Source organism: Rhinolophus hipposideros (genome assembly GCF_964194185.1).
Source record: "Rhinolophus hipposideros genome assembly, chromosome: 17".
NCBI classification, from domain to species: Eukaryota; Metazoa; Chordata; class Mammalia; order Chiroptera; family Rhinolophidae; genus Rhinolophus; species Rhinolophus hipposideros.
The window spans coordinates 36654695-36943052 of NC_138063.1; the positions used below are offsets into that span (position 1 = coordinate 36654695).

General features: G+C 36.7%; 2 protein-coding genes across 2 annotated transcripts; one reads left to right on the forward strand and one right to left on the reverse strand.

The window, feature by feature from the left end:
• Positions 1-6167: 6167 nt before the first annotated feature.
• On the reverse strand, positions 6168-30502 carry LOC308509844 (uncharacterized protein; the record flags this gene model as incomplete). The annotated part of the gene is made up of 4 exons (XM_081078377.1): positions 6168-7892; positions 8608-9034; positions 28924-30297; positions 30397-30502. The coding sequence occupies 2 exons, from the start codon at positions 30500-30502 to the stop codon at positions 29543-29545; spliced, it is 861 nt and encodes a 286-aa protein (XP_080934503.1). The 3' UTR covers positions 6168-7892; positions 8608-9034; positions 28924-29542.
• Positions 29915-240315, forward strand: CDH2 (cadherin 2). The gene is made up of 16 exons (XM_081078176.1): positions 29915-30926; positions 61143-61254; positions 187489-187715; positions 189417-189563; positions 191234-191389; positions 193311-193455; positions 196153-196325; positions 205184-205321; positions 205990-206175; positions 208624-208877; positions 210309-210451; positions 213426-213659; positions 213954-214187; positions 216164-216303; positions 229359-229523; positions 238909-240315. The coding sequence occupies exons 1-16, from the start codon at positions 30867-30869 to the stop codon at positions 239113-239115; spliced, it is 2721 nt and encodes a 906-aa protein (XP_080934302.1). The 5' UTR covers positions 29915-30866; the 3' UTR covers positions 239116-240315.
• The last annotated feature ends 48043 nt before the right edge of the window (positions 240316-288358 follow it).

Here is a 288358-nt window from a genome sequence, read left to right on the forward strand (position 1 = left end):
ACCGAGAATGGATAGCTTAATTCCTTTTCAACCTCACTGCGGAGAATAAATAGGATACCTAAGATTTTGTATCTTCAGCCACTCCTCAAGTTTCAAGGAGAACTATAGCTTAATCAATTTTCCAACAGGAAGAGGTGAAGCCAGGAAGAGCAAAGAGAAGGAGCTCAGGGAGTTCTCCCTTTCTTTAGGATCCCTGAGGTGACTGCCACCAACACTGGAATTCCAAACCAGTGGGTGGAGCTTTCTTCCATTCCTTCAACCTCGGACATCAGGGCAGACATCACGTCCAATGACGGGAAAGGTGTAAGAATTTTCTAATAGTCCCAGACAGACTCACTGATCCCCAAAAGACAACCAACCAGAGACAAAAGTACAGACGGATTCATGAACAACCTCTCCTTCAAGCACTCAAAACTCCCCTTAGTCTACCAAGTATCTGAAAAATAGAAAAAGAAAAGTATCCCTCTGAGCCAGTGTATAGAAATGTAACAGAATGTTCAATTGGAATTTTATTGTGGCACCAAGATTAACATATGAAATTCTAAACTGAGGTGCCAGATGAAGATACACATTTTCAGTCAACATTTAAATAAATAATTAAAACGTGCACTATAACTCAAACTCAGTCACAGAGAGGACATAAAAGGAGAGAGTTCTTCAAGTATTATGAGCCCCATTTCTTCCCAGGAAGAAGTTGGAGTCATTAGCTGCTCATCTCAATCTTCATAAAAGGGGCTTCAAATAGAACCCCGGGAAATCTTGATATATGTTCACCTTAATGAGGGATACCATAAATTGTGTCTAACTCTTGCCCAGACAAAAGCATCTTCCTCAGTGGAAAAGCAGGACAATGTGCAAAGGATCCATATTTCCCTTGGTCAAACAAGAGCTGGAGAGGTAGGTCATACTCAGTCCTAGAAAAACAGGGCCACCTAGAGGATGGGCAATCCTTAGCAGAGAGAAGCTAAAACCAGATTCCTTCTTTTCTGGTGGGCCAGAGGAGAGTGGATGAAGTAAAAATTTCCCAGCCCAGACCCAGACTGATCTGATATCAAAGTTAGAAAGCTGGAAGAAGGGGATCTTGGAGAGATAGAAAATGCTGACCCTGTCCTCTTTCACTCACAGGTTTCCAGGCGTAACAGAACCTAGCTGAGGCAGAGGGAAAATTTTGAGTTTGGAAGTTTAACTTTTAGGTGAGATATGATATTTTGATTTCAGACTTTGGTAATTCAGAGGGACTTTTGGATACTTTTCTCTAATTCCGTTCAAAAAAGTCATGGAACTATCAAGTGTTCAATTGGAGAACTGGGGAGGTATGAACTTTTCTCAATGAATACAAGTTTAAAAGGGATGATGGAAATCAACATAATGCTGTTTAATAAATTTTAAACATGATTGAGGATTTTAAAGATCCTTGGGGAAAAGGAAAGATCTGTGTTAAGAACCTCTCAGCACTGCCATGAGGTTGAGAGGTAACAGAAGTAAAGCACTTGGGAACAAAAGGGTGTTCTTTGATGGGTAAAAAAGCTGCTGACTTTAGAACAGAGACATCACTAAGTAGAATTTGGGTCTGGGCAGGACATAAAGATCTGCGAAATTTAAAGACAAAGAGAACTGAACTTCTTAGAGACACTTAAGAAAAATTTGTTGAATACATTAACAATCTTCTATATTTAATATGTAAGCTTTTGAAATGTGTTATAATCTAAACGTTTCCTTACATTGATTGTCACGCAGGGGACCCTGCTCGCTGCGCCATTTGTCGGGCGGGGCGTCCGGCGGGGTCTCTGCTCCCTCTCCCCACGTAAGAACGCAGGACACGGTAAGGCCAAACAGGAACACCCACGGAGCCATAGATAGGGGAGTCAAACCAATATATTCTCGCTGGCGGCTGGGCTGGAGACACAGGAAGCAGGATCTGGATAATCTGCCTAACAGCAGTCCGCACTTGCCAGCCACCATTTTCTTGATAGCCCCCATTTCTCTCTGCTAGCGTAGCCACAGCCGTTATATTAGTGGCCAATGGCTTACGGGTTACAGTTGACGGCCAACTAGCCACAGCTGCTGGCCATCTGATCACAGTTGATGGCCATTTACTACCCGAGCCAGCACCTTTCTATGTGAGGCCGAGAGCCTGGAAACTGTTTTTGGGGGCTTTGTCCCCACATTGATATAATTGGATTTAGTTAACAATGAAGCCTCACTAATACATAAAGTCATGCATGTTTGTTTACTAGTACGAGTCTAGCATTGTTATCAACGTATCTTGAATTATGTAGCCCATGTTTCCCCCAAGAGCTCAGAACAAAGTAATTACCTCAGGTGTTTCTGGGAAGTAGTCAGGAGAGCTTGTTATTAGGAAAATTAGTAAGGCACATAGATTTGAAGTGATTTCCCCAAGTTCACACAATGAATTGACTCATGGCAGCTAAATTTAACTGCCTCATTCTTGATTTCTAGTTCATTGTTCAAGAGCATTAGAATGCCTGTTGACCATTTTTTATATAATCTTTAAAATGTACAGTCTGTATTTTTTCATTAATTCAACAAATACTTATTTGGTACCTAGTATGTCCAGACTCTGTGTTAGTTGATGCCATACAGTTTTAAAAATTATAAGCTGTCAAAACAGCCAAACATAGTAGGAATATTAGTAAGCATGACAAATGTCATTAAGAAAATTAATTTTATTATTAATACAAATATTTCAATTTTTTGTTTCCTAGGGAAGGAAGAAAGAAATACAGAGGCATGAAAGACCTTAACTGGGGGCCGGCCTGGTGGCTCATGCGGTTGGAGTTTTGTGCTCCTAACTCCGAAGGCTGCCAGTTCGATTTCCACATGGGCCAGTGGGCTCTCAACCACAAGGTTGCCGGTTCAACTCTTGTAAGGGATTGTGGGCTGCGCCCCCTGCAACTAGCAATGGCAACTGGACCTGGAGCTGAGCTGCGCCCTCCACAACTAAGACCGAAAGGACAACAACTTGACTTGGAAAAAAGTTCTGGATGTGCACATTGTTCCCCAATAAAGTCCTGTTCCCCTTCCCCAATAAAATCTTTAAAAAAAAAAAAAAGAAAGACCTTAACTGATCCATCTTCAGGTTCTATTCAGCCAACTGATACTGTATCTTACGGATTATAAACAACAAAAGTGTTTTATTTGGGATGTTATGAATTTGTTGTTTTCATTCAAATATTTTTATTTATTCTGTTGTGTGATTTTCATGTTTTAATGGCTATTACTAAATTTTTCAAAAAACTTTAGTTGTGTTGCATTTCTCTTCCGTTTTGCTATTTTTCGCTATTCGTGATTCTATTTTGTATTTCATTATGGTCAGCCAAAATGTGATTCTGTGCTTGTTTTCCTTTTTTTCTAATCACAAAATAACATTAGCAAAAATCAACCTTGGAATGGATGCATGTAAGTGCTCATGACTCTTGTTCTGTATAAGTTGAACCAGGAACTTTTTATTAACATGCACTATGTAGCATATAAATAAAGACATGAATATGTTTAACTGTTTTTTGTATGAAGTTATAAAAAAATAAAATTCATACACTATGTCAGAAGCACTCATTATGTCTGAATAGCCCAGCACCACTTCCCCATCTTGACGTCCACTGATGTCAGTAGCTGGATGCCTTGCCCTTACATTTCTCGGAATCCCTTGCCGGTTGGATTCCAGGTTATATTTTGCCAATGAGAGGCACTTGTGAGAGATTTGTAAGGTGCAAAAAGATTGTAAGAAGCAGAATACATGTAACTGCTCCTATGTCAGTGGTGGGCAGAAACGAGCTCTTCAGTAGATCTGAGGTATTGCAGTGACCTCCAACTGTTGCCTAGTGATTCACCGACCATGGTATTTTAAGAAACCATGATGATTACTAGCAATGTCCCATGGCTTCTGAAATTCCTGCCCCTCTGTAAGGCAGTGGTAAGCCTGAGAGTACACAGTGACTTTTCACGACTTTTACTTCTCCAGGCATTCTAACCATTAAGAAAGCATCTAATGCCCTCTACTAAATCCTCTCCTGGCTGAAATAATCCACATAATCTACGTGGTTGCTCTTGTCCAGGTAGGACCTTCTACGAAAAAAGAAAAGAAAAAAAAAAAAAAAGGTACTGAAAGTGGTCCTAAAAAGCAGACTTTGAAAATGAAGAGAATCTGCAATAGCTTGTCTGCCTGGTTACGATTAAAAATAAAATAACCTCATTGCCATAGGCCATGACATTCAAAGATTTTAAAATAATTATTAACTTATCACTGTAGTTGCATGAAATGAAGAGCCTATGAAAGACAGGATTTGGGACACGGGAAGACTGAACAATGAAACAGTCTGTTGTAAACGATGATGACGAGGACTGTGGGACAGTCTTTCTGCTTCCGACAGCACCACTTCTCTCTACAAAAAGAAATTGAATAGCTCAGTATTTGAAATATTCAACTCTCTGCATGTTCAGAAAATAAAACAGCATCCTAAAATTTATTGTATTCTTGTAGCCAAATACATGACCAGTGCCTTTGAAGCACAGACTCAAAATGATGCATGTTGTACAGTTACCAAGCACATTGTGCACAGCCTTCTTGGTATCTTAAGTGAAATTTAGGGCACTTGTTGGCAAGAGTTGGGACTTTCGGAAGGATTCTGATGAATCTGAACCTCCAAATTCCACTGAACTTCCTTGAAAGCAGAAGGAGCCCTTCCTTCTCTGTCTGAAAAACATGTGAAAGATGCACTTGAGGCAGTTACCTTGCTTGGGGTTACTGATTCTCCATATGATATGCCCCATTATCGTGCATTGTTTCCAGATCCATAACTATAAAACATTCCGATTACAGGAGGATGGGTACAAAGTCAGACTTGGGAAGAAATAGTTTGTCCATCAACCAAATTGAGAGTTTTTGCTAATTTATACTGGTGGAAACCTCGAGAGAAATGCTACAAATGGATCCTGAGTGTTCTAGTACCAGAAGACAGAACCAGAAGGTTGGATTAAGCCACATTTATTAAGGTAATTGTACTTTCCAGATTATGATGTTTGATGTTTGAGTACGTAATTGTGGCTCATCAGATTACTTGGTCAGAAGATTGAAACCTGGGCTCCATGGTGGTCAAGGCTAAAGAAAAGAGTGAGGATTTTCAGGGTATAATGTAGATGAAGGTGTACAAAGAAAGGTAGAGATGCTAGTGTAGATTTATCAAGTGTGACCTGCTACTCATCCCCTTACTATGTTACCTGAATGGGCTCCTAGGATATCCCTCCACCACAGCACCCCGTGAGGCCAAGGATGATTATAGAAAGTAACCCCATTTAAATGGGTTTCTTAAGGTCAGTGAGGATAGTGGAATCCTGGAAAGTGGAGAAGCCAAGTGACTGTGCTTAAGTTCGAAGGCCACAGACAAGTGGACATGAGTCCCAAAGTGGGCAGCAGCCTAAAGCAGTCAACAAAATGACTTAAGCCACAAAAAGCATTGGTGGAGACTAATAGATCATAGTGTTCACTGGACAGAGATGAAGCTTCTGCCTACTAGCTATTTGATTTTTATACTTTAAAACATTCTGTGTCTCATTAACAGATTTGTGACACAATTGAGAGTCATGACTTTCACCCAATTTCCAGACTCGAGGCCCCTGGAATGAAGAGTATAGCCAAGGTCTTTAGAAAAAGTATGCTGTGTCTTTGCGAAAATAATAAACTCTGAATCTTAGAGATTCTTCAGGGCACCTATAGTCATCAGCCAGTCTGACTGGGCAGTATATAAAATGAGGTGATCTCTGCACTTTTTGAATGCATAGTGGGCAAAGAGAACTCTATGCCAATGCCAGAATGCCCACATTGGTTCTTTGAGTCATGGGATATTAAGAAGGAATGATTATTAACCCCTGGAACTGCCTCCCCATTTCCAAATTATAGAATAAATTGAAAGAGGGCACAAATTAATGCCACAGAAAAGACTGGAAGTATGCAAATATAGGATTCCTAGCCTATCCACATTTAACTGATCTACTCATATTTGACCGGGGTGAAAATAGATGACCCTAGAGAAAGAAAGTGAGCCATTGTAAACATAATTAGGAAGTAACTCCTATTGTAACTGCTTTTCCACAAGTGGTCTTTTTTGGAGTAGATCAACACATCATTGAGTCTGGGACGGAGCTTTTTTTTTTTTTTAAAGTAAAGTTTATTGGGATGACAATTGTTAGTAAAGTTACATAGATTTCAGGTGCACAATTCTATAATACATCATCCTCTATCACCACCCAGAGTCAGTTCTCTTTCCATCTATTTGATCTCATTTAGGTATGGAGCTCTTGATCAGGCAAATACTTTTCCAATATGTTATTAGGAAAAAAAAAAAAATTACAGCAAAGAGATCTGATTTCCCCTAATAGGGAAGCAGTACATCTTCACTCTAGGGCTAGGCCAACTATCTGCCCTTTTGTCATTATCTAATCCACAGATCACTTGCCATCACAAAGGACATCATTGCATTGACCAAGATGGAAAGGTGGTCTACATAGTCTTCTCTTAACCTCTGATGAATCCTACCCAAGATACATGGCTCTTTTCTTTGAATAAATATTGTCCTGGGACTTTTGGTTATGAAAGTTAAAGTCCAACATACTAAAATGAGACAAAGTAAAATAAATGACTCTGCTCAATTTTTTTAAAACCAAATTTCCATTTTCTTTTGTAATGTCAAGAAACAAAGTTCAGAGAAACCCCGGGACTGGAAGGAAATAGATGATGGACAAAAACCTCTATAGACAGTGAGGCTGGGAGTCAACCACAAGGCATGAGGCTGGGTCCTCAAAAGTAAGCTGGCTCCCATGAAGGGAATCTTTGTACTTTAGAAATCATAATATCTGATACTCACATGCAAGAGGAAGTTGTTTTTCCCTGCTAACCTTCATCCCTAAACCTTCTACATTCAGAAAATCTCCATAAATTGTAGAAATCACAGCAGTGAACTTAGTTGTTGTTGTTGTTGTTGTTGTTTTAAGTGCTGAATCTAGGACTAAAACATCACCTGGCATATAGTAAGTGCTCATTAAAAAAAGATAACTATATTAGTGGTGCTTTTAGAAATCTTTATGTGTTTTGTCTGTGCCTGGGGTAAAGTATGAAGAGTGAAGACCACTAAGTATACAGATTAAACAACTGTGTATAGGTTAAAAAAAAAAAAGCAGTGATTCAAAGTTTAGAGTAAGAGGGATGGAAAACAGGTATTTAGGTACATGTATCCTGTACCCACTGAAGAATCCTTAGAAATACCGGAGAAGACATGCGTGTTCCCTCTATTCCTTGGGAAGAAGGCTCATGTGATTGTATAGGAGTATGAAAGGAAAGGTTGACTTCAACAGGCTGAAGGACTTGGGAATATTAGGTAACACAGATTCATTTCAGCTAAATCTCATAAATGTGCACTCAACTTGGTGACTTATAAATTACTGACCTAGCTCTTGTCTGAAAGGGGAAAATGCAAATAGCAAAGGTGCACCACAGTCCAATTTGAGGTCAAAGCAGGGTGCAATTGAAGGGACAAGCCCTACCAGCTGCTTATGTACAAAGGCCATCTGAAGGGCTTTTACATTTTAGACTGGACCTTTGAAAGAAGAGGACCCCACTCCACTGAAGACTGAACATCGTTATTTGCCATGGGTGCATGAGGCTCCCACGCAAGGGGGCACGAAGTCTGTTTGTGCAGGGGTCCAGATGGAGAACGGTGACTGTGGGAGCAGTGTTTCTAAGTACACAGATGTTCTGACGTCTCATAGCTCTCAGAAGGGCTGTCCACTCAGACATAGCTCCAATTTCCTCTGTTTTCTGAGGAGGCCCAGGGGATGAGTTGCAGAATGGTGAGTTGGGCTACAGCAACATCTTACTTCTAGGTAGGTTAGAAAACAAACTGTTGTATAACAAATATTATCTGTAACAACAAAAACAACAGCAACAACAAAATCCTTTCTGAATGTTTGTCTCCAGGAGTCCTACAATTGTATTTAAATCTCAGTACAAAGTTTAGTACATGCTGACAGACTGGATACTAATTTTCACAGGAACAAAACTTAGGATGTGCAAACGGTCAATTTCTTTTACCTCTCTACAAATGAACTGAATTTAGCCATGAGCCCCATTTTATGTGGATATCAAGGCCCACTCTCTCAAATTAATGAGTACTTAATACTTTTGGGTGTAAACTCATTCTCTTTGGGGTGATTTCTTAAGCTATCAGAATGTGTCCTCTTTCTCTCATTCTCTCCAGGGGCCATCTAAATCCTGAGTGTGTATTTGGTGGGGGAGTTGTATATACCATCTTTGGTTGGGTCTAGAATAGTGCTTTTCAAAGTCAAGTCCTCAACCAGTAATATGAGTGCCACCCAGAAACTGGTTAGAAATGCAAATCCGTGGGCCTACAAATCCTACTAAATCAGAAACTCCGGATGAGAGGCCCAGGAATCTGTGTTTTTGACAAGGCCTCCCGGTGACTCTGATACACACTACCTTTTGAGAAGCCGTGGTCCAAAGTCATCAGCATCCAACCACCTTGGTGTCTGATGAGATGTACGATCATTGTAGGTGTTTGCTTTTGCGGCACTTACCTGACTGTACCTATAACTGCAATGTCCCCCGGGCTCATGGATTATCTCTGTGCTTCCTCCTTGACCTGACTAGAGTGCCAAGAGATGTGCTCCTCTCGATTTCTATGCCTGCTCAGAGGTTGGAAAACTCTTGCTTGCACTTCTCTAGCCTTTTCTTCTTTACAGCTTAGTTCCATGCTCAACACAAAGCGTCTCTAAAAGGTGGAGGTCTACCTACTATACCTGCGCAATGCATCTCTTCCTTGGAATCCTCCAAAAATCCCTGGAGATTGGGTCTTCCTTATTCATTAGGGATTAATCTTGGGAGAGGGCAGGTTGGAAGGCCCAATACTCAAGCCTCTGAGCCGTAACTTATTCTCTTTTTTAAATCTTGCTGCTTATTCTCCTCCTCAGTCAGGAAGTTGTTTTGTGTTGTTGTCTATGCTGCCTGGGAAAGAAAAAAAAAATCAAGTTAGGTATATAGACTTCTAAACTTACCATTTTTGAAAGGATCCCTGCTAATCATGCAAATCATTTTCTTTCTCTAGTAATGTCCACTCTTGTTACTGAAAACCTTAACTTTCCCATAAAAAGTCTCAAAATCTATTTTATATCAGAAAACCTTAGCATTGACTGGTTCTTTGCATTTTTGCCTTGAAATCTTAATTCTCCTTAAGACAATCAATGATACCTCTTACTGAAAAGAGGAAGATCAAGTATAAGGATGTATGGAAATGGATTAGATGAGATCATGGAAGAAATAAGAGTCAAGAATTATTTTTTTAAAAATGCTGTGTGGAAAAACAAACATGTTAATTAAAATTTCAAGATATTATTGCAGCATACCTCAACCGTGAATTAGAAACACTGTAATAGTTTCCTAAGTGTACTATCTGATTCTAATCACTTAACATGGAAACCTTTTTGCTACCTAACTAATTCTCATAAAATACTCCTTTTAACATATCATTTTCCTCCTTGGGCTCCTTCAATAGGTTCCTTTTTCACATAATTTATATACAAGTCTTTACCCTAATATTTGTATTTCCATGCACAGGTGCAATGTTTGAAAATAAATGAACAAATTCCAAACCATCTTTGACCTGGTCTTGATTCTCGTATTAAAAATTATTTCTCACATATCACTTTACTCCCATTATACTAATTTACATCATAAGGAGATTCATATTAAAACTGTAGCATCCATTTAGGGACTCCACCTGACCCCAGGATCTAGCATCAATTCTTATTTTTCTCAGGGAATATTTAGGCAACATCAGACCAAAGCTCTACGTGTAGACTCAGAAACAAGCCCCGCTTATGACCCATTAGGCCCTATTATAATAAGGTCTCTTTCTGCTTTATTCTCAAAATTCAGTCCTTGCCATATTCCTAGTCATTATTTGCTTGGCTTTCTTTCTACTTAAATTCAAAAGCAACATTAAGTATTCAATAATATTGTTTTAATTCATTGGAACTTTTTATTAGTATTATTAAAATATTTCCATTGATATTTGCAAAATCAAGTTTTCTTCCATTTAGTTTAGTACTAGTACTGTGATATGAACCAAAATATATTCCATTTGTCAGGATTTCACAGGGCCAAAAGACTGAGCCTTCATTAATAATTTATCTCAACACTTAGGATTCAATAAAATAGTCATATCTAAATTCAGAGAAGCTAATCATAATTTACACAATTGTAAAATGTAATCTTTAGCTAAAAGGTTTTTTTCCCATTAAATGTGATATATAAGGTTACAATGGCAGTTCCTATTTTACATTTCTAGTCTTCTGTATTTCATATTTCACTGCTACGTGAAATTTTGTGAAAGAATGGGGGAGATATAACGGTCCTTTAAAAATTTCTCACAGCAGACATAGTAAAACATGCTATAATTTCGGGTGCTCTGTTTGATGACAAAATAATTTCCAACCTTTGTCCCGGGTATTATAGAGTATTTTATCGTAATGATGTGTCCTCTCTGTACTATATCACCACCTCTCAATGCACTTCTGTAAGGGGATTGTGGCAATACAGTGGTGCTTCATGATTACTTTGTGGTTCTCTGTGACTCCTTTGAAACTCCCTTTTTCTCACTCACTCTCCCTCCTGGCAGCCTTTCAGGTTGGAGAAAGATCCACTTGTTCAAAATTACCCATATAGCCATGCGTTGAATTAGTTATAGAGAAAGGATCTCTGTTAAAATCGAACGACTCTGTGATAACCACGTTCTGGTCTCCCAGAGAGATGGAAAACTAAAGACATAGATTTGCTAACATTCTCTTATAAATATAATTTAGGAAATGCACATTCAAGTGTGTGTTCTTAATGTATTTCTATTGTGATCATGCTAATTCTTACAAAGTTGCTTTACAAATCTGATATAAATATATTAGAATATCTAAAATGATTATAAACAACAACTTGGATTTCACATCACAGAATAACCATATTGAGTGTATATTCTTAGAGCATTGGTATTCAGTGCATTTTTTTTAAAATCAAGCCTTTTTTTAAAGCATGTGCTATACTACACCTATAGAGAAACAAATGTGAGTCCATTTTTAACCTACAATGGTTTTTACAGCCAAATAATAGAGCTTTGAATAACAGAATGACTATAATTAACTCAATTGTCAATGTAGGCAATTTTTCCAGGGCATCCATTCATAGTTTAAAATATTTCTAAATACTATAGACTTTTATCATTACTATAGCACTTTAGGAAAGAATACCTACCTGCACCTGAATATTTTTTTTTAATCCTCTATTTAGGAAACTATCAAAATCATTTCTCAGCTGTGTTATAAGGAAATAGCATCATAGAACTAATATTGTGATAAGAACTTTTGGAGAAGTCAGTGTTTTGTTTTGCAAAATCAAAACCACAATTGCAGTTTTTCTTATGTCAACAAAACCCAATTTATTGTCTAACTTAAATTGCTGCCCGAATTGAGAGCAGCCTTCTGACCCAAAAGGCTTCACTTGTATTTAGTATATCAGATCCAAATGAAAAGTACTAAAGTAAGAGAATTTACATAAATATAAAAGTGGCAATCAACACATTCAGTAGATTCACCAGGTCTAGAAAAAAGGTTTTTAATGATGTTAATTATACATTATAGTTTATATACAAGTTTATTTGTCAAATCACAGATTAATAGATTTTTTTTTAAATGTCTCTATAATGTTGACAAATACATCTCCCCCTTTTCTAAAGATAGTTGTTTTTTTCTGTTGTTGTTTTTTTGGTTGTTTCTTTTTTAGGTAATTGGCTTTTAAAAAAATAAATCAAGATGAGATATTTATAGCAGTAAACTAAAATATAAGAGTCCTAAGCATACATTTTAAAGATTATGGTACTTTACATTAAAACGATTTAAGTCTTCAAGTTGTCAATTAAATAAAGACAGAAGGCCTTGCCAAAGTAAAGCCTTCTTCATGCGTTTGGTGAGAAAAAGCCCACGTTGTTCAGGAATGGAGCTGGAATCAATTAGAAAAGGGAAATCCAGGATGGGGAGTGCGCAGCGAGGATCTCCAGGGTTCGTGCTGCTGGTCCTTGAGCTTCCTGACACACCAACAAATCCACTGCCTTCCTGGTAATACTGTAGAAACCTGGTGAAGGTGGCCTGTGTAGTTTAGCGAGGTTGCTGCAGAAGCCAGGTTATAGGAGAGCATTACGGAGAAGGAAGAGAAGAAGTGCTAATGGGGCAATTTCACGAGCTTCTAATTGGGAAATTAGCAAGTGGTTCAGGCTTCAAAAATAAACCTATGCAAAACCAACTAAAAGAGCAGTTCTGTTAAGTGAATATAAGTATGTTTCCTTTCACCCCAAATGTTTAACATCTTGTGAAAAATCTGTTGATCAAAGGTCTAGCATTATTTTTAAATCAGAAGAGAGACTGTAGTTTGGGTATAGTATGTCCGAAAAAGAGAAAAGAGTCTAACTAAAAGATTTGATCCCAAACTTTCCTCTTTCCTATGATATATATGTGTAGCATGCAAAGCAATGGTGGAAATAATTAGGCTGGTGATAATTCTTCCATCTTTATATTCTTAAAAGGCAGATCAAATCTTTTTGATCATACTAGAATTTAAAAATTATTATTTTATTTTCTAGCTAAATTTAAGGGTCACTGATCCCCATTTAATCTATAAAGGACATGCTTATCACCATAAGGTTCTCTTTACTGCAAAGAGATTTTATGAAAAACACTGCATGGGGAGATTAATATTATTCCCTGTAGACCCCTGACAGTTTTGTTATACTGATTTCTACCATTTTATGAAGTGTATGTCCTCCGGGCAACTTAGCTATGCAGCAGAATTTCCCAGATGCTAAATTGCAGATTAGCACCCTTTGTGGCAAACTTTTACTAATTCACAAAAGTTTATTTCTGAAAGGGGCTTGGACTGTCATCATCTGACACAAATTTGTGTCTTCCCTGCCAACAGACTGAGACATCCTGGTGGTCGAGCATGAGATCCAGAGCTGTCACCCAAGGCTCAGGTCCCTGCTCCTGCAGGGTACCATTCCCAACCTCTTCACTAGCCATTCCTCCTCCTGTCTCTTCTAAGATTTCCAGGTGCTTAAATCAACATGGATGGTCTAGTCTCTGTGCTTTAATTTCCTCCAACATTGATTACAGGTTTACTCTGAGCTGGACACTGCCCAAGGCACTAAGAGTCCCCAGGTAAATAAGACAGCAGCCCTGGACTTGAAGAGCTTATGGTACATTGGCGCTAGTCCAAAACTAATAGATGAGGAAGAGCTATCCAGGGAAGGACCAGATAGCAGCAGAGCTGGTAACTGCACCTAAGATTCCATCAAGGCTTTCTTGAGGGGATTACCTTGAACTACTATTGAAAGATGAAGACCAGTTGGTCACTTAAGAAAAAGGAGAAGGGCTTTTAGGCCCAGGTTATAGAATACACTTCTATGAAGGTCTGTAGGTTTATAATACTATTCATATTTTGAAGCTCTAACTGCCAATATAACTGTATTTGGAGATGTTTAAGAAATAAAAGTCTTTTTAAACCTCTCTCTCTCTCTCTCTCTCTCTCTCTCTCTCTCTCTCTCTCTCTCTCTCTCTTTTTCTCCTTCTCTCTCCCTCTCCATCTCTCTATCTGTCTTCAAGCACACATACTGAGGAAAAGCCATGTGAGCACTGGCCACATGTTACTGGCTTGCAAGTGACTACCAGCAAGCCAGGAAGAGAGCTTTCACCAGAACCCAATCATGCTGGAACCTTGATCTGGTCCAGACTCCAGAACTGTGAGAAAATTAAATTTCTGTTGTTTGAGCCACCCAGTCTATGGTATTTTGTTATGGCAGCAAGAGTAGACAGACAAGTATTCTCATATACTTGGTTACTTTTAAAAGTATACTTACTAACCTATGAAGTTTGAGGCTTGCAGTGGGGGAGATGTAAGGAAGTAAGAGTAAAGAGCAAAGGGTAAAGGGTAAAGAAGGGAACAGAACGGGAATAGCAACAGATATCACTTTTCATAGAATCTTTAAATAAGGGGAAAAGAGAAAAGATCATTCCTAGGCTCTTAAAATCATACCATGAATTTTGGCATCTGCAGAGGGGAACCCTTAGTCCCCCTTCCTTCTTCATTTGGGCTACTGCTTACAGACGGTTCAATTTCATTCCCTTAAGTTCACTTCCATCTTGACTGAAAAGCACAAAGTAACTGGAGAATTTAGAAATATTTCTCTTGGCTTTCAACGGATGACCATAGTGTTCCAATAGCTGTTGCAAAATATGACTATAAAGAATAAAGATAATTCTGAAAACTGAAAAAAAAAGTCTTTAATAGGGTAATAAAAATGCAACAACTTAAAAAAATACAATTTCTTGATAAGAGGAATATCTGTATGTATGTTGATGACAAAAAATAGTCAGATTAATTATTAAAGACTGGGAAGGGGAATTAAATTGATCAAGGAAGCACAATTAATAAACAAGAGCCTCTTTGTTGTTATTTTGATTAATAAACAACTAGCTATGAAAATATCTTAATAATGATGAGATAACCACTAAAAGAATTAAATACGGGAAATCTGCTTTCTAAAACCATTGAGAAGATAAAAGTAAACAAAACAGCTTGTAGAACAGAGGCCAAATAGCAAGCAAACAAAAAAAACCAGACATCAAAATTATCTGTCAGACCAACAAAATTAATGAATGTAGTTTAAATTCCCATATTAAAAAGGCAAAATGTATAATATTGAATAAAAAGTAATCGTGTGATTTATTACATTTAAGAGAGAGATCTAAATAATAATACAAATAGTTACAGCAGAGGTGGCAACTCACACAAATGGGACTAAACAAAGCTGTTATATATTGAAAAAAATTTACAAACAGTAAGAGAAATTATATGACGGAGTACCTAAAGCTACATAGCTTAAAACACATAAAACAAAACTATTAAAAACATAGAAAATTACATTATAAACAAACAACCCTATCTATCTATCTGTCTATCATCCATCTCTATCTAATTCTCTATTCTGTTAAGCATCAAAATGATACATAGATGATAGTTAGATGATGGATGTAACAAATATCTCTATTTTTATATTAATGTCTATATTGAGCTGACAAAAATAATTATAAGGAATTTGGATAAGGTAGAACTGATACATATATATATATATATATATATATATATATATATATATATATATGACCAAAACTAACAACAATGGAATGAAAAATATAAATATTTCTGTTACTGAAAATAAGTTTCATTCATTGGATATGAAAACACACCTTTCTAAATAACTGAGCCAAAAAAAGAGATTAAAAAGTAATACATGAAAATGTTAAAGCAAAAGTTGTATACAACAGTGAATTCATAAGTATAAATATTTTTCCATGTATTGTGAAGAATGCAGACAAACTAAACTTTAGAAAAATAAAATAAAATCAATTTAAAATAAAGGAGGATTTAGGTAACAAAATTAATTAATAGAAAACATGAAAATAGAGGAATATATCCAAATATTTAAAAAATAGACTAAAAGCAAATATCATTATTAGCAAATATCAAATTAAATCATAAGTGATAAACACAACAGTACTTCTAGAAATAAAATATCAAATTCTACCAAGAATATCAACAGAAGAAAAATTTTCAACATAACTCCAAGTGAATATAAATTTTTAAAATCATAAATAAATCTTAGAAATAGAATTTGACACTACATAAAAAAATCATCAAGTAAGATTTACTTCAGGAATGCAAAAAGAGCTAATATTACATAATTTATTATTATAATACATTCAATTATTAGGCCAATTAAGAAAATCATAATCAACAAGGTATTGAAAGAATTTAACAGTCATAATTATTGAAAACACCATTAGCAAAGAATATGTCATAAACATGATTAAAAAACAGTCATTATTGGAGCACATATATCTTTATAGATAAATGTTTTCAGATTTTGGGGTACATACCCAGGAGAGGGATTGCTGGGTCATACGGTAATTCTATTCTTAATTATTTGAGGATCCTCCACACTGCCTTTCAGAGAGGCTGCACCAATCTGCATTCCCACCAACAGTGTATGAGGGTTCCTTTTTCTCCACAGCCTCTCCAACACTTGTTACTATTAGTCTTGTTGATGATAGCCATTCTGACTGGGGTGAGGTGATAGCTCATTGTGGTTTTTATTTGCATTTTTCTGATGATTAGTGATGTTGAGCATCTGAACATGGTCTGTTGGCCATGTGTATGTCCTCTTTGTAGATATGTCTCTTCAGGTCCTCTGCCCATTTTTTAATAGAATTGTTTGTTTGTTTTTTGTTGAGTTGTATGAGTTCCTTATATATTTTTGATATTAGCCCCTTATTGAAGGTCTTGTTTGCAAACATCTTCTCCCATGTGGTTGGTTGCCTCTTTATTTTGTCGATGGTTTCTTTTGCTCTGCAGAAGCTTTTTAGTTTGATATAGTCTCATTCATTCATTTATTTTAGCTTTTACATCCCTTGCCTATGAGGTCAAATTCATAAAATCCTCTTTGAACTCAAGGTCCATAAATTTAGTACCTGTGTTTTCTTCTATGCAGTTCATTGCAGCTTTATTTACGGTGGCGAAGACATGGAAACAACCAAAGTGTCCTTTGATAGATGATTGGATAAAAAAGATGTGGTATATATACACAATGGGATACTACTCTGCCATAAGAAAAGATGAAATAGTGCCATTTGTGACAACATGGATGGATTTTGAGATTATTATGCTAAGCAAAATAAATCACAAAGAAAAAGTCGAGAACCATATGATTTCACTGATATGTGGGATATAAAACTGAAAGCAACAAAGGAACAAGACAAACAAAGAAACAAAAACTCATAGACACAGATAATAGTGTAGTGGTTACCAGAGGGTAAGGGGGAAGGGTAGTGGAAGATGAAGGTAAACGAGGTCAAACATACGGTGATGGCAGAAGAACTAACTCTGGGTGGTGAACACACAATGTAATATATTAAGGAATAGTACACTTGCAACCCATATAATTTTACTGACCATTGGCACCCCAATAAATTTTAATTAAAAAAAATTACACTAATGAAAAAATAAATAAAAAATAGTCATTATCATACTTTTCTAGTGTTTAAACCCAAGGGAGACTGGTATTAAATATGGGTGAATAGAAGGCTTTGGTCGTTGCTAGAAGACATAAAACTGAGCTAAGAGATGCAAGTACAAGACAAACAACAATGATTCATTTAAAGAAAATACACAATGATATCCCATGGAAAATGTATACAATTTATTTATTTATTAAAAAAATTTTAAAATGCAGGTAATAGCAAATATGGAAATAAAATTATATAAAGAACTTTCACTATCATTGCAACAAAAATATAATATCCTGACAATCTCTTTTAATAAAAACACATTTAACATAAGAACATTATAAATATTTTTGAGAGACATAAAAGACTTGTGTGGGAAGACTGAATATTTTACAGATATTAATTATTACCAAATTAATTGCTAGTTAATGCTATTCAAATAAAAATCAAATGTGATTTGGAGCTGAGGTTGGAGGTGGAACTGAATCCTCACTGCTCTTTTCATCACTAAAAGTCTGTAATAGACATGCAGTGTGTGCAAGAATTAAACCTTTGTTAATTTAAGCCATTGAATTTTAGGGACTCTCTGTTAGCACAGCATAATTTAGCCTATCAAAACTTATAGTAGTGCTCTAAGATATATTTTTTTCCAGTAAAGTTTAATGTTGACTCATAATATAAGCATAAATTTGAAATGATCTTAGGTAACCAGTGGCTTCATTCAGTGTCTTATGGAACTAGGGTGCAAAATCCTGTGCTGCCAGTAGGTGTCGTGATCTACATAATACAGGGCAGGCTAAAAATGCCTGGGTTTAAGATTAGGTATGAGTTCGGTGGCAAAGATATGAAATTAAGATAAGTGTTCCTATTGTCTGGGAGGTAACTGCAAGTAATAGTTATTTTTAAATTATATGTTGTTTTTACCAGTTGTACAATTTTTAAATTTTGTGTGTCCGTTTCCTTCAATGCCCAAATTTTAAGAAAAGTTTGTCAATAAGATTGTCACACTGATCTTAATAATTAATACAAGAGCATTGAAGTCATTGTTAAATCAGTTAAGTAATTTATGCACAATATCCTAAAATTTTAGTAAGGATAAAATACCCTCTTAACAATAATTTCTATTACAAATAACTAGCCTAAAATACTTTTTTCCAAACAGTGCCTCAGGGGAAACAGAAACCTACCAAGCATTCCTGGTGTTCTTGTCATTTAGTGTTCTTTGTTCCATGCATGTTCATACTTATGGCAAACACTTGTTAAGTAGCCAGTTTGGGTCTGTTATAGCAAATAAAAAGCAATAAGGGTGGAAACAAAGTGGATACTTAGTATTCTGAATGGTGTCCATAATAAAGAGCTGTGAAACTGCTTTAGGAAAGTAGACTCTACCCTGGAGTCACATTCAGGATATAAATGTACCATTCTATTTTACAGAATTACATATATCGATAGCTCTTGGAAAAACTTCCTGAAGACCACTGCTTTACACCAATTATCATCAACTATGTCTTTCTGAAGGAGAAGTAGCTGGGAGGTTGTTCCTTCTCAAGTACGTACATGTTTTCCTTTTAACCTGATGTGTTTGTCTGAGAGCCTATCGATGTTCTGTGGTGATATTGCCACAGAAACATTTGTTTTTTGGGACTAATTGGATGACTTCAGTTTTCAGAGCTGTCAGCTAGACAATTTTTACAAGTTTTAAGTTCAGGTGAAATAAAATTTCTAAAATTAAAGATAAATTCTACAAAACATAAAAATTACACGATAAGTAGCTTTAGAGATTTGAGGAGATGGTTCTAAGCTATGAGCACCTCCTAATGGCAGGTTCAAAAAACAGGGCCATACCACACCCTTTTTAACATCAGATGTCTAAACAAAGCACAGGATAAGTGCACATGTGGATAACTTAGAATCTTTTTGTTCTTTCTTCCCCAGCCTACTCCCCCCCTATGTTTTTATTTTTCTTGATTGCTCGTTTTTAATATATTGTAAACTGACTCAGAATAAATACAGATTTTTAAAACTAGTATGAGTCACAGAATGCTAAGAAATGATATTAGCTATGAGTTTTGAATCAAAGGAGGACGAAGTTGGAGAAATGGTTAGTGAAGAAGACTAGTCAAAAGCAAATATTTTTTAGTGAAAATAGAAATTGGGAAAATGGTACTTAAGCATACAAAATATTTCAATGTTCAAAATTTTGCATAAAGGTTTAAGAATTTGACTTCTTGAAAAATATTAATTATTATACTGATTGTTTAATATAAAAAAAACCCTGTATTTTAAACTAGAGCGGGAAAATTTTTTAACGCAATTTTTTTAGAAAAAAACAATAACTTTAAAAAGCTAAAAATAGCAAATAAATTTTTCCTTTAACTTTAATAATAATCTGATTTTGCTATAATCATTATAGGACATGTTGTCTGTAACCTGAACTGCAAGATTTATAGAGGAATGCAAAAGGATTTTTTAAAGGTGTACATCATGCAAGCAACTAGATTGATTTTATGATTCTTAAAAACAAAAAAAAAAAAAAAAAGAAAGAAAAAAAAGAACACGTACCATAGGGAAATGCCTTTAGATTTTAGCCAGGGTCTTGGGTTAACTTTTCTAGGCTCTGCTGACCAACCTGAAGAATTTCCCGCTTATTCAGAGCCAAGGCACCTGTTTCCCTTCAGGCAGGAGCTACATGAATTCATCATCTATTCACTGCAAGCTTTTGCCAGGCACATGGAATACAAAAATCTCATTGGAGTTTTCAAGCGTCAGTGCGCATGCTCACCACGGTTCTCCCTCCCGCCAGCCTGTCTGTTGTTCCATTGCTTCTTTTCCCATAAACTCTACAGTTTATATGGAGCTGCTCTAAAATCTCCCTGTCCTCAGTAAAGCTAAAGGCAAAAGAAAAAGATTTGCAGCATTGGTCTTGTATTCTGTTCTCACTCTCAGATAAGTTTTCCAATTTGGACACAATCTTTTTAAAAGTCACCATTTTTTAAAGAGTATTTCCTTTATAATTAAAAAGAGGTTTTATTTTTTTTCTTCCCGTGTGTTAATACATTTGTTGTTACTAGTAAGTGATAACCTACCCAATTTTACTGAAAGGTAAACTGAAGAATCTAAGCAGAAGAGATACATTTCTTTGTACTGATTATCTAGAAATAAAACTTCTGGTGAAATGATAAATGATTTCTATGCATCTGTAAAATGGATACTGATATACTTTTAACTCCACATTTGAAATCATTACGAGTACAAAACCTTTATAAATTCTTATAAAGTGATGGCACTCATACAATATGACATCAGAAAAAGCATTGTTAAAGATAATTACACTAAATGTATTAGTTACTGAGGTATTTCTATCTCATCTACTCCAAATTTCATGTTTGGATTACCAATATTGTAAATTTATATTTGTTATTGTCTATTGGAAACATGAATATCCATATTATATGGGGAAGTACTACATTCTGAATTATTTCAGATAGTGTGAATGCAAGTGGACACATTAGGGTGAATACACCTCCATGGTTTGCTTTAACAAAATGTGGTAAAACCTCAAAAATGTTTTGTATAGCTATTATATTATATTGAGATAGAGCATTTAGAATTATTTTTCTTTAGCTGAAAATTAAAGGGGCTAAAACAATGATTCGGGACTATATAATCTGTGGAGGGGACACTATTTCTCATAAAACATGGAGAATCAGGGGACCTTCATCAACTTCAGGAAAGCCTGGATTGCCATGGGAACTAAGCCACTAGCCAGTACATGGGCCTCAGTTGAGACTGATGTGTAATCTCATCCTTGGGATTGAGATACCCAGGTCAGGTAGATAACTGTCTAGCCTCCAAAAAATCACCTAGGGCTCCTTTCCTTTGTCAAGAAAAAAGTCACAGATTAAATCTGGACAGATGTAATGACGAGCGGGAAAAACAAAGGAGTACACACACACAAGCTTAAAAAGTTATAGTATATATATATATATATATATATATATATATATATATATATATATATATATATATTTGCTATTGATCAAAAATCACTTGGCAAAGAAAGTTAATAGGGAGCACCCAAAAACAATAACAAATTTTATAGGATAGCAAATATTACAGTAGATGCCAAAAGCTCATCAAATCTTGGGAAAGCAACACTGGAGAGGTCGGGAACTGATCAGGTCTCACCAGGCCTGCAGCTGGAGATCAGGACGTCCCCTCATGTTGCAAGCTGCAAGCTGCATTCAAGCTCCCAATAAAGGCAGTTCAGACTAAACTATACACATTAATAACAATGTTATGCCAAAGAAGCTCACCAAACAGTGGGGAAACAATGCTGGAGAGGTCAGGAACCAGCCAGACCATACCAGGTCCACGGTTGGAAGTCAGGGCATCTCTTCATACTGCAAGCTGCATACACATTTCCAATGCCAATGCCAGAATGATAAGGAATGACGAATGAACTGCCAACTGAGGTCTGTCTTATGTATCTCTTTAGATGTACCTTTGAGCCAAGTTTCTTATTCCTGCCTCCCCACCAGGGAATGACCAGTTCCGCGAGGGTTCGGCAGTTACTGTGATAAAGATACTGCTTATATGGCTAAAGAGCCAGTTCATCCGGACAAACAATGCCTACTATTCCCGACTGGGGTCATCTAAGGCTTGGCAATGTGCCTGTCACGCCACTCTGATATAACTTGGTTACTTCTTCACCTCGTATCTCCTCTGCTGGGGATGAGATGGGGAGACATAGACAAAAAGAAACATCTTCACCTCATCTGCTGATGAGGGAGAAAGAGACATCATCACTTCATTTGCTGATGAGGGGGACAGACAACAGAAGCCTAACCATCACCTCATGAGAGAGACACAGACAACAAGAAATGATAAAGCTATCTATATGAGCCTTGGAAGCTACATTAGCCAATAAAGGTGAATTTTCCTAACATCTTCCCCACAACAGAGATGCATAGGGTCAAGACACCAGCATAGTGCAGTGCGGCCTGTCCCAGATGGGAAGGTTCTTCATAAACTACTACAGGGCAGAAAGTAGTCCCAGGAGGCAATATGGCCATGAGGTAAGTGGGGGAGTAACAACCCATTTCATGGGAGTGTGAGAGAGCAGCGGTTAGATGTTCTGAGAAGAAAGTTCTTGAAAACAGTCTTAGAGACAGGCTCTGAACTCACTTGACACAAGCAATGCCGAGGCAGGGTAGGGTGGCTTATTGAAAACTGGGAGGATTAGTGAAATTCCAAAATACATACTAAACATAATCTCCCTCCCCAAGAAAGTATCTCTCTAACATAAAAGACAGAGACAAAAATAAACACTGCAAGAAAACAACAGAAAGGAAACCAACATAATGCCAGGAGCAAAAGAAAACTTTTAAAGTATATGTAAAGAAATAAGAGATACTATCACATCCGTGAAACAAGAACACGGTTCTGTGAAAAAAACAAAAACAAAACAAAACATCAGAGAACAACCAAAGCTCTTGGAAATAAAAAAAATATGACCAAATTTTCGACGGAAAGGCTGGAAGATAAAGCTAAAGAAATCTCCAAAAAAAAAAAAAAAATTATTTAAGAGAGAGAACAAAAGGAGGGGGAGGAAAATGAGAGATAACAAAATTAATAATCAATCTGAGAAGTTCTGCATCCTAAAAAAACAGGAGTTCCAGAAAATGATGACAAAAAAAGAAATTAAGAAGCCAACATACCTTCTTCAGTTAAACCTTAGACAGTCTCATTAACATATGGTTAGTACTTATTTCTGACTAAAATAAAAAGCTATGAACTATAATAAGCCATTTTACATAATTTCCACCTTTACTAAAATAAATTAGGAGGGAAACTTTTTAAGCATAAATAGGTTTTTAATATTTGTTGAGCTAGCAATTTGAGAACTGAGACTAGCAGCACACATCCCCACCAGCAAGCATCGCAGGGTAAAATTTTCTTATTGTCAGTGATTTGCCCTTCTCAAGAGATGTGAAATTATCTGGGAGAAGACAGACTGAACGGCTCTGCATAAACTCTTATTTATCATTTGCCCTGTTGTGTGGACCTTCCTATCTATTCTGGATGCTATAAAGGCTGTTCCCATGCTCTTGTCCAAATTCCATGATCTGTTTGTTTTTTCTTTTTGGGTGTTTTTTTCCTAGCATGACTCACTCCTAAAACTGAACAAATATTTATTGAGCAATTACTAAGATTATGACCTTGTTCCTGTCTTGTAGTTTGACCATGGTTCACATTCTATCTACGTCATTAGGCCCTTCTCTCATTAGTGAGAACCTCAGGTAGCTTAGTCCCTCCTTTTTCCTAATGTCCAGTTGTGTTAATTTATCCCTACCTTTGCTCATCCCTTCCCTCATTGTCCTGATGACCAAACTCCTTGAAAGTACGCTTCCCTCATTGCAAATATCCTCTATCCTAGTGAGCCTCGAAGAGTTTGAAATTTCATATGGCTTGTGCAAATTAGTTTGGGAATGCAAATACATGTTTATTATTGGCTGTCATAACAACTTTAGAAGTGAGAATATTCCCATCTCCTGCAAGCACGTTTTTGAAAAAACTTTCTGAAGAATAACTCAAAATAATAGACCTCCCAGAAACTTAATGCTTATTTGTGATAATCATTCAGCTCTTCTGAGCTATGTAAAGAATGAACCAGTGACATACATTACAAATTCTGTAATAAATGGGACTATTGTTGATTTTTTTTTAATATGCACTGTTTAAAAGGAAAACTCGGACTGTATGTTCTGCAATAGGCAGTACTGCAATATAAGGAATCATCTATGAATCATATATGAATAATTATGGTGTTTATGATGATTATTTAACTGAATATCATTTTCTCAAATATCTGCATGAACATGTATTGCCTTTGTAACGGAAAGATAAATGTTATTTTCAAATTTTGTGGATAAGTGAAAAAAAAAGGACAAAGATTTAATAAATACTTGGTGGCTTTTAGGTTGTGCCACATCATTAAAAGTGACTTAACTTTAGGAACCAAATAATCATTTCTCTCATACTAAATCCATAGCCTTAATGAATTCCATGTATTATATTTATGTAGAATTTCTCTCTAAAGAATGAAATAGACTTTACTGATATTATTTTCTTAGTCATCTCAGCATTTCTGTGAGGAAAATGGAATTATTTCTGTTTCATAGATGAGAAAACACGTATATAAATTAAGTGGCATGTTTAAAATTTTTCAGCCAGCCATAGGCCTGCAAAGAGAACACTGGTATCCTGAGCCTAAGAAATACTTTATCAGCTGCCTCGGTTTTCACTGGAGGAAAGGGCACAGGCAGTAAAAGTTCAGATACTAAATATGTTTTACTATCCTCTAAACACTGACAGTTGTATTTCAGAACTTTCTAGAGGCAGATAGTTGCTTTTAAAAGGACACGAGGGCAAAAGTTTGCCACAACTAAACATTATCAATCTTCAGTTTGATTTATTTTCTGAAGGTACGTTTATCTTGAGAAATAGGCCTTCTGACTTTTAAGTAATCCAAAGGCTGTTTACCCCGTATGTATCCATGCTTCTAGTGTAGAGGGTAGATTTCTTAAATATCATGAAAACCTTATTTTCTCAGACACAGGTGATCTTTGAGCAGGTCTCATGAAATCAACTATGAAAACTAGACTCTGGGAACATATAGACAAAAAATGGTTCAAGGAACGACAATAGCCAGGTTAATATGAGAAAGGTTCTAAACACAAATGAGCTTTCATCCTGGTCTTACTTTTATCAATTTATGAGATAATGCAAAAAATGAATTAGTTTTCCTATGTGAAATCAATACATTGACTATACTGTGTCCTATGAATACTTTCATATTCTCAGATTTGTTTTTACACATCTTATAAAGGCACCAAATTTTTGTTTGTCAGTCTATAGATTACTCAGTTATTACTATCTACATTAGTGATTTTGTGTTGTTCTGTAACATTTGAGCCTCCCAAATGAAACTCTGATTAAGAGTCTTGGTTTTTTTGTTTGTTTTAATCGTAGATAGAACTGGAGGGGATGAGAGAAGCACTCAATGTGATTCCTGAGAAACTCTGCTCCAAATCTTCAATAAAAATGAGCATATTTAATAAATAAATAAATAAATAAATAAATAAATAAAGTGCTAAGCCTCTACTGTACTCCACTGTGTTCACATCAGGCTTTCTTAAGAAATACTAGTATATTTTCCACATTTTGAACATAAGGAAAAAGAGTGTTAGAAATATTCAGAAACTCACCCTTGATTCATACTTGACAACATGTACTTCCAGTTACTTACTTGGTTATATTTTTCATGAAAACATTTTTTGACTTTCAAATACGAGAGAGAGAGAGAGAGAGAGAGAGAGAGAGAGAGAGAGAGAGAGAGAGAGAGAGAGAGAAGGTAAATATAATAATATCTCCAAACAAGAGTAGGTTTTTTTTAAAAAAGTCAGGTTTTTCCTCTAATGTTGGAACATATCAGGACTTCTCTGGTTGAGTTCCAGATGAATGGCTGGCTTGTGCTTAAAAAACCAGGTTGTACAAAAAGATCTGGATCTTGAAATGCCAGAATCACACTAAATATAAAAGGATGATCACACTGAGAAAGGCACATGAGAACTGAGACGAGCAGAAAGAAAAGCAGAGCTATGTCTCCAGTCTCATACGTACAGTAGTCCCTGCTTATCTGTAGCTTCGATTTCTGTAGTTTCAGTTACTCGTGGTTAACCACGGTCCAAAAATATTAAATTGTAAATTCCAGAAATAAACAATTTAGAAGGTTTAAATTGTGACATGTTCTGAGTAGTGTGACAAAACCTTAAGCTGTCCCACTCTGTCTCGCCTGTGATGTGATTCATCCCTTTGTCCAGCGTATCCACGTTGTACTCGTATACGCGTATGCTCCCCATCCACTAGTCAGGTGGGTTTTCAGATTGGTTATGAGAAAGAGAACATTCACATAACTTTTATTACAGTATATTGGTATAATGGTCCTATTTTATTTTTAGTTATTGTTGTTAATCGCTTACTGTGCCAGTTTATAAACTGAACTTTATCACAGGTATGTATGTATAGGGAAAAAACAGTATATATAGGGCCCGGTACTGTCTGAGGTTTCGGGCATCCACTGGGCGTCTTGGAACATATCCCTAGCAGATAAAGGGGGGACTACTGTACTTTGAATAACAAAATATCTGAGAGAAATAGTAGACAAATCCTCAGCATCATTAAATTGTCTTTTTCTTTCTCTTAAACCTCCTCCTTCCATATACAGTTGGCCCTTGAAAAACTTGGGGGTCTGAGGCACCGACCCCTACATGGTTGAAATTCCACATATAACTTTCGAGTCTTCCATTGGCCTGTCTTAACCACAGATGCAATCAACTATGGATCCAAAACAGTAGTTTCCATCTGGCAGGGAATCCACGACTGAGAAAGTGCAAGTTGGAATGTGAAAATACTGGGTTTCTATCTGCAGATGGTTGAATTCACAGACTCGAAAACCATGGACATGAAGGACCAACTGTATTTATTGAAAAATAATCTACGTATAACTGGACCAGTACAGTTCAAACTCATGTTGTTCGAGGGGTGACTGTAGTTGACTATTTTAAGTTAAAAGGGATACCCTAGAATCTCATAAAGAGACTAGGTAAGAACCTAGGTTGACAACCTGTTCCTAGCTGGTAGCTTTGGGCAGCTCTTTAAGCCAAAGTGTTCTTGTAAAATGAGGGGTCACATAGAGCCTTGTAACTCTGGAATTACCCAAGGACCATCAGTTTTAGTGCACTGAAGCTAATTGGAGAGAAACTTGCAATGTGCGGGACACTTCCTTTGGGAGAAGGGACAATCCTAGCTTGTCCTGGAGATTGGGAGAGTAGAAAGAGTGGAAGAAGGTGTTTATTTAACATTTAGGAAGGACACTTAGCTGGGTGGCAGAAGTAAACACAAGTGTGGTTCCTGCCTTGGAGCTGCGTGTGTATGTGTGCGTGCGTGTGTATGGGGTGCTGCTGCAGATAGACTACTATTTAGCATGTTTCCAAAGTGAGGACCCTTTTATACAAACATTCAAATGATGTATTTGTACATTTAATATCTCCTGTTTGAGAAAACATACCAGAACAAAGGTTATTATGATTTTACTTTGAAATGAATGTGTAAAAATGAATCATCATGGCATTACATACATACGAGTATGAAAACTGGCTATGTGTGCAGGAGACATCATGTATTCAGTCTGTCTACAATGCTTGGTGCACATACTATTTATTTGCAGACCAAGTCTTGCAGTAAATCAGCAGTAGCCCAAAGGTCAGGAATTAAGGGATTAGACTGATTTTTGGTGTATGAGCCCAGCCTTTTGTTATTATTTTTCTTGCCTTCCTCCCTCTTCCTCTACCACCTGTTGTTTCTCTGGGCCACTGCCAAGACCCCTGCAACCCTGGAGCTCTTCAGGCTGATGGAAAATTAGTCTTCAGTGTGGTAATGCTTTGAAGAGGCTGAAAATCTGAGTTTGCTCACCATTTGCCCAGAGAAATGAGTGGCCCTGTTAAGACTATCTTAAATATGGTGCAAGGGAGGTAAAGCTGTGTTGGCTGCCAAAGTCAACACTAAATCTACTTTTATTAACATCAAATGAATGCAGAAAGTCTCCAATAACATGATTTTAGACTAGGCTATTCCTTCCACTGATAAAAGGCTAATGAGCAAAATTTGGCTACTGTGTGATCAGGTTAAGCCCAGGCAAGATTCCAAAGCTATTCCCAACCACTGAAGAGTGAGAGGCATGAAAGTTCAACCAAAAAAAAAAAAAAAAAAAAAGCAAATGCTTACACCTGTATGATCAAAAATGATTGGAATCAGAGAATTAGTTGACTGACAGGCATTCCAAAACAGATTTTGAAGTTATAATAAGAGTTTAAATTATTAGGGGCATGGTGTCTGAAGCTTCAAGTAATAGTTATTCATGCCGGAGTCTGTTCTACCTTTAAATTACTGAGAATTGTAATAAACATCAATGGCTACTACTGGGATGGCCTCAGGTCCAGGATCACAGCTTAATTCTTAAGACATGGAGATGGGATCTATAAATCCCACTTGGAGTACAACAAATTATATCTTCATGAATTATATCCAAATTATATCCTAAAGCATCCTACTGATGTTTTACTATTTATTATGCATGACTCCTTGAAAATGGAACTTAACAAATATCCTATTGAAAGAACTTTTATGCCAATTAGTAATAGTGTGACAATAATATCTAGCAAAGAAGGAAGAGGAAGAACAAACCAAGCCTTTGGTCTTTGTATTTAATTAACATGACCTTCCTTATTCTTTTGAGAAAAAAGCCAGGAAAACTGAGTTTCATTAAAAAAAAAATGTCCTACAATATTATGTTTTAATTAAAATTGAATAAGCTTCCCTATGAATATTTTAACTTTAAAAGCTTGGCCAGAAATACTACATTATTCAAAACTGCATCACTTATGTCAAAGAAATTAGTACTTGATACTTAGAGATTCGTCAACCTCTTAAATGACCAGTATCCTGAAACTCAAATTCAAATAATGTGAACACTTCAGTTACCCAAAGGAGAAGAGTTATTTTGTTCATTAACTGCAACGAAGTTCAACGACCTCCAGTGTTGAAACGATTAGATAAAAACGGTATTCTTTACCTTTGAAACTTGAAAATAAGTTTCTGGAAAAAATTTATTACCTTGCCAAAATCAATTGCTCCTCACCCCTTTGTGCATTCCACAAATGCTTGTGACCCAAACTTGTAAAGTCTCTCACTTTTTGTGTCCCACTCCAAGTTCACGCCGCCTTAAAAGGAGGAAGTAAAAATCCTTTACTTGGTGTGAACTCTGCATCGGTCATTTTTATCTTTTAGATAATCCTATTTTCACGCTGCCTTCTGGCTGTTAGTTTGCTTCCCTTTTCCTTTTCTTTTCTCGTTGTTGGTGTTGGGGGTGGTGTAAGGTGGAGGTCCAAGTCCTTGAAACTGCTAAAAAATATGAGCTCTACCACTAAGGAGTAGAGATATAAAACAGGATTTTTCAAATAAAATAACACGCACTCTCAAACTCCCAGAGAGAACAAAACAAACAAGAACACAAACTTGGGCTGTTCCGGTCCATCCACAAAGGTGGGAGAGGAAAGAGCACCCGAGACAGACGGCGGCTTCCGCCCTACCGGCCCGCAGGTGGCTAGTGGCAAGCGCCTCCGACATCCAAGGCCAGGATAGGCTGTGCCTGCGTCACTAGTTCGTGCTGTCCGCCCCGGCCCAGAAAAATAAGCTACCTCGAAAGAAGACAAAACAGAAAGACAAGTGTGCGTTAGGCTACCAAGGAGGCATTACTTCCGATTACTAATCTGATGCCCCATCGCTGTCCAAAGAGGAACCTGCCACCAATCAAGTTCCTGCGCAAGTTATTTTTATTTCCCACAGCCTCTCCACCTGCCGCGGCGGTGCTCCGCGCACCCCAGGCTTCCCTCCGGCGACCCCCCGTGGGCTGCAGCAAAAACGGGGCGCTTCGGCGGGGCGGGGGTGGGCGGCTGCTGCGAATCCGGCCGGTTACCGCCGCAGTTTTAGTGGCCTCCGATTGGCCACCAAGCAGGCGGGAGGCACAGCGGAGGAGGGAGGCGGAGGCGAGGACGGGCGGCGGCAGCGGCGGGAGGGGATTGGAGGGGGGAGCCGGCCGCGGAGCAGAGCAGCGCGTGCGACAGGCGCTGGGAGAGCGGTGGCGGCGGTGGCTTTGGCTCGCCCCGGTCGCGCTCCCCGAGGCCGAGCGGGGTTCGCCGGCAGCTGCGGCGGGGAGGGGGGAGGTGAGGCGGCGCGCGCAGTGCGCGGCGCGGGGCGAGGACCGGCAGGCGGTGCAGGCGCTCAGGCTGCATGTTCGGCGGTGGCAGCTGCTTCGCGGGACGGAGCCGCAGCGGTAGCGGCCACGCGGGCCTCTAGCTTCACCCCCACGCGGTCGAGGCCGGAGAACAGTCTCCAACTCGCCCGGGGACAGGAAAGGGGAGCCCAGAAGCGGCCCACAGCCCCCACGCAGCGGAAGCTTCGGGCGGCGGGACTGCTGCCCTTTGTGGGCTCAGCGCGCAAGACACGGAGCGCCCTCCCCGCGGCGCTCTTCCCAGCGTCTTAGTCGTGGCGAGCGGCCTTGGAGAGGGGACCCGGAGGAAGCCAAACCACGAGCCCGAAACCTCGCGTTACGGAGCTCCTGTGGAGCGCCATCCGCTCCACTTCCACCTCCGCATCCTACACCGGCCAAGGTCCCCGCCGCAGCCGCCTGCATCCCTCCCAGCTTCCGCTGCGCTTTGGGCCAGAGCAGAACCGCCTGCGCTGCCACCGCGGCCGCCTACACACACACACACACACACACGCGCACGCACGCTCGTCTTCCCCCGCCCCCTCCCCAGCCCCTTGATCTCTGGGTCTGTTTTATTACTCCTGGTGCGAGTCCCGCGGACTCCGCGGCCCGCTATTTTTCATCAGCTCTCTCTCCATTGGCGGGGAGAGGAGAGCAGCGGAGAAGGGGGTGGGGTGGGGAGGGGAAGGGAAGGGGGTGGAAACTGCCTGGAGCCCTCTCTCCGCGCCGCTGTTGGTGCTGCTGCTGTTGCTGCCGCCTCCGGCTCCTCGCTCGGCCCCTCTCCGCCTCCATGTGCCGGATAGTGGGAGCGCCGCGGACCCTGCTGCCGCTGCTGGCGGCCCTGCTTCAGGTACGCGGCGGTCCCCGCGGGCCGGGCCGCGGGTGAGGTGGGGCGGGCGGCGCCGGGTCCCTTTGTTCCCCGCGCCGCTGCGGGGCCGGGCTGCGCACCCGGGAAGGGAGGTGCCGCACCGCGCGGCCGGGAGCTGCGCAGACACTAGGCTCCAGCCGGTCGCTGGGGCAGGGCTGCCGGGGCCGGCTGATCTCCCACGCCTCCCTTGGCGAGTCCCGAAGAAGACGTTCGCAGGCCCCCTCTGTTCCTCCTTCGTGGTCGAGAGAGCTCACGGGAGGTATCTCTAGGCAGCAGAACGGTGAGGTAGGATAGCATACCGGAGCGTTTTGCTGTTTTCTACGCTTCTCTCCCCTCGCATTGCACTTTGCTCCAGTTTTTTTTGTTGTTGTTTATTTCTGCGGGGATGGGTCGCGAGTTTGCAGTAGCATTGCTCACTCTGGTGTCTTAGTTACGGGACTTGCCTCCACCCCACCCCGCCCTGGCCCCCGCGCGCCTCCCGGTGTCAGGGGGCTCCGCTGTCCTATTGTCCTTACCCCAGCTCAGAGTTGCCTCCTGTTCTTGTTCTGTTGCCCTCACATGTGCTGTGTCGGTCCCACCTGGAAAGAAAACCTCGCCCCCTTGCCTCCTGGAGTCCTTGCGGGTCTGCGCCTCCGCACCTAGCTCCTGCCGGTACACCCCTTTATCCCACCCCGAGGGGGAGAAGTTCCGTTACTCGGCTGTTTTTCTTCTCCCTCGGTCCGGCTGCCTCTGCCCTGCGTTTGCCCTGGGGGTGCTTTCACCCGGAGCCTCCGCACTTTTCGCACCTTCGGGAGAATGCCACCCAGCCTCTCCTGGAATCCGTACTAGGAGGCTCCCCCGCCGCAGGAAGCACCTGCTCCAGGCAGGTCGCAGGCTCCCTCGCCACTCCGCGCCGCCGTTTCCCAGCCCGGGCGACCACCCAACTTTCCCGCGGCGCTCCCTCGGAGGATGCCCCGAGGCCCCGCCCGGCCCGCCAGCTAGGTCCCGGGAAGAAACGCCGAGCGCCTCGGCCGCGATCCCCTGGTAGGGGCCTGGGGGGGGGGTCCTCAGTCTGCCCCCGCAGGCGGTGGGGTCCCAAAGCAACAACCGGAGAGGGGCGTGTCTGCCCTCATAGCAGTCTAGGGTCTCCCGGGAAATCCTCCGGGGGCCTCTTGAGCACCACCGGCGGCTGGGGGTGGTGGCCAGCCGGTGGCAGCTCGTAAAAGTGCGGTCGCAGCTTCGAAGTGCGGCTGCGCCGGGGGCGGCCGGGACAGGGTAGGGACAGATGGTAAGGATCACCCTCCTCCGTGGTCTTCACCGGTCAGGGCCTGGCGCGCTGCGGCTTGAGGGAAGGGGGTTACCAGCACCGGGGCAGGACAGGGCCGGCGCCCACGGTCTCTTAGCGCTTTCTCCCACCGCCCCCTAGAGGGGTGTGGGCCTTGGCGGCGCCGAGCCCTGTCCATGGTGCGCCATGGAGCGGCAGCCGGGCCCCGTCCGCTCTGCGCTCTCCTCCCCAGGTCGCGCTCTCTCCCACTTTCCTGCTCTCTCCTCGCCCCTGGCTCTTTGGACGCCCGGGTCCCGTTGTTTCTTTTCCATTTCTTGGGTTTTTGCTTTTGTTCTTTCGTCTCCTGCTGGTCTTTCTCCCCTTCCCCCACTGGCCAGTCAGCCCTCCTGCCTCTCTCCTGACTCTGGGCTTTCAGAACTATTAGACTAGACATTTTTGGTCTCTGCCGTTTTCGGGAGTGGATGGAATTTCTTTTAACTTGGGGGAGGAGACCTGCCAGTCACTTGCTAACAAAAGTACCTCCTGTTATAAAACCACCCTTTATTCTTGGAGCACACACTCCTCATTCTTTCACCTCCTGTCACTTCATTTATTGTTTTTTTTCTTTCTTTTTAAAATGGGGTTTATTAAAAAGGTTAGGCTGAAAGGGAAGAGGAAAAAAAGTGCTAATTCAAGTGTTTGAAGTTAAGGGGAATGCAAAATAAACTCATAAGTCCTGGGGACATCAGATAGTTTCTTTTTTTTCCTAAAAAAAGGACGTCATAAATTAAAAATACCTTCTAAAAACATTCTTTTTGGACATAATAAATTCTCAGAATGTGATGGTATGTTCACTAATTTTTTGATCTGAAAGTAAGTTTTAATTGAATACAGTGAAGTTAGGACAGAAGGACACATTTATTTGATGATCATTAATACCATGGGACTAAATGTGCTACCAATGGAGTAATCTCATTTCCTTTTTTAGTCATCTACCTTGAAGTCAAGTGTGGATTTTGTAGGTCATTTACTTTTTTCCTTAAGTATTTTTTTAAAATACCATTTATAAATGCCAAATATTACGCTTATCTTTTCCATTGTAAGTTCTTTTCTCAGATTCTTCTAAACAGTGTTACGTTGACTTTCATGAACCTTCAGGAAAGGGGAAATTATAACTTTATCGTCACGTTGTTCGGCAGTCTTCTAATTCATGGCTACAAGTCAAGCAATAACATTGAATGATTTGCAAGGTCATTAGGAGTGGAAGCACAGCAGTTTATGCAACATGAGTTTTAGGGTTAGTGCACCATGTGGATTGTACAATTGAGATTAGAAATGACTGTGCTAATGGTCTGCTTTACACACCAGAACAACAAAGATCTATCTGCAAGGTGAAAATGGCCCCTCTGCAGTCATCTGCTGTTAAAAGTCTAGTTTTTTTCAGGACAGACTAAGGAGCCAAGAGTTTCTGAAAAGAGAATGAATAGCTTATTAGTGTAGATACAGAGCAACCTCATTTTTTCAGACCATTTTAAATAAGAATAATTGAATATTCAGAAGGACTTTATGCCTTTGTTAACTGAAGTGTACCTTGTTTTCCTTTGAACACCTTTTTTTCCACTTTGAGAGATTCTTTATTAGTTTTCTTATTATTTTACCTAGATTTACATATTCCAGTCAATTTTGCATATTATGGTATTTAACTTTAAGATTTTCTCCATTCTTCCTCATTTTAATTTAGGGTATTAGCATTGTCCTTTTCATTAAAAAAAAGGTAGAATTCGAGCATTAAATTTCACTGATCAAGGGATATGACAAAGTTATGACAGGCTTTCCTTTTAAATTATACAGTGACTTTCAAATCTATGAATAGATTTATCATCAGGGAAACAAAATCAATTTTACTTTTACTACCCACTCAGTAATTAGTAGATTAGAAACCTGTTTTGTTTTCCTAGTTCATATTTTGATTGCATAATTCTATTGTTCTAATTTAAATACACTCGTATGTGTTATGACGCATCAAGGACATCACCTTAATGTTGATAGGTATTCTGGGTTCATAGTCTTATCTTATCACATCTATCCTGCATTCCGCCCTGAATGAGGACACATGAAAAAAGATGCATGACTCATAAGTGGTTTTCATCTGTTTACGTATAAACTTTGAGGAGATTACCATGCAACATGAAACATATAAAAAGCAGCTTTGTTTTCGGATGTGGAAAATCTAGGATGTGATAATCGTTTTAAGTATAAGATACGTATGTCTTTGTGTTTATTTGATTTCCATGTGTCTTTGTTACAAGTTTTTGTGAAAGTAAGGAGAATTAACATGGTGTTCACAGTTTATTCTATTTGTTGGACATAGTTGTGCCTTATCTTTGCCCTTTGCTTATCTTGTGGCCTGTGGTTGTCATTAGTAACAGATGGTGCATTGCAAACATACTAGGTATGATTTGAAAAATAATAATTTGTGTATCTTAAAATATTTTATAGGCACATTTTTAAAAGGATGTATATATGTAGGCCACAATTGCAAGTTCAAAATTTACTTAACAGAGTGTACTTTTTGACTTTCATTCCTTTACTAAAGTCCACTTTGACCTTCTTCTAAAACTTTGGACTGAGATTTTTAAAGAGGGAATTCTTTTTTAGATAGTTTGTATTTTTACATGTAGAGACTAAAGTCTTTTTGGAACAGATTATTTTGGTGGCAGTGTATTGCACCAAACTCCTTAATTTCCTTTTTCATTAAAAATCTTCACTGCTTAAATCAGTTGTGCCTCATTAAGCTTTAGGATTATTAATCGGGAAATGTCAAGATTTAAAGCAACAGTTAATCTTGCTTTAAAATGCCTTTTAAAAAAATCCTAAGTAACTCAAATCCTAATTCTGTTTTCCAAGGGGTAGTTTTGTTAGAGTGTGATATTTTAAAGAAAAATCAGAGCTATTATTTAAGAAATGTGGTGTTTGTGTATGCGCTCTTGTTTTGCCCAAGTTAACATTATTCAAATCTTTTCTTTTGGCTCAAATACAAAAAGTAATCAAGTTTAAGCACTGCAGACTTGTGGTGAATTTTATCAACCGTTTAAAAAACGTGATAGATTTGAAATTTGGGTTTTGTCATTACTCAAATGAGTAATTATTCAAGTATTTTACATCTGCCATTAGTACACCTTTTAGAATCTAAGTATTTCCAAGTTCGGTTAAGAACTATAACTGAAACATAATTTACCAACAAATCATTATGCTTCACATATCTGATTTTTCATACTAAAACTTATTTTTGTCCTTATTTTCCAGCAAATTCTATCGGTTAACTTGAGCAGATGCTAGTCTTTGTGTATTTAACTAAATGTAGATAAATTTTAATTAAACAGCCCTATTCATGCTTGGCAGATAAATGTTTTAGTCAGAGCTATATCTTCTACATATATAAAGTGCTGGGTTTATAAAGTATGCAGAAGGAGGTGAATTCAGGAGCTAAATGGGAATTTGGAAAGATTTGGAAATAAAGATTATAATTTATGTTGTAATATAATTTTTAAAAGGAAAATTTAGGTTATACATAAGTACTGCTCAGTTTTTGTTTCTTGTTACTCTCTTCAGTACTCAGTGCACTTCCTTGTCTGAGCTTCCAACTATACTTGCTGCACCCAACCCATATAAATGGGTTGTATATATATTCACACATCATATATGTTGAGGACTGCTATCAACATATGTGTGACATATGTGTCTCCTGCAACATGTATCTCAGTTTGGCATGAAGTGTCAATTGATAATTGATAACTGTGTGTGTGTCATGCAAGGTGGTTAACGCAGTAGTTCAAAGTCTGAAGTTCATTTATTATGGCTTTTTGGTCCAGTAAATAATGAAAAATATGCTTGGTACAGCCCAAATATTAGCCTTTTGCAGCTCCTTTGGTACCCCCAATGGAGTCTGTCTGGTGCCAATATCTCCAAGATTGGGCTCTAATGTTCTTCTTCTTGTGTTGCAGGGAATTCAAAATTTACATTTTACACACACACACACACACACACACACACACACACTCACACAGTTTATAGAAGTATCAAATGCATTCAGGAAAGTGCACATATAAGTTGGTAGCCTGCTGAATGTTCGTAAATTGAACATACTATTGGATCGGCAGCCAAACAAGTCAGAACATTACCAGCACTCCCAGGAATACCCACCTCCAATTTTAATCCATCTCCCAATGCTAATTATTTACTTGACTTCTAATAGCAAATCAGTTTTCAACATACTTAACTTCCCAGATATTTCTATAGTGTCAATGAGTCTCTCCTAATTTTGTGACTGTTAAGATATATATGACATAAATATATGGACAGTTTTACAAATTGAATGGAAAATGCCAGAAACAAAAGGGAATAGAGTGTGTATGACTTCACCAAATGCAATAATAAGCAGAGTAGTCTATGGTGGTTAGGGCACCAAGAGTACTGTAATTTTGTTCTGTGCAAATGAGCTGCCCTTCCATAGGGTCAAGGGCAATAGCTAGTGTCAAGGGCAGGAAATTGGGCGTTCTAATCTGGTCCAGATGTGCTTTATTCTCTTAAACTCGCTGACCTCTTTTTGTCCATAGTAAAATATGGGACCTGGTTGGATTAAATGATCTCTAAGGGACTTTTCAGTTCTGTGACTCTTGAGACTGAACGACTAATTTTTAACCTGAAATGCAAGGATTTTCAGATACAATAGTAGGCTGTGATTTTATGGTTATTAACAATGGTTTATCATATACGATAGGCTAGAAGTCCTCTGCATTTTATATGTTGACTTTTAAACATATTTTTTTCCATTGGCTGTGCTGCTTTTACCACTAAAAGTAAATTTTTGATGGGTGGAGGAGGGCCACTTAGGCTTGAAGAAAGGGACGTGTAATATAATTAAGAATAAAAATTATTATTTTTATCCTTTTATATTTCTTTGAGAGAAGATAGCCTCCATGAGAATCATCAAATTGAGTGATGTGGATCGGCATGAAAGGTATAGCCATCTTACCTAGCAAGTACTCCTCTAGCTATTTTTCTACAGATATGTCTGTATTCGTGATAAACATGTTGTGTACACATATATAGGGATATGTATGGAAGCGTTTTTTATGATAAGAAAAGATTGGATTAGTTGATTTCTGAAAAATCCCATCAATAGGAACTGATTTGACATATTGAGGTGTAATGTGAAGCCTGATTTGAGAACCTCAACTGTGTGGAATACAACATTTTAGTTCTAGTTTGTGGTCAAGAAAATGATTGCTACACCATCCAGTGTTTTTGTTAGTCTTGCACCTACCTAGAAGAGCTATAGAGAAGGACAGCCAAAATAATCAGTGGGGTTTCAGGGCTTCTGAATGAAGAGAAATTGGACAAAGACCACAGATAGAAGCTGTAACTAAAGAATAGACTGTCAAGCAGAAGAGAAAGATGCAGATGACCTAAACTAACAGTAGACCGTTCTTAAGTTGGGTTGAGAACAACCTATAGCAGACTGAGCTATAAGTAGGTCCAAGGAAGTTTGGCTAAATTAATGGGTAGTTAAATAATAGATAAGTTTCCATGTTGTAGCATGGAATGACCACACTATACTGAGTTATCTGTGCCGAAATTATACTAGTTGGTTAAACCATTGTGATATATCTTGCATTCTCTTGGCTGATTGAATGTTTAATTTTTCATCTCTTCTGATAGTGAAAGTGTAGTCTAAAGTGGACCTTACTAGTGTCTAGAACTTGAAATACAGAAAAACATCTAGTCTACTGCCTAGATGAAGTAAACTATTTAACTTGGGTTTTTCAAAGAAGCATTGGGAGAATTAGTTGTATAATGCTTTTAAAACAGCTTGAGCTATTTAAAAGGAAGTGCCATTATAAATGCAATATGACATTCATTATAGAGTAACTTAGGTGCTTGATCCATGACCTGTTCTTAGGTTTTCTTCTACAAAATATACCTGACTATAATAAAAATAAATACTAGAGTAATAGTGTACTTATGTAGTTCTGTATATTGTAATTTTAATACTGGTTTTTATGTTAAACAATTTTACTTGGCCATAGTGTAGACTTGTGTACAGCTATATATTACAGTTTTAATATTGGCTTCTTTGTTAACTTTTTAAAAAATTTATTTCATTATAATTTAAAACATTTATACCCAGATTCCCCCATCCCCCAATTCAAATATATTAATATTTTAGTGGATTAAGGAAGTAGGAAAAGAATTAATTAAAGGAGCATAATTTGGAATCTTTAGCATTCCAGAAATTACTAGAACTGGAAATGGAAATGTGAAGTGACATTTTCTCTCATTATTAAAATAAGTTTTGAGTTCATTTCAGCTTTCTTCTGTTGCATTATATATAGAACTTCTGTGGTACTACTTTCAGTAAAGGTTTTAAAATTGTCCTTACAGTTTTTTTGGACATATGCAGTTCTAAGACATTTCACAATTTATTTTTCATAATTTTCAGTAGTTCATTCATAGAACTCCGAAGAGAACACATGCCAGAGAAAACCACTGACACTTTAGATAGTTGCTGCTACCTCTTCAAATCATTTTTAAAAAACAATGTCTGGTAGTACTAAACCTTAAAATGAATTATTTTTAACTTCACAATGGGAAGCTAATATGTTATCTCAGTTAATTACTGCTGTAACACCGGGAAATAGGTGATTTTATTTTCTAATTTTAGAAATGATGAAACTGGAACTCAGGCAATTTGAATATTATAAGAATCCACAGTAAAACGCTGTCTGTCATGGTAGAAGTGAACCTGACTGCAAAGCACATGGTTTTCTCCTTCTACCAGGCTGGGACTCTTAATATGATACTCAAGGAATGAATGTTGCCTTAAAGGGGAATTTCAGTTCCTCTCTACGGAGTTGATAAACTTTTTTAAAAAAGTAGTTAACTTTTGAATTACATTCTCTATTTAACCTTGACCTTAAATATTTTGATTTATTTTGGCATCTGAAGGCAAAATCTAATGGTTGGTTAGGATTTTCACTCATGTTTAAAATATGTTCTCTTAGAGAAAGAAAAAAATCTTAGGGAAACGATTCAGAGTTAGTTTTATAATGTTCTTCAAATTGTCTTGATCAACAAAAATACACTGATAATATGCTCAAAAAGTAATTCTTGTATGTGAGGTCTGGCACTTAAATACTTCCTAAGAGCTTATAGAAACTCTCAGGCTATGCTTTTTTTTTTTTTTTCAACTGTTTTTTTCCACATTCTTTTGTGTGAAAGAAATTCAGGAGATTCTATCACTATGTTTTAAAATGGTTTATTTAATGGCACCTTTCCCATGTTTGAATAGTTTGAATTACTTTTTCTGCCACAAATGAAATTATTTAGCATCTGTTAAAAAAAATATATATATATATGTACATATATATATATATATATATATATATATATATATATATATATATATATCGGCATTTCAAAAGGACTTACTACAAACAGGTTTCTGTGAATATTTTGTGGAGTTACTGAGTAGACACTGATTTGTTTGCTGTTGAGAAAGCCTAGAACTATTTTGTTTGTAATTTGACTGATTTTCGTGGATGGATACACTTGGCTGGACTATAATCTCCAATAACATGCCTGTTAGTTGATTGAGGAGCTATGAAGTGAACTCTGAAATAAATTACTAAAAAACATTAATTTCATTAAGTTTAAAGGGAATATAATTCACTCCTGCTTAACATAAATCTTTTTTATTAAATTTATTGGGGGTGACAATCGTTAATAAAAATATATCTATTTCAAATGTACAATTCTGTAATACAACATCAGTGTATTGCATTTGGGTGTTCACCACCCAAAGTCAAATCTCCATTGGTTACCAGATGAGGTGTGACAATTAAGTTCGCGAACTTGTTGCAATGCTATCAGAGGAATTATTCATTATGAATTTGTACCAACTGGACAAACAGTTAACCAAGTTTACTGTTTGGAAGTGCTGAAAAGTCCTTGTGAAAAAGTTAGATGACCTGAACTTTTGGCCAACAATTTATGGCAATAAATGACAATGCAATCATGACAATGCACCATCCCACACGGCACTGTCTATAAGGGAGTTTTTAGCCAGTAAACAAATAACTGTATTGGGACACACTCCCTACTCACCTGATCTGGCCCCCAATGACCTCTTTCTTTACCCAAAGATAAAGGAAATATAGAAAGGAAGACATTTGGATGACATTCAGGACATCAAGGGTAGTACAATGACAGCTCTGATGGCCATTCCAGAAAAAGAGTTCCAAAATTGCTTTGAAGGGTGGACTAGGTACTGGTGTCGGTGCATAGCTTCCCAAGGGGAGTACTTTGAAGGTGACTGTAGTGATAGTCAGCAATAATAATGTATGTAGTACTTTTTCTAGGATAAGTTCACTGACTTAAGTGTCAGACCTCATATATTTGACCCCCTTAACCCCTTTTACACTCTGGCAACCACTAAACCACTACCTGTTTGTTGCTTTCAGTTTTATATTCAACGTGTGAGTGAGGTCATATGGTTCTGGACTTTTTCTGAGTTATTTCATTTAGCATGATAATTGCAAGATCCATCCATGTTGTCGCAAATGGCAGTGTTTCATCTTTTGTTATGGCGAGTGCTACTCCATTTGTATATGTACAACATCTTTTTCCAATCATCTATCAAATGACATTTCAGTTGATTCCATGTATTGGCCACCGTGAATAATGCTGCAATGAACATAGGGGTATATAGAACTTTACAGATAAATGTTTTCAGATTTTTTTAGGTAGATACCCAGAACAGGGAGTGCAGGATCGTATGGTAATTCTAATCTCAAAATCTTTAATAAACGGAAGACTCTGACCACTTTAATTTTGTTGTTGTTGTGTTAATGGTTAACGCAGCAGTTCAAAGTCTGAGATTCATTTATTATGGCTTTCTGGTCTAGTAAATAATGAAAAATATGCTTTGTACAGCCCAAATACTAGCCTTTTGCAGCTCCTTTGGTACTCACCCCCAATAGTCTGTCTGGTGCCATTATCTCCAAGATTGGGTTCTAATGTTCTGCCTCCTGTGTTGCAGGGAATTCAAAATTTAAATTTCACACACGCGCACACACACACACACACACACACACACAGTCACACACAGTTTGTAGAAGTATCAAATGCATTCAGGAAAGTAAACATATAAGTGGATACCCTCTGAATGTTCATAAATTGAACATACTATTGAATTGGCAACCAAACAAGTCACAGCATTACCAACACTCCCAGGAATACCCGCTTCCAATTTTAACCCATCTCCCAATGCTAATTATTCACCTAACTTCTGATAGCATAGATTGCTTTGTTTATATTTGTACTTCATGAAGTCACGCACACACTGTTCTCTTTTGTGTCTGGCATCTTCCACTCAATTTGTAAAATCATCCATAGATTTGTGTCATATATTTGTTAATAGTCACAAAATTAGGAGAGACTCGTTGACACTATAGACATATCTGGGAAGTTAAGTATGTTGAAAATGGATTTTTAAAAAAGAACGTTAAAAAGAAAAAAAGAACAGACTGATTGTTTAATGGCATCTAACGGTCACGGTCACTTGCGCGTTTATGATGTCAAGCCCGGAAATGCCTTTTGTGCGTTTTCTTCCTCAGATACCTTTTTCGGTCATTCTGATAATTTGGTAATAATTGTTTCAGCCAAAAGCCAAAGACATTTGGGATTCAGTAAGTTATTGCTTCTTTTTATCAGAAGGAGGATAGAGGCAAAGAATTAAATGTCTCTGTGACTTGAAGTCTTCAAGCAGAAAGTTTGAGTGTTAATAGATTGTAATCTTTTCAGTGATATGATACTTAATACCTTCTCTGAGATTAATAGTGGCCCTCTTCTCAATGAGGCCTTAACCAGATTTATTTTTAATTAAAAAAAAAAAAGGTTAAATTGAGGGGTTATAATGCCACAAACTGTCAGGTTTTAAACTGTCAGTTTTTCTGGCGGTTCAATGTGTCTTTGGGTACAGTCAACTCTCTTTTGTGTTTGTGTAGATTTTTTAAAGATCTGAGAGGTTGCCATGAAGGATGCTGAGTACACACTTGTCCCAAGATCTTTCTTTCTAGAGGGCTTTTCTCTCAATTTGTAATGGTTGCTCAGTAAATCTAGATTCTAGGTGGAGGATTCTATGCATACTGATAAGGACTTAGGAATCAAATTCCACAAGTAGTGGCCCACCAAGAATTTGTTTGCTCCAAGGCAGCTCTAGTTTATGTATGTTCTTACATGTGTGGACTTCATTTTACAATATTTAACAAAGGTGTACACTTTGTGTGGCCTTAGCTCATTGATGCATAATTTGTATTTACTTGTGTTTCGTCCCCATGTATAGTTTTTCTACCATAAAAGTAATTGTTTACCTATAGTGTGTTTTCAGGATTAAATTTTATTAACAGTTCTGTCTTTTCTGTTTGACGGATAACTAAGGACATTTGAGGAGAATATAATAACCATTGATTTAATGTACAAATTGATTTATAGTTAAGTACCTTGTAAATGAAACTGAGTTATTTCATGATTTGGTTTATTTGGTTTCAGGATTTGGTTTATGATCTTCCATTTATTTGAGGCCATCCCAATGGAACTATGTTTAAAAGGCGGATAGTGGCATATTTAAATGTAGATAACATCTGCAGATCCTTTGTAACATTTTATGTCCTAAAATAAAATCATTTTGGAAAACAGGTTACTTTTTTTTTTGTATTTGCATAAGTAATGGATATGATCAAGATTCTGATTTTTTACTAAGCCTTGGTTCTTCATAATTAAAATAAACAAATATTTAAAAATATTTGTTAAACATGTTTCTGGAATACTATTCTTTGGTAAGTGAGCCAAGATATAAATTGAGACTATTTACCTCTAAACACAGTCTTTTCAAACCTCATGCTATATCACATTATATTTATCTGTTTATATTTTCACATTTAGATATTTGTCAGAATTTTATTTTTGTAGGTGGGATGAGATAGGAGGTCTTGCGTTATCCCACTACCTCCAGATTTTATGTAACACACATAACACACATATGCAGAATGACACATGGGTGACTGTCATTTGTCTAATAAAATTTCTATTTTTATTAACTGAAATGCTTCCATTATTATGTATAACATTTCTGTAGATTTTAAGATCTCATGTTTTTGGTTTTTTTTTTTTTTCTCGCTTCAATTTTATTGATTTAGTTGCTTAGAGAGGTGTTGTGCACAATGGTTAGAAATAGGGACTCTGGGACTAGATGACCAGTATTCGTGCCCTGATTCAGACACTTGATGTGTGAATTTAAACACCATATTTGACTTTTCTATCCCTCAGATGCCCATTTGTAATGTAGGAATAATAGATAGCATCAATTATAAGGTTGTTACCGAAGAGGGAATGGGTTAATATATATGTAAATCACTTAGAAAAGTGCTTTCATATAATAAGCAGGATGTAAGATCTTTGAAGATTTTGGGGCATAGACGTTACCATTGCTTTACACAAACACAATCAGCGATAATCGGATTATTTAAATAAGTTTGAGCACTTGATATAAGCAAGGCTTTATTCAGTGTTATAGCAGAATTACTTGTAAATTGCATGAGCTTGCACCACTGTTCCTTAGACCACACTTGGAAGCCACATTGGAAGGGCATGTATGTTAACTTTCCTCCTTAAATTCTAACAGATTTGAATTGGGAATTACAGGTAATTAAACAGGAGCTATTGTGTCTTCTAGGTCTGTCTCCTCTGTGATTTAATTCTTTAATGGGCTGGTATGGAAGCGTGTGTGTGTGTATGTGTGTGTGTGTGTGTGTCTTTTCAGAGTAGCCTGGAACCAGAGTAAGTTATTTAGTCTCTGAATACTTTTAATATGATGATGAGGACCTAACAGAGAGGAGAAGGCTGAGGATAATATTACAGTGATTCATGCCAACACAGAATCTGCAAAAACAGAGTGAAGGTAGATTAATTGTTCTTGTAGATGCTGGTTATTGACAATCAGATGTAGGAAGTGTTGCTTTTAACTTAGTTTCATCCTATCCTAATGGTAGCACATCATTTTTTAGTAATTACTATGTGCCAGGTGCTGTTTTAAGTACATGTATTGATTCATTTAATTTGCAGAAAAATTATACCCATTTTACATATGAAGACATCAAAGCACCAATAGATTAAATCAAGGTCCCAGTTATTTTACTGAGTGATGGAACAAGAATTCAAATACCAGCAGCCTGACATCAGACCCTGTGTTCCTAGGTTTGATATTTATTTCAATGCAGGTAAAAAGTTTAAGGCAAGATTGATATCCATTTCTATCTTGTGGATGTATGAAGTTCAACCTTTAAAAACACTTTTTCTGTTGTAAAATATGGTACATAGAGATACATATTTTACATATGTAAAATATGGCAGATAGAGAAGTATATAAATCATACATCTTAATAATTCAAGTATACAAAACTATGTCAGTGTAACTACCAGCCAGAATAAGAAATAGAATATATAAATATATATATATATATATAAATATATATAAATGTATATATTAGGTTGGTGCAAACCTAATTGCGGTTTAAAAGTTAAAAATAATTGCAAGAACCGCAGTTACGTTTGCACCAACCTAATGTCATGCGTGTATGTATAAATTTACCATGCATACATGTATATGTATACGTGTGGATATATATATATATATATATATATATATATATATATATACACAACTGTATATATAGTGTATACATTTGTGTATATATGTGTGTATATATTTTTTGTGTGATTTGCTTCTTTTCAGTATTATGTCATTCAATTGAGTTGTATAGCTGTTAGTAGTTTGTTCATTTTTCACTGCTCTAGGGAATCACATGCTATGAATATGGTGCAGTTTATAAATTCAGTTTATTGTTGATAGGCTGTGTGTGTGACAGAATTTTGCCGCTATGAACATTCCTATACATGCCACCTGGGCATAAGTGCCAGGAGTACTCCAGGGCTGCATTTCCCAAACTTGAGCTTGCATGAGACTCTCCTGAACCTGAAAACTTGTTGAGCATATATTCCTGGCTGCACCCTCTGAGCTTCTGATTCAGGAAAGCAGTGTTGGAGTCTGAGAATTTGCATGTCTAGCGAGCTCTCAGGTGATGGAATGCGGGTGTTCTCTGAGCTACATAACAAGGAGTAGAATTGCAGAATTGCTGGGTTGCAAGCTATGTGCATGGTAATCTTGACTAGCTAATAATACAACAGTGTTTTCCAAGCTGCCTATTTTTATTTTTCCATAATTTTAGTATGCATGATATAGTTAAACTTTAACATTTCTAACAGTTTGGTGGACTGCATTATAGTATATATTTTTGTATATCAATTTGCATTCTCCTGGTTACTAATGCAGTAGAGATTATTTTTATATGTGCTTTGGCCTTTTTTTTTTTTTTTCTTTCTTGAGGTGTCTGTGAACCCGCATGGATAAAGTTTGTAACTTATCTGAAGTTTGTAACTTGTCTATCACTTGGCTTTACTGTTTATTTCCCATTCCCTTTGCCCAATGTTTTCAGTCATGGCGTGTATGATGTGTTTCCAGGGATTGTGAGTCTTCTTGAAAACTGAATCGTTTGATTAAATCTAATATTTGCTGAGTGCTCACTACGTGCCAGACCAAGCACTTCACCTGCATTGTCTCATGTAATCCTCACATCGGCTCCCTGAGATAGGTAGGCATTTTGTCATCATCCATTTTACGAAAGTCTGAATAAAACCTGGCATAAAACATTCACCCAAAGGCACACCATTAGGAGGTGGAATGCCTTAGCAGCGAGATAAGTCTGTCTATTCAAGGTTTTAAAGGATTGCAGCCTGAAGGGGGATTTGGACTTTAGAATGACGACTTAAAGGACTCAGTTTTCAGGGAGCAGACTTTGGCCTTATGAGTGGGAATATCTAACAGATTGATCCAGAAGCCATGGAAGCAGGCAATTTCTGTCACTGGTCACACAAACCCTGGGCGGTGATTTTAAGAGATGCAAGTAACTGATGAGTGAGTGATGGTTCTGTGAATTGCCCTGTTTCCCCTTACCTCAAGCTGGCTTGGCCCAGAAATGTAGTCACCCAATAATCTAGAGGTACATGTGACTTTCTGTTCCCAGCCCATAAGCTCCCCAAGCACTTGAAGAATCTTGGTTGTCTGCGCTCAGACTCTCAGCGTTCAGCAGTCCTCGTGGCTTTGTGGCCTGCTGGTGTCATAAGGATTTATTTGGCTTGGTTTCTTTTTGATCTTTTAGCGCTGGCTTTTGAGCATTTAGTAATATTGAGTCTTTGTAGGTAATTTTTGGTGTCTTTGAAGGGACCTAGTACATAGTGCTTCTTATCCATCTAAGTACTGGACAAATAAGATAAAACGTCAGCAGACAGAACTAAAATACCACCTTTATTACTGATACAGACAAGATTGGGGAATGTGGCTTAAATGTGTCAGATCTCAGGGTTTAATCGCTTCCCCCCCATATTTAACAATGCTGGATGAGGTCTGGCCTCCCACCTGGCGGTCCTGCCACTGTAAATTCACCTACAGCATAACGCTATTTGCACTGCATCGGCAGGCTTGCTGCTAACAAAAGAGAGGTACTGGGGGATTGGACTCCATAGGCCCAGTTGTGTCATCCAAACTCGCTGGACAGGTAGGTCATCAGGGATCAGGAATGGTCTTGCTAGTGTAGTTCCCTCTACCTGCAAGTAGGGAATAGGGGTTCCACTAAACCTTCCCCAGATTGTGGATTAACCATTGAATCCATGTTCTTACCTATCAAGAGTGTGCTCATCGAGAAGCATGATGATTGCCTGAGTGGGAGATGGGCCTCTGTCAGGACAGTCTTGCTCCCAACCTCACAAAGTCTTAGAAGATCTGTGGCTTTACTTTTTAGAGTCCTCAAACCTAATGGGGCATGCAGGTAGTCGTACAGCTGACAAAGTTAGAAAGCATACCAATTCCGATCCTGGAAGTGTTACCCCAGGCAAAATGATTATCCCAAAGCCTGTCCTTAAGCATCCCAAAGACCAAAGTAGAGAGCCAGTGATACCTGAGGGGAGGACTCCCAGTGGCAGAGAAAAACCTTCCATGGTGTAGCATTTTCTGAATGTTAATCAGGCGAAGCCTCTTGCTGTGTAACCCATGACTTTTGAACTAAACAGAGTTTAAAGGGAAAATTAGGACTTAAAGTTATTGAATCTGTTGGATGAGAAAGAAAGGCATCTCAAAAAAGAAAATAAATACATACATAAATAAATTAATTAATTAAAATAAATTTTTATTTGGTTTGTGAAAAAAAAACAAAGCAAATTAAGAGACATCTACAAGTGAAATACTTTCATTGGACATGGATGTTTTCATGTGGCATTAGGGAAAAATTGTGATTTTTGTTAGCTGTAATGATGGTATTTTTTTTTAAACTCTATTTGTTAACATTTATGGTCCAGTAGAGCATGTGGAAAAATAACTTCTGGGGATTTATTTATGCATGAAGTCATGTGATATCTGGAATATGCTTTGAAATATGGCAACGAAAATACTAATAAAAAGAATTGGCAAAAAAAGAAAAAAGAAAAAGACAGGGATAGTCACCATCGGACATTTCTGAACCTTGAACCTAAGTGACAGCATTTCAAATGCCAGCTTTTTGAGAGAAAACCCAGAATGCCAAGATAGATTTCCCTCTCCCCCTGGGAAATTCAAAGTGCTAAGTTTAATTTCCCATTGGGAGACTCTTCCTGATGAGTTTTGGTTTGTAACCAGCACATGCAAACCTCCTACTTTGCCTTCCCTGTGAGCCACTTGAGACTGACAGCCCAGTGTTGTCCCCAGTGTGGGCTCTGGCAGGTGGGTGACTGGGGGACGTGCTGTCTTAGGAGCAGGTGTTTTCAGTCTTGTGCCACATTGGCTGTTCCTGTGCCACTTACTCTGGGGTTGCTTTGGCTGAAGCAGGCTGTCATCAAGGGAAGCTTTCTCTTCCATTTGTAAAAACCAGTCCAGACCACTTGGTGGAAGCTGACCCTTGAGCCTGTGGTCAAACTATGAAAGTCCAACATGTTCCTTTTTTTCCCTCTGAATAAAGAACAAAATTTGAGGCTGCTCTCATAGGCCTGTCATTAATAATTTAAAGTGAGAACCTTGATAGGGCTCTTGAACTCACTGTCATTTAAAAATAGCAAATATTGTTCTGCTCATTCATCTTTAGGCAGTAGATGTTGAAATAACCCCCCTTTTCAGCTTCACCTGTCACTGCTTATTTAGCCCTGGGGCCCCTGGGCACCTCTGGAAGTGCTGACCAGCCTCACATCTTGACTAAGGCCAACCTACAACTACCTTCACCCCAAAAGTGTTCACCATTTGGCTAAGGTTACCGTGAGTCCTGCCCCTTTGCTGAGGTTGTTGTCCTAAAGCCTTTCCTAGGGTCCACTGTCTTTGTACCAGGCCCTACTTCTGTAAACAGCCACTTTCCTTGAGAATAAACACCATAAGTTGTGGTCACACATTGAGATCAAACTATTCTGTGATTTAGGAATTAAAGCCTCTTGATGTTAAAAGCCACCCGCCCAACTATAAAAACCAGCCACACTGCATAGTCAAGACTGAAAACCCAAGTTAAAGAACGTGCAGGGCTGGAGTAAAGCACCCTTTCTACCCTGCCAGAAGACCCAGTACCTCCTTCAGCATTGGACTCCTTTTTTTATTTCGCAAGGTCCCCAGAGTGTACACCAAAATACCACAGCCTAAGGGACCCAATAAATAGCACCTCTCCTCCCTGAGCCAATTTCTGAACCAAGTGAAATATAAGCCAGAAAGGACAATTATCACAAAGGTTCTGGTAAGGGCTGGGCTGGAGGGCGTGGCTTCTATCTGTGGGCATGTCTATTGCTAATATGGAGCCCCAGAATTCCACAGACATTTTCACTCAGTTGCAGGCAGTGATGGACTCCTACCGCTTCACCGCAAATACTGCAGGGAATCTATAAACTCCAGCATGGAAAATGAAATCACCACGCTTGTTTTCAGTGGGCCGGTGACTCCCAGAAGGGAGCGGTAAGGGACAGAGCTGGGCACCAGCTGCCCAGATTGCTCTTTCTAATTCAGTCTTCAGATTAAGTTCAGTCTATCCCTCTTCTCTCTAGGGCAGCAATCCACAAACTTCTTGGTGTAAGGACCCTTTTATTCTCTTAAAAATTATTGAGTGCCCCAGTGAGCTTTTATAATGTGGGTAATATCTATCAGTGTTAGCATATTAGCAATTAAACGGAGGAAATTATATATTTATTTAATTCATTTAAAAATATTGAGACAATTACATATGTAACACAAATACCAATTTTTATAAATAATAGCTGTATTTTCCAAAACAAAAAATGAAATTAGTGGGAAGAGTAGCATTGTGCTTTTATATATTTTTTTAAATGTCCTTAACTTAATTGGCTTAATTGAAGGCAAGTTGGTGTCCTGTATCAGCTTCAGCATTTACAATGTTTAGGTATCACGCATCACGTGGCCTCTGGAAAATTCCACCTTACATTTGTGAGAGAATGAGACTGAAAAGGCAAATAACATTATATTATGAAAATAGTTTTACCTTTTCAGATCTTCTGGAAGGATTTTTGGGGACCTTTAGGTGTCCCCAACCACATTTTGACAACTGCTATTCAGGCTATGACCGCTTGGCGCAGTGGAAAGAGGTGGGAGTATTGGAGTTAGCAGTGTTCCTTCCACATGGAAAGAAGCTTTAGGAGGGGAAGAAGCATTCCTCTTCTACTGGTGACAGTGTAACTGTCCAAATACTACACTTAAACCACTCATGCATGATAGCCATGGGTAGAAAAACTGTTAGTTTTCAACCCCTGAGTTGAAACTGGAACTGATGATATTAGCTCTGTAATCTCTGAGTTAGCATGCAGGGCTTGTAGGTTTACTTCTCTATTTTTTAGCCTATTAGAACTCGACTGGACAGGATGCTGTTTTGAGAACAAGTTCAGGAATGGCTTTGAACTCTGATGTTATTGACAGTGCCCTCTTTTCACTGCAGCACATCTCTGAAAGCTGTGCTGTGAATGTTATTTTACCACAAGAATAATGGTATAATTGGGTTGGGTTTATCTTATCAAAGACTCAGAATTAGATGTATCATCACTATGGCCAGCTATTCAAGTTAAAACAGAATTATGGGGCCTATAAAGGTCTGTAACCATTTTTAAGAAGTGAAACCATGCTTCAGGTTTTGTGAAACGGGCCTAATTGTGTATAAATACAAGGGAGTCGACCTTAGCAAATTTGAGTCTGTCACAGGCTGTAATTATTCCCTCATCAATATCACCTGAAAATTAATATAGTTGCCATGATAGATATTTACTGATAATTTTCTATGTGTACTTTTTAGAAGAGTTTGGGGTGGTGGTAGGGGGCTTTGATTTGGGTGACTTAAATAAATAGATGTTGGTGCAGCCGGATGGCTCAGTTGGTTAGAGCGCGAGCTCTCAACAACAGGGTTGCTGGTTGGATTCCCACATGGGCCAGTGAGCTGCACCCTCCACAACTACATTGAAGACAATGAGCTGCCGCTGAGCTTCTGGAGGGGCAGCCGGATGGCTCAGTTGGTTAGAACGCGAGCTCTCAACATCAAGGTTGCCGGTTCACTTCCTGCATGGGATGGTGGGCTGTGCCCCCTGCAACTAAAGATTGAAAACGGCAACTGGACTTGGAGCTGAGCTGCGCCCTCCACAACTACATTGAAGGACAACGACTTGGAGAAACACACTATTCCCCAATTTAAAAACAAAACAAAACAACAAGAAGATGTTTATAAACGTTTGACCCGATCTTCTCTCAAATTCTTTTGCATAGTGAACCAAAGCATTGAAATTATTTTATTAACATATGTCGTATCACATATTGTATGTGAGAATCATATTCTAGAAAAAATTCACAGTAGCAGCCAGTAAATTTATCCCTTGGTCTTAAATTACATAGGACAGTGTCTACTCCTTAGCCTGTTAGGTATATGGTAGTGCATCTGGATGTTTTTATTGTTGTTGTTGTTGTTTGTTGTTGTTTTTTTGTTTTTTGTTTTTTTTGGTGATAGAGCAGTGAGGAGTGGTCCCCAAAGACATTCAGTGCTGGTTTGAATACCATCTCTAAGTTGGCTATCTACATGACCTAGGGTCATTTTGTTTCCATTTGCTTCGTTGTCCACAAAATAGCACTAACACTACTGTGTTTCCCTGAAAATAAGACCTGGTCTTATACCGTATTTCCCTGAAAACAAGACCGGGTCTTATATTATTTTTTGCTCCAAAAGATGCATTAGGGCGTCTTTTCAGGGGTTGTCTTATTTTTTCATGTACATCAATCTACATTTATTCAAATACAGAGATGTCATCTTCTTCTGGAACATTGTCATAACGTACTAATGCGTCTGTCTGGCTGACAATCTTATCTGGGGCTTATTTTCTGGGTAGGTCTTATTTTCGGGGAAACATGGTAGTACCTACCTCATAGAGTTGTTGTGAGGATTGTTGAGATATAACTCATGAAAAGCATTGCATCACAGTTCCTGGTACACAGTAAGCACTCAAGAAATATTCGCATTCTCTTATATTCAGTGTATTTAGTTAAATGAATTCCCAAGATAATTATTAGCACAGTCTCATGCTAAAGTACTATACCATTTGAGTACAGTTTGAACATTACACGTAAGCATGTTGCAATCTATGGTGAATGTAATGAGGTGATGGGACAAAATCAATCTAAATCAGGACTGGCTCTCTCTACTGGAATTGCCTGAGACATTTCTGGAACTTTTAAGTCCAGGGTTAAACTTCTGCACACCTCAAGCATGTTTCCACAGATAGGAAATTCAAAGTGTCATCAATGGCATAACTGACACAGAAAAAAATCTTTAAAGAGTGGCAGCAGCTCTTGAATAATCTTCTTAACAGCCTCCAACATCATGGATGGAATTCTGAGGAATGTAGAGAATCTGGCAAATTGTATGGTTGTAAATTGGATTTAAAAAAAATTCCAAAACTTAGTCATGCGGAGTTGGTCTGAACAGTTTCATTATTGCCATGTCACCTACTAAGCGCTTTAAAATGTCTTCATTGTTTATATTTGCTTATGTCATTTGGAAGACAACCACATAATATAAGTATTATCATGGTTGTCCCCATTCCTTTACCACGATTACCCACCCCACCCCATAAATCACGTATTATGAAAGGAATTCCACTTATTTTCCTTTGTACATGTTTGTGAGTAATTTTTTTACTCTTTCGTCACCTTGATTTCTTTTCAGTATTCCTCCTGACTCAGGTACTCACATAGCAGAGAGAAAAGTCTCCACAACGAAAACAACAATATCATGATAATAGCCAACCCTTGTCTTGTGGTGAATCAGGCATTATTTTTTAGCCCTTTATATGCTTCACAGCAATCCTATGAAACTGATGCTATTATTATTATTATTATTTATTATTCTAGAGGAAGAAGCTGAGGTGCTGCTGAAGTTATATAGCTTGTCCAGGTTACACAGGTAGTAGGGAGTGGAGACATGATTTAAACCTAAACAGGTTTGCTCCAGAGCTGCGACAACACATTACTGCCTTAATTTCCACATAGAATAAGGTGAACAAACATAAAGGAAAAGGAGGTTTTCAGCTCTGTTGACTGTATTTGATAACCTACCTCACAGTACTTTGTTACTAGATTCTGACCATAGAATATCTGGAAGGGAAAAAAAAAAGAGATCGATGCTTCAAGGAGAACATGCAATTGATTAAGAGTTTTCGATAACCAGCAGAGCCTAGGCTTTCGTTAGGTAGCCTTCTTCAGAAAGAAGAAATTCCATTAGGTTTGGGCTGATTTCAGATATGACATTTTTACCCTGTAATCATAAATGATCTTGATTAGGAAGAAGATGGAGAGGCACAGAGATTGAGGAGTCAGTCCATTGTGGCTTCCGTGTCGTATTTAAGAGTCTGGAGATAGGAGCGACTTACAGGAAATTGGAAAGCAGAACCAATGACCAGGGATGACTATAAAAGAATCATGATAACGGGAACCTAAAAGAATAGTGGGCTCAGGGCCTTAGCGCGCCCAGTATTGAGACTATGGAAAAATTTTAAGGAGAACAAAAAGCGATGTCGCTGTAAGTTCAGAACTGGAACAGATAGACTAATACTAACAGGCAAGCAGAACTCCTCAACTCCTATTACACTTCTGTCCTTTTTAGACAAGAAGGTCGATCTTTAGCCTGAGAAGAGTAGAGCAAATACTTGTAAGAGGAAATTGAAACTCAAGATAGGTGAGCTGATTGTGCGAGAGCGCAGAGCGGCACTAAATGAGTTCCGATCCTCTGGCCAGCATGAATTTTATCCTGACGGGCTGAGAGCACTTGCTGACTGCTTATAATCTTCGCAGAACTGTGAAGAGGAGGAGAATTACCAAAGGCCTTGGCATGGAATAATGTCCCAATTAAAAACAAAGCAAATCAAGAAATAGTGGTTTTCAAACAAAAGAATAGCCCCATGCTGACCTGGGGCCTAATTCTCCAACCAGCAATGATGAAAGGATGGATTGTGATTTCAATTTTCAGGTGTACACAATAACGAGAATACCATGGAATTGTGACAAGCAGAAACGATAATGGTTTCTTTATTTCTTTGTGTGGTTGCTGAGTTATTAGACCTGAAGCCTAGAGCAAAGGGTAAGTGTGTCAAATCTGGAGTTCAGAAAGGTTTCGGAGATGGAGCTGTGGGCTGGATGTGTGGCGGCCTGTTAAATCTAGTGATTTACCCACCACATGTCTGGAGATTCTGTTTTAGTGAGTCTTGGGTTGGGATCTAGGAATACGTATTTGAGACAAAAGTTCCAGATTACTTGCTATGCTGAGCAAGTTTGGGAACTAATGGGCTGCACGGCAGACATACAAGTTGTGTTCATTGTTGTCATAATAGTATTAATACTACTATTACTCGTAACTAACACATTGAATCACCATGTGCCAGACACTCATCCGTACTTTACACCTATGATCTCGTTTAATCCTCAGACCCGCCCTAAGAGTGGGTGTTGTCCTTATTATACATTATTATACATTATTATAGTATACATTATTATATTCGGTGCAGGTGGTGGAACTATGACTTCTCTGCGGTCTCACAGATAGTAAGTGATAGGGTGGGATTCAAACCCAGGTGGTCTGACATGTTGAAAATCTGGGCTCCAAACCACTCCACGGACTGCCCCTCAAAGAGCTTGGCTTTTGGTTCCGGAGTCCGTGTAGAGGGTGGTGTCCGGGCCTGTGTCATGCCCTGTCTTTGGTATCTCAGTAGAATCTTTATGAAGATATTGGTGTGTCTCATTAGACTCTCTTGATACAGAAAGTCAGGCGGAATTTCTAAATCTAGATAGAGTTATGAATTTATTGATATCAAATCTTGTAGGGTTAAATGTAAATGTGCTGCCCCTTGGGGCCCCAAATCAGTAGCAAAGACACTGGAAGCTATGACTTAACAGTTGCCCGGTAAAAAAAAAAGATCGGGGTTGTTTGGGTTGACTGGAAGCTCAATACGAATCAACAGGACCTTTGTCCATGTTGTACCTCTGGCCTGAGATGAATGCCCTTTTCGACTTCCTCCTCTTTCTCCTGGCAAAGTTTTAATCATCTTTAAAGACAGAGCCTAAATGTCACTTCAGCTATGGAGTCTTTGATTTCTACGGGCAGATGTATCATCCCATTCTTTCTGCTTCTTTAGCACTTTGTTCCTGATGTTTTAATTTTGTGATTATCTTTCTTAGTGTGTGCCACCTATGTCCACAGTCACTCAGCTGGAAATAAGGGGAAGGCATCCTTTCCTCCCTCCATCCTCCTGCTTGGAATCCTCATCCTCACTGAGCCCTATCACTTTTAACTGCCTGCATTATTGATACAGGCTGCCCCTTTTTCATTCCTGCAGCCCCTGCCTGCTTCAAGTCTGTGTCCTAACTTGTCTCCTAGCTGTCACTTGTCCCCCCCACCCTCCACCACACACACATTTCCCACGAAGCACCAGAATCCTCTGTCAAACAATCTGCCTGTGCTTGAAATCCGTGCCTGGCTCCCGCAAGCCAACAGGATAACCTCAAGCCCCCAACCATCTATGATCTAACCCCGTTAACTCTCTTGCCTCAACTTTTGACTCCCTGCCTTGCTTCTTGGACTCCAGTGACACTGAACTCATTGTAATTCCCCAGGCAGTATGCTGTTTCTTGCCGCCTTGTTCTAGCTCAGGCAGTGACAGCCTGGGATGGCTTTCTGCCACCTCCCCACCTCCCCCCCACCCGGGCCTGGCTACTCCTGGGCTCTGCTTGGGAGGCCCCCAGATCCCTGCTCTGGGCTCTCCTCATGCCCTGCACATACCTCTACCTCCCAGTCTCCACTTTCTATTGCAGTCACCTCTTTATTTTGCTCCCACATTAAGCCTTGAACTTCTGAAGGGCAGGGGCCTTGTCTTGTTCTATTTCCAGTGGCAAATGGACACTTAGTACATGTTTCTTAAAAGAATTGTAATTATTTATTGTACTTGCTTGGAAAGACAATAGGGTTAGAATCTTGCCTCCTCCTCTTCAGGATGTGCGGTTTTGGGTATTCCCGTCTAAGTGAGAACCTGTTTATTCGCTCATTTGTAAAATGTGGATAATTTCACCCCACTTAAGGATCTGTGAGAATTAAGTGAGATAGCAGTGCTTTATAAAACTTAATACACTGTTCTAGAGATCTGCAAACTATAGTCCTGATGCCCATTTTTGTATGACCAGGAGTGTTTTTTCATATTTTTAAATGCTTAAATGCTTTTAAAAAAATCAAAAGAATATTTTTTGACACTTGAAAATTAAATGAAATTCAAATTTAAGTATTCATAAAGTTTTATTAGAATGAACAGCAAGCACCATGTTCATTCATTTACAATTGTCTACGACTGCCTTTGAACTACATCAAATGAGTTGAATAGTTTCAACAGAAATTCTTTTTTTTTAAGTTAAAATTTATCGGGGTGACAATGGTTAGTAAAATTAAGTAAGTTTCAAGTGTACAATTCTGTAATACATCATCTGTGTATCACATGGTGTGTTCATCACCCAGAGTCAGTTCTCCTTCCATCACCATGTATTTGATCCCTTTTACCCTCATCTACCATGCCCCCACCCCACCCCCGCTTACCCTCTGGTAACCACTAAACTAGTGTCTGTGTCTATGAGTGTTGTTTCTTTATTTGTTTGCCTTGTTCCTTTGTTGCTTTCAGTTTTATATTCCACATATCAGTGAAATCATACGGTTCTTGACTTTTTCTGTCTGACTTGTTTTGCTTAGCGTGATAATCTCAAGATCCATCCATGTTGTCCCAAATGGCAGTATTTCATCTTTTCTTACAGCAGAGTAGTATTCCATTATGTATATGTACCACATCTTCTTTATCCATTCATCTATCGAAAGACACATTGGTTGTTGCCTTGTCTCGGCTACAATAAATAGATTCTGTGCCCTCAAAGCCTCATACATTTACTGTCTTCCCCTTTTACAGAAAATGCTTACTGACCCCTGCATTGTTCACATATTGGGAAAATGCATGTGATTCACAACCTCAGCCATGCACCACAGAGAACTCTTTGAGGGGGGGGTTCTTCCTCATATTTGAACTTCCAGAGCCTCATCTTAGGCCTGGTAGAGTCACCAGTTAATGTTGGGGGAAACCACAGGTGCTGGGTTTTGTTTTTCTGAAAAGGAGGATGTTCCAGTAAGAGTTTAGTGAGCTGTTTAAATAGATAGTGAACTTCCCCCTGCTGGAGGTGTTAAAGGAAAGGTGGACACCCCCTTTTCATGGGTTGTGATCAACAGGGTATCTCACCCTTGACCCTGTTGACATTTTGAGCTAGATAATTCTGTGTGTGGGCGCTAGCTTGTGCATTGGTTGGGAACATCCCTGGCCTCTTGCCACTAGAAGCCAGTAGCACCCTACTCCCACTTTCGACAACCAAAAATGTGTCCAGATGTCCTCTGATGGCCGTATCCATGCTGGATTGAGAGGCACTATTGGACAACATTCAAGCAGTAGCTATGGGTTAGACTAGAGAACTTTCAATGCCTGAAAAGCTGTTGTCACCAGAGGCCTCACAAATGGAGATGGCTTCCCTAGGAGGATCATGTCACCAGCTCTGTATCTCAGAGCTCGGACCAGCCCCGCCTTGGAGGGTGACTGTGAGCATTAAATGAGATAGTGATGCGCCAGCAGAGTGCTTGGCAGGAAGTAAATTTTCAGTGTCTCCACTTTGGAGATGGTATTCATTCAAGTTCTTCTGGTTTTTGTTTTTTTCCCCACATGTTAATTTTGTTATTTTGGGACTGAACATTAAGAGGGGAAATTAATAATTAATAGGGAAAATATATGTTTTAATAGTTGCATGGAGCCTATTTTAAAGAAAACATTATGGATTAATAACAGCATGTTATTCTGTGGATCCATTTTGTCATAGGGAGGAAGAATTCAGGAAAGGTTCATCGTTTACAGCATATATGAAAATCTCCTAAAGTAATACCTGATTCCCATGGGCATTAAATCTTGGTAGCCAGTATTTGTTAGAGATGTGCTTTACAAACCTGGTTTCAGGAATTCTCACAGCCGCCCTATGCAGATAGGTGCTCATTCCTAGATGAGGAAAATAGGCAGAGAGGTTGAGTAAAAGGTAGCATGTTGACGACAGAAATTCCCTTTTCTGAAATAAGGTGGAGACAGATACTCGGAAATGAACGTTCACAGTTTTCCTGATGTACGTGATGTGGCCTTGAAATTCCATTCCTGTGGGTTTGGATGAGGAGTATGTTGCTGTTTACTCCCCTACCTTATGGCAGATCTACTGGAAAATAAGACACTAGTAGTGGAGTTAAAAGATTACTAGGTATGGTGACGGATATTAACTAGACTTATCATGATCGTCATTTCACAATATATACAAATATCGGATCATAATGTTGACACCTGACACTAATATAATATTATATAATGTTACATGCCAGTTATATCGCAACTAAAATAACGATGTAGGATATGGCAATTATATCTCGATTTAAATAGTTTTTTCTATTTTTATTTTAAGTGGGGAAAAAAAGAAAAGACCCCAGTTTTCCGATAGTCTTTCGAGTTCTTTGATCAGTGGATGTGTACCTAACCCAAATGCCCAGCTTGGAACCCGACTGATTGCTACACTGTGCCCCCCGTTGTTTGCCTCAGGCTGGCTGCCCCTGCAAGCTCTGTTCCTAGTTACCCTACTGGGTCGGAACCTTGCCACTGCCTCCCTCTGTAGAAACTTGGACTGGAGGTGAAGAGGCAGATCCCTGACCCATCAGTGAATACAGACTTAAGACACCTTGGTCCATTTTATAAGGTGAACTGGTGAGGTCCCTTTATTTGTTTTGGTTTGCTAAGAGCAATAGCTTTCACTTATTGAGTGCTTCCCTGGTGCCATCACCAGGATAAGTGCCCGGATATGCACAGCTGGCAAGTGTCTAAATATTGCCCGGTGTCCCGAAATTGGGAGGTGTTAGAAGCCCAACTTCTTACTTCTCAGTTAGTCCCTAATATTTTCTCTTTTTTATTATGAAATAGATAGAGCATACAAAACATATAGGGAATAATAGAATTTGCACCCATGTGCCTACGTACATCTTTACATTTTACTGTGTTTGCTTTAGACTCTTGTTGAAAGAAAGGAATTACTACAAATAAAATCAAAACTGCCTGTATAATCAGTCCTTCCTGATGCCTTCCCTATGTTGCCTTCTCTGGGATAGCCACTATCCTAAATTTGGTGTTTTATCACTACCATATACATTTGTATATTCAGAGACATTGCATTATTTTTGGATTTAAACTTTATACATAAAAATTGAGTCATCAATCATGCTTTTTTATTTTCTGGCAAGATTCATAGGGCAATGTGTTTTGTCTCCAGTCTGAATTTGGAATATTGCGTACACAGATTTTTGAATTTACCAACAATAATCGTCAACCTTAGGTTGATTTGTGATTAAATTTCTCTTTCAATCTTACATGGAAGTTAAAGAAGCTGACTTCTTGTTTGTTTTGAGATGTAACCCTGTGGATAGATGTAGTTCCAAATCTTCTATTTTAATGCTGTTGAATGTTCCTTTTTTGGCTATGTGAAAATTTATTAGTCCATTCTCATACTGATGGGTGTTTTGGTAGTCTCCAGGCCCTGCTGTTACAGCCATGCTGCAGTGTCGACTGGAGACCCATGGGAAACTTTCCCTAGGAATACACCCACTATGGAGGATATGTCCACATTCATCTTTACTAGAACTTTCCAAATTGCACCCCAGGGTGACTGTACCAGCTTCCACTAACACCTGTGTAAGGGGGTTGGTGGCTCTGTGTCCTCGGCTTGATACCCAGAATCCTTGCTTGCAAGTAGCAGACTTAAAACATTGCTCATTTGATGGGTCTGAACTAATATCGCACTGTTGCTCCTCATAACTTTTTTGAGATGTAATACTCTGTGCTATTTAACAAAGTTCAGATTTACCTTTTTTTCCTTTATTTTCTTAAATATGAGAAGAACTGAACATTAGATGAGAATTCGATTAGAATACTGGATCAGTAGTCTGGATTTTTGCAACTTGAGTATTTGCAAAACTTCACAGGCATCATTCATTGTGAAGCTTGCACTGGATCGCTGCATTCAGATGACTGCTCTGAGGTTTCTCTATTTCTGGGGCTTCCCTTTCTCCTTGGCAATTTCTGATTCTCTTCACCAGTGCAGACTGCTCCTAATGCTGGCCCAGCAGCTGCGGAAATCCCTCCCTCCCGCAGCCTCTGTCCACTCTTCCTCCTCCTGTTTCGGATCCCCACCAGTGCAGGGTAAAGTTTCCCATAATTAATGCAAATGCTGCATGCGTTCTACTGAGCCCTAGTGTTGCTATCTATCATGTCAATAGGGCTGGAAGAAGTAGTGAGACTAACTTCAGGGATAGGTGGATGGTACTTGGGATGACTGAGTTTTAAGCACACTAGGTAGTTAACTGTATATGTGATGATAGAGAGGGAGAGGGCGAGAGGAAGTTACTTTCTAGGTTTTAATTATAGAAAAAAATAATTGAATTAATCTTTATTTATATTTTTAACAAACCCCTGTCCTTCAAATTATATATGTATGTCTGTGTATATGTATGTATATATGTAAATATATGTATGTATGTATGTATATATGTATACACCCACACATAGACATACATACATATATACATATGTGTATGTATATATCTGATACACACACACACACTTTGGATTGATTGGTTTTACTTGGTATAAAATACTTTCTTGCAGTAAGTATATTGCAGTTTCATTTTTTAATTAACAGGGTATGTATTGAAACAAACTTCATAGTCAGAATTAGATGAGAATATAAAACTCTACATACTAAAATGTATACTTTTTTCTGGAAAAGTTAAGTTAGTGAAGGTAATTCATGGAGCTACAAACTACTTGGCTGTCCCCACTTCCAGGTCCACTTGCTAGTTCTTCAGTTACAATGACGATTTTAATGGAAATGTTCAGTCCTTAGAAGAACCTAGAATGTGTATTATTTAGGTTTTACTGGACGAGACAAGTGGGATTTGTTTCTTCTACTCCAGTTATCAAAAAGATTAACCCTTTGCCCTACATTCTAATTGTAACCATTTGAAAACAAAGAGGTTGTTTGTACATGATAGTTGAAGAAAAAAGGAGGCTTTAAACCAAGTGGAATGTTTCTCGGTTGAAGGAGGTAGCAATCATTGCACACATTTTTTTTTTTTTTTCTTGTGTTGCAGGCATCTGTAGAGGCTTCTGGTGGAATCGCATTATGCAAGACTGGATTTCCTGAAGATGTTTACAGTGCAGTCTTATCCCAGGATGTACATGAAGGACAGCCTCTTCTCAATGGTACTATCTCAAAAGATATATATGTACATACAGTGTCTCTGCTCTTAAAACAAATTAGCCATTAAAAAGTCTCTAAATCAACTGTACTGTATAACAAGTATGAATTTTTCACAATCACTATAATGAGACTATAGGCACCTTAGTTTATGATTACAGAAGAACTCAGGAGTCTCTTATACACAGTATTGGAAGGCTCCTGATCTCTTGAAAACTTCAGATTTCTTTCATTTTTAATTTACAGGGGAAACCATAACACAACTATTTTTTACAATTTTTCTGCATACATTTTACTTAGTTTGAAGACTATCAAATATCAATATCTGCTTTGATGCTTTTAAAAATTATTTACAACAAAAATCCACTTAGTATTTTGAATTAAAGAAATTACTATAATATTATCTTTGATAAAAAACGTCAAACTTGAATCTTTAGCTAAACTATAATGAACAGATTTAGTAGGTAACGTTTCAAGGCAGGAGCATGAAATCCGTATTTTTGTTATGACATTGTTTATAGAAATTACTAGATAGCTAATTTGGTTGTAGCATATGTGAATTTCAAATATAGACTCATCTCCTATTTCCATATGGATCAAGTTCATTATAGTCATCGTAGGAAGACTCTTGCCAGTAAGTCTAGATAAAATCGGAACTAAAACTTGAGTATCAAAAGCAAAATTGAAAGCCCCCTTCTTTACCTCTAATTGAAATCAAATAAAATTCTGGTTAGTAGTATTTTCGTGGACTTACTTATCATTACACAAAATGTCATTGAAATGTGAAAGCAAGAAGAATTGATTAGTAAGTTGTATTTAAATTATAATTCCCCACAAATTGTGCATAGCTCTGAGGTTGTTTGAAAGAGCTGCTTTTAGAAAGATCTGTGCAACCTCGGCTAATTAATTTACACAGGGCTCCACCACAGAGCCTTAATTGAAGTGTCTCTGCAGCACTGAGAAACCTCAGTAGTACAATGCTTAAGAATACCATAGATAGGACTTTGAAGTGTAAATCGCCTCTTAGCTACTAAGGTTCTTTGGTGCAGGTTATCATTTTATTTTTATTTCTATTCTAATTGTGATTTGCTTCTACCTATGTGATCTTTCTGAAGCTGATTTTTTTTTTAAAGACATCTTCCTGTCCCTGTCTCATTATGTGGTATTTTAATAGTAAATTTTAAATCAATCTGTCTCAACACTGAATTGCTATCTCATCTAGTGGGTAATGGTTGACAGAATAGAGGTTTAATTCAAATGACAGTGTAGATTTTTAAAAACTTAATGTAAGTCTTGGAGTTCTGCCCATGTGTTATTTTCTTTAAATCTGTGAATTATTATGTGGTATCCTAGGACTTATGTGATCTGTAAGGTATGCTCAGTTATTACCATTTTTATTTTTTAGACTTGAAAAAAAGTAAAAACCTGTTTCTCTCATAATACTCCAGTAGTTTTTTTTTTCTTTGTCATTCATAGACTATGTTAGAGGACACCAGCATTTTAAAGCTTGAAACTTAAAGTTCAAACTATTGATTTGTAGACAAAATTTTTTTTTGAAGGAAGAAATCTTACTCAGGTTTTTGTGAAACATCAGCATTCCTTTTCACAAAAGTGTTGTCACTTGTTATATTTCTTTCGGAGAATCATTACTTAGAAGAATTCTAGATTTTTATTTGTTGTGGCAGAGTTTTTAGTGTATATAATGAACCCAAATACCATGCCATAATTATGTTCATGAATTCTGTGGACTACAGTAAGTCCATTCACTTTATATATACTAATGCTGGGCCAGCCAGAGTGGTCACTTTTGCCATGGTTCTGTGACTTTTAGTGTTTAAGGAAAGATGTAATTGTACATGAGAAATAGGTAGCAGTCTCCAAGGCATTTGCCTCATGGCAATTTCTATCATATTAAGGTTGACTTTAGAGTCAAGAGTTACATAAACGTTATAACTGATAACTCTTGATGCTTTCTTTAATTTCTCATTGGTGACAGTTGGGGAGAGGAAGACAGTGGTCCAACAACATGTATGGTATGGTTTCATAGGATACGTCCCTGGTACACTAGACCTTGTACTAGAGTTTAACGTTTTGGTCTATAGATGCCACGAATGCTGATTATTTTTCAAACAGTTCAGTGACATAATCTTTGTGAAGGTGCTTGAAAAACATTAAGCATTAGATGGAGGTTTAAGGCAGTATGAGTCATATTAGAAAAGCTGTATGGAAGAAGCGTGGAATGTAAAACCCGGAATACAGTTTAAAGAGTATACCTTTCTCCCATCCTCCTTTTATTCTTTGTCATTGCAATGGCTTTATAGAAAAAATGGACCCAATGAACTGTCGTTCCAGTTTCTCCTCTGGTTTTCATCAGATTTTTTTTTTTGGTAAAATCATAAGGCGTGCAAATGTATTTTGTTTTGTGATTAACCTTTACATTTCGTGTTATAGCATGTTGACTATTCCCACTCTTTTGAAAATAGTTCAGTATTTAAAAAATGGCTATACAGGCCTTTGTTCCATTTTGTTAGCAAAACCAGATTTTGTTTAACTGTGCCTCTATTTTTGTACTTACAGGTTGTTTCCAATTTTTCTCTCTTACATATAGTGCTGCTATGGAGATTCTTTTTTAGAGAACTTTGATTTTTCTTTGGGGATATTTTCTTTGGGGATTTGTGTTCAAAAGTAGAATTACTAGGCCAAAAGGAATGTCGACTATGGCAGTATTTTTTCTTTTTCATTTTTGGAGGGCTCTTCTTTACAAGGCTCAAAAGTATGTTCTTTTCTATATCCTCAACCACTTAATTTTATAATGTTTTTCATTTTCCTGTTTCCTTCAGGAGTAATAAAAAATTCCTTTTTCATCCTGTGGTATTTTTCTGTTTGCCTTTATAAGTTAGGATCAATTTTAAACATTTATTGGCATCCCTCTCATTTTACATATAAGTAAATTGGAGCTCACATAGATTATAGACTTTTGCCATGATTATACAGTGCTTTAGATTGTTAGTTACAGATCTAGAATTAGAACCCAGGTTTCCTGATTCCTAATTTAGTTCCGATGATAGTGATGATAAACGCTCATTATGGTATATAACACAGGGAAGAGTGGGAGGTAACAGGAGCTAGCCTAACTGTCCATGTGTCTTGTGACAAGTTTATCTTAGAGCTGGTCTTCTTTATTCCCCACTTAACACCGTGACTTGTGTGTCACTAGACATATTTGGGAATTGGTGACTCTAAAGCAGTCAAAACCCCTATAATGAAAAAGTATCGTTCAATTATTGTCGCCATTAGTATTTTGTGCATACTTGTTTACAAGCAGAAAAATGTTGGGCTTTGGAAAAGAATATTTGGTCCTTAATGTGTAACTTACACTCCACTGAACTAGAAAAATCACTTGTGGTAGCACATTACTTGAAAATAAAATAACTGCAATCATAAATTTTCATTCTGTCACCAGCATTGTATCTGACACTATGAAATAACCAGCACACTGTGACATTGCGGACGATCTAGGCTGTTCTTAGTGTGGATGTCAAGAGTGATTTTCCCATATGTTTTGCATTGGTGGTCTGCATGCTTAGACATTTTGCTAAGTAAATTTCTCCAACTCTGGTCCACATAAATAGCAACCTGCAATTACCAAGAATATTTTCAGTGATCCATTCATACTCACCAACTCGGGGCAATGCATGATGATTATTTTCAACTAGATGGAATTTGATTTAGATTAGTTTACTTACTGATGGAAGCTTGTTGGCATTAACATGCTTGGAGGAAGTTGTTGTATGGTATCTTTAGATACTGAAATCTTTAGTACTGAAATCTTTTTTATTCGTTTAGTAGGACTATACAAATGCACTACTTTTTTAAATAATGGGAGTATTTTTGTGCGACATGTGTTACTGAAATGGGAAGCTATGTATATTTTAGGCAGTTCTGCTGTATTTGAGGCTTATATTAATTTGTTATGAAACGATTTTTTGTTTTAATTTATTTTTTATTTCAATAAATCTTTTTTGATTATTGAATGTGTAAATGTTTTAAAACATTTGGAAGGCAGGTTTATAAACATCCTTTTTATAAAGTCAGCCAGCCACTTTCAATTTACTGATTTCCAATTGATTGTGGGGAAAAAAAGCAACTAAGCACTGAGATGGTTCTCTTGGATATTGATGACTATCAGTTCTAAGGAATTACAAATGAAATGCAGCCATGTAGATTTTCAGGGGTGGAGAACTCTTATTTAATACTTGTGGCAGTTTTTTTTTTTTTTAAACAGCAATTAAATGTATAAGATTAACATAAGAATCAGAAATTTCATTCTTGTTTTCATTGTAATCATTTAGACGTTATTTAACACTTGGAATTTCTTACATGCCTTTTGATATATTTTAGGTTCAGCTTTCTTAATGTTACGCTGCAAAATAAGATAAGCCAGTTTAGGTTGTCATTTTTTTTTAAGTCCTTTTGCAGTTATTCATAATTTGAGTACCTGAGGTCTGTTCTCTCAAAAACTACAAGCCAGGTTTGTGCTAAAAGATAATAAGTCGGTTCACATATAAAAACATTAGCAAGCAGACACCTGAACGGCTTAAAATCTGTGAGAGCCCCCTTCTCTCTATCTTTTTAAGCTCTCTAGTAAGCATCTAGTAGGGAGCAGAAAGTAAACTCAATAAATAAGTAAAGTTTACGGAGTGTTAGGTGGTATAAATGCTATGGAGAAAAATAAAGCAGAGAAGGGAAATAGGGAGAAAGTGTGTTCTGCAATTTACATGGGATGGTCAGGGGAAGTGTCATTGTGTAGGAGACATTTGAGTGAGAACTGATGTTGGAGATGGTCCAAGAGCTACAGATATCTGGGAGAAGAATATTTAAAATAGAGCAAAAAGCAAGTGCAAGGGCCCTGAGGCAGGAGTGTGTCTGGAATATTGAAGGAGCCTGGTATGACCGGAGTGGGGAGAGGAAGGGGCAGAGTTATAGGTGATAAAGTCACATGAGTTTAGAGCAGTAACAAACCAGTTGTGTGGCTTTGACTACAGAAAAGTAAGCAGCTATTGGAGGGGTTTCTGGAGAGGAAAGATTTGACCAACAAAATCCTATCATTCTGGTTTTTCTGTTGAGATAAAAACGAAGAGGATAAGAGACAAGGAGAACAGATAGGAGTCTAGTGACAATCTAGGTGAGCGAAGATAGTGGCTTGGACCAAAATTAACAATTTTAAAGTGAACCATTCAAAAGAATTTAGTACATCTTAATGTTTCGCAACCTCAATCTAGTTCCCAATAATTTTCATCACTTCAAAGTAAAACCCCTTATCTATTAAGCATTTTCACCCAAATCCTCCCTTCTCCTGTCTCACAAACGCTTTGTGACTGGCTTCTTTCACATAGCCTAATGTTTTATAGGTTCATTTGCACTATAGTACATGTATCAGTACTTCATTCCTTTTTTATAGCTAAATACATATATGTATATGTATATGTGTGTGTATATATATATATATATATATATATATATATATATTGTTTACAATTTGTAGACTGTTTACCCATTCATTAGCTGATGCTCATTTGGGATGTTTCCACCTTTTGGTTATTGTGAATAACGCTGGTATGAACATGTGCATACATGTATTTTTTGAGTACCTGTTTTCAGTTCTTTGGGTTATATACCTGGGTGTGGAATTGAGGGGTTATATAGTCATTCTATGTTTAACTTTTTGAAGAATTGTCCAATTGTTTTCCACAGCATTTGAACCATTTTATATTTCTTTTTTCATGTGTTCTTTAACATTTTTATTAAAATATAGCTAACATATAATGTTATATTACTTTCAGGTGTACATCATAGTTATTGAACAGTACCCACCTGGCACTATACAGAGTTATTACCACATTATTGATTGCATTTCCTGTGCTAAAAAGTGATCACCATGATGAGTCCAGCAACCAACTAACAGTGTGCCACGCTATCACAGTATTATTGACCATATTTCTTATGCGGTGTATTACATCCCCAAGACTGACTTGTTTTGTATCTAGAACTTTGAACCTCTTATTCTGCTTTATCTTTCCCCCGTTTTAGTTTTTCAATTAGAGTGGACATTCAGTATTATTTTATATTAGTTCAGGTTACAGCATAGTGGTTAGACATTTATATAATTTAGGAAGTGATCCCCCTGACCAGTACCCACCTGGCACTATACATAATTATGGCCATATTATCGATTATATACCCTATACTTTATATCCCTGTGACTGTTTTATAACTACCAATTTGTATTTCTTAATCCCTTCACCTATTTCACACTGCCCCCAACCCCCTCCCGTCTATCACCTCGATATATCTAGTACCCATCTGATGCCATACATAGTTATTACAATATTTTTTTACTATGTTCCTTATGCTGTACCCTACATCCCCATGGCTACTATGTAACAACCAATTTGAACGTCTTAATCTCTTCCCCTTTTCACCCACCCCCAACCCCTTACAATCTGGCAACCACAAAAATGTTCTTTGTATCTATAAGTTTGTTTCTGTTTCATTTGTTTGTTTATTTTGTTTTTTAGATTCCACTTATAAGTCAAGTCATATGACATTTGTCTTTTGCTGTTTGACTTAACTACTCTCAGCACAATATCCTCTAGGCCCATCCATGTTGTTGCAGATGGCAAGATTTTGGTCATTTTTATGGCTGAGTAATATCCCGTTGTATATATGTACCACCTCTTGTTTACCTATTCATCCATTCAGGGACACCCAGGTTGCCTTCATATCTTGGCATATGTAAACAATACTTCAGTGAATATATGGATGAGCATATCCCCACGAAGTAGCATTTTGGGTTTGTTCGGATAAATACCAGAAGTGGGATTACTAGGTCCTTCTTTGTCTCTTGTTATAGCCTTTGTTTTAAAGTTCATTTTGTCTGGTATAAGTATTGCTACCCCAGATTTTTGGTTTGTTTGTTTCCATTTTCATGAAGTATATTTTTCCATCCCTTTACTTTTAGTCTGTGTGTGTCTTTCCATCTGAAGTGATGGAAAGTACTGCGTCTCTTGTACGCAGCCTATGTAAAGGTCATGTTTACTTATCCATTCACCTCCCCTATCTTTTGATTAGAGCATTTAATCCACTTACATTGAAAATAATTGTTGATAAGTTTGTAATTATTGCCATTTTATTATTCATAGTTTTTATTTTATTTTATTTTTTTGAAGTCCCTTTAAGATTCCTTGTAATACTGTTTTGGTGTTGATGAACTCCCGTAGCTTTTTCTTGTCTGGGAAGCTCTTTATCTGTCCTTTGATTCTAAATGATAGTTTTGCTGGTTAGGGTAATATTGGTTGTAGGTTCTTGCTTGTCATCATCGCTTTCAATATTTCCTGCCAGTTCCTTCTGGCCTGCAAAGTTTCTGTTGAGATATCAGCTGCTAGTCTTATGGGAATTCCTTTGTGGGTAACTAACTGCTTTTCTCTTGCTGTTTTTAGGTTTCTCTCTTTGTCTTTGACCTTTGTCATTTTAATTATGATGTTTCTTGGTGTGGGCCTCTTTTGATTCATCTTGCTGCGACTCTCTGCACTTTCTGGGCTTGTATATCTATACAAGCCATTGTATATCATAACTTCCCCTGGGTTGAAAAGTTTTCTGTCATTATTTCTTCAAATACGTTTGCAATTACTTGTTCTCTATCTTCTCCTGCTGATACCCCTATAATGCTAATGTTGATATGCTTGATGTTTCCCCAGAGGCCCCTTAAACTCTCCTCAATTTTTTGGATTTTTTTTTTCTGTCTGATTGGATGGTTTCTGCTACTTTTTGTTCTAAATCGCTGATTTAATCCTCTGCTTCATCTAATCTACTGTTGATTTCCTGTAATGTATTCTTCTTTTCTATAATTATAGTATTTATTTGTGACTGGTTCTTTTTCATGTTTTCTACCTCTTTGCTGAAGTTCTCCCTAAAATCACTGAGCATCCTTATAACCAGTGTTTGGAACTCTGTGTCTGGTAGATTACTCGTCTCCATTTTATTTATTTATTTATTTATTTATTTATTTATTTATTTACATATTTATTTATTTATTTATTTATTTATTTATCTTTTTTCTGGAGCTTTGTTCTCTTCTTTTATTTGGAACATGTTTGTTTGTCTCCCCATTTTTGGTTACTTCCCTGGGGTTGTTTCTATGTATTCAGTATCGCTGCTGTGTCTCCCAGTCTTACTAGAGTGGCCTTATGTAGTAGGTGTGCTGTGGGCTCAGTGGCGCTGTCTTCCGGGTCACTTGGGCTGCTCACTCCAGGTGTGTCCCTTGTGTGGTTTGTGTGTCCTCCTATTGTAGTTGAGCCTTGTTTGCTGTTGCACATCAGTGGGAGGGACTGACCCTTGAGCTCATTGGTTGTGAGGACTGGCCGTGACTATAGTGGAGGAGCTGTGGTGCAGGGGCTGACCCTACAGAATAGAATCTGCCTCAGCAGGGCTATGGTGCCTCCTTAGTCTGCCCTTTGGGTGTATCGTCCTTGGAGGCCGCTGGTTGATGCTCCAACTCGTTTTGAAGCTGGCCACTGAGGGCACCAGTCCCAGGGCCACCTTGATGGGGTCCCACTACAGGTCACATTCAGCTGCAGCACATTCCCCACATGGGGCAACCCTGCAGGAGTCACAAAGAAATCTGAAGACGGCTACTTCCCGTGACGTGCTTGGTACCCTTTGAGAGGCAAGCCATGAACCAAGGCTGGCTGCTGCTAGTGCCGAGCTTAGGGCTGCTCAACCAAAGGTACAGGAAACACTCAAGCCAGATGCTACTTGTCTGGGTTTCAAGAACCTTTGAGAGAGCCTAGGAAAGTCTACAGCATGAGTCACGGCAGATGGTTTGTTCGAAAAAGCCACTGGAAGCAGCTTGGGTGTGCCCAAAAGTTGGTCAGGGCGGGGTCTCAAATCACCTGGGAGTGGTAAACAAACAGCATTAGCCAGCTAGATGGAGATTCAGATATGGCATCTGCACGCTGGGAGGGGGGAGGGCTCAACAAAGAAACAATATCCTCCACCAGATCCTCCGTTCAGGAGAAAGCTGCCCCTTTAGCCCCTGTCTCAAGCCAGATGACTTAGTTCCCTTTCGTATGTCTCTGCCGCCTCTCCAGTGTTGCCCCAGCACTGGAGGTCAGAGCCAGTCATTCCCTCGGTAAATCCATGTGCCGTCTCTTTTAGAGGAGCACCTGGGACTCCAGCTGCCCTCCATCTCACTCAGTTACAAATACCTGTGGTTTCAAAGCCAGAAATTATGAGGACTTCTTTCCCTGGTACGGGTACCCTGGACTGGGGAGAGGCTGGGACCCCTCGCTCCTCCAGGAGGAACCTCTGCAGCCGAGATATCCCTCCCGACTTTTAATGGTCACATTCGGGTGGGACGAGCCCGTTCTAAGTTTCTTCCCCCGCTACCAGTCTAGAGGTGATGTCACGCAGGGACACTGGTCCCGCTCCCCACATAAGAACGCAGGATATGGTGAGGCCAAAAAGGAACACCCACGGAGCCACAATTAGGGGAGTCATATCACTTAATTCTCACTGGTGGCTGGGTTGGAGATACAAAAGCAAACATCCACCAGTACCCCAACAAGGGGTTTTCCTGCACCCCAGTCTCGCTGGTGGCCAGGCGAAACACATGAAGTAGGATCCACACGATCCACAATCCACCATCCATGCTTGTTAACCCCACTTGCTAGCTGCAATTCACTGCCCAGTTTTCTGCCTGTCAACCAACCCACCAACCAGCACAGCCGTGGCAGTTATATCAGTGGCTAATTGGCTAACTGGTAACAGCTGACGGCCAACCAGCAACAGCTGATGACCATCTACTACCCGAGCCAGCACCTTTCCACGTGAGGCCGAGAGCCTGGAAACTGCTCTCTGGAACTCTGTCCCCATAGGTGGCTTCTTCTGCATGTCTTTAGTTGTAGGGTTTTGGTTCAGCAAGATTTTAGGCGATTCTCAGTGGTGGTTGTTTTGTAGATTAATTGTAATTTTGATGTGGTCGTGAGAGGAGGTAAGCACAGTGTTTACCGACTGCGCCATCTTGACCGGAATTCTGAACCATTTTATATTTCAACTGGTAATGTACAAGGGTTCTAATTTCTCTACATCCTCCCAAAATTTGTTACTCTTCATTTATTTTTATTTTAGACATGCTAGTGGGTGTGCAGTGGTACCTCTTTGTGATTTTGATTTGCATTTCCTAATGACTAATGATGCTTACTTAATATCTTGTCATGTGTATCATTTGTACATCTTCTTTGGAGAAATGTCTATTGAAGTCCTTTGCACATTTTAAAACTGTATTTTTTGTTTTTGAGTTGTAAGAGTTCTTTATATATCTGGATACTGACCCTTATAAGATACATGATTTGCAAATATTTTCTCCCATTCTCCAGGTTGTCTTTTCACTTTCTTGATGATGCCCTTTTAGGCACAAAAGTTTTTGACTTCAATGAAATCCTTTACCTATTTTTTTCTCTTGTTGCTTTTGCTTTGCTGTCATAGCTAATTATCCATTGCACAATCCAAGGTCATAGAGACCTTGGATTTTTCCTAATAGACCTCCTATTTTTCTTCTAAGATTTTTAAGGTTTTAGCTCATATGTTTAGGTCACTGACCCATCTTGAGTTAATTTTTTTTTTTTTTTTTTTTTTTTTTGTGGTGTGAGATAAGAGCCCAACTTTGTTCTGTGACAATGTCATGAAAATAGAGTTGACAGGATTTGATGGATTGAATGGGTGGTATGGGGACAGAGTCCCGGAGAGCAGTTTCCAGTCCCTCAGCCTCACTTGGAAAGGTGCTGGCTCGGGTAGTAGATGGCCGTCAGCTGTGATTAGTTGGCCGTCAGCTGTTAAAGGTTAGCCATTAGCCACTGATATAACTGCCGTGCTGGTTGGTTGGTTGGTTGGCAAAGAAGCAGACGGCAGATTGCAGATCATGCGGCTCCTGCTTCCTGTGTCTCTAACCCAGCTGCCAGCGAGAATTTAGTAGTATGAGTCCCCCATCTATGGGTCCGTGGGTGATCCTTTGTGGCCTCACCAGGTCCTGTGTTCTTATGTGGGGAGTGGGACCTGAGTCCCCACATGACAGTGGTGTGTGAAAAGAAGAGTCAAGGATAACTCCATGTATTTTGTCTGAACAATGGCAAGGATGTTAATCACTTTGATGGGGAAGATCAGGAACTTGGTTTGTTCAGAGATGCCAGGGTTTGGGGTTCAGTGGAGTGGACTGAGCTGCAAAGTGGGGAGCACTAAGTGTATAAATAGTAAGTAGAGCCATGACCAGCATTAGATCACTAAAGCGCTGAGTGTGAAGAGGAGAAAACAAGAAAGAAAAATGGTTTCGTATTGAGCCTTTGAATGCTCTGGTATTAGGAAATCAGGCTTAAGAGAAGGATTGAAGACTGAGAGTCATTAGGGAGGCAGGAAAAAATCAGTATGGTGTGGTGTCTTTGAAGGCAAGTGAGGGGGTGTTTCACAAGAAGGGAGGGAGTGATCATCTGTGCCAAATGCTACTGAAGGATCAACTCAAATGAGGACTGAGAATTCACCATGTATTTCACAACATGGAGGTAACTGATGTCTTTGGTGTGGGTGTTTTCACCAGCCAGGTGGAAGACGGCAGCTGGAAACACGTTTTTCTTTAAAAGGAAGAAGAGAATCTTGGTGGTAGTTAGGGAGAGAAGTGGGATCAACCGAAGGCGTTTTTTAAAGATGGGAGTAACATGTTTGTATGATGATGATGGCAAAGAATCCAGTAGGGAGGAAAAGGTGATGCTGGAGAAGAGAAAATTGCGAGGACAGCGGCATGGAGTAGAGAGATGAGATTAAGTGGGACTCCGAAATCTGTTCTTACGACAAGCTCCACAGGTGTTTTCATATACCTGTGTTTTGGAACCACTCTCACACATTTTGTTGAGTCACTCCTAAAATGGTTTCAAATCCTTCATTTCAGCTTGGTGATTTTATGTCAGCAGAAGGTTTGCTCCCCAGAAATGGCAGATAGGATAAAAATGAAACCCTTGTGGTGTTCGATGATGTAAACAGAGTTTTCATTGCTGTCGCATCCTTGACAGATGGTTACCCAGTTCCTGCACGAATGCCACTGCCACTCTCTCCCCGCAAAGTGAGGAGGAGATCACTCGCTTACAAAGTCTGCTCCATCTTTGGAGAGCTCTAACTGTTACAAAATGGTTTCTTAAAAAGTTTAACTGAAGCATATGTTCCTAAGATTTTTACCCAGTGGTGCCTGTTTCATTTTTTTGGCACCACACTGAGCAAGTATATTCTTTTATGTTCTGAGGTCATTTATTTTTTCATTTTTCATTCAACAAGTTTTTCTGAGCATTTGTCACGCGGCAGGCCTTTTCAAGGAATGGGGCCATGGGTGGTCAACAAGACAGGCGAAATCCCTGTGGCAGGAACTTACATTTACAGATCTTCAAATACCTGAACATAATCACCTGGACTCCTTCAATCTTTTCTGCTGCAGGCTAAACATCAAACAGTTTCTTCAGTGGTGTTTGAGCATTCTGACTTATTACTCTTTTCTTTCAAATAGAGGAAACTGAGGTTCCCTGCACAGCTGAGCCCGGGCTGTCGGTGTCCTGTGCTCGCTGCAGAGGCCGTCTTCTCACCTTTGATGTGGACGCAGCACTTCTAGTGCAGCCCAAAGTCGATTGGCATTGTGCTCTACGGAATCGTTCTGGTGGTCCCTGTTAGGTAGTTTTCACTAAAACTCCTGGGTATTTTTCAGGTGAAGTGCTAATCATCTTGCATTTATGGAATTGATGTTTGAACTCAAACGTTAGACCCATAAAGTTGAAATTTTTTCAAAAAGGTCCTAACTTCAATATTATCTGGAGACCCCACTGGCAACCCAAATACATAGTAGCCCCAGGAATCAATGCCAGTACTTATTTTAAATACTCATTTGAACAAAGGGGGTTATATGGTAACATGTACAAGTTTTAGATGACATAAGCTGTCGAGGTGATGGAGTAAACTATTGCAGATATATGAATGTGTACATCACGGGATTTAAATCCTCCCAGCTCCTACTGTTTGAGATTCCTGCTGAAAAATGAATTTCATTCTTCTAATAAAATAAAATTATCTGTTTTCAAGAATGCACATATCTTATCAAAGCCCATCTGTAGCGGTTACAATTTCATCTTGAGAACTTTTATGTCAATAGATGGCTGTCCCCTAACCTGACACAACAGAGAACAAAGACGAATCCTTTATAGTGTGCAGAGATCTGAGCACCACATATATATATTTGGCCTTTAGTAACTGTGTTTTGAACTGTGTCTCTGCAGGAGTCTAAAGTTAACTCCTTTAATTGTTCCTTGTTAAATTTTGTATGGATCACTCCGGTTGGGATTTGCCCACTTGTAAGGGTAAAGTCATTGATACTTTGATCTGTTATTTTTCCTTTTTCGGTGTGGACTAAGTTCCTCTTATGGATGCTTTACTTTGTTGTCATTTTGAAAAAAAAAAATGTCTTTTAGGCTTTTCTCCCCAAGTGATATCATCTTTGATGTTAATATTCATACTCTGCATTGTATGAAGAATGAAATTGAAACTGCCAACCATTTTCGAAGACTTGTGTGTTTACACCAGGATGTGCTTCCTCAGTGGGAGCCAGTCATGCTTTGTGACAACGCACCCTTTCTCCTCTGTTTAAGATTTCCAGTATGAGGAAGTATCCCTTTAACATACCAAGTCATCAGATTTTAATTGCACTGCCTTTGAAATTGACTGTTGCATATTCTGCATTATTTATATGTTTTATTCTTTCCAGTTTCACTTTTGTTTCTGGTGTCTGGATTCAAAAGTACAGGAAGTCTTCCAAACTTCTCTTGTTTGAACTTCCTTTTTTTAAACCACTATCACTGGTTTTCAGATTTTAGGATACTTGAGAGTTACTCTGGGGTGAGCTTGTTAAAATGCAGATCCCTGCATTTAAAACCCTAGATTTTAAAGTCTGGATGCTAAGGATATACATGTTTGCAAGTGAACTCCAGGTGATTCAAATAAAGATGGTTTTCCACCAAACGGGCAGAGTTGGCCTTGGTGTATATTGCCATGACAGAAACACAAGCCAAGTTCAGTTACGGTTTCTCTATGTTTAGATAGTCAAACTCTGTGAGTCCAGATGGATTTTTGGAAGTGTTTAATACTTTGGAGGTTGTGTAGTACCTCTTCTTTCTTGCCTTTCTATAAGGAAGCCTACCTTCTGTCTTAGTTTGGACAGATACTATTGCATCTTACATAGCTAGTGATGGATGTTATGGTAACGATTGATCAGAATATCTACATACATAATTATTGCATGTATTGCATGTTTGTTTTAACATCTGAATATATATTTCACCAGGTGCTCAAATAGGGAGATTAGTACATTCTAACATACGTGCTAATAAATTGACAGTAAGATTCTTCGATTACCTGGTAGAAAAGTTACAGCAAAGAAAATAGCCCGTAAGTTCCACTAGCAGTTAATTCCTAGGGCTGGAAGTTCCTTCTTCCTGGCCCCTTCATTCACTTGCTGATGGTGTGGTCCAACCAAGGGTATTTCTGTCAGAGGGGAAGCACCTGATATATTGCATTTGATTTTCCTCTGACGTCAACTGGCCTTCATGATGTTCTCCTTTCATATTGGCACTTGACTTTTTTTAGCAGTTTGTTAGATTGCAGTTTTAAGTGCTACATATAAGGGCCAGTCCATTATTACTTTGTCTTTCATTTCAGAAGTTCACTTTAAATATACCCAGATTAGCAGATAATATGAATTTAAGAAAGTGTTGATGTGGAAATTCTCAGAGCCCGGGGAGTATTTGTGTTCGGTACCTCCATTCAACAAATACTTGTCTTCCGTTGTGTGTAAGGAAGTCACTATGCATTGCCCTGAAAAATGCCATGCTCAGCTAACATTTATTAGTTGTGGCAGTGGGGAAAGTAGTCATAATCTATGGCAATCATTTAAATTATACATATTTTGTTGTAGAATTTCTGTGTGGTTTTAAAGGCTGAAAATAATGGGCCACGTTAATGAACTGATCAGAGAAAAATCTCAACAGAGCTGAATATTTGTTCTCCTAATTCCTTTGTGAAATTAAATCCTGCAGATTTTCACATTATGCATATGTGTAATTATTCCTTCAGTTCAGTCCCTTAGATTTGCTATGGCATCTTTTGTTGACTTGTCATCTGTTCTTTCGATGCAGAAGACATTTATTAAAGCATCTTGTTGCATTTATATTGTAGGAAAATGGTCTCTTATGAGGTAATCTCACATTAACAGCCCAAATTGATAAAGCTCCAGTGTGGTCCCTCCACTGATGATTGGCAAATTAGTAGATAGCATGAATTCTCAATGTGTATTAGTGCTCCATTCTCAGAGGGTTAGTAGTTTTAAATTTAAGTGTCCTTATTATTTAACCCATCTCAAATAATAATGATAACTTACTATTTTTCAGGCAGCCATTTAAATAAATCAGGCAATTAAGAACAGATTCCTTCTTTGTTTTGCTGATTATTGATATATGATGTCTGGTGCTCACACCGTGGGCATTTCAGCAAAGCTACATGGAAATGTGTAAGAAATGCCTTCCCTTTGGCATTCACATTTGTTATTTATAAATGTGTTATATTTGCATAGCATTTTGTACTTCTTGAGAAGTTTCATAAATTTTATTTTAGCTGCCCCAAATTCAATGAGTCAGGTAGGATCGGGGGGGCCTTTCTATTTTCTCATAATGAAACAGTTCACAGAGGTGGAGTGATTCACTTAGAATTGTAAGATTAGGAAGTGGCTGAACGTGGTCTGGATAGTCTTCTGATTTCTGTCCACTGTATGGAGTTCTTTCCTTATAGCCCCTGAGGTCAGTGCCTCATAAAGGCCGCTTCTGACGGACCATTTCATGCATCTTCCACTTTCTCACCCTTCGCATGCCAGGACTCACTCGCTTCACTGGGGTTTTAAAATCCATGTTCATTCCCCACCCCCACCCCCCTTCCCACCAGGAATGATCATAAACTTTGCTTTTTCTTTGAGATGTTAATAAGTGCACCCGGTGTTCTCAATTTTTTGGCCTTGTTGTGCCATCTTTTTGAACTATGATAGGTCCTCAAAAAATTCTGTTTTCCTTGTTGTCTTGGGGAAACAGGTAGTTTGTATCATCACTATCTGCCCAGCATACTTTAAGGCAGGAATGTTTTCTACTTAAAAAATAGAAAGTCATTTCCATGGATGATAATAGGAGACAAATGTACCTCTCATGAAGCAGCATCTCGATTTTGCCAGCTACAGTGACCAACACTTAATTGGACACCAGTATAGAGATGGACCCTCGTGTTTGCCCCAGGATACCCGTTGTTAAGGGAAGATCTAGCAAATTAGAGCCCTAGAGAGCAACAGGAGACTGTGTACAAACGAGATTTCATGGATTGATGATGATAATAGAGTTTTTCTTTATCAAGTGACTTGTATGTGCCAGGTTCTTAATAGAAATTATCTTTAGTCTCTAAAATGGCCCAGCAAAAGTAGCAATCCTGTTTTATGGGTAAGGGAATTCAGCTATAAACAGTTTTAAAGTGGTTTACTCAAGGTATACCATTATGAAGTGGTGGCACCAGGAGGTGAACCCAGGTTTATGGGATTTCCATTCCTGTACTCTTCCTGATGGACCACGCAGTCTCCATAGGGTTTGCTTGAACATTCAGGTATGTGAAGGATGAAATCCAGCAGGGATGAGTTCATTGGAGATGGCACACTTTGGAGAACGGCAGTGTGGATAGATGAGGAGTATGTATGTGAGATCAGACTGACGTGGGGGGAAGATTTTACTGGAGAATACTCCCCCAGAATGCACACTGGTGGGACCTTGTGCGCCAGAGTGAGGGACTGAGTTGGCTGCTATGGTGGGAGCCGTCCAACGCTGGGAAAGAGAATTAGGCAATTATGGATTCTGGAGAGGGCAATATGGATGCAGCAAACTTTAAAGGCTGTAGGTGCAGAATGTTTTGTGTAAATCAGCTGTGTAGTGGACATCATGGTGGCCTCTCCCAAGATCCCTCGCTCAATAACTGTTTGAGTTATCTATTCCTGTGCCGCCCATCGTTTTAGGAGAAGTGTAGTCCACCCCTGATCCTAGGAAAGAAGCATCAGGGTGCTATTCATGTGACTGCAGCCGAACCTTGGATCAGTGAGGTCAAGTATAGGAAAATAGCGTTCCCTCTCTGCCTGTCTGTACCTTTTGCCCTCGCACCTCGCCAACTTCCCCCCATCCCCTACCTCCTGTGCTTTCCTGCCATGGTTCTTTCCCTCTCTTGATGGGAATAAAGCAGCCCATACTCTGAAGAGTTCTTTTCAATCATCGACTTCTAGGCAGAGTGGAGAGAAACTTGGCCCTTGATGCAATTACTGAACAGCTGAATTAATATCATCCTGAGCTGTCCTTATTCCTGGACTTCTGTTCATGTTAGCTGATCAGACTCATTGGTGGTGTAAGGCAGTGTCAGATGAGTTTTCTGTCACGTGACGTGAGTTGTATCCTAACTCACAGTGGGTCTTACTGAAGGTGTCAGTGAGGATGAGAGCACAGACTTCATAGATTTGGGGGAATAAGGAGCTGCTAAATTTATGTGGTTATGGCCAGAAAGGGGAAGTATCAGGTATCAGAGAGATGAAAGGTGTTGATCAGGGTCTGTGCTTTTCTTCTATGTTCCTGAGACGGTGGTCAGCTCTATAAGGTAGAGACTGTGTCACTTACCCACTACCCCCAGTGCCTAGCAAGTGCCTGGCAGATCCTGGCCTTCATATTATTAGATACATTCAGTAAATGAATGACTATGAACAAAAGTATGGAGATTTCCTGAGAAATGAGGTCAAGTTGAGTATCACCTATTGATGGGAATAGTATGGACATATTTTAAAAAATGAAGTAATAATTGAGGAAGATGGAAATGGAATGCTAGCTTGTGAAATTCATGGAGAGTATTTGGGTAAAAAGAAAATTTAAGCTGTAGGGACACACTGTTTCAGGCCAAAAAAACACTGCTTTGAGAACAGTTTCTTCTCTACTTTATCCTTAATTTTTTTTTCTCTTAAAATGCATCATTTGTTTTTTTCTAAGTGTCTTCCAAAATATTTTGATTTTCTTACAAGACCATGTTGTAAAATAGAAAGTAGAAGAAGAAAAATTAGGGACTTTTTCTAGGTCAGATCTTAATAGAAAATCACCATGGCAGTGATTGATGTGCTACGTGAAGATCCTATTAAAGTGTTCCTGTAACTTGCCTCGATGTGAAAGTAAGGTGGTGTCATTAAAATCCCACAGTGTGCTTGCATAGGGACTTGGCTATGGCCACCTCTACTTCTGTGGCTTATTTTCTTGCAAAATAGGGATACAGAAATCATTCAGAATGTTAAGATGTGTTTTTAAATGGACAAAAAATTCACTGTGAGAGAAATTTGTTTTTCTTTATTTCTTTCTTAGTCCATTTGGGCTGCTATAACAGAATACCATAGGCTGGATGTCTTATACACAATAGAAATTTATTTCTCACTGTACTGGAGGCTGGGAAGGTCAAGATCAAGCCTGGCTGATTCAGTGAGGGCCTGCTTCCTAATGCATAGAGAGTAGTCTTCTCACTATTGCTTCTTCCCCCAGTGGAAGGGGCGAGGGACCTCACTGGACTTTAAAAAAATATGTTTTTGTAAGGACACACTAATCCCATCATGGTGGCTCCACCCTCATGACCCAATCAACTCCTAAAGGCTTTACCTACAAACACCATCCTGTCAGGGAATGGGTTTCAACAAATGAATTTTGGTGGACCACAAATATTCAGTCTATAGCAAATTCCTAGCAGAAAACCAATTGTAGTATTTTTGAAAAAAATTATACTATTTTATAATTGTTGATTTGTGAATAGGGCAAAAGAAACTTTAAAGGAAATGAACACTTTCAAATACTGTAGAACTTAGGCTACCTTATTTCAGCTGTGTGTGTGTGTGTGTTTGTAGGTCATTCTGTCAACAAATTATTTGGTATTTATTGATCCAAAACGACATTTTCTGTCTCAGATTTTTGGAACTGTTTTTTGGTTATATATCTAGTTAGTTGAGGAAACCGTATAAAGAGCTGTATTTGAAAATAAAGACTACATTGAATGGAGGAGTATGTGTGTGCTCATATATATATCTGATTCTAAATTTTTAACTCTTGAAGGGAGCTCATCAAAATTTAGGATTACGGAAGCCTTAGCATCCCATGGAAATTTAATTCTTTCACTATTCTAGACTGCTTTAAAAGAGAACTGATTGCTCTCACAGTCGAGCTCCACTTTGGAAAGTCTTGGTAGCGTTGCAGGTCTCTGCGCCCCAAAGGAGGTAACACAATTTTAGATTTCAGTCACTGGGGATGGAGCCCAAATCCTCTCCGCCAGGGCTCCCTGGAAGGGCCTGCTCAGCTGTTCTGCTCACATCTTGCTCTTCTTTTTGTCACGACTTGTGTCACGACTTGTGTCGCTTCATTTTGCCTTATGGAACCATGTAGGCGTGGCTTCACAGATGTCCTGTTTGGGATGGGTATATACCCATGTCTTTGAAAGCAATTGTTTTCAAATTGTTAGAACTAAGAAACATTGTCAGACATACATGTTACATCATGATCCTGTGTTCTTATATGATACATATACAAAATGATACACTTTACCCTTGGCAATGATGTATTCCATTTTCCATTGCATTCCATTTTATACTAATAATCTGTTGTTGTCTGTACTTTGAAAAGCATGCACTCGCCCTGTTCTAAGGTGGAAGGGTACTCAGCCCCAGAGTTTCCAGAAGTGTTTCTGTCTGTTCTCTAGCAGAAATGGACCTGTGATGACCAGCCAGGACTTGCTCATACCCATGGTCACTCTTATTAGTGTTGATGCAATTCCAGAATGATCATAATGCTCCTAATATTTGTTTTTACTGAACATTGTGTACTAGATATGAAAGTGTTTTTTTGTGAATTAACACCTGTATACCTTACAAACATCTATTAGGTATGAGCACCATGATTGTATATATATATATATTTGATAAATGAAAAGAGAGGTCCTTTATTCTGTTAAGGAAGTAGCAGAGACACCGTGCTTGTGCTTACTGCCACATTATTCCAAAAATTCTGCTTTTTGACCTAATTACACTTTTCTTATGCAGTTCTAGATGTCCTAAAAGTGAGTAATAAGAAAGGTATATAAATCATGATTACTGACATATAGAGTCATACTCACTTTTTACAAGCTAATAATTTGTATTTTCCAAGTTGTGGGCAAGACGAGTCTAATTCATATTCATCTATTTTGCAATTCATAAGTTGGACTTTCATTAAGAAAAATAAAGTTTTGATATTTTATCTTTGGTTTATGTTTACCACAGACATCAAGGCTGCTTCTTTCAAATATTTTTTGAATAATTATTACCACAATTAAAGCATATTTGCTTTAGTTGTAGAAATATTTTTTTTATGTGTAAGTAGTTGTGTTTTGTTTGTGTGTTTAAAATTTTTATAGCTGTGATTTCAAAGTGATGGAAGTAAATTTTTTTTCAGAGAAAAAATATGAATAACTTAGCATTAGAAATATGTTAACTTTAGACTCGATGATGTTTTGAAAGGCAAATTATAATTTTCAGTGGAATAGCTATTAACCAGATCAGAAAGTGGCAATTCTAAGGTCTGTTTGCCTGTATAGGGGATAAACATCATATTAATAGATGATGCCTAATTGTTTTGAGTGAATTATGATATATCTGAAACCTGTATATAAAGGTCTCATTATGGGTGATTATAAAGGGTGTGACCTGTCCATTGTTGGTTGCATTCAGAAATGAGTTTACAAATTTATTTCAAATATAAGCAAAACAGCAATTTACATAGGCCTTTGTTTGTACCACTGGTATATCTGCCAGAACCCAATAAATAGTACATACTGAGTATATGGCAAAGCTCATTCTATTTATTAGAATTATGGGGTTAGTAATGGGGTTAATGTTATACCTAGCATTTTCTCTTTAATTCACAAATGCCACTGAAGCATATTAAAGGAAGGATTTGGATATTATAGTTTAGCAGTCAAGCTTCTTTGGAGGGTAGCCAAATACATGAGAAATAAATATACAGACATCTGACATTTTAGGTGTGCACATATAATATTATATTGTACACAGAGAATCCTTGATGCATAATCTATGAAATTACATAAATGATAGGATTATGAGACTTAGTTACAATTTAAAAAGGTTTTCAGAAAACCTGAGGCCATCTTGTGGTTACCAGCTGCTTCCTAATCCCTTAGGGGATGGGGGGTGGGGGGGTTCACAGTGTGAGGGATATCAATGATGAACGTCTAAGTATTACCTTGTCTTGTACACCTGAAACTAATAAATAAAAACTAAAAAAATAAAAGTAAATAAAAATAAAAAAATAAAAAGGTTTTCAGAATGTAATTACATATCCTGGTGTAGCCTATTAATTCACTTTAATTTTACACATGATTGTAGAAACACCAAATAAAAACTGACAGAGAATTTCATGAAAGAATTTTTAAAGCGTATCAAAAGTGTGATTATGAGTTGCCCTCAACTACATTTAGTTGTGAGTGGCATCCTGACCGTACTTTTTTACTATTTCCTTTAGTCAGGAGTCCTGGGAATGTTGGAGGTGTCCCAGGATAGCGGCCAACTAGTCATGGATCATCTACCCTTTCATTCACAATCTGAAATCTTTGTCACTGAGCATTCTTTTGGGATTGTAAGTTAATAGGTAATTGTTTAGCTTTGTAAAATATCTGACCGTCGTCATCCTTGGCCAACATCTCCGGTGCACTTTGATGCCTAAGCACAGAGAGCTTTGCAATATGTGCACCTTACAATTGGCTGAGCGCATATGTACCTATATATAAAATGAAAGAGGAAATGTCACACAGTTTTGTTCTTTTATGAAAGAATTTTCTAATTATATTTGTACTGAAATAACCTTGGAAGACTTTGTATACAATAGGGCAACTCTACCTCTGACCATAACAAATCCCACTATTTTCTGGCTGTATGTTTGTATCAGTAGTTTTTTAGCATGGCTTACATTGCTATATTGTAATCAGCCTTGGTGCTCTGTGAATAGATCATTTTCCTTATTAAAAAGTGGAATGGTCATTATTTTAATAATGTTAAATCAAATCTGAACTGCATTTTGAATAGGGAAATTGGTTTGACCATCGCTTACTAAGAAGGAAATGTTTTCCTTGTGCCTCAGGGCCTTGAACTGATGGCTGCTTTCCAAATTTCTGATAGAACTAGAATAACCTGTCACTATGGCTACCAGAATTTAAATTTACTGTTATTAAGGGAAAGCTTACAAATTCCCAAGCCACTCAGAAGTTGAATCTATCAACTAAATCCATAACTGCTCCCATAGGGGCTGGGGGGAAAGCCCTGTAGATTTTAGTATTCTTTCTCCCACATCAGGTTGGTAGATTGGATAAATTGACAGTCTTTTTTTTTTTTTTTACTTTACAAAAGGAGGTGATTTAATAAGTAACCCAATACTTACCTTGATTTTTGTCCTGTGTCATATAATGCCTCTCCAAGCTGTCTTCCATACTGTTGCTGGAATTCTTTACACTAGGCAGAGATTGTGTCTCTTGGGCCTAAGGAGTCACCACGGGCCCACATGGGCTACACGAGCCTTAGGGAGAAAGTCTAGCTGTCCAGGCCTCGCTTACAAGGTCTCGGATCTGGCCCTGGAACATGCCTTTGTAGTTTCTTTGCCCCATAGACCCTGTGGACATTCTGGGCCTTCGTCATATGGAACTATTGTTAGTGGGTCCTGGCTGCACCATTTGATCACATTGCCGTATCTTTGCCTGTACGGAATGTCTCTCCAGAACCTACTGGGCCTTCTCTGTCTACCTTTACATTCGAGGAAGTCGCGGTTCTGCCACATGATGCCTTATTGACATCTCTATGTTTTGTGCTAAGTACAGCACACTCAATAATGTTTGAAATCGATGATGGATATAACTCACTCATTCTCTTTATTTAAGGGATTAGAAAATTGGAGCGATTTACCAAATGGTAAAGATGTTTCCAAAGGTAATTAATTGTAGACGAGAGATTAGAAGCCCTTGACTGTAGTTTGCATATATGAGGATGTACCAAATTTGCTTGAGTTCCAGATACTAGGTTAGGGGTTATAGATGTGTTAGCTTAATTATCATAACATCCAGTTCAGGTAGATTTTATATACACCTAAAGGAATTGAGTTAACATATTCAGAAAAGCTAGGGAGTTTGCACAAGCAACCAGCCAGTAAATGGGAAATTCCATAGTATTTTACAGGCTCTGTGCCATCTTTCTAAGGCTGGATTATACACTGTACTATATTTTAAAGAAATTATTCATTTTGATTTTTAAAGGGTTCAGTATGTAGTCATATTACCTCCCCAATTGTTCTATTTAAGTGTTATTTCATGTACCTATCTGAGGACAATATATAATTGAGCAGTAATAGATATCTAAGTCCATTTTTCTGAGGATAATGGCAATCTTCAAAATAAAAATATTTGTACAGTTTTTCTAGCCTATACATCTGAATATTTTCTTAGAATAAGAATAGATGACCTTTTAACAATCTCATTTGTATTCCGTGTTTCCCTGTGTTTGTTTAAATGTGAACCATTCTATCAGTCTGAGCAGTTCAAAGTGTTAGACAATGCGGCTGACCATAGACTCCCATCTCTTTACCTAGACAACTAAAAACACTAGACACTTACCTAAAAACACTAGACACTTCAGGCAAATTTTCTTATTTTTCAGTGTCCTTATTTTCAGTAAACAATTAAGGAAAATGATGAAACCATGTTGCACATTTTCTACACCCCCAAATATTTCTTAAATGTAAATATATGTATTTTGTAATCAGGAGCTGTGAGCTGTAGGTTATAAACCATACCTGAGATTTAGCCCCTTTCGTTTCCTTCAAATACTGAACATAATAATGGTCCCTATCACACCTGTGAAGATGAATGAGTAAATGAGTTAGTATTTGTAAAGTGCTTAGGAAAAAAGAGGGCCCAGCACATAGTAAATGCTAAATAAATGTTCATTGTGATGATTAAGGATTTTTTTCTTTACAACTTTGTTTTCAACGTGAAGACTTTTCAGAAATCAAGTCGATTGACATTTAATGTTTACATTTAAAAAGGTAATATATTATTAGGACAGAGAAGTCCATTCTTGAGTCTGCTCCTTTCTACCTCCTGTCTTCTTTGCAGTCATTGTGCATTCAATGTATTAATTGAGTGACAGCAGCTCCTTTATTCATTCTAGATACTTTGTAAATATTGGTTAAATGAATCAATGGCAGTACAGTAATGTACTGAGTTTCTGGCTTCTTGACCTTTTGTGGAAGGAACTTAAAGAGTGTTTTTCATATTCCATGTACTGACACGTAAATATTAAAGTTGAAGCCTCTCCCCACTCCCTCCCTAACTAAAAAGTCCTTAATATTTGTACCAAATCTATGACATTCTCCTGATAAAATGGACCTAAAGACGTTAGAATTTAAATCCCAGGCATTTTTTAAAATAACTTATATTGTATCTAATACTGCTTTTGAATAATTATCTGAAAACTTAAGAACCAGCCCAGTGAATAGGCAATGTGTGTGCTCCATGATACTAAAACTGAAAGGCGTAGCTCTTGCCTGAGATACTGCACTGTACAACCCGTGAGTAGTTAAACCAGGATTTGGATTACGTTCAAGTTTGAATTCAGTCCCTGGGCTGGATTTCACTTTTCACAACCGCCCCCCCCCCAAACTACAACCAATTATTTATTTAAGTGAGTCATATTTTCATCATTATTAGTCAGTGAAGTTGAAAAGACAAGAAATATTGGAGAGATTAATGCAGTGATTTAATGCTAAATCATTGTCTTCCTCTCTTTTAGATACTGAAATATTGGCGTAGTAAAGGTGGAGTAATAATGAGTAAATATGGTAGATCAGAGTACTTAACCTTTTGAATTTGGAAGGGAAGGTAGAAAGACTTTTTTGGAAATAAGCCCTTGGCTGATGTTTAGAAAAACGACTAAGTTTTCCTCTTATTTATTTTAAAATTGAGAACTCTTTGCAAGTGTAAATATGGACACTAACAAAATTTGGAAACACATGCTTGGCCTGTTTTTTGAAAACCAGGATAAAGTGGTATGATGTCTCTTTTTCCGAGATTAAAGCCTGCTGTAAATTTTGGCAGCGATATTTTATTGTAATAAGATCAGTTTGCAGCATATTCAGGCTTATTTTGAATGAAAATTGAGTTTGACTAAAGAAAATCATGTCCTTCCAAATGAAAATGAGCAGATGTACAAAATGAACCTTAAAAATAATCTTGGATTTACCCCTCCCGTCATGCATCTTTTCACAGTAATATTGAAAGTGACAAGGGCGGGAAGTGGTGGGGAGGCTGCTGCATATTTAGAGTTTAAAAAAATCACTACAGACTTATTTTGGGGGCTTCAAGGGAACAACTATTAAGGAGATGAAATTGCTTTTCTGCTTAGAAGTATGCAAAGAAAATATTCCTCTTTCTAAAATCATTTTCCCTTTAATTTATACCGTCATTTTTAAAACTGAGAAATCTCTGAATTTAACACAAGTTTTATCTCCCTGCCTGTTCTCTAACTGAATGCTGTCTATTATTTTAATCATGTTAATCTACTACTTAGTGTAAAGCGCTGCTCTGTGGCTGCTGGAGAACAAAAGTGCTTTCTGTTCTTCCTTCTTCAGTGAACCGGCCTTCACATCATGCACGGTCCCGCAAACAGTTAGGGGTTTAATCCGAGCCGATCAATACATTCAGAACCTTTTATTTAGTGAGATCAATACAGTGTAATGAAGTCTGTGTTTCAGTTGCCTCCCAAGCATCACTGCTGGGCTAGGAAGGTGTCTCTTTTTCTGTCCCAAAACGCAGCCAAAATTATGTTGGAGGTTTTTTTCTTATTACTCAGGAAGGACAGAGCATTGCTTTTGAGCCCCTTCCGGATACACTCCACAAAGCTCCCTCCCTGGCACATTCCAAAAACATGTCCTCTATAACAATGCAGTGAAGAGAAATCACGTGATTCAAGAAAGAAATATTGAATAAAATACTGCTTCAGTTAATATCTGTGACTTAATCACATAAGATGATTGCTGCTAAATGGTGTTGAATCAAATCCTTCCTTTTATGAAAGTATGCTCACAGGTTAGCAGCATGCTTGTGAAAAGTATATGGATTATCGTAGCTTTGGAGAGGTGATCTGTCAACTGTAATGTTTATAGACTCATTTATATGCAGAATGAAACAAATTTGGAATCTGTTGTATTTTATTTCTGAGTCTATACTTTGTTTAGGATTTGCTCTTAGTGAAACTCGGAACAGAGTTCATCTTAACTTTAAAAATACTTATTTGAAGTGGTGTCAACAGTATTTGGGATATCCGTTTTCTAACACTTGCATCAAGAAAGGCAGACCTGAGGCCTGAAAATCGATCCCTTATATAAAACACAATCTGTCACCTCATTGGCCACTATATTTTAATATACTTTTTTTTTGCAAACGTTCATCATGACCTAACAATGTTTTAAGATTGTTTTTGCTGGAAAGGTCTATCTCAGTAAGAGGTATCCTATTTATTAGAAATTACTTGTTTTTAATCAAAGACATTTAAATAATTCATATGAGGCCCGTTATAGGATTTCTATTTTCTAGTTTCTATTTACTAAGTGTTGTAAGACAGTGTTCATATTCGTAGGCAAAGCTAAAGTACATGACTTCCAGGGTACTAAAAGAGTTGTGTAAGAAAGTTTGGTGTTGATTTTAAAAAGTTTAGTTCTCAGTGTTTTATAATTAGAAATCTTAATACTGACAATTTTTAACCATATTAACCATATTTTATAAGATCGATGACTAGAATTCTAAACTTCGAAGGAATTTTGCAGATAGTCTCCCTCCTTTTATGGAGTCCATTCATTAAAAAAAAAAAAAAACAGCTTAGCTAACTTAATTTATGTTGACTTTGCTAATAGTGTAAAATTATATTGTTAAAATACTCTCAGTAATAAGAGCCAGTGCAAAGATGGGTAGGAAATAAAACACTTGGAAAAAAGGCAGTACCTTTGAGTACCTGGTATCCACAAATACGGTACGGCAAATGTGAATAGAAATAGTTTTATTTTCTGTCCATTTTTCATCAAATTGTGGAACTGAGTACAAATACAGATAGGGGAAGTATTAGGAGATCCTTGAAGGAGTGATTACTTTTGTCTGTGGTGGAGGTTGGAAAAGGCTTCCTGGAGATGTGGCGTTTGAACTTGGCCTGAAAACATAGGCATGAAGTAGATGAAACCAACTGGAATTTTCTGCTTAGCGTTTGTTGGGCATGGGGTCCCAGGAAGAGAAGGGAGCCCAAGACTTTGAAGATGTAAGTATAAGTAACTAGAAGATTGCTGGTACTATTAACTGAAATCAGGAAGCACCAAGACCAAGTTTCAAGAGTGAGAGTGAAGCCCATTCTCCTTTCCTAGCATGTCTAGTTCTAGCTCTCCTGAGTGAAGTGTATGCACTTCCCTCAGCTGTACACCTTTGCACAAATCTTGTACCTTTTTCATCTCCCCTCTCCAACTCTGCCCAGCTAACTTACCTGCTTGTGATTTTTGACAAAACCCAGGTCATGTTCACAGCTTTGTGCACAGCTACTAGGATAGGTGTTTTCAGGCCTTCAGTTATACCTTTTATGGCTTCTCACACTAATGAGCATCGTGTTAGTTTTTGGCACTGCAGTGACCTTGTTTTTCTTTGTAACTCTAATCCCAGCACCCAGTTAATACTCAGTAGATTTCTGTTGGATTAATGAAAGAGGATAAAGAATGCCGATTATAAAGATAACTAAGGGGAGGACATCCAACAGCTGTCTGTGGCTTAGGCCTAGAGTTGGGGAAAAGTTCGGGACGCTAATGTATTAAAGTTGGTACTTTGAAGACAGAATCTTGAGAAGAGAAAAAAATTACCGAAGAGTGAATTATGGGACTCCAATGTGGATCTGAAGGAGGTTAGAGGGAAAATCAGTACAGCATAAACTAAGGACAAAGGAAATCTCCAGAGTTAAGGAATGACCAAGGAGTTAAAATACTGCAGGGAGGCCAAGAAAAATGAGACATAATGAAAATATTGCGTTCAGTGAATGGGCAGTCTTTGAAGCCCTTGAGAGTAGTTTAAATAGAGTGGTTAAGATGAAAATACGTGTTTCTTTAAGAAAACATTCACATGTTTTCACATGTCATTTGTAATGATGTGCTGGACAATTTAGTTTACTTAGGTGTTTTCTATTGACCCTTCACCCCTGAAGAACCAGAAGGCTAAGGATTTCTTGTGGGTGTTTTTAGTTGATTGAAAGCTGGTTATTGGGTAAAACACATTCTGAGTATTGGTTACTTATGTGAAACTGCACAGAATAACATTAGTGTTTCACTGTGATTTCATGGGTTTCTCTGTTTGCCCTTGGCTTATAATGACCCTATTAGCTAGAAGCTGTCACAGTGCCCATGGATAGAGTCAGATTCCTTTCGTAAAAGTTTACACCTGTTTTCACAGGGACTTTCTCTTGAGATGGGCTGAAACCCTTGCCAAACAATTTAATTTTCTAATCAGGAAATTGTTATGAATGGAACTAAAAACAACAGTAAGACAACCTCTTGATAGTTTGGCGGATATCTGTGTCTAGAATGTCCTGTGTATGTTTTTTCTGAGTATTTCTTCACTACTGTTCTTTCATGCTTGGTTTTACAATTTAGGACAGGATAGATGGGGTCGATGAAGTACCACAGGTTTTCTGTCTGACTGGGGCATAAATCATGCTTCTTTTTATATCTATCTCTTTTATATTACTGCTCATTTATCTTCTTTATTATGGTCATGTTTTGTCTTCTAAATACACACAGGCTGTCTAGCCATGTACTTACTATAGGACGAAATATCAATGTTGGTCATAAACAGGCATATATTTGCTTTATATCTAAACTATGTAATAACAAAACTTTCAAAGAAAACTACGTGATATATATAGCTTATGTATCACAATCTGTATCTTTTCTACTATTGAATATTCTGTAATTTCTTTGCTCAAGTTCTCAACTCATCATATTTTAAAGAATCATGCAGATGAATGCATTAGGGAGAGGGAATTTAAGAAATACGTTGGGGCTGTCCCCATGATATGCCATCTCAAAATGATTGGGGCCTATGCACACACATACTATATACATAGGTGTATTTGTGTCTATTCTAATTGTGTGTGAGAGAAAGAGATATGAAATAGCAAAAGTACTTGGGGAAAATTAAAAAGTGTGGTGTTTGTTCACTTGGTTTATGAAATAGGTAATATATAATTTTAGTTGTATGAAACAGGAACCAGAAATAAAAGTAACTTAAGAAAGAAGTGTTATTTCTCTCTCAGGTAACCATTTGGAAGTTGGTATTCAAAGTAGGTAGGATGGCTTTGCTCCACAAAGTCATCCAGAGATCCAGGCTCCTTCTTGGTTACTGTTTTGCCTTCCTTCAGTTGCAGTCAAAGACAGCTAACAATCCAAGCATTTGAAAGGCAGTGAATGTCTCTTCTTTTTACAGGCATGATCTGGAAGTTGCACAAAGCACTCACCCTGGCACCCCAATAGCCAGAGATTTCTTACAAGGCATAACACTTGAAGGAACGCAGGGAGATGAACTCTTTATTCTGTGCTGCACTGTGGCCAGCTAAAAATCCTGTTACTTTGGAAGAGGGTGATAATGACTATTGGGTTCCAGTTTCTGTCCTAGGGCACAATAGAGCTGGTGTATCTAAAAAAAAAACAAATGAAAAAACAAATGTTATTTTTTATAGTTGCATTATTATAGATCCTTTATTGAATGTCCACTCAGTGTTGCTCAATGTTAAGGCCTGGTTGAATGCTTTATAAATTATACATAAGACATCTCTTTCAATTGGGAAACTTGATTTCAAATTCCAGAACTTAAATCTCTGAGGACTTTTCTTGTGTGGTAGATGGCCCTTCATTACTGATGGAGATCCATTTGTTTCCTAGCAGGTTAGGGGTGGTCTGTGTCTGATTATTTCTTAAATAGTGTTCTATTTATTCATTCATTTCAATTCTTTATTAAGCTCTCGTAAGTGGATGACCTGTTCCAGGCACTGTATAAAATATGAAATGGATTGGACACAGACTCTATCATTAGTCTTTCACAGTTGTGTGTACATTCTGTGAAATGCTGGCCATGACGATAGTGACTGTACCTCATGAAAATCACAAGATAAATTACCCAAAAGTCTCTTCCTCTTTATTCACTCAGTCTGCTCTGTACCATATTCCCTGACCATCATCCACTTTAGACCTGGTGGCTAATGTGAGAAAAAAAATTGTGAAGGTTAAAATTCTTTATGTTTCCTGGATTACTTTTAAGTTTTGAATTTTCTAATGGATTGCAATGTTACCCCCCATTGTAGTTAATTGGTCATGTCAGGGAACAAGGGAAATAGTTTTGTGTTTATTTAATTAGGAGTTTTTCAGGATTTGGAAAGTTACTGTTTTAAGATAACAAAATATACTTTTAGCTAGTAATTTAGCTAGTCAGCAACTTTTAGCTAGTAATTACAAGAAGTAATCCTTTCTTAAACAATTCAGATTTAAAATTTTCCCATTTAATCAGACTATAACTTGTGGACTTTTTAGAATGAGCAATGTTAAGAAATAAAAGGCTGGTTTTAATACAGAGTAATGGGATACATCAATAACCATTAAGTTATACAGGCTAAGCTTCCCTTAGGTGCCCTGTTGGGCTTATTCTTAAAATCCCAAACACAGCAAAACCTGTTATGACCTTCTTATTGCTCGCAGCCTGAAGTTAGCTTGCACATGTGTGCACGCGTGCACACACACGCACACACACAGCATTCATTAAACCTTAAATGTGCTGTATTATAAAACAACAGAGAAACTAGGCTCACCTAGTTTTTTCTTTGTTTTTGAATTCTCTTTAATGAGAACTTTAGAACTTGTTCTTTTTAAAAGGATTTTTTTGAAATAGGTTGAGTATTTTCTTTGAGTACATTGAAACAGTGAAGATCAACATTGATGTTGCTAAAAGTCATATGTGATAGAAGATGGAGCACTAAGCTTTGCTGTAAATATGCCTCAGTACATTTGTGGCATAATCAGTGTTTGTTCCTAATCCCCTTTTCCTCCCTAGTACTTCTGTCCTTTCATTTCTTATTCTTCTTTCCATCTCAGTCTGCTCCCTGTCCTTTGATATAGAGAGATGTGAATATTAATTATCATAGGTAACTCTTGAAAAATTCTACTTTATGGTATCAGTATAATCGTATCCCTGGGAAAAACCAGAACTCAACAGAGAAAAACAAAACATGAAGATCTGTGTTGCCCTGAACTTGGCAGGAGGACACATAAGATTTAAATAAAGGTAGAGATGTCACATCACTATTCTTTGCTTTCATTTTTAATAAATTAAGTCAAATAAAGTGCGTAGGTTGGGATATATGAAAGCTCTTAAAATTTTTCCCAGCAATGTGCATATTATTTCAATGATAGGAAGCCTAGCCTACTAGGAAGAGCAATAGTCCAGGAGTCAGAGAAACTTGGATTGCAGGGTCAGCTCATCCAACTAACTTGAATGTAACTTCGCCATGACGTGTATTATCTTTGTGTGAGAAATGTTTTCTCCTTTGTAAAATGTAGGGCTTATGTGGTAACTATGTGGTTACTGAGATTCCTCTCAGGTCTGTGATTATCATTTTACTGGTCACTTCTATTTTTAAAATAGCACAAAATACAACAAAAAGGCAGCATCTTTTAAAGCCATGTATTACCAACGCAGGATTTATGTACACGTCTGTGTAGTTCGTCTTACCTTACAGCTACATACCTTTCTTGATAGTTTAAAATCTTCCTGAATAAATTGTATAAAGTAGCGGTGTTAAGCTCTAGTCCCTGGATTATATAGCATGATGTCTCTTTCCTCTGTATTCAAAGAGCACTTACATCAAATCTCCTTGAACCAACTCACAAGTGGAGCTGTTGCTGTGAGCTTGGTGTGGGCAGCCCTGGGTTGTGCATTCTCTGCGGGTGAGGGGCCAGGTGGCCCGTCTGGAAGGGAATATCCCTGACTGGCTGGTTGTGAACGTTTGTTCCAGTTGTGTATTTTTTTCCTTTTAGTTCACTTAATTTAAGGTTGATGTTTACAGTTTCAATTAATATTCTTTTAGATCAGTTTGTTTTTATAAGTGAGTGAAATGATTTTTCTTTTGAGTGTCATTGCTTCCCTTTTGGTAGTAGCAATTGATTTTCATTTGAAGGGAATATTAAATATCACTATGGAAACGATGACTAAGACAAACAAGCCACTTTTAAAACTTCTAGAGTGAGAAGATTTATTTCAAATACATTGTCATTTGTAAGAGGAAGAGTAAAAACAACCAGATTGTGAGCACGGTTGTGGGAGATGAAGCTGCTTAATGAACCCTACACCGCCTACAAAATTTGAGTAATCTAGTTTTTAAAAAGATGAAATACTGACTCTTCCCTTTTCATTCCTAAGACAGGTATTTGTTACATAAAACAAGCAGTCATTCCTGTGTTAACTCTTTCAGGTAACTAAGTTATCTGAAGTAAGGTTTGGTTTGGTTCATGAATTCAGGAGGTCATATTTGGAGTCATTCAAACAGTGAGTGTCTATCGGGTCACATCGATTCTGTGCTCAGGAGCAAAGGCAAACAGAGAAATAGTGTGAAAACTATTAACAAATGGAAGAGTAGTTTGGAAAAGAGTGAAGCATATAGTGTTTGTTACTGATTGGTTTTATGAGAAAACCTTCAAGGTCAATGACCTTTGGTATCATCTCCTTTAATCCTCTGGCCTTTAGGGAATTCTTTCTAAAATAGACACATGTATGGTCATTCACTCTCCATTTAAAATCTTACAGTGATAAGGAACTCACTTCCTACTGAAATAGTTATTTACTTGAGAAACTTTGCTTTGTACTAAATCCATTTAGCGAGACCTAAAATGGTTTATAAAAGGGCATTCAAAATAATACATAGAGTTTCCTTAGGAAATAAGTTAAAGCAGTAACATTTAAACTGTTGTGCAAATATGTTATCGGTTATCCCCTTCACCCTTATAGATAATCAGGTTTCAAAGTTATCTAGTCCAAAAATTTTTTAATTATAAAGCTCTATCTTTATCAACCAGTGATCTCTCTAGCAAGTCATCTCTTTCAGCCTACAAATTCTATGTCATTTGGATTAAAACATAGGTAAAAATTCAAAGAATTTGCCTCCTGAAAGCTTTAGCTCGGGTTTCCCAACCTCCGCACTATTGACATTTTGGACCAGATAATCCTTCCATGTGTGTGACTGGCCCGGACCTTGTTAGGTATTTAGCAACATTCCCGACCTCTACCCATTGGATAACAGTTGTGACAACCAAAACTCCTTCCAAAGATTGCCAAATGTTACTTGGAGGACACAGCCACCCACAGTTGAGAACCATTGAATTACATAAACAATTGTTAATCACCTTTTAACTCCAAAGATGTAAGTAAAGGACAAGCCTGTCAAAGGAAGGGTAGAGTGTGGGAAACAAGCTGACCTAATAAAATTCATTGTTCACATTCGAACCTTTGAGACTGAGTTTACTTGTTTTCTTGGTACATGTTTGACAAATCCAGACCAGATCATAAAGACTAAGTGGAGTTCAGATGTCCTACTTGTTCTTTCACTTAAAAAAAAAAAAAAAATCGTAAAAATTTTCATTCACGTAGGCATGTTTGTGTAAATGGAAGTAATAATTTTAACATCACTTACTTGACTTTGGAGTATTCTGGGGAAACTGGAAAAGCTGGCCAATAAATTGTTTGTAGTGGTTCTGGTGTGGTTCTAATGAGGACGCCAGGCGACTGGCTCCCTGTTCATCATAAAGATTGTGCAGCCAGTTGGCCTCCTCTCAGGAAATTCTCTGAGAAGTGTACCAGGCACCAGTAGGGAGGCTTAGTCACCAGCCAGTAGGAAATCTTGGCCTGTGTTTGAGAACCCTTAAGGAAGGGCTGGATGATTTGATTTCCTATTCTCAGTCACCGATAGGTGCTGAAACGTAAGCCCCAGAATAGCACAGTGATTCATACTTGAGACATTCCTGCATCTTCCAACTTGGAGGGTCTGAAGACTAGGGCAGGAATTAAAACAGCATGATTCATGCTCCCTTCCCACATGGCATTTCCTGTGAAAGTGATCCCCGTGGCACCTTGCGGGTAGGGAATCTTGGTCAGGAATGCCTCCCCGTAAAAATCTTTCATCCCAACTCCACCCAGGAACCAGCATTCTAAGTAACCCCAATTCTTTCCAGAATATCACTTTGGTTCCAAGGCTTCAAGTAAAGGCTGAAAACTTCTGGCTCTCCAAGGTTATCGATCCAGTGGATTTTAGTAGACAAGATGCATTCTTCAGGAGTGTGTGTGGGGGGGGGGGCGGGGAGGGCACCCTCCTTTTCAACATTACTGAATCACTGCTTAGGAGCCCTGTTACACTTAGAGATTTGCAATATCCCTCAGGTGGGTTGGGAAGGAAAATGGCTGAGAACCACCGGGAGCCTAACCATTTTTGACAAACAAGCTAAACCTAATACTGTTCATTGTAAGATACTTTCAAATATTTGTTTTCCATTATGAAAGCAACCTACAATTTAGATGGAGAGTGTGTGTTACACTGATTTTTTTTTTTTTTTTTTTTTTTAGAAGATGGTCAGACTCAGCCAAAGGTTACGATGTGCCTAAGGTCATGGCATGTCAATACTGATTCAAGACCTCACAATTTAGAGGCCCCATAACTAAAACCTCTGTGACATAGTAACCCGGATATTTTACTGACACCAAATCCCGATAATGTCAGTCAATGTTGAACGGCAGCTTGATATGTGAGTCATTAAAAAGCATCTTTGAGAGCTACATGCTGTTAAAGGAGAACACAGTTTAAATGAAACACGCCCATTTTATTGCTCACTGTCAGTTAAATTTAAAATAAATTCAAGTAAAAGTTTAATCCAGATATGAAATTTTTAATCACTTATTTTTTTCTTGTTGAACACATGTTTCTATACTAATTATATGTTGGGGCATCAGTTAAAAAAATCATTAGTCATGTGTGCATACAGGCCTGGCGTAAACTGGAAATATTTTAGGATCCGCTTCTTTTATTCTACCTGACATCTTACTTGTTGGAGTACAGGATGACGCAACTAAATGCTATGTAATATGATTCCTTTGCAAGTGATTACTGTTGTTTTACAGTCTTTTTCCTTTGAAAGATACTGTCATTTTCCTTTAGGTTTTTTAAAAAAGAAACTGTGTATCTTCCTTATGCCTTCTTGGAGTTTGTATAAATTGCTAAGACTTTTATGGAAGGTAACTTTATATATACTAAGAATCATCATTAAAAACTTGAAGGAATATGTAGCAGTAGTTTTTGATATTCCTTGTCCTTTTTCAGAGCTAATTCTAAGTTAATTTTTTTAAAAGTTACGTTCATTTTCTACTGTATTCTGAGGAAGAGGAACTGTATAAATGCCTACAGTGGAAAGTTTCAGTCGAAATACCTATAAAGTTCTTTCTGATGTTTAAATTTAAATTATTCACTTGTCATGTATGCCTGATATCTCTCCTTCTTTCTCTCTCTCTCTCACACTCTCTCATATCCTCACTTCGCAGGCAGCAGAGAATATTTGTGCCACGTCTTTGGTGAACATATCCCTTTTTTTCATCATTTTTTTCGTTCTCCTGGCTTATTATAGTATTTTTTGACAATTATACATTCCAAACAATTAAAACTATGCAGGTATTTAAACGTTCTGTTCAATATGGCAGCTAGTACGTAGCCTCATGTGGCTATTGAGCATTTGTAATGTGGCTACTTTGGGTTTTGAAGACTGGGTACAAAAACAGAATGTAAAATGTCTCATTTTTAATATTGATTATACATTAAAATTATAATATTTTGGATATGTTGGGTTAAATTAAATATATTATTATAATTAATTTCACCTGTTTCTTTTTCACTCTGTTTAAAAACTGGCTACAAGAAACTTTAAAATTACACATGCAACTCACGTAATACTTACATTGGGCAGCGCTGCTCTAGAATCTTTATAGTTTATTTGCATCCTAACACCCAGATTCAATATTTTATTCAAAGCCTGATAGATAAGTACAGAATGGGTTGAAAGGATATTTACTGTCTTGATATTCTATGAATACTTCCCTGTTCTTTTAACAATCCCTCAAGTATTCTTAAATTTTAGCAAAAAAGATGAATATACTTAAAAAAAATTCTTCTTTGTTTTACAAATTTGGCCTCCTTGATTTCCTTTTCTGTGCTGTCTCTGTGCTTGGAGAATTAAGCACAATCCACAAGAGAATTAGTAGACACTCTTTTCAATGTCTGTGCCTTGTTTGCTTGCCAGCCTGCAGAGATAAGGGGTCTTAGAATGTGGGCTTTGATCTGCATGTTTGAGTTCTTTTTTTTTTTTTTTTTGATCTGCTTGTTAGAGTTTGTAAATCTTCTACTTTGAATGTGGGCAGGGATCCTCAGGAAGTGTTGTTTTGTTTTTAAATTTTGAGTTACCAATTAGAGGACAATATAAGAGGTCACATACTTTACCTCATGAAAGTAAAGTTTATTGCATATTAAAGGTAACCAAATAAGACTACAGTGTAGTCTTAAGAAATTTTCCCTCCATACAGGTCTGTTAATTTCTTTTAAGTATGTTTGAAGCTTTAGTGAAATTTTACATGAACTTCACAGCCTTTTGCTGAATCCATCACCTTGGTGCCTCCTTCAAGAATTTGAGTCTGGCCTGTTCATTGGCCATTTGGTGTCCTCTCTGCTGAGGGCAGCCTGGAATGCTTTTCAGTTTATTAAGATCCTGGTGTGGAATTCTGCAGGCGGAGCCATCACTAACCCATTTGAAGACAGTAAGTGCAGAAAGTCAGAAGGTTTTTATTTTGGTTCATTGAATGTGTCTGTGGCCATGGAGCTGAAATATGAAACAAACCAGCTCTGGAGACATAGCATCTTGCATTCATAGTGGAAGAGATTAGACGAGTGGTTGGGTAGTGACACAGACATGATTCTTGCTCTATCTACTGATGATGAAACTTTCCAAATACTGTCAGTGTACTGATAGTACATTTCTTAAATGCTAAATATAGCTAACTCTTAACAGCTAATTGTCTGTCAGGCTCATTTGTCTGTTACCCTTACATACTAAGGTCAGTCTGTCCTTCTAGTTTTGTAGATATAAAAATATGTATGTGTGGAGAGGCTAGGAAATAAAATATATTAAAAAATGTGTACACTTGTAAAATTTGGTTAGCTTAAAAATTTGAAAGTAATCATTGTAAAAGGACTTGGCTATTTACACTTTATTCTTGTTATTTACTCTTGCTAAGTTTGAAAAGAGTTGTAGAACTTTAAATCTGTAAAAAAATAAAACTAGAGATCATCTGTCTGAAGTTCTTAATCTTTCCATGTTGCATATTAGTAAACTGGTTTAAAGAAGGGAAACACCCTTTTTTAAAGTCTCTATGCTAATGGATAGCATAGGTTAACCCAAAATTTGAATCTCTGACATTTAAGTTTACTGTCCTTTCTGCCTACATTTGTTGCATCTCACTCAAAAAGATTCGGGCAGATCAAGACATCTGAAAATTCAATGCTTTTAATTTCAGAGAAACACCACCTGCTTCTCTGACCTCAGTTACTTCATTTATAAAATGATAGGTCTTGGTTAGATGATTCCTGAGATTCTTGCACTTAGACAAATTATAACACGGAGTTACTTCTTTTTTAATGTGGACCATGTTACTAGCTCAAATTCATGTTTCCAATGTTCTAAAAAGCCACTTCTATTTCAAGGTTACGGTAGGTAACATTCAAAATCCAGATGAAACCAGAGAGAAAAGAGGGAGCGTGAGATTTCATTGTTGGGGTGGGGCGAGACATGTATGTGTGCGCGTGGGACTCACAAGCTCTGATGCGGTCCCATCTAGGTCAGCACACAGGCTCCTGGAGGAAGGGCGAGGCGGAGGCCACGCTGAGAGGCTTTGAGATTTGATAATAGAAGTCCTGCCCTGTTGTTTCCTTCCCTGGCAGCATTTGTCTTGCCTGTTTCCAAGGCCTGTAAATAGGCCAGGCCAGCCACTGAAGGTCAGCCTTGGGAGATGATAGGAGAGTGATAAGAACTCTCTTCCCCTTACCACACTGAGCAGGAAGGCCCACCTGCCATGACAGTGCGGACTGTCAGATGGGCGTGTTCTTTCTTTATCATCCACTTTGATTTCTCTGTCATACTTACCCAGTTCAGCTTGATTCGCCTTAAGGCCCGCCTCTTCTATAAAACGGATCGTGGAGACACTGTGGCTTGCTGAAGAGAAGCGACAGTGTGGAGAACGGTGATTGGGGTTCTACAGCCAGCCGTGTCCTATGCAGCTGGATCCTGTTGCTGTCAGTAACACATTTTCTTTGGCACTTTTGTCATGCGTTTATGTCATGTTCATGACTAGCCGTTTGACAACAGAAAGACATCCTCAGTCTGCCATTAGCTCCTCAGTAGCATGTATAGTTGGACCTTTGTATATGTGGGTACTATGTCCCTGGATTCAACCAACCACAGATAGAAAATAGTTTTTAAAAATGTCTCCTTGTTACTGAGGTGTACTGTATATAGGCATAGGATAGTTGAGTCGGTACTGAATGTGTACAGACTTTTTTTCCTTGTCATTATTTCCTAAACAATGCAGTGTAAAAACTATTTACACAGCACTTGTATTAGGTATTATAAGTAACCGAGTGATGATAGAAAGTATACAGGAGGATGTGAGTAGGTTATGTGTAGATACTACACTGTTTTTTATATGAAAGACTTGAGCACCTAGGGATTTTGGTATCCGACGGGGTCCTGGAACCGGTCCCCTACAGATACTGAGGGGTGTATTCATTGTGTCTTTCCTGATAACTCCTACTAGTGCTTAGGTGGGTCGGCCCACCAGTTTACAGAGCAGATTTGTTATTTTAGGATTGGGGAGCAAAGGCAAAGGTTTATTCTCAAGAAATAATTATTGATGCAGTGAAAGAATGTAGTTGATAAAGCATCTCATGTAGGAAAACACTGTTCATTAGGCTTTGGCTGAAACTAAAACAAAACAGAATTAACCAGAGGACAACGCTACATGGTGGAGATAACAGCAGAGGTCGCCGAGTGTAATTAGTACATTGTGAGCATGTTCTCATTTCATATGTTAACATGGGCAACACCAAGTTCATAATTCGGAAGGGGAATAAACTCCTAAGTGTTTCAGGTTCATTGCGTTGCACCTCTTATCTCAAGAAAGGACACCATATGGCTCTGTATTTGTATATTCCTGCCATAACAATTCCTCCTGTCAAAAATGATTTTCTCCAGAAGTATGGTATGTAAGTTCTTGGCCCATCATTCAAAAAGGAAGAAAATAGCAATTGTTAATCGGCATTTTTTGAAAATACTGTTTTGGCATATGCATTAATAACCCCCATGTAAGTGTTGACACTATTTACGTGCTTTTAAAGAAAATAAGGATACATAATTTTATAAACTGTTAAAACAAAACAAAACAAAAACCTTTCTTTCTGATCTAATTACTAGATGTTGATTATTTTTTTTTTTTTTCGGAGTTTCATATTCCAAAGTAGTAGGGAAAAGTGACAAAGAGATTTTGATACCAGTTATGTGTGAAATCACCTGGAAGCTAACTCTTGGTTCTTTCATGAATGATGTTGAAATTTGCAGTAAAAAATGATCCCCGGGGTTTGGGAATAACAGTCCAAAGTGTCTTATTTGTGTCATCATTCTGTATCTAGCCCCTCTGTTGTTTGCTTGGCCAAGGAGACATGGCGAAAGAGTTCCACTTTAAGTTTTCACTATGCTCAATGAATTTTTCTCCTTAAATTTTTCATGAACTATGGAAAGGGAAAGAAAGCATTGCTTTTTACTTCTAAATATGTAGTGATATAGGAATTCCACCCCAACTGAAATAATTTTGTCAGTTCTTTGTAAATTAGTAAAAGTTTCTTCTGTCCTAACAGTGTTAAAATTTAAAGAAAAGAAAAAAGGCTACTTTGGGTCACAGGCCAGTCTACCAAAAAATGTATTTATTTTGCTGCATAAGAATCTTGTTTCTATGGACAATGTAAAATTTGTATTGGTATTTCCAGAATGAACTTTCTCTTTTGCTCCCTTTTCGCTCCAAAAATAGGAGTTTATAGATACAATATTTATGTTATTAGCAATCTAATTATTTTCCCAAGGCATCTGTGGCCATGGTTCAGATGCTGGTTTAATAAGATTAATTATACTGCTTTTAGTACTGGAGAAAATGCTGTCGTGTCGTCAAAGTGTTATTTAATGTTCCACACAAACAGTGCCTGTTGAGGTATGACTGGATGAGAGTTTCATTATTCTGCATTTCTTGACTGGTCAGGTAAATGTAATTATACACATAGAGAGAGAGGAAAAAGAGGGAAACTTTTTTTTGTTTGTTTACACATTACTCCTACTTCTAGGTGAAGTAAAGAAATTGGGAAAAGCCATTATTTTCTAACGATGACCTTGATTGTATTAAAAGTGCCTCTGATGTTTTTGCAAAGCAGAGTTCACATCCATAGAAAATGGGTAGTCAAAGCCTTCTGATAAGTCTTCTGCCTAATGTAAAATGTCATGAAATAAACTAGAATTTGTAATTTTGTCATTGAAGTTTGTGTATATCTGGCATGCACCAATGCACTTTGAAGACTTAGCATAAACTTCATTCTCTGAATCCTCATTGGACGGCACTGTGTTTGACTGTTAAAGGGACACAAATGTGTCTGTGAGCAGCTGCCTGATTAAAAGCTGAGCCTCTGTCAGGGTGAGTTCGAGTTGGCCGGAATTCAAGTATATGTGATTGTGTTTCATCTATTTGCTATCTCAATAGATGGATCTGTTTCTTTGAATATTTACAGTTTGTCCTTCAGCAATGACTACAATGACTGTAGATTCCATTGACCAGAAAGAGTTAATGATGCTTTTAAGTAGATAGTTATATTTCCCATCGCAGTTTTAAAATTTATAGATCAGATAAGCAACTGAGAGTTTTCAGTACCTTTTCAGATCTTTGGAAGTTGTTTCAAAAGCCTGGTCCAAGGAAAATGAGACCATTTATCTTTCTAGGGGTTTCCATGCCCTCTCAACACGTATGTGTTAATGGGATAAGTAAGAGTGGTTTTCACTCTTGAAACCTGCAGGCTATCAAATGGAGGGGGGAAATGGAAAGGTTACTGCTTCCTCTGTCTATCAGGTTTTATTATAGAAACTGTTCACCAAATAATTGAGTGTAATTTGTAGCAAAGGGGAAAATTTGTATTGTAAACAAGAAAGTTCTTTGAAGATAAATCATGTCAGGCTCTGTTGCAGGGATGCTGTAGGAAGCCTTGATTTTTTTTTTTTAATGGCCTTTTTTTTTTTAAGGGTGTTTTCTTTCCTTTTTAACCCCCTTTTTCCTTTTGCTAGACTACAAAGTGTTAGTGGGGCTAGAAGGCGATAATAAGTAGTCTTCACCCTTTTTTTTTTTTTGCAAGCTAGCTAATTAAAATGCATAAAAACTTTCACATTTCTTCCTAAAGAGAAACATGCTTCTTTTGACAGCAGCCTTTCTGACCTTCTGCAGTCTTCCTTGCCACCCTCTTTGTTTTATTGACTGCTGCTTTATACAACTGAGAGCTCTAATATGCTTATTTGTAACTCTTAAATGTTAGGGGAATGAGTCCTCCTTGTAACTATAAGGTTTGTACCAATATTTAATCAGTATAGCATACATATTATACTGCAGTTGAGTCATTTATTCAGTTCTTCTAGTTTTTTTACATCCCCCCCCTTTAGTCTTGTTTTTAAGGGCCTTAGGTAACAGTGTTCCTATAGCCTTCTATGTTGCAATACGAGTATATCACCCATTCAGTGGTTTCTGTGTTAATATGCATACCATCTCTCATCCCAGACTTTACTATCACACCAAGTATCAACTAATTTTTCAACATTTTAAACAATATCTGTAGGTATTGAGCATGAGCTGTTGTAGATTTAGGTTTGTTTTTTTTTGGTTTTAGGTGTCTTGCTCCAGATAGCTTATTATTACTGATCAATTTTTATTTTATAGTCTAAAATGGTGCTAGATTTTTATGAGACATGAATACTGTAAATGTATAAAGTAGTACATTCTACATTTGCCTGTTTTTAATTGTCAAACTTGTGGGGGTATTCACCTTCACTGTTTTTAATTTTTTTTATCATCTAAGAAAATATTTGTCATGGAATTGGTAATGGATGCTTGTGTGTGTGTGTGTGTGTGTGTGTGTGTGTGTGTGTGTGTTTTAATCAACACCGTATTAGGTTGCCTCTTTGTACATAAGTTTGATTTTTATGCTTATATCCAAGATAATTTTAACTAAACATTTGTGTTCCTAAACTGTAAAAATAACAATAACCTCCTGCTACTCGTGATATAATTAATATAATTAGAGATGCTGAATCAAAATTATAAATTACTTTAAGAACTTGGATTTGATTTTTTAAAATGCTGATATATCAGATACTTACCATTAATGTAGGAATATAGTTTAAAAAATATTTTAATTAAGCTGGAAACAAGAGTCTGTGAAATGGGACAGATGCTCTGAAATGCAGAAACAGATGAGTAGCTCATCTTGTGGGCTGTCTCACTGTTTAGTAGTTATATTTTACATGATTTTTTAAAAAATCATATCTATAAATTTATAACTGTTGCGGGTAATTTCTATAATTTTTTTTCTTTCTCAGCTGAAAAAATCAGTTTAAGCCACCTATCGAAGAGGGAGAAAAACCTGGTAACTTGATGTCCATAAGATGCTTATAACACTTTCCTACCCCATATTTGCTAACGGTAACTGACTGCTGGCAGGAAATAGAAATGTTCAAGAATCTCACATTCAAGATCTCAGAGCAGAGAACTTGTGATTAAGCCCTGTGAATGAAGTATAATCATGAGGATATTATTAAAGAGAATGTATTCTACTCATTTTCCATCAGTTACAACTTCTAGGTGTCACTTATACATTAAATCCTCAATTAATTCATCCACATAGTGAAGAGGATTTTTTTGTTTTTGTTTTTGTTTTTGTTTTTCTGGTTAAGTCGTGTAGGGGTTAACCAGGAATCCGTTTACATTCAAGCTTTATTTAAAAAAAATCTTTATGAAATGTATTAGGATACTTTTACAACACCAGTAGTGAATGTGCTTATATTTTTAATTAAGGACTGTGCATCAACCTGGGTGAGTAATTTTAAATTTGAATTTTCACCTTAGAGTTCTGTGGTACAGGTCGTGCCCCAGAAGTTTGAGGAGAGCTAAAAATTTTTATTGAATGTTGATATAAATTTCTTCTGTTGTCAGATTGAACTTTTCTTCTCAGATTGGAGTTAAAAAATAATTTTAAACATTAAATTTATATAATTGATGGGGTTCTGTTCAGTGAAATCTTTGCTGTATTTCTTCTTATGAATAGCTTATTTTCAAAAGGAGAAGGAATTTGGAAATATTCCAGGACTCTCTAAAATTCATAATTTCTTCATTCAGATTTTTTTGATTGGCACGTGATTCCTGTGTTGTGTTCTGAAATATCCAAAATCACAACATCTTGAAGAGTCTGTTCTATTTTCGAATTGTTTTATATAGTAACTTTAAAATTTGCATTAATTGAAAACTACCTTGTCATAACATTTGCTTTGTGTCATGAAATGTTATCTATATTTGGAAGTAACATTTTGGTAAAAGAGAGATTATGGAATATTTATGAACTTTCTCTCTCACAGATTCGTAGGTTATTAGAGCAGGATGGAATTTTAGAGCTTTTCAACCGCAACCTTCTCAGTTTACAGTTGAAGGAAATGAGGTCCAGAGAGATTAAATGACTTGCCCAAGGACACACAGCTGAAGAATAGTATAAGAAGGATTGTAACCCTGGACTTCTGGCTCTTGGTCAAGTATTTTTACCATGGAAAATTCTCTCTAATAAGTGTAAATGTAACTTTTCAAAAAAAGATCATGGTGTGAAGCTGGAAAAGGAGGAGTGAATTTTATTTTAAGTAGATGTCATTATGATAAATTAGTTTTCATATATATGCATATATATATATATATACATATATATATATACATATATATATATATATATATATGGTGCCAAATAAATGTACACACTTTTTAAGAAAGGAAGACTGTATTAAAATTGTAATACTCAATATATACTGATAACAAAAGATGAATACAAGTCACGCTTGACTTCTGCAATTACAAGAGGTGCTCAAAGTGGTTACCATCAGCGTCCACAGACACTTCTGATTACGGCGAACTACTGCTTGAGCAACATTGACCAAAGTGTCCACTTCTATACATTTTTTTTGGAATTCCTGGTGTGTGTGTGTGTGTGTGTGTGTGTGTGTATTTACATTTATATTTACATATATTTATATTTATGTTTATATTTATATTCTCACAACTGATGCGCGTGCTTGCGTGCATAAGCAGTCTGACAATTAAGTTCGTGATCTCATGCTACAAAAAGTGCTACATACCCCATTGCTGAATATCACTATGATCACCTTCGAAGTACTCCCCTTGAGAAGCTATGCACCGATGCCAGTGCATAGTCTGCCCTTCAAAGCAATTTTGGAACTCGTTTTCTGGAATGGCCATCAGAGCTGTCGTCATATTACCCTTGATGTCCTGAATATCATCAGAATGACTTCCTTTCAATATTTCCTTTATCTTTGAGTAAAGAAAGAAGTCATTGGGAGCCAGATCAGGTGAGTAGGGAGGGTATTCCAATACAGTTATTTGTTTACTGTCTAAAAACTCCATCACAGACAGTACCCTGTGCGTTGGTACATTGTCGTGATGCAAGAGCCATGATGAACTGTTGGCGAAAAGTTCAGTTTGTTTAACTGTTTCAGGCAGCCTTTTCAGCATTTCCAAATAGTAAACTTGGTTAACTGTCAGTTGGTAGTACAGATTCATCATGAATAATCCATCTGATATCAAAAAAGGTTAGCAACAGCATTGCAACAAGTTTGTGAACTTAATTGTCAGACAGACTGTGGTTGCACACAAACACACACACACACACACACACACACACACACACACACTTGTTAGTTAGTTACATAAGATAACGACTTATTTTCATGACCCGATTTTAGGACTGTTGCTCCCTAAGATAATGGAAAGGAATAGGAATACTATGTAAAACACTTAGTTTAAATTATTGGATTACTTTATGGTTTTCAAAAAATATTTGATGAAAGTTAAAAATTAAATATTGTCTGTGATTGACCTTTGGTTGATTTCAAGATAACAGTTATAATCTCAATTTTCATGTGAACAACTTTTATGATATAGAACTACCTGTGCCTTTTTTATTAATTTTGCTTCAGTTAATTTCTTCATACTCAAATGTTTTGGGAACTTTTTCATGAATGAATACATACGATAAATATTTTCACAGTCATAGAAACTGTTGATAACATTATTTATAGTCTTCCCTCATTATAAATCTGTTTAAGTAACCAAAATCAAAAATATCACCAACTGGAACTAATACTGATTACTTTCTTGGAGAGACAGACAAGATAACGAATGCCACAACCCTTGGCATCAAGGTGGTACTTCAAGAACTCTATGCCACTGGTCACAGCTGGTAGAATTTGCCAGAAAAAGTGCTGCTCCAAGTTCTCCTGAGCCATTGGTATTTACAGTGTGCAGCCTGTTTTCATATCATAAAGCCAAATTTTTTTAAACTGCATTTTAAAATCCTGTTTCCTTTCTTTTTTTGGGGGGTGGGGGCAAAAGTATATGATAGTAAGAGTGTATCAGTTGGTCCTAGACCCTTGCTTAACTTCATTTTATGTATTTTTTTAACTGTCTATTTTTGAGTATCCACTTACTACAAGTACCTACTATAATGTAACTAGTGAAAACAGGGTGCTTTTTCTAGGCAAATAATGTTTTGATGATTATAATCAGCGCTGCCGTATGTACGTATATATGTATATATGTATGTTACCTGATTTCAAATTTACACTCTAATTTTTTTAATAATCTGAAAACCTGTTTCAATTGTAGTGTTAGGGATTCTTAGGTATTTAACACTGCTCTCTATTTACTAATAGCCTACTTTTGTATTTTATGCTTCCTTCTGATTTCCACTGTAGTTTCTCAGATAAGTAATTTGGGTCCATTACCCCCAACCCTTTCCATTTTGCCCACAGATAAGCTAAATAAATAAAGCCTCTAATGATTAATTCACTCCAAACCACAAGATATGTTTTAGGATTTTTTTATATTTAATTTACATCAAGTACCTAAGCTCTTGACTTAAAAAGCAAAGGAATCATTTGCATTTTCATTTAAAAATAAATAATCTGCTTTGCAATGGTTCTTCCCCAAGTTACCAACTACTGTCATTCACTTTTGGATACTCAGTGTTGACCTGGGCCTCTTGTCCTGAAGAGGGTCCACAGCCTTTATGACAGGGCGGGACATATAGAAGCAGAAAGCAGGGATACGGTCTATTGTACTGTATTCTGTGTGTCTTGTTTGGACAAACGAAACAAACCATTTCAAGAAATGATTCTGCAGCGATGGATCACAAGACCCAGGCTGTGCTTGAAGTTTTCATGTCTTAATTCTTTAGGCACTTTACAGTCAGTCAACTCCAAGCACTTGGGATTTCATTTCTCTATTTAATAAAGTAAAAATATACCATTTTTTCTCCTTAAAAAACAAAAACAACACCAAAAATTGGGGGTGGCCGGTTAGCCCAGTTGGTTAGAATGTGGTGCTAATAAGGCTAACAGTTCTATCCCCGCATGGGACACTGTGAGCTGCGTCGTCCTCCCTAAAAAAAATATATATATATATGTATATGTATGTGTATATATACACACTATATATAATATATACATATATAACATATATGATATGTAATATGTGTATAATATGTAATATATATGTAATATATAACATAATATATAATATGTAATATATGTTATATGTATGTATACGTATAATGTATAACTTTTTCTACTAAAATTAACTCGTGATTTCTTGGTGTATGGAAAATGTAACCGTTTCCCCCAAAGAGAAGGAGGAACCACTTGGTTTTGCTGTATATTTTAACTGGAAAAGTAAGACACAGGCCAGTTTCATAGCAGAGCGGTTTTAGCTCCATGATAATGGTGGTGGCTGATTTGTGGGCATTTCTTTACAGATGGCCTGGGAAATGGAAACATACTTCAGCTTCTTGCTGTGCACTTTCGTCTGGTTCCTTCTTGAGCACTTTGAGAAATAAGAAGATACCTAGGTAGAAAAGGAGAGGGCAGAGGAAAACTGAAACAGGTGCACAAGTGGCTAGTTTTGGCGTTGATAGGTTATTCATAATGGCCAAAGTAGGGAGCCTTTGCAGGGTAAAGTCATTATTTTACTTTCATGTATTTGGGATCCTTCCTAAGCGTTTGAGGAAACTAGAGACCCTTTCATGCTTAGGGCAGATTTTTGTAATCTATTGTGTGCTTCAAGCTATGCAATTTAGTTTCCTGGATTCCAGAAGACTTTATTCTTGTAATTCAATCAATTCTTTCACTTTTTAAAACTCTGAATTCCCAAGAACTGCTATTTCAGACAACCATAACATTTTACTCAAATTAAATTGCGCCTAGGTATTAAAATAAACTGGGCGAGATTAAATTCCCAGATGTACTAGGATGTATTTGTTTATAAATCACAGGTGTGGTTACAGTCAAGTCTCCAGGTGGCTTTTGGAGAAATATATAAGTTAATAGTGTTCTGTTAAAGAAATGCATACAGGTGTAAATGATTTGGAAAGGCAGGAACATTTACTACTATCTTCATTATGGTAGATGAAAATTAAGTTGTGTGTAGTCAGGAGGACCACATAAATAGCTGCAGTGGTCACAGGACACTGCTAGGGAGGTAGTTTATGAGGGTAGTTTAAAATTGTGGAACATGGTGAAGCTCTGCAATACTTAGGAAGAAACGTTTGGATGTAACATAAAATATTAAGTAGGAAGCAAACTACTAAGGTATTCTAGATACCATGTAACTGAAACGTGATTTAAACCATTAACATTAATTCATAGCACTGGCCATTAAACCATTCATATCAATTCTAGCCATAGTGGTGTCAGAGATAAAATGTTTTTGTTTACTTCCCCAAATCATCATGTACACTAGATGGTCAGTTCTCCACTGGGAGACGGGGATCCTAGAAACATGTGTTGAGATCAGACATGACGTGCCACATGTAATACAATTAACATATTTTTCAAATTTTCCCTTTTTATAAAAAACATATGTCTCCGTGAATTCCAGTTTACCCTCTTCACAGTGTTTGTCTCATTCACCTTCATTCAAACCTTGCTCAGTGGGACAGACAGGGGTAAAACTTCAGCTAGTGAGTTGGCACATGTCATTGCCATGCAGTGGCCTGTGGTGAGTTATCTTCTTAAATTGTACTAACTATAGAGATTCTAATAATTGTAGTTCTTTAAGTTCCAATAAAAAGCTTTTAGATTCTTAAACGTGGGCAATGTATGTCCGTGAATGATACTGGATTGTCTCACATTTGAAATATCTGCCAGGCTAGACTGAGGACCACAGTGAATTTCTGCGGTACACCAGGTTTGGAGAAACTCAGGACACCTCTGGCTTGCTCTGATATACCATAGTAGTCTAGTATGGTGTATTAGTCCGGGTTCTCCAGAGAAGCAGAATCAGTAGGATGGATCGATAGGATGGATGGATACGGATACACACACACACACACACACACACACACACACAATTTATTTTAAGGAATTGGCTACCATCATTATGGAGGCTGACAAGCCAAAGATCTGCAGGGTGAATTGTGAAGCTGGAGACCCAGGAGAGCCGATGGCGTAGTTCTAGCCCCAAGCCCTAATGCTGAGGACCCAGGAAAAGTTAATGTTTCAATTGAAGTCCAAAGGCAGGAAAAAGTTGATGTCCCAGTTCAAAGGCAGTCAAGTAGGAAGAATTGTCTTTTACTTGGGAGAACATGAGCTTTTTTGCTCTAGTCAGACCTTCAACTGATTAGACGAGGCCCGCCCACCATAAGCAGGGTAATCTGCTTTGCTCAGTATGCCTATTTAAATGTCAACCTTGAGTTCAGATTCACCTAAGAGTTGCTGCAGGCGAAGCATCAAACCACCAGCTGAGTTACTCACAACCTGAGAAGGGTTGCTTTGTGGGAAACTGGCTTGTTGCTCAGTTATTTTTTAATGTTTGAGGATGTTGAAAATGTGGTTGTTTTTAATATAGTAAAATACCAGTTTCTTTCAACTGACAGCAAATGTAAAAGTGGAACCCTTCACTAGCAGTCTCCAGTCCCACCCATCCACCCCCATCTTTGGAACTCAACACACTGTCTTTCTGGCTCAATTATTATCATCCTCATCATCGTTCTAGCACTAAGCTGTTCAACCTGCGTCTTTATTTCCCCCCGCAAACATTCAACATAGTTTAGCTTACTTGATGTATAAATTATGAATTAATGATTCTAACTTAATCGGGTTTTTTCAGTCACTACCATGGAATAAAAATATCCATTTTGAAAATAAAAAATAAAATAAAAAAAGTGTTAACCTCATCCAAAAACACCCTCACAGAAACACCCAGAGTAATGTTTGACCAAATACCTGGCCACCCTGTGGCTCAGTAAAGAAGACACAAAATTAACAATCACACATGGTGTCTATACAGTACCCAGAACAGTACTTTGCCATCAACAGTGCTCAGTAAATATGTATGGATGGATGGTTGTTGGATATATGGATAAATGAATGAATGTTCATCACAGAACTTAAAGAATCATAAATTTCCATTTTGTAAACCTTGGAATGCTTCCATTTTTTGCTGGTTAAACATCCATAATTTCACAGATGTTTGTTTGAAATAGAGTATTCTTTGTCCTTTGTATTTAACATATGGGCAAACTGAAAGTTATTCCTACCTTTGACTATACTCAAAAGTACTCGAAAGGATCTAAATTTTTTTTCCTCCAAAATTGCACATCTTTTGTCTTACATTTGCTTCCTTTATTATCACACTGTCTCTCAATTTTTCTTATATTTCCATAGCCTGTTTTTTTTATCAAGGAGGTATTTAATGTTTGTATTTAATTTTGTCTTTATTTTTATTTATATTTAATATTTATTTTTCTTCACCCTAATTCTTTTTGGTTTTGGTTTGCTTCTGCCTTTACGAAACTTTACAGTGGTTTCTTACCAAATACCTTTATTTTCACTACGTAGCTAATAACTTTTCAGATTTTAATTGATGTAAAAGTGTTAGATGAAATCCTACAACTGATAATAACCTTAGTCATATGACTACAAATATTAAAAAAGTGAGCTACAATATGAATATTTTAAAAATGAATCATATATTCTGTGAATAACTTGAGCTTATTTTCTCTTAATGTGGTGTTTTCCCTATAGAATTACAGTTTTCTTGACCTGCATTTTTTTTTAGTTCCTGCAGAATAGATACTGTCAATATTTAAGGGACTTGGTTAATTTCAAATAACTCTTAATATTACAAAATTTGTAACAGTGTAAGGTAGTTCTTAAAATATGTATGATGGAAGCACCATTATTTAGAGGATTTTGTTAAAAATAGTTTTCTTCCTTTAATCAAAAAGTACGTTTGCTGTAGAAATTTTGAGTAATCATGCTTTTTTTACAATAAGTTAAAATTTTGAAGTATGATAAGTTTGAGAAATATTGATATTGAGTTATGATAAGTTTACTTTGAAACAGCAGATGAGCAAAAGAAGAAAATAAATATCCACTGTGACAGACCTACTTGACTACCATGTGGAGAGACTTCTGTTCCTAGATGAGTTACATCCATCCAGTTCTTCCCTGAGGTTGTGTATGTGTACAGTTGATCCCCATTATTCATGCGAATTCACCTAGTCCCTAAAATTTGTGGCCTCCAAATCAGTCTCACAGCCCTTTCAAGGCCATTTGCAGACATGTGCAAAGCGGCGAAAATTTGAGTCACCTAACACACCTAACACATATATCGAGCAAGGCAAACTTTGCTTTCTTGTTTCAATTCTCATAAACAGGTGTCCTTTTGGCAGTCTTGTTTAGTGCCACGTTTTCACATCTTTGTGCTTTTTGTTGGTAATGCTGTTGTTAAGAACGGCTCACAGGTTTAGTACTGAAATGTTGTCTAGTGTTTCTAAGTGCAAGAAGGCTGTGATGTGCATTTTGGAGAAGATACGTGTTATAGATAAGCCTGATTTAGGCACAGGCTATAATGCTGTCAGGCATGTGTTCAGTGTTAATGAGTTAACTATATATATTTAGTACGGTGTTTTTAAACAGTAACACACCTAAAACAAGGTTATATGTTGACTGGCTGACAAAAATGTTGTGAACAGAGGCTTGCAGAATCCTACCGCTGTATTTCTCCTAAGAGCAATAGTAATGTATTTGCTAAATTAGTGTTTGAAACGACTTTAAAGAACATAACTATCATGAATAACAAAAATTAACTTTAATTTTTTTCTTTTTTCAAAACTTGAGTTTTACTGTACATTTGTGCATTTTTTCCTTAAGGGTATATTTTGAATATTTTCTTGTCATTAAATATTTCTCAATATCTTTCTTAATGTCTGTGTAGCAATACAGCATCCAGATGGGCTGTCAGTTATTTAATAAAGGTCCTTTTATAGAACACTTACCAGCACCCATCCAATTAGTTGCAATTACATGCAATTCTAGCATAAACATTTTTGTAGCTTTACATTGATCACATCCATGATTATTTCTTTAGGGTCAGTTTCCTGCAAATGAAATTTTTGGAACACAGCATATGCAAATTGAGACTTTTGCTATTCGCAAGATTCCTTTGTAATCTTTCTGTATTTTTTTTCTCCTGAATATAAGGAAAGTAACAAAAAACTGTTCTATCAAATTTTGAAAATCTTTATAGGAGTGTAAGAAAATTATAAAAGTGATTTTGATCTCTTATTTCATTGGCTTTGTATAGTAAATATGCTTAATGTGTTCAAATTGCATTGCAGTGTATTTTAGATATGGAAAGAATTGCAAATTAGATAAGAATACATTTGCAGAAACTGTTGGAGGGTATTTGATTTCAACCCCTCTTTTTTATTGATAGAGTTGGAGTCTGGTTTGAATATGTTATTGTGAATTCAATTTTTTTAAAAAGAGCAAAACTGCATACCTTTATTTTCTTCTGAGTATTATAACCCATACGTACAGGGGAAAACCTAGACTGTTCACCTCCATTTCCAGCCCCTCTTTGGTTTCTTTTTTCTAGCTTTGTTTCAGATAGATCAATTCAGAAAACACCAATCACACATCTGTTCTTGGTAGAGGCAGATGCAGAAGGGAAGGAGGGGTACTGTTCCCTTCCGTTCAGCAAGTCAGAGCAGGTCCACTTAGACTCTGCTACAAGGAAGACCCTGATTAATGCCTCTGGAGAAGTCTAAGCAGAATGCACTGGAAATACAGAGGTCGGAGCAAACACTACTTTCTGCTGTGAGAATTGGCAGCTGAAAGAGGTGGCATGTGCGCTAGACATTGAAAGAGGACTTATGTTCATGGGGAAAATTATCTAATGCTGTACATTTACATTGGCAAATTTTTACTTTTGCATATGATCTTTCTCAAGCAGGGAGCATGTCTAGCTTATCATTTATTTTAATCATCGCTGCCACAAGAGAGGAAATGTTAAGTTATGCTTATGTAATTCTTGTTTACAAAGTACATTTCATAGTTTGTATATTTCTAAATAACAAATGTCTTTGTTTCTGCAGTTCCTCGATGATCATACATTATTGAATACATAGTATCGAATTGTGTCTATATGTTTTAATTGAACATTCTCCACTAATTTGATCATTTTGGATTTTGTTCCACTTTTTGATTAATACAAATAACGCCAAATGAACAACTTAATGCTTCTATCTGTTTTTATTTCTTGTGGCGTTTTTAGAGGATATATTCAGGAGTAGAACTACTTGGAACTGCTTTATTGCTTTTGTTGTGTATTTCTTATTTGCTTTCCAAAAATGTGTTGCTAACTAGTAGTATTCCCTACATTAGTTACGCCATAGTTATGTGTTATGTGTACTAAAAACAACTTTTTGTTGTTTTTACTTTTGTTGAAAGTAGTGAAACCTACTTTCTTAGCAGCCATAAAATTGCATCTCAAAGTTGCTTTAACTTACGTATTTTTGATTACTAGCAAGGTCCAGTCTTTTTCTGGTATTTACTATTGGAATTTTCTCTTGTGTAAAATCATTGTTCATAATTTTACCCAAATATTTATTTAAGAGAGCCTTTTCTTTGCCACAATTAAGGTCATTCAATTCTTTATGGAATTATTCCAAAGTAAATACGTTTTTATGTATGTAAAATTTTAAATCTGTAATATGTACCTTTAAAGACCCAGTAATATAGAAAGAATAGCATCTCATGGTAGTGATTCTCACTGGGATCAAGACACTTTAAGGGATAAAAATGTTACCCAACTCAGTTTCAACTGCTTGCCACTTGTGAGCCAATGATGGCGAGACAAGGGTTGGTGGAAAGAAAAGTAACTTTATTCAAAATGATGGCATTCTGGGAAGATGGCATACCTTCCCCATTCCCAGAATGGTCAGGAGGCTTCATAGGTACACAAGAAGAAGCAGAACAAAAGAAAGGGGGAGTTAGTCATGCGACTCAAATGGGATCTTGGGGTCCCGTTTGTTCCGTGATGGTTACCTCAGACCCAGTCTTAGGGGTGATTCATATATCCTCTGACAGAAAAGCGCAGTCCAGAATTTCAGCCTGGTTGCTGGTGCCTGTGTCACTGAGGGCTGGCTTAGTTTCTTTCAAGTCAGCATTTTGCCGATTGAGCAGATTAACAAGGTATGCATGTAGCCTCAGGAAATCACAGTTATGAACCAGGTTGTGGGGAGGAGGAAACAAAAGAATAAAAAAAGAAAAATAAACTAGATTGTTAAATCTTGAAAAATACACTGTCATCCTTACAAAAACATGTCTGAACCACCTTCATAATGACCTGTGAAAGAAACAGGGCTAGTAAAAAATGTATAATACCCAAATAGTTTATTTTCTGAAGTTGGAATGTACCCAGTGATTCACAGTAATAAACTCTGTGCTTCATACTAATTCATTCAAGCCTCTTCTGTGTTGTTATTACACTCCATTGTGGAACTTAATCACAGTACATTGTAAATTTTTTTACTTGCCTATGTTTCCTCCTCTGGATGCTTCCTAAGAAGTGGAAGCCCATAGTCAGATTGTTGTGTGTGTGGTTTTTTTTTTTTTTTAATTCCTCATGCCTAACAAATAGCAGTGCAATCACTCCTAAGTTTGTTTATTCACTCACCAAGCATTTATTGGATGTCTGAGTGCTGTCCTAAGCTTTATTGGACATGGAGTACATAAAGATGAAAAAGCCCTAGTCCTTGAAGTCTGGCCAGATCATTTACTGGAGGGAAGATCCTAGGTCCCTAGGTAATTGGCAGTGTGAAGTCTGATTTTAGAGCTTAGAATGGTCTTTAAGCACTAAAATATATGAGTTGAGACACCTTATTAAAGCAGCAATGATCACGTAGTATTAGAAAGTAAAATATGTAATAACGTGTTAAAAACATTTTAAAGGTTGTTTTCCCAAACTTGATAGGTTTTTAATTAAATTGGTGTGCCAACTGTAAAGCCCCACCCTCATTTGTTAAAAGTTTTGTCAGAAATGTGTTGAGAGCTGGCAGAGATCTTAGAAATCATCTATCTGGAACTTCTTTTTACTGTTGAGGTAACTGAACCTCAAAGCAGTTGTGACTTTCCCCAGGATAGCTGAGGTGCTTGTTTCTTGAGAAGAGCACATTTCAAATATATAGAAGGATATATTTCTTCATAAATATGGTGAAAAACTTTATGCATTTCTTCGCACATTTGAGCCTAAGAGTTTTTAATCAGATGCAAACATAATTTAGATTTATACATGGGCTGTGAGAATGTGCACAGTTGGCCTTGAGGGCAGTCTGTGCTCAGACTGTCCCGTTTCTCTTCATCCTACATATACCCCCCAAAATGCTTCATGGATCTGGGAACTGTGATGTTTCTTTATTTGTATGTTCTTTGCTTTTTAAAAAGTAAGACTGAAATTTATTTTGGAATTCAGTTATGGCCCTCTTTGTGACAAAGACATGTACAAATTACTACTGGATTTTGAGTTTAAGTTTTTCAGTATAATTTCTAATTGTGAAGTAATGAAGTAGAAGAATATGTCAAGGAAATTGGGAAATTGTATTAATCATGCAACTGGCTGGCAGTAATAGTGTTTTTCACAATGTTTTATCTGACCTTTTCAGTCAATTGTTTTATTGTTTTTGAGAACAATGCAATGTTTTCTTTTCTTCCTTTCTTTCTTTTTTTTTTACTTTTGCTTAGGCTTAAAAAGATAAAGACTTATTTATCTTAATCACCCCAGACAAAGCTAACATAGTGACCTCCATATGGGATTAGAATGGTGTAAAGGGCGGAAAGAAGCCTTTGAAACTCTGTTATCTAGTCACTGAATTCTGAAAAATTACAACTCCTATCTTATTACTTTATTACATGGAAACTCTTCCAATTAAGATGAAGGCCGAAGAGCAAGAAATTGTACTTAGTATTTGCTTCTAACTAGGGCTTTATTTTTAATCTGAGTCAGAAGTTTTGTTTCCTGAGTACTTTTTAGTAGAGTAGTTGATTTCCCTGAAATGCCAAATTTTGTATGTACTTTTTTTTCTCCCCTGGAGGAGTTTTATAGCATCATCAACTGTATTCACAAAGGTGTTCTTTTTTTAAATTTTTTTTTTTATTGGGGAATATTGGGGAACAGTGTGCTTCTCCAGGGCCCATCCGCTCCAAGTTGTCCTTCAGTCTACGTAGTTGTGGAGGGCACAGTTCAGCTCCAATTCCAGTCGCCATTTTCAATCTTTAGTTGCAGGGAGCACAGCCCACCATCCCATGCAGGAATTGAACCGGCAACCTTGTTGTTGAGAGCTCACACTCTAACCAACTGAGCCATCCGGCCGCCCACAAAGGTGTTCTCGAACAAAAAGATGAGGAGAATCTTTGCTGCAAACGTTGAAATACTGCTAGATTATGGTAATTTATGAAATGGCAAGCAACTCTTTTGTTACTATCTTTTTGAACAATTCAGAGTGACAGAAGTGACAGTTCACTGTTAACCTACATTTGTAATTTGCTCAATAATATGACAAATATCCAAATTCATTGGTTGTCTTTGGAAAGAGCATACAACTTAGATGTAAGGAGATGGCTTAGATATAGGGCCTGCGTTTGACTACTGACTGACTCCACTTAGTTGCCACGAAAATTTTTTTTAATGGACCTCATCCTTCATTGTTAAAATGAGGGGAATAGATGTGAAGATTTCCATGATTTTCTCTTTCTCCTGTAATATCATTTTATAGAATTAATTAGAAATAATTTTTATATTAGTGTAACATGAATGTATCTAAAAAGATGCTGAATTCAAAGTAGTGCTTTCTTTATGCCGTATGTCAGTCAACACATGCTAAAACGTGGTTTGATATTACTCCTGAATGTGGATTTTTGTCTTGCTGTGGTTTCTTCAAAGACACGGTTTCTAAACAAAGTATTAGAATTTTCTACTGCTTGGTTTTTGCGAAGCTTTTACAATTTCATTCTCTCTCTTTTTTTTTTTTTTTGGTTGATTTTTCTCTTCTGATTAGTCTTTATTCCTATTTCTTGAAATAGGGCCTTTGAAGGAATTTTGATAATTGATTCAAGTGCATTTTAATTACATTGGGCTTCCAAATGTTGACAACCAATATTTATGTGTCCCAGCCAGTCCTCTGACTAACTTATTTTTTTATTTTATAATAAGTTCAAATTTACATTCAAAAGTAATCCTTAGTAAAAAAGATAAAATTAGACCACAACTAGCACTAAGTATTGTTGGTTTGGCATCATGGTCAATAATTTGATTATCCCACAGTCTTCTTTCCTCGGCCTTGAAGGTAAGGAAACAATGTTGTCCAAGAACATTAGATATTGTAGAGCCACTTGGAAATGAAATGTTAATTTTTGGTTAGTGAGGATGTTATGGGCAGCATTTATCCCCTCAAAGTTTATATGTTGAAGTCCTAACCCACAGTACCTCAAAAAATGACTGTGTTTGGAGATGGTCTTTATAGAGGTAATTAAGTCAAAATGTGATCATCAGGATGGGTCCTAATCCAACATGACCTCAGTGAGGCCTTATAAGACAGACACAGACATAACCAGAGGGAAAACCATGTGAGGAAACGGGGAGGAGACATGGCCATTTACAAGCCCAAGAGAAATCAACCCTGCCAACACCTTGATCACAAACTTCCAGGCTCCAGAATTGTCAGAAAATAAATTTCTGTTGGTTAAGCCACCTAGTCTGTGGTACTATGTTATGTGGCAGCCCTGAGCAAACTAATATAGGGGCTTTGTTTAAAGAGTGATTAAAATTGCCCAGTCAGTCAAATGAAAATATATAAATCTACCATTTTTCTTTGGAAACAAAGTTTTTATTACTGTCTCTTTTTCATAATCCCATTGAAGGTGCCGTAAAACCGTCAATATTTTGTCAATTATTTTCCAATAGTATCTCCTTCAAATAGAAGATCAGTAGGTTTTCTTTAAAGTGTATTTTTCTGTGAAGGTTCAGGAAACCTATACTTGGAAAAATAATTTGAGTTATTTATTAGGATTAATTGCTTCATTCCCATCAAAATATTGTTTTATCTTCTTTGATGGTAAGATAAATTAATGAGGTGTTTTTCTAACAGTTTACAAAAACAGACTGAAGAATTGTGAAATATTTGCCAGGCAGACTGAAGGACAAAGTCTACTGGCTAACTGAACCAAAGGGAATTAGACCCGGTTAGTTACAGAGTAAATGAAAGGCATGTACGTGTCGGGGTGTTTTTAATTTTCTTTCTATTTCTCAAAGTAATTGAAGAGCAATGAGGAGAAGGAGGGAAAGAAGAAGTACAATTTTATCACCTTTGCTCTTATTTTGGTTTATGATCCCTAATGTCAGTTTCTAGTAGGAAAACAAAACAAACAAAAACAAAAACAAAATTCTGAAATCACAAAGGTATTACAGACACCAGCACTCTTAAGTTTATTTCTTCTTTTGGGTTCATATCAGAGTATATCTAGATTCATTCATTTTTACAACTTTGTTCTGGAAAATATGGGACCATCAGCCTTTACAATTAAATGTAAAATCAATGTAATCTGCGCAAAGAACTAACATATTAGGTATTATGTTTTTCAGCCCTCTTGTGATTCTGTCACTGTTAAATATAGAAATTTAAGGCGTAATTTCTATTACCTCAGTGTTCTAGTTGTAAGCAGAGTAAAAAGGAATAAAAGGGCTTTTTTTTTTTCCTTCCCCATACCAGAAAGTTCCATGTTGCGTTAGAAATACTAAACTGGCTTCTGGGTATTTTTAGGCCATGATAGATATAACATTGTACAGTACAATAAAAGAAAATTTGTCTTTTGCCCTGAAGTTATATTTTAGCTTTCATTAAATTCTCATCTACCTTAAAGTTGGGAAGAGAAAAGCATTTATAGCCATTTCCAAGAGTTAGCTAAAATGCAGTAGAAGATACTCTAAATCAGGGGTGTCCAAACTTTTTTCAACGTTTTTTACCAAGGGCCATATGTGGTAAAATACACAAGTAGCCAGGACACTCACTCGAGGTGAAGTACGTATTCCCTCACCTGGTTTATTTAAGTAAACTAAATATATTTTTGGAATTTGCTGCGGGCCAATAAAAAATGGATTGTGGGCAGCAGTTGGCCAGTCGGCCGCAATTTGGACACCCCTGCTCTAAACAATGTAAAAGAGTTTACTTTTGAATTTTGTAGGTAAATTCTTTGGGAGAAATGTTGTGCACCTAAGCAGATGTGTGTAGATGCTTCCAGAGTGGAAGCCAGTAGACTTCAGTGTTGTCATTTCAACTATATTGCTAGCCAGTGGTATGACCTTGGGAAGATGATTTGGTCGTTTCTGGCCTTGAATGGGTCAATGATGAGTGACATGACAGAGGTGGATGAGGTTTTTGGTTCTTTCCTTTCAGGGGCCTCAGAATGATTGCCCAGTACATAAATCTGTAAGTCAGTTAACACCACACATTTGCCACTGTTCTTCAAATCAGTTTAGTTGTTATTGAGATTAGTGTAACATGCCTGTATTTAAAAGCAAACTGAATTCATAGTAGTTCTTGCATTATGCAATATATTAGTTAACCCATGCTAAAAAGAATAATTACTAATATGTGGGAGGGAGTTCTGTTTTTGTGTAGTTTTATTTTGTTTGTAAATTAAAAATTGGTACTTATATTCAAAAAGGAAGGGACCAGACAGACTAATGGATATCGAAGACCCTTACAGTTATGGCATTCAGTAATTTTTGGAAGTGTGCTAACTACACTTTAGTTTTTCATCCCTGAAACCTCAAAGATTTACTAAAATGATACAATCAGAGAGTTTATGAAAGGACAGGTTATAGTGGGTATTGAAGATTTGCTGTCTGCCAGATATGGATGTGGCCTGTGGAGAGCTCCATCAGGAGGGTTGTCAGCTCTGTCTTGTTTCCAGCTGTATTCCTGGCACCTTTCATATACCTTCAGGTAGTCTGTGCCTAATAAATATTTGTCTCTGAATGTCTCTTTTGGAATAAGTCCTGGTAAGAGTGAGTACTGATCATATTTGTGACTGGGGTTTCCGGGAGGGAATTCCCGCCCATTCTCAGGATTTTTTTTCCCTTTCCTGTTCCTGAATCCCAAGATATAAACTGTTTTCTGTTCCCCACAATGAATCGTTTCCACAAAGTGATGGCCGATACTACCAACCACCTGGGTTCAAGGAGCCGATTTTCCCAATTTCCCGACCAACTTTTCTCGGGATTCGGGAACGGGAAAGCGAAAAGAATTCACGAGCACGGGCAAACCCTATTTGCAGCTATTTACTTCCTCCAATCTTTCTTTAGGGAAAAAAGTAAGTACAATATAACAAATAGGAAATTGATAAATTAGATATAACCATTTCACTTAGAAAAGATTATTGAATTTGAACAGAATTTCAGTTGAAGTTGTTTTAAATTACTTAAATAATTTGAGGACATTTAAAGTATGACTTTATAGACTTAACCAGTTTATATGCAATGTTTTAGGAAAAAGAGATTGTGAAAAACTAGATACTCCTGTGTAGAGAGACACAATAATCATTTAAAAATTTTTACACCTACGAAATCCTACTGACTATAATAATAATTAAAATGTGAAGATTTTATAATTATAATGTAAAGCAATGTACGCAATTGGTTATACTTTATAAATTGTGACTAAATATTATTGTTTGATGTTTCTGTGGTAGTTAATACCTGAAAGGGCTTTCATTGTGTTTCTGACTCCTTTATTTGAGGTCCAAAAATCTTTTTTCCAGAACTTTATCAGTTCACGGTGCCCTCCCTGGCTTAGAGTCAAAGAAGTTTGTTTCACATTTAGGCTTCTATGAAGTTTGTTTCTAGCTGTTCTTTATTATAAAGCAGTCTTCTGCAGTGTAATTTTGAATGGCAAGTTAAGGGAACATACTTCAGATCTGCTGCCATGTTCCTTTCTCTTTTCTATTCTATGTATGTTTAGTTACAAGAAGGAACAAATGAATAATACTAAGTCAGAGGTATGTAGGTTTTTATTTGTATACAAAGCTCTCTTAGAGTAGTTATTATGTGAATTATACTTAAGTATAATAATCTATGTATTATTACTATTTTTTTAAGTCAGCTTTAGTTTCCCTTTCAATTTGCGCTGTAGTCTTTACCTGACACCCAGCCTAAAATCAGTGCTTTCTCTCATGGTACACAGTATCTGCTTCCACTCCTTTTTCGCTTCCACTGCGTTGTATCATTGTTATCTTTTGGTAAGTACAGACAGCCCCCAGTTTAGAAACACTCAATTTGCTGAGAAGGCAGCTGCCATGGAACACTCCCCACTGACCTCTGGGGAGCCCTTCCCCACTATTGGGGGAGCTGTTGGTGCTGGAAACCGTAGTTCCCTATCTGCCTACTTTGGGAGATACCCAGCTCACCTGTAGGACAGCCCTACCCCCAGAACATTTCTTCCTGCATCACTCAGTGTCCAGTGTCCAGGTTCCTTCAAGTCTGTGAGATGGAAGACAGTGTTATGAGGTTACTCGTGCTATTAATTCACTATGCTCTGGGTTAGACAGGATTCGCTGAGCTAGCTAGGAGATGTTCTCATCATTTTCAATTTAGTTTGGAAAAAATTGTGGTTCGAGTGTCAGATTTATAAATTAACTTTCAAATGCCTTTGCATGTCCGGGGCTTCTTATGTATATCTTATTTCTGACACTAGATTTTCAGTTTCATTGTGCAAGGACAGTTGCTTAAAAAGTGCTTCTAGTGATTTTTGTTTATGTGCTAAAAAATGTAGTTCATTTTTTTTTGGAGTACCAGTCTATCATCCCCCCGTCCAAAACTAAAAAATAAAAAATTATACTTTAATCTGATGTGAAACAGTCTCTTATTTCTTTAACCCATTGTTGTCAATTTAGCATTATAAATAGTTGCTTCTTATCCATTAAACCTAATTAATCAAGGTAGTATTTAATTTTCTCTGACTTACTGTCTGGTTTAATATTTTAGCCAGACAGTCATCTTTCTATTTTTACAGAAAAGTATATCTGTTAAGGAGCTTGTGTTTGTAAAATTTACATTCTACTCTCTCTGAGGGGGAGAAAAAGATGAGGAAAGAAACAATAAAAATCTGAGCAGCCCAGATTTGCCTGCCCTTCTGTGTAACACAGCTATAATTTCACTGTCCCAGGGCTCCCATGATGAAAGTTTGGTCAGCATTATTTTTTGTTTTTTGTTTTTAAGATTGGAGAAGAGAATATGTATTTCAGCAGTTGATGACAGTAAAGTGGTCTTGCCACACTTTTAAAAGTATGACAATGTTATATCAAAGGAATATGGATTTGGGTATTGAGGTATTTGAGGTGTAGTGAGAAGGATTACTTTTTTCTTCTTTTTAACCCAGTGTAATAAAAAGATTGGATGAAGAGAGTCCCAGGAGTAAAAACCCAATGTGTCGAAATGGTGTCATTGCAGGAGGGCATGATGCCAGTGATGCTCAGAATTCGTGGTTTGTTTGTGTTGGCGTGCCGGCATGTATAGAGGGCATTTTAAACTACTCTCGCGTGTGAGAAAGTGAGAAGGCGTTTTTAGTATTTTAACTCAGTACTGATTCTGTTAAAACATGTGCTATTGCTTTCTTCAGGCAGGCTTGTTGTGTTTACATCATTCCATCTTTGTCCTTCCCATGGCGAGGAGACAACGGGTGTTATGCTTTACCATGCTTCTCTTCGTACAGATGCACAGCCCTCTGTGTGCTTTGCATCAAACTTGTCTTTTGTCCTGTTTTGTTTCTCTTACAAGGAAATTGATCTCATAAAGAATGTTATCAAATTCATCAACTGGAAAAAGATATCGTTTCAAAGTATAAGGAAGAGACATAAAAAGGATGCAGTCGTAAGCTTGACTGTTTCAGCAGAGCTACTTACAGAAAATATGAAATTTGCCTGTATGCCATTAAACCACTCTGGGCATAACTAGCCAAAGAATTTCACAATGTGGATAACCTCCAGCCCTCTGACTGTATGCAAAGTAGGAGGCCTGAATAAGAGCATTGTGTTATAAAACCTTAAGCTGGAGGGAGACTAAAAAGCCCAGATCTCACTGGTTATTTTGGACATTCAAATGCTGTCTAAGAGAAAAGAACTCATTATGACTCAGTTCCGTTAATTAGACGTAAATTACCATCTTTTGTCTGACACAAATGAAGGTGAAGGGAACTCTGCAAGACCAGAGGATACAAAAATTCTAATGAGATGAGAGCATGGGCTGGGAAAGAGACTGAATACAAGGAGCTATTCAACTGGAGGCAAGCCCCTAGTGTGTCTTCTGTATGAGCAAAAAGCAAAAACATACATTTGTAATTGTCGGGATTCATATACTAGTTAGAATCATGGTCAATGTCTCCACAGAGCTCAGAAGGTCCTGATTTTGACAGGATGTGAGGCTCACCCAAGAAATTTACTCTTCTTTTCTATTCCTGATCATAGTCTGAAGATTTTTTTGTTGTGTACACAGTTCATTCTCAGTGGGAGACAAAAGGCCTCAAAAGTGGATGAATGACAAGTAAATGGAACTCTTACTTCAAAACAATAAAAGCTTAGTAAATAAAGGAAATGAGCAAAGTTTGACCAGGAGACTTAAGGAATTAAACAGAAGCAGAGAAATTGTTTAAGCATAACAATAACTGAAGAATCACAGAATTCTGATGTTGGAAATGACTGTAGGGTAACTTTGGAACTGAAAAATCTACTTCATTAGGCTAAAAAAATAGTAACCCCATTAATCCCTTCTTTAGAAATGTATAAACACATTATCTTAATTGCATCAACTGCTCAATTGCAAACCAGGTTATTCCAGAGTAAATTTAGTCTTATTGTTACTGTTGGCTGGAAAGCTGAACTTCTCCCTTGTGTTGGGCAGAAATTAGTGAAACAGGGCCTCTTGGGACCCCCACAAAAGAGGTCTTGCAATGTTCCTGGCCTCAGGAACGTTGTCCTGGTGCTTGACAATTGACCAACCCCCTCCCTGCGTTTTGAGCTTGGAATTTCCCCTGTCCCAGTAGTTCCTGAGTTTGGAATAGCCCCTGTCCCAATTCTCTGCTTTAGATAATTACCCTGAAACTCATGCTTGCTTACTGCTCACAATACCCCATGCTTACTGCTCTCAGTCTCTATGGCCTGGCAGCACTCACTGCTCCTGGGTTGATGACCACATTGGAGAACCACATCACCAGAGGGAGGAACCATCATGTGGCCTCTGGAGGAATGTCCCGATTTTCCCTTAAATCCCAGGCTGGTCTGAGAATGGTAAGGCAGGTTTTGGAGGTGTTAACCCGCAGCCTTCTCAGACCACCGGTGCTCTGATAATAAACACTTATTCTAGGATCCAACTCCTGTGTCGGTCTATTGGCTGAGCGGCTCAGGCAGCACGAGTCCCGGACTCGTTTGTCCTCTGGTTTCATTAGCATGGTCTCAAAGGTCCTATATTCTGGTTACTAAGTGATATTACTTTCTAAAACAAGTTCATAATACAGTGGTGAACACGCTTCCAGGTGGATAACATTTTTATTCCCCTTTTGAGAAGATGAGTGCGGTAGGAGTTTATAACCTGTGTCCTATGGCATTTGCTACCACGTTGTTACTTCACATGATCCAAATACTGATTTCATGGGAAATTGTAGTACTCGAAAGTAATTAATCAGTTCATTCATTCAGCACATTATGTATGTATTAAGTCCCAAGTCCCAAACAGTGTTACGTGCTAGGAAATCAAGGATTAGTTCTGAGATAGGTTAGTTAGCATATTGTGAGGTAGACAGGAAGGTCCCTGGTGGAATGAGCAAAAGGCAGCCATATCCTGAAACTCCAGGTTCTGGAATAGTTCCCTTCTCCAAACAAGCATGGAAAGATACAAGAATGTGCTTTGAGGTTAATAAGATACATCATAAATCCCTTTGGCCGGACATACCGAGCAAGCCTGATAGACAAATTACATTAGAAGGCGCCCGTTCCCTTCTCCAAACAGGCAAGGGAAGGTGTAAAAGCAAGAGCCTTTGCCTCATGTTGGGCACCCCAGTCGGAGTCCCCTCTCGTCCCAAGAGCCGTAAATTCTTACTTTTAATAAACTATCCTCTTTTACAACTCCTTGCCTCTCCTTGGTCCATCCTTCCATCCTTTGGTTTCACAAGACACAATCCCGGCTCACTCACTGAAATATTCCTACATCAGTAGGACTCCAGTGCTGGGAAGAGGGATAAGCATATAGGACCAGATTTAGAAGAAAGTCCCCTTAAAAGTGTAACTTTGAGATCCTGACAAACATCACATCAGTCAGTGCCAAGCAGATCATTGAACATGGTCTTCTGAAGAGGAATTTATGTCTGGGCTAATAGGTCCAGATCTGGAAGCCACCAGTACCAGTAGGGTGTTTGTTGATACCATGTGGTAGTGGATGAAATCATACAAGATAAGTGAGAAGAGCCATGACATGGGAATGATTTCCTCAGAATTAAGATTTATGGGGCAGGTGGAAATTTAGGAGCCTGAGATGGAAAATCAAGGCTGTTCGGAGAAGCAGGTGGGAAAAGTAGAATGCAGTGTTGTGGTTGCCAGGTAAGGAACTGTCTTTTCTTGGTGTGTTTGAATTGTGGTGTACCTGTGTCTGTCAATATGTGTGACTGATCTGTGTGTAGGGGCTGCTGCCAAGTAGAACCGAGAAGTATATTAAGTAAGGCCTGGGAAGAAAAAGGCCATTTTGAACAAGTTTATGGCCTGTGTACAGGAAAATGAAAAGATAGAAGTTGAAAAAAGGAAGCAGGGTGGTCCACCTATTCCTTTAGGTGAAGTCAGAGTCAAAGACACAATTATGATTGGACGGCTAGCCAAGAACAGGAAGAGGAATTCCACCTGGAGTCCCAGAGTTAGGAATGGATGTGTATGTCTATAGGTTTCTAGATAGACGAATGGGGGATTGAACTTTGACCATGGCTGATGACCTCCATCTTCCCAAAAGAGATGGGGTCTAGGGAGATGAAGTCACCTGTAGGTTGGGCCAGAGCCTAGTAAGGGTTCGGTGTGATCTCCGAGGAAATGGAAGACAGTGGTGTAACAAGGACAACAAAAAAATCATGCCTACTGGTTACCCAGTTAGGACTCAGGCATGCATTGGAGGAGATGCATGACTGTAACATTTTGTCCAGAAACTCTCAACTTCCTACATTTGAATGAGAGATGGTGAGTGGTTTGCTTTATTGATCCCAGTGTTGAGGTTTTGCTGGATGAATGAGGATGAGGCCAAAATGGAACAAACAATTGTTTAGCTGGCCAGTAAGCTAGTAAGTGTGGCCTGGGGCTTAAGTTTGTTGACTGTGATGGGTGTGTGTGTGTGTGTGTGTGTGTCTGTGTGTGTCTGTGTGTGTTGCACTTTCTCAGTGCTTCTCAGTGAAAGTATTGAATCTTGCTTTCTTTTTTATGTGGCTTGGAGAAACTGGGTAAACAGACAAGTTCTTTGGCCATTTCTCACATGCTTGACAACAGATGAAGACACAAAAAGCAACTCCTGAGATGTTGATGATCCTTACTACAATTATTTTGTCCCTTTGAGTCTTCTTGTAAAAAAGAGAGAGAGAAAGAGAGAGAAGGAGAGAGAGAAGGAGAGAGAGAGAGAGAGAGAGAGAGAGAGAGAGAGAGAGAGAGAGAGAGAGAAAAGAAAAACAAGAAACAAGAAAACCTTTTCCCTGTTGTGTTTGAGCTCAGTAATTTTTTTTGCAGAACTTGCCCAATTGGTGTCCTTAGAATTCTGCGTAAAGGATCGACTTTTGTCTTCAGTATTGCTTGTTAGCTTTCAGGTAGACAGATGGTAGGCAGTGCATTTCAGTGATATTTGTAACAGTTCAGAGGCTAATAGGTAGACAGAGAAATAAATAAATAGGATTCAATTCTGCTGGCTGCTAGCACTAAGTCATGTACTGTTGACATTTGGTAATTTGAATTTGTCAGACAAAAATCTTCATGGCTGATTTGCTTACTAGCTACCCAGGACAGGCTTCAGATTAGGTGTGAACCAAGCTAGAGACAGCTCTCTAAGCTCTGCAAAATTGCTCTCTGTTGAACTCTGCGAGGCAGACAGAGAACTAACTAAACCAAAATACACCCTTCCCACGAACCCCATGTAAAAATGTGAATATGATGAGTTGATCACAGAGCCCACCTAGTGTGTTCTCCAACTACTGAACTTAGGACAGTGATTGCCATCTCCGACTTGGTATCTGTTTCCATTTGCCTCAAAGAAAAACATGGTTTAATTCATTTGACTACAGTGTGTGTATGTATATTTTCAGTCAGCTTGAACATGTATTATACCTTTTAAGAATGAGAGAGCATGCTGAAATCAAGGTGTGGGGAGTTAGTGAGTAAATCCTAGCCTGAACATTAGGAAAATCTGGCTTCTAGTCCTTGTTCAGCAACTAACCAGTCTTGTGTAACCAATCTTGTGACCTTGGGCATGGCACTTACCTGTGGGGTCTTAGTTACCTCAGCCATTAAATGATCGCTAAGGTCTTTTCCAACTCTTAATAATTCATGATCCTTTAAGTTGTATTTGAAAGATTTTTAAAACAATGTTTTTTTCTTGCTGTTTTCTACTTAGGTCAGTGTGGCCCAGCTTTTGTTCCTGATACAGCAGTATTTATGATCAAACTGTAGATTATCCAGGTTTCTGTTGGATCCAAGCTTTTCCATTTCAAATTCTTAATCTTCTGTGTGTCCTGTGCCTTTTGGCTATTTGTCTATTCATTAGCTCCCCAACAGAGGTGGACAGGAACAATAAAATATGAAATTTAGGCAAGGTACTGCAGTAATCTTGGTCTTGCCTGATGCTGAAAATGAGTTTCTTGGGGGATATTGTCTTTAGTTACTTAATTATACGATCTCTGTCTCCGGGAGCTAATTGCAGGAATGACTCTGCAAACAGATCAACAACAACAAACACGTATTACCAGGCCTTCTCCCCTAGGAAGTCCATAGGCAGGAAATTTAATATCAGCATTCTTTTCTGCTCTGTTGACATAAATTGTTAGGTGCTTTTAGGCTGCTCACAAAGTATTTTTAGACCTCTTTAGTTTAGTTCACTGTGAAGAAAAACAACAACAAACCCTATTCCTGTGGTCAGAGACCAGGATGGGAAAGAACCTTGGAGTTTGTGCAGTCCAGCCTTCCACCAGTGCTGATGAAACGCTCTCCCTTACGCTAGACAAGAGGCTCACGCTTGTCTATGAGTATTGATAGTATTTTTCCTGTTCTTTTTCTTTGTGCCTAAATAATTAATTTTTTAAAGAGTATTTTCATTAGATTCAAGAAACTAAAGCTTAAGTACAATTAAGAAAACAGCCATTTAAGGAACAGCTGTGTGGCCATAAAACAATATGTGTAAGCCACCATTTTATCATCTAATATAAAATAGGATTAATGAGTTGTTCAGAATTGCTTTGTGAATCTTTGAGCAATTTGTAGGACAAATCTAAATTAATTTCTAGATGGGGTGCTGATTATAAAATCTTTGGTGTGACAAAAATACTTAATAGGAATTTGATCCATTTTGGCTAGTAAACATTGACTTACGTCATTCAAGTATCCAGAGGAGATATGTAACCGTGCCTATAAGTATTGGTTGCCATTTTAACGTTTTAAAAACCTCCAGGTGGCTGTGGTCCTTGTAAATGGAAAATAGATGGATTTTCCATTGGGTTGTAGTAAGCTTGTCAGTAGTTCACAGCAAGATTTTTACTAGGCTATAAACTTAATCTTGGACTTGATTGTATTTTCTGAGAAGTTGATATGGAAAAGAGTGCAATTTGAGAGATGACAATGAAAAAAATGCTAAATGCTTTCTTACTTGCCTGTGTTATGTATTTTAATCAAATGAAATACCCTGTTGTAAAATGTTTTGCCTTTGGCAAACATTATTCACATATATTTCATTACCTAATGTTAAATTATATGTGAGGTTCGACAGCCACTCAGGTAACCAGTCTAAGCATGCCAACATGTTCTAATGTGTGTAGCACAGAAAATAATTAATTTTATAAAAGCAGTGTAATCATTATTCAGGAAAGCCTTATGAACAATCCTGAAGCCAGATGGTATTTTTCCCAAGAAGCACCGTTACACATGATAGGTGAAATAATATAATTAATGGTGTATTTTACTCATATAATGGAGAAAAATTACTTGTGTAGGATGATCTAAGAACGTAAAGATTTATAATATTGAAATTTGCAAAACATCATCAGATAAAATGTTTCAGCCAGTTTGTAAAAATCTTTAAATACAGAGTATATGTGAGGGATTCCTTACAATTTTCTAAACATTAATATCTAAGTATAAGTTATTTGCTTTAAAAAACAATATTTTCAATGACTCCACTCAGGGCTTCCACAATAAATTAATCACTGAATATTTATTTTGACCAGTATTTCACACAGTGCTTCAGGGTATAAGATGGGACCTGTCCTAAAGATATAAAATATAGCTGGGAGAATTACTAACATAACTAAATTGTTAAAAGCAAGTAAATGCTAAATTGTTCAAATTCAAGGAATCCAGGAGAGGAGAGATGATTCTGACCTAGATGGACAAATAGCATCTTGGGCAGGATCTATTAGAGAATGAGGTGGCTTCGTGTAAGTGGTGGATGAGAAGTCATGCCAGTTCCTTCACGTATGGTTAAGCCTCTGGGTAAGCTTTACAGCAGCCTTTTCCCAATGAGGAGCTCAAGGCTCAGTGCGTAGTCATTTACCCTCAATCACAAAGCTGCTCAGTGGGCTGCTTACTTGCTTTGGGGATAAGAAATCATTTTAGGTGAAAAGAATGTTTGAACACAAGATACCTCGGTAGGCACAGCTGTTGCTTTCCAGGAGTTAGGAGGTGCTACACTTATAGGAAATCTGTGCATTACCGGAAATGTGATTTAGGTGTGAAGGATGACCCTTTTGAGTATTGTTAAATATTTTTACTTGTGTTATTATAAGGTGTGGAATATCCTAGGTGCTCAGCAATAGATGATTAAATGAAGGAGAATTGCATCTTTCCCAATTCACTGTATAACACTTAAATTAGGTTGGTCTTAATTTTAGCATGAACATGATTTTATGAATAAGCTGTAAGTATTAGATGAACAAAATAACTTTAAACTCTGTCAAAATGTATTATAATTTGTTTCAACATTTTTGATAATGAAAGGTTTCAGATTTTTAAGAAAGGATTTCCTTTTTCTCTGTTGTCTTGTGCTACCTTAATTTTTGGAAGACCTAATTATTAAATGTTTGAGATATCTCCTAACAACTCCAAAATTAAGAAAGTGGGGCATCTTTATAGCAGAAATTAGATCTGTAAACCACTTAGACTTGTAAACTTCTGTTTAACATAATTTCTGTGGACTTTTAATGTTTTTGAATAGGAATAGGGAATATTTGAAGTGACCTTATTAAATAAGAAGTGAAAACAGATATTTCTGTATTCAGGTGTTCTTGGTGGTTTTCAGAATATCCCTGAGAGGCCTCTGGGCTTGTGTTAGATTTTAGATAATGACCTTCGATAGCCATTGCTTAATTTCTCTTTGGCCTTAGAGCAAGTGTCTTTTTGGTTTATGCTTTGTCTTCAGGGTCTTGTCTTTCCTTCACCTATGGTAAATTAATTACCAGAATATTCCTCTTTCTTTTTTGACTCTCAGCCCTGCATTCTCTTCCTGGGGACTCTGTCATTACTCACTGGAAGCTCCTCAGGGTCCCTGAATCCGACTGTGAATGATGTCATTCTAGAGAATTTCCGTTTATATGTGAGATAGAGGAATATAGCTTTCTGATCTCACGTTTCCCATTGCTAAAATTTTGCTTTTTATTACTTATAAAATAATGGGCCAGTTTTTAAAAATCAGTTAAATCTCTATGATCATATGACACATTTTCTCTGGGGGAAAAATTACTTTTTAAAAAGCCTACCAACTGTATCTTTATGCAGGTTAGTGGTTTCAGGGTAGTGCCCTGCTTGACAGAGCTCTCCCTTTCTCAAGGACATGTCATCGTGCCTCTGACTTGATACCAGGACTGGAATTGGGAATCTTTACCACTTTGAATTATCGACCAGAACATCATTCTTTCTTTTCTTTCTTTCTTTTTCTAAATTGATCCTACAAAGGATAAAAAAAGACATTCATTGGGATTATAAAACTTAAAGCTATGATCTCTTAAAAAGCAGAATAGTGCACAGCTATATAGAATCACAAATAATTGGAGAGACCCAAATATAGCTGAATATATATTTTGATTGTATACAAAGAGGACTCAGACTCACACAAGATTAGAAATCTAATCTGTTGTAAAATGTTGTGGGGACAAAGCCCCAAAAAGCAGTTTCTAGGCTCTCGGCCTCACACAGAAAGGTGCTGGCTCGGGTAGTAAATGGCCATCAGCTGTAATTGTCTGGCCATCAGCTGTAATTGTCTGGCCATCAGCTGTGGCTAGTTGGCCATCAGCTGTAACCAGTGAGCCATTGCCACTAATATAACTGCTGTGGCTACGCTAGCAGAGAGAATGGGGGCTAGGAAGAAGATGGTGGCTGGCAAGCGCAGAATGCTGTTAGGACGGCATTTGCAGATTATGTAGATCCTGCTTCCTGTGTCTCCAGCCCAGCCGCCATCGAGAATATATTGGTTTGACTCCAGTATCTATGGCTCCGTGGGTGTTCCTATTTGGCCTTACCATGTCCTGCGTTCTTATGTGGGGAGCGGGAGCAGAGACCCCTCTTGACACCCCGCACGACAAATGTTTTTCTGGATATGTTGCCATATTTTAAGAATTAATGGAGAAGTTAAAGAAAGTAATGGAAAGAATGATTAAAGAGCAAGGGTTTTTATAATCTAGGGTGGGGATAGAAAATCATGCTTGTCCCATCTATGGATGATGATGAGGAGGAGGAAAATTACTTTTCTCCTGCAGTTGTATTTTGAGAAATATAAGCTAAGCACGGGAAGGAGTCAGACCATTTAGATAGCCAAATGTTAGACTATTTTAATTATTTAGCAAATATTTATTGAGCACTTACTAAGTTGCCAGATGCAAAGATAAAGAAGAAACATTCCCGTAGGCTTAAGGGACTGAAAGTACATTATTAAAGCAGGTAGGCAAATAATCACGTTCGAAGCGTGCTCTCCTCTCTGATTCCAGTGTGGAGGAATGATGTTATTAGTGTCCAGAGGAAAAGTCCCATTCAAAGTTATCACAGATTTGATGATTCCCTCCAGTGTGAAAAGAGCAGGCTCATGATGGAACAGTGAGCGGTGTGCTTTGGATGCATGAAAGACCAGGATTACACTTCTGGGGGGAAGGGCATAGAAAGCTTTTGATGTGTGGAAATGTTTTCCTAGGGTCTTGAAAGATCAGTAGGAGCTTTTCAGCTGGAGAGGTGTATTTCAGGCAGAAAGATTCAATGTGCAAATACCTGGGTGCTTGAAAGCACACAGTATTGGGAGGGAGGATTTAGTGTGGCGGGGGTATTGGATGTGAGGAAGGGGGGTGTCAGGAGGTGAGGCAGGTGGGTAAGATCAAGAAGTACTTTGTCCTGAAGTCAAGATAGCTTCATTCCACCTCCTTATCTCAGTATCTCAATTAGTCACCAACAGTGGCCTTTACCACCTAAACTTCTTCAGTTAAATTCTTTCCCAACACACTACCTTCCTTATTGCTGAAGTACTATCCCTCTTTTTTTAAGACATTAATGAATAATCAGTAAATTAATTAAGGAATCTTCATCTTTATTTATAAATGAACACCACTACTCTCCTGTATGAATTAAATAAGTGCAGTGTTTTCCCAAGACCTGGAACTTAACCTACTGATTTGAATTTTTTTTTCAACTCTAAAGGATCCTTTTAGTTAATATGGATAGTTCTGGGGGCACAGAATGGGTCTCAGGAAATACATTCCAAGATTTCATGAAAACTTTTCATATTAAGTGGAAATGCAAAAGGAATGTAACTTGTTCTATATGCAAGGACAATTTTCAAGTAGTAAGAATATGTGCTATGGCATTGATATCTCCTTGTACAGAGCTTACATCCAAATTTGGTGTTCTCTGAACACAGGATAATCAGTCTTGAACTTGATAACCAAGTACTTCCTTCCTTGTAATGGCCACAGATTTGATTTAGTGTCTAGAATTTTGCAAAGCTTCCACTTTACAGGAGAATAAATGTTAGCAATAACCACTGTTCCTTTTTTTTTGGAACAGGATAAATGTTTGCAATGTCTTTTATTATTTCTGTTGATTTTTGGAGGCAGTTAAAAAATAATGACCTTTCCAAATTTTCAGACAGCACTGTAGAATACTTCAGTCTAATAGAAACAGGAATTTTTGGATGTTCTTATACTGGTGATTTTCTTTATTAAAGGATTTATTTAAATCTTATTTTAATTTCCAATTTGATGACATTTTCCTTTATAAGTTTTCATTTCATTCAATTTGAAGATTCTGTAAGTCTCTGATATAACTCATTCATTTCCTGTTTATTCCAAAGATAATGACTTCTGCTGTTACAAACAAGCAGAATGATATGCTGTTACTCACTTTTCTTTTTATCAGTTTTAACATACTTAAACCAGCAGTGCAGCCAGTGTGCCAGAAAACAGTAATTACCTAAAATAGGAAAGATAAAATTAACATTTTTTTGCCAATTGGACTATTTGCAAATAATACGCAGGTTTCATTCTCAAAGTGGAAGATGGATAACGTCTATAGATGATGATGACTCATGATTACAATAATGATGGAAATGGTAATGGCAAACCTTTATTGAGGGCAAGAGACTGATACCATATAGAGTTCTTCTCACGCATTATCTCATTTAATTTTCACAATTCTTTGCTTTTTCACTTATCAGAGATTGGCAAAGATGTTTGGGTATAATTTTGTATGAGAGCTGATGAATTAATTAATCAATGCCTTCCCTAAAAACAGTATTTCTCAAACTTCAGAAATGAAAGGGCCTCTTTCAGTAAAGATTTAAATTATATCATGTTAGTTATGAACGTGCAAAATATGAGACTAGTTAAACCTTTCTTATAATGCATGTCTTGTGTAATTGTAAAATCAAAGTAACTTTAAACATATACCAAAAAATTAAAAATCCACTAAAACTGTAATTAGAGTATAAATTCGGTGTCATGGATGATGATGTTTTGTTGAAAAAAACATTGTACAAAGTGTGTCTGTGTTACACTAGGGGTTTCAGTATTCTCATGTATTTGTGCGTCATATGACAGCTGTCTTTCCTCACTGCTTTCCTTATTCAAATGATTTCAAAACTTCATACAACATGGTATGGCCTCATTTGACCTTTACTTAACCTCTTTGTACATGTGGACACACGTGGGCACCAAGTACTCTTAACTTCAATGATTATATTATGTGAATGAAACCAGAATTTAATTTTAAAAATTTCTGTAGAGAATTTGTAGTTTCCCAGAATTCCTTGGCCACATTCTCCCTGCCGCCCTCTCCCCTCACATGCTAATAAAATTAATACAGTGGAAGTAATAAGGTAATGTATGGCTAGGCGCTGTTCTAGGTAGGCTCTTTAAGTGTACTATCTCGTTGAATTTTGCATCAACCCCAGGATCTGTCTTGTTATTCCTTTTTTTTTTTTTGATATGGATGCTGAAGGTCACATGACTCCCAAGGTCACATGACTAGTAGAGAATCAAACTGGTTTCAAATCCAGGTGCTCTCGTTCCAAAGCCTAATACCCCTACTAGTAGTTTTATTTCTATTAATATGTATAGTGTACCTTGCAGTGTACTAGATCCTGAGCCAAATGTTTCCCATGTATTATAATCCTTCCAACAATTTCAGCTACTATCATCTGATACTATCATCTGATACTACATTCAGATACTATCATCTGTCTGTAGTGAGCTAAGGAGGCTCAAGGTCACCTTTTTAGGAAGTCATCCCCCACTTTAAAAAATACAAACATTTAAAGACTCATTGTAAGGGACACTTTTGGAAGCAAAATTTAAAATAGTGTCTTTTTCTAGAGCGTCAGGACCTTGATTTATATTTTTCAAAGAGAAACAAGCACTAAGAGATCCTATATTTATATTGATTTTTTAAAAATAAAAACTTTAAAAATGTTATTAGAAAACATGCCTGTTAAGCTTTTTAAAGGCTTCTGTTGTATGTTAACCCTTACAAAGGATATGAAATAAATACCCTGTGAAATGAAGTTCTCTACATTAAAAACATTTTTGGTCAGCAAATTTTTTGGCAAATGTATTGATGTAGTAAATGTTTCATTTACTAATAGGGCTATTTGGGAGATTTGTTTATGCTAGAGAGCTAAAGGAAATGTAGTCCAAATTACAGGCATAATGATTCTCACTGATATTCTTGCAGTACCCTCTAGGATATATGCACCTCTAAAATGGTCATTTTTTGAAAAAACGTTTGGTGTCACCAACTATATAATTTATGTGAGATTATTGACAATTAGTATACTGATAGACAGTAATAGTAACTCTAAGTATGAGTGTATATGTGAGCATATGTGTATATCAGTAGACACATACACATGTAAGCATGTGTGTAACCTACAAATCCAACTAGGGTACATATGTTTTTGAACAGTGATGGATTTTTGGTTTGAATTTATGATACCACTCACATGTTCAAATATTACTTTGCACAGAGCAGAAATGATTGCTTTGGGTGTGAAGAATTATTTAAAGCCTTTTAATCTATTACTTTTATTTGAAGCGTAATACATTATAATGGTAAATACACCATAAAGTTCAGAAAGTTTCCCTGTGTTACTTGTTCAAGCTTCATGGAAAGTTGTTGATTTGTTTTGGTTTTCGTCTCTATCATTTGGATATGACCTTCTTCTCTGTTTTATTACTCAAAACTCTTTATCGGTTACTTGCTAAGTCCTGGAGGAATAAGATGGTTAACTAAAGGGACAGAGCCCCTGACCTGGTAGAACAAGTGGGGCAGACAGACAACTAAAAAGTATATGATCCCAAACTGTGGTGAGAACAGAGAGGTCCCTGCCAGGTAGACTTCAAGGTGGAGCAGGCCTTCGCCATGTGGGGATGAGACATCAGAAAGGAAGGACAGCCACATGAATGCAGACGCTGCAGACGCTAGAAGGCATTTGGTATGGTGGTCACATAAGTCTATGGCTGTGGACAAGTGGGTCATTAGCTTGGACAGGACAAAAAGGGCTCTTTATATCATTTAAAGGAGAGTCAACCAGGGAGTATGGGGGTCACAAGCACACACCCGAGAGAGATGAAAGAAAGACTGGTAAGAAGAATGTACTAAAGTGGGAGAGGAACAGGAAGGAGTGATGAGGAAGAGCTAGATTGCAGGGTTTGGGTTCAAGTTCAAGGAGAAGGGAATCAGGGATTCATACTATCAAATGTTGCTTTTCCTTTCAAGATAAGCACTACACAGTCAATTGACTTTAGTAATTAAGCAGTCATTCATGATTTTATCAAGAGTATTATCATTATCCCTATTGTCTTGTGAGTTTCTAGGATCTTAGAAGAGGAATTGTATGATGAAAAAGGCTCATAAACTAGTCATTTTTTCTGATGCTGGTGGAACTGTAGGTGTTATTATTGCCACCCTTAGAGTTAACAGTGTAATCCCTGTGTGTGAGAAGGAGCCAAATTGCAGGCTAGAAGGAGGAACGAAGCAGGGAAGAAGCATTATTCAAGTTACTTCAAGGAAATGGACAGTGGACACAGGCTCATCTAGAATATTTAAGTGACAAGATTTATCTTAAGTCGCTTACAAACAAAATTATTTGGGTTGGTTGCTGATTAAGAAAATGCATGCCATTTTGCCAGAATGCCAGTGGTTTGTTAATGTTTAGCAATAAAAAAAAATAGGTTTAATTCTTTCCCTGCTTTAGGGCTAATGTGAAGATAAGAGGTGGAGAAGGGGAGGGCAGGTCAGAGTCCTGTTCTAGGAAGGCATTCTGCTGTGAATGCACGATGATGGATAATGGGGTGACAGTTACGGACAGATGTCTCTGCCATCTGAGTTCTCTCCTCCTTGCACTCACTCACGCTTATCCTTCTTAAATTTCCTATTTTATTCTCCAAGGAGCAGAGACTGACCTTTCAGCTTGTACACACCTGCATTTTTGCTCACTAGCACTTTTAGTCTGTTCCTTTAGGAATGGAATAATGCATATTTTCCAACATTCTTTCTCTTACTTACAGGAAGGAGAAAAGAGAGAGAGAGAGAGAGAGAGAGAGAGAGAGAGAGAGAGAGAGAGAGAGAGAGAGAGAGAGAGAGAGAGAGAAAGAGGAGGGTCGGAGCTAAAATTGGCAGAAAACCCTGAAAGAAAATGAGTTTGACAGATTTGTTCAGTTCTGGATTTTTGTCTTCCTGTTTCCTAAATCTGTCAGGAAAGCTAAGGCCCTGCCCCCACTATGAATAAAATCCCTAAGGCCACTGTCTGAAAAGAAGGGAGATACACATCATTTTCTCTCCAAATTATCAGAGCGAGATCCCTGCAGACAGAACTGAGACACAAATCATTATCTTCAAATTATTGGTGGGAAATCAGATTAATTCTTGAGGCTTTAAAATGGGTGGGCTAATGTGAAGGAGAAAAAAATAATAATTGAAACACAGACTGTCTCATGAATAATAAGTAAATTCTAGTTGTAATTTAATCCGCACCCTACTACTAAGGGATTGCTCGTGATGGTGCACGTTTTATCATTTCCTGATGTTTTGCCTCTCTCCTCTGCCGTCTCTCCTAACACATGTATCTTGTGATGTTTAATTACTTGTTTACACTTTGTTGTGTCCAGTTGGGCCATGAGCTCTGTTGAGAACTGGGACCAGGTGTACTGCGTTCTCAGTGCTCAACTCATAGTAAGTGTCCCAGGAGGTTCCTGCAAGCATCAGAAAAAGTCCAGCAGTTTTTATCTTGCAGAGATTACCTGACTCAGTGAGGGGTCCCACTCTGTCCTGGTGGCTAGGCTTCTGGGGTTCTCTTCTCAGAGGTCCTTGTCTGATACTTTGCTGTCTGCATTCTGTCCCTGGCTCCCTTGGGGGCTGGTTGATTATAGTCTCCTGTTTCATGATGGAATGGGTACCTGGCTTGGAGTCAGTGAAACCTCTGTGCAAATCCCACCTCCACTCCATCCCAGAAGGACCTTAGCGGGTTTCCTCACTTTTCCCAGCTTTAGCAATTAAATGTGGTAATTATTCCTACCTCTCTGGGTTGTAATATGACTCAAATAAGATAATTGCTATGAAAGCACTTTATAAATTATAAACGTGGTGATTGCAGTTGGGCTTGTAAGAGGGCAGAACAGTAGCTGCAAATACTATACTTCTGATGTGAAACAGAACCTTGAGGGTTGTTTAAGTTGGGATGGTGAGCTAGGCAACAGGGTCATTTCGTACTTTTGACCATAATTTTTGAACAGAAAGTAAATTATATTAGTTTGGGGAGAGGATGCTCTATATAGCTTGATAGGATGTGTCCAGGTAAATTGGGCAGTCGGCACTGAATGAGCTCAGGCTCATTATGGGGGTGACCCTACCACCACAGAAAACATGGTGGATGTCTCACATTCTGGTGGGAGAGCAGTTAATCTCTTCTGGGTGCACTACAATACAGATAATCACATAGGCCTGTGAGAGCCCAGGGACTGAGTGCAGATAACCTGCAAGTGAGCTATCAAAGGTCAAAGGTTGTCTTTGCGTCCACCATCTTAGGGAGGAGTGCCCTGGAAAGTGTCATCAAAGTGAGTTGGCTGTCACTGAGTATCTTGGTTCTGGACACTTGGAACTTGGAATGAAGAAAAAGGGGTGGGGTGGGGGGAGTTACTATTACAGAAAGAGTACCAAATGACTAGGACTGTAGTTCCTTGGGGAAGAATGAAATTCAACGTTGAGTGGAAGTAATATTGGAGGTTCAGAATAAAATTGATTTTTTTTCCACCTAAGGAATAATCATATAGACCTTTTCAGATTGTTTCCTCAAAAATTCCGTCAAATTCTAGATGAACAAGACAAGCAAAGGTTAAGATCACAGCACATCAAATTTCCAAAATTGAAACTACCGTTATATAAAGATATGTATAAAATTTTTAGCATAAATTCTGAAATAATGTGCATCTCCCCAAATTAAAAAAAAAAATGTGTCAAGATGACTGTAATTTCAAAGTGGTTAAACTGAAAGAATTTCCATGATGGTTCTACTTTATATGGTAAATAGAAATATGTGTATTTCTATTCAATCATTTATCAGCGTTAGTCTTAGAATTAAGGGAGACTTCAGGAATATTCCCCTTGTGTAATATGTGACAATGATGTGCCTTTTTAGTTTCCAAAAGTAGCAGGAGAAAGAGAAAGAATAAAGATGGTTTATTATACAGTAGGGAAATGACTTGTCTTTTTCTTATTTAATCTAAGTTTCTTATGTTATTCAGTGGATTTCAGATTGAATAGCTTTTCCTGAGAACAGTGCCAATCAGGTTGTGTCAAATTAGTCACGAGTTAATGGAATAGCATGGGATCTAGTTTACCATGGTGGTAGTTCTGGCCTCAGCAACTCTTCTTAAGCTAGAGGGCATTTCTTACCAGCTTTCTTAAGACCCAGTATAGTCTTAAAGCTGCTAGTCCTGATTGATAGTAGCTAATGTTATTATCTTCATGTATGAACATTAGGTGTCATAACCTTACCACAAGGCTTAATGAAACTATTTTGGTTATGCTGTTAACACTTTCCCTTTTGAATACTGAGTGTCTGCATTATCTGCTGTGTGAGCAACTTTGCTTTATTTTTAATTTGTTGATAAGTTTTGCACTGGTTAGAAACATTTATCTGTGTGTTCCTTCTCAGAGTGTTCCACGTGGTCTTGCTAGTGACATCATGAGGGTTTGTGTGTGCGCGTTTGTTAATTTCACTTACTTGGAGCTCCAGAAATGTGTACTGACTACTTATCATTTGGACTCTCTCTACAGAACATTCTTTGTATTTATAAATAAACATTATGCATGCTAATGATGTTGAGAACTTATAGCAAGCAACTCTGATATTTATATTTCCTCTTTTACTCTTAGCCTTCAAAATTGGAAATGGTGTTTGAAATGCTTGGGGATCACGGGTCTTCTCTTTGCGCCTCTGCCCCAGGAGGCTGGCCTGTATGGAGTCATCATTGGACTCCTTTGCCCTCTGTTTCTGGATGGAATCAGCCAGTGAAATCCCTGGCAGAGATTGAAGGGAAAGAGGCCAGGTGAATCAGGACATTTACTACTCTATTTCCCTACCTGTGATTAATTTTAGACTAGTGGCACTGTACTACATTTTAGGTTTTATTCAGCTTTATTTTGATAATTCTTTCCACTGCATTTTGAGCGTCAATTTCTAGATTCCTAAAAGTTGAAATTCAGAAATTAAAATTTCACTGTCACAAGGCAGTTCGTGGTTTCATAAATGAAAAAACAGACCATCGTAAGGTAGTGGGCCTTGCTTATGAATGGTAGTATCACTTGATTCTCAGGGTCATTTTGACCATAATTTTTGAACAGAAAGTAAATTATATTAGTTTGGGGAGAGGATGCTCTATAGAGCTTGATAGGATGAATATCTTTAGTCAGGAAAATAAAAATAGATAAGAAGCACTGTTTAAAATATCAGTCAATTGGAAGTAACCCAAATGTTCATTAACTAATGAATGGAAACATAAAATGTGGTATGTCCATCTAATACAATATTATTCCACCATAAAAAGAAATGCTGTAGTGATATATGGGACAGCGTGGATGAACCTTGAAAACATGCTAACTGAAAGAAGCTAGTCACAAAAGAGCACATGTTGTATTATTCCATTTATATGAGGTGTCTAGAATTGATAAATCTGTAGAGACAGGAAGTAGATCAGTAGATGCCTAAGGTTGGGTCCTAAGGAGTTGGGATGGGTGTGGTAAAGGAGGTGATGGCTTGGACATGTGTTGTTGTTTTTTTTCCCAGTAAAAATGTTCTAAACTTGATTGGGGTAATGGATGTACAACTCTGTGAATATACTAAAAGCCATTGAATTGTATGCTTTAAATGGGTGAATTGTATGATATGTTAATTATATCTCAATAAAGGTGTTAAAAAATTAGTGTCACTAGAAATAAACCAAAAAAAAAAAAACCCCACAAAAATATACATTGTATAACCAATGTGTTTGTAAATATTTGCTTTCAGATACTGTGAATTTAAAGAAACAAGTTCCTGATTATTACCATTATCAGGAAGTGTATAAATCCATGCTATGTATTTGTCAGTACATTTGCAGAGTTTGTTTTCCCCTTTCCCCTCCAATTTATGAAGTTTTGTTTTTATAGGTTTGGTTTATGAGGAGAAAGATCCAAGTAGAAAGCAAAATTTCTATAATGTTCTTATTTTAGGGCTTTTATTTTAAGTGTTACTTGAAATTTACTTTTGGTTTTTATATTTTGTGAGATTTGCCAGTTTTTTTCATATTGGAGGAACGCGCGCGCGTGTGTCTGTGTGTGTAAATGCTGTAAGAATTGGCTTCCGAATGCTAAGTGTGCTCATATTATAGATTCTGACAATGAACATTTTTGTAACTTACGGATTATTTTTTTCCCATCTGATTCAGTGGTAAAACTTACCCTTTGTATAATTCAGATTCAACTTGACTATAATAGAAATCATTATTCAAACAGTAGAGAGTAGTACCAGCCTTTCAGTGGCACCTAAACTGAAAAGAGAATTAGTAAAATGGTTTTAATTACATGCTTGTCTGTTTGATAGCCAGTAAGAAAAGAAGAGTTTTGCCTTTGAAAAGCGAAAGGGGTCTATTTAGAGAAGGGAGTTGTCAATACAATTCCATGCATTGCCATCAAGAATTATCCGAAAATTGTTGATGCATTAAACATAAGAGCCTTTGTCCAAGCTCTTGCTCAAAAGGTGGCAACCTTAAAATCTAAAAACATTCTGATTAGAAACCCAAGTTTTACCATAATAATGTAAAATTGATGTTCTCTTTATGAAATAGCTGCATTTTGAAGTTCATCTGTAATTAATTAAAGATAAAATTAGTAAAAGATGAAATTATTTTATATTTAGTGTCTGCTTTGGCTAAGTCTTTTCTTTTTTTCAGTGCAGTTGAAATATGCCATCCAGTTGAGTTAGTTTTTCAGGTAAATATTTGGAACTTAAAAATAATTATTTTAAAGGCAGTGATTAAGTACTTTTCAAATGGTTGTTAGCAGAGAGAGTTGTGGCATAAATTGACATACAAATCCTGAAACATAGCAAGCTTTCAAATATTTGATGAACAAATAGGGAAATTGAAAGCAGGTGTAATCCCAGCCTTGTCACTCCCCACCCCCACTTGAGCTGGAAAGCCACAGGATGCTGTCTTCCTCAGTGTTGGTATGTCTCTGAATAATCATTGGAGCCTAGGGAGAGTGAAAGTTAATTTGGGGGTCTTCTTCACACCCTTAGCATTTAAGTCTGGCATTGCCTACAAGAAATACCTGCTGGTGGTTGTCCTGCTTTTCTGAATCATTAATCACCCCATTACCCAGGGGACTACACCCTTGCTTATGGTCTTCTGCAGAATTTAATATTGGAGAATTGGACAGGATGATGATGATAAAGATTATAATGACCACGACGATGACGATGACAATGGCAACAGACGATGGAGAAGAAGAGGTTGATGTAATATTTCTTATAATGTTAGCATCCTGGGAAAACAAAGAACCAATTCAATAGCAAGCGACCATGGATTTCCTTGGAGGTTGACAATGACTGAATTGTCTGAGAATGTAGCACAGTAATCCCTCTTCCATATTAGGAGATACAAGCATTTATAGTTGAAAATAGCAGTCCTTTTGAAAGATTCCTCTATTACATGTGCTCTGGAATGGATTCTTCTTAACCTATAACTCAAGTGCCTATTTTGGTAAGACATCTTCTGTAATTAAATATGTTGTTTGGATACCCCTTCATCAACCTATTTACCTGCATCCTGACATATGGTTGTTATATTGTATACATAACCAGTGGTGAAGCCTAATAGAGTTGAGGTCATGACTTAGATCTTGTCACCTCTCTGAACAATGAAGTGTCAACAGGAGATAAAACCTTTGCTGACTGAATTTCTGGCTCAGCTCCCAAGAACTCCCTTTATAAGAGGAACGGAGGAGTGTTGCGGTGAGCTACAAAGTGGGGTAGTCACTGTAATTTATAGCTTTTTAGTAGCCACCTAGCATAGCATAGTCATCTGTGACATTCTTGGGCATGAGGAATCTTACTATGACAGGCAGATGCTGAGAAGGAAGGGACCTGAACATTCATGGTCCTTGGATAAAATAAGCTGAAGGAGTAGGAAACGGGAGGTTTACCATGAGGCTAAGGAGGCTGAAAGTTTAAGGCCCCTTCACTGTCAGGCCCTGCGTGATGGGATTAGCTGACAGTTACTTCAGAGCGTCCTAGAATGGGAAGAAAAACCAAGTTGTAATCTACAAACATGTCTGGTAAATGGCCTGAAGAGATCTCAGAAGAAAGAGACCCGACCAAATCTTAAGGCTCTAATAATTTTGGTGATTGATTTTCTCCTTTTAAGTAAATATTCACTTTATATTTTGTTAAATAGGGCTTCAGGTTTCTGAAGACTTCTGGTTTGGGCACCACGTTCATTCGCTTTTTCCTTTCCTTCAGACCACCTCAGAACTGGAGGAGGTGGCCAGCTATATTCATCCAGTCTCTATTTTAGTCTGTCGGTTTTTTTATTCATTTATCTTATTTTGGCACGCTTCCACTTCCTTTTACATCACCCTCTGCTATATCCTCATATGCTCTGACGGGTTCTTCATGGACAAATTACTAGTTTAGGGAGCCAGTGAAGGAAAGGGGGTGGGGAAAACTGTCCTCAGTCCCGGGGATCACTTCCATACAAATGCCATATTCAGAGTTGGGGTTCCTTTTTGAAAGAGGAGAAACATCTCCCTCCTCTCCCCCCTGCCACCTTTGAGGAATTCATACCTTTAAGAGATTTCCAGATGTTTCTCATCCAGACATGTCTAGGGAAATAAAGGAAGGACAGCATATATTTTAACTTGTTTTGGCTGTTAACACCTCTCAGGCAGTCAATAAATATTATATTACTCTTTCCCTTGCCTAAATCGATCACAATGATAAAATAAATTGGGGCTGGTTATGTGCAATACAGTGTACCGCTAGTGATTTTTGAAGATTGTACAATATAAATGGTTACCAATAATAATATGAAACTCCTTTAGGAAGGAAATGTAGAAAAGCCTGTTAATACTTTTTGAAGCATAAAAGAGGATACTTTTGTCTACAAATCCCAGGGATGTGTAGCTGAAATGGTGTGAAGTTTTACATATACACAGTTATGCTGTCAGATCTGTCCTAGCCAAGTAAATTTGTCTCAGTAGACACCATGCTGAAGATCATTACTGGGTTCAAGCTTCACTTTATGGCTTCCTGAAGCTATAGGCATCCTGCTGACATTTAGTTTTGCATGCAGATGAGAACTGAGCTCTCCCCGTTTTTTATTAGATGTATAAATGATGCTTTAGTGCTCAAGACAATGGGTGAGAGAGATCTACTTTAGTTGTGGGTGTGTGCCATCATCAGTAACTTGTAAGAATGCCCCATGTTTCTTGGCTCCAAATGAGAAAGACTGCTTCTACCCCCGCATCCCTGCAAACAATGGGATATTCCTCTGCCCTTTGTTAATGTATTTCCTCCTAAGTTGTTGGTGGTTGACGCCCTTACCCACTTTTTTTTAAAACACCAAATAGTGATTATGTTATAATAGTAATGAGATGTTCAATAAAGTGGTTGAGATTCAAAATACAGTAGTACCTCAGTTTTCGAACATCTCCGTTGACGAAAATTTTGGTTTGCGAACACCATAAACCCGGAAATAAATGCTTCGGTGTTTCGAACACGCCTCTGAAGTCAAACATGTCACATGGCTTCCGCTGAGTGCAAGATCCTGAGGCCACGTGTCGACTGTTTTCCAACGTTTCAGAACTCGAAGGGTCTTCTGGAACAGATTGCGTTCAAAAACCTAGGTACCACTGTACAAGAAAAGTAGTATAAACGATGATGTTGCCCTATAATAATTTAGGGGTGTGGTTTTTTCCCCAAGTACATTTTAATGAAACAAATAGAATTTTACAAAGCTATATGCTTTTATTTTTTAAACCATCATAAAAAGACCTAAGAGGGCCATGCACTGCTACTTAAATCTAACATTTAATTAGCTGGTGTTTAAAGTACTGCTTATTATTATTATTATTATTATTATTATTATAGTTTTAACAATTTGGGTGATTGTTAGGCTATATGAAACACAATTTGTGATATTTCAACCATTTTTTCTTAATGTTGTACCATTAAAATTCGGAGAGTTTTCATATAAGTACCTGTCTGATTTCAGGTTCATGTGAATATTTGTATTATTAGCTCTGTTGCATGATGTGGATAACTTAATTTACAGTATAAAGGGCTGTTTTAAAAATCGTTTTGTAATTAAAACCAAGTCTGGGAATTGTAACAGTTTTCATCTGTGGTATGCTACAAAAATGATGAAGGCAAAACTGGGACTCTATTGTTGACTCAAGTTGAATATATTAGATTATAAATTGTTGTCAATTAGTTGAATAAGATATATATTTTCTCTTGGAAATTGATAGATCCTTTCACTTAGTGGGCAAGTGCATAAATAGTTGCCAATAATCTATTCTACATCATTATATTCTTGTCCTTTTGAAATAATTTTAGCCGCTTTTTAAATTTTAAAGAGAAATGGGACAGGATACTTAGTTATGTTGCTAGGTAGGGGTGGGGGGGGTGTTACTGGTGAAATAAACAAAAAAGCAGCCATATCCTGAAACTCCACGTCCTGGAATGTCTCCTTCACTCCAGCACAGAGACATGAGAATACACTTATGGTTAATAGATAATCTCAAATCCCTTTTGGCCAGACAAAGGAGCAGATCTGATAGATAGGAATGGGTTATTTAGTTAATCCCTTCAGGATGAGCAAACAGGACAAACCTGATAGATGAATCCCATTACAAGGCTCCAGCCTCCTTCCCCAAGCAGGCAAGGGAAGGTATAAAAAGTAAGAACTTTTGCCTCAGACATGGGGCACCCCCATTCGGGACCCCCTCCCTCTGGGGAGCTCTGACCATTTGCTGTCAATAAACTATTCTCTTTGTAAAACTCTTTGCCTCTCCTGGGTCCATGTTTTCATTCTTTGGTCTCACGAGACACGATCCCGGCACTCACTCACTCAAAGTCCCCTACATCATTTGGGGATTCACAGAGACATATTCCTACATCATAAATAGGTAAATGGCTAGAAGAATTTTAAATATCTCAGAAGTCTATTGCAAAAAACAAAGCTGTTCCATTTCAAGTTGTTTGTAAAATTTAAAGATATAGTACATCCATCTAAGGAAGTACTATGCGTCTGTAAAAAGGCATGAGGGTTATCTATAAACTGCTATGGAGAGAGCTCTCGGATAAAGTGTTAAGTGAAAACAGCAGAGCTGAGGAAAATGTAGTTAAATAAATGCTAGTATTTATCTAAGGGGAGTGTTTGACTCTAGAAAAGTGTCCATATTTTACATAAGTATAAAAACCATTAAAATGAAGAGAACCATTAAAGATGAAATAAACCTCGTATATCTAGTTGCTGGTATAACAGGTCACACAGAGAAGAATCATTTCGAATGATACTAACACACAGAAATTTGTACATCCTCAGTGGAGTAAAGTCTCAGATCTAAAAGAACAGGCAAAATAAATTTGAAACTTTCTCACAATCATACTTGATAGTAGTGTTAGTTTTGGGGACAGTTGTGTTTGTGTATTGTGGAGAAAAGCAAGTGAGTAACCATGTTTTTGATTGGGAGAAAGAAGGTAGAAGTGGTAATAAAAATCCTGACATCCTGAATTTGAATGAGAAGTATCAAAATGAATTTATTTTTAAAATACTGATTTCTTACTTTGAAAATGCCTGAAAACAATGACCATCTAGTAGCAATGAGTCCCCTTGGTGTCCACCATTGACGTTCACCGGAAGGAACCAGGGCTCTTTGAAGAAATGGCTGATCTCATTTTTACAGCAAGAAGGATACGAGATGACTTTAAATGTCATGTTGCCTTACCATACAGCAACATAACTATCAACATATCTTATCAACATATGTTGCCTTACCATACAGCAACATAACTATCAACATATCTTATCAACATAACTATCAACATATCTCCCCAAGCTGGGTCAGTTTGGTATTGACAAGGTTAATAACTGCAGTAGGAAAAAGAAAAACAAAATCTAACCCATTTCCATTTGGTCACTGTTCTGAAAATTTTTGAATAAAGGGTATTAAAGTATCTTGTTGTTGTTTTTTTTTTTTTACACAATGACTATTTCACAGTAACCCTGTATATTAACAGATGATGAGAGTAAGTTCCTTTTTATAGAAGTATTGCAGATAATGAATGAAGACAGAATTATAGAAATGGATCATCACCGTTTTGTATCTCTTATTTAAATAGTGGATCTGGGCAATGATCAGCAATGACTAAAAGAAAGAAAATCTGCTATGTCCTCCTGATAAAAATACACAACATCATCTGTGAATTATTTTCCCCCGACCCCACCCCCAAAATAAGTCTGGCTCTGATCAAGCTTCTAGATCTGTCAGCTTATAAGAAATATAGAAGGCAGAGGATCATGTTACATGACATTAGAGTATTACAATCAGCAAAATCTAGATTGTGGGGAAATGCTGTAGCTCCAATGATCTGGTTTCTTCAATAGCAGCAAAAAAATTGAAAGGACAAAGGGGATGGACAACCTATAAATTAAAGGAGACCTTCAACTAATCTTATTGGAATCTGATTCAAATAAATGTGTATGTATGTGTGCAGGTTTATAATATACATACATATACATATATAAAAATATGAAACACATACATACAGATGTATAGGTATGTACGCATACATGTGTATATATATATGTGATGGAAATTTGGTTACTGATTTAATATTTGATAATTTTAATGAATTATACTTTATTTTGAGGTGTGGTAGGTATTATCTTAAAAATATTTAATACATAATATTGAATAAATTAAGGTCATACTACCTTGCCTTATTATGACTGAAGTCAGTGACTAATTTTTAGAGTTTTCAGCATTACATAGTGTATTACTTTGCTATGGTCACCGTAGCAAAATATCACAGACTAGGAGGCTTAAACAACAGAAATGTATTTTTTCATAGTTCTGGAGGCTAGAAGTCCAAGATCAAGGTGTTGGCAGGTTTGGTTTCTGCTGAAGTCTCTCTCCTTGCCTTGTAGATGTTCATCTTGCTGTGTCCTCACATGATTTTTCCTCTGTGTTAAGTGCATGTCTGGGTCCAAATTTCCACTCCTTATAAAGACACCAGTCATATTGGATTAGGTCCTACCCTTATGACCTCACCTTACTTTAATTACCCCTTTGAAGGCCTTATCTCCATTGTCAAATTCTAAGGTACTGAGGATTAGAAAGTCAACATATGAATTTGGGGGTGACAAAATTCAGCCCATAACTCATGGAATATCATTTATTATTGATCTGAAGGAGAGATTATTTTTTTTTAACTTTAAAAAACAAATCAGCTAGTTTCAGTGAATTATTTCTTGATGTTGAGTGAGCAGAAGAATCCAGAGAATGTCTGGCCACTTTGTCATAGCATATATTTTCACAAAGCAGTTTCTGCTTTGTTCCCATTCTGCCTTCCTTATTTTTTTTCGTTTTGTGTTTGTTTTAATGCAATGGCAACACTGAAGTTACAGCATTATTTAATAACTTTAAAACACTTCTCTACAGTCTTTGGAATTTCTCTACCTTTCCAAACAAGTATTAGGCAAGACTTTGTACAGAAGCAAACTATTAAATATGATATTAGCTTTTCATTTAAATTAACTTAAGAACTCCTTCAGAGTTCACGTCTGTATGTTTTTTAATGACAGTGAATATTGAGAAGTTTAATTTTTAATTTGCTATTGTTATACACTAAATATAAATTACAATTCAAGTAATGATTTATCTTCCTTTATCTGTTTAATTACAAGTTTGATATACATATTGATACCATGTCTTCTCTTAGTTGTTACTCCCTTACACAAATTACTTTACATGTGTAATAAATTGAAAATAGAAATTATGACTTTTCTAATTACTTTTTCACTTCTTCATTTTTCCATATTGGAAAATATTGTAGTGCTAGGAAATAGAAATAATTTTCCTTGTAAAATATATTATGATAGACAAACTTGATTTGAATTTGTTAGACCGATTATTTCATGATGCCAAAAAGTTACCCTCAATTGTGTTAGGGTTATAATGGCATTGTGATTCTCTAAGAAAGTGTTCACATTTTTCGAGACGCATACCAAGGGGATCAGGGGTTTGCTTTAAAATACTTAAGCAGTGACAACAAAAGGGACAGGTGAAACTGATGTGACAAAATTCTGATGATGGCCCAATCTTAATGGTCAGTATGAGTTCATTGTGCTATTCTTTTTGTGTATTTTACAATAACTCCCAGTAAAAATCGATGTTGTGACATCATTATCATTATTTTACATATTGATTTCATAGGGAAATAAATAACAGTAAGTATTTATCACATTCTGGCACTTGATTCATATAGTTTGTTTTCCTGTAGACACAGAAGCATTTTCAACATGCCTCATGGAACATGTGCTGGGAAACTTACTCAGAGTATCTTACATCAAGAACAGGTCGATTCTGCAATTAGTAGGAATCATTTTTTTAATAATGGTTCATTTGCAGCAAAGGATTAAATGATTTAGTTTTTGTTAAGAATATTTGGCATGAAATATCTTAATTTTTTAAATTCAAGCACTCCTGATGTGTCAGAATGATTCTGACACAGACTCTCTCCTCTTATATGCAAATCCTCCTTTTACTTTGTAGACTGTATTTCTTAGGATGAGCTGATGTTTTTAGTTGCAAGCCTGATATTACTGACTTTAGCGATAACATCATCCTATTAATTATGCAAGGGTTATTTTTTAGTGCATTTGGTATCTTCCCAAGGTCATTGTTACTCCTACTCATATCATCTAGTTTTACCACATCTTAAATTTTGAAAGATCTTTGCCCTCATGTTAGCTATACTTTAGTTTTCACTACTGTGAAACAGAGGTAGCCTGACTACCCTATGTGTTAGGAAATCTATCTGATAAAAGGTTACATAAGCAATAGATATATTAATAATAATTTAGTTTAATGCTTAGAAGGACTTAATGTCTGCATCAGTGTCTTTTAAAAGCTAGTGGTTATCAGGGGGGAGGGGGGTGGTAGATGAGGGTAAAAGGGATCAAATATATGTGATGGAAGGAGAACTGACTCTGGGTGGTGAACACGCAATGTGATATATAGATGATGTATTACAGAATTGTACACCTGAAACCTATGTAACTTTACTAACAATTGTCACCCCAATAAACTTTAATAATAATAAAAAAGAAGCATTCATAGAAAAATGTTCATAATTATCTATTTTTAATAATTTGTGTGAGATTTGGAATTGGGAAAGGAGAATTGTTTGAGAGAATTAAGTGTTTTCTTTTCAGTCTTAATTAGGAATACACCTAGTTAGGGAGATGTATTTAAAAAATAATCTCTGATTTTTCCTTTGTGTAGTCCTTATCAAGACTGAATTAACTTAATGATCATAGATGAAAAGAAATAAACTTTTTTTTTTTTAAAGTATCCTCTTGAACTAAACCTTATGGCTATCTTAGGAATTTTCTAGGGTGTACTTCTCCTTTGTAAGAGGAGAGCTTTCAAGCATCCCCAGAGACCTCTCCTTGTCAAGTGGACCATCTGGGGGTGGGAATGGGAGAGCTATTTCAGTGTCAGATGAGTCCCTACAGAGCAACAAAGTGAAAAAGACATTATATCTCCTCTATGGAGTTGGCTTGTTCCTCCTTTAACCATTTTTAAATAGAAAAAAAAAAAACACGTTACTGAAATATGGTAAGTATTAAGGAAGCACCTGCTTGAAACTTAGAGCTGCAGCCTTTTCGCTCTATGGTCTGAGTTACTTAACCTCTGTGAGTCTTGATTTCCTTATCAGTAAGGGGATATGGTTACATTACTGGAATTTTTTAAAGAATCAGATGAATAAAAAGCAACTGCTTTAGTGCCTGAGATGCTAAGACGCAGCATTTAATAAATGGCAGCAGCTACTGATGTAGATGCAGAAAGGTTGGAGAGAGTAAAACTAAGAAGGTCCAATTTTACTAATGGCTTATAAGTATACTATGTTCTATCAGCAATAATGAAATCTGTATTGAAATTCACCTTATACCACTTATTTAATAGGTACTATTTATGATGATATACTAATTATATCATTAGGAGTATTATCTCAGCTCTTGACAGAATGAAGCGATATAACAGACCGCTCCAAAACTCATTAGTCTTGCTCGTGTATTTGTGGGCTGGGTAGAGCTTGGCTCTCCAGGCTGGGCTTGGCTATAAAGTGCGGATTGAGTTTAGATCTGCTGCATGATTCTTTTCATCCTCTTTCACTTTGTTGGTACCCAAAACGTGTCTCTGCATGACGATGACATCCGCCAAGAGGGCAAGCCCCACAATGCAAGCTCATTTCAAGCAGTTGCTTTTGTCACATCTACTAACGTCCCAGTGGCCAAAGCAAAACACATTTCCAAGCCCAACATCAATGGACCGAAAAAGTATATTCTGCCCATAGAGGGAGGAAGAAGCTAGTGAATGTTTGCTGTGCAATAATTCAAACTATTAAAATAATTATTATCATGATAACGATTATTAATTGTATGCAGGTTAAATTATATGGCAAGTTTCTAAAAGCAGTGACCAGGTCTCCAGGGTGTGGCTGAGAAAGTTTTGTTGTTGTTGGTTGTCTACTTTTTGACATTCAATGTGCCTGTGGCCTTATTCAGTGTTGAGTTAATCCAGTCACCCAGCCTCCTTAAGGTCAATACTGCTTGCCTGCGCTTGCCCGACAAACAAATGTGTATAAAAACTCGCAAGCATGTTGGTGCTTCTCTGGTATCACGAATACTCAGATCTAGAGGAGGATGTTTTCTACTGGTTTTATCCATCTACTTTATCCGATCTAACTTTACCTTCAGTAATACCACAGTTTATAATTGTACTGTCATTTCATCTCTGTGTGAAGAGTTTTCCGTCTTGCAGAAGCAGTTTCAGGAACGTGGTTAGCATTGTAACAGGTGAAATGGAAATAGCTGGATAGCCACTAGGCACTGTTTTGGTGCAAGTACTACATGCCCATGGCACGTTCTCCTGTAGTCATCACAGAGGAGGCTTTTGAAATGCATTTACCTCGCCGGTTGGATTTGCCACTCATCACTTTTAAGTGCTTATCTTTTCAAACTTTTCCTGTTACCTTCACATGACCCCAAACAAATCAATCAGAAGCCCTCTGGTTGAAAACTTTTCCAATATGTGATGCGACACCAGCAGAATCTTTTAAAAAATTACTGTGTATTCTTCCCAGTATACAAGAACTAAGAGTATCAGAGGGGAATGAAATAGAGTCAAAGTAAGAGTTTGTGGCTGCTGTGGATTTCATGCTGGAGAGCAGCAGGTAGATAGACAAGCTTTGTCCTGCTTGCATACAGATAGTGTCTGTTTCTTTCTTTCTTTCTTTCTTTCTTTCTTTCTTTCTTTCTTTCTTTCTTTCTTTCTTTCTTTCTTTCTTTCTTTCTTTCTTTCTTTTTTCTTTCTCTCTCTCTCTCTCTCTCTCTCTCTCTCTCTCTCTCTCTCTCTCTCTTTCTTTCTCTTTCCTTCTTTCTCTCCTTCCTTCCTTCCTTCCTTCCTTCCTTCCTTCCTTCCTTCCTTCCTTCCTTCCTTCCTTCCTCTCCCTCTCCCTCTCCCTCTCCCTCTATCTTCCCTTCTCTTCCCTACCCTTCCCTCCCCTTCTGTTTCCCCTCCTCTTCCCCTCTTTTCCCCTTCCCCTGCCCCTTTCCTTTCCTTTTCCCTTTACTACCTTCCTTCCTCCCTCCCGCTCTCCCTCCTTCTTTCCCTTCCTTTCTGTCTTTCTCCATATAGAATTGGAGGAAGGGGCTATTTTAGCTCCCACTGATGAAAATCAAACTCCCAATGTCTGATGGCAGGCTGCTATTTCACGCTCTGCCGTTTTGTTTCAACAGAGATTTCATTTGTTGTTTTTGCTGGCAGTGTTTGCCTAGAGAGAGTGCTGCATTTACTTAGGGGTGTAGCATTCTTTGCTTGCATTCAAATTCATGTCATGGTCTGGAGCTTCAGATTTATTAAATAAAATCACCTTCACGTAGACTGGGAAATAGTAGCGTCATGAATAACATTGTGTAGTCTTGAAGAAATGCCAAAAAACTTAATGTCGGCCTCAAGGTACCCACTTCGTATGCTTTGGGGGCATTTGACCCACATTACGTATCAAATACAGTCATTCTTTATAACAACCAGAATCATTATTTATCACTGTGAGGTACTTTTTTGCCGGGTTGTTTCTGTGTATACATTTAACATAATAAAATCTCTGCCCACAATTTCCAGGAAAAAGCGATAGGTGAAGCAATACTGTAATGGGAAGTTTTACTTCAGCTCCCCTCCCCTTTTACTTTTTAGCATTAAACACCAAATAAAGATAAAAATATATCACAATTCAAACTTACCAAGGCCTTCGTCTTCATGTGGAAATGATCTGTCTATATCAGTCTAAAATCTTTTACAATAAGAACATGAAGAATCAGATTAAAACTTGTTTTTTTTTTCTTCATTTTCTGGTACCCACTGAAGTCCAGTATGGCTTCAGAAGGCAGGCTGGTTTCCTTTATTTCAAAAGGGTAATCATAAGTACTGCAATCTATTGGCTGAGTACTTGGCAGGCCAATCTTATCCTCCGGTCTGAAAACATCTAGAGATGTAAAATGAAGAGTACTTTGATATGTTTTCTTGCTCAGCCATGAATATAGAGAAGCCAGTCTTTCTATGATAGATATCTACCTTTTATCAGTATCTCATTTCTTCTTGGCTTCTAGCAAGCTTCTAGGTATTTAACTCTATTAGTGTTTTTGTGTAACTTAGTTGTTTCTCCTACAGCTAAGAATCCACTTCCTATGAAGTGATGGTAATTTGTTTGTGAACTGCCTGGAGCATGGCAGATCACAAGGCCATACAAGATTTGAAGTGTAAAGGAATCCCTCTGGGAATCACATCTAATGCCATCATTTGGTTTCTCGCACATGCCAGTAATGCATGATTCTTAAAATTCATAGTCTTCCTTTTCCAATCCTCCACTAGATTGTGCAAAGGTAATAATATTGTGTACCAGCCTTAAGGCTGCTTTAAAAAGAGAAATTTACTTAATCAGTCACGTTGCCTATCACTCTCATGCATTGCTCCAATCCAACAAGAGTGAACGTGGAAATGCAAAATTGTGAATTTTGCTCTGAGTGAAGTTCACTGGAAAGTCCAAACAAGTTTTTTATTAATGTTAGAATGGGTAGCACTTCTAAAAGTCAACCAAAATGTCTATTCATTTCCTTTAGCTTTTTATTGACACGGTTGAATGTTGATGGATAAATTACATCGATTTTATTCTGGTTTGTGACAATATTTCATAGATCTGTCACCTGGGATGCATTCTGTAAATTTGCAGAGCATTTTCTCAGTGCTGAGTCTTATATGACAACTTAATTTGACTCAGTAATGTAAGATTTTCCTCCAAATTATGAATTATGTTTACATCCTTTCCCGTCGGAATCATTTTATATCAAATATTTTTTTTTTTTTTTTTTTTTTGCTTTCTGACCACATCTTTGCATATATTTGTAATATTTACTATGGCATAGCTATTAAAATCTTTAAATAAATTATTCCTTATTTTAATCAGCTGTTAAACAGATTCTCCCAGTGCATTTTTATGATCCAGGTTTCTTCTAAAAATTCCATTATCCATTAAGGAAGTTATGTGCAAATGTATTAAAGTTTCCTAAATTTCCGAGTAATACACGAGATGGGCACAAATTACTAGACAGTAGTAAGGTATTGTTGCTCAGTAATGCACTGTATTTAAATTAGTTAGACTATAAAGCATTTATAAGTCTCTCAAATTATTAGTTAAGAGGCAGTAGCCATCTTACAAAAATGAATGCTTGACTCAACCCCTTTTGGAACAATGTGTCAGCTTCATCACATACTTGATTACCTTAATAGGGTATTCTGAATAGCTATGATGGAATGCTTGCTTTCTTAATTAGTAAAAATCATAATTAGGAACAGTTAGCACATGCTGTACTGTTGTGGGTCCTCTGAGACACTGAATGTCTGCAGACTCCCAAACATATTCTGAACTATGCTTTCCATTCTTGAAATTCAAATTTAAACTCCCTCAACTGTCTGTTTGTTACCTTCATTCTTTCAGCAGGCATCTATCTTAAGGGCCTGTTATGTGCCAGGTCTTAGCTGAGCACCAGAGCCTGTACAGAATAAGGCACAGCTTTGCCCTTCAGTTTGGAAAAATACATACAAAAGTATGTTAAATACAAGTGTGAGTGCTAGAAGTGATAGAAGTATTTAGGGGTTACAGTTGGAGCACACTTGGGGGAGGGCTGCTTCTGCCAGGTTTTCATAAAGGAACTGAGCCTCGAGAAATGCATAATCACTTGCCACGGGGTGTGCTGAGTTAAGGGTGTTCCCCTCAGATGCAGTAGCCTGAACAAGGCAAAAAAAGTCTGAAACAGTCAGTCGGCTGCGTTGCAGACACTGTAAGCCAGGGGCTATGATTGGCGTGGAGTTCTCTAACAAGGCATGGTGAGAGAATTGACGTTAGGCCACGGCCACGTTGTGAACGACATGTGTCACAGTCCAAAGAGTCCATCTTTATTCTCTAAGCAAAGGAGAACTAGTCCGATCAGCTTTGAGTTTTACAAAGACTTACTCACCAGCTGTTGGGAGGGTAAATTTGGTGAGCATAACGAAGACAGAGTACATCCTTTAGGAAGCTATTACTGGAGAACTGGTGAGAGGTGTAGAGGATCTGGGTGTCAGGGAGAAATGAGAGGATGGATCCTACAGATATGTTAAGAAGGTAAAGTCTGCAGGGCATGGAGACCAACTGGGCAGGGAAGGAAGCTAAGATGATTATCCTTGTGGCTGGCTGGCTGGTATCTGGAGATACCAGTCTTCAAGGTATAACGGTTGCTAGACAACCCAGGTTGGAAGGAATGGGTTGGAGGAATGTGGGTGTTAATTTCCTTTTGGACAGACTGAATTTAAATGTGAGGTCTTTCCACACGGAAAGGTCCTCTAGGCATTTAAATTTGTGGCTCTGAACCTGAAGAAAGAGTTTTGGGTTAGAGTAAGTCATAATGAAATGAAAATGGCTCTCATTGACTGAAAACATTCTATGTGCTAGGGCCTGTGCTAGGTGATTTTATATGTACATATTGCTTTTTTAAATCTTTAATATTACTCTAGGAACAAGAATTCTTCACCTTATTAAATAATAACAAAGGCTTAAATAGGTAAGAAAACTTGTATACACTTCCACATCTCATAATTAGCAAGTCTAGTATTTGAAGCCAAATACGTCATTAAAATAATGTTCACTATCGTTTCCATTATCATTTTCAGTAGTGATTTAGGAAGAATGGGAAGCAAGGTGTGGAAGTGGTGAAAGGCTATGTGTGTACCTATATCTGGATTTGAAAGCCCACATGAGTGTCACAAGTGAATATTGGAATGTTGGTTGATTTGATTTGATCTATTGGCAGTAGGAAACGTTGAAAATGTTTAGCAGGATGATTGGAAAAAAGGAAGTGCCTTCAAATGAAGCATACAAAATGGACCAGTGGGAGGAGATATGATAATATGTTTTTTTTTTTGTTTTTTTTTTGGACTTTATTGGGGAACAGTGTGTATTTCCAGGGTTTTTTCCAAGTCAAGTTGTTTCCTTTCAGTCTTAGTTGTGGAGGGCGCAGCTCAGCTCCAGGTCCAGTTGCTGTTGTTAGTTACAGGGGGCACAGCCCACCATCCCTTGTGGGAGTGAAACCAGCAACCTTGTGGTTGAGAGGATGCGCTCCAACCAACTGAGCCATCCGGGAGCTCAGCGGCAGCTCAGCTCAAGGTGCTGTGTTCAATCTTAGTTGCAGGGAGCAGAAACCACCATCCCTTGTGGGAGTCTAGGAATCGAATTGGCAACCTTGTGGTTGAGAGCCCACTGGCCCATGTAGGAATCTAACCGGCAGCCTTTGGTGCTAGGAGCACGGAGCTCCAACCGCCTGAGCCACTGGGCCAGCCCCGATATTATGTTCTTTTGGTGGCAAGTAACAGAAATGAACTTAAGCAAAGGGGATGGTTTATTAGAAGAACACCAGGAAAATCTCAGAGAAACAAAGAGGTTAACAGTCAAGAAGTGGAATTGTGTTTGGAATTTCCCTTCCAGGGTACAGTCAAGAATTAACACCCTGTCAGCAGGTCTCTGTTTTTATATCTGTCTTCAAAATTCCAAGAGTGGTCTAGCTGGAGGTGGGTTCTTCAGAGCTGATCCTGTCAGTTGAGATCATTCACTTGTAAACACAGCTTCTCCAGCGCTTTCAGGTCTCTTGTCCAACTTTTGCCCTTAGGGAAATCGTTTCTTGTAACTTTATTTGTTAACTTGAAATGAAAATGCTATTTTTCAAAGATGGTGGTTATAAGAATAGTGCTGGTGGGATATTTATTTCATGAGGAAAAGCCATAAAGTTTGAACTGAAATGAGGTTTAATGAAAACTCAGTGCCATCAACCACTAAACAACTTTTTTGAGTGCCCTTAAAAATCATATCTCCATCAACTTCTCCAAATCAAGCCTGTTTTTCAGGTATCTACATTTTATCTACTTCGTAGGGAGAAGCTCTGCCCTTCCTTTCATATTGTGTCAGGCCTAGTTTCCTGTGAGAAATTACTAGTTACTCTGTTTTCTTCTTCTCTAATGGAAAATGATAAAATCCCTTTATTTCATAGACTTCAAACAGAAAGGTTAAAATTATACTTTTAAAACCTTGATTTTTTATGACCACTTATTTAATCGATACAAATGTTCTTATTTTTATAGATATATTTATAAAAAATGTCAATTTTTCTTAAACATACGTGTGTGCGCGCGCGTGTTTTGCTCGTTACCGTATTCCCAGCGCTCATAACAGACACTGGCACATAGTGGATGAGCAATAAGTAATTGTTGAATGAGTGAATGAATGAATGACTTTATCAGACATGTTAAAGTGAGGTGACTTGTCTGCTTGTTTTCAATGTGAAAAATAGAGCAAAATGTATCAAAGTTTTGCTTTGGGATGTGATGTCAGACCATCAATGTGGATACCTCAACTATAATATCATCTTGTAAAGAGTGTATTTAATTATCAACCAGGTCACCTTCGTTGTCATCTGAGGCAGGTTAATCACAGAATTACCAAAGAAACTCTAACCTAGAATACCCTTAATGTAAAATAATAAAACGTTAATATTCCAGTAATTCCAGTGCTATATTATTGGGCATTATAAAAGCAGAAAAGCTTATCTGTGAATAAAGAGGAGAAAATCAATTGTTCTAGATTTATTATAATGTCCAAAATGTTAAGTTTCCTTCATACATATAGTAAAAAAAAAAATTAACAATAAAATGTATTAGCAAAATGTAAAACCTTATATATTGTGCATAAAAAGTGCTTATTAGCAGTTTGGTATTTCAAATATACCAGCTATACCTTTCATATTTTTTTCTTTTTATGGTGATGATTGCCCTCTAATTACAGCCATTTTCTCAGTTGCAATTTGCAAAGGGCATAATAAAAATTAAGGACAACTACTTAAAGGGAAAAATCATGTCTTGGTGTTATTTAACTTCTTGCACCAATAAATTATATTTTTAAAATTTCAACTATACGATGAATAAGGTCTGAGAATTTAATGTATAAATATAGTTGACAACTGTACTGTATAATTAAAATTTTCTAAGAGAATAGAACTTAAATGTTCTTAGCAAATTATATATGGTGATGTGTTAATTAACTAGCTGGGAGGAATCTTTTCACAATGTATATGTATATAAATCACAATGTACTCTAAATATCTTACAATTTTTTTGTCAATTATACCTCAGTGAAGCTGAAAAAATTATGTTTAAATAAAATCAAGGTAAAATTATTAAGGTAATTGGCACCATGTTTATACTTTTGTGTATTTGTTTTTAGAAAGTAAATTTATATTTTCATTCATTTAATTCATTTTTATTGTTATTGGGAATTTATAAGTTGATAACTAATTACAAGAAAATTAAGTGTAGGATTGTAGAAAAGTGAAAGACAGGCAGCACTTAGCACATAAACGCTGTCAATTCAGGAACAGGTAATGTGGAGGCAGGTCCATGCTTCTGTAATGCTTTCTAATTCTGATAAGAATGATTCATCTGTAAGAAGGAAGGGAAAGAGGTGGATTGATCCCTAGGCTAATTCTATTCTTAATCTCTGTGAGCCTGCTAACAGTGTTGCTTGCAGTGATGTGACATTTTTTTTTCCTGTTGTCATGGACACTTATCCATTGAAAACACACAGATGCCTGCTAACTGTCCATTTTTTCACATTGCCTAGTGAATCTGGGGTCTGATTCAGGCTTTGATTAAGGTAGAAAGTACTCAGTAGAAATCCATTCTCCGTTCATATAACATTTGATGTAGATTCCAGTCAGAAATTAAATTGAATAAATTCTGAGTTTTTTTTTTTAAGGGAATATTTATGAATCCCAGGTGCTTATGGATACCTTATTTTCAGTAAAACAGAGAGATCTTTCACTTCAGAAAACCACTTTTATAAACATGTCAATGAAAAGAAATACTTTAAAGAATGTACCAAATGATAAAGATTTCATTATTTTGTAAAAGTATAAACTAGTGCAGGTCCTAAAGGAAAGATATTTTATTCATGAAGACGTTAATTCACGGCTCATGTTTTCACTCACAACTTGTCCTCACTATGGACTTCTCTCCCATAACGAAGGCTTTGGAATCACACAGCCATGTCCAAATACTAGTCCCATCACTGTGTGACCTTGGACCTGGTATTTGATCTCCTCGTGACTCTTGTTTTGTTTTTCTTGTCTTCTCATTTCTAAAATAACATCTACCTTTTAGAGTGGTTCTTAGGATTAAATGAGATAGGACGGTGTACGTTGTGTGTCTGGCATCGTCATTGAATTAATGGAGAATTCATCGTCAATTGAATTCATCGTCATTGAATTCAATATGAGAGCAATGAACTAGAAATCCTTGGCATTCGTTCTTCTGTCAATATACTTTGAGTTTCGGGAGGGCTGGGACTGGAGTTACCCAACTTGGTATTCTGTATTTAATATTGTCACTTGAGAAGGGCAATATTTACTGTGCTGACAGTTGGCAGAATTCTGCATGAAATTTTAGCTGGACTCTTACCAGTTCAGCTTCCACTTTATACTGTTTTCTCTGCATTTTTTGCATCCGATTATTTTTGAAGCAGTTGCCAATTTTGCTACCTATGGATCCTTTTGTTCCAGACACTTAATAGCAGGTAAAATTAAGAGTTTGGGTGTTAAAGGCAAATTGTAGGAGCACAGTTTTAATCAAGGTGCTGACCTAAGAAAATGAACATGACCTATTCATTCATTACAGAATTGTAGCTATTCGGATTTGAGTTAATTATTTTGCTGATGTGGTGGACCCTGCCCCACTGGCATACAGTTTTTGGAGGACTGCCATATCAGAAATCATAATTTGCCTTCTGCATATGTGAAGGCAGTTTTGTAACTAGTAAAATGCTATATCGCTATAAGATAGTGAGTGGTCTTATTGTTATCATGATCAGACAAACAGTAAAGCTGAGATCGTTCTCTTTGCTAAAGAGCAGTATCTTAGCTGTAAAACAAATCGACTGGAAAGGACCACAGCATGCCGCACACTTGCTTGGCTACTTAACGCCAAGGCCCTGTGTACAGATTCTCAGTCAACTTTCAATAAGCATCATTGGCTCCAACTAAGAAAATAGTTATTCTTCAGTAGTATCATTTTCAGATATCATAATAAAAACTACTTTCAACTTTTATTTGTGTTCAATTAGGCAAAAAGCGATTTGCTTCTGTTTTTGATATTGTTATCAGTTGTTGCTGATATTAAAGCATGCGTTATCATCAGAATACAGTTTTGAAGATGTTGAGTCTCTGTTAGTGGTCTAATATTCTCTTTTTCTTGAACCGTAAATGTTGACTGACCCTAAGTTTGCTTTCTTTGTGTTTATAGTTTCGCTGTAAAAGACCAAGATCTGTTTCATAATCACACAGGACTAAATTTTGTGGGAATGCTTATTCCTACAACTAATAGAATTGGAAGAAAATTATCCTTACAAATCAGTGGTGAGAAGAACTTTTGACCAAAAAAAAAAAAAAAATATGTGATACAGACTGTAAAATCCTGACTTAGCACTGTTAGAGCAGAAAATAGGTAATTATAAGAAGCCCTAAACTAAATGTGAGCTAGAAACCTATCATTACTTTTTGTAGTTCATTTGGTCCCTAATAATGGCAGTTTATTCTTTATGACAGTTGTGGGACCTAGGGCAGGTTGCTTAATCTCCCTGAGCCATAATTAATGCATTTATAAAATGGAAATACGTGTTACTGCCTACCCAGGCTGGTGTGAGTTGTAGGATCAAATACGATCATGTCTGTGAAATCACTGAAATATCAATCCCAGCATCTTACAGTCAAGGGCAGATTGGAAAGGAACACTGGGATAATGCAGCCAAGCAAAGAGTGCCAAAGTGTCAGTATGCCCAGACCTCAAACACCTGACTTTCCATGCATCAAGTACCCTCCGCAGCCCCAGATGTCAGAAATGTGGATGCATGCAAGAGGCCTCGTAGTATAGGCTATGGGCTAACCAGAGACAATGCTCAATGGCTGTGGGAAGGAGAGAATAAAGGGACGCTTCATGACATTAGACCCGAGGCATAAATCTGGTAGAATGTTAAACGGGGACCAAGAGTCTGACGGGGTGACTCATAGAGGCCACTGCCCTGTGTATAATACCAGAGATGGGATGTGCATTGCTCAATTATCATTAATACCTCCAAAGATGTTTAAGCTCACAAGAAATTGCCCAGTCTGGAGAGGAGTTACAAAAGCTGAAATGCATTTTGCTTACATTCAGTGGGTACTCAAATGCGGTTATCTTGCAATAATTTGCACCAGCATTTGAGCTTAAGGAATTTAGTTTTGTAAATCTTATATTTGAAAAGGTACTAGCAAGTTAGAATATGGTGCAGAGGGAAAACACAAATTGCCAAAGGTCCGTTGAGTGAAACAACTAATAAATTTAATAAGGAGGAAAATAAGATGAGGGCTGACAAATTTTTCATATCTTATTGGAGAGATATCTGCATACAAGATTGCTATCAGGTGTTTTCTGTCAATAAGCCTACTAAACAAGACAATCTCGGCAGGAAAATTTTAGATTAGACATGACTTTCTGCCTGAAAGATTTCCCCTCATTCCTATGACTTCAATTAGGCAAATGATTTGTGTCCGTCCTGTAATCAGATGAGAAGCTCCTCTAAGTAAGGTCTGTGTGGTAATTTATGAATCCTCTACACCTAGCCCAATGTCAGGCAGTCGGAAGATGCACAATTCATATATTTTTTAATGCTAAATTAAATCAGTTCTCAAAAAGCTATCTGTCATGAAACTATTTTCTCCGTCAGACGTAACCCATTTCCATTCATCTTTCCACCAGTCAGTTAGACTTAGAACACTGGAATCCTTTCTGACTCCTCCTCACTTTCCCAGCCATTCCTCATTCTCCAGTCGGACTGGTTGTCAGTTCCTCTGGATTCTTTCTTCACCACTCCTTTGAATATGAATTTCTTCTTTTGAGATTCCTCTTGGCATGGCTCTGGCTCCAATCCTTATCAGTTCAGGCTCAAACACTAACCTCTTCAGTGCTTTGCCAGTCTTTGGGCTTTCTTACATAATCCAGCCTGAACGTTTAAGTGAGGTCCCTGGTCCCAAAACACTACTTTCACTTCCGCCCATGTTTCAGCATCTGTCGCTCATGTTTTTGCAAGTCCTCTACCAGTGCATCCATCCTGAATTTATAGTCCTACTGCATCCCTATGTAAACTATATGTTGAGCAATGGCTGGTTTTTGCCTTTTTCTTGGTCATGTCAACCTGGCTTCTTTTTTCGGCTCTGTGTTATTCCTACTGTTTCTGGAACTCTCCCTTTTTTCCTATTCTCGCTAAACCTCCAGCATGTCCCAGAGTATTACCACAGATTTTCCCACTGGTTCCCACGGTGTTCTTATGCTGTACTCAAACTTTTTGGCATATGGCATGTACTGGAATGTTAGTTGTTAACAGGAAGATGTGCAAGAACAAGAAGACATCTGACAAGCCCTCATTAACAGTAGTTCTACCTTCATGCAAGAAGCTTATCTGAAACCTCAGAAAGTTGCTTGGTGTCATGTACGAAGAGCTGGGGTGAAAGGACTCTAAGAAACATGCATCTACCCATTAGCAAAATTATTTTCAGGCATGTTTTTGCACTTAGCATCTTTCATTTTACATAGAATGCGTTCCTTGAATTATGAAATTTGGTATTTTAACCAGTATTCTCAGACTTCTGACATTTAATCTTGAATCCATACTCAATTTAGGGTATAAAACCAACGACCAATTATCTGGTAAGCACTTTGAGTGTTGCTGGGTACACAAAGCACATTTATTACTGGCTTTTCATCCAAGTTGCTGCCTTAGAGAAGCCTGCAAATATTTTACCTTAACAGATTGCTAAATAACAGGTGATGGATATTTACTAGCTAAAAAAAAAAAACAAGCTAGAACTTGGATCTTCAGGTAACCAAAAGGGAGAGATCTATCCAAAAAGAAATGCCATTTTACCCCCTAAGAATTTATTCTCATGTTGTATTTTGTTTTTCTAACAGACAAAAGGACCAGCAGAGCTCAGGAAGGTTTTATGTTGCTCTGAGGTTGGGGGGCAAGAATTTGAAAGGGATCAGTGAATCAGATGTAATATGGGCTCTGCTTGAGCCACCCAATCTCTGTTTTGCTGACGGTCAGTATTCCAATTATAAAAAGCTGCATAGGCATTTCCGTCAGCTTGAAAGAACTTTATCCCTGTTTTCATTCTGACATACCTATTATGACTTTGTTCACTAAGCAGAAGGAATTATGGGAAATGGAAGCTCGATAGTATGTTTTTATTAAAGAACCAAGCAAAATCATATGTTTTCCTTTCAGGTAACAAAAATTGCCTATTCATTCCCTCCAACACTGATTTAGTTAAATTGGAAAACAAAGTAGCATAAAATGAGAAGGCTTATGTACAAAGCATGTTTTTCTATTTTAATCAAAGAATTCCGTGATTCTATGAATTTCTATGATTCTAATATCAAACTAAAATATAATCATAAAACTGTGCAAAAGTATTCTATGGGAGCAGGGGTGGTAGTTGAAGGTAGTTTAAGGAAGGGATATTTAAAGCTGTATTTTTTCTTTGCCTTCTTTAGAGGGAGTAGGTTTAGAGAATTATACATTTGTATTTCAAAACAACGTACAAATTTTCAAATCCAGGTGGCGATACTTTGCAACAAGATGTATTTTCACCTTTCTGTATATAGTAGATATTTTTTCCCCTACAAATTGCAAGTAAATTAAAATTTTGCAAAGCAAATATTTTTGTGTGGCAAAACTTTATACTTTTTGTAATACTCTATTTAATTATATTCTTCAATGTCAACTTCAGCTTCTTAATTTCTTGGCCTAATTCCCTAATCTTCACTATGTAAATCTTTATCTCAATTCACATAAATTGTTAGAGAAATTTTTAGATCAGATTCCCTTGATGATAGAATACTTGCCCAATTCATTTTTATTTTTCTAAATCATGTCATACATAGCACCTATCTGGTAGTAAGCCATATATTTTCAGGTACAGAAAAGAGTAAGAAGGTAGAATATCATACCGCTACAAAAAAATATATATATAAAATGAAAAAAATAGTATTACTGTCTCTTTAAATTTTAGTTCAGATGTCTATATTTTCATAAATCTATTTTATTTTAAGTGGGATTAACCTGTACTTAGTTGCCTAAATGTATTAAAGATTAGAAAGTGTCACAGCTCTCTTTCCTAGGATCTACTTTGAGCTTGGTAGATTTTTTTGAAAGTAAAGTGAAATTTCAAAGTCCTTGACTATGAGTCATCTTTAATTAAGAGGTCTGTGTTAACATAAAGTAACTGCAAGCCTGAAAAATGAAGGTTAACCTCATTAATTTTATAAAAATTTGCCAAACATCGAGGGATTTGAAACCACTAAAAAAACAATAAGGTGTTCAGAAAAGTTGCTTGTTTTAAAGTCTAAACTGTAATCCATGAAAGAATTATCAAAAGGCAGTGTGTGCATATAAAATAGGCTGTTTAGAAAAGTGACTTTGAACCTGAGAAAAAGAATGCTCCGCATTAAAAACCAAAACTTGCAGTGGAATACTTATGTATGGCTATTATGATAAGAACTGAATAGAGAATGCATGTTTTATAACAAATACTGAGTGTATTTTATTAGAAACTTTTAAAAGAAAATATGTCATGTAAAAGTTAAAGGAGCACCTTTTCTGTCATAACTTAAACCCAAAGTAGAGTCATATTGGTCTTCTTCACATGTTAGCTTCCAAGGAATTTTGTAGGTCTTCAGTTTATCTTTCCAGAAGAACATTTATCCCATCAAAACTATAAATTAAGAAAAATCATGATTATATCCTAGTTGTCTCGAATGCCTATGTTTATTTTCCAGAGTTAGAACTATTTTGTATTCCTTACGAAAGAGTTCTAAAGAATGGTTCTAAAGAAGTTGGAGTTTTTCCTTTTCTCATTGACATTCATTATTTTCAAAGGAGAAGAATAGATTTGTAACTTGAAGTACTGGCAGTGTTATTGGATCTTCAAGGATTTATACTCATTATGACCCCTCAGTGATGAAATAAATGACAGAAGTGTGTTCCATAGAAAGAAAGTGACTGGTCTATTCTAGGAAGAGTTGTGTTTCAAACAGAATAACTTGAGCTTCTTTTGTTTTTTGTGATTAACATACACATGTTAGCAAAAGAAAAGCACCTAGATTATACACTATAATTCATTAACGCCGGTGTGATTTGTTAATCTATTGATTGAAGAGTGACCATTGAATAATTGCAGTGATTTTTATTACTGTAGCTGTTGCTACTTTTTCATCTATAATTATGTGGAATGTGATGTTTGGGTTTTAACTTGGCTTTGGGATTTGTTGTTTTTTCAAAACGAGAGAAAAATACATGGAAACAATTTTATTCCTATAGGAGTTCTCCTTTGCTTTTTGTTCCAGAAAAGCCATTGTATTTTACTTAAAACCTGCTCAACAACAAGATAAACAAAAATAAAGCAAAAAAACTTGAGTGTAAGCTTCAGTGGTGATATTCACTCAGGGACCTGTTGTAATATTGAATTTTAGACTATGGGTATGCATATTTTTTAGTTCTTTAAAAGATAGTAGCAGTCAGTCATTAAGTGAGATTTCCTTAGACTGCAGCTGAAGAAATAAGATCCAAAGTGGTTTAAAGAGTGATTCCACGCCGTGGAACCACAGCTAGAACTGAGTTTACTGGCTATCGTCTACTGCTTATTTTATTTTATTTTACCAAACAAGAAAAAAAAATGATAAAAATCTCATTATCAGGGCAATTTCTTCCTGTTCAAAGAAAAGAATGCTGTGTCAGTCTCGTTGAGGTTATGGTTCAATTGTGTATAAACTGGTAGTGTTGTTTACTGAAGATTACTTACAAAATACATGAGATTAGACTTGGCCTTCATACAAGCAGGTTTTTTTTAGTATCTTCTAGTTTTATTAATAATTCATCTCATTAGATGAAGTGACTTCTGTACTGTATCCCAAATTAAAGTGCATATTTGGTGCCCCTGTTGGTTGGACTGTAATTTATACAAGGCGTGCTTGTTATGTAATGAATCTGATTTTGCTATGTGATATGTGGAATCAATCCCATGTCTTGGTAATCACATCTTGCATATTATATTGTGTATTTTTGAATAATTCCTGTGTTGAAAAAGTGCCTCCAGTGGTCTATATTAATAGGTCTAACCCACGGGCTCAGGAAAGGGGGAATTGCTGAGCTCTTTTTATAAACTGCAATGGCATTTACATTTTAACACTTAATCCTACTGTCCAACATGCATGTTACAACATATGGTGCCCCTAAATTCTGTGAACCAATTCATGTGCATCAGTAATTAGAGCTTTAATTTGTGCCTATGTTGACATTTCTTCTTTCAGCCTAATGGATTTCGGTCTACCTGGAGACTGCTTTTCTCAATAAGGGACTCTAGTCCATAAAAATCCCTCCCCCACAAAGATATTATGTCCTACAAACACCTTGCCAAACAATTTTGACTTAGGAAAAAAATCCTTCACAAATACTCATCCTTAACAAAGGCACTGAGCAGGGAACAATTGCGCTGATACAGGCCCAGCTCTCTACACAAACACTCATGCCTCTGACGACACCATCATGCCAGGTTTTTGTGTCCCATTATTGCTGACATTGGTGACTTGCACCTATCACCACGCAGCCTGTTAGAATCCTGCTCATCCTTCTATGCTCAGATCAAAAGCCAGCGGCCGTTACCGTTACGCTTTCAGTGATTCCTTTCCTCCCTTCAAACATAATTCTCAAGAGCATGCTCATCTTGTTATATATCATTTTACTTTACTGTTAGTGAAGGCCTGTCCTCCTAAATTTAAACTCCTAGGGATCAGAGACCTTTCTATATTCATTTTTTATGCACATTAATTGGTAGACTAGGAATTATTTGATTTTCATTGACGGTGGGCAGTTCAACCAGAAACGGTAATTTCCCTTGGTCCTTAAATGTGGTGGATGCCTCTCGGGATGACCACAGGAACTTCTGGTCTCGGTGCCACCACTTTTAGTGTGACCAGGTAATTCATACTTTCTGGTCTTTAGTTTCCCTATGTGTAAAGGTGGGAAACCATTGTCTGAACAACAGAAAAGTACATGAGAGCATTTGGGTCATTGTAGGTGACATCCAAATGAGAAATGACATCATAAACATTCTGAATCCCTGACTTGGAAACAGCAGTAATGAGAGTAATATTTGACTACTTACTCTGTTCAGAGTATATTGCTAAACACTAAACTTTTATATATAGGTAGATGGATTCACACAATGCATAGAAAACAAGTTAACGTGATATTATTAACTTGTGCTGTTGGATCTGAGAAATTGGGTGCAGTATCTTCTTTTGTCCTTTTTTCCTTATAGTAAAAGTTATCCTATACACATTGTTATTGAAGCAGGGTTATAATTGGTGGTTGAGATGCTGAGCCCACAAGTTTCTTTATGGTAATTTTCACTAGTCCCCAATTGTGAAGTGACTTAATGCATATATGAATGAACATTGGCTCATTGCTATACTGTTGTTGGTCTCATCCGTTACTACTAAGGGCCTATCTAGTTGGAACTTGTTCATTCCTTCTGCAAGTTTTCAAATTCCAGTGTTGTTTCAGAGACTGTGTGGTGCAGAAGAGCACAGACTGTGTTTACTCCATGGTATCTCAGCCATGGCTACAAGTTATGGTCATTAAACCAATTACTAGATTGCAAAAATTAAAACGCTTTTGTTTGCTGCCTCCCTATTTTCTTAGCTCTCATTAAGATGCACAATAGGTTAAATCCCTCCCCTATGCATTCTATGATGTATATCACATATCTCTAGTCAAAGCAGCTAATAAGTAAAAAGAGTCTCACGTTTGTTTTATTCGTTTTCTGGTTTGACTGGAAAAAGTCAATTCCAGTCATCCTTGCATACTTGTGACATGTAAAGAAAAGAAGGGAAGAAAGAAAAATTAAGAAACGGTAACCTTGACCATAAAGTCTATACAAGACCAAAACAAACATAACAATCTTTTACCTGGATGGTTGATTGAATCTCCTGCCGGTTTTTCAAATTTTCTTTCTCTTCTTTTTATTCTTTCTTCTCCCCAGTCCTGCATTGTATAAATTTCAAATATACAGAAAGGGCCTGAGGCAGGAATCAATTTAGCTTATTGGAGGAATCATAAGATGGCCTGTGTGACTGCAGTGACCCAGTGGTCTAGAAGAGGAGGTTTCAGCGTCAAAGGCTTTTGCTAAGGATTTTGTTCTCCCTGTGATAAGAAGCCTTTGAGCAGAATCTGATTTATGTTTTTAAAAGGCCACTACAGGTGTCATGAAGAGTGGAAGTGATAGGCCAGTTCGAGGCTCTCGCCATGATTCACTCCAGATAATAGCTGGTGATTAGATGGTGGCAGTGGAAGTGATGAGAAATGGCCATACTGGGGACATATTTTGAAACTAGAGCTGCCAAGACTTTCATTACATTTGAAATAAGATCGGAGTTACAATCAACTCCTGGACTTGTAGTCTGAGAGTTTGCATGAGGATGTGAATCTGTTTACCATGGAGTTTGTTGCTGGGGGGACAGAAGTGAATCAAGAGTATGGCTTTGGCGCTTGTTCAGTTTGAGTTGCTTGTTAGTTATCCAAGTGGAGGTATGAAGCATGCAGTTGGATATAGGAGTCTCCATCTCAGAACTGTAAAGGTCAAGGTTTGTACGTACATAGGCGTATTCAACATTCATCTTCACATAAGTGGTTTTTAAAACCTTTGGGTTCATTGAAATCACCTAGCGTGAGAATGTAGAGAAGTGAAGGTCCCTGACTGAACCTTGACGCATCTTGCAGAGATGGAGAAGGAATGGCCAGTAGGATCAGGAGAACCAGAAGAAAGTTCCCTGAATTAATTTCATTTGGAGTATATTAGGTTTCGATTGATGATTTTGTTAGCTGTCCTTAGTATTGGATTTTTTGTTGTGTAATGATTTGGGGTTTCAGGCTCCTTGTGAGGTGGATTTTGGTTTTCATCTCTCATTGTGTCTTTGCACAAACCCAGTCCCAAACCCAGCCCCAGCGCCAGCCCCAGCCCCATTCCTTGGTGTCAAGTGGCACTATGGATGCTGTACCCTATTTCCTCTCACCTTCAAGCCCCTTTACCTTCACACCGAACTTCCAGTTGTCTCTGCTTGCTTCCTATCCAGGTGGCAATTTACACTAAGTCCATTTCTGGATATTCATCATATTTTTGAGTCTGCCTAGATTTTGTCTTATTTTGTTTTCTTTTAACTCTATTATTATTGTTATGTGTTTGGAACAACGTAGTACATCAAAAACATGGACCCACTGTGCCATGCCATGCTATCTGCAAGTCTCTTCATAGCTCGCGTTTCTGTTTTTGGTTTTCAGATCCCTCTTTTTTAAAAAAGTTTTTTTTTTCTTTTTTATGAAAAATTCACATGTGATAGATTTTTCATCATTCCCATTTAGCTGCATGTTTTTTTCTGTCATTGTCCTAATTACTTGCATCTATTGTTTGATTTCATTTTTATGCTTCTAGAAGTTAAATATCTACTCCAAATGAACTTTTTAAAATGAGGTTTTATTGTCCTAAAACATTAGTATCCGCTGGGATGTTTAAGCAAAAAGACATGTCAGACTAGTCTGCTTATTGCATCTACTTATCAGGACAGAATAAGGATACTCAATTTATTGCAGCTAATACATACCGATTGGGAAATGCTAAGTTGGAAGCAAATGTGTACAGCGTACTTGCCTTCTCATCATCTTGATTAATGTAATGAAAACATTGTAATATAGGCCCGCGTATTTTCATGGATAAATTAAATGTGCAATATCTTTATCTTTGTAAAATTTAAAGATTCGTTGACCCTGCATGAGTGTACGTAGGTGCTGGATAATGAGTGCTATAGTGGCATTTGGGGAGGGGTGGCAAGAGATTAATGCTCCTAAGCAGAACACATATGCACCTAAGATATTTCCAGATAAATCACACGATGTGGAGTGTACCTAAAATGGCCAAATATTGCAATTAATCCCATTCACTTTGATATAATTAATGGGAATGGTGAACTAAAAGGACAGTCATTGCTCCAAGAGGAAATGTCAACCACTAGTGAGGATAAGGCTTATTATTGTCTGTTGAAGTAGCAGATTTTTGCCCATCTATTCAAATTGCTGAGTTGGTGTGTTCACAGAGGTAGATGTTCATTTTGGGCTTTTGAAGAGGATTTTTTTGTTTTAAACTAATGACTGCACTTTGAAATGACAGCAGTTCTGGACACTATAATAATTTAGTAAGCATAAAATGTGATTTCTAAATGTCAGTAAGTCGCATTTAAAAAGAGTATAACAACCTATATATTTATACATTGATATAAATCAAATACTGTAATCTTTAAATAGCCCTTATTACTCCAGTTTTAAATTATATATCATAGATTACTTGTTCTTGTTTTCATTGTGACTATATATTGTAAATCAGAGTTGAACTGTATCTAAGACATACTATCTGTTCAGGTTGTTGGAAGAAGACATTCATGCTCCTAGAACAGCTTTGGAGGATTCATGTAATAATTCTTTTAAAAGTTGGATAATGGTGTACTGAGACAATACGAGGTGTGATCAAAAAATATGGTGAATGTTTAAATTTTAAAAAAAATTATTACATTAAAAGACATATTGCCATTGATCTGCCTCAGTATACTCCCCCTCACTTCAAACACACTTACCCATCATTCTTACCACTTTCTGAAGTAGTTCTGGAGGTCCTCTTTCGTGAGAGTCTTTACTTCATCCTCTATGACAACACTCCGTGTCACACATCGCTTCTGGTACAGCAATTTCTGTCAAATAAAAACATTATGGTGTGCCCTCATCCATCTTATTCACCGGATCTGGCACCGAGGGACTTCTGGCTCTTTCCCAAAGTCAAAATGATTCAGGACATTGAGGCAGCCATGACAACATAACTAAAGACTCTCACAAAAGAGGACTTCCAGAACTGTTTCAGAAAGTGGCAAAAAGAATGGGAAAGGTGTGTTTGAAATGAGAGGGAGTATTTTGAGGGGGGTTAATGTCAGTGTTTCTTTTACTGTACTATTTTTTTTTAATTGGGGAATATTGGGGAACAGTGTGTTTCCCCAAGGCCCATCGGTTCCAAGTCATTGTCCTTCAATCTAGTTGTGGAGGGCGCAGCTCAGCTCCAAATCCAGTCGCTGTTTTCAATCTTAGTTGTAGGGGGCGCAGCCCACCATCCCTTTTGGGAAATGAAGCAGCAACCTTGTTGTTGAGAGTTCACATTCTAACCAACTGAGCCATCTGGCCGCCCCTCCTACAGCTGTTACCTTCAATCTAGTTGTGGAGGGCGCAGCTCATTGGCCCATGTGGGAATCTAACCGGCAACCCTGTCGTTCAGAGCTCACTCTCTAACCAACTGAGCCATCTGGCTGCTCACCCCCCCCCCCGTTAATAAATTTTATTTAAACATTCACTGTGTTGTTTGATCACACGTCATGCAAGGGGACAGGGAGGCCATATTTTTTTCAGGTTATATGGTGGTGTTTCCCAAGTAATAATGCATTAATTGAATTTATGTCAAATTTTTTAATTGCTTTACTACTTAAATTTCATTGGCAACTTAGGGAATTCATGTAATTGCTTCGAATAACTCCTCTGACTTTATGAAATAAATAGTAACATTGATGAAATTTAATGGAATTCTGCACATATTAAATACACATCGTGTTGCTAGTGTGGAAACGTAGACAGCCTTTAGAAATAATGCATGTAATATGGGGTTTCATAATTGTTTTTTAACTTTTTATAGTTTGTTTTCTGTAGAAAGTCCAGCTTTGCTATTTACAAAGTTCTTTCCAGTGGCTAATAAGCTGATGCATCTTTTGGGGGAATTGACAGTAGTAATTGGTAATTCAGCTTTTGAACTTTGAATTATGGATTATTATGGTAAATTTTCGTGAACTGTTTTATGTACACTGTTATTTCTTCATATATGACTATGATCTTTTTCTCCTAATAGTGAGTAAGGATGTAAATATTTCTTAAATTTTCTAAAGTGTTTAGGATAAAATCTTACTCTGTTCATTTTATAACTTTACTATCAGCAAATGGTTTGGGATGTAATAGTTTAATAGTTTAACGGACTTTAATATCAGTTAATGTGATATTATGTCATACAGGTAGGTCTAATCTGCTTAATGAACCTGACATTCTATATACCTCTTTCTTTTATTCAAGTTTCATCAAACATCAAATATCCATGTTTTCCTGGTGTGCCCATGTCTTATTAAGTTGGGCATTCTGGGGAGCTATTCGTTCCTTCTGGTTTCTGTGGAACATTTTGAGGCCACATTATTGAATTGAGTTAGACACAAGGTTAGTTTAGTTTACATTTTTTGTTTGTTTGTTTTCTCGTAGTGTTTTTGAAAACTCCAATTAAGAAGAATTTCTGTTTTCGGGCCAATTTATTCTAAAAACTGTTTTTTTTCCTTAAAAATTAACAGAGCTGTTACAAAAATTAGGAATTTGGATTTGTTCTTTATTGACATAAGTAGCCTGAAATACAAGGCTAACTAAACTGCATCAAATTTCAGAGAATAATAACCATACAATTGGGAAAAAGAGTTTCTATACAACCTGAGCTTTGTGAGAGTAATTGAATTAGAGGCAATGATGTTTCAGTGTAATTTGTTAGTGGGCATACTCTTCAGAGAGAGAGAGAATAATTCTTCCTGAGCACTTATAGTTCTCTGTATTTTTCGTTGGATTCTGTCAAAAGAAAAAGTTTTCATTGACTTCCGTGGCCTAGAGGAAAAATATCCATGAAGTGAAGAACAACTTAAAAATTTTTTGTTACTAGAATGCATCCACAGATGAATGCAATAACCTTACTGCTTTTTCAGTTGTGTAATATATACAATTGTATGCACAGCTTTATTGGACTATTGAAAATCTAAATTTCCTATTTTTCATGCCATAATCATTCTTCTGTATTATCCCTACTGCTTGTTTGGATTTTTTCAATTTCAGATCAAAGAAGAGTATCATGGCTCTTTATTCCTTTCCTTTATTTGTAGCAACTTTTATACAGTTAGTTAAATATTACATGACTTTCCTGGAAAGGAAATAACAACTTCTCTCATAGATTTCATAACATTTTAGAGAACATTATAATAAAACCGTTTTTTGTTTGTTTGTTTGTTTTTCTAGGGAAGCACTAAGACTTTTAAGAACAAGAAATATTTTTGTTTTACGAATTTACGCTGTTTGATTTCACTTCATTTCGTAGACACTTCATCCTAATTGTACTGCATTGAGAGGGTTTTAGGCCACTCAAGTTGAGGCCTTATCAAACATGATAGTCTCAAAAGTGCCGCATTAACAATTACCATCAGTCTTTTATGCCTAACCCTCACAATTTCTCTTTCATGCAGAGTGCATTATGGAAGCAGGTGATTCTCTGGGGCAGCTCTCTGTGGGGCGGCTCGCTCATCCCAGGGGTTTCCATCTTGCATTCCCCTCATTTAACACTTTCTTTCATAATTTCCACTACAGAGAAAGAGGGTATCAACTTTTAAATGCTTCTGTTGGGAAGTGGTGTGCCTCTTTGCAAGACCAAAGCAAAACATGTGGTCATGCCTAAGGTCAAGGGAGATGAGAAGTGTCATCTTTCTCAATATCTAGGAAGGGGAGAAAATCTGGGAATATTGGTGACCGTTAGCAATGCCTACCTAAGCCTTAATATTTCAGCAGTGTGGCAAAATAGGTCAGTGTTTTCCACCCAGGATGCTAAGAATGAGGAACGGGTGGGCTGCAGATATGTCTGGTTGAACTTTATAATACTGCTAAAAATGTGAAAGTATTTTTATAATGAAACACTTTAATAAGTTAAATCACAACGCTTAAAATTATATTTGAATGCTCTTTTGTGGCTTTCTCTAAAAACTTCCTGAAAGTTTTTATTATTTTCTGTTTTGCTGAGTAAGACTTGTTAGACCCAACTCTCCACATAGCATCTCCCCAGATCTCATTTACAGTCACCCATGGAGCAAGCACCAAATGTCCCCTTTCCCACTGAATCCCCCCAGTTATCTGGCGATTACTTTTATAAATGTGTTTGTCCTAAGTGAAGATTTTATGCAAGCATTAATTTTATTACTTTAATTTAATTGGCTTGTATTTTTTGCCAACAGTTTTCACTTTTTCATTCTAAAATAGAAGTATAAATTGTTTTATGTTTTTGTCAGGTACCAGAGAATCATTAATTTTTTTTTTCTCAATTGTTTATTTCTTCTTACCTCCCTCTTTTCCTTTTTTCCTCTCTTTTCTTTTGCTTTGTGCCTTCCTATTGGAGTTTAAGGTTAGCAATTAATCAAAGTGTTATTTTTGATGGAAACCAATAATTAATTTTTGTGTGATTTTTAGAATTAGAGTATCTATATTATATTAAATTTTATATAGGATTTAAAAAAGAAATTCCTTAGAATTAAATTAATTGGTTTTTCTGGACATATAATTTACTAAATTACTAAAAGGACTGTAAGTTCTAGAGATTGATTATTTTCAAAATGCTTGTTTTTATTATCCAGGTATAGAAATAATGGCTATATTTTGTACCTATTTTAGACTTGTAATTATTAAATAAACATGAATATTTAAGATTCTAATTTATATTGCTATATTTATTTTTAAGCTTTTATGTGCTTTACTCTAAAGTACTTTAAAAATATAAATAACTTTAAATATATTTTATATATACGTATTGTATTCATATATTTATTTGTATATTTTATATTATTACATAATACTTATTATTTATATATTACACATATTGCATGTTATTTACAAATAGTATATGTGAAGGTATACATGCCTGCAGTGTGTTTTGTCTTTAGATTTCATTTTTGCTTATGTTTACTTTCCCAATACAATGGATAATTTGGATAAAAACTGGAAAATCATCAGTCACAAGAACCTCCTCAAATGTTTCAGATACTAATTAGGTAATGTAATAATGACTCCCTCAAATTAAAATTCATGTGTCCTTCTGATTATTCTCACACTTGGTTTAAATGTATTATTTAATACAGAGGTGAAGCTATGTTCAGGACAAATTTTGTGGGCAACCAAAACAGCCATATTAGGCAGAATTTTGGACTCTCTTAAGCTGAAAATGAGAAAATTCTTTTATGATATTAAGTATAGAATTATATGGTCAAGCTCTAAACACCGTTATAAGATGTCACATTTAATGCTTTAAGCTAAAATGCCTCACACAAATGCAGAATTCCTTATTTTACCAGCCTACATATACATCATTAATGGTATACTGGGAACCAGTGAAGTATAAGAAATAGAAAAGGAGTCACTTTTGAATAATGCTCTCAGGAGAGGGAGTGATGGCATATCACACGTATAGTGACAGCACTAATCAAAAAAGATTATTAAATCAGAAAATGTACCATTGCATGTCAATTACTCTAAGGAATTGATAAATGTTAGTGAATAGCAATAGTTAGAATCTTTGAAGAACATTTTTTATTCTGCAAATTGAAACCCCAGAATAAACTTTTGTAAATTACATATTCAGAGGTACAAATGAATACTTTAATAACACAGGATGTTAAGCAAACATTGTGAGAGGCGTATTCTCTGGCCCTAATGGCATGAAGGTATAAAGGCTATAAACGGTATTAAGACAAACATCAAGAGTTTAATTTGAGAGCTCTGATTCTGTGTACATTTTATATATAGGATTGATTATAAAACGTAATTCCACCTAAATTGGTATCACGAAAATAAATGGCTACAGCTTTATGCAAAGATAAGGAATTAGAATACCACATTTGCTGGTATATCCCAAAGTACACAAGCTGCCCAAAGGCACTTTTTTTCAAGAGTTGATTAGCTAATAGAAAAACGGAAAAAAAGAAAAGAGAAAAATGTATTGTGTGTTCAAATGTTGTTCACTTTAGATTTGTTGAAGGATAGTTATTTGCTTGAAAAAATAGCTTATTTAACTGACATTTTGGAGTACCTGAATGAACTTAATTGAAAACTGCAAAGATTGTGTAAGAAATACTACGCATACTCACAGAATTTATGGATTTGAAGCAAAAATTCAACTCTGGGAAAAGGATGGGAGTAATTCACATGGATATGTAGTTGATATAATATTTAAAGTCCTAAAGAAATACTATTGGCAGAGCAATACCTGTCTATGCTTGAAGGAAAGTTTTATTATTTTAAAATACTTAATATGAAAAAATTTAAAGCATTTGCACTTCAATAAGGTATTTTAACGTTATATTTACCATCATAAGAAAAGGATCATGACATTTAATAAATGTATCTCTCATGGTTCATGACAAGAAAGAACTTTCTGTCAGTTGGAGGGAAAGTGATGAAGTTTGTGCTACCATTTGCAACCATCAACTTTTGTGAGTTAAAGCTTTCATTGATGGCAATTATCAAGAATTTCATATCTCAATCATAAAACTTGTTAGAAATAGTTATTTTGTGAAAACAAGCTCTATTCATATAACTATATTCATTTTTTAATTGACATAATTGACATATTAATGTCTCAGGTGTACAACATAATGGTTTGATATTTGTGTATACAGTTGACCCTTGAACAAAGTTAGGGTCCCTGACACACTCACCCACCATTCAGTTGAAAATCTGCATATAACTTTTGACTCCCCCAAAACTTAACTACGCATCCCTCAGTATCCACAGGGTATTGGTTCCAGGAACTTTAAGGACACCAAAATCAAATCCTCAGATACTCAAGTTCCTTACATGACATGGCGTAGAAAAATACGTACTGTCGGCCCTCTGCATCTGCAGTTCGTTTAATTTGCAGATGTGAAACCCAGGGATAGGGAGGGCTGACTGTTTCATTTATTGAAAGCAATCCACATGTAAGTGAACCTGTGCATTCAAACCTATGTTGTGCAAGGGTCAACTGTATTATAAAATGATCACCACAATAAGTCTAGTTAATAACATTCATCACTATGCATTTACATTTTTTTCCTTGTGATGAGAATTTAAAATCTACTCTCTTAGCAACTTTCAAATATGAAATACAATATTATTAACTGTAGTCACCATGTTGTACATTACATCCCCAGGACTTATTTTTTTATGACTGGGAATTTGTACCTTTTAGATACGTTTACCCATTTCGCCTACCACCTCACTCCCAGACTTTGGCAACCGCCAATCTGTTCTCTGTATCTGTGAACTCAGCGATGTTTGTTTGTTTGTTTGTGTGTTTGTTTGTTTTACATTCCACATGTAAGTGATTTCAGATGTATTTGTCTTTCTCTGACTAAGTTCACTAGCATAACGACTTTAAAGTCCATTCATGCTGTTGCAAATGACAGGCTTTTCTTCTTTTTTATGGTTGAAAAATATTCCCCCGTGTGTGTGTGTGTGTGTGTGTGTGTGTGTGTGTGTGTGTGTGTGTGTATGTGTATCACATTTTTTAAATCTATTTATCCATTGTTGGGCACTTCGGTTTCCCTATCTTGGCTACTGTACATAATGCTGCAATGAACAGTATTTTAATGTATATTTAATAGTCAATATGTTTCCTAAAACTGTTTATTTTTATTTTCTTAATTATATGCTATAAAGAAAATGTAATAACCTTTTTTAGCAAGGTCCATATGAAATTTTCAAACTATCTCCAGTATATCATATTGTGCATGTATGAAAAGGACTCCTGGAGCCTGGAATGGCTACTAATGTTCTAGGAAAAATTATTCCTCAAATTTAAACTCAGAAAGGGCCTGGGGTGACAAAGGAGTATCTAAGCAGATACTTCAGATTTATGAGCAAACTTTCCACTCAGTAATCATTCTTCATTGGAATCTATAAGTAAAAACATTGTGAAATACTCACTGTTGAGACAGCTTTCCCTATCTTCTTCCTTCCCATTTCTTCATTAATAGGCAACTAGTTCATTAATAAATATTACTCTGTGCCTATGGAAGGAGAATTGTGAGTATTGTGAAACTATTTATGTTTCCCAATATGCCTTTATAAATAGCAATTAATGTGGAAAAAATTTAAAAAGTCGAAGTCATATTTAGGCACAAATGTATTTTACAGTGTTTCTTATAATTGTTTCTAAATATGATGTGGTTTTACTTGAGCAAAAATTATAAACCATATGTATTTGCATGTTCTTATTCATATGGTTTATGTAGTATTATAAACTGTTCATACATTTAATATGATCTGTAGTTTTCTGTTAATATTTTATAAGGATATTATGGTTTTATAGTTAACATTAATTTGAGGTATTGCTTTAAGGGTTAAAAAAGTACTTTAAAATAATTTTTTCCTGATGTTTAATTTTGTATTAATCAAGCTATCAAAGTTTCATGTTGGCTAGAACACAGTAACTATATATTATATACGTAAACTATGTAATTATTATTAGCTCTAAGAATGCATTTCTTGTTTAATATTATGATGTTTTTAGCCGCAGACATTTAATTGTATGTAGAGTTGTTTTAAATTTGAGTAATCCACTGGATCAAGCTTGTTTTCTCTGTTGTCTAAGGACATTTATATCCTTTTATGTTATGAAATTCTGGAGTTTCTACTTTGTTATCTGAGCAGTTAAGCAAAATTAAAATTTTAATGTAAGGAAGATTGTTCTGTCAGAAAAATATCTCAAGTTAAGCTCCTTGGTTATTTTTAAAATGATAGACTCTCAACTTTTTCATATATGTCTTATAAAATATTTGACTTTCGTGAAACACCAACTCCATACCAAGGGTATTTATGTAAAGCTGTTGATTCAGTTATATTATCCATCTCCAACTAATACCACCTGGAGGCAATGGAACTCATGTTTGTGAGAGAATGAGGATATTGACAACGATCAATTTCTTTCAAATATCTATAATATTGTAGGTTAGACCATCATTTGTAAGGACCTTTTTAAAAAATTAATAGACATTTTTCTTATACCAGTTTTACGTTTACAGAATAAATTAGCACAGAGAGTTGCATACTCCTCCCCCCAGAAGTTTTTCCTACTATGTTTCCCCCACTATGCAAAAGTACAGTGTTCCTATGAAACCTTTTGAAAGCTGAAAGGGTGTAAAGGGAAGAAGTAATTATCATTAATTTATATGGAAAAAATTTAGAGTGTTCCCAGTCCCAAAAATATAACCTACCAAATCATCCCAAATAACACATAAAACCTATGATAACACTAATGTATTGTGAAATCAGGAATGATAAAATAAATACACAGCACATTTGTACACCCATCAATCCAGTCAAGCAATATAATTTTTCTGTTTTCTCTATTACGGGATGCTGACTTTAGACACTACTTTGCTGCTTGCGGAACCAATATTAACTTTCTGCAGCTTTCAAGATTCTTTCTCTCTGCTCGTAAATAGTAGGAATGATGGAAGCAGGCAAGTTCAATGCATGCATGGTGTCTTTTATTTCATTCACCACATTCCAAACGCTTAATTACGTAGTTTACGCTAAGCATTAATACCTTTACGAGTGCTCTTAGGCTTTTCCCATACCTAGGACACATCTTGCTAACAGATGCACAAAACAAATCAACATGAAGCAAAGATGCTCAGAGTCCAAAGCTATGGTACTTGATACTGACATCTGAGTGTACTTCCTGGGGGAGGAGCTTGGCGGGCCACTCTTGCTGCTCCAGGTGCTAGCTGCCTCAATGACAGCTTGCTGCAAAACAAACACTGAGCATTATTTTCACTTTTTGCCTTTTATGTAAAAGCGAAAATCCTCTTCAGATTTCTTGCAGTTAGCGAAAGCAGGTACTAATGTAGGTCTTTCAGAAAGGCAAAGTGACAGAAACTGAACTTTGCAAAAGTGGGGGATACCTGTATTAATATTTTTCATTAGTGTGGTACATTTGTTACAACCAATTTATTATTAGTAGTAACGAAAGCCCATAGTTTACATTAGCACTCATTCTTTGTGTTGTGCAGTTCCATGAGTTTTGACAAACGCATGTCATGTATCCATTACAGTAGCATACAGAATAGTTTCACTGCTAAGAATGTATTTTAATTAAAAAAGTAATCATCACCTTTCCTAAAAATCCCATATATTAAAAAAGAATAAAACTGCTTTATGTTTTGGAAGACAAGTAGAAAATCTTACTCATTTTGTTACTGAGAGTTCTTTACCTACCATTCATTAAGAAAATGTTTTACTAAAAACAAACAAACAAAAAAAACCAGATTGGCTCCAGTGAACTATATATTTCTTTCACAAGAGTCCCACATCTATGATGTTTGCCTTATTTTTCTCATCTTCAAAGTAAATTTTAAATCTAATTTTAATAATTTAAATAATTAAACCATTTCTCCTTAGATATCTTTTTCTCTTTTCCAAGTGGCTTCTGTCCTCTCTCCTGTTTATTTACTACACTTGATCTTAGCCAAAAGGCCGAGAAGCGATTCTCCTGTTTATTTTTAACCAGATTTTTTAGTACATATATTTTGTCATAGTCCTAGAAACATCTTTGAAAGGCTGTAGATTATAAATACAAATTTTAAGTTATGAATATATTAGTGCTGTAACTAGGATTCTGTAACAGCACTTTTCTGCTTTTATTTTACCCATTAACTTCTAAGTTTCTGTTATTAAAAAAAAGAAAAAACCAAACCTCTCGAGTACATTTTAGCTCTTGGTCCAAGTGTGGAAGTGAATTTTGGCAAATTTGAGAAAATATTCCTAGCTACATCTAAGTCATAAGTGAACAAAACAACAGGCAATAAATATTGGCCAATAATTAAAAAATGGAATTCATTTTGTGTTACCCATTGCATTAGTTTTCTAGAGCTGCCATAACAAAATACTATATAGATGGTATGCGTTGAACAACAGAAATTTTTTCACAGTTCCAGAGGCTGGAAGTCCAAGATCAAGATATCAGCAGGTTTGATTTCTCTTGAGACCTTTCTCCATGGCTTGCAGATGGCTGGCCACCTTCTTGCTCCGCATGGTCTTTCCTCTGTGTAAATGCATGTCTATGTCCAAATTTCCTCTTGTTGTAAGGACACCAGTTAGTTTGGATGAGGGCCTACCCGTATGAGCTCATGTAACATTAATTACCATTTAAAAACTGTATCTCAATTATAGTCATATCCAGAGGTACTGGGAGTTAGTGCTTCAACATAAGAATTTGGGGGAATAAAATTCAGTTCATAACAACCATTAGTAAGTCTTTTAACTTGTGACTTCAAAACAGTAAGACGTAGTTATTATTGATTAAACATGTCACTGTGAGTACATGCATTAATCCACAACGAGAGGGTGAAGTTAGAACTAGTATTTCATTGAGAACTGTTTTAGTTAGCAACCGACTGATTTTCAGTTAGAGCCTTGGTTATATATACAAAGGGAATTATGTAATACAAAACATTTCTTTAAATCTGAATAATGACCCAAATGCTGCTTACTTTAATATTAGAGCAAATGAGAATTAGCGTTTGTTTTAAAAACCCCAAACAATTTAATAACGGATATATTAAATCAATTCATATTGGTTATAGGTTAGGTCGCATAGGGGTGATAGAAAAACTAATTGACTTTAAATAACTGACCTTCGTGCAGTTTCCTCCAGTGTTTTCTCCATTGTGGGACTCTGAAGTTAACCGCTTCTCATTCATAGGATGTGCAGTGACCCTTTGGAGGAAAAGGCAGTATTTTTTTTTTCTTTGCTAATACATTTTTTTCAAAGGCCTCCTTCTTGATCTCCCTGCATCATTCAGAAACCTGAATCCAAGTTAAGAGACTAGTCAGTCATGGTGAGCGTGAATTTCCCTCTGCTGCCTGCCTAATACTCTCACACCACACAGTAAGGGACTCCAGCTACGCTCCTCAGTGAGACATTTAGCGTAGGCTCCAATTTAAGAATTTCTCTTTAATATGCTATTTACTTTGGTACTTTCAGAGATCTAAATGTGGCATTATTCTCTTCACAAGCATTTATCAAGCCTCTTTGTCACTTTTGTACTTTTATTGTTGGTTAAACGTTTAGATTACAATCACTTAAGAGTCATGAGTGTAGTTAGAATCTTTTGTGCTTTTGTAGGAGAGGGAAAGACTAGGAGTCAAACAGCCATGGGTATAGATGGTTCTCTGAACTTCCTTTCCCCATCTGTAGAACAGAAATAACCAAAATGATTATTCCCACTTTAGGAGGTTATTGTTAAGGTTCAAGTTGATAACCTAATCTTAAGTATTTTGTTCAGTGCCTGGCATTCAACAAATATTAGTTCATTTTCTTTCACTGCCAACAACCTAATTCAAAGCCAAATTATTTTAAGTCCTTGGGGGTATTGTTATTGTTGTTGCTGAATGTTGCTATAGCAAGCTGGACATACTTCTAGTTTCCTGAAAATTTTCTAGTGTTTTGGAAAGGTGCAAGATGTTAATCAATGTAATTGGCACCTGGATATTTAATGAATGTTTATACTGTCCCGATCACTGTTAAGTGTCTTTGGAATCAAAAGAGCCAAGACTCATCACGAAGCTAAAATGAGTACATAGTCTGCTTACAGAGAAAAGATCTAGTTATATGAAGCCATTCATAACTAGACATTATTTATTATAATTACTGTTATAATAAAAACAAAATGCTAATATGTGTTTCTGTAGACAGGAAATGTGAAAATAAATACAAATCAAATTTCAGAGCCTTCCCAAATGAGGGCATAGGCTGCTGTCTTCCAAAGGACATCCCAGTGGACTCTTCCCCTGAACGATGGCCTGGCTGAAGAGCTGTGGCACGGCATGTTTCTCGAGAATGGGAGGCGTGGGGGTGCTTCCAGAAAGAGTGAGGCATAGGGTGTGGGCCACAGTGAGGTGGGAAATGACCAAGAAATCTGTCTGACTGGGCAGAATAGATTTTAGAACATGATGTAAGTAAAACCAAAGAGACCAAGTAACCAAGAATTAAGAAAACATTGTACTCACAGTTTACTTACAATAATACAGATCTTAAGCAGGCAGGAGAAAATTGTGGCGGATGATTAGTCTAGGAGTGGGTAGGCAGTAACCTGGAACAAGAAGACCACCTAGGAGGCAGACCCAACAATCTAGGTGTGTATTAATGAGGATTAGTACTAGAGTGGTAAAAGTGAACAAGAAAATACAGAAGAGTATTTTTTCTGATCCAGGTTATGTATTCTTCAGTATCATGAATACCTTTTATACAAAAAGATGATAAAAGTTTTTTTGTTTTGATTTCTCAGCAAGTTCCCCCAAACAATTTTGCTTTTCATTTTGTTGTCTTTAACAAAAGATAAGCAGTAGATGGCATTGTTCTATAGAAAGGATTCCCGTTTTTCACTTTTAAATTACACGGCCTATAAGATGGGGTAATTAAGTATCTTTTGAGATACTTCTACTCCAAAGACAAATATGTTGGTCTAACATAATTTAGTATGAAATACAACTTTTTATGTTCATTTTGAAATGTTTGAAAGATGAAGGATGATATATGTAGGATTTATGTGGAAAATAATATTTCAGTAAAGTATTTTATTACTGTTATCAAGGATTTAATGGTTATTCAGGGAAATAAGCATGCCTGTTATTTTTGGTCTTGTGAATTGATATTAATGAAAACAAAAGGACTGTCATCAATATGTAGGGCGGGAGTTCAAACAAATTTACTTAAATCTTTGAAAAAGGCAAAAAGTATATATGATTATATTTTGTATTGTGTACCGATTAATGCGGTCCAAAATGTTTTCTGTATAATTGGGGTCAGGCCATAACATGACATGTTTACACAAATGAAAAAAATGTTTTTTCTTTGATCCTCTACGCTATTCCCATAGAATTTTTCTTTGAAAGGAATGATTAAGGATTTCAAAGAAATAGTCTTTCTTACAGAATACTTTCATTATTTTATAATTTTATTTTTGCTCGAATATGTCTAGGTCTACATTTATAAGTATGTGGTTTAATTTTTGTTATCCGATGAGGCATAAGCTGATTGACATTGCTTTTAAGAAAGCATTTTCAACTTTATGTGAGATAGAGATAATTAAAATACTGAAATCTTTTTACTTTTTCTACTCTGAAGACATAGCTATTTTTAGTGAAAATTTATTTTGAGATACATCATTATTTTCATTTGCTTGAAAATTTATAAAACTGTTACTGCTTCCTAGCACTATTATAAGCGCCCTGAGGACTAAAAAATTGCAAATCATTCACCTTTTAATTACCATAGGTTTTGTAATTCTAGAGCATAGTGGGCATTCAACATTGATAAATGCCATTATTTTCTCCCTTTAAGCACTTATTCAAAAATTGTATGTGAAGACTATGTGCCAGGAAGTATGCAGGGTATACAAGATCGCTATGAAAATTTGCTCAGAAGTACCTCTCACAGTGAGTGTCAGATATGGCTATAAAGCTGTGGTAGTATAGATCAGATTGCTACACGAAGACCCCGAGCAAAGGATTTCTTCTATCTCAGTGACTGTGGAGTTGGGACCTGAAGGATGAGTAGGAGTTTATTAGGGAGTGGCAGGCCATATCTGTGAGAGGCATGGCGGAAAAGCAGATGTCCCTGAGGGCCCAGGATGCAGGGGTGTGTGAAGGGGAGAGGAAGGCTTTGGAACAAAAAGATGCTGGGGAACAACTCAGAACCACAATCTGATATTCTCTAATATGAAAACATTCCTTTAATAACGTAAAAATAAAATTTTTGTTTTTCATGTTGCTACATTTCATTCTTTAACCAAAACAACATACAGATCTGGATATTGTTTTCTCTTTTGTCTGGATATTGTTTTCGCTTTTGTAGTAAAATTAGACTTCTATATTATCTTTTACAGTGAAGTTTAGCAACTGCAATGGAAAGAGAAAAGTACAGTATGAAAGCAGTGAACCAGCAGATTTTAAGGTAGATGAAGATGGCATGGTGTATGCCGTGAGAAGCTTTCCCCTCTCCTCTGAGCATGCAAAGTTCCTGATATATGCCCAAGACAAAGAGACTCAGGAAAAGTGGCAAGTAGCGGTAAAACTGAGCCTCAAGCCAAACTTACCTGAAGATTCAGTCAAGGTAGAGTATCCACATGTGGTTTGGAAGTTATGTTTGAAAAATTAGCTTATACGGTTTGAACTAAATATACACTTTGCTTTATATCATATTTGTGGATGCCCAATATTTAAATTTTTATCTACTTCAGTTGTTTCAGTAGTATTTTGTTGTATTTTTAATCTTATGAGATATTTAGACCAAGTGTATTTTAAGCAATCCAAACTTGTATTTGAAAGATTTGTTTACACTTTGAGATTTATAACTTAAATTAGAAATACTTTTGAATTTCTTAGAAGCTTTACAAGCTGTTAAGTATAACTGCAAAATAAACAATTCTTTGCAAGATTTCGCCAGCCAAATTTATTAGATGAGAAGTTCAGATTTACAGTAGTAAGAGGAAAGCATTTCTGGCAAGGGGTATTGGGTTTTTGTCTTGACCCTTAATAATCAAATTGGGAGTATGAATTATTTATATCATCAACATGACTCTTAGGAATGATATACTCCCTCTGGTGGAAGTTGCTATAAGCCAAGATAAAATAAATAAGACACGGATCCAACAAAGTACAGTTCGATTCAATTCAACAAACATTTACTGAGCACTTATTAAGTGTAAGTCACCATATTCGGAACTTTAAATGAGAAACAATAACTTCTTCAGTAAAGTTATGATAACATGGCTCGTTTGAATATCTACTTCTATGAATTAATTTGAAACTAATATGAAGGGCCATCATACTCATATTCTGAAATTTATGATTTTATGAACTATGACTATTACGTTTTGTGTGTTTATTTATTGTGAAAGAATAGAATACACACATTCATTTCTGGTATTTAATTGTAAATGTGATATACACAGCTGTAATGAAATCTGAATAAATATATCAGAGGAAAATATATCATTTTTCTTCTATGCCCATGTTGGACTTCCATTAAGTGAAATGTAATTTGTTAAACTATTAACTATTAAGGGGAATCATGTCATTTAGGTGATATAAAGTGAGAAATCGGTAATTAATCGAGTGAAAAGTTGCTTTTGTTGTTGATGATTTGCTGTGTTCCAGCAAACTAGCTTGGATATTTTCACTGAAGCAGCAAGGACTAATGGCTAAAATGTCTACAGATATAAGGAGAAATAGAAGAAAATGTTGACATCCAGCAGAGATTAATACCCCATGTGCAAAGTGGGTCATCTACAGCATCCATCATGGCTGACATAGGTTTAGAATAATTACAGCATTAATTCTGTGCGATTTAATAGGGTCATAAATATTTGAGACATTCCTTAGCAGTATGTATTAAACTTCTCTTGGAATTCAAATTATATTTTAGCCTATCAAGATCTAAATTTAATGTACAGTAGCACATTACCTGAACTGCGGTTTAAACTAATGAGAAATATATAAAAGGGTCCTATTAAATTTTGCGCAATATTAACAACTATCTAAGATGGCTTATAGAAACTGCAAATAGTTTACACAGCTGTACCACATAATAAATTTTGTTTGGAATTCAATATTTCAATGAACATCATAACCCAAAAATTTTGTGATGTTTCTGTTATTTAAGTAGGGGGACAAGGAAAGGGCCTCCAGACTTATTTTTTTGTTCATAATAAACTGTGATTCCAACACTTTCAGATATCCACTGATACTTATGTACTTTCAGAAAATATTTATTTTAGTACTCAGGAATTTCTTCTTGTATTTTAATGCAAAGGAATCACAAGAAATTGAAGAAATAGTATTCCCAAGACAATTGATGAAACACAATGGTCACCTACAAAGGCAGAAGCGAGACTGGGTTATCCCTCCAATCAACTTGCCAGAAAATTCCAGAGGACCTTTTCCTCAAGAGCTTGTCAGGGTACCACAATTTTAATTGTCTTTGGGGCATGTGTCAAGTGTATGTTAGAAGTACTTTTACCACAAGGTAGAGTTTAAAACATGTAGTACTAAAAATATTTTTTTGTATAGATGTAAAGTGCCTCTTCTCATTTTTTTATTATCTCAGATTATTTGTAGAGCTCTCTGTAGGTCATGTACACCATGGATGATAAAGTTTGTTCAGTGTGTGACTACGTAAGCTGTAACTTCAGTATACATTAACACTCATACCATATATTCCTTTGCCATAATACAGATACACCTGAGCTTCCTTGTCTGAGAGCTGCACTCTCCATGACGATCTTTGCCCTCCACAGGTAGCTTTTGGGCCAAAGAAAAAATAAAAGGGCAGTCATTGCTAAAAAATGCCAGCACAAAGTGCATTTGAGAGTTTTTAAAGGAAAAGCAAAATGACCTCTGATACCATTAACAGAATCCCTGGGGCTGTGCAAAAATATAGGCTTTCAAATCTGAAAGTTAATTTTTTTTCAGTTAACTCTAAATGCATACCATCAGATGCAGAGGGGGGGGGAAACACACAGATATTTCTGTGTTTAGTAAAATTAGCAACCTGCTATTTATTATTAAAAGAAGAAAAACAAAGTCATTGTATTCCCCTTTATTAGAAAGTAAATGTTTCTGTAGATGATTAATGTAGATTCCAGTACAATTTACAGAAAGTTGTATTTTTATTGTCATTTTCTGTGTTGTATACTCCATTCTAATGCACATTATAATTCAGTTTAACCGTGAATGACATAATCCCCAAATAAAGGTGCTTCTGATTTTTCTACTTTAATGGACAAAAGAATTTTGCCTTACCTTAAAAAAAGATTCTATTACTGGATTAAGTGTATTTGCCTAATACATAAATATCCTTTATTATCATGTCTAAATAGTATTGCTTAATTGATCCTTTCTCTGTGTTGTCTTTCCTCCTCTCTTTCTATAACCTGACCCTGTGATTACTCATCTGTAAACGTATTTTTCCTAGGAATTGTTGTGTTTGGAGGAAAAGAAAGTGAGCGTGTGGGTATAATTTTTGAGTATAGAAATATATTTCAAAATTATTTCTTGTATGTTCTGTTATTAATAAGTAATTTGGGGTAATAAAAGGTGCCACCTTAAAATGATATGGAAAGCTTTGGTTGCAATGACTGTCAGTACAATGCAAGTACAGAAATCTGAATTAGTCTCAACCATAAGTTTAGAGTTCTCAAGTGAAGCTATTTTACACTATGGTTAGATAGTTACATCTTATTTATTGCAAAAAGGTAAATAAATTTTTTCATTGAATTTGACACCTGTTATTGGGTTTACTATTCTAACCTACAAATTCCCAGGCTAGAATTTGATACTGTTTAAAAACTGACACTCCTTAATTTTGACTTTTTGCACTGCTTTGAGTAAGTGTTATTTTAGAAGTTAACATTGCCTCCCCAGTCTTTCTGGTGATAGGTGACACCTCTTTTTGAAGCCTATCACCAAGATGTAAGGACAAGGAATAGGACTGGCAGCATTTCAGTGGTTTTCTAGGAAGAGATGGTGTAAGTGTGTAACTGAAAAAGGGCATGAGGTGTGGTATGCCATGTCTCTGATAATGAGCTCATTTAGTCTCCCATTTAATGTGATTGTCTTCTTGACCTTCAGATCAGGTCTGATAGAGATAAAAACCTTTCCCTGCGGTATAGCGTCACTGGGCCAGGAGCTGACCAGCCTCCAACTGGTATCTTCATTATCAATCCGATCTCAGGTCAGCTGTCGGTAACCAAGCCTCTGGATCGTGAGCTGATAGCCCGATTTCATGTAAGATTTCAACTGCTGATATTCTATGTATTAATAGGCTTCTAAATGTCTGCAGAGTTTAGCATTTGCCTCTTATCAGTCTTAAAGCTTTGATTCTGAGCGTTTTAACGTCTGAAATGTACTTGTAGCCTTTTCAATTTATTCTAATAATTTTATTGTTTTTAATAGAATTGATGAAAGCTCCCAACAAAAAGAAAACAAATGATGCCAAAGAAGAAAGTGAAATTGCCTAAACTTGCATTATTCTTTACTCATTTACTGGCTTTCAGATATATAGCTAAGAACCTATAAGAACAAAATTACATGTAGGGAGTCAAACTGTTGCTTGTAAATGATGTAGAGATCAGAACATTTAAATAACTGTATAGTATTCCATTGAATACATAAGCTATGATTTTAATACGTTTTTTATGAATAGACATCTGTGTTCTCCATTTTATCTGTTCCTGCTGGTATTATCATTACCATTAAATAGAGACCTAGGAAATGGACAGAGTGTTTATTAAAATTATTTTAAAAAATGTATGTGGTAGAGCAAGATTCTTCAAGGGACATGTCATTCTAATGCTTTTTATATTGTTACAAAACAAAGAAAGAAGTAAAACTTTCATACATTTTACAAAAACATCACATTAATGGGGAAACTTGCTAAAGATAGCACACAATAGATCAGTCTCATCAGACTAGTCTCTAATTTATGATTATAAATAATATCAATACAAAAATCTCTATGTTTCTCTTCCTGTATGAATTCCCACTATCTGAACTGGCGTAGTTATTAATAGAATTCAGTAAACGAATATTTTCTGGTCAATTTTGGGGTAAATTCTTGCTCTCCAGTGTCTCATTGCACATAAAAGAGTGGTATTTATAACAAAATATAGTTAATTATGGAATTGCAAGGATGGTTCAGTATTAAGAATCTAGTAATGTAATATATTAAATAAGTCAAGGGGGGAAAGGATTATTTCCATAGGTGTTGAAAAGGCAGTAATAAAATGTGCATTGTTTCATGTGTTAAATGACCTCTAACTAAAAAAAAATACGTTGATGCTTCTTTAACTTGATAAAGCATATCAACAGAAACCAGCAGTCAGCATCATACTTAACTGGAAAATCATAGAAGCATTCGTGTTAAAAAGAAACAATTCAATAGAACACTACACAGCTATTGAAAAGAATGAATGGATCTCTGTGTGCCGAATGAAAAGATTTTGAACATATTCTGCCAAGAGTAGCTGAGTGATTATATTTGTTTAAGAAGAAAAAAATACAAAATTTCTAGAATACCTATAAAACAGAACTTGGGCTTGGGAGAGGAACAACTGTTTTATATACTCATGTACTTTTAACATTTATGAGTGCCTTTTACTACCAAAAAAAAAAAACAAAACAAAACAAAAAGAACTAATGTCAAAATTTCCTATACACACTTAATTCTTTGTAGATTCTTTTCTGTTCCCTTGATCTATATAACTACTGTGTGCCAGTACCACATTTTTAATTACCCTGAATCATATGTACTGATTTAGCAGAAGGATTTAGGAACTGAATAGAACTGGCTTTGAATATGGGCTCTGTCAATAGAGCAGTTACTTAGCTTTTCTGAAGCTTGATTTTTTCCAACCTTCAAATGCTGGTCATTGCTACTTCAATCTTTTGTATTTGAATTAAATGAGTTAAAATCCATAAAACTCTGAACACAGTGCCTAGCAGATAGTCATTGTGGGTTTTTGGCTACTATATCTACTCTAATTATACGGAGTTTGGCTAACTTAAGTTTTGAGGCAAAGAGTAGCTTTTGTTTTTCAGCATCTCAGTCCGTCCATGCTATTTTGATAGCATGACAATAGTGTATTTTAACTTTTGACTCTGAGATGTAAATCTGTTAAATAGCTTTGTTTTCTAATTGCTTTTGCAGTTGAGGGCACATGCAGTGGATATTAATGGAAATCAAGTAGAGAACCCCATAGACATTGTCATCAATGTCATTGATATGAATGATAACAGACCCGAGTTCTTACACCAGGTGTGGAATGGGACAGTTCCTGAGGGATCAAAGCCTGGTAAGTTTGAAGGTAATAATTTGGAGATTACTTCAGGAAATGCAGTGTAATCCAGCACTGCTCTATAAGCAAGAAAAGGAGAAACGATGTGAGCCTTTTAGTGTCATTTTCTTTCATTCATAATGCTTTTAGGGAAACAGGAAGGTAACTTAGGGAAAAACTGATTGAAGAGAGAAAGCAAAAAAAATTAAAAAATAAAAAAATCACGTTACTTCCCACAGTGACTTTTCTCACCTTTGAAAAAAAATATATTACAGTATCTGATTCTATACTATAGAATCTATATGAGGATCCTTTCATCCTGCTACGGTTGATAGAGTCGGCATAGCTAGAGAGTGGGATTTCTGTTCATAAAATTTAGATTTTATCTTTTGGAGAGTCTGAAAGATACTTTATGTTCCTGGGACCAGGCTGTGAGGTAAAACCAAAAGCTCAGAGGGGGCTTGGTGACAGCTGTGACTGCTGCCTTCTGGCTACAGGAGATATTTACTTTCAGGTTGACCCTAATGTCTTCTGCAACCCTTGTTTTTAAACTAGTGTCATGGAAAATGACTCAGCCTTGAAACAGCAGTTGCCAAAAGCCTTGTACAATCGTGAAGTGATGTTTGACTAGGATTTTAGATTCTTGTATAGAAAACACTGTGGAGTACAGTCATAGTAAAATAGCAAGGCTAAAAAGGCCTATTTAATGTGAAAAATTTAGTGGACAAGAAAATCTGTTGGTGTCGAGATGGTAAAAGGAAATGTTTTACCAGCCTTCCTGAGATGATTGGGGTTAGAGAGATTAAATTAGCCATGTTATTATTGTGGTGTGTTTTTTTTTTATTTATTTTAAAAAGCCTTAACGTTTAAAATTGTGCTCATATTAAATTTGTCATCTATACCAGTTTATTAGCTCCCTTATGCATAAGCCAGTTTATACTCCGAGATATAACCAACTGTGCCTCAAACTGGTATTTTTTTCTTGTCCCAAATACACGTCTGTTTCCTCAGAAAAGGAGAGATGGGGGTCGGGGTGGGGCCGCTGGAGTGGGAGGACAGGGACTGTACAGGAAGTTCAACCACCTGTGGCTCCTTCTGAGTCACATTTTCAGAGTAGCTTTCTTCAGTATTTTAAAATACTGTAAAACCAAAGCATGTTAGACATATCCTTACTAAAACACAAGTCTTGTATGCATATTCTAAAGATAATAAACATTGGACTTGTTTGCCTGGGGAAGGTTTTAAAAATTATTTATTTTCTTTTTCCTCTATTATTTCTAACTTTATTAAAAGTACTGCTTCACAAAAATTGTCAAAAATAAACCATTAAAGATATATTTATTATGCATTTGACCATGAACTTCTGTAATGTCTGCCATAAATAAAAGACTGTCAGTGATCACCAGAAGCAAAGATATTTCATCAGTGTATTTCCTGTGGTTGTTCTGTAAGTTTGAAATCACTTTTCTCGGCAAAGTTTGATAATGTCATGAATCTTGTGTTAAACTGCATTGCAATCAATATGTTGTTTCAGGATTCTGAAACATATTTTTCTGCTTTAACCATTCATTCATTCATTCATTCATTCATTCAATAGATGTTTATAGAGCGTGTGCTGTGTGCTAGGTATTGTTTGGCATCGTGGATACCGTATTGTCAAGCTGGTTCTTACCGTGCTGGAGCTTAAATTTTAGTAGGGGAGAAAAATAAAAGGCATGCAAGCAAGCCAATATGCAAAAAGTTTTGGGGAAAAAAATAAGTATGTAGGGATGGCATATGATCAAAAAGAGTGTCTTTTTTAGAGAGTCAAGCTCTGAAAAAAGATTTGAGTAATGTGGCCAAGCCTTAAGTAGTTAATTCTGGGGTAAATATGTACCATGTAAATTTTCTAAATCACAACTGAGCTTAGAGTATTCAACAAGAAGGTAAACTAGAGATGGAAAATTTTATAATCCAGTTCTTATAAATATCCCACACAACAAACCTTCTTAAATAGTAACTGCTTTTCTCTCCACTTCTAAATTGCACAATGTATCTCAGTAGTTTGAACTTATTTGATCCTAATGCTTTATAGATTTGCTTTCCAAAATATCTAATAAATTGAAGTCCCTGCGTTTGTTAACAGTGTTCTTTTAATCTCGCAGGGAAAAAAATGAACCACAATGCCAAACCCCTATTCAATGTACCACAACAGTAATGCATGGAATGGTTCCTTATGACCTGAGTAAATGGAGTGTTCATCATTCTGCACACAGCTTACTTGCAGAAAGCGACTTAGGCACTGAGGAGAAGCACGCTCAGCATGTCATTGTAGATGTTACTGCATAACAGTAGAAAATGTGGCAGAGGGGAGGAGTCAGTGGTCATAAAATATATTGCTAATGGCATTTATTATTATTTGTGTGTTCTATTTTTGAAGGTCTGAAGTGATTCTTTCCTTGAATCATAGTGAATGTGTTTTCTAATTTATGGAAAAAATGAGTCTTTAGAAATGTGTAAATGTTTTACAATTTTGCTTTCGAGTATCTAAACCGTGTTTTATGTTTTTTAAGTGAACACTATTCTTATCAGTAGTGTTTTCAGTCAAGTCTGAGTGATTAAATGGTTGCTTTGAAAAAGTGAAATGAAGATTGATTGAGAAGATAAATATACCTTCTATTTCGGAGACCCTGAAATGAAGGGTGACCATTCATTTTCCATGTGTGCTGTGTCCAGGAACATACGTGATGACGGTCACTGCCATTGATGATGACGATCCAAATACCTTAAATGGGATGTTGAGGTACAGAATCCTGTCCCAGGCTCCAAGCACCCCCTCACCCAACATGTTTACCATCAACAATGAGACTGGTGATATTATCACTGTGGCAGCTGGACTTGATAGAGAAGTAAGCCAACCAAAAACTGTCTTTAAAAGTGTTTTGAATTTTAAAGGTGCACAGTATCACATACAATTGATCTCTAGGTAATAATATATCCACAATATTATTCAATGTGAATTGTCATTAAGAAATATGTTGTATTATTTTCTATATAACTTCAAATGGTTAAAGGATATATGTATACAGGATAAATCTTTCCTAGTCTTACATGATAGTCTATGTAATATTTAGTGTGGTAATTGACTAAGTTGATTAGATACCTTTGGTATCTAATTCTTAAAATTGTTGGCATTTTCTCGGTTTGCCCTCATAATCAAAGGTTTTTGTGAGGAATTACGTTAAAAACCATGTCCAAATAATGTGTGTATACATGTAAGATAATTATTAACATTGACAGTTTTAAGAGACTACAAATAACATGTGTGATTAGATTTTTTTGTAGCCTCTGTGCAGAGCCTGGCTTAGTACAGAGGAGATTATCTCCTTTATTAGAACTTGCCCATTAATTCTGAGATTAATGTATTTAATATATTTGAACATTAGTAATTTCATTTATTCTACTGACAAGCCTTTCAAGTTATAAATGGCGATAAACACCCTTCGGGCATAGTATTTTGTTGAAAAGGCATAAAATGGTGGTGGTATTGAACTATTACTGTGGAGTATCACAGTCTAAGAAGGAATGGGTATTTCGGTGAATTCCACCGCGCCCCCTCACACCTCTGTGTGTTTGTTCATGTGATTCCTTCTACCAGGAACGTCTTGCGTGTTGATCTTGATCTTGAACTTTCCAGTTCTTCATGTTCTGATTTAAGCCCTGCTTATATCCTTTCCTGAAAACTCCAGCCCTGATGAATCTTTTACACTTTTTCTCTATTCTGTTCTTACCATTTTCTTAAGAGATTCTCAAGCTCATTATTGGCCATCAGTAATCATTGTGTGAGTAAATTGTCAAAGTGCCAATTCATAAGGATTCATGCTCTGCAGATTTCTGGCTGAGCCAGCCTTTATAGTAATGAGACCTCAAATTATGTATGTCAAAAGGAAACATTATACCTACCACAATAAATATTATTGACAAGGATTTTTAAGAGCTGGTTTTTATGACGCTTTATTTATTTGCCTTAGCATTCACTTGAATTGGATCGAAGAAAACATTACTATTGCAATTAATTATATACACAAGATAGTGCTAGAAGCACTTGGATAAAGTAATATGAGCCAATCAAGATTACTTTATTCACAACTGAGCTGAGAGCCTCACTTTGGAGCTAGATGTATGTTTATTTCATTGTACCTATTAATTTCCAGGTGTCAACAATTCTTTTTTTCTACAAATGTTTTGTGTCAGGTTGTTGAAATTTAGTTTTTGCAATAGTACTTTTAGTTCGGTGACATTCAGAATATGTATGTCTTTTCACCTTTTCCAATACTATATGAAATACTATTCTTAAATGCCAGTAAACTGAGCATGAATGTCCTATTTTATAAGAATATGGTATATTTTTTTAATATTCTCCCTTGAGGTCAAGATTGCTCACATAAGCAGGTATAACTCCTACTAATCTCTCAATCCTAATATTTCTTTTATTCTTTTATTACACTTCCATTGTGAGATACAGAAATGGGGTTTCATCTTGTTTTCATACAGTAATATTCCTATCACATTTAGCCTGGCTGTTTCATGTCAAGAAAGAGGCATCGAGAATTAAAGATGGTTTTACTAAAGCAGACCAACCATATGTAAAACTCAGAGACTGTATTTAGTTCAGAGGACGAAAGTCTGAAGTCACATCATAATCATGGGTAAATCTATCTTGCAGTGGACAGAAACAGCTATTCGCTACCTCCTGATGAAACGAATGTGGAAACAAATGCATTTGAAACTATAGAATCATGCATTAGATACAATATGAGATGTAGTTTCTTGACACTAATATTATTAAACACAACAATGAGTTAAGTTACTAGGGAAAATTATGGAAAACCTTCATTTTCCAAAAGACATTTAACATAGAAAAAAATGTGTCTGTCTAGGATGGTTTATGCTAATTCTGCCTGAGGCTGGGGATAAATTACTCTGACTTCAGGCCTCGTGCAGGCTTGAGATTCTTTTATTTCTATTAGAATTCAGTTTTCTTTCTGTTAAAAGTAATTTCAGTTATCATTCTCCCGGAATACATGACACTTTTAAGTGATTGAACTCTTAATGACGGAAATGCTTACTAAGATTCAACTTTTTCTTTTCTTTTAATCTTCAAGTTTTAAAAAATATTAATTCTTCCAGTATTCCAGACATAAAGCTGTTCCCACTACATACCCCAGTCTTCAGGTTTGTTTTTTTTTTTTTTATCTCTACCTGCATTCTTGTTGCATTTCTTGGTGGTGCCTATTCCTAACATTTTCTTCTTCTCTCCACCCTCTTTATGTCCATCTCCTGACCATCTGCTTCACTAGGTTTTAATTCTAACTCTGCATGTTATGGGCTATTTGACCTCCCACATCTGTAAGTGGGGATAGTAATATGACCTACCTCATGGGATGGCTGTAAGGATTATGGAACACAAAGCATCAGGCATTTAGCACAGTGTCCAATAAATTTCAGCTCTTATTTTCCCCCCGTTGCCATCATAAATCCCGCCTCAGCATCTACTAGGTGAGGACCATTGCTTTTACTCATTATAATTGTTCCCATGGCAAACAAAGAATTATACTTCTTGTGTTTCAAGCCTAATCATCTTTTTACTTGTACCCTCAACTCTGTGTTCTACCCTCAAGGAATGTTCTTCTGTTTTCTGTTTGCTCAGCCTTCCTGTCTCTACAGGTCCTTTCTACAAACCCCACAGATTTCTTTATATGTACAAACATGCTGATTCTCCCTTATGGTAAAATGACTCTCCACAACCCATAGGATGAAGATGGAAGTCTTTAGCATAGTATTCTAGACCCTCTATGACTTTGGCCCCAAAGCCTCCTTTAGACTTCCTACCCTCCTAGAATTTCTTGCCTTCTGCTTATGAGCAAGTGATGCCCCGTGCAACCCCATGCCATTCCTTCTACAAATCTGAAGTTTTATATTCTCTGTTCTCATTGTTCCTTCTGCCTGAAAATCCCTTTCCCACCTGTCTATACGGCAGGCTAGTCCTCCCTCTCTGATGCTGGTCCTGAGCACCTTCCCTGGGCAGCCACGGCACTCTGTGCATCCTTCCAGATATACAAAGACTATGTTTCGTAGACATCATGGCTGTGTTCTTACTCCCAATATTAAGGGAAGCTAATGTATTCCTCACCTTCACCCTGAAGAAGAACTCTGAAGAAATGTTCATGTTACAAGAATTTCTTCTTCATGTCAGCACCAGGCTCCTCAGGGAACAGCCCATACTCACTGCTCAACTCCCACTCCTTCCTCTTCTCTTTGAAATCTGGATTCGTGCCTTCCCTACCCAGATGCCACAGATATATTCTGACTTTCTTGGAAGGCACTAATGTAGTGGAGCCATTAAAGGTACAGACTCTGGACGCAGAGCTCCTGGATTCAGATCTTGTTTCTGCCACTTATGACTGGGCATCACTGGGCAAGCTCCTTGCCTCCCTAAGCATTATTTTCCTCATCTGTAAAACAGGAGTGAAGTAATCCACCTGCCTCATAGGATTCTTGTGAGGACTAAATGAGATAATGTATAGTGCTAGTGCTGTGCCTGGCACATAGTTAGTGATCAATCTCAATATATGCCAATTATTGTTTTTTATCATCAAGGCCCTTAGAACAATGTCAACAAACAGTTAGCATTCAAAAACATTTTAGACTGCACATTTCTAAGGTAGGTAATGCTATCAGCCCCATTTCACAAATGAGGGAACTGGGGCTTAGCATTTAAGAATTTGAACCGGATCGCAAAGCTGTACTTCCCATGTAAGTTCTCATGACATTATTACATACGGAAATGTCCATTCCCTAATCCAGTGCATTCAAAAACAAATGTGTTGTCTCCCTAAACCTGTGATTCCTGATGAATCTCCAGTTCTATCTGACCACTTTCTCTTCAGCCTCCCAAGATAATGGTCTGCTTGCCTTTACCATACACTGCCATCAGTCCACCCTGATATTTAGTCAAGTTCCTCTTGATTAACCCCCAAAATGCTTCTTGCGTTCATTCCTCCCTCACGCTTTGAGGACTGGTCCCGATGCCCCATGCAAGGTCCCTTGCATCATTTCTTCCTACTCTTACTACAGTTGCATTGTACACTTGGTTCCATGATGCAATAATATCTATCACCATCATTAATGACAGCAAAGCCACCTCTGGTTTGGTTCATTATTTTTTTCAAATAAATACCACATTGCCTGGCATCTAATAGACATTTATTAAATATTTGCCAAATGAATGACTGAAGGGTCTCACCTCTTCATTCACTTATGTCACTCTAGGTCAGTGTTTCAAAAGTGGTACACAGGTACAATAATTTTAACAGATACACGTAGGGTAGCCTCTAGAGAAAACCAGAGACTGTAGGTTTTTTCGATGCTACTCCATCAAGTAAAGACTACCAGAGTACAAGGACTGTATTGTGTTTATTTTTACAGTTATGTGTATGTCAAGTGATGCCAGTTTTCCATTTATGGTACATTTACAATAAATTAAGGGTTTTTTTAAAGGGAGTTAATGTCAAGGTAAACAGTAAGTGTCTCATGGTATAGAAATATGAGGAATGGCAGAATTGGAAAGATGGTATATGAATAACTAGTTTGGGAAACAGTGGGCTAGTTTACGCTCCTAGTATATGTTCTAAGGAATAAATGATAGCTAACTGTGTAAATAAGATGGTTTTTCCTAAACCTGAAATGATTTTTATAATGTAATTCAAGGTCCAAGGTGTCTCATCCATTCATCCATCCAAGCATAAATTCAAAAGCAAAAAGTCAACAGAGAAGTGTTGGCGAGGATGTAAAGAAAAGGGAAACCTTGTGTACTGATGGTGGGAATGTAAACTGGTACAGGCAGTATGGAGGACAGTATGGAGCTTTCTCAAAAAATTAAGAATACAGCTACCGTGTGACCCAGCAATTCCACATCTGCGTATTTATCCAAAGAAAGTGAAAACAGTCATTTGAAAAGATACATGTACCCATATATATGCTCACTGCAGCATTTTTACAGTAGCCAAGATAAAGAAGCAAACCGAGAGTCCATTGATAGAGGAATAGATAAAGAAGATATGTTAGATATAATATGTGTATACAAACACACACACACACATATAGACACACACAATGGAATCTTATTCAGTCATAGAAAATAAAATCTTGCCATTTGTGATATCTTGGATGGAACTCCAGGCTATTATTCTGAGTGAAATAAGTCAGACAGAGAAAGACAAATACCATGTAACCTTATTTATATGTGGAATCTAAAACAAAACAAAACAAATGAATGCAAAACAAAGTGGAAACAGACTCACAGATACAGGGAACAAACTGATGGCTGTCCAGGGGTGGGGAGAGGGTTGGGGGAGGGATGGCCCAGAAAAGCGAAGGGGAATGAGAAGTACAAACTTCTAGTTATAAAATAAATAAATCCTGAGAATATAATGTACAGCACAAGTAATATAGTCAATAATATTATAATTTTGGATAGTTACAGATGGTTACTAGACTTATGATGATCACTTTATAAGTTATATAAATGTCAAATCATAGTATTGTACATTGAAGCTACTATATTTTGTATATCCACTATAATTAAAAAATAAAAAAAACATTTTAAAAGAGCATTTATTGCTAGGCTTTCCTCTGTGTCAGGCATTATGTGTATGCCAGCAACATAAACATTGACAAAGCAGGTGCCCTGGGAAGGGGTGTGTACACAGCAGGTCAGGACAGGCATATGGATTGATGTCAACCATATAAACTAGAAACATTGAAAAAAAAGTGTTTCCTGAGAAGACAAGCAGCTCTGCGTCAAGGACCTTCAGAAGTCATCTCTGAGGCGACATTTAAGCTTCATGTTTATCAGACTCAGAATGAAGGAAAGGATATTCTAGGCTAGGGTTTCTCAACCCTAGGCTAGGGTTTCTCAACCTTGGCGCTATTGACATTTGGATCAGATAAATCTTTGCTGTGGCGGCCTGTCCTGTGAATCATAGGATGTTTAGCAGCATCTCTGGCCTCTACCCATTAGATGTCGGTAGTATCCCCCAGTTTTGACAACCAAAAATGTCCTGGGGTATTGCCAAATGTACCCTGGAGGGTACAAAATCAACCTGGTTGAGAACCACCAGTTTAGGCAAAAGGAAATATCAAATGCAATGGCGTAGAAAATGACAGGTATTTGAAAATAAATTTAAAAAAAGCCAAAGGTTTGGGGGAAGTGGATGAAACGTGATAGACTTGGTAAGATAGTTGAGAGAGAGAGGGAAGGATTGTCAGCAAGCAGATGAGTTTATCCTTTCTAGAATAGGAAGTGAGGAAGTGTTTTTAAGCAAAGCCCCCTTGGTCAGATGTGGGACTGTGAAGGTGGGAAGTCAAATCTGTATGGAATCTAAATGTCAGTCATTCAGAACCAGATGCCCAGTGACTAAATTAAGCCAGAAGCTCTAAACAGTTTGGTTGTCTAAAACATAGGCTGTCATTACTGAATGTAAGAGCCTTTTACCAACCAGGCATTTGAAAATTATATTTATTACTTGCCAGGTTGTTATTTCTTTATTTCAGGAGACATTGTGTTTTAGAAATAAAAAAGTTCTTTTGTGGCTTACAGATTTCAAAACTAGCTTGAAGCAATAGGAAATTTCAGGTATTAGTTACTGATCCCACTATTTCAGCTCAATGGATAATTTCATATATTATGCTTATATGATTTAAAAATCTTTGTAGATTAGGCATTGACAATGAACTATGTCTCCATATAATGTCTGTGGGTCTTTTTTGTTGTTTTTTTAATCTTAAGAAATGCTTAATTAAAAAAAAAATTGAGATTGTCATCTATTTCTGCAAATAGCAGCTAACCAAAAAAATGGAATTTCAACAACAATTTTTTATTTTCAGCTGGGAGGCTGAATTGAGTGCCCTTCAAAATTCTCTCACTAACCATGAGAACATTAAGCCGAAATGACACTCTTAATTGGGAAAGGAAGTCATTGAGAAATATTTTAGCCTACATAAGCATTATGGTGAGGTGTTACGGGTTAAGAAAACTTAAAATGGCTCAACCAGCACTATTCCTTTGTTTCTTTTTCCTTTTTATTTAAGTTTATAAAAGTGCGGTGTTTTCTCTTTTAGGAAGATAAAAAAAGAAAACTAAAGTAAATAACTGCTAGAGATTGGCATTTGGGTGGACAGAGACTTAAAATCGAATGTGTGAGCTTTGGGTTTTCTTCCTCCTTTTTTTTTTCCTTGCTCTTCCCACTAACAGCTAAATCAAAAGCTGCAATTTGTGTCTGTTCTATCCAAGCTCCAGAAATCTCTTAAGCAGGGCCATTCATAATGTTAGTTATATTTAGAATCACGGAAAACTGCACTTTACAGTGACAGTTTATTTTTGTATGAAGAAATGAGTTTTGTTGTTCAGAATGTTTTAACATTTATGAAACCAGTCAACTTTTTATCTGTACCAATTTCCACAGAGATTTCAAGTGATTTTAGATACTCATTTTGGTTAAGTTTTCCTAATATACAAGTTTGTCATCTAATGTTATAGACAAGCCCAAGATTTTCTCTTAAGTGTATTACAGCTTAATTTGACTCCTCTTTAAAAAAGTTCTCTCTGAAATTTGAAAGCAGCGATACCTATTTGAATAATAATTGTATGTAAATATGTCCATATCCGTTATAAGTCTGTGGACACTATGAATGTTATGCCCAAATAGCAATGCATTGAGTATACAAGTATTAAATACCTACTATGTTCCAGGATAAAGAATATAAACATAAATCCTTTAATTAGGTTTTAGTTCATTTAAGAATGTATCTCTCCTATATAATTATGACTAGTATGTACAAATGGGAATTAGGAGAAAAGATTGTATCAAACCTGTTATAATAGGACACAGATAAGAATATACAAGCATATATAAACAAACATACATATATAACATATATATATGTTATAACATATATAACATATATAAACATAAGTAATATATATAAACATAAGTAATAATTATTAATTTACATGGAATCAGTTTGGTAAATTAAATGAGCTATCACTTTTGACTCATCAGATTGGCAAAAATTATAGATGGATAAAATCTCATTTTGGCAAGAGGGTTGAGGAATATAGGCTTTAAACACAGTTGGTGGGAGTTGAACTCGGCATTGACTTTTCAGAGGGCAATTTTTAAGTATAGGTCAAATTTGTGATGTGCCTACTTTTTCATTCAGTAATCCTACCTAATATATATGTATATATATAAAACAAAGCATATATACTTTGTGAGTTATATATACTTTCTTCTCCCTCTCAAGATTCTTTACTGTCTTTTGTATCCTAAACTGGGCAGAAATTAACATATGATAAAATAACTACAAACCAATGGACTTGAATGCTTGATCATAAAGTTGAGAAGTTCAGAAGAAACGGCAAGTTTGAAGCCAGATGAAAGTTCAACTCAGCTGTGAATTTCACACATCTGCACTGCATTCCTTCCACAAGCAGAAGTGAAAATATATAGTTAAATCTCTCTAGACAAAGACCAGACCTGTGCTTTTGTGAGTTAAAGTAAACTCCACTTGGGAAATTTCAAGTAATGTTAATCAGAATGAACGATGCTGTGCTCTCCGTGTGTAATAAAGCGGCATTTATAGAACAACTGTTATGTCTTTTTGAGGAATTAGTTTCATTTAAGTTATCTTTATGTCTTTTTAGAAAGTACAACAGTATATGTTAATAATTCAAGCTACAGACACGGAAGGCAGTCCCACATACGGCCTTTCAAACACAGCTACGGCTGTCATCACGGTGACAGATGTCAATGACAATCCTCCAGAGTTTACTGCCATGTCAGTAAGTACAGACTGTCACTCACAGAACTTTAGGTCTGTGGTTCATTACTGAGATACTTTGTCATGAATAATAAATGTGTTAAATAGAGGTGAAACTCGCATAACCTAATTGTAGAATGGCTACTGACTCAGACGTTTTCTGTCACTTAAACCAGGGTTTAAATAAGGCACCAAAGTAATTTGTTTCCTCTCAATCACTGAGTCCACTGATAACGCTGTTAAAATATGCTGCCTGGAAGAAATTTCCCCCAAAAAACTTAGTGCTGTTATAACAAAATAATTATAAATATTTTCAGGTTCATGAATTACATGACTGATTTTTGCTACTTCGTCCGCCTATAATTATTATTATCTCTGGAGGAAAATTATTTCCCTCAGACAAGTCCTTTCCTCCTCCCTCCCATTATTCATCCTGATATTCCTAAATGGATGCTAATTTTAATATTAATGAAGCAGTGACATGATTGGGAAAACATTGACGGCTGAGAAAAGTTATAGTTATTAAAATCAAACATAAATGCTATGATTACCTGCATTCCTGGTCTTCTCGTTGAGTGGGGATAATCAAGATTTAATGGGGCAGTAATGTCAGGTTGGTGTGGTCATCAAGACAGGCTGTCCTTCACTCATTCACATCGCTCCTCTGACTGACGTTTTTCTTTCTTGCAGTTCTATGGTGAAGTCCCAGAAAACAGGGTGGATGTCATAGTAGCTAATCTAACTGTTACCGACAAGGATCAGCCCCACACACCGGCCTGGAATGCTGTGTACAGAATCAGCGGTGGGGATCCCACAGGGCGGTTTGCCATTCAGACAGACCCGAACAGTAACGACGGCCTAGTCACAGTGGTAAAAGTAAGTGCAACTCAGGCCATTGACCTTATGGCCACTCTGCAGTGACCAGTACCGTGGGTGCCAAAAAAAATGTATACCAGTGGGCAGTTTGGTCAACATGGCTCAAGCAGTAGTTCGCCGTAATCAGGAGTATCTGGATACGGATGGTAACCACTTTGAGTACCTCTTATAATTGCAGAAGTCACGCGTGATTTGTATTCATCTTCTGTTCTCGGTATATATTGAGTATTACAATTTTAAGACATTTTTTTTTCCTGTCTTAAAATGTGTATACATTTTTTGGCTCCCTCTATACCCCTCTTTTGTTATTCAGTGTTAGGACTGTTTTCTTTCAACCGTCTCTAAATCTGGAATTCATGTGTTGTGGTAAGTCCCATTTGTTATTTTGCAGTGTGTGTTGAGGCTGAGGCCAACATAGATATGTTCACGTTATCTCTGGAATATGAACATTTTAAAATGTTTTTGGACATTTTTAACCATCTGAAGACAGGAAGGCCCCCCACAGGGTTAACCATCAGGGTCGTTGTGTGTTAGTGACATTTCTCATCCTGAAGTTTCGATCACCAATTGACAGCTATTAGGAATGACGCCCAGCACCTACTATTCTTATGTCTGTAGGTTGCTATTAGAATACTGGTTCAGGGAACAATGTAGAAAATAATCACAAAAGTAAAATGGAATGAGCAGGCAAGAAGAGGGCCTACGCTTTTAAAAGGTTTTCAATTTACATTGCTGTTTTTAAATGCTATGTTCAAGACTTGAAGAAAGTAGTTTTTCTGATCCTTGTCAAAAAATAACATAAAACTGAGTGCTAGAAGTAAAGGGGGGTGTTAACTTCAAGTGTAATAAATCCACAGCGCTAATGTAAGAGCTCTTTAAAGTGAACCTCTCTTCTTTTTAACCACCCCGTGAACAGATGTGCTTCCCTGCCTCCCATCCCAGCACTCTTGATTTGTAAGTGAACCCAAATGTTGGCTTACCACAGAAAGATGCACTGAGGTATCCATTGTCCAGACTGTATATGTGCATGAGTCGAGTGATAACTTCCCCCATGAAATGGCGCTGAGAAATTGCTGAACATAGGCAGGTGATCAAGAACACAGCCCCCAGAGCCTGAACGTCTGTGTTTGAAGCCGAGCTCAGCTCTTGGCAGTGCTGTGACCCTGGCACATTGACTAAGCTCTGTAAGCCTCAGGTTCTTCATGAGGAAAGTGAGGATGGTAACAGTACTGAAGTCATAGCGTTGTTCTGAGGCCTAGAGAAGCTTCCTCCACGGTAAAGGTCATAGAAGTATGCATACCACTTAGCATAAATAAATATTATATGGTTCATGAAATCACTCAAAAGAATTCTGTCTTAACTTTCTGGCTTCTTTACTGTCTTGTTTACAATAATTGAGGAAGGGAAGCTGAATTGGGGGTTTTAGAGTGAGAAAACAAACAAACAAAAACTGTGTTTGAAGACTGGAAGAGGTGGTCTAGATTAAGAAACTGGTGAGGTTTGTGTTAATCATGGGGCTTACTTACTAGCTTTAGCTCTTGATCATTCTTAGACTACCTGTGATGGCATGAGGGCTCTCCAAGCTCTTTTTTATATTATTCCCACACAGTACTGCTTATCTGCACCTCCGTTAGAAGGTGATCAACGGAAATTAAGAATGAAAGTTCAGTCTGCTCACTTTTGACTCCTGGTAACTTTTCTATTGACAATAAGGTTCAGTGGAACTTTGGAAGTTAATATTCACAGTAAGGGTTATTTGTGCATTGCCTTTTATCTAGAGTGTTGTTCTTACATTTGGGACTTTTACAGATCAGTAAAATACCCAAAATTATTTTGGAAAATAGCCAGAGTTTTAGTTTGGTAGGGGTGGGAAAAAACCTTCCACCTATAAACATGATTGTTTTTTAAATGTGTGTATGTGTGTTCTTTAATATGTGTAATTCAGTTTATGAATTGATACTTTTACATAGAATACGTTTAGCTTTCTGAAAAACTACATTTTTCAGTTTCTGTTTTTCCCACTTATCACAGACTGGCAAAAGTTTTCCTAGTGAGGAATGGTCTTTGTAACAGTGTTGAAGAGTATAATCTAGACCATCATGTTCTCACTTGAATTTGGATTATTTAGTTTTTTGGTCAACCATACTGTTCTTATGAATAATCAAAATTTTAGATGTAGCTAAATAAATTCAATCCGTACAATAGTAATATGCATTATTTTGTAAGCATAAACCTTTGAAGTAGCTAAGATTTTTAAATATTTTCTAGAAATTGTAGTAAATATTTCAATCATTGACCATTCTAATGCATGTTTTCTGGAAAATTGAGAGGAACCTGGTGTGAATGAAAAAGTAATGTTTTGGAAAAGGAGTTGATAGAATAATAAACTGCAGAATGCAAATATTCTTATTTCCTGCAAAAATATGGTTTTCCCTTTTTTTCCCCCAGCCAATCGACTTTGAAACAAATAGGATGTTTGTCCTTACTGTCGCTGCAGAAAATCAAGTGCCATTAGCCAAGGGTATTCAGCACCCACCTCAGTCAACTGCAACTGTGTCTGTGACAGTTATTGATGTGAATGAAAACCCTTATTTTGCCCCAAATCCCAAGATCATTCGCCAAGAAGAAGGCCTTCACGCTGGTACCATGTTAACAACATTTACTGCTCAGGACCCAGACCGATACATGCCGCAAAATATTAGGTATCAAATGTCATTGACGTTTTTATAATTTATATATATATTCTATGCTGTGCATAAAATGAGTAAGAAATTTTCATTGGAGTTAAAATTACTTATTACAAAATTATTTTTAATTCTTTGATGACGTTTCCTCATTTGATCCATGAGTATAGTAGATAAGAACTATAAGAATGAATCTCCTCAGTTATTATTTGGGGGGAAAAATGTTCCCTGCCTCTTTTTTTCTGCCCCCTTTCCTTTTTTAAATATGTAATAATTTAACCTGTGATTCCATACCAAAATCACACACAAAAAAGCTTCAACTGTGAATAAATAGGAGACACTCAAAAGCTTCTATCATTTATCTCTTCTCTACACATCAGGAAGCCAACTAATGCCAAAACCAAGATATAAAAGATAATTATTTTCATCCCTTACCTCTACAGTAGTGAAAGGACTTCCAAAGCATATCTGTAAAGATCTCCAACTTCAGCAAAATCTAATTTATCTTTCCTGATGAGGGAGTAGGGCTGATTGGCAGAGCATACCCCACATGACTAGTAGTCATTGCTGGTGATGATAATTTTTAAAATTATCCTATATTTTATTTAATTTCTTTCAGAACTGCTGCTAACAGGTAATTGCATATTAACTATGTATCTTCTCCATTTCTCTATACATTGAAATCAACGTAGATAAATAGCTAATTAATTTGTGTATTGGACTCCTACCATTGTTTACCTCTGGAAACAGGATGCCTTTTCTAACTTGTATATTGGTTACCCAAGCTTTATCCCCTGCAATAAACAAGGAGTTTAAGATGATAAATCTACTGATACAGATAATCTGGTTCATACACGCTCAAACTGTGGGAAGTCCCTTGAATGGTATAGTTCTCAGGTGTGGCCCAGTGTGGGATATCCTAGCAGGCATGGGATTATGGGGGGGCGGGTCTCCTCACTATGACCTCATCTCCACCATGATAAGGTGGTCCATGTTTTAGGAGTGTTATATGTTAGAAAATTCAACTTCCATTATAATTCCTCTTAAGTCCTATACATTAGGGTTACTGCTTGTTTAAAAGGTATATTTGAGCTATTTGCTCTGCACCATTGCTATCCATTGAATTAGACAGGAGCTTAAAACAGGATCTGTCAAATCCACCTTAGCCCGCAGTAGAAAGACTGAGTTCCTGTCTTTCCCCTCAAACGTGTATCTACTGTTTCCTGCATTCCTATAGACATACAACCTTTATGTGCTTCCAATAACCACTTTATAGAAATACTTTTTACAGAAATACTTTTCCATGCAAAAGCTCTCTTTCCAACCACCATCTACAAAAATGCAAATTAATGAGCTGGTTGCATTTGTAATGAAACCGATGAAATAACGCTTTCTGTTTCAAGATTCATATCACAAAAAAATTAAACTTATTGCACTTTCATTTTGTAGATACACAAAATTATCCGATCCTGCCAATTGGCTAAAAATAGATCCTGTGAATGGGCAAATAACTACAATTGCTGTTTTGGACAGAGAATCACCGAATGTGAAAAATAATATATATAATGCTACTTTCCTTGCTTCTGACAATGGTACGTAATTAAATATAGTCACTGTTATCCTGTATGTTGTTAAAGAAAATAGAGCCTCATCATGAATGCATCACCAGGAAATGAGGTTTTCTACGAAACCCAATTGTCTAGAAAACTGACCTTTATTACCCTAAGGCCCCGACATCTATTTTCCATTTCCGCTGGGGTTTCAATGACATATTACCTGTGTTGTAGAATGTCCATAAACCCTCCATGGTAGCCTAGTATTGTGATTACAAACCTTTGTGGTTTTTCTGCCCTGCTATACGTTGATGCCTTATTACTGCAAGCTGAGTGTATCCTTAGGGGCCCAGACACTATATTTTGAGATGGTCTTTTTATATTTCTGCTACCATCAGTTTATCTGTCTCTAGCATGTTTCCCCTTTCTAATTCCCTGCCTCTAGTCTGCCACGAGCTAGGGAACTATTAATTTTGAGCATAAGTTGAGATAATTGAGTACACAGCTTTAGTGTGTTGGTTTGGGAACATATAGTTTAGCACCTTTTTTTTTCTATCTGGGTCGCTACTGGGTTCTAAGTGGTTGAGATGAATAGATAGCACTTTTTTAAAAAAAGATACATAAGATAAAAGTTATTTATGTAGACCCGGTACTGGAATTGTTTTGCTTTGTTAGATTTTAGTATGATGTGTGTTTAAGAGTGCAAGCTCTGGAGTTCTTCCTAATCCCCTGGGTCCAGAATCCAGCTCTACCATTTTCTAACTGCGTATTAGCAACAAGGCCTTAAATCTGTCCATTTCAGTTTTCCTCTTAAATAAGGATAGTGGTAGCAGTATCTAACTCATAGTGTATTGGGGAAGATGAAATGGCTTATACACATAAAGTTTTAAAACAGTGCCTGGCACCAACTAAACACACATAAATATTCTATTATGTGTTAATAGTTTCAAAACTGAATCACAACTGTTTTAAAAATCCTTTTAGCGTTAGACTATGAATGGTAGCATATAATAAATACAGCAGCCTTCAGTTTGGTGGTCGAGTAGTGCAGTTTGAAAAATGTTGCCAATCAGATACTTTTGATAAGAACAGTTTCAATGAACCTTTCCAAATCCTGTATTATAAGATTCAATGAGATCGTTATCTGTTATAAACCTATATGGCGACAGAGCCAAAGGGATATTTTCCTTATCCTTTCTAATATGAGAACTACTGTTCAAATATTTAGAGTTGAAACTTGGTGGGAACAGCTTCTGCATCGCACATCAAAGCACAGCATTAGTGTCTGTTTTATACTCTCTCACCGTACGTAAGCGGTAGCTTTCCTCTAGAGTGGAACTTAAAATAGTACATCTTATACCATTATGTGGCTATTTAAAGAGCTATAAAATTATATATACAAATGTTGCCACCAAATTTTTCATTGACCAAGGTGGATTGTTTTCTAATGGAAGGGGTTTTGATACGAGAGAGAAGTGAGCGGTTAAATCTGTCACTGTGATGCTTGGCAAATACACTTGACTTTAAATCACGAGGCTGGATCGGGAGTCCCAGTTCTGCTCTTTTATGGTCGGGCAAGCTCTGACACTCGCATCGCCTTAGTTTCATTATTGATAAATTGTTTTTGCTGCTTGCTTGTTCTGTAGAGTGATTATCCGAGCCAAATAATGTTAAATATGATGAAAAATGTGAAAGTTCCTCAAGCTGTGGAGTATCATAGTAGTCGTGCTGGTATTAGAACATCGTTTCCACCTGACCAATCCATGCTTCCACCTTCATGCTCCCTGCTCTCAGAGCCATTCATATTCCTCGGAGAGGTCCATGGAGATTGTCTCTTGGCCTCTCCTCAAGAATGTCTGTGCGCTCCTTCCTAGTTGCAGGCCTTGGGTAGGTCATCTAAACTTCTGGATCTCAGTCTGCAGCTTTATTTACAAAATGGTTATATTTCTATTATAGTATATTTATATAATATATAATTAAATATAATTGTTTGTATGTATAATAACGTAATCTCTATTATATTTGTAGTATAGCAGGTTCCTCAAATAATGTTGTTTCATTTAACGTGGTAAGACCTCTTGTTTATATCAATTCACCTGTGGTAAAATTGGTTTTGTTATACATCGTTTCGCTTAAAGACGCAGAACCTATTGCCGACGTTGAGGGCTTACTGTATATATATATATATACACATATATATTTAGTATATACATTTATTTATAAATATTTCTCATATAGCATAGGTCAAATAACTAGACAAAACTATCACAAGAAGTGGTAGAGACAACATTTTTATGGTGGAACTGGAATGGATTTGGGGTCAGGCAGACCAATCTTTAGTAGCAACCCCACCATTTTAAGAGTGTGTGATCATGTGCAGTTTGCAGAGACATGGGTTTAAACCTACTTCGTAGGATTACAGTGGAATGAGGTATATAGAGCAACCTAATAATTTCTCAAGAAGGTAGTCAGTTGGTCAATAAATGTCATTTCTCTTCTCTGTGGTGTTCCTTCCCAAGGTGATGTATGTGGGTTTGTATTACTCATCTGTGGACTGTTTTAAATATTTTGTAGCTGTTTTTGAACTTTCAAAGCATTCGTATGTTCTTTCATGCACATGTCTTGGTTCTCCATCAAAAGAGCAAGATCCAGATCATGAGCTTCCCGTGCTGCTTCTCTTACATTCCCCACAGCGCCTAGAGGAGCGTGGTGGGTACAGGGCCCAGAGTAACAGACAGCAAGGGCACAGAAGGTGCGGAACTGCACTCGGCAGGGGCATGTGTTGTCAATGTACACCGCTCCTGCACGCCAGTATGGCAGCTCAGGGTCATCCTCGAAAGGAAGCAAGAAGTGGCCTTGTTCCAAAAACAGTCTGCCCAGGTGCTGTGGCAACTAGATTTTTCCAAGATTATGCAATGATCAGGGCAAGGCTAGCAGCTTTGCGAATTTCATCATCGTAGAGGCTCATGGGAGAGACTTGTTCAGTATTGGTGTGATTTTTCTCCCTTTTAAGGAATCCCTCCTATGAGTGGAACAGGAACCCTGCAGATCTATTTACTTGACATTAACGACAATGCCCCTCAAGTGTTACCTCAAGAGGCAGAAACTTGTGAAACTCCAGACCCCAACTCAATTAACATCACAGCACTCGATTATGACATTGATCCAAATGCTGGACCATTTGCTTTCGATCTTCCTTTGTCTCCAGTGACTATTAAGAGAAATTGGACCATCACTCGGCTTAATGGTAAGAACAGGTTCATTATTTGAATATATGTGCAGTTGAGAGATTTTGGAGCCTGGTAGGAAAAGTTAATTTTAGGTGCTTTATAATCTTCTCATTAAATATATTTTAAAAGCTACTTAAAGTTTAAATAAGATATTAAAAGCCCTTAAAGCCAAAAAAAAAGTGTTCCAGTGCAGCACAGATGTAATCTGCTATGCATATACCATTAGGTAGCAAATACGTTCTAGAAAATGCTATGTGTTTTTTTTTTTTATCATGTTATGTAATAACTATCAAACTGTACTTTTTAAACAGGTGATTTTGCTCAGCTTAATTTAAAGATAAAATTTCTTGAAGCTGGAATATATGAAGTTCCAATCATAATCACAGATTCGGGTAATCCTCCCAAATCAAATATCTCCGTCCTCCGGGTGAAGGTTTGCCAGTGTGACTCCAACGGGGACTGCACAGACGTAGATAGAATCGTGGGCGCAGGGCTTGGCACAGGCGCCATTATTGCTATCCTGCTTTGCATTATCATCCTGCTCAGTAAGTACTTTCGTTGGCACTTAGATTTTAACTTGTGGCTTTGAGGATGTTTAGCAAAATAACTTGTTATCGTTGTCTTTCAAAGTAATCTAACAACTCTCTTTGACCTCTGAGCATTTTCTTGCCAATCAGATATGAGACAGCCACATCCACTTCAGAATAGGAAAAACCCCGACCATTGTTTCAAGCACTTAACATGTTTGCGACAAACCGAGCAGCATACCTCTTCCATGCCCTGTTGCCATTTTCTGATGCAGATGGCTTGGGGAGCTGTAACAAATTCTTTTCCTAGAGAAATGTTAGGTAGTACTAAGTTTGAGCACTTATCTTTGATTGGAGTAGAATTTATGGCACGTAGTTGATGATTTAGGAAAACACATGCATTGCTTTCCTTTCCTTTCCTTCATATAAAGCACAGTCAGCAACCTGCTCCAGTCATGCAAGGATCAAGGTGCTTGTTGCTGAAGGGCTGCGTACAATAGTGAGAAATCGTACTTCATATAGCACATTTGACAATGGAAGTGATTACACAGCTCAATACATTCTATGTCTTTAGAGAAAGTCTAGATTAAGGAATTGCTCCTTTTGAAGATACTTTGCAATTTTTGGTTCAATGGAATGCAAGAAATTAACCACCGGAAAGTACTTTCGGAACCACTTCTAAGCATGCAGGTTAAAAGGATAAATTGCCTAGGCCCTGTGTTTTATTGTTGAATAGCAGCAGGACTTAGTTTATTGTGTGATCATGCTATGCACCAATCATTTTCTTGAAAATGTTGGCCATTTCTTTTATGTTTTTGCCATTTACAAGTGTTCTGGTAATTTAGAATTCTGTCCCTTTATTCTAAGCAATTACTATAGAAGCCTGATCATTTTTTACTTCCTGTGTGGAGACTACTTTGACTATAATTTGAAACCTGCATGCTATACTAATAATCCACTTGCTAGATGTAGCCCTCAAACAATGGCAAATGAGATCATGTATCTGGCTTTAAAGGGAGGATATTTACTTTTATGGCCAATAATAAAAATGTGCTCAAATAGGAGTCATTAAATCTTTTGCTTCAGGATGTAAACTGATATCTCCAGATTGTAGAGAGAATGCATTCCTAGATGTGCACTTAGGGATATGTTTCAGTTTCAACTAAAATGTGTCATATATGCCAACCTTATCAAGAAAAACTTAGATATGATGGATTACGGCATGAAGAAGTGACTATGGCATTTTGAAGGAAAAGGAATTGGTGCTGATTTTAATATCAACCTTCTGGAAAATTTATGATTCTAAACCTGGCACAAAAGTGTAAAGCATGAAAGCCTAATGTTATTTCAGTGCTCAAATTAATCCTCTAGCCTTTTTTACCTGAAACCTGCAGTTTAATATGAAAGGAAATGCATAGTAGTGCAGTAGAAAAACACCAGACTTTAGAAGTAAAAATCTTCAAGATACCACTGCGAATCCAATTGCAACTTATGACCCAAGTCATCTTGGCAAGCCCTTACCCTGTGTGAGAAGGGCCATTCTCTCTGAGCTTGGGAGTCTAATTATGACTGACCAACCTGAATGAAACAGTGATTAAATGACCGAGTAACAATTTAATGTACTGTTACTTGTTGTTTTAGAATTTACAAACCATTTTGTTAAGAGGATCTTATCCTCTAGCAAGCCAGAGGGAAAGATCGAAATAGTTATTGTCTCCACGTGTAGATGATGAAACTGAGGACAGATAATAACTCTGTGAATTCACAGGGCACCAGATTCTGGGAATGATGTCTTCACATTCTAAACCCAGGGCTAGGGGTCCTGCTTTGTCTTGTCTCTCTTAATGTGAGGTCAGAAACAGAAAATAGAGCAAAAGATTCATTACATGCTTTCAACCTATTGTAAGTCTAAATTGAAGTATTGAAGACTATGATTAGACAGGTCAAGTTTTAATTAAAATAGTATGCTTTTGTTCAATCTTTTTCCTACCTAGTCCTCGTTCTGATGTTTGTGGTATGGATGAAGCGCCGGGATAAAGAACGCCAGGCCAAGCAACTTTTAATTGATCCAGAAGATGATGTAAGAGATAATATTTTAAAATACGATGAAGAAGGTGGAGGAGAAGAAGACCAGGTAAGCAATATTTTACATCTTTAAAATAAAATTTTATGATCATGTAATTTAAATGGAATTGGTGCCGTGTTACGTTCTAGACAAGTTGTAGTCTCTTTTTATTACACATGGCTGGTATTTTATGGAACATGTGTGTTACTCAAGATGTGGAGGGAGACTGTGCCGTAGGAGGCAGACGTAGCTTGTCATCATCAGGAAGTGGTCTGCTTGATATCTCAGCTGACAGCCTTAAAAAATCACCAGGTTTAAAGGATGGGTAGATCTCAGAGGTCAGTTTAGGTGGTTGGTGGATGCCTGTTGTTACAGACAAAAGTACGTCTGCTGTAGCTGTTCCCAAGGCTAAAACGCCGAGCCCAAAGCTGGGTTAGCCAAAATTCCCATCTTTCTGCCAAGAGCAAGTATCCTTCCTGAAGAGCTAACTAATTAGAAAGAAAACAAAGCAAAACATCCCTGACAAGCTAGCCCTATCTTTCTTGCTGTTGGTAAGCACCTATCTGTTTAAGTTTTGTGCCAAAACACAGGTTGTTAGTTTCTTTAACAAAATAGCCAAAGAGGGCCTAAGAAAAGAAAAACAAACAAACAAAAAACACCTATCTTCTTTCTTGTCTTGTGTATGGTAGACTTTTATCAGTGCTTGTGGATAGTCTTCCCTGGTTTGGACTGTCAGGACACTAGGTTGGACCCATATTTGAAATTCACATTGGCGATGTGTTCTGAAGCAGGAGCATTGTTTCAACAGTGCTGTTGGCGGTTGGACAGACACTTTTAAGGTCCAGTCTTTTTTCAGAGGATGAGGTTCCTTCTTTATCTGCTTCACTGCCATAATCAACAGGACTTTGGGTGGTTATCAAGTCATGTATAATTACCCTATTTAGTAAGTGTCCTTTAGTACCGTCTTGGCCAGTGGGGCTGATTGCAGATATTGTCTCCTTTTAAATGATCTTTGCATGTAGTTCCTTTTTTATCAGCTTAACTAATAAAATCACAATGAATGTACAATACAGCCAATAGCTTTCTTTCTCTGAAACCATCCTCTTTTAGCCCCAGAATAGGAAACAAAACTGTTAGCTTCCAGCTCGTTAAAGTTTAAGGCGTGAATTAGGATTGCTTTTATATTAGCAAACATTTATTGAATGCTCACTTTAAACAACCTCTACCTAAATCCATTGACATTATGCAGCTCCATAATAGCAAAAGCTATTGTGTGAGAGCAGCCTATGTGTGAGGCACTGTAGTGTTTTATATACATTATTTTATTCAGCGATCTCCCAAGAACAGCAAAGTTAGGCACACACTGTTAGAAGGTAGGGAAGTGGGGATTAAATCCTAGTCCACCTGACGCCAAAGGTGGTGTGTTTGCCATATCTTGTACCATTCTTATTAAAACTTAGTCTCAGCCAGGCAATTAAAACAGTGCCTTTCAGAATGTCATTTGAATTTACCAGAATTCAAGCCTTCAGAAGAAGGCTGTCCCTTCTTTGAAGTAGACTCTGGGGCATTCAGCAGCTACTTCTGCTCTTAAGATTTAACTTGGGAAATTTTCCATGCCGAGGGCCTTGGGCTGTTGTAAGGAGTCAGGATCTATGAAAGAAGGTGCTGCTGTTCATGTTGGGAGGTTTCACAAATGACAACCAGTGGACACTGGAATCCTTTGAACCATGGTTGGTGGTTCAATAGAGCAATGGTAGCAAGAGGGAGCAGGGCTGGTTGTCTCCACAGGCTGTCAGCTCATTAGATTAGAGATTAAAACTGACAACTGTTGGAGCTGGTTGTGAAAAAAGTGTAAGTGGCTACTTAAAAATTCCATGTCAGTTTTCTCTTGATCATTCTTGGATTCTTGGCCCATATTATCCACTGTGTACCAGGCCTGTCTTCCCAACTCACTGCTGCTGCTGATATACCATCACAATTGGCTAATCTCTGTCTCTGTCTCTGTCTCTGTCTCTCTCTCTCTCTCTCTCTCTCTCTCTCTCTCTCTCCCCCCCCCCTACTCACACCCCCCCCCCCCGACCCAGACAAGGTGCAGCACCTCTTAGGCTCAGTAGGTTTCACATTCCAGGACTGTGAGGACTCTCTGAATTCCCAAATTGGCTTCTTAAGTTTTAGAGATTTGCTGTGGGCTAGTTTCTTCGGCATCACAGATGGTTCTGATCTCTCAAAGAAGATACCTGATACCAACCTTGATGGTTTGTGGGGCGTGTCTGAAAGCTGGATTCTATGTCACTTTAAAGTCACAGTTCATACACTATGGGTCTGTTTATACAAAGCCCATTGCTATATTTTATTTAGCTAGCAGAGAATAAAAATAGAAAAAATTCACATAAATTCTGGATCACTCAGTTTGGATCAATCTCAAAAAAATGTAAAGATCTAGCAAGATGGCCTGCATTCTGACATGACAATTGTTGGAAACTAAAGGTTTCCTCTTTAAGGCAAGCATGTTCCAGTAATTGTATTTTTTTTTCTATTTTTCATACCAGCTTTATTGATTTATGTTACCAGCCTATCCTTATAGATACCTGATTTTGCAGACTCTGATTCAATTATATAATAATTACTAGGTTTTAGAGTAACAAAAATAAATTTCTGTGAGGATAACACACTACAGTGCTCTGAAACTATGAGATTTTCTCTAGTACTAGTTTAAAAAAATAAGAGAGTCACAACTATATTTAGCCAGATATATTAGTTAAAATAGGCTCGCTGCTATAACCAACTATAAAATTTCAGTGACCTAAGCCTAGTTGAAATGTATTTCTTGCTTACTTTGCAGTAATTGAGTTTCAGGTCATGGAAATTTGAGGTGGAGAGGGATGATCTGCTCTACTCCACACAGTCATTGAGGGACCCGGAGAGCTAATGGCTCCCCCATCTTCCCCATGTGGCTTCCAAGGTCACCCTAGACATTCATACTTGCAATCACTAGATGACAGAAGGGAAAGGAGGATGATCTGTTGGAGATTTTTATGGACCAGGCCTTAAAATGACACGTATCTCTTCCACTCCTGCCTATAAAGAAGAACCAGCCGGAAGTCTCTAACCTGCCCTGGTTATGGACTTGATTTAGAGAATGTTTCCTGAGGATCTATGAGAACAATGTTTATCCTACTGACAGGAGGTTATTAGATCCCATGCATCCTTCTGACCCATCCCGATATGCCAGAGGAAGTAGGTCCCTGGACATAGAAGAGATACAGGAGGTGCAGCAGCTCATAAACACGGGACACTGTATGGGCAGTCAGTACGGGCAGAAACAGTCTGTAAGACTCACCCAAAACCAGGAGGGCGTCCGTCCTTCCCTTACATGGAGAACAAGCCAGAACTTCCTGGGATGCTGGAGTCTTCTTGAGTAGGGCCAAACCCAAAAGGCTGGGATATAATTGCTGTCCGAGTGTCAATTGGCTTTTTTAAATGAGATATTTTTATGTTATTTATGGAAATTAGTCTGAGTATTTCAGTAGATGGACCCCCAGAATCTCTGTGACACAGAAAGCACCTTCATTCAGCAGAGTTTAGGTGTCTGAGATGCAGTAAGACCCCTAGTTCCTATGCCAAGATTTGAGGAATGGGGACTCTTAGGGTTGATGATTTAATTTCTCCTCTCTTTGTCTTTCCACTTTGCATTTTAAAACTGCAGTAGGATTGAGCTACCTGTACATCTTACCTGTGCCATGTCATTTCACACTTAGTCCATGGTCTTCACCTGCCGAACTATTTCACCACCACGATTTATTTCAAGACATCTTCTCTTGGAGTTTCAGGTTCAAACAAGTGTCTCTTCTCTATGCTCCCACAGGAACCTGTTTCTACCTGTATTTTGAGCTCTATGTCCTGATCTTAAACCCTGTGAACACCAGGCTTGCCATATTTATTTTGTATTCCAGTATCTAGGATCGTTCACACCTGGCAGGGACTCACAAAATGGGTTTGCATGAGGCCCTCTTCCTCAATCTCTTAGTTTGTAAGTCTTTCTACAGGATTAATTGAACCTATACACCCCTGACAACTTCACTTTCATTCTTTGACATTTCTGATGTCTTCAGGAAATGATAGCATTCATCAGTGCTAGTGCTACGCTCTTAGTTTGCATGTCTCTTAATAAAATCTTCCCAACAGCTCTATATAGTGTAATCCTGCTGTTCGTCCAGTTTTCAAACCCACGTCCGTTTGACTTGGGAGGCCAAGCTCTGCTGCATTGTTCTGGAGGTCATATGATAGATGTGTTCTTTAGTATTGTTATTCTACAGCGGGCAGGCATGACTGGACAGGACTAGGGAGGCTGAGCACTTACCCACAGCCTAGTTGAAGACCACTAGTAATCGGGCTTGTGAACAATCAAAGGGTAAGATCCAATTAATTGATTAAATGCAGCTTGCAAAATTGAGCACATTTAGGCATTAATAAAGTTCAAATCTGGAGAAGCAATCTGAGTGAGCAGCCAAATTATTGTTTTATTAAATATCAAGTATACAATCTAGGCAGCTGGAACTAAAATCTAAAACCCAAGCTGATTACTTAGACGGAGGCATGGGGTACAGGTACAAGAAAGCCCTATGCAGCCAAACCAGCCACTTGCCTGAGTCAAGGGATCTCTGCTTGAGCCAGGGGTCACTGGGGACTTCCTGCCAGTCTCAGGAACCAGCCCCATTGTGAGCAACCAAGCCCCACTGTCTGACTCAGCAGAGAATGAAGCTGTCTAATTTAACCATGGTATTTTTGATTCTTTGAAATAATTGTTTTACAAAATCATTCTGCTGTATCAGCAAACTAACAGATGGCTGAATCTGGATATAACTGTGAAGACCACTTGCAACATTTTTATTGTTGGCTAAAGCACACTCTATTAATTATGTTCCCAAGTTATTCATCCATTCATACCCACCTGCAAACACTCATACATATTAGTTATTGAAAGCGTGACATTGATTTCACAAGAGGAAAGTTTCACCGGGGATTGGGTTAGCACATTGTCATCTCCATTTTACATGCTGGTCTCAAAACATTTGTGGCCAGGTGACACACATTAGTCGACTACAGAACTGACCTATTCCCTACTGGGTATTAAATATTTTTAATTGGCACATTATTTGCGCATGACTCTTTATGGCTATTCCTGTCACTTCATGTGAATGAACACAATGTTTTGTGAAATTCATTTTAATATTTATTCTTCTCAACTAATCATAAGTTTACTACATTTAGTTTTATAAGAATGGAAAGTGTCAATATCCCAGTAATAAACTGATAAAGATTTGCATACCGAGTATGTGTTAGCAGCAAGCCAAAACAAAAAAAAAAAAACAAAAAAGCTAAGCTACTAAGTGGTATGTTCCTTAGTTCTACCAGCTGGCCAAATCCACGAATAAAGTTTTATAAATAATGAGACACAGCTATGAGCCATGCCCATTGTTTACACATTATTTATGGCTATTTTTTTTTGAAACGGCAGCAGAGTTGAGATATTATGACAGAAACTGTATGGCCACAAAAGCCTAAAATATTTACTATCTGGCCCTTACAGAAAAAGTTTGTTGACCCTTGCTATGGATTTTAATCCATTCATGGAGTGTTTATTAGCTTTTTTGTCCAAAGGTTGAGTGCTCCGGAGGTTAGCATAGGAAATTTACCTAATCTGTCCAAGGTCGCCCAGTTAGATGTGGTGGAGCCAGAATTTGCCTTAAGGCACTATGATTTCAGATTCCATCTTTTTAAATCATAGCACTATGCTTTCTTTGCTATATTGAGTTTATGTGTAAGTTTATCTTAAAACAGAGAATACATCTCTTCAGACAATTTTAAAAATATGTGACGTAAACTAGTAAAGGATTCTAATTCTCTGTTATTGTATTACCAACCAAATATTGCCATTTATTTATTACTTATTTTTAGGTTTCCTCCAAGATAGAATAATAGGTCATGGTATTCAGAATGACTTTGATCTTGTCTGAGTGGTGACATTTTAATTTTTGGTAAAGAGAACTTGGAACTTGGAATTGAAGAATGTGGAACTAAAGATGCATTTAGAAGGCTATACTTTTTGTCTCCTAAGACAAGCAGTGCTTGGAAGGGTTAGGAAATGTGCTCGTCTTTATAGGGCTATAACTGAATTGCATGGAAAGAATGGGAAATGACAAGCATTGGATAAAAAATTTCAAACTTCACGAGAAACATCATCTTTTTGAAGCCCTGTTTCTCTGCTAGATTGTGAAGGTTCTATGCAGCCATATCCTCACTTCTTCCAGCAGCATCTTTCACAGCTGCTGACACCTGCACATTGTATATTTTTGTAATAGTTTATATATTAAGTTTTCATTATTTTTAATTGTGTTCTTTTGAAAGACATTAGACTAAAAGCTCTATGAGGTCAGTAACTGAGTCCATGACCCAAGAGACTCTTCAGAAAATATTTGCTGAAACAAATCTAATTGAATTATATTTGCTGCATTTTTCCAAAAGACACGCCGTAATTTTATAATGGGAAATACGGTGTGATAAAATTTCAGCAGTGCCAGTTTCTGAAGCAGAACCATAATTTTGCAACAAAGAATGAAAATTCAGCTCATTCATAATTCTGGAAACAGAATTGTAAAAGAATTGTAAAAGGAGCTGTGACAGGGCAGCATTATCAGTGATCCATGGGAACAGAAACAATGAATATGTTTAATGGGGACTCTGCAACCTCCCTTGTAGGAAGTAGAAAGCTGGTTATCCGGTGAGATTAGAATGCAGTATATGAAAACAGAAACTGGAGTATCTTCATCTGTATATTTAAGTCCCCAAGTTATTTTAACTTTGCTAGGTTTATTATTCAAACCAAAAATGCTTTTAGTCAATCTTTTGTTTTGGGGGACTTTTAATAATCCATAAAATCTAGTTAGCTTTTCACATCATTTCATGTGCGTGAATAGTCACCGTCATAACTGTATTTCTCTGGGGAAGAAAAATCAGGTCGTAATGTAATTTACATAAAGCTTGCAAGGGTATTTGAGTTACTTGTCAGAAGTCCGATGGTACTGTGTTGACATCTTATCACTATTTTATTCAATTATTTTAATGCCAGGAGCTACAGAGGGTGAGGTAATAATGTTCTCTTCTACCTTCCATTGCTTTTCTATGTCTGTCTGAAGAGTTTCTTGCCTATGCTATAGTCAGCTTTTTTCCAGATAACTTTTTTTCTTTTGGAATTTTGTCTATTTACTTTCATGTTAGTATTTTTGTTTTTCTCAGTCACTCATTCTGGAAATGTTAAAAATGTTTTGCATATCTAAGTGGGAATTCTAAAGTTGCTTGCCTTAGCTACTATAAAAGAAAAATTTCCACTTGTATCAGACCTTGCCTAAGAGACAGCAAACTGGCTATCACTGGGTTGGGTTTCATCACTACCTCTCCTCATTGAAGCTAATGTAATGATGGACCAGGAACTTTGAATGCCCTCCCCCTCCCCACATGCCAGATCCTGTTAGACCTTCCTGACTAAAATCAGTGAGTTTTGTTTTAACCAGCTGTACACAGACTAGAATGCTAGGTCCCTGTCCCTAATTAGCATAACCACCTGAACTCCCTTTCTAGCACTTAAAACCCCTCACACTTCCTCCCTCAGTAAACTTTTTGGTGCATTTCTTAATGACCTTGGCAACAAGATGCAGGTTTTTGGTTTCTTTATTTTGCTTTTCTGGTGGTTTCTGTTTTATCTTTCCACACTACTTCACTGAATCCTTGACCTTGGGCAAATCATTAACCTCTCTGAGCTGCAGTAAGCAGTGGAATGGAACACTTGGAAGGATTTTTGCTTCGAGTTCAGTTGACCCTTGAACAACACAGAGGCCAATGGGGTGGTTAGGGGCACTGACCCATCCGCTATAACATTTTAATGCCCCAGAACTTAACCACTAATAGCCTACTGTTGACCAGAAGCCCTACTGATAACATAAACAATAGCTTAACATATTTTGTATGTTACATGTATTATATACTGTATGCTTACAATAAAGTAACCTGAAGAAAAGAAAATGTTATTAAGAAAATCATAAGGAAGGGAAAATACATTTATGGTATTTATTGAAAAAAATCCGCATATTAGTGGACCCATGCAGTTCAAAGCCATGTTGTGCAAGGCTCAACTGTATATGGAATATCACATGAGAAAGCACCTAATGTAATTCCTGACAGATGATGGGCACGAGGTAAAGGTCGGTTTCTTTCTTTCCCAATCTCAGCTGAAAATGACATTGAGCACCCAATGGGCATTCTTTAAATATTTGTGGAGCTGTGAATTAATATTTTCATCCCTCTTTAAAACAGACTTAATTGCACAGTTTTATAGATAACTACCAGCAATGTAGCTTTCTGAAATTTTTCCTGGGATTCCAGAATTTCAATTTACACTAGTACAGCATTTCATTTTATTTTTTTTTACCATTTTATTTTATTTTACTCTATTTTACCATAATTAAACACCTTAATGTAGATTTGTGATATCGTTTTTCTGGACCAATTATAAATCATTGCAAGTCAGTGAAACTTAACAAGAAAAGCAAGAATCAGAACTTTAGTTGCTACCTAACTTCTTAATAACTCTCCCAGACTATCACCCTCGAGATATTTTCAATCATAGACAAAAAAAAAAAAAAAAAAAAAAAAAAAAAAAAGTGTTTCCCACTACTTGCAATGTTAATATTCCAAAAACTCTAATTTCATAATTTCATACCTACTTCCAATGGTTGTTGCCATATAACACATATTCCAAACATTATTTAAAACAAGATTTTCTTTGGCCTTCGTTTGAAAATAATTTCTTCGGTAAGTTAACATTGTAAATGTTGACAATCAAAAGGGAATTTTCAGATCCACTTTTTCTCTAGAGAATTTTAGGAACCAAATAAAGATTTCCTTTTGGATTGTTTTCTTTATAATCTTCAGAAGGCCATGAACCCAATGACCTTGAGAATGTTTGTAGACTCTGTAATTCTCTTTATAATTCTCATCCTACATGTTGTAATTTGTGTGTTTAAGTAAAGCATTATGAGACTGTAAAGATGTATAATTTAGAAGGTTTGCAGAGAGTGACCCTTTATCAAAAGGCTTAAAATTGGACCCTCATGTTAGGACCTCTGCCATATCACACCGACGGACGTGAACTAAGAAGTCCATTTCTGAGACCTGAGCACATTCCTACCGGCTTCCTGCCACTATCAGATTTTTATACCCCGTATTTGTAATAGATAAAGAGAAACCATCACAGATAAACTTTAAGCCATGCCTTTTAACCCAGTTTCTAGCTTCCTATAAATCAGTGGTTTTCTGCCCCTTTTTTAGATACCAGCATAGCTGAGGAACATGTCGTATTTCCATTACTATGGGGCACTCACCGTGACAATGAGTCTCAGCAACAGGACCATGGGTCTTGATTCCCTCCCTCCCCGTTGTGAATGACTACTATGGCATTTAATGTGATCCAAGGCACATTTCTTGAATTGGTTGTTCTTTTGAACATCTGGCATGAATACCATCACTGAGACTTTATTCAACACCTTTTTTAATGAGCACTTTCTATGGGCCTGATGTATTGATGGTGGAAAAAACTGAGCAGGACCACAGATATTTTTGAATCTATTCCTGCTCTCTGGTTCTTAAGGTAGTAGGAAAAGGGTATCAAAAGAAAGATTTAAAAAAACTTATAAACATACACACACACACACACACACACACACACACACACAAGTGAAGCAGGCCAGGTAGAAATGCTGTTGTTGTCTGAGAGAGATAGCTCCTATCAGCTCTAACAAATTATTATGTCAGACTATAAGCTCTGTTTTGCCAGATATTCCTGTTTTCAGGTGAAATGTTGGCAACTTTCTAGAAAAATTTTAAAACACTGCTAACCAACCAAAATGTATTTGTGTTTGTAACACAAACACAAGAAATCAGGATAGACAGGAAATCAGGATAGACAGGTTCTTTCCAGGGAAAGATGAGCATAAGCAGAGCCTGCTTGTCTCCTTTGTCTGTGGTTATGCCAAAGAAAGTCCTCTGCATTCTTATCCTCAATTATTAGATACTGAGGACTATTGATGAATATGTCCCCAGGTGAAAAACAATACTTAAACATAAGATTCAATGACTTAATATCATGTAATTCAGAGTTCTAATAAAACATTTTACACCCCTCAGTATAAAAATATATATTAACTCTTCATTATACCTATAATCTGTTTCTCCCTTTTTATAAAAAGCTTTGATAATTATCAGAAGGCACACTTACTTACAGTTTACGCTTACTCTGTTATGCTTACTAGTTAAGTAATTAAACGTGGCCTGGAAAAACATGCTTCTTAGTGTATAAGCATTCAAACAAACTTCTCTAAATAAACCTCTCGTTTTATTGGGTAGAATATTTTAACATTTCAAAGGTTTTCACATCTGTGATATCATTGTATGCCTTTAACATATTCTGTAAATAACTCATAAATCCTAGAAAATTTTAAATGAGCATATGTGTGCAAAATCAAGATGTTTTCACTCAATTTCTGTATGGATGATATGAAATAGTCTGTCCTGACAAGAGAAAACAGTATCCTCATGCTTTTGTTCATGCTATTGATTCTTCCAGAACTATCCTCTCTTAGCCCATGTAGTGTCCAAGATTTAAATGTAATGTTGCTTTTCCCACTCTGAGCATATCAAACTGCAGTATACCAGTGTACATACCACACTGGCTTATCCTACTCTGTGTACCTGCCTCACCTCCCATATCACCTGTACACTGCTGAGAGGGGCTTTTCCTCAGTGCCTTCCTTCACCAGTTAGGTTAGCTGAATCTCTTGGTAAGGAGTTGGTTAGGGGGATGTTGTCTGGAGCCCAGAGTTAAATTTTGGGTCGACGTTTTGAAGTCAGACACACCCGGTTTTGATTCCCATCCTAACATAGACTGGCTGTGTGACCTTGGGCAAGTTATTTAACCCCTCCGAATCTGTTTCTCCTCTAAACAGATGATAATGAAACACGCTTCACAGGCTTGTTAGAACATATTAGTGAGCAGACCTTATTAAGAGGCTGGTATAATGCCTGATACATAGTGGGTGTGAATGTCAGTGACCTTTCTCCTCTTCGTCCCCTTTGTTATTTTAATCATTCCTCACATTCCTGTCTCTCAACACTCATCTGTCTAGTTTATTTCTCACGAAATCCAACCGTATAGCTCAGACCTGACTCACTCTCCTAATGTGCAAAGAGCTAGACTTTGAAGTCTAATACATTTGCAGTCAGTCTGTCTCCATGTCTTAGTAGATCTGGGATCATGGGCTAGTTACTTGGGTTATTTGAGACTCAGTTTCCTCAACTCATAAATGGAGATAATAAAACTTAACATCACACAGTGTTGCTCAGAGCATTAAATGAGCGAACATACGTAAAGCACCTAGAAGATTGCCAGAACCTGGTAAATATTCAAGCAATGAATAAATAAATCAAAACCACTACAGAGATACTACCAACAGTTTTAAGCTGGTTTTAGACAAAGACAAAGCCTGCATTATAAAGAGTAGCAGGAAATCTGTAAATGTCACCATTAAATTGGAGAATTTTCCTCAAGCTGGGGATGTGACATTTTTACATCACCAGAATTTAGGGGTTTGAAAACAACAAAATATTTGCCCAAACCTAGAATTTTGATGCATTTGCACATGACAGTTTCTTCATGAATTCCTGCCTTGCTGGCTGGTGAGAAAACTGAAAGCAATAGTGAGGGCCCATTCTCTTCCCAGAGCATTCTTCTTCACAAGTTCCACTCTGCCTCCTGAAAGTGAACAGGCTGCTTTCTGAGTTGTCCCACAGGGCAGCACTGGAGGGGAATCAGCTCTCCCTGGCTTGGCACTGTGGGGCCAAAGGTTGGCACACTGTTTCTGTAAAAGGCCATGTAGTAAGGCTTTGTGGGCCTCACACAGTCTCTGTGGCATGTTCTTCTTTGTTATTATTTTTGTTTTAAATAACCCTTTAAACATACAGAAGCCAGTCTTTTAGAAAAATAGGAAATAGGTCAGACTGGGCCTACAAACCATCGTTTGCCGACACTAGACCCCTGAAGGGAGAGGGGAATGAAGAGTGGCTTTGAAACTGTGATGAACTAAAGCCTCCCTTTAAGGAAAAAGAAAACATACCCACATCAAATTTTTTAAAGTATATACTGAAAACATCGTACTTCTTGGGGCTCTTGGCTGTGTTTGAAAGTTAAATTAACAAAGACTTTAGCAGGAGAAAAGCGTACACATTTTAAAGTACGTATGTTTGCATGTACACGGAACCTTCACAAGAGAATGAAGACCCAAAGAAGTGACCAGGCAGGAAGTTTTTATACCTTTTAGACAAACAAATAATAAAATTGTGAAGTTGACAAATCAAAGGAGTTTGAGGTAGGGGTGATAAATTAAAAGGTGAAGAAGTAACTAGGAAAATTAGGGTTAGTTTGACAGAGTTTGTTTGTGCAGATTTCTTGGCCCCAAATGCCATCTCTGGTGATAAGAATGTCTTCCCTCCTCCTGGTACTAGGCGGGGACCTTTCACATGCGAGTGTTATGACCCCTTTCAGGGTAGAAGTGTGAAGCAGGGGAAGGTCACAGTGACCTTCATGTTTCTGCCATTTTTTTAAAAATGTGCTTCAACTTATGATATTTAATATGCCAAGCTGCCATACTTTATGGTAGTGTGTCCTGAACCCCATCAATGTGTAGTATTGCCTTTGCTTCTATGGTACACAACCATATTTTCTAATCAGTTTTTTAGACAGTTTACAGTAGGACCTCATGTCACTGCTGTTTTCCATTGGGAACTGATGAGGAACATAGTAAAACAGATGGAGCACAGACTGTAGAAATGAAAAGCACAGAAGAAAGAGCAGTGTGAAAGAAATATTTAATCATAACATGAAAAACTCATAGTGGCAACTTTTCCATTATGTTAAATTTCGCTCATTTCTATGCATTCTGGGTATGTGTTCAAACACAAAGGTTTTCCGTCTTTTATGCACATCTACCATGGGCGTTTGGTTTTGTCTTTGGCAGGACTATGACTTGAGCCAGCTCCAGCAGCCTGATACTGTGGAACCTGATGCGATCAAACCTGTAGGAATCCGACGAATGGATGAGAGACCCATTCACGCCGAGCCCCAGTACCCAGTTCGATCTGCAGCCCCTCACCCTGGGGACATCGGGGATTTCATTAATGAGGTACAAAGAGATCCTCTTTATAAGGATGTTTACTTCATGCTAAATGTTATCTCTATGTAGACCACAGATTGCTTGGACTAAAGCTATGTAGTTCATTAAAACACCCTTGTTTTTCTTACATTTATCTTTATGTATAAGCAAATGTGGCTTCAGTGGCAGAGAACAGATTTAATTGCTTTGATCAGCCAAAAAGAGATCTATCAATCAATAGTCTGCATTTGTAAATGATGTTTGTGTACATTATCAGTATTAGCCTCACTACCTCCAAAAAGATGTTTTCCCTAGATTATAATAAATAGACTAATAATATGAATAGTGTATTCTAATTTAATTCATCAGCACTGACGAATGTAATAATAGTTCACTTCATTTTCCTCCCACTATACATTTTGAATCCACAAATGGTGAGAGTTCAGTGCCTACCCATGACTAAAGAGTTCCATCAAATGAGATTAGTAGGAAGAGCAGCTAAATTAAATATTATGTAAGTGATTTAAATACTTGTCTAGTTGAGGAGTTTTAAGAGCTTCTGTGAGAGGCAGCTAATTCTCTGTTGAATATAACAGATACGATTTTCACTGTCAAAATTATTATGGCATTCTTTTAGTTCATTACTGACCAAGAATTCTGCTACATTTAACACTTAAAAGTTTTGAAGTAAAATGATTGATGCTGTTCTTTTTTATCACGTCTATCATTTTACTGCAATTCTTCTTTTGAATTTTTATTTACAAGAGAGCGAGACATATTGATGTTGATTACAAATGTATGGCAGGACTCATATTCTCTGGCCATGTCCTCCCGCTCTGTATCTCCAAGATCAGAATTGCTCTCAGTTCGTTACAAAGTGGAATGCATCTGTCATATATGTCACCTTCAGTCATATGTTGATAAGGCTCTTATTTCCTGGGTTTTCTTGAAATAGTTGTATAGTATGTATATGTAATCGATCTACTTGGGTTTTTATATGCACTTAACAGTTTAGAAAAAAAAGTTTTGAATAAAAGTTAGAATATATATCTTTACAACTATTTATTACTGTCTGTTCCTAAAAGACATACTATTTCTGAACGTATGTGTTCACTTACATTAAATAGGTAATAATAGGTTAATTTGTAGTAGACGTGATTTAAAAGCAGATGGAAGGCAAAAACAATAGAGAACCACTTTTTTATCTACAAAAATATGCCCTGACATTTCCATTGTACTACATACAGGCCTGGTGATGGGCATGTGCAGGAATTTTTATATATGACTAGATGGTTTTGAATATGTAAGAGTGCCTGATGATTTTACTCTAATTTTTGTCATCATGAGAACTTTTTTCAGTTACTCTTGTAGTTGTCAGGTTTCAAGATATAATGAATCCTCTGAATGTAGGTGTGGAAACTCGACTTTTTAAAAGCAAGAATTCTAACTTCAGTATAATTCAACAAATACTTAACTGAATGTTTCTGCCTGTCCCTGAAGTTGCCGTGTTCCGTGGGATTCCATCCCATCCATGACACGCTGCAGTCTCACTGATAAACTTCAAGCACTACTTGGCACTGACAAGGCTCTATGTAATCTGATTCCTGCCCTCTTTCCCCTGCATGCCCTTTGTGCTGCAGCCCCCTGGAACTATTTACAGATCCTCAAAAGTATCCCAGTTTTCCCCGTAACGTAACTGCAAAGCGCTTGCATCTTTGACCATCAATGAGACCCCGTGTAGTCTTCAGACTCAGTTCAGACATCCCCTTCTCTGTGCAGCCTTCTCTGGTGCTTCTGGGTACAGTCACAGAAGTTCTCATAGCCTCCACTGGCTATGAGACTGGGCTATAACTGTCCATCTTTCTCTTTCCCATGTGAGTATGTGCATTCTTTTCAACATCTCTTGTTCATTTTTGGGTAGTCTAAACATCTAGGTTGTTGCCTAGCCCTTAGGTTTTGTTTTAAGGAACTGAGTCCTGTGGCAGGTATGTGAAACAGCAAGCTATGAGCACCACCCCATTTGCAGTCGATCAGAATCCATTCGGACCCAAGTCTGGAGCCTGTCACTCTACTGGTGCCGATTACATTCAGAAAATGAGAATATTGGTTGTTCCAAGTTGTGTTTCTATGTGTGTACGTATGTGTTTGTGTCTATGCGTGTGTTCAGTCATCTTTTTTTTTTAATTGGGACTGGATTTTCTTCAATAGGTAAAGAAGCATATCTAGTTAATAAGCTGCAGTGACCCAACCTTTCTAATGCCACAGAAGAAAGGTTTACAGCAGAAATTTCCATTTGGAATTTCTTTTCCCTAGAAATAGTGCCCAAGCACAGAGCCTAAAAAATGCCTCGAGACCATAATGAATACATGTCAATACTTACCTGAAAAACGTTGTGCCAGACAACTGACTTGCAGATTAACTTCTAGAATACAGTCAATTCACCATTTGAAGATTATCTGCATTTGTCAAAAATGGCTCATTGTGAAATCATACTGAGCTTACTTTAGAATCATTCATTCAGCAAACAACTATTCAATGTCTGTGTGTACATAACTGTGCTGATGATACATAGATAAGAAAATAAATTAGACCTAGATTCTGTTTGTGTGTTACCTACTTTGCTGTTAGCATGGTCTTTGTACCAGGCAGACATTCTGATACCTGAAGCCTTACTTTGCCAGGTATAGGAGGCCCATTGGGTCTGGTACTTGACATTCCAGTTTCATCTCAGGCCCCTCCCCAACCTGCATCTTACCGGCCAGCAACAGACCTGTACTTGTACTTCCCAAACTCAGCTTCCATGTCAGTTTCTGTTCCCATGCTGTTCTTTCTGTAAGGAATGCCCTTCACCCTTTTTCTAGATGTTCTTTCATGAAGTCTTTCCCAATCCAAAAAGGGTCAGGTACACAGAGTGTGGGGTAGGTACCATCCAGTGGCTTCCCATCTTACCCAGGATTCACCTCCCTCCAGAACTCCCATCCCAATGTTCCCTTCTGCCTCCCCTTTGAGCCTTCCCATGGTCCAGGGGAAGAGGTGTGTATCCCTGAGGTTCAGTGAAGAACACATTGGTTTGGTGAATACATGAATGGATGACAAGATCACGTTTGGAAATCACTCCTCAAATGGTGACTGAACCTGTGACATTGAATGTGATTATAAGAGAGAGAAACATGCAAAAGAAGGGGGACCAAGCATCTCTACCTAGAAATGCCCTACATTTGATACAGGAAGAAAGTCCAGGGAGGTTCAAGTGTCCCAGAAAACAACTAAAAAGAAGGTCCAGTGATGTGATGGTCAGTTCTGTGGGAAAACTGAGAGGGATGAAACTGTCAAAAGGTCTAAGTCAGAAATAACATTCAAACACACCACATAGATTCTTCCATCTAAGACGCCCATTAAGACTTCTTCAATATCTTTCCATAACTGAACAGATAGCAATTAATATGTGTAAAGTTTTAAAACAGTTGAAGGTACCTAGAAAGAACTGGAGCACATTTTATAAATACATTTAAAATGCAAACAGATTTCTTTATCTCCAAGTCTTATTTAATTTAACATAGTACCGAATGTTCCAAAGTAAGAATAATACAGTGGTGATTATAATTGGAGTGTTTTTTATAGCTGTAAGGAATAGGTTAGCTCATGAGAACATTTTCTAGTTTGTTTATTTAAATAATAAATGAATTTTGCCTCAAATCTCAAAGAAATGGTAACATTTCTAGTCTGGTAGATAAAGTAAAACAATCACACATTTTTAAATATCAGCTTGAGAATTTCACTCTATTTTGAAGTCTTTAAACATGACCTTCAGAGGGTGATAAGTTGAAACAAATTTATTTAATCTCAGCTCAACCATAGATATTAATATACCTTCAATAACTTTACTAATTCTATATATTTCTGTATCTCAGAAGTATAAAAACCAAGGACATACTTCTGATAAAAGGCTGACTTTTGATAAATATCATTTTAAAACTTACGGAAGGTACTTCTTGAATAACTTACTTGAAATTACTAAATTTAAAACTTTTACCTTTTTCTCCCATTAATTCAGTTTAATTTGTCCTCTTTAAAATATCTCCATCCCCGCTTATCGGAATTGGGTGTTTGGGTTCAAATCCAGTTGCCTCACCAGATAGCTCTTAACTTTGTACAAGGTCAAGATCCTTGGATTTAATCTGTTGGATTTCCAGTTTTCTTATATATAAAATGAGGATAATAATAGAACTTCCTGTTAAGATTGCATTGAGGACTGAATGAGATAATCCATGTAAAAGTGCTTGATATCATGCCTATCACATAGTAAAATCTCTTAATTATTATCAGTATCATATTCATTATTATTGTCAGTTTCTTTTCAGGAGTTAAAACTTTCTGTCCTCTAATTGTAAATAAAACAAATTAAAACCCCTCCCCCCAAAATTGCTTTAAATAAAATTCCCAGAAAAAGACTTTGTAATGTTGATGTCGATAAGTCACAGAATTCCACTGTAATGTAAACATGGTATACGTTTATGTCCACGTATATTTTAAACCTAGATCCTAGCTGCATCTGAAAGGAGTCAATATAAATATGAAGAAGAAGCTGAGGTAAAACACTAAGTTACCTGGTAGAATGCCTGCTGGATGTCAGGCGCTGTGTTGGATGGCAGGATTTGAACTTAATACAAATAACTTCTGCTGAAAGAGATTACATTCTAGTGTAACCAAAATACAGCAATGAAAGTACAGGGGACCAAAGAGACCACAGGAATTACTCCTAGTCATGGCGGAGGGAAAAAATCCACGCAGCAGAAGTGACATTTTTTAATAGGCTTTACAAGGTGAATGGAAATTAATCAAATGAAAAAATATGAGCGGGGACTTTTCAAACAAAGGGAGTCACATTTCAGCTAGCGGGAAGTATGCCCATAAGCACATGACACTTTTAAGTCTGAGGAATTTTGGTGACTAAATGAGCTGTGGTTCCTGGAGTTGAAAACAGCTGGAACAGAAAAGGTCGGGGAACAGTCTAGGTTTACTGAATGCTCCTCCAAAGACTTTTGACTTTATCCTGTAGGTTTCCCAAACATCAGCTATGTGAGTAATGCCTTCTAGTTTGTTCCCTATCTGCAAACTTTGTTTATATTTGCTTAAACTTTTCATCAATTTTAACTTAATTTTTTAATAAAGGGAACTGTTTTCAAGTGCCTGTGCACCAATTAAAAATCATGTTGCGTACACTCAGGGCAACTCCTCCCTTACTTGGGAAATACTGCTGTAAGGAACAGAGAGCAATCAGAGGGTTTTACTTGGGGGAATGACATTAATGTGTGTGAGAGAAACCAGCAGCAGTTTGTAGGAAAGAAGCAGGAATGGTACTGAGGACAGGAGAGCAGTTAGAGGGGCCTTTGCTGTGGTCCTGGGAGGATATAATGAGGACCTGAACTAAGGCAGTGGCATTGAGACAACAGAACACAATGTGAGGGAATCAGTAGGACCTTTTTCGTCTTAAATCCCTCATATGTTCCTTCACTAAAGAATGTGGGTTTTTGTAGTCCCTATAAAAGCATGTCTGCACCCATAAAGCATAGGATCAGAAGTCTATAAATACAAGCCCAGCAAGAATTCAGCCAGAGCCACAGCTCTTTCATTTTACAGAGGCACCTCAAACTATAGAAAATAGTTCAGATATATCCAGAGTTCAAGATCTGTCTCTCCAGGAAAGGTGAAACGAGCACATGCTCTTCTCGATTTAGTCATCTTTGGTGGGGAGAGAGAACACATGCAGTTAGTTTGTAAATGTGGCAATAGTGTATTGCACATCATGTGAAAAGGTGTCCACACCTAAGAATAAAGGAATCCATAAGTGTGCACCAGAAGGTGCTGTGGCCCGCCGGATTTCTTCTGTATATTCATCCACTCTGGTGGCATGTCTGTCATGGTCAGCTCCTCAGGTCTTGACCATGATCGTTTTAGAACTACCAAAATGGTACCCAGAATTTATATAGCAGTTTATCCACGAGTCCTGTTTTATTCTTAAATAAAAATAATGGCTGCTATCCAAGTGGAAGGGACCTAAAGTCCGACAGCCTAGAAAGATGACTGAGCTAAGCATTCTTGAAAAGTTCAGTGGTTATTTTTTTGCCCTTTTGTAATTGTTAAAAGCTAAGACTGTGTGATGCTCTTTAATAGAGCATGGTGATTTCTGATGGACTTCATGGTGTTAACCTGTTTTTTAAAAAAATAAAACATAGATTCAGTAACTACCAGGATGATCAGAAAGCCAAAGCAGGAGCTAACATTTTTTTTGTTTTAAAGAAACAAATATTGTTGAGAATCTGAGTAGTGAGTATAGGAGTAGATTATCCACCAGTGTTATATTTATTTTAAGGAACGGAAGTAAGTGGCTCAGACACTTGATGAAGAGTCTCTGGAACTTTAACACACCAGTGAATACCAGACAGTTTCTAGTGTTTATTCCTAAGTCACAGTATACACAGGCCATTGCTTTTCTCTCCACTGAATCCAGACACACTTGGTTCCCTGCCATTGACTCTTTAGAGCTAATTTTAGTCTCAACCCTTCCATATTTCCAGTTTGGTGCTGACACCTTAAGGATTGGCCAGGGCTCTGCATGTATTTCCACTTAAAATTTGAATTGTGATAAAGCAGATGACCTGAGCACAGTGACCTTGGCTGTTGCTGCTGTTGTCTGTATTATAAAGCAGCTTTCCCTTAGGTCATAGTGAAAACATATTTGTCTCCAGAGACCTATTTTACTTCCCAGGAATTTCCTTGATTTTTCTTGATTTTCTTCAGATCTTTCTTGGGTCCAGTTCCTGTGTAGACCCAAGTTAGACAGTGTTGAACTAAAGCAATCACCAGTAGCTTACGTTTGCAGTGGCCAGATTTTTCAGGGAAAAGGAAAGAGGGGCACATGCTGACATACGACTACAAACTCCAGGAGGGCAGGCATGGAACCTAGCTTATCAATAGCTGTGTCCCCACCCTCAGCAGAATACAGTACACTATAGGTACTCGACAAATATGTCTTGAATTGAATAAATAAGTGCAAACTCAATGAATAAAGGTGTATTCTTTGGCTTTTACTAACTACGGTGACAGTAACTAACAACTCCAAAGTATTGTTGGCTTACAATAACAAAGGCTTATTTCTTTCTCAGGTTATACAGTAACTGTAGGCCTGCATAGGCTTGGTTCCTAATGTCTTACATATTTCAGGATCCAGGCAGAATGAAAACTCCCATCTGACTCCCATCTGGGGCAGGCCATTCTCCTGGCCAATGGTGAAAGGAGAGGGATCTGGTGGAAACATGTTAGACTTGTTAAACCTGTTAAAGACTCTGTTCCATACTGCTGCTTACATTTCATTTAGCAGATGCCGGTCCTGTATCTAAACCTGATGGCGGGTTGGGGAAGTAAACACTGGCTTCAGAGATGCACTTGTGGTCGTGTGGGCATGTGATCCTACTACGGGGAAAAGAGAGTGAATCATTGAGGGCAGTAACACAATCTACCACAGAAAGGAATTACAAATTTCAAGAAATGGTAGTTTGTGGTCCTCAGTCTTAACAGAATTGCCCTGTAGTTTATTCTATAAATATGATAAAGAAAATCCTATCTAAAATTATTTTTTATATATTGAAGTAGTTTGCTGAAGATTTGCTTTATTTTATTTTCATAGGCATTTCTGTGTTACAAGTAGTATAATCTGATGTGAGGAAAAGTGGTGTTTAATTAATTGGTTAGGATTGTTGTTAAGCCAGATTTGAGGATAGGAAAATTGGTGGTATGTACTTTTCTCTCTTGTTTTTGATTGATGTCAAGTACCTTCCATTACATTTCTTAAATTATGTCTTCACATTTTGTTTTTTAATTCCAAAGCAGGAAATTTTTCTCTAAACTTAAAAGAGTTTGGTTTTGTTTTGTTTTCTTAACTGATATTCACTGAGCTTTAACAATGAATGGTGAGAACTTGGGACCCTTTATTCCGTTTGGTCTTCGAAATGATCTTAATGTTATTACAGTTGCAAATGAGGAAAAGAAACTTTAGAATTTAGCTAAAGTTTCACAGCTAATATCCTGTTGGGCTGAGGTATCAACCCAGAGTCTAATTTCTTCACACTATAAATAATGACACTAGCCATAATTTTTATGCTCTTTTTCCCTTTCCCCTCTGTAAACTTGAAAGAATAAATAGATGAGCACATACTGATTAAAAAATAAAAACCATAAATATGTCCTCATAAAATACATGTGGATTGGAAGGATCGATCTAAAGTAGGATAGTCCGTGATATCTTGAATAAGTGAGACCACCATAAGCCCACCAGCATTTAGAAGTTTTGTAGAGTATAATTATGAATTAACTGCAGATATATGAATTATATACTAAAATGCATATTTTTACAAAAGTTAAGTTTATAGATCATTTTATTGGTTTTTATTTTAAAAAATCTTTGTCATTATTTTAGATTGTCAGAATTCTCTCCCCTCTTCTAATATCTATACTATGTATAGATATTGGAGCATGACTTTTCTAGGGCGGCCTTTGGGAACTAGAAGTCACTGTATTTTTAAAAAATAATACCTGATCACAATTTATCAATCAATTTCATAGTTTGTGTTTTGTTAAAAACATAAATTATTTAATGAGTAACTTTCCTTATATTGTAATCACACCTGGCCTTGTCTTCATTCTTCCTTTGATAGCCTTCCAAATTTAGGTCAACTACAATGCCACTTCCTCCTTGAACTCCGAGATCTCAGTGCTAGTCTGAATTTTTTTTGTTTTCAGCATCCTGAGGATGTTTGCCTAGACTTTCACACTACGGTAATACCTGTTATGCTAGAGTGTAAGCTTGTAGAGGGAAAGAACCTTAGGACATTCATGTGTGTCCCTCTCTTTGCCTCGCATATAATTTTTGTTCTATCTGTTCATTGTCAAAATTCTTTGACTCTCACCCTGGTTAAATTAGGGTCCACGTGTCACATGATTTCATAGCCTTCTGTATTATCTCATGCAACTTATTTCACCAGTAATTACCCACTCAAAACTGGTCTTGCCCAATGCACTATTACACAGATGCGTTACCAGACTTGAAGATTCTCCCTTCTCAACTTCAAGCTGTTGGCCATTCATTTTTGCCGTATGATAAACACATTCTCCAATCAACCACCTCCCGTTGCATGTTTGGGCCTTACTGAGCTAGACATTGTGGGGGTCTTTGTTTGAAAAAGCAAGACATAAGTCAGTTTTTGTCTAACTTTGAAACATGATGATGGAAAATATTGTGGTCTATAGGTGGAAACCTACAAATAAGCAGTGGATACCATGGGACCACGAAGATCTGCCTGTGGATTTGCCAGTTATAACACTCTCTTCTTTCTTTCTTTGTCATTCCGAATTGTAGGGCCTTAAAGCTGCTGACAACGATCCCACAGCTCCACCATATGACTCCCTGTTAGTCTTTGACTATGAAGGCAGTGGCTCCACCGCCGGGTCCTTGAGCTCCCTTAATTCCTCAAGTAGTGGTGGCGAGCAGGACTACGACTATCTGAATGACTGGGGGCCACGCTTCAAGAAACTCGCTGACATGTATGGTGGAGGTGATGACTGAACTTCAGGGTGAACTTGGTTTTTGGACAAGGACAAACAATTGCAACTGATATTCCCAAAAAGCATTCAGAAGCTAGGCTTTAACTTTGTAGTCTACTAGCACAGTGCTTGCTGGAGGCTTGGGCATAGGCTGCAAACCAATTTGGGCTCAGAGGGAATATCAGTGATCCAATACTGTTTGGAAAAACACTGAGCTCAGTTACACTTGAATTTTACAGTACAGAAGCACTGGGATTTTATGTGCCTTTTTGTACCTTTTTCAGATTGGAATTAGTTTTATGTTTAAGGCTTTAATGGTACTGATTTCTGAAATGATAAGTAAAAGACAAAATATTTTGTGGCAGGAGCAGTAAGTTAAACCATGATATGCTTCAACATGCTTTTGTTACATTGCATTAGCTTTTATTAAAATACAGAATTAAACAAACAAACAAAAAACTCATGGAGCGATTTTATTATCTTGGGGGATGAGACCATGAGATTGGAAAATGTACATTACTTCTAGTTTTAGACTTTAGATTTTTTTTTTCACTAAAATCTTAAAACTTACGCAGCTGGTTGCAAATAAAGGGAGTTTTCATACCACCGATTTGTAGCAAAATTTGAATTTTTTCATAAACTAGAATGTTAGACACATTTTGGTCTTAATCCATGTACACTTTTTTATTTACTGTATTTTTTCCACTTCACTGTAAAAATGGTATGTGTACATAATGTTTTATTGGCATAGTCTATGGAGAAGTGAAGAAACTTCAGAACATGTGTATGTATTATTTGGACAATGGATTCAGGTTTTTGCATGTTTATATCTTTCGTTATGGATAAAGTATTTACAAACAAAGTGACATTTGATTCAATTGTTGAGCTGTAGTTAGAATACTCAATTTTTAATTTTTTTTAATTTTTTTTTTATTTTTTATTTTCTTTTTTTTGTTTGTTTGTTTGGGGAGGGAGAAAGTTCTTAGCACAAATGTTTTACATAATTTGTACCAAAAAAAAAAAAAAAAAAAGAAGAAAGAAAAGAAAAGGGGTGGCCTGACACTGGTGGCACTACCAAGTGTGTGTTTTTAAAAAAAAAGTGAAAAAAAAAAGCTTTTAAACTGGAGAGAGTTCTGACAACAGCTTTGCCTCTGTATTGTGTACCAGAATATAAATGATACACCTCTGACCCCAGCGTTCTGAATAAAATGCTAATTTTGGATCTGGTGACTGGTTTGAACTTTTTTTTCTACTTGAGCTGCTTTGAATGTTGCAAAAATCCCAAGTATTGGAGTTTGGTTGGGAACAACAGCACAAAAATGTGTATTTGTGCTTGCGCTATTCACCATTGAGCCCTTAGTCTGACAGTCGTGTCCAATGAGCATACGAGAGAATCATGGTGGATCTTCTCATTCTCATACTGTGACACAGGAATAGACTATACTGATCATGGTATGCAAATCACATCCTTAACTTCAGTGAACTTTGTGTGATTCTTAATATAATGTATGCTTTAATTCTTTTCTCCTCAAGCTTATGGTTATACTAACTGTAATGGGACCTTTCCCCTTAGCACACCAGCAAAAGGAATACCTCAGTAAAAAGTTACAGGACTGGCCCAGGAATGTGCAGTGGACAGCTGGTGTTCTCAGGCAATTTGTTGAAGCCATTGTTTTATATACTTAGTGAAATATATACTTGGGTTTGACTGACTTCCATTCATTGATTCGACCCCTTTTTCCCAACTTTATTGAGGTATAATTGATCAATAAAAGTGTAGATATTTAAGGTATACAATGTGATGATTTGATACATATATACATTATGAAGTGATTTCCACAATCAAGTTAATTAATATATCCACCATCTCACGTAGTTACCTTTATGTATGTGTATGGTGATGACACTTAAGTATACATATAGTATTGGCCTGATGTCGATGGTCACAGAAGAATAATAAGGGAAACAATCTTACTAAATTTTGTGAAATTGTTCATGTGTCTTACTATGATTCATAAGTGAATTTTAAGAGACCTGAAGAAATTCTCACTGAATTTTTCTCTGCTTCACAGTCATTATCACACTATATATTCTTATACTGTACAGTTTTGAAAACATTTATACAATATACCTCCTCTAATTAACTCCATGCGTTTTTGTTTAATATAAAGATTATTTTATATTAGGAAAATTTACTTTTTTATTGATTCACTGTGTGAGCAGCACTGTTATGTTACTTTTCTAATAATTAAATGCTAGAGCTTGCTTCTGGGAATTTCCATAATGAAACTTACTAAATTTGCTAATTGGAGTAGTCTTTTCTAAAATGGATTCTTAGACTGCACCTCTATGTTGCTGTACATCCAAATGATACCTGAACTGTCTTTTTAAATTCAAAACATTGCAACGTTTAAACCTTGTACCATGTAGGTAAACAAACACTGTTCCAATTATTTTCTTATGGTTGATGTACAGTAACAGACTATATCTAATATATACTCGTATATATAAACTGTAAGCATTAAAATAAGCATTCTATATATACACAATCAGTAAATGTAAATATTAATATTTTTCAAAACTTACCTTTTTTTGAGAAATTAGTACATGACTGTTTCTTTTGTGAAAGCACTTTCACACACACACAAAAAAAAAACAGGAAACTAATAAAAAGTGGAAGCCCATGCCTGCTATAGGAGGAACTTCTGATAGCTGTTTGTGTAATTTCTAGTCTTTTCCAATAAGCATTTTTACACATACCACATTTCTATAAAGATTTTATTTTGTTTTCATAAAAGTGAGATTACATGTGATATATTTTCTGTAAGTTGCCTATTTCACTAAACGTGTCTTGGAAATTTTTCCATATTAGTGTGTGTGTGAGTGTGTGTGTGTGTGATGCTTTTTAATTGCTACATAGTATTCCTTAATATGGACATATAGTTAATTTAACCATTTCCTAAGTAGTTTGTTGCTTCCAATTTTTTTCATACTTTAAACAATGCTACAGTTAATCCTTCATGTCTCTTTTTTGCATGGGAGCAGTTCTCTAAATGAGATGGTTGGAGATGGGGTTTCTGGATTAAAGAATGTGGAGAGAAGTTAATTAAATATAGCTGAAACTATAAATGTTTTAACGTTACTTCTCAAAGTGCCTTTTAGCTAAAAGAAGATGAGGCTTTCCAAAACCCAGGCATCTTCCTCCTTTGGCAAAAGGATTTTAGGCAGCTCAAAATAGTAACCACAAAATGTTAGACAATCTAGCCAACGCCTTATTCTTTATTTTTTGGAAGTTAACATTTGAGTCAGGCCACAGTACTAGTTTCAAGTACTCTGTAAAACAGTTGTAACCATTTGATGTAACAAAATCTTGAAAACTATATTTATGAATGTGGTTTATGGACTCCATCCAGAAACATGGTTTTCCAAGGTTGTTCCTACTGATTCGGATCTCCTCTGCAACACTGCCAAAATAAAACATGCATAGAGTGCTAGAATCTCTGTGAAATGGGTTATTTTCCATGATAAATGTATGTGCATTTTTAATTTTAATAAAACATGGCCAAATTGCCCTAATTAAAGACGACACCAATTGATACTTTCACCAGCAATCTATAGACCTTCATCTTCAACAATCCTGGGCAGTACATGTTTAAATGTTTTGCCAATATAATGGGCAACAAGATACCTCGTAATTATGACTTTCCTGAATGCTAATGAGATGGACTGGTGACTTTTTTCTTATGTGTGTTAGCCATTTGTGTTTCTTTGATTTGTCTATTTTAATTTCCCTATTGAATTACTTGGCTTTTCCAATTAATTAGTAAGAATTCACTATATGCATTTTTTTCCCTGATCTTTTGCTACTCTTGTAAATTTGTCCATGGTGTCTTTGTCTTACTGAAATTCTTGTTTTATGTGGTTTACTCTGCTAGTATTTTCAACTCTAGATTTTTGAGGTCTATCCACCTCCAAATTATAAAATTATCCTATATTGTTTTCTGTTCTTATATTATTTTGTACTTATTTAGCTCTTTAATTCACCTGCAAATTATTTTGTATGAAGTAGAAATCTAACTTTGGTAAAAATTTCTAGATACATGGTCTATTTTCTAAACACCACTTGTCAAAAATTCTAACCCAGTCATGTGAAATGCCACTTTTATTACATATACAATCTCCATATAAAAGAATGTTTGTTTCTAGATTATTTATTCTATTTCATTGATTTTTTTAAATTTAATTCCTGCACAATACTAGAATGTTATACTAGCATATTAGTTCTGACAAGCCATTCTCCACACTGTTCTTTTCTTCTAATCAAAATGTTCTATATATTTTCTACATTTTCTTTTGTGCATACATTTTAGAAACATTTTGTCAAGTTCCATAACAAATTTTATAGGATATTTTATTAAGTTGTGAAAAGTTAATAGTTTCATCTATTGTCTCATTCAATACTATACTATCCTTCTATTCAGATCATATATGCACTTTCATTGAGTTTCATGGAACATCTCACTTTATTACACTTTTTATAATTTTCATTGCTAGTGTGAGTGGGGTCTACTTTGAATGATGTTTTTATTGGTGTATAAAAATTTATTCACTTTATTTTATTTCTGTCTTATTTTGCTCTTGTGTTTGTTCACATAGCTTTTGGATAATTCTCTTGGATTTTCCTGACAGATAATCATGACTGCAAATAATGACAAGGTTTTTTTCTGCTTTCCAAGATTACTACTTAGTTTATTTCCTGTATAGTTAGTAGTAATGTTGATCATAAACATTTTATTGTTTCTGGCCATTGTAGAAAGGTTTTGTGTATTTCATCATTATATATAACATTTACTGTAGGTTTAAATATATCTCGTGGTGTATCTAGTTTACTTTGAGATTTGATGAATACACATGTTGCATTTTATAATATGCATTTCATTCCTCTTCATAGATGATAATATATTAGCCAATTAATATAGTGAATTATGCCATTAGATTTGCTAATATTGAATAAAACAATTTTTGTAATAAACAGTACTGGTCATAATATTATTCTTTTAATGGGCTGATGTATTTAATTTGCTCCTATTTACCTAGGACTTTAACGCTATATGTGATTTTCATGTACGTTTCCGTTTTTTACTATTGTTGTTTAATTTTAGTCTAAGATTTATGCTGGTCTCAAATAAAGAATTAAGAAGACTGCCATTTTTTTGTGTGCTTTGGAATTGTTTCTGTAAACTGGGATTCTCTATTCATAAAAATGTGTTAGAATTCTTCTGTATTGTAAGGATAGGTTTTCCTCAGTAGGAATTAGTGTATTCAACCATTATGTTTCTTTTGACCAATTTTCATAATTCGCATCTTCTTGAAAAATTGTCTTTGATCTAACTTTTTAAAAATGTAATTATAGAAAGTTGCATAAAGTATTCTAAAAATCTGTATCATATCTTAAGTTGTTTTCTCTATTTTTCCGTTTTTCTTCAGCAGAGTTATTACTTTGTTAAAAGAAGTAGCTCTTTTATTTATTGATCTAGCATATTTATTTACTTGATTATAGGGTTCACATTTTTCTAAACTTGTTACTTTGTTTTTCAAATACCTACTGTTTTCCTTAGTTTTGATTGGTCAGTTTCTGAGAGAGGTTTACTAACATCTCCCACTAGCATTTTAGATTTGTGGATTTTCAGTCCATGTCCCTACTTGCTTATAACTGTTCTATCCTGTAGTTTGGATTGTTGCTTTTGACATTGGAAATATCTTGCTTGGCAACTTTCAGTACTTTTGGTTCTCAATTCCATTTTGTCTGATACTAATATTTATATAGCAATACCTGCCTTTTTTCTTTATTTCCTTTCTTTTCTTTTTACCTCATATAGCTTGGTCCATCTCTTTATTATTAAGGATTTTTTAATAATTTTGTTTTTTATGCCTTGTAAACAACATACAAGTTTAAAATTTTTATTTCACTTCCATTTTCAAACAGGCACTATAATAGAGGATTGGCTAAAACAACAGTCTTAATGATTTAGTTTTTGCAGTTCACTCTCTTTGCAATCAGTAACCTGAAAGCCTGTGTTTCTGGAGGTGACCTTGGCATGTGAGGAGACACTCTCACCGACTGTTCACACCGCTCCCACGTATCTCCAGGCCACCAGCAAGTGAATTGACCTTAATGGAGTAAAAACAGAAAAGGCATTAATAAGTCAGCTCTCTTTTATCTCTCATTTTTACCTTGTAGCTTTACAGTTATTTAAAATCCAGTATCATTTTTTTCTTCATTGGGAGAATAAAAGTATAATATTTATATTCACAGGAAAAACTGCAACACCTAAGAGATTCATACTATCTTGAACTGTCACTTTTTTGACTCAGATGTTAGATAATGCTAACATAAAATATCTGACGGTTGTATTACTACCATGTACTCAACAACAGCAACAAACAAAACCTTCCTGTAACAATATCGATTAACTTTTTAAGAAGGCCTTTCAAAGGGAAAAGCGGCAAAACCATTTCTCTCTTCATGCAACAAATTCAGTCTTATTATAAATATTATGTACTTTTTCATTGATCATTAGCACGTCTGTAAAGTTTGATAAAAGCTCATATTTTACTTTTTCTCCTTCTGTTTGTTAGCCAGTTAAGAGTTAAGTGGGTGGAAAAAGAGATGAGGCTGCAGCAGCTAAAATAAGTTTAGGGGAGATTATTTGTAAATTTAAAGGAATTCAGATTTCTTTCTCTTACATCAAATGGTTGTGCTGACTACAGATACAACTTAAAGTTTGAGAATATATTGACTGTAATTTTTTTTAACCAAAGTACACATAAGAATTCTGATATTGATTATTTTAAGTGACTATTCTTAGATGGGGGTGAGGAGGGGTGGAGCAGATCTCTTGAAACACTTGTAAATCAGAAACATGATAGTGGACAGATATTTGGGAGGTATTCTATTATTCTAAACTAATATATATTTAATATGTTGTGTTCTTTTATTCAATTTTTAAAAGTTTCCACATGTTGACCTCAAGAATAATTTTTAAAACTGTATGTTCAGGATGGCATGGTGAATCTGCGGCAGGGTAGATGGCTCAGGAAATTGACAACCCCCCAAGAGTACAGCGTGAGGTGCCCCACTGGTTACACAAGTGACATGTGGCTGTATCCAGCACCTGCAGCTGAAGCAAAATAAACCGGTTTCATCCAGCAAGGCTAATCCCTATGACAGGAGAATTGACCTTTAATTTTAATGTCATAATATCATTTGCATTGTGGTTACTATGACTCCCATCATGCATCCGATGCCATGACAGCTTCTGAGGAACCAAGTACTGAAGAAAAAGCAGGAAATGGAGGGTTCCAGGGGGAGGAGATGAATGAAACATGTCAACGGGACATCACCAATTCCTGACCCAAAAGGAATAAAAACCCCTGATTGTGACTTCCTCAGCCCAACTCATTCTCAGAGTTCGCCCACACTACCCTCTCAAGTGTGTACTTTCTTTTTCAAGGAATCGCTTTTGTTTTTCTGCATCTCTCTTGCTTTTGAATTCTTTCCTGCACGAATACAAGAACCCAGTCACCGCTGCTCCAGGTTGAGTCCTCTCTTGGACGTCCCGGTTTGAGGCCCCAGTGACAAATGTACTGAATGAATGTCATTCGGCTTCTACAGTCATTTTTTTTCTTGAGCTTTCTCTGCAACTAACACTCTGAATAAGTAACCTCAAGTTTAAGAATATGGACCTTTATCTTGTATGTTCATACATATGCACTTATCAGTAATAGTTTATTTTTTCAGTTTCCACAATGTGAGAAAGATGGTTTGCATAGTACTATTTTATAGTGTGCTGCTTTTTTCTAATAGTTTTTGATTGTGTATGGTAAATAAATTTATTGTACTAACATTTGGGTCAAAGGACAAATATGACTGTTTTGGATGAGAATATTTTCTAAGTTTATTTTAATCTTACTTGTAAATGGCTTGTATATTTGGGGGTCTACCTGAGACTGTATTCTAATAATGCTTTTCTTGTTTCATTAGATTTCTGAATTTTTGTTTCTAGCTTCTCCGTTTTGGTCTTTAAATATCAATGACGGCACCAATAACCACAAACTGAAACTTCTTTCTTTTGCCCCAGGGTTTTTTCATCTTCTACACTTAGCTCCTATCACTGCACTAGGATCTCTGAGATCTTTGGAGTAATTCAACTGAATCAATCCCCTATCTTCCCAGGCCCAAGTGAACGTTATAAACTGAAGTTGACTTCTTTCATGTTTAAAGAAAATATGGCCTTAGAGACTATATTGAACTCTAACTGTTGCTAGGTTCAAGTAAACCCATACACACATACATATTCAACAACATGGATAAATTTTAATAATACTGAGTTCTTTCTATGTGCAAAGACATTGTTCTGTTCACTTGGCATATTAGCTCATTTAATCCATACAGCTAATTGTTTTATTTCATCACTTATAATAGACTTGCGTTTTCCTCCACAGTTTAACAATTCTAAGATCAAGAAGTATCTTACAATTATTGAGTGAGTTCCAGCCTGGTGGCATGGTACCGTAGCTACATATGTGAAAACTTCATACGACACCTTCTGGTAATAAAGCACAAAGGTCAGAGTGTCTTTCAGTCTATGAAGTACGTATTACGGTATGTGAGGACACTTTTATTTTCCCCAGTTTCTTTAGATAGAGAAGCCATAGCTGAAGCTACATGGCTTGTTCACTAACACCCAGCTCAGCTGGTAAGTGGCAGAGCCAAGCTGTAAGCCCAACTATCTGGCTCCTGAGCTCACACTTTTCTTTTCACTCAGCTACACCAGGCATAGAGTGAAAAACCACAGGGCTGAGAACAAAAGAAAGAGTAGCTCAATTGCACAGTTTCATTTATATGTTACATTGCACCATATGTGATTTCCTTTTTTTTTTTTTTTTTTGTATTGGGGACTATTGGGGAACAGTGTGTTTTTCCAGGGCCCATCAGCTCCAAGTCAAGTTGTTGTCCTTCAATCTAGTTGTGGAGGGCGCAGCTCAGCTCCAAGTTCAGTCGCCATTTTCAATCTTAGTTGCTGGGGGCACAGCCCACTATCCCACTTGGGAATGGAACCTGCAACCCTGTTGTTATGAGCCCGCACTCTAACCAACTAGGCCATCTGGTCGCCCGTGATTGACATTTTTGGATGTCAAGACAGTCAAGTATCTTTAACTTGTACACCTAAGTTAAATTTTAAGTTATTTTAACCTAAATTTTGAAAATAAATATTTTACAAGGAAACATAGATATCTTCTGACACACTGAGCACATTAATGAGGATACGTACAGGAAGAAGGGGAATCAGAGACCCCAGGATGAGAGGGGAACTTTCTTCTTTAATAGTTTTTTATATTCACTAAGTCCTTTCCCTCACTGCTTGTACGAAGACTGGTACATTCCTAGGTTTCTTATTCATCCGTCTCTCCCTAGTGCCAGGCAGACAGCACTGTGCCCTATTGACCCAGGGCCTAGAAAGACGCTCAAAGCATCCTTCCACTATCAGCCACTGTCAACAGTCTCTCTCATTCATGCATGCAACAAGACCCGCCTGCCATCTTTGGCCCAAACATTTCATTTTCTAGTTGTCAGCTGAACAATTTTGGAAATCAAAGTAACATTTCCAGGCTCTGGAGAAATATTTAGTCTGCTAGCACAAACACATATTCTTCTCCACTAAATATTTTATTCTGTTTTTACCCAACATAGCTGGTTTGTTTTTCCAATAGACTGTCTTTTCGCCTGCCAGAGCACTACAACCTCAGGTGCCTGGAGGAGAAACTAAACTTTACCAGGAGACGTACCAGATTCCCCTTCTTCCTGTATGTATCCTCATTAATGTGCTCAGTGTGTCAGAAGATATCTGTGTTTCCTTGTAAAATACTTATTTTCAAAATTTAGGTTAAAATGACTTAAACTTTAACTTAGGTGTACAAATTAAAGACACTTGACAGCCTGGCGTGATTCTTCTTGGATTCAGATCCTGCTTCTGCTCTTTAACGGTTGCATATCCTTTGCTAATTTGTTGTGTTTCATGTTGTCCTTGTCTGTAAAATAAGGACACATCACAGGGCTGTTGTGAGGACAATACCTATGACCTGGAACAGAGTAAGCAGTCCTTAAAAGTTAGCTATTTCTATTAAAGGGTCCTATTTATCTACATAACCATAACCTGTTATACAGGCCTACCTTGGAGATAGTTCGGGTTTGGTCCCAGACCATTGTAATAAAGTAGTATCACAATAAAGCGAGTAGCAATCGTTTTGCTGGGTTTTGCCTTCAATTTGTGAAAAACGCAACACCTGTGGAGCACAATAAAGGGAAGTGCAGTAAAAGGAGTTATGCCTATAATTTAGAAAACATGTTTTCTCTCTCAGAAAGCCTTTTCACTTTAACTTTCAGTGTACAAGGACAGACAAGTTTGCGAACTAATCCTAGAAAAAGTGTTACGTACCTCATTGCTGAATATCACTACAGTCACCTTCGAAGTACTCCCCTTGGGAAGCTATGCACCAATGCCAGCACCTAGTCCACGTTTCAAAGCAGTTTTGGGACTCTTTTTCTAGAATGGCCATCAGAGCTATCCTTGTATCACCCTTGATGTCTTGAATGTCATCAAAATATTTTCCTTTCAATATTTCCTTAATCTTTGGGTAAAGAAAGAAGTCATTGGGGCCAGATCAAATGAGTAGGGAGGGTGTTCCAATACAGTTACTTGTTTACTGGCTAAAAACTCCCTTATAGACAGTGCCGTGTGAGCTGATGCATTGTCATGATGCAAGAGCCATGAATTGTTGGCAAAAAATTCAGGTCGTCTAACTTCTTCATACAGCCTTTTCAGCATTTCCAAATAGTAAACTAGGTTAAATGCTTGTCCATTTGGTACAAATTCATAATGAATAATCCCTCTGATTTCAAAAAATAAAGGTTAGCAACATTGTTGCAACAAGTTCGCTAACTTAATGGTCAAACCTCGGTGTCATTTTTTTCAAAGATTATTGACAAGGTTCAAGCAGAACTTTCAAAAGAACTTTACAATTCTATAATACATATTTATTTTGTCCTTTCAATGCATACACGTACCTTGATAAGAGACTCTCTTTCACCTCTTAAAGTTGAAGAAAATATTAGTATTAGTTTTCTGCATTCTATGTTTTAAACGTTTAACATGATTCAACTCAGTATTATATATGTTTTATATAATGTATTTTTCACTAATAATCAAGTTTATTGAAGTAAAGTAATATGTGATTTCAGGTCCCAATGACCACAATACTTCCAACACCTGTCAACTTTGTGCCTTAAATCACCAGCTCTGGAAGTACATCCAAGTACATCCAGGAAACTTGGAACTACAGAAATTCTAAAAATTGACTAAATTGCCTGGAAATGATAGATCCTAAAGAGATCAAACTTTATTACTTTGGAGATTTTCCTTGTCGAGTTGGGCAGGAAAAAATGCAGACTTAATAACTTAGCTATGTGAGCAGAATCATCCATTTTAGGTTGACTCACCTAATTCTAAATCCACTTTCTAATATTTCCCTTCTTAATAGTACCATTCCTCTTAAACCCTTTGACTGCATGCATAGGAATCTTTCAAAAATTAGGTCATCATGAAACATTAAACTTTAATAACAGGATGTACAGGGCATAGTACCCAATATATCAAATTGCTTTTTTGTTAATCATGATTACATTCTTTACAAGAATTTAATGCCAGTATCACCCAGTTTATTAAATTACTCAGCACAACTGAAGAATGTCAAATGAAAAAATTGATGTGAAGATATTTATAAACTCTAAAGGGCTGTAGAAATGTTAGGTTTCAAGTATTAATAACTTAGAAAAGTGAATGGCATATCTATCATCAAAAAAAAATACTACTTAGATTGAAACCTCAAACATGTATCTCTCTTAGTTACTGAAAGCGAGTATTTAGCTATCCAGAACTACCTGATGTCACAACCCAGGGAAACAAGACAAGGATCATGTTAGTTTGTCCTTTTGCTCATTTGCTTGATGATTTTTATTTTCTCAAATAATTTGTTATAACTATGACTTCTTAATGGTGGGATAAAATGATTAAATGATGTGACGAACCAACTCCTTGTCCTTTGACGGGCACTGTCTTTTACTGTCTCTGCATGTTAAGTTGATTCTTCTATTGTCAAACCATAATTCTAACATGACTACACTAGTCATCTAGGAGAGATGCAATGTGTAATTCAGTCACGGGGATCCTGAAGAACGGAGGAGCCATAATCTGAGCCAAGGAGACTGAAGTCACTCATTAGTGGAAAAAGCATATCTACTCAGACGAGCCTTAAATAAAACCACTCACAAATCAAACACAAGAATGTCAAAGAGATAGCAAATGTTCTTTTAATAAGGAAATAGAGCCAGGGAGGTGAGAGATTTGATGAAGGGTCGTGGAGTGAGTGGCCAGTGGTTCCCAAACTTATCTACCTATTACAATCCCTGGGGATCTTGAAAAAATAGTGATTTCTCGTTCCCACACCAAAATGCCCAAGGCCACAGTCTGAGCCAATGAACCTGTCATGCCGAATCGCCAAAGCAAAGAACCAGTCCTGGTTTGCCTAAAAGCATTGTTGTGATCCCATCTGACTGAGAAAGTTAGTAACCATGTGGAACAGTAACAGCATGTCTCAGGATGGAATTCAAAGGAAACAGATCCTAAAATGATTGGCATGCAGAAAGTTTATCAGGGAGGGCTTTTGGAATCGATGTTTATGGAAGGAAAGTGAAAGGAGCCGGATTAGGCAGAAAAGAAGATGGATTACTATGCAGTTTCAACAAAGACCTCAACTTACAACTCAGGCTGCTATGAAGCGGCAGTGGTCCTCCGGATTGTCAAACTGAGGCGAGGATGCTGCATCCACGTAGCCCCATGTAGACCCGTCATTGGATGTGTGACACCCCAGGAAGGATTTTGACCTTGGGTGAGTGGACCCTCTTCTGTGGAGGCAATCTAGGAAGAAGGTTGCCAGTAGGGCTGTCTGCCAGCAGCACTCTCAACAACTAGGGAAGTAGAATCTTCATTTTGCAAGAAGGTTCTGGGAAGCACACCACAGTAACATCTTATTAATTCTTTTTTTTTAACTTTAGTAACTTAGCCATTTTATTATGTGGTATAGTGAAAACAAAATTAAACCACCTGGCACAAGAATTCCTCTCGTAGGAAATAAGGTTTTGTTTGGGAAGATAGTTTCTTAGGATTGAGACTGAATACATTAAAAAAAAAAAAGGTGAATAAAGAGTACCATATTTGAAATGCTCAGGAATGAGGTGACAGATTGGAGATGCAAGGGCATAGAGGTAAAGAGAGAGAAGATACATGATTAACTAGCATTGGGGCATTAATTATCAGGGACATTTGATATTCAATTTCAATTTGTTAGCACTGTTGTGTATAAACCACCCCCTTCATTTCCACCATAAAAGATATGTAGGAGGGTTTGTGGATTTTGCTTTGTTTTTTTGTCTTATTGTATGTTTCTGGTGTTTTGTGAAAATCAGATAAAGTTTCAGCAGAAATGTTGGTGCAGTGGGGTGGCAGATTGAAAAAAAGTAATGGAACTCTCAAGGACACTGAAAACCCAGAAGACATCTAAAATTGCAGTTATTTGTATTACTGCCAGCATTCGCCCACAGAACTTAGCTCATATACGGAAGGACCTGCATGCTCGCTCTGGTGGCTGCATGGCAGAAAAAGTAGGGAAACTCACTAGCCTCTAATGAACAGCCAAGCTGGAAGGAGAAAATGTCCAAGAAATAAAGGGTTTGGGGAATGCAGCATGCATTCCTGAAAATGTGATGAAAGAAAAGTCATCTGATCCAAAAGGCCCACAAATGGAGAAAAATTCTTTGCATAAACCTGTAGGGATATAGTTCTATAATTTAAAAAAGTTCCCTCTATCCAAATTGTAAATGTTATGCCTCCTGAATACTTGAATTTCTTGTTTAAAATGTTTTTGCTTTCCTTTAAGTATCCTTATTTAGCTGATAAAATTTGCATATACCTGCATGTCAGTAGACCAGCGGATTGGTGTGCATACCTTCATTTCTATTAGAGTATACAGGCAAACGTTTAGATATGGTGTTACACTGTCTTGTTCAATGCTGCACAAAGAATAAATTTTTTAAAATTCCTAGAGGTTTGGTTCCCTAAGGTAAATACACAGAAAGTTACAAAGTTACATAGTATACTTTGTTAAAGTGAAGAGGTAAAGCAGAGAATTAATTCCTGCTTAATAGACATAAGTAGCATCGTCTAAAACAAATTTAAAATTTACTTAAATCTCAGAACTTTGAAAAAGTATTGTCTATTAGAAAAAGATAACCTAAAGGCTGATTCTCTTATTCTTCTCTTACAACTTTTTATCACCTTAAGAATGTTAGTGTCAGATACAAGAATTATCCATTTCAAATTCATTAAGATACATTAGAACAAACACAGTCTACAAATAGTGACTATATAGTCAAATTACATATCCAGTATGGAAATACCATGTGTACTTTTCAAAAAAGTACGCCTGTGTTTCTAAAAAAGGTAAAAAAAAGTATTTCACTAGTGTTTTCAAAATGAAATGCAAGCTGCAACATTCCATTTATCGCAGATGATTTTTTACTTGACTATCTGGGTTTTTTTTTCTTGATTAATTGAAGTACTGGGCTAATCATTATGTGAAGAAGGCTTATTCCTAGATCTTTGACTCCCTACTAATCTTACCACTGGGTTGCACACACTATAGGTCTTTTAGATAAATAGAGAACAGAATTTTTAGAGAAAATTAGATCAGATGGTTGAATGTATAGATTAGTTTCATGTTGTTGTTCATATCATATCATATCAATGGTTACTGCCTAAAACACTAAAAAGGTATATTCAAAATATAAACAGGATGAATTAGCCTAATGTCATAATAGTGATAACAATCTTTATTTTACACGTATCTTACACTTATTGATGTGCTCTAAATAAATTCTATTACTTGATCCAAACATCAACCCATCTTTCTGTTGAGTAAACTAATGTTCAAATAAATAAATAAATAAATAAATAAATAAATAAATAAATAAATAAATAAATAAGCAAGTTGACTAAAATCACATCATTGTAGATTAAGGAGTTTGGAGGAAAACAGGCATGTCTAATTCTAAAATTCCATATTTTTAACCACTATATATTGTTTTAATTAAGTTTTCATTTTATTTTATAATAAATATTTATAAAAAGTGGTCATATCCTGAAAAAAGCAAAATTTCAGACATCTCTTAAAAATTTTGCATGTCTGGTAAGATGTCAACCTTATAGTCAAGTATTTGAGAGTTGACCTTATCACGTCAATGCTGTTAAGGTTCTCAGCAAAGAGAAATAAAATGTGGAATTTCAGGATGTTAGCTATCCCAACATAAAATTTACTCTATGTTTTGAATTTGAATGAATACAACTATTCAGCTCGCTCTTTTTGTTATATCAGCACATTAAACTGGCATGAACAAAAGCTTTCTTTTGAATTAGAATATCTTTGAATATTGGGATTGTTTTACTACTTTGAGTAAAGCTAATATTAGCTCCCTACCCCAAGTTTTTTCCAGGCCACACAGAATAAAAAAGAAGAGAGGATAAGAAAGAACTATATATATAATTTATAAAAGGATGAGTGAGGACTATATTGTTCTGCTTATTTAAAAAAAAGTTGGTAGGTAGCCAGATTCATGGAATCAGGGATGCTGAACAGTTTAGTGGAAAGAGAAGGTTTTGGAAGCTAGAGGTCCTAAATTAGTATCCCAGAGACACCTACCAGTTGCTAATGACATAATCATGTATAAACCATACAAACTCTGCCAGCATTGGCATCCTTAAATGTACCATAGGCGTAATAACAATGACTGTCATGTACTTAATTTAAAAGACTATTGTGAGAGGCAAAAAAGATATATAAAAGATTTTTGTGTAATGTAAATGTATATAAATATCAATTTTGTTCTTTTAACCTGGACTGGTGATTATCACAGAAATTGTTCATAATGAATAAGCCTATCAACTGAGTCTAAAACTTCAGCTCAGTTTTCCATGGTCAAGGAAAGGTGAAATTAAAACCACAAAACTGAAAATATCTGACCTTCTAACGTGATCTATTTTCTGCCAATGTTATAGTTGTGTTTATACAGCAGAATAATATAGTCTGTATATAGTCATTCCTATAAATCAAAGAGTTGAGCTTTTAGTGAGAGGTCCTTAAAAGGGTTTTTTTGTTTGTTTTTTTAATTTATACTTTAAATTAGGATTACAAAAAAATGTTTTTCTAATCTTCAAGAGAAAAATTGTGGTGCAAGAAACATATTTGTGGTGCAAGAAACATACACAATATATGTCAATTATATCACAGTAAACCTGAAAATAAAATAAATTAAAATGGTTCTCATAAATTCCTGTGGTCAATGGCCAAAGAAAGGACATTTGTCTAATTATTTCATTGTATTTTTTAATGTTAATAGGATGGTTCTGCACTTAATGTGATTATGCTTTATCTAATAGTTGTATTATGAAAATGATTATAGGTCCCTTCAAGGGAGATGTTTGTTTAGAAAATAACTGACCTTTAGGGTAGGAAAAAGATATCATGCTAAAATTGGAAAAGGTCCCTGAAAGAAAACCCAACAGTATCAAAGAGACAATTGACCACTCTGATTCTTGGTAGAAAAAGAAATCTATTCCTTCTAGTTGCAGTGATGAAACCTTCACTTGCTTGAAAGGAAATCTGTATATCAAAGCATAAATGGCACTCAGATTGCTCTCAAACCATGTCAGAAGGCAATGGGGAGTTCACTGACACATGCCACTGGCTTACTTGATGGACATAGACACAGATAGCAGCATAAAGCAAACCTAAAATGGAAGTAGGCAGAACCAAGAAAAGAAACAGACCTTACAGTATACATATAATATACATATGTGGGCATAGGTGCTTTAGCATACCTGATGGGTATTATGTAAAATGGTATTAATAGAGGAATACTGTCGGTATACATTATTCTATTATGTGTTTATTTATTAAAATGAAAAGTATGTAGGCAAGTCAAGCATCATCTCATCCTTTCACAAGTGTGTGACAAATCCTTTGGATATATTAGCTGACAGTATCTTCTCTTTCTTTATTTTACATTATGTCATCAACACTATTCACATGGATTCCAAATAGATCAGGCTTTTCAATGAAAGCCACCCCAAATTATTGGCACTTGCTAATACATTGTGGCAATAGAGTCAACAAGTTCTGGTAAATTCTTACACAGGTTCTGAAGGTCTTAGTTAAGAATAATTTCAAATTTCTAAGAAAATATCCACTGACGCATAAGACCAGGCTTTTAAAATCTCAAACACATCTAGCTTGCTTTTCCTGAAATTCCCTTTGACTCACCAGTCAGTTTCAAAACTTAGTGACTTTGGGCATCCAAAATTGATTAACATTCTCATTGTAAAAGCCACGATGTTGGGCTCCAAGACATATCTTTTCTTCTAAGGTAATAAATATGTATCTATTTCTTTCCTTTTCTCTCTTCTTTTTTCAGGCTAAGTACTCGAATTAAGCAAACTCAGTAAGAGAACTAGTTATTGTAGCAAAATTATAATGTTCATGAACTATAGATTTCAGAAATAATATGCATTATATTTTTTTTAGGTCATGAGAATGGCTATATCATTACTAGTTCATAGTGTATTTGCACATTTTTTTAGCTTAATAGTTGAAAGTGAAAAAAGACCTATGTCCTTAAAGACCAAAGTATGTAGATTGGTTGCATTTACTCTTGCCTAAGGTATGTTTTTGATTAAATAAAGAAATTCACTTTATATATGAAGTTGCTATTAGATACAGAACAAAGACATGGATTATTGTGTAAGGAGTGTCTTTAAGATTATCACCAGTTTCTCTCGTGTTTAATGGTATGTGTTAATAACACTATGCGCTGTATGAAATGTAGACTTTGCATTTTTTCTCTACAAAAATCCTGGCCTACACAAAGCTTATACCTTTGACTTTGGTTTCATCAACACCATGATCTCAGCAATTCATCTATCATCACTGCCTTTTGACTGAATAAGTACAAGCTGCATTACATCAGAGATGAGTGCCAGGGTCAACAATTAATATTTCAGAGTTACAACTACATATGAACCTATGTGCTTACATTTTCAATACTATGTCTAGTGCTATTTATTTTAAAATAAAAAAGGAGCAAATACATTATGTGATTTGCTGCCAAATATGATTCCAAATGGGAGAATATCATTAATATCTCTGGACAATAATTAGTAGAATTCAATAGACATGGTTGTAAACCAAAGCCAACTCTAGCTTTCCCTTACATAAAGCTCTAGATGTATTTCAATGATATCTGATTGATCAATCAGTAGAACTGATTGACCTAATATTCTAGTTATCTTTCCCTTCTGTAAGTAAAAACTTCGTGTAAGTGATTTGAGAATTAAAATCAAGGCATCTTGTCATGTCTTCAAAGCTCTTCTCATTATTTAAGTGTTTTATAGCAGGAGAAACTATGTTTGTGCAATACAATTCAGCCTTCAGGTCGAAATGAATGAGGCTAATACCAGTTGACCTCTGAAAACATGTCATTTTTAGCAAATAAAACCTCAGCGCTCTTGCTCATTTCTCACTGGGGACAATGTAAAGGTGGAGTTATTAAATACTAGCCACTTTCAATCATGTGGATTGAGAAACAAAGGGAACCGATCTGCATTAAAGGACTAACCCAGCAACTGCCCAGAAACAGAAATGAGAGGGGATAGTAGGAATTCTTAAGACAGGAAGCCAGTGGCTCCTTTCAGACATTCTCTAGTACTAATCCTCATTGCCACTTGGGCTTCCAAAAAAGACCCCTGAACCCTTGTATTAAATTTGACTCTTTGATTGAAGTCATTTTTTTTTAACCTAAGACCAAAGAAATCCTAAGAAATATAACTGGTAACCAGAAAGTCTCAAAGAGAAACCAAGGAAGGTTAATTGGTTCATAATCCAAAAAGACTGGCCTAAGAATTCCTTGCAAAAGGAAAAGTTAATTTCACTTAAACGTTTCTTTATGTATGCAATATCAGCTGTCATAAGGAGATAGTAAAAAAAAAATCTCTAGTAAACTTGGTTTCTCTTATACAATAAACTCCCCAAATAAATATGCTATCTGAAGAGGGTAATGCCATATGTTATGGTAAGAGTTCATCCAAACAAAGACATGTCACTCCGTATGTGGCATTAATTTCTTAGAATAAGCACATTAAAATGAAATATAAATTTGATTCTGGTCCATTTGGGGAAGACAAGACAGTGCTTATTTTGACACAGAGGCACCACATGGAGGTAAGCATAGGCAAAGAGGAAAAGAAACTAGAAAAAGCCACGTTGCCCAATGTCACAACTTTTCATCAGTTTACCAGTTGCATTCTAGATAGCTCGAAAGGCCTTTACTTTTTACCTCTGAGTTTTGAGGCCACAACAAGAATATGAATCTGTATAAAGAGGGATAAATGATTCAACGAAGATGTATTCTGTTAGCTAAGAAAGCCAGAGGCAATTTCATCATCACCTATTAAAATAAGATTACATAAATTCTAAATTCTCCATTTGTTTTCCAAAACTTTGTTGGCATTAAATGTTGAATTTAAATTTATATTTGAAATAATTAAAACCACTTTCTGGGGAAAAATTAGTCTCTTCTACCTATGGAATCGGGTATAATCTTTAATTTTCGTTTTCATAATATTTTTCCAAAGGCTATTGTCCATGCAATGAAGATTTTGATTTCTAAATTCAAGACTGGTGGTTTGTTAAATGTGTATATTTCAGAAAGTGCTAAGCGATCCAATGAGACAAGGCAGGTGAACTGATGGAAAGATCTAGCACAAATGGCTCAAATCTCACATAACCAGACTTTAAAAAAATGGAATGTCTTGTTTCTTAAATTATACTGAATATGTAATTGAGGTGCACTTACGTTTTAATATCTTTGCACATTCATTAAATACTATTCATTAAACATACATGTGATTTCAATCACTGCTAATTTCATTACTTGGTGGGACAACATAGTTTAGAAATCATTGCAAACAGAAATGTTAACATTTTGAACTGGGGTTTGAAAATGATACAAAAAGAGTTAAAAAGATGCTACCAATTCTTAGATCTTTGCTCCAGGAAATTACATTTCAGCTGCTTACTTACTGTTATTTTTATAAACAAAAAGCAATGGTTATTGCTGGTGTAATTACGGAATGCACTTCAGAGACTGATATTATTAATATTATATAGTGAATAATGCACTACATAAATCAGAATTTTAGAAACAGGGAAATTTGACATGTTGTTTCAAGAGCACTTATGGGCGTAGTGCCTTCTCAATGTGAATGACTGACTTCCATTATTGTGAATAATATTTTCCATATAGGCCTCTCAGAGAAACTGTTTTCTCAAAGGAAACTATTTTTCTTTTATTGGTTGCCATTTCCATGTTCCTGGATGAGTGCCAGCTCTTTGCAGATTGAACCAAAAATACTGATTTAAATGTGTACTAAATCTCTCTATAACAAGATGGTGAGCTACTTAAAACTATTACCAGCTTTCAATACAAAAAAAACAAACAAACAAACAAACAAACAAACAACAAAAAAAAGATGATGCCTGATGCGGAAATGTTGGTGAGTTATTGTATTCTGGTAAAGAGTTTGTTGTGAGGTTGCAAATTTTTTTTCTATCAGTATAAAAAGTAAACTTCAAATTTTGAGTACCTGGTGACAGGATAAGCCAAAACAGAAAGGACCTATTTTCTCTACTAGAAAGGTCATAGGATCTAAGGATCTAGAAGAAATGAGATTGGTAATGTCAAATAAATCCCTACTTGGTAACAATTCACATCGATTTACCATTACACAAAATTCAACACGAAAGACAGTCAACTAAAAACAGGTTGAGGATTGTTGTTCTGGAGGCATAAATTGCTTACTGCTTCTTATGATTGAAAAGGTTATTTCTTCAAGTAAAAATTAGTATTAGTGACAGGTAAGTATGACATTTAAATGAACACAAATGGAAGCTCACTGTAGTGACATAGATAAGGGAATATTTGCCAAGATTGGAGAGTGTGTTTAAGCATAAAAAAATTTTGATTTGAGGTAACTTTATTATTATTTAAATGACTTTAGGTGAAATGCCTGAAAGGCAAACAGAAGGTATGGAAGTAACAAAGAGCGGGTAAAATAAAGGTACCAAAAGTAAGTATGGGGGGAGATATCACATTCTATCTACAGAGCAGTTTCCTGGTTACAAAAAAAAAGACTACAGAATATTTTCAGCTTATTTCTGCCTAAGTCTCAGTTTCTTCAAAAAGGAAACAGAAATATTAATAATTGTACATATTTCATAGCATTGTTCTGAGTATTAAATGAATTAATATGAAGGCCTGACAATTAAGTTTGCAAACTTGTTGCAACAATGTTGCTAACCTTTTTTGATATCAGAGGGATTATTCATTATGAATTTGTACCAACTGTACAAATAGTTAACCAAGTTTACTATTTGGAAATGCTGAAAAGGCTGCATGAGAAAGTTAGACGACGACCTGAACTTTTCTCCAAAAATTCATGGCTCTTGCATCACGGCAATGCACCAGCTTACATGGCACTGTCTGTGAGGGAGTTTTTAGCCAGTAAATAAATAACTGTATTGGAACACCCTCTTTACTCACCTGATCTGGCCCCCAATGACTTCTTTCTTTACCCAAAGATTAAGGAAATATTGAAAGGAAGACATTTTGATGACATTCAGGACATCAAGGGTAATGACGACAGCTCTGATGGCCATTGCAGAAAAAGAGTTCCAAAATTGTTTTGAAGGGTGGACTAGGTGCTGGCATCAGTGCATAGCCTCCCTAGGGGAGGACTTCGAAGGTGACCGTAGTGATATTCAGCAACGAGGTATGGAGCACTTTTTTTAGGATGAGTTCTCAAAGTTAATTGTCTGACATTGTATATATGAAATACTTTGAACAGTACCTTGAATATACAGTAACAACTCAGTAAATGTTAACTCTGACTCGTTTAATTAACTATTACACTATTTCTTCATGAAAAACAGAGAGCTTAGAAAATGATCCCTTTTCAAGTGATACATCCCTTTTCCCTGTTATCAGAAAGAGATAACATATATAACGCTTTCCAAATTGTATACAACTCAGCATTTGAACTCATCAAATATGCGTGCATATGTGTCATTAGGTATGTGTATGTGTCAAATATGTGTCATTTGGTGATTTCATTGTGTGAAATATATTTATTTATTTATTTTTTATGTATTTATTTATTTTTAATAAAAACTTTCTTCCCTTTTACTAGCAGGTCAGCCAGAAGTCACATCAAATTCACAATCAAATAGTTGTCTTTAAAAGTATCTCTACAAGTAGTGGGATCATAGTGTATCACTTCACTCACGTTTCTCAAGCCCTCCTATAAAAGCCTACTGAAAAACGAAGCATTTAACTGTAAGAAATAAAGGATTTTCTTGGGACAATATTACATGTTAAAAATGATGTGGATGCTTTTTCCTTTTGAATTCTGTTTTTCTCTGTGTTTTTCAGAATGTATACTTTCTATTAATTTATATTTAAGTTCACAAACACCTACCTCTATTATCTAGATTCAGTTGTTAGGCCAATTAGGAAATTTTTCATTTTAGATAGTGTACCTTTAATTCTAAAATTTCCATCTAGTTCTTTCTCATAGTTTCCTTCTGTTAACTTATTATTACCATATTTTCCTTTAATGTCATTCTTCAATAATTCCAATATCTCATTTATCTTGGGGTTGAGTTATATTTACTTCTCCTCTCTAGACTACATGACACATTTTCTGTTTAGGAGAACATGTGTACTAGATATTGTGGATGATGTGTTGTAGAGATTCTGGATTTTGTTGTAATCCTCTCAAAAGTGTTGCTATTTGTTCTGGTAGACAGTTAGACCTATATAAAAAAACTCTGTTTATCAAAAGTAGAATCTACCAAAATGAATCTCAATTATTTCTACACTCTGGTTCTTTACATAAAATAAGACAAAGATTCAGCAACCTATTTATACCAAACATTAGAGATTAAATCTAGATTTATTTGTTTTGTGATCTTTCCCTGACGATAGGGGAAACGGTATCCATAACCTCTATTGTCTTCTTTATTGATGCCTTCTCAAATATTTACCTTCAGACATTATCACTCCACTGGACTCCAGATCTAGATTTCAAACTGTCTCTTGTCCATATTCATAAAATGGCATTTTCTTTGTCAAACCTTACCCAGCTATGATCAATGGGTGGGGGTGAAGAACACTTCCACCGCTAGGATTCTGAAGCAGTTTATTTCTGTTTTTATCTCATCATTTGTCAATATCTAATTTGTATTTAGGTAACTGCATATTCCTATTTCCCCAAATATACTACATACTCCTTGTTGCTAGGTGTTATGTATTATTTACCTTTGTTCTGTTGGTGTCTCACTCGTTATTTTGCTTCAAAATGTTTGTCGAAAACGATTTTAAAAAATAAGCAGAGCTTCAGTGACATGTAAGACAATATAAAGTGGTCTAACATAGGTGTAATTTAAGTCCTAGAAGGAGAAGAAAGAAAAAAAGGGACAGACTACTTTCCAAATTTGGTGAAAAATATAACTTAAAGGTCCAAGAAGTTCAGTGAACCATAGCAGGTTAAATGTACATACAAAAAAAAAAAAAAATACTGCACCTATAAAAATCACATTAAAACTAAAAAAAGAAAATCAAATTAAAAAACTAAAACTAAAACTAAAAATAAAAATAAAAATTAAATTAAAAAAAAGAATGAAGAGAAAATTTTTGAAAATGACTAAAGAAAAATGACACATTATATACAAAGATATACATTATAGTATTTTTTCCTTCCCTTCAGAAACTGTGACAGCTAAAAGACAACAGCACATCTTCAAATTGTTGAAAATAAAATCTGGTAACCCAGAAGTCTATATTTAAATGTTCTTCAAAAGTAAGGGTTATTATTACATAAGCAAAAATGAACACATTCTTCTACATCAGACCTACAGTACAAAATATGTGGAAAAGAAGCTCTTCTGCCTGAAAGAAAGACACCTTATGAAACTCTGATCTAGTGGACAAAATGAAGAACACTGGAAATCATACATTTAGGTAAATGGAGGTTATGTATTTCTGTTTCACCTTATTTCCTTAAAAGATAATTGAAAACATCCTAACAATATATAATGGACTTTATAACGTATATAGATTTAATGTACATGAAAATATTAAGAAAGAAGATAGAATTGGTAAACAAAACTATATAGTTGTCATATTCTTACATTTAAGTAAACTAGTACAATATTAGTTCTAAGTAAACTATGAGAATTTTAACATTCATACATAATCTCTAAAAAACCAAATGAGAAATTAAACTGGCATATTAAAAAAATATTTAATTCACTCAAAAGAAAGAGGAGAAAAAAGATGAATTAAATACAGATGAGATAAATAAAAAACAATATCGCAATGATAGACAAATAAAACATGTCAATATTAACATTGACAATAAGTGGATAAAACACTTTTTTTCTAAGGCAGAGATTTCAGAAAAATTAAAAAGCAAGATCCCAATTTTTGTTGTATAGAAGAGATGCACTTTAAATATAAAGGCAAAGATGAGTGAGAAGTAAATATATGAGAAAATTTATGCCCATAAAACAGTAAGCATAAGAAAACTGTCATGCTATCTTAGTATTAGAAAAAAATGATTTCAAGACAAGAAGTAGTACCAGAGAAAAAGAGAGAAATTTCATCAAGAAGCCATAAAAATCTTAAATGTCTATGTACCTACCTATAAACCTTAAAAATAAAAAGGCAAAAATCGATGCAACTGAAAAAATAAATAGAAAAATCAGTAATCAATCAGAGTTGGAGACTTTAACACTCCTCTCACAGTAATTGATAGAACAAGTATACAAAAGATCAGTAGTTTTATAGAAGAATTGCACAACACTATTGAACAACTTGATCTAATTGATGTTTATGGAACAGTTAACACCTGCCCAATACATATTCTTTATAAATATGCATGGAATGTTTAATAAGGTAAACCACATAATGGATCATAAAACAAGTCTCAATAAATTTCGAAAGATTGAAATATTACAGATTAAGATGTGTGAACACAATAAAACCAATTAGAAATTAGTACTAATAAGATATTTTTAAAGTTCTAAATGTTTGGAACGTTAACAACAAACTTCTAAATAACCCAGGTGTCAATGAAATCACAAGAGAAATTAGACATTTTGTCAAACTGAATGGCAATAAAAATATGTGACTTTAATGCTAACCTCATTTAAAATAGCCTCACAGAAACACCCAGAATAATGTTTGACCAAACAACTTGGCTCAGCCAAGTAGACACAAAAATTTACCATTACAAGACTGCCATCAATTAAGATTTTACAGGCATAAAGGGATACAAAGAGAACACTATGATAAACTTTTTGAAAATATACTTGATAACTTAGATGAAAAAGAAATTATTGGAAAACATTACTATCAAAACTGACACAGATGAAAGAGAAAAATGAACACCCCTTTATCTATTAAGAAAATTGATTTCATAATTAAAAACTTTCCTTCATAGAATACATCATATCTTGATGCTTTCACATGTGAATTCTATTAAACACTTAAGAAAGATTCTTTCAGAAAATAGAAGAGGAATGAATACTTCAAAAATCATTTTGTAAGGCCAACATAATCCTGATGCCAAAACATTGTAATAACATTATAAGAAAACTACAGACTGATATTACTCATAAACATGGTCTTAAAAACCTTTAAAAAATAATAGCAAATCAAGTCACCCAATGTATTAAAAAGATAATACTCCAAGAAAAAATAGAATTCATCCCAGAAACACCATGTTAGTTTAATATTTGAAAATTAATTAATGTAATTCACTACATTATTGCAATAAAAGAGAAAAAATGTGTAGTCACCTCTAAAGATGCAGAAAAAGAATTTAACAAAATTCTAAAATGCATAACTCATTCAAGTTTTTAATAAACTCATAGCAAACTGGGAATTAAAGCAAATTCCTCAATGTAAAGAAAGGGAATCTATGAAAAAGTCTGCAGCTAAAAATTTCTTAATGATGAAACATTAAACACTCCCCCCCCTAAATTTTGGAAATAGGCAATGATATTTTTGCTAAGTACATTCAGTATTATATTGGTGGTCCCAGCCACAACAATAAAGTAAGATAAATAAATAAGAGATATAAAATATGAAAATGAAGACGTAAAATGCTCTCCATTTTCAGATGGCATGATTGTCTATATAGACTATCCTAAGGAATATTTTAAAAGATCCATTAATTTAACAAGTAAATTTAGCAAGGTCATAGGATACAATATCAATGTGCAAACTTATTGTATTTTTATATATTAGCAGCAAGCAATTAGAAAATAAAAATAAAATATAATTCTACAGAGGGTGCCAAATATATGTGTGTGTGTATATATATATATATATGTATATATATATATATATACATTTTAAGAAGGGAAAAAACTATTAAAATATTAAAATTGTAATACTCAATATATACCAATAACAAAAGATGAATACAAGTCATGTGTGTACATATTTTTGGCACCCCCAGTATTTACACTGACAAAATGCAAAAGATTTAGATACAAATTTAACAAATGATATTCATGACCTCTATATTTTAAAACACAAAACATATTGAAAGTGAAGTTCTGAATACATAAGAAAATATACTATATTCATGGATTTCAAGACTCATTATGTTAACATACCAATTCTTACCCAGTTGAGCAATAATTATATCAGCAGACTTTGGAGTTCTTATACTGTTTAATTTCAAGACTTACTGTAAAGCTACAATAATCAAGACAGTGTAGTATTGTTACAGGATAGACCAAAGAGATCAATGGAACAAAATAGACCTATAACAGACCTATATCAATTGATTTTCAGCAAATTTGCCAAAGCAATTCAATGTGGGGGAAAAAAGTTTAACAAATGGTGCTAGAACTGGATATTCATATGCAAAAATGTGAACCTTGACACATACCTCATACCATAAACAAAAGTTAACTTGAGATGGATCATAGATCTAAATGCAAAAGAGAAAAGCACACAGATTCTAAAGGAAAACAGAAGAGAAAATATTTGCAATAGATAAGCATGGACTTCTTAGACACAGAAATCAATGAGCACAAAAGAAAATAATGATAAATTATTTTTTCCCATCAAAACTAAAATCTCCTGTTCAATAAAAGGCACTATAAGAAGAAGATGAAAAGACAAACTTCAACCTTGAATAAAATACTTTTCAAAATATATAGACAAAGAATTTGTACACAGAATATTTAGCTCTTAGAACGCAATAGTTAAATAACAAAACAAGCAAACAAACAAACACAAAAGAACACCTCACAGAAAGGCTCTCTATAGCAAATAAAAAAAACAACATCATTATTATGAGACAAAGTTGTTGTTTTCATTGCTGGGCTGTTATAATAGACAATGCCTCCTTTTATTCATTTAAACATTTATTTAGTTAAAATTAAGTTCGGTCCTGGCAATACAAAAGGGAACACCGATTGCTTCCCATAGAAGGGAGTAAGTGAGTGAAATTGAATAAGTCAGACAAGAAATAGTAATGACAAAACACTTTTAGAAGCAATATAAAGGGAAGTAGAGAATACTGCAAGAGCAAATAGGAGTACTAGGATATCAGCCGAAAGAAGTTAACTCGAAAGAAGAAACCGCAACGCTCAGGTCTGAAGGACAACAAAATCTGGTAAGAAGAAGCACGCATCTGGGTGAATGGAGGAGGAGACGTGGTGCAACAGGGAGATTTCAGACAAATGAAACAAAAGGAGCAAAGGGGAGAAAAATGATGGCACATTGGGCAATTTGAAAAGAGTTTTGCGTGGGAATTCACATGGGGTCTGTCAGCAAGCCTGGTCCCAGGAACACCAAGGCTATTGGACTATACCAAGGGAGAGATTATGCTCGCCCTTGTTTGGCAGAAGGAATAAAAGCAGTTCATGTTCAGGACAGATACTATACGGTAGTGTCACCAGTCTCTAACTGGGGCAAAGTCTATTCCCTCTAATTTCCCCAGCTGGCCACCCCTAGAAATATAGTTCAGAATTCATCTCCAGGAGGCCTTCTTTCCTTCTTGTAGAGTATATTGTATGGAGCTCTCTTTGTAGAGACATCAGATTGAAGTAATTTTTTGTTTCCTCACCAAATGAAGAGTGCCAAAGGCAGGGTGACAGTTAATGTATGCTAACAGTTTATAACAGGGAACCTAGAACACAGTAGACATTTAATAATCAAAACTAGGCCCCTCCTCACTCCATATACAAAGTATAAGTGATATATACAGCAACCATGTTCCACTGAGCATTAAGAACAGGCTGATTTTCAAAATTTCTGTCCTGTTTTCTCTCAATAAACAAAGTATCCTAGAAACTCCAAATGACATTTTTCGCAATGCCTTTTGCAATTTGAGTGAACACAGCATTTCTTTGTTTGACCACGAGTACCAATTTTTCATACAGAGAATAAGTTCACCAAAGTATATGCCACATTGCCTGAAAGCATTAATGCCTAAGAGGCAGAAATTAATTGTGAGAATGTTCTGTTCAATTGATAGCATGCTGGGGTCCCTCAATACTTCTTTAAAGTATCAACAGAACTTGTTACTTTGCTTTGACATTTGAACCAGCTATATAACGTTGGGCAAGTATTTTGATTCCCATACATCTACATGCCAACGTTGAAAAATAAGGGACCTATTTTTCCCTCAGAATTGTTTCATGCCTGTATCAAAATACCAAGTTACCATGGTGATAGCTACTTTTGTAAATAGGGCAACTCTACCCCCCTATAGAAACAAATGTAACACAAAAGGGAGGCAAAATAAGCTCTGAAATAGAGGACAAAAGAGCCTGGGGAAAATCCCCACAGTGAAAGAGATAAAGGCTGTTGCAGAGAAAAAGTCTTGGAAGATGTCAGGCATTCCTCTTCCCTCCTCCTGACAGTCCTAAATGGAAGCCTAAAGGGGCAGGACCTTCAATGTATGTAGTGAGGGGATTGTGCGGCATAGGGAGGCTGTGTCTGCTGAACACGGTGAAAATAAAGTGTTAATAATGATATTGATAGCTAACATTCGGTGAGAGACTGTTCTGGGCCAAGCAACGGGCTACAGGCTTTAGTGCACAAACTCATTCAATCCTCCAAACACTTCCGTAAGGTAGATCATAAGGCTCTTAAGGAATTAGGCTGGAATTCAAATTTGTGCACTTAACCTCCTTACTTGATGGCCTGAAAAGTAATGAGGAAGGAATATGAAAAGCTAAAGGAGAGAAACTGGCTTTATCTTTACCTTTAGAAAAGAGTGAGGAGGAGAGGATTAAAAAAAATCAGAAGTCAGGATTTGACTGATTAGAGCTGTCCATTGTCCTAAGAACGAGGGGGCAGGGGAGATGAACAAGCAGGCAGGATAGGGCAGAAGTGGGGAGGAAAAAGTGAGCAGTAAGTCCTGGAGAAAAGTTGCAGTCAGGACAGGAGAGGAAAATTTCTGCCAACTGATTCTCTAAGGAAAGCGAGATTTTCAATGTGCACACAATTAGCTTCTTTGTGTGAAAGTATCCCTTGCTGGCTCCCCACACACCTCTGAGCTACATGTCTTCTTTTAGTGAGCTTATTTACATATTATTTAGTGAAATTATTTAGTGAAATTTACGTTTCCTTTTAATCAAATTATGACTAATAGATAAGGTTGAAGTGCTTGGTGGCCTTATTATTTTCATCGTCATTTACTCCAAGTCTGAAACAATCTTGATTTCTGACTCCCTTTAGCCTGGCAGCTGGCTCTGTGAAGGAAGAAAAGGGAAGCTTCAATGTTTTCTGTTTTACCCAGTCAAGAAGAAGAGATGGGGACTGGTGTCAGTAATCCATAATGACGATGCTGAAGTGACTTCTAGGGAAGAGTCCTCACCTAGCAGAAACAGAATGGCTTGTCAGAGAAGCCTACAACTCTCCTCCAACGTGCAGGACAGCAAGCCCTAACCAATGTGATGTTGTAGCGCGAAGAATCATAAAGTGCTGTTTAAATGTCAATACCATCACTAAGGCAAAAAAAAAAAAAATGAAGATTGTTCTGCAAAATAGGTTCTTTGGAAGTTTGTATACTCATTTTAATGAAGGTGCCCTTTGTGTGAAATCCATTGGAAATGTCTTGTGGAGCAATCACAATCATTTGTAATTATGCCTCATTTTTAGCCCAGAATTTTACTAACCAGCTTCATTACCCATTTTATTCACTTTACTGAACTCCACATAACTTTCTTTCAAAAACGGAAGCCATTGTCAAAGGATTAAGATTCTCTACTGGGGATTTTCCTGAAGTGTAGTAAGCTCTGAGAGCAATTCCAAAAGAAACTTCAGAAGCGTTTAGGTCAAGGGTCAGCATCAATGGTCACTGTGATCTCCAAAGGTGACTACTTTGATGTGTCCTGTACTCACACAGACATGCAAAATTTGGTAGACTTGAAATATACCAGCTACTTTTCTTATCAGACACACCTATTAGATTACGGGTAACCCCCTGGAATAATGGCATAAACAGTGAAGATAATGTTAAGCAAATTTATTACTAACTGCACCATTCTTGTGGAGAATTTTTTCTTTTTGAGTTTGGTTTATTGCAAAATTTTTAATGTCAATTTTTGCTTTTGGAAACTGCGTCCTTAAAGAAAAAAAATCTTACTAAAGAAATTCAGAATTGCATTCATTCAAACACACTTGTAGAATTAAATACATATTTTCCTACAACAATTGGATGAAGTTCCCCAGAGTGATTTCAATCAGTGCCGAAAGTATAACCAATTGCTTTGATTAATGAAATCACTCATAGCCATTTTCTGAGGACATCCACGACCCCCATGTCATTATAGTGCTCATGGCACATTTATTGCATTTAGTTCTGTGCTAATTACCTTTATTGTGTGCATCTTATTTAAGCAAAATTGTTAGCTCCTTGACTGTAGAGCATTAACTATGATAGTGCTGAACACCAGGAAAAGAGTCTGATATATTAAATGTAGTTGGTCATAATAAGCAAAACTACAAGTCAATAACCAATGCAAATAATAAAAATAAAATAAAAAATGTTTTTCTCTATTATTACTATTCCTCTCATTTAAAATATATGCATAACATTTTTGGCTTTTCTACAGATCCTTGTTATTTGATATAAAGAAATTTGACTGATAATAAGACTTATCCCTGGCAAATTCAATTGCATCAATATTTGCATGATTTAATTTTATCTTAATTGGGTATCCTGAGACTCACTGCAGGGGAATTTTTCTCAATATGTGCCAATAAGTACTTTCTTCCATTTTTTCTTCTTAAAATTATATCCAAAGGCAAATATTCTAACTGTTCCGCTTTCTCCATTGATACTGCACTCAGAACTAAACTGCATTATTGCTAAAATTTTGCTTTCTTCAAATGCAAGCCATCTCACATTAGGGACCTACAGACAGAGGAGTAAGCAAACCTAACCCTTTAAATTGTAATTTTAAAAGACCTTTTCAGGAGTATTCTGTTTTAATGCAATGCAGTCTCAAATTGCTATACAAATCCTGTTTCTAATGTAAACTATATTTCTGCTGGAATCTCATATATTTGTTTATTAAATATATTGCATTAGTGCAAAAGAACTACCAAATATATAAAAGGCATAATCATGTTACAATGAATACTCATGTAGTCATACTTATTCTAAGAACAATAATATTACAATTACCATGAAGTTGCTTGAGTGTCCCTCCCCAATCCATTTCCCATTTGTCACCCTCAGATATTACCATTAGCCTATATGTTATACTTATTTCCTCATGATTTTTAAGTGTTACCAAAACTGTTGTGACCATAAATGTATTGTTTTTAAACTTTTAATTCAGAAATGATTTTAGACTTATTGAAACATTTCAAAATTACTACAGAGTTCCTGCATCGTATAGTCTTCCCCTCGTTACCCCTCAAATTATCATGTTGCATATTCAATGATTAAAACCAGGAAACTAACATTGGAAAATGCTAGTATTAGCTAAAGTCTTTTCAAATCTCACCATTTATTCCAATAGTGCTCCTTTTCTGTTCTTGGTTCCAATCTCAGATCTTACTTTGCATTCAGCATTGTTTTAATTTGAATATGTCATTATGATTGAATATGAATATTTTTCTATATGTTTTATTTCTTTTATATGTATGAATTGTTTATTTACATCTTATTCAGAGTTTTCTATGAAGGGCTTGATTTTTTTGTCCTTCAATTTTTAAGAGTTCTTTTATATACTGTGAATTTAGCACTGTGTGTAGTATATGTCACCAATATTTTCTCTTAGTTTTTCAATGGTCTGTTGACTTTATTTTTGATGTTTTGTGACACAAAATTTCATTTTTTTATGTGGTCAGACTTATCAAACTTTTATTGACTCTGCATTTTGAGTCATAGTGAGAAAGCTTTCTTCTACCCTGAAGTTAAAGAGTAACTTACCCACGTCTTATTCTTGTACTTGTATGGTTTAATTTTTTACATTTATATCTCTAACCCATTTGGAATTTATTTTTGTTCATGGTGTGGTATATGTAAGGTCAGACAATTAAGTTCACGAGCTCATCCTAGAAAAAGTGCTACATGCATCATTGCTGAGTATCACTACGGTCACCTTTGAAATACTCCCCTTGGGAAGCTATGCTCTGATGCCAGCACCTAGTCCACCTTTCAAAGCAATTTTGGAACTCTCTTTCTGGAATGGCCATCAGAGCTGTCTTTGTACTCGAGCTGTCGTCATATTACCCTTGTTGTCCTGAATGTCATCAAAATGTCTTCCTTTCAACATTTCCATGATTTTTGGGTAAAGAAAGAAGTCATTGAAGGCCAGATAAGGTGAGTAAGGAGGGTGTTCCAATACAATCATTTATTTACTGACTAAAAACTTCCTCACAGACAGTGCCGTGTGAGCTGGTCCATTGTTATGATGCATGAGCCATGAATTATTGGTGAAAAGTTCAGGTTGTCTTAACTTTTTCATGCCTCTTTAACACTTCCAAATGGTAAACTTCGTTAACTGTCCAGTTGGTACAAATTCATAATGAATAATCCCTCTGATATCAAAAAAAGTTAGCAACATCGTTGCAACAAGTTCGCGAACTTAATTGTCAGACCTCATAGCTCTACTTGTATCTTTTTCTTCGTGGTTAAACAGTTATCTTGGCACTATTTATTATAGTCAATCTTGACCCAGTGATTTGAGATGACAATTTTATCATATACTGAATTTGTATATGTATTTGAATCTTCATCAGGGCTGTATGTTTTATTCACTGCTCTGTCTAATCATGCACTGGTACCATAATGGTTTCATTATAGAATATTTAGCACAGAGCACAGTGGTTCAGTGGAAGTGTCTGGGCTCAAAACGATAGAACCTTTACAAAGGGTGTGATGTGGTATCTCAATGTAGTTTTATTTTCATTTCCCTAATGATAGTGATGTTGAGCATCTTTTCATGCTTACAGATGACTTGGATATCTTCTTTGGAGAATGTGTATTCAAGTTTTATGCTCATTTTTAAATTGGGGTGTTTTGTTTTTTTTTTTTTTTTGGTCGTTGACTTTTAGGAGTTTTCTATATATTCTGAGTATTAATATCTTACTAGATAAATTATTTGCAAATAGTTTCTGCCATTTTGTGGGTTATCTTTTTACTCTATTGATAATGTCTTTTAATTGCCAAAACTTTTAATTTTAACAAAATCCAATTTGTCTATTTTTCTTTTGTTGCTTATGCCTTGATGTCATACAAGAAGTTATGGCCAAGTCCAATGTCACAGAGTTTTTGCCTTATGTTTTCTTCTAAGAGTTTTATAGTTTTAGCTCTTACATTTAATTCTTTCATCTATTTGAATTATTTTTGTATATGGTGTGAGGTAGGGTTCCAAGTTTCTTTCTTTCTATGTGGATATTTAGTTTTCACAGCAGTATTTATTGAATCATTTCCACCATTGAATGGTCTTTGCATCTTTGTCATTAATCATTTGATCACACATGTGAGGGTTTCTTTCTGAGGTCTCAGTTCTATTCTGCCAGTCTATATATTAAGCTTTCATGCCAGTCCATACTGTTTAACAAATGAGTTTAGTAAGGTCTGTAAGATAATGAAAAAACAAGTTACAGACTTGAAGACAATGTGTATAAATTTAATATTCAACAAAGAACTTGTATTCAAAATATATAAAAAAACTATTAAACTCAACAATAAGAAAACAAACAATTTAATTAAAAGAGAAAAAAGAACTTAAAAAGACAGTTCACCAAAAAGGATAATAAGTTTGGGAAAAAAAGCACATGAAAAGATGTTCAACATCATTAGTCATTATGGAAATGGAAATTAAAGCTACAATGAGATGCTATTACATACCTCTTATAATAGCTAAAATAAGCAATATTGACAATAACAAAATTGACAAGGACACAAACAATGGAACTCTTATATATTACTGGTAGGAATGAAAAATAGTACAGATACTTTGCAAAATGGTTTGGTAGTTTTTTACAATGTTAAATATACATTTACCTTATAACATTTCAAATTCACTGCTAGGTATTTACCAGATAGCAATGAATTTATGTTTATACAAACACATAGCAGCTCTATTAGTAATTTCCCCAAAACTGGGCTTAACCTAAATGTCCTTCAAGGGGTGAATGAATAAACAAACTATGTTATATTCATACAATGGAATACCAGTCAGCAATAAAAAGGCGACGGTATTTGAAGATGGGGCTACGGGGAAGTAAGTAGGTTCAGATAAGTTACAAGGGTAAGGCCCCACAATGAGATTAATGTCCTTATAAGAGACATCAGAGAGCTTACTTCCCACCTCCCCCAACTCCCCGCCATGTGAGGGCACACCAAAAAGGCAGTCAACTGCAAGCCAGAAAGAGCTCTCTTCCTGGGGAACTGAATCTGCTGGCACCTTGATCTTGGACTTCCCAGTCTCCAGAAGTGTGAGATGTAATGTCTGTTGTTTAAGATACCCAGTCTAAGGTATTTTGTTATAACAACCTGAGCAGACGAATACAATAATCATTGTGAAATATTCCCAGAACCTCCTCCATAAGAAAGGCTTATGATTCAGAGAAGGAGATTCTTAACCCACCTAGGAAAAGCTTATCCTCCTACTCTAGCTCCCTCTAACCTTCCTTCTGATCTAAGAGGGTGAAACAGAGTCAATAGGAGTCAAGATTTCAATGAAATATACTGTAAATGTTGTGGCTGGAAAACGGAGTAGGAGATGGGAAAGAAAAGCTATGCAACTGAATAAATACTTGTGAAAGGCATAAAACCAAGACAAAGGCTCACTAAAAGACTGATTTCATCATAAGATTATGGAATGCTTTCCTTCCTCACTCCAGTATAATAACAGTGAATGACAACCAAAAGAACTACAACACTCAGACTCTTTGAGGAAGAGTACTTAGGAAACTCCAAAGTCAAGAGGTAGAGACAAAAACAAAGACACTACAGGAATCTGAAGCCTCTGCAACCTATACCTATAGCAAACACTAGACCTAGGCTATATTATAGTCAGGTTCCCATAAATCCTCATACTAAAGGCCCATTTACCTCCACTTCTATTTCCCAATACAACATGCCCTCCTTTCAGCAAAAAACAACAAGTCATGCCAAAAGGCAAAAAAATAAAAAAAAAGAAAAAAGAAAAGAAAAACAGACTAAAGAGACAAAGAAACCAGAATCAGACTGAAATATGACACAGATGTTGCAATTACCACATAAGAAATTTAAAATAACTTATCAATGTGTCAAAGTCTGTAATGGACTAAAAGACAGTATGCAAGAACAAATGGGTAATGGAACAGATGGAAACTTTAAGGAAGAGTCAAAAAGTAATTCTAGAAATCAATAATAAAATAGCAGAAATGAAGAATGCTTTCCATAGGTTCATTAGTAAATTTGGCACAACCAAGGAAAGAGCCAGTGAGCTTGAAGGGAGGTCAATAAAAACCTTCTCAACAGAAATGCAAAGAGAAGCAAAAAGCAAAAAAACAACAACAAAGAAAAAAAAAACAAAACTCAGAGGTGAAATATGCAAGACTCTGGGAGCAATTGCTAAAGGAATGCCATACACATAATTGGAATATCAGAAGGAGAGAGTGGAATAGACATAATAATGGCCAAGAACGTTATAATATTCATGGCAGACAGGAAACCACAAATCCAGGAGCCTCAGAGAACATCAAGCAGGATAAATACCAAATAAAACACACCTCGGTAGATTATATTCAAACTGCGGAAAGACAAAGAGAAAATATTGTGGTGATGGTTCCACAACTCTATTAATTTAATAGACATCATTGAATTGTCCAATTATAATAAGTGCATTTTATGATATGTAAATTATACCTCAATAAACCTGTTAAAAAACAAAGTCAGTGACTCAGAGAGATATTAAAAGCAAGTGTTGATGTCAAGGCAGAAACCAACATTTATCTACATCAGGGAATCATTTCATATTTTTTTCAGATACTCAAGACTCTCAGGAGGTGAATTAAAGAGAGGCTCTGCCCATGCTGCTCTGCAGTAGGTGGATTACTGAGAGGAAATCCTTGGCCTTACTATTCCCTTTACACTTGCTAACCTCTTTGACCTGGGGGAGGCAATGTGAAATAAATCAACATTTTATCTGCTGCTGTTCAAGAGCCCAACGTTGAGTCTGAGTGCTTCAACCATGCATTTCCCCTCATTTTAAATTTGCTCATGCTTTAACATTTACTTTTCTACCTGACATATGTTTTCTGGTCCCAACTTTCAAAAAAAAGATAAGGGTAAGCTACCATGGCACAGGGTTAGATGCCGAGTAAGCCCCAAATTCCCAGGGACAAGAGTCAACAATGCAGATATGCCTGCAGTGGGACTCCTCCTCTTTCTTTTTAAAACACATGAGAATTTTCTGTTGGTAATCCATGCTTTCTCCTTTCTTCAAGAGAAAAACAAAACAAAACAAAATAGAGCTTTCAGAGTGAAAGAGCTTCGCTGACATTTTCCCTCTGATGCAATGCTTATCTGCTTCCCTCTGAAGGTTTCTCATTGGGTTTATCTGTCTTATGCTTTTAACAGTTTCTGATCTGATTGTTGGTATTTGTGCAGCTCTGAAGCATTTTCATCTCTACAGTGGAGATCTATTATAAGGGTTTATTGCTGGGGAAGAACATGATTTTCAAAACCACTTTTGTCCTTCAATGGTAATCAGCACACAAATGCATCCTGCTTCTTCCTCCTTTAACCTTTGTGGCCATTAGGGATGTTTTCATATGATTTACATTTTCTAACCCAGTAATTACCTAGAATAATTTTATTAGGGGGGAAAAAGGCAGTGAGAGAGGAGAGGATAGAGTACTGGTTTAGGAATGAGAAAATCCATTCCAAGTTTAACCTCTGACACTGTATAATCCTGGCTGGGCAGATCTTTTCAGGAAGTATGGTTTGACAGCATAAGTACCTCCAAAGCATATGAGGGTGGACCTGATAAGATTCACATCTATGCAACAAAGCAACTTATGCAGGAAAGATGAACCGAAATGATTTTTTTGATATTGATTTACTTTATCCAGACAAAAGGGGCAAAGGGCAAATAAATGTCTGTGAAATTGGTTTGGTAAATTCCTCCTTAGGGGGCAGTGTGCCATTATCCAAATACCTGAGCCATAGATCCACTTGCCTTTTTTTTAATAGCCTGCTTAGAATAGACCCAACATCACTGCCATGATCACAGAGGACTGGAAATAGAAGGATTTTTTCTTCCTTGTTTTAACAGAATAGGAAAAAGAAATGGGTTGAGCAGAGTACTGGGTTCAATCAAAGAATTACACTTCTCAAGAGAGAAGTTCCTGCAAGGAGAAAAGGAGGAACCATAAACATCCTCAAGGGATTCAGTGGCATTGATGTGTGACTAAATAAACTGTGTCTCCAGGCTGTGAGCAATTTGATGTTATACAGTTTTATCTCCCTCTTTAGAGCCTCTCTATTCTCTCTGTCCTTTTACCAATGATGCAAACCTTAAAACCCAAGATTAAAGACCCTGGAAATGTCCCTGGACCTGTAAATGTGGCCTCAAAATATTGGACTTTCTCCAGAAAGTATACTTCTACTGCATTTTTGTAAAGAAAATTGATTCATGATATGTTCTTTAGATCTGCTTGCATGGATTTTGGAGTCAGAAATGTAATGCAGGTAAATACCTTGGCATAGAGTAGATGCCAAACAAAACCACCACCAACAACAAAACACAACAGTGTCTGCTCAAGTTACAATCACAAATACAGCTGCATAGAACAATTTTATTTGAGTCATGGTTTTTAATAATTTCAAAGTACAATTTCTAACTATGTTTCTTGGGCAAATTACAGTCTTTTCTAGGCTTAAGTTTCTTCACCTTGAAAGTGGAAATAATTCCTAACTTTCTTGGTTGTTCTATTAAATTACAAAATATATTTAAATATCAAACATGATACCTGACCTATAAATTATAGTCTTCATTTCTATTTTCTCTACCTCCATTTATTATATCGCGAACCAGAATTGTTTTTACAACCTGCTTTAAAATTATTGTGAGATAAAGAAATAATAAATAATGGGAAAATATTGATTAAATCATTAGAGGGCACATTAAATATTAATAGATTACCTGCATACTTTGAATTCTAGTAAAGTTTGACTCTGGGGAAAGCTCAAGAATTCTGCCACCTGAAGATTTATAATTGGACAAGGTACATTCGGCCAGATTGTTTCACTGGCCTGTGGGTCAGGAAGACATAACAAATGATGATACTAGTATTTCTAGTCTCCCCATGAGATTTGACCCTATTAACGAGTTAGGACTATTTAGGCTGATGACACTTTATAATCCTGGTGTATAAAAAGTCCTCACTTAATGTCACTGATTGATTATCAGATCTGCAACTTTAAGTGAAACAACATATAATGAAATCAATTTTACCATAAGCAAGTTGACATAAAGAAGATTAAGTTCCTACAGCATATTTCTGGTCATAAAAACATCTGCCCAAGTAACCAAACTTCTAAATAAAGACCCAAAACACTTTTAATGTTAAAAACCGAAATAAACATGAACTATAATACATTTAAGAAAGATTAATGAAAACATGTAAGATAATTCTTTTCCAACCTGCTTATTCCAGTTCAGGATTGTAGGTGGCTAGAGCCTCTGCTGGCAACTCAGGGCACAAGATGGGAACCAACCCTGGATAGGACATCCTTCCATCTTAGGGTGTACTCACACCCACACCCATACCCAGACTGAGACAATAAAGACATACCATTTCACCGACCGAATGTGTACAACTTCGGATGTGGGAGGAAAACAGAGTACCTGAAGAAGAACCCCACAGACATGGGGAGAATGTGCAAATTCCACACAGACAGTGGCCTGGCCGGGAATCAATTTTCTTTTTCTCATCAACATTATGATGAAGCAGTGTTGAATGAAATGGCAATACTCGAGGACACGTTGTAGTTTGTTCACCAAATGGTCCAAAGTCAAAGACATGAGTCATTTAAACCTAAGAATATATGAGTCTTTCAAAAGAGATAACAATACCTATCATGGGTGACTGTTTTTGTAAACATTGTTGGGAGGGCCCATGTAATATTTCCAGGCCAATAATATGGGCAAATGATGTTAGAAAACATGATCATTTAATCTATGACAAATGAAGCAAGAATATACATTGGGGTAAAAAGAGTTTAGTCAATAAATGGTGCTTGGAAAACAGGACATATATATGCAATAAAATGAAACTGGACCAGCTTCTTACTCCATATAGAAGAATAAACTCAAAACCGAATAAGGACTGAAACATAATACCAAAAACAGTAAAACTCCTAAAAGAAAACATAGGAAGTAAATTTTCAGACATTACCTTTAGTAATATTTTTACTGATATATCTCCTTGGGCAAGGGAAACAAAAGAAAAAATAAACAAATAGGACTATATCCATCAAACTAAAAAAATTTGGCACAGCAAAGGAAACCATCAACAAAACGAAAAAACATCCTACTGAATGGGAGAAGATATTCACTAATAATACATCTGATAAAATTTTAATATCCAAAATTTATTAAAAAAACTCATACAGCTCAACACCAAAAAACCAAAAATCCAATTAACAAATGATCAGAGGACCTGAATAGACATTTTTCCAAAGAGGACATACACATGGCAGATGGACACATGGAAATATGCTCAACATTACTAATTATCAGAAAAAAACCAAATAAACACCAATTCACCTCACACCTGTCAGAATAGTCATCATCAATAAATCAACAAAACAACATGTGTTAGCAAGGATGTGGAAAACAGGGAACCCTCGAGCACTGTAGGTGGGATTGCAAATTGGTGCAGCCCCTATGGAAAATAGTATGGGAATTCCTCAAAAAATAAAAATAGAGCTACCTATGACCCAGCAATTCCACTTCTGGTTTTTTATTCAAAGAAATCCAAAACACTGATTTGAAAAGAAATATACACCCCTATGTTCACTGCCATGCTATTTACAATAGCCAAGATATTGAAAAAACTGAAATGTCCATCAACAGACTATTGGATAAAGAAGAAATGGTACATATATACAATGGAATATTACTCTGAAATAAAAAGGAATGAAATCTTACCATTTGCAACAACATGGATGGACCTAGAGGATATTATGTTAAGTGAAATAAATCAGACTGAGAAAGACAAATACCATATGATCTCACTTATATGTGGGATCTAAAGAACAACAAAAAAAGAACAAACAAAACAGAAATAGACTCATAGATACAGAGAATAAACTGGTGGTTACTAGATGGCAGGGAGTTGGGGGACTGCGTGAGAAAGATGAAGGGATTAAGAAGCACAAATGGGTAGTTACAAAATAGTCATGGTGATGTAAAATATAATATGGTGAATATAGTCAATAACATTGTAAAAACTATGTACAGGGTCAGGTGGGTACTAGACTTATCAGGGGGATCACTTTGTAAATTTTATGTCTAACCATTATTCTGTAAACCTGAAACTATTACAAAATAATATTGACTGTCAATTATAATTAAAAAAATAGTCATGGGGATATAAAATACAGTGTCAGATGGGGTTATAGACTTCGTGAGGTATATAAACATCTAATCACTATGTTGTTTTGTACACCTGAAACTAACAAAAACAAAAAGAAAAATAGAAAATGAGAGTAGAAGACTGAAAAATTGCTCAAGTTTTTAGTATAGCAACATAGAGAATTCTGTGTTCTTGGGTAGGTTCTTTCCTTTCTTTATGAAATCATTGTAAGTACAGATTTTACAATCCCCAAACGGTATAAGTGGATCTGGGCATCTTCCTATAGTATTTTGAGCGTGTCTAACTCAACTTTTTTCCTCATGTTGCACTTTTGCCTGTCAGATACTGATGTGTATCCACGGGCTCTTATTATTGAGTCATACTGTTCATTCGTATTTATTATTTTTCCCCACATTATTTTTTAAACACTGTGTATGGTGCTAGACAGTTCCGTCTGAATTTCTCCCCATGGACTGTAATTCCCCTTCCCATATTTCAGATCATTACCTCTGGTGCTTTTGCTGCTCCAGAGAATCTTTTAGGAACTCCTTGAACTCCATGAAAAGCAACTGTTAGAAGTTTGTGTTCTTTAATTAATCAAAGATGTTCCAGGCAATCAAAAGTTATTCAGTATTCATAGAATAATGTTGCACAGATTTATAGGACTATAAATCTGAATTACAGTCCTTACTACATTAAGTTAGTGCTTTCTGGGAACATAATTAGTGGGTTATATTTATGACTATTTTTCTCTTTTGTTCCTTTTTAAAAGTTTCTAGAATTTTTTTTTTTTTAAACATACAATTGCTGGGACAATTCCTTACAAAATACTGCTGTGTTTTTTTTTCCAACAAGTGATTTCAAATCATGAGGTTTCTCATTGTTAAGGTTATCAGTCTATCCTGTGATGACCAAACTTTAAGTATTATTTGGTATAGTAAGTTATCTCTGGCAGTAGAGAAGTCAAAAATCCTTATATACCCACTCTACGACTCAGGTCTGTATGAGATGCAGCAACAATTAGGAAAAGCTTGCTTGCTAAATTTGTACCAAACTCCTCCAACAGGTACTGGTTAATATCATAGTCCAACATCTGCATGAATCTAGTAGAGGCTAACAAGAAAATTAATTACGTGTTCTCCCAAACAAACTGTTAATGCATATTTGTTTCACAAAACCAAAGAATGATGTTCTGTTAATGATGGGCAAGACAAACAAAGATAAGAGGATTGGAAACTGTCCACCAGATTAATTAATCTTTTCTCTCTTTGCTTTAGCTTCCATTAACCTATGAGATTCTCTTTGTAGCCCCAGTGCCCAATAGACCCCAGCACACAGTTCAAGCACCATGAAAGACTGTTGAGTGAATGAGGGACTGCATGTCTTTAATCTTAAAAGACTATATTGCTGGGTTTTCTTGGAATTTGTTATACTCATGTGTGTATTTTTAGCTATCAAATGGGTGTGTTGATGCAGATATGGATGAAGCCTTTAAATGTAGCAGTTCCTCTAGTTCAAAATATCTATAAACTATCTATGCTAAACGTGTGGGGATACAGAAATAACTATGGTATAGAATGGTCAGCCTTCATGGAGTAGGTGAATTATTTCCTTCTTTTCACAACCAGAAACAATACAAAAGGAAATTTTGTATTCCTTTGTATTGAAAATTTTAAGTGTCACTAAACATTTAGGTTCAGATTGCCAGTTATAATACAGGATACGTCATTCAATTTGAAATTCACTTAACAACAAATCATGTTTTAGGATAAGTATGTCCCATGCAGTATTTGTTGCATCCCTGTAGAAAAATGTGGTATTCATTGTTTATCTGAAATTCAAATTTAACTATGTATCTTGTATTTATGTGTGTGTGTGTGCACGTGTGCGTGGTGTGGGCCACATCTGGCAATCATATGTTTCAGGCCACATTTTAGATAGCAGAATCATCGAAATTGGTTTTCCTCTTTTATATCTTTCGCACTATGAAGATGGTACAGATGGAGAAAAGTAGAAGCACAGAAGAGAATCAAGGAGGAGAGCAAGGTCCTTGGATAACAGTTAATCATAGAAAAATTATTTATTCAAATGTTGATGCTGACCACGGGAACAGACATGTTTATTCACTTGTTTGTTGGTGGGGAGCATGACACTGTGTCTTAGAATCTAGGCTTTGAAGTCAGACAGGCCAGTTCTACAACCTAGTAGATCTGTGAACTTGGACAGGAAATTCAAGCTCTCCACAACTGAGTTTCTTCACGTGACAAATGAAGACAAATAGAGTGTTAGCTCATAAAGTTGTTTGAAAGATTTAATGGAATAACACTATGACATGGCAGTGCTTGCCATATAATAAGTGCTCTCTCTATATTAGATTTACTCTTATACCATTATTGTTTAGGTGGAACAAATTACCACTTCTAACCAGTATGACCAAGAGATAGAAAAGCGTTCACTGCCATCTAGGAGCTAGCCTGCCACTGACAGCTGGGCCTTCTGTTGAGTATAAACAAGTTCTCAGAACACCAAGCTCAGACAAAGCCACTCGGACCACAGTGGATCAAGACAAAAATAAAATCATTCCCTAACCATGCATGAATACAGACAAAACATGAATAGCAACCACACATCAAAAATGACCTAACACCACCCTACGTGGTGAATGATGAATATGAATGATGGCTAATGTGAAAGCTGTGAAAATGTCCTTATGTATAACTTTAGCTTTGGTCTAGTTTTTCCTCTTTCCAGAGAAGATGTATCAAGTTGTCTGTAATATTAGTGCCATTTCTTGATAGTGTCCAATTGAGAACAAAAGCCTGAGTCCTTAAAACTATCCCCAAATCACATAACACAAGCCTCACTCCTTTCTAACATGTCTTACTGAGATGTCCGTTCCACTACCCTGACCACTAGTGTGCATTTTTCTTTGTTGCATGAGCCCATTTAACTTTTTTTTGTCTTCACAGTTCAATTTTCTCTTGTGCTTTTTCTATTTCTCATCACAAAACTGGGTTTGAAAGACACAGGTGCAATAAAAATATCAGCGAAAGAGTCATCATCATGAATTCATAAAGTTAAATAACATCAAATGCCAAATTTTGGTAACTCAGTGCTTACCTCTGGGTTTCAGGGAGGCATGTCAGTGGTAGTCATTTTCTAGGTCCTTGTTTATTTTAGTAAATGATCTCTCAAGAACACTAGAATATTTTCATTCTTGCTCACATTTTTTTCTGTTTTCCAGCAGAAAGGAATCCAATAATATACAGCAGTCTCCCCTAATCCACGTTTTCACCTTCCTCATTTAGTTACCCATGGTCAACAGCAATCTGAAAATATTAAATGGAAAATTCCAGAAATAAACAATTCGTACATTTTAAGTTGTGCACTATACAGAATAGTGTGATGAAATCTTACATCGTCTCTCTCTGTCCTGTCGGTATATGAATCATCTCTTTGTCCAGATTATCCACACTATACGTACTGCACATTATAGGACATTTTATTATAACTTTTATTATAATATATTGTCATAATTTTTCTATTTTATTATTAGTTATTGTTGTTAATCTCCTATTGTGCCTAATTTATAAATTAAACTTTATCAGAGTTATGTATGTATAGGCAAAAACATAGTACATATAGGGTTTGGCACAATCTGCAGTTTCACGCATGCATGGGGCGTCTTAGTGAGGCAGGATAAGTAGCCTAGGGAATTAACTTCCCTTCCAGCTGCAAGATGAGGTGCCTCCCTGGTTACACAAGTAGCCAGTGACAACAACACCTGCAGCTAGAGAAAGGCAATAACTAGTTTTACCCAGTAGGGCCAGCATCCCTGACCAATACCTGACCTTTAGCTAGTTAGAATGTCATTAGAATGTCATTTACAGTGTAGTAAATGACCGTCATGCACCTGATGCCCTCATGTACCTGATGTCATGACAGTTCTGGAGGAAACAAATAAGGAATAAAATGCAAGAAACTGAGGGTCTCACCTACTGGGGGGAGGCAGAAAAGCCACCTTAATGCCACACCCCTATGTCCTGCCCCGTGAGGGATAAAAATCTCTGATCTAGACTTACTCAGGGCAATTCATTCTCAGAGTTCATCCACACTGCCTTGTCAAGTGTGTACTTTTGCTTTAATAAACTCCCTGTAATTTTCTACATCTGTCTCGTCCTTTTTTCTTGAGTGGAGACAAGCAGCTGGTCACTGCTGCTCCAGGGAGAGTCCTCTCTTGAACATCCCATGAGCCTCCGGCCACATTTCAATGTATTGAAATGGGTAAAGGGGGAGTTTTGTGACACTATAAAAAAAAGTTTGTGGATATTTAATGTGCTAGTTTTTCTTGGATGCAGTTTTAGAGAATAGTAATGATTGACATATATGGAAGCAAATGATAGCTCCTACCCTTGAAAGCATTATCTGTTTCTAGAGGTGTGGATTCTGTTATGGACAACAAATTTTCTTAGCTGCCGGGACACAAGCAATACTGATTTTTTTGTGTCTACATTCCTCTAATTTTCTACAGTTTGGGACAAAAAAAAAAAAATCCCCTTTCTCATTATTTTTGTTGAGTGAGAAACTCCATGTTATTTAACCTCCAAGTTTGGCAGCGTAAAACCTAGCCCAGCTATTATGTAATTTGTGATATTGAAAGGTGCTGCGTTATCAAAAATTTCAGATTGATTGTTTTTTCAAATTACACATACCTGGAGTGGAAAAAGAGAATTGGAATGAAGGGTTGAATCAGGGGTATGAGTATATTTATATTCTTTAAAAACTCTCCAGGTAGTTCTTATTTGATCCCAATTCCCAATCTCCTAAAACCACTCCGTAGATGTAATACTGCCTCTAGATCAAAATGAAATAGAGTATTGTAATGATATCAAATTTAGAATCAACTTATGATCCACTACTTAATATTATCTGTAGTTCAAAACCTTAACAAATTAGGACAGATGATACATCCATCTAAGCTGATCTAGTTGCTTGTTCTGTGTCCAAATTTCCATGGCACATGATATACCAAGGCCAAGCCCTGAATAGCAGTATCTCACTGAAAATCTAATTTAAGGGACACGAGTAGTGATGATCCAGTTAAGATTGCTGAGGTTATGGCGAGCTAACTTCTATTTTTCATTCACTAACAATTTTTTTCAGAAAAATACTTTTGGGCATATATTTTATCTTGCTTAGTTTGGGCTCAAAAGTGAATTTGAGAGAGGAAGGCTTCAAAAAAATTCAGTATGTTTCAAAGTTATGCTGCTGTGATCAGCTGAATTTCTTTGGCTCCAGGAATATGCCAGCAGAATTTGCAGCACAATATGCCACTAGATGTATATGGCTTCTTTTCAACCCCAGATGGTTTATTTTGAACATTAAACTTATGTGGACATTCTAATGTGGACAATGATAAATGATTAATGAAATTGTAACCAAATATTTCTTGTCTATGGAATTGTTCAAAACATGATATACATCTGACTTAATTAATCTTTTTTCTCTACAATGAAAAATAGATGAATAGTGAATGTTCCCTCCTTAATTGAATCATGATGTCTTCAATACAGAGGCCAAAAGTAATTTATTGAAGAACACTATATAATCATTGTAAAGCCCATTATTAATCCTGAAGTTTTCCAAAATAGGAAAGAAGATACTTTTTAAATATGTTTTTGTCACTAAATCACAGCTTGAGTTTAAGTGTTGGGTAGTTTGTGAGCTACTCAAAGGAAATACATAAGTCTTTGTGCCCAAATATCTGTTATACTGTCAGATACTAGACAAAAATACATAGTCACATAAAAATCAATCAAATAAATAACCACAAAAAATGAGGCAGACCCTTGTCTTGCCATTATCAAGTCCGTTTCAAAAAAGAAGGTCCAGATATTCTTTGCCATTCTTAGACTTGATAGTCACCAGAGTAAAGTGCCAAGATTAGAATTTGGAGGGAAATATTCTAGAGGGCTCACCAATAAGCAAAGTTTCAAATATTTTAATTCAATTAAATTATACATAAAAACCACCTTTCAAAAAGCCTATCACCAAGAGCTAACTAATTACGTTTCTTATGGTTGTTTGTTTTTTTAAAAAACTGTAGAAAGTAGAAGGTAATGTTCCAATGTTTCTCTTCATTGTTCATTTTGAAATGTTTATAAATTTTGTGATGATTGAGGTGGTGCAAAATGGGGCAGCCAGGGGAAGAACATATGGAACAACTACTTTAAAGCAAAAGCTATTTTCTGTAACAAAGAATAAATGTGAAGTATTTCTTTGCCTTTCTATCTCCCAATTTGTCTTGTTGTTCTCCCAATCCCCCAATCACTCCTGTCTCCCCCTTGTGGCTCCCTCATCCTTGGTTTCCATCTTCCCTTCCCTTTAACTATTCTATACCAGGGAAGACTCTGATTCCATAGTAACTTACATAAGGATTTTATCTGATTATGTTAAAATTAAATTTAATGAGATTATACTTGGGCTTTTCGTGTTTGAATACTGTGTTTCCCCCAAAAATAAGACCCAGCCAGCCAATCAGCTCTAATGCGTCTTTTGGAGGAAAAATTCATATAAGACCCGGTATTATTTTACTATAATGTAGACCGGGTCTTACAAAACATAATACAATATAAGACCAGGTCTCTGCCTTATTTTACTATATTATAAGACTGTGTCTTATATAACATAATGTAAGACCAGGTATTATATGAATTTTTGCTCCAAAAGATGCATTACAGCTGATGGTCTGGCTAGGTCTTATTTTCAGGGAAACACAGTATTTTGGCTGCCTACTTCATTTTATGAAATTCATGAAAATCAAATATATTTACTTCTAGTGTGACTTATACATTGCAGTGACAAAGGATGAGATGAGGGTATCTGGAATCCAGTCAGTTTGTGGATGAATATCTGTAGAATTCATGGAGAAGCTCATTGTTGTTACCTGGAGTTCTTTAAAGATTAGCTTAGAGCAAGAGACATGGGAGGCATGGTCAGCCTACTATTATTGCCAGTTGATAAACTTAAATGCAAATTGGCTGTTATGAGACCTGGCTGTAACAGAAAAGAAGGGAGTATAGCACACAATGACAGGAATGCTAGACTCCAGGCAGGAATCTGGTGATGGTGCTTATTTGCCATGGTTCATGCCTAGAATCTTTCTCATAGCTACAAGTTCTAGAAAGTATAATCCTGATGAGTGTATTTCTGAGAAAACCACAAGGTTAAAAAGTACCTTGAAAAACAACAACAACATATTTTTGAATAGTAGCCCCTCATCAGAGGCCTTGTTTGCAAAAATCTTTTCTCATACAGTCGGTTGCCTCTTTATTTTGTCAATGGTTTCTTTTGCTGTGTTTTCAGTTTGATATAGTCCCATTCGTGTATTTTATTTAGCTTTCATTTCCCTTGCTTTTGAGGTCAAATTCATAAAATCCTCTTTGAACCCAAGGTCCATAAGTTTAGTACTTATGATTTCTTTCATGCAGTTTATTGTTTCAGGTCTTATGTTTAGGTCTTTGATCCATTTTGAGTTATTTTGGTACACAGTGACAGATAATAGTCCAGTTTCTTTCTTTTGCACATGGCTTTCCAATTCTTCCAGCACCATTTATTGCAGAAGCTGTCTTTTCTCCAATGTAAATTTTTGGCTCCTTTGTCGAAAATTATCTATCCATACAGATAATTCTGTTTATTTCTGGGTTTATTTCTGGGTTCTCAATTCTATTCCATTTGTCTGTTTTTCTGCCAATACAGTACTGTTTTGATTATTGTTGTTCTGCAGTACAATATATAAGGAACTCATACAATTCAACATAAAAAAACCCAAACAATCCAATTTGAAAATGGGCAG

Bases quoted from the DNA above. Each gene is read 5' to 3' on its own strand.
- CDH2 (XM_081078176.1), top strand. From the start codon at position 30,867: ATGTGCCGGATAGTGGGAGCGCCGCGGACCCTGCTGCCGCTGCTGGCG. The intron at 189,564-191,233 runs GTACCACAATTT...CTTGACCTTCAG, and splicing joins TTCCTCAAGAGCTTGTCAGG to ATCAGGTCTGATAGAGATAA. The intron at 191,390-193,310 runs GTAAGATTTCAA...TTGCTTTTGCAG, and splicing joins AGCTGATAGCCCGATTTCAT to TTGAGGGCACATGCAGTGGA.